The sequence below is a fragment of the Rattus rattus genome, chromosome 4 (assembly GCF_011064425.1).
Source record: "Rattus rattus isolate New Zealand chromosome 4, Rrattus_CSIRO_v1, whole genome shotgun sequence".
NCBI lineage: Eukaryota > Metazoa > Chordata > Mammalia > Rodentia > Muridae > Rattus > Rattus rattus.
The window spans coordinates 87,621,078-87,864,870 of record NC_046157.1 but is presented as its reverse complement, the minus strand read 5'-3'; the positions used below and the strand labels follow the sequence as shown (position 1 = coordinate 87,864,870).

At 52.2% G+C, this 243,793-nt stretch overlaps 8 protein-coding genes, 1 non-coding gene and 2 pseudogenes across 12 annotated transcripts; 5 read left to right on the top strand and 6 right to left on the bottom strand.

The window, feature by feature from the left end:
• The first annotated feature begins 1,520 nt into the window (after positions 1 to 1,520).
• Positions 1,521 to 61,969, top strand: Ptprs (protein tyrosine phosphatase receptor type S). The gene is made up of 35 exons (XM_032900756.1): positions 1,521 to 1,636; positions 19,632 to 19,817; positions 22,001 to 22,146; positions 22,579 to 22,720; positions 25,140 to 25,328; positions 28,635 to 28,745; positions 30,152 to 30,163; positions 37,676 to 37,945; positions 39,506 to 40,087; positions 40,725 to 40,858; positions 41,155 to 41,299; positions 46,192 to 46,497; positions 47,217 to 47,410; positions 47,533 to 47,559; positions 49,073 to 49,190; positions 49,641 to 50,240; positions 50,604 to 50,701; positions 51,401 to 51,654; positions 52,174 to 52,267; positions 52,396 to 52,611; positions 53,040 to 53,197; positions 53,365 to 53,376; positions 53,849 to 53,961; positions 54,447 to 54,544; positions 54,644 to 54,767; positions 55,054 to 55,229; positions 55,315 to 55,434; positions 56,463 to 56,617; positions 56,694 to 56,979; positions 57,125 to 57,303; positions 59,340 to 59,466; positions 59,544 to 59,669; positions 60,282 to 60,436; positions 60,519 to 60,654; positions 60,983 to 61,969. Exons 2-35 carry the CDS (start codon positions 19,727 to 19,729, stop codon positions 61,049 to 61,051), a joined length of 5,763 nt encoding a protein of 1,920 aa, XP_032756647.1. The 5' UTR covers positions 1,521 to 1,636; positions 19,632 to 19,726; the 3' UTR covers positions 61,052 to 61,969.
• Positions 61,970 to 70,103: 8,134 nt separating this feature from the next.
• On the bottom strand, positions 70,104 to 148,447 carry Kdm4b (lysine demethylase 4B). 2 transcript variants are annotated; one of them, XM_032900755.1, is made up of 22 exons: positions 148,270 to 148,447; positions 125,159 to 125,323; positions 121,985 to 122,160; positions 121,495 to 121,609; positions 119,127 to 119,320; positions 105,138 to 105,187; positions 101,940 to 102,043; positions 98,570 to 98,707; positions 88,623 to 88,819; positions 83,441 to 83,628; positions 79,111 to 79,499; positions 78,700 to 78,844; positions 77,170 to 77,348; positions 76,844 to 77,060; positions 76,547 to 76,623; positions 76,342 to 76,397; positions 76,129 to 76,237; positions 73,918 to 74,103; positions 73,624 to 73,788; positions 73,423 to 73,542; positions 72,332 to 72,424; positions 70,104 to 72,120 (listed from the first exon to the last, which is right to left on the bottom strand). In XM_032900755.1, the coding sequence occupies exons 2-22, from the start codon at positions 125,297 to 125,299 to the stop codon at positions 71,938 to 71,940; spliced, it is 3,222 nt and encodes a 1,073-aa protein (XP_032756646.1). In that variant the 5' UTR covers positions 125,300 to 125,323; positions 148,270 to 148,447; the 3' UTR covers positions 70,104 to 71,937. The 2 variants fall into 2 exon arrangements, with proteins under 2 accessions (XP_032756646.1, XP_032756645.1); XM_032900754.1 differs by lacking the exons at positions 70,104 to 72,120; positions 72,332 to 72,424; positions 73,423 to 73,542; ... (5 more) ...; positions 76,844 to 77,060; positions 77,170 to 77,348 and adding an exon at positions 83,771 to 83,872 and having other exon boundaries at positions 78,784 to 79,499.
• A 3,558-nt stretch (positions 148,448 to 152,005) lies between these two features.
• Positions 152,006 to 152,313, bottom strand: LOC116898062 (40S ribosomal protein S27-like). Its single transcript, XM_032899458.1, has one exon. The coding sequence runs from the start codon at positions 152,311 to 152,313 to the stop codon at positions 152,059 to 152,061; it is 255 nt and encodes an 84-aa protein (XP_032755349.1). The 3' UTR covers positions 152,006 to 152,058.
• Positions 152,314 to 152,689: 376 nt separating this feature from the next.
• Uhrf1 (ubiquitin like with PHD and ring finger domains 1) lies at positions 152,690 to 171,805 on the bottom strand. Of its 3 annotated transcripts, none has more exons than XM_032900753.1 (17): positions 171,570 to 171,805; positions 169,915 to 170,090; positions 165,338 to 165,580; positions 164,436 to 164,596; positions 163,234 to 163,449; positions 162,616 to 162,719; positions 162,332 to 162,518; positions 160,435 to 160,558; positions 160,248 to 160,355; positions 159,875 to 159,979; positions 158,807 to 158,913; positions 157,554 to 157,713; positions 157,334 to 157,471; positions 155,752 to 155,872; positions 155,489 to 155,634; positions 154,141 to 154,245; positions 152,690 to 153,918 (listed from the first exon to the last, which is right to left on the bottom strand). In XM_032900753.1, exons 2-17 carry the CDS (start codon positions 170,065 to 170,067, stop codon positions 153,772 to 153,774), a joined length of 2,325 nt encoding a protein of 774 aa, XP_032756644.1. In that variant the 5' UTR covers positions 170,068 to 170,090; positions 171,570 to 171,805; the 3' UTR covers positions 152,690 to 153,771. The 3 variants fall into 3 exon arrangements, with proteins under 3 accessions (XP_032756644.1, XP_032756642.1, XP_032756643.1); XM_032900751.1 differs by having other exon boundaries at positions 162,332 to 162,542; positions 171,570 to 171,804; XM_032900752.1 differs by lacking the exon at positions 171,570 to 171,805 and adding an exon at positions 170,743 to 170,867 and having other exon boundaries at positions 162,332 to 162,542.
• A 1,981-nt stretch (positions 171,806 to 173,786) lies between these two features.
• On the top strand, positions 173,787 to 179,950 carry Arrdc5 (arrestin domain containing 5). The gene is made up of 3 exons (XM_032899457.1): positions 173,787 to 174,202; positions 176,358 to 176,563; positions 179,396 to 179,950. Exons 1-3 carry the CDS (start codon positions 173,950 to 173,952, stop codon positions 179,912 to 179,914), a joined length of 978 nt encoding a protein of 325 aa, XP_032755348.1. The 5' UTR covers positions 173,787 to 173,949; the 3' UTR covers positions 179,915 to 179,950.
• Positions 179,951 to 183,391: 3,441 nt separating this feature from the next.
• Plin3 (perilipin 3) lies at positions 183,392 to 194,539 on the top strand. The gene is made up of 8 exons (XM_032900750.1): positions 183,392 to 183,476; positions 186,771 to 186,856; positions 187,951 to 188,149; positions 188,307 to 188,389; positions 190,093 to 190,390; positions 192,242 to 192,441; positions 192,992 to 193,117; positions 193,633 to 194,539. The coding sequence occupies exons 2-8, from the start codon at positions 186,788 to 186,790 to the stop codon at positions 193,972 to 193,974; spliced, it is 1,317 nt and encodes a 438-aa protein (XP_032756641.1). The 5' UTR covers positions 183,392 to 183,476; positions 186,771 to 186,787; the 3' UTR covers positions 193,975 to 194,539.
• Positions 194,540 to 200,432: 5,893 nt separating this feature from the next.
• Positions 200,433 to 203,335, top strand: Ticam1 (toll like receptor adaptor molecule 1). The gene has a single exon (XM_032900748.1). The coding sequence runs from the start codon at positions 200,523 to 200,525 to the stop codon at positions 202,572 to 202,574; it is 2,052 nt and encodes a 683-aa protein (XP_032756639.1). The 5' UTR covers positions 200,433 to 200,522; the 3' UTR covers positions 202,575 to 203,335.
• A 7,973-nt stretch (positions 203,336 to 211,308) lies between these two features.
• On the bottom strand, positions 211,309 to 215,623 carry Fem1a (fem-1 homolog A). Its single transcript, XM_032900747.1, has one exon. It carries the CDS (start codon positions 214,521 to 214,523, stop codon positions 212,559 to 212,561), a length of 1,965 nt encoding a protein of 654 aa, XP_032756638.1. The 5' UTR covers positions 214,524 to 215,623; the 3' UTR covers positions 211,309 to 212,558.
• Positions 215,624 to 217,235: 1,612 nt separating this feature from the next.
• LOC116898413 lies at positions 217,236 to 227,412 on the bottom strand (annotated as a pseudogene).
• Positions 225,682 to 225,788, top strand: LOC116899770. The gene has a single exon (XR_004387783.1). It is a non-coding gene; the product is annotated as a U6 spliceosomal RNA (small nuclear RNA).
• A 12,076-nt stretch (positions 227,413 to 239,488) lies between the features above and the next one.
• LOC116899177 lies at positions 239,489 to 239,872 on the bottom strand (annotated as a pseudogene).
• Positions 239,873 to 243,793: the final 3,921 nt, after the last annotated feature.

The window sequence follows — 243,793 nt, the reverse complement described above, 5'->3', positions numbered from 1 at the left end:
GCAGCGGCAGCCCTTCGCTGCTGAACACATAGCCGGCTTTGGGTTGATGTATTGTTGCCTGTCTATGTCCTGTCAGCTGCAGGCTGATTGCTGTTTGTTACTTCTGTGTAAATGGCATTTAACACAGTCCGGATCAGACGGTGGATGAATGGCCACAGGAAGCTTCCAGACTCTCAGACCCGCCATGGTTTACATGTTCCCCTTCGCTGCTCATGCGGACCCGGGGGGCAGAAGCGGTTACTCAGTTCAGACAAACAGGACAAGGGCTGGTTCCCTTCCTGATGGACGCCACTCTGCTCTGGCATAGCCAGCCCTGAGAGCACCCAGCTCCATAGCATGTGAGTACACACTGCGTGTAGTCAACAAGGCCACACACCTGCAGGGAGTATGCAAGGGCGCAGCACCTGTGTGCAACACCAGGCATCTGCACGGAGCACCCAAACTTCAAGTACCTGCTGTGCACAAGCAGCTACACTGAGGGCCTCTGAACACTATGCAAAGCACCTACTATGTGCTCTAGTCTCAACTAGCACTTGGTGTATGGATCACACACGCCAATCAGGGTCACCCTAGCCAAGCAAGAGGACAAAGCCAGCTCTGCTAACCTGGCCACGGTGTCAGCACTGGGAAGCCCTGTTCTTAATTTAGGCTCCTCATCAATTATTCATGGTGCTCTTCCCCATTTATGACCCAGTCCTTCCGCGAGGACTCTTCCCAGATTGTAAAATAAAATCGTTTCAGTGTCTGAGGCAGGGTCTCAGTGTGCAGCCCACGCTGGACTCACACTGGCAGCAATCCTCCTGTTGCTGTCTGAAAGTCATGCGACCCCGTGCCCAGAGACAACTCTTTTCTTTAAGGTTCTCTTCCGTCTTTTACTGCTTTTTTTGGTTTGGCATGTCTAGTAACTCCGTGGATATGGGTGTGAGCATGCATGTGGAGGTCAGCGCCAACCACAAGAGTCAGATCCCTCCTTCCACTGTGAGACTTTAGGGATTGAAGTTAGGTTCTCAGGCTTGGGCAGCAAACACCTCTATGTACCTAGCCATTTTGAGCCCCTCCCTACTTTTTTTAAATGCCAGGGTCATCCTGCTGTTTCCAAGCTCGAATTCATTGTTATCCCAGGCTGTTCAAAAAAAATGACATCCTCCGGCTTCAGACTCTTCAGCCAGAAGCAAGGCGGGCTTGATGGAAAAGATTTTAGGGAAAGGATAGTTTGGCCAAAGGAAGCAGAGTGGGGAGACAGAGACAGGAAGATCAGGTCGTCCTTAGTTACACAGCAAGTGTAACTTGAGGCCAGCCTGGGCTACACCAGAACTTGAGTTTAAAGGAAATCCAGAGGAGACAGGTCGGGCCCACGTGTCCCACATCCCACGTGCTCCCGCAGCCTTCTACAGGCTGCGGGAGCACGTGACCCAGCAGCGCCGCCTCACTGGACAGGTCTCTGTGCGCGTGCGCAGTACTGTTTACGGCCAGGCCCCAGAGCCGCGGCGGCGGAAGGGGTGACGTCACCGGCTGGGGGCGCTGGAGCCGCAGTGGGTTTTTGCCCCGCCCGCCAGGCAGCTCCGGCCGTGCGCGCACGCGGAGCCGCCGGAGCCCGGGCCGACCCGGTGCCGGGAGCAGCATGCGGAGCCCGCAGGTACCGGGTGCACCGGGCGCACGGGGCGCACGGGGAACACGGGAGCGGGGTGGGCGGCGCCGGCTTTGTGCTTCCAAGCTTCTCGGCCTTTGTGCTCTGAAGGGGGTCCGGGCTGCAGCCCTGATCGGATTCTGCAAGGAGAGGGATGTGGGGGACGTGGAGGGATGGAGCTGGAGGAATGGGGACCGCGAGAGATGTGAACCCGGAGGGACAGGGACTCAGAGAGACGGGAACCGGTAGAGACCCGGACCGGGAGGGATGAGGACGCGCGCGAGCAACTTGGCCCGTGCCCAGGGTTGCCAACTGCACCAACCGTGCACCGTGTCCGCGTCTGGAGCTGCAGACCGGGCCAGACACCTCAGCTCACCTGGGGCTTCGGCCCCACCCTTCTGCGGCCCAGGCGCCCCCCAACCCCCGACCTCCCCCAGATCTGGAATTGGGACTTCTCATCCTCCAGTCCTCGCGGTGTAGGGGCCGTGGGGAATCCCGGGGAGCCAGCCTGCGGCCCTGAGGCCCCCGGTACACCCCAAGAGCCCCCCGACTGGCTGAGGGTGGTGACGTCACCGGGGGCGGGGACTGGGGTGCTGAAGGAAATGGGGTAAGGGAGCCGGTACCCCTGTTGCAATGCAAGCTGGGTCAGGGCCAAGTTATCCTTTCTTTGTGGAACCCCCTCACCCCCAATCCCCAGCACCACTATGAGCGAGGATCATTTTGATTGCCACACCCCCAAATCCCGGTCCGTTAACCCCTCTCCCTGCTCTCAAATCTGTCTCCAGATGAGCCCCTGCAGCAAGCGTGAGCGCCCATCTTCCCGGTCATTCCCCATCTCATCCCTCCCTCCAGTAGAACCTCCTAATGGTCATTTCCCCGGGTGTCTCCTGGCTTGACAGGGGTTCCCTTACGCTCACTTTCCAACCTGAGCCAGGATGTTCCTTCCCCCAATAAACCGTCCTTGATGCTCATGGGGAGACCTCTGAGACGTCCCAAGCCAGATCGGACACTCGGGGACCCAAAGAATCTGCTACAGAGTAAGGGGCATCCCGAGGGTGTTAGATTGGTGGACACACTCTCTGCACCCATGTTTCTGTACCTAGAACCTGGGTCCTGGTTTCTGTGCCCCTCGGGGGAGTGCTGCTGTCCCTACAGTGCAGAGAATGGCTGTCTGCTTGTCTGGGCTAGCCTGGGACCCTCCTACTTGGGCTCAGGCCCCTCTAATCAGCTGCTTACTCCTTCCATCATTAAAGGCCCCTGAGTCGGAGCTGCCATTTGCATAGACTCCCCTCCCCCTGCCCGGTCCTTTCTCTTTTCTTTGTGTCCCTCCCCCTGTCAATCTCCAGCTGCCTTCTGTCTCCGTCTCCGCTCTTGCCTTCTGCCAGCTGATTTTTTGGCGGCGGCAGGCGGCCAGCTGGAGTTGGGGGCGGCTTTCCGCCCCGGCCAACCCGAGTCCCCAGCTAGGGACAGTGGGAGGGGGGGACACTTAGGTCCCAGATAATGTCCGTGCCTGACCTCCCGTCCGTCTCCCTGCCCATCGCGCCTGGGTCTCCAGAGACCCACAAAGTCCCGTCTTGTCCCCTTGGGGCCCCAGAGAGGATGGGGGGGACACACCCTCACCATGACATTGCATTTCTTCTTGGGGACCGCTCTCCCACCCCCCAATCCCTTGGAGAACCAGCCACCCGCTACTGAGATCGCTCTGAGCATCCTCCTAATTGGGCTCAGGGAGAAGGAACCGTCGCGGGAGCCCGGGCCGCTTAGCGAGCTCTGCGGCCCGTATCGCGCCCTGGAGGGTGACATCGGTGTCCCCGGAGCCTTGGGGGGCTGTGGCCAGGTGCCAGTCCCCGGGGGCGGCGCCCGCAGGGGACAGAGCTGATGGCCGGGTGTGGCTAGGAAGGCTGTGCGGTCTGTCCGCGGACCCAATGGGATTGGGAACTCTTGGGTACGTGGCAGGTTCACAGAAGGGGACCCCGCATCCACAGTCCCCACACTGCAGCGTGGCCATGACTCTTCGCACACTGGATCAGTCTCAGAGCCTCTGGGGCTCTTGTTTCCACCCCAGGGAATCGGGGCGTCCCCGTGTCCCTCGTGTACTCGAATGCGGCCAAGTGCCTCTTGGTGACTCGGTTTCCCCTTCTGTGTTTACTCTGTGTGTCTCTCGGTGTCCGGATCTGTGGCTACGCTGATGTCCCCGTCGCGTGGCCCTGCCGCGCTAACCCGGCGCTCACCTGTTCCCTGTGTCTCAGCCGCTGGGTCAGGGGAAAGAGGGGCTGTCGGGAGAGTTCGGGGTTGGGGCGAGCCGGAGGAAAAGCCTAAAAATAGAGATATTTAAAAACCGGCCAGGTCTAGGGACATCTACCAGGGCTGAGCCCTGTCTGCCGCCCTGAGTCCCACTCGTCTGCGTTTTACTTAGCCGGAGGGGAGAGTCTTGGGGTCTGGTTGGGATAGTAGAACATTGCTTCGCTGTGGCTTTCTTTTGGGGGGGTGTCCCTCAACCGAGGGTCTCTTAGGAGAGAGATGTACTCCTAAGATAGAACTGTTCCCCGTCTGTTGTGCATCCCAGGGCTCAGCTGCAGCCCTCTCTGGTCCAGCATTTGGACAAGGAAAAGCCACCAGGTCCCCGCCACTGACGTCCCAGAATCTGGAAGTCGCGGGAGGAGGAGGCCGCCCTTCCTCTGTCCTCTGTGGCGGTGCTGGGGTTTGTGGGGGAGGCTACATTTGGCCGACAGCCACATCGCGACTAAAATCCACCGGAGGGTCCTCAACAAAGACCCGGGGCGCACGGACAGGGGCAGAGTCTCTCCAGAAATCAGGACAATGGGCTGGGGGGAGGGGCAGGACTGCTGGGGGAGCCGGGCTGCTGGGCGGGGAGGATGGGGTTGCTAGGGGGAAGATAGAGCAGCTGGGGAATGAGGACCACGGATTGGGGAATCTGCGTGTGAGGCGCAGGGAGCTTTTTGACCTTAGGGATTCGGAGCTGCGGTTTCCGAAGGGTAACCAGAGAGGGTGATTGTTTCTGACTGAGGTAGCACAGCACGGTAGTGATTTCAAGTCGCCACATCTTAATCTCCGCGTGGCTTCCTGTTTTTCTTACATATATAAAAAGTAATAATCAAAATTCTTTTAAAGGACACAAATGTGGTGGGGGGTGTCTCGGTGGCGATCTCCGCGGCACGCGCGCCTTAGTGCTGGCGCCTCGAGGTGTGGGGTCGTGTCATCTTTCACGAGTTCAGGCGTTCAGGCGACGGTGGACTCCGCTTTAATTTAGTCTTTCTTCTTCCTTCTGAGCTGCCCCGCCCCCCTCCGCCTGGCCGAACTGTCGCCGGGGACTGACATTTCTCGGTGGGACTTGGAGTTGAGAACAAACCTGGGGTTCAGTCTCTCCCGTCCGTCCGTGCCCTGCACTCGGCCCTTACCCGAGTCCTTGGAGCTGACTCAAGCGTCCCCTTCTTTTGGAAGATCCCTTTTGCTTTTGGGTGACCTCACTGCTCCCCGGTGCTCTGCTGGGTTTCCAGACCTCGCTGTGTCTCCCTGCTACATAATCTGTCCCAGGCTGCCCAGGGGGAAGCCGCGTCGCGACCTCGCGCGCGGGACCGGATGTCACCTCCATGAGGTTGTCTCCCTGTGCGTTCCACGCCTGTGGGTGTTTAATCGAATTAAGCTGATAATTAACCCCGTGATTAGCAAATAAAAGAATGTGGGGTGAGGATGGCGCCGCTCTGACTTGGCGTGATGCGGGCTTAAATCAGAGGGAGGACTAGAGAGGTCCGAGTGTTCGCATCACGAAGCACTCTGGGAGTTAAAGAACCAAAGGTTCAAATCCCGCATCTTCGGCTTGCTGACTGTGTGGCCTTAGGGACCTCTCTGTGCTGATGTATTTTCTCCTCCTCTGTGAATAAAAGGGACAGTACCCACCCCAGGGGTTGTCGGGGAATGTATACATCGGGCGCTCAGCAGTGTTAGGACCCCAGGTGCCATGCTGCCTTGAGGTTTGTTACTCACTTCCTAGTGAGTCCGTGCTCCTTGGCATCCCCCAGCCTCATCCGCAGCCCCCTCCAGAGCGACGGATGACTCAGCGATGCAAACTGGGGCGTAGTTCCCCGCCGCTGGCTGCCTAACCAGGCTGCCCCACTTTTGCGGGACCGTGGGGGGCCCAAGGTGGGTAGGAATGACCGCTGCGGGACTCTGGGACTTCTAGCTCTCTAGATGGGAGGGTCAGCTTCGTGAGGGGGGTCAACGAAAGAGCTCAGCGGGTAAGTGTTTGTGGCCACAAGCTGGAAGCTAGAACCGCCATGTCGCTAAAATGGATAAAACAAAACATTGGTTTTAAAAAGTTCAAAGAGGGGGTTGGGGATTTAGCTCAGTGGTAGAACGCTAGCAAGCGCAAGGCCCTGGGTTCCGTCCCCAGCTGCGGAAAAAAAAGAAAAAAAAAGTTCGAAGAGGAAACACTCGGCGGGTTTCCCAGAATTCTCCAGCGTTAGCAGGGATATCGGATATGAGGAAAGGGTCCAGGATGGCCCAGAGAGGGAGAGGATGTTACAAAGGCCACACGGCACAATGTGGAATCAGCTGGGCCCGTGCAGTAGTGGAGGTCAAGAACCTCCCAGTAGTCAAAAGGGGGAAACGGAGTCAGGAAGCCACAGAAAGAGCAGCTTCTCTGTGGCCGGTGACATTCCAGCACTCAGGAGGTGGAGGCAGAAGGATCTGGAGTTCAAGGTTATCCAGGGCTGGTGGGGAGGGGGAGGGTCACACCCCCCATTGGCATGAAATGGGCATTTTACCCCAGCCCCTGGGTCTCTGGCTTCCAGGAACCTAGTGGAATGAACAAAAACCTCAAGTCAAGAGGCGGCCCCCCACTCCTCAGCCTCACCCTCCATAGGTCGTCGTGACACATCTATACAGGAGTCACACATGTCCCTCAGTTTCCTCAGCTGTCAATGCATTGTGTCTACCTTACCCCAGGGATCCTTCACTGGTGCATTGTGTCTACCTTACCCCAGGGATCCTTCACTGGCTGGGGGACAGCTGGTGATGAATGTGTGGGGGTGCCAGGAGCCTGTGCTACCCGGTCCTTAACATTCGGGTGAGCTCTGGTACAGGCTCTGAGGCCACAGAGAGATAAGGCCCTGCCCAGAGAGGGTTAGCAACTTTTCCATGGTCACACAGCTGGCAGAACCATCAACCCTGTGACTAAAGGGACAGAGCCGAGCACGCAGGGAGCCATGGGTACCACGTGGAGAAACTGAGGCACAAGGACGGGGAGAGTATTGGAAGGCCGAGGCCTCTGAGATTTGGGAAGCCATATGATGCTGCTGAGCTCACAGAGACCTCTTTCCTCTTTGGACAAGAGCTCCGTAGTTGGGTTTTGTTCCCTGTTAGCTGTGTGATCTTGGGACAGTTGCTAAGTGTCTCTGATCAGCATGCTTTCCCAGCAGCTGGGCTTCCCAGGGGCATTGGTCTGGGTTGTCATCATCCAGTTGCCCTTCTGGTCTTGGCCAATGAAAGCAGGTGCAGGGGGATTGCTGTGTGGCCTTAGGTGCACATGTGACCTCTTTCAGCTGCACTCCGTGGCATCTGGTCCAGAGTGGAACCATCCAGTGCCGAGTCTGGGGGATCAGCACTGGAAATACCAATTGAGGTGTTATCCTGTGATCTCGTGACCCTGTGACCCGGGCACTGGAGAGGTAGAGATGGGGGAGGGGCCATAGCGCGCCCAATCAGTGAGCTCCAGGTTCAAGGCCCTGGTGTGTTTTGTGGAGTGGCCTCAGTTTCTCCAGTGGTAGGAAGAAGAGACAGCATCGGAGTTCTGTGACATCAGACAGCATGGGGGCCACCTCCTACCCCCTCACGTGTTCCTACTTCTCCTGTTACCCTTAGCTCCCTGCCTGTCTTCCGTGCCCCCTTTCCCGTGTCCCTCCTCCCGTCCGCTGCACTGCTGGAGCCTAGGGGAGGGGCTCCTTCCTGAACTCAATTAATGAGCCCGTTAAAAACTATTTATTTTCCTGACATTTGTTTACAGAGAAGAAAGAGACATATTGTCGGCGGCGCCGGAGGTGCCAGGACGCGGTGGGTGACTTCGGTGACCCCGAGGGGCGTGGACTTTGTGACGGGGTGACCTGGGCATCGCGGCCCCTGCAGGGTTCCTGGGAGTGTGCGGGGGGGGGGGCGGGCAGCGCATAGGTGTCGGCTGGTGCTCATGTAGCTAGCCGCCTTGTGCCATGGGCGCTGTGAGCAATGAGGTTTCCCTAGAGGAGCTTATGGGTGGGAAGCAGCATCCCAAAAACTGGGGTTCTCTGGGAAATGTACTCATGGGGATAAGGGTGATGGTGGACGAAGTCAGGCTGGCGCCGGCTCTGTCCCAGCCTCTCCACTGGGTGCTTGAAGCACAGTACTTTTAAATTCATCCAGCTGCTTTGCCTTGAGAAAACTATGGTCATTTCCACTGAGGCTCAGAGAGGACATGTGTGCGCTCAGAGTCACACAGCAGGTACTAATGCACTGTGCTCAGGCTGACACTGCTGTTGGGTGTCTCCCTGTTCCCCAGTCCTCACCACCCTGCCTATCAGCACCCTCAGGCCTGTCTCTAGGCTTGTCTCCAGGCTTGGGGCTTGCCAGGAGAAAAGCAGTTTCTAGTGTCCCCAGGCCCTGAGAAGTCCCCTCCCATCATGGTCACCCAGTCCTAGCTCCCACTCTTACACCTCATTCAGTTCCCTCCTCCTTTTGCCCACTGTCCTCCATGTCCCCTTCTTTCTCCTAGGTCAAAGGCCCCAGGCCCTGCTGGTCCCTTGCCCTCAGTTCTCCCATCCTCCCTCCTTCTATCCTCCCTCCCACCCTCCCCTTCCTTTGCCCTTTCCCCCTAGCAGGCCTCGGTCTCCTGACAGCTCCTCCCCAGCCTGTGCACAGTAGGCCGTCTCCACAGGACTGGCTGGTCCTGGGAGGCCAGGGACCAACTGACTCCTCTTTGGCTCTGGCCAGTCCCAGGCAAAGCTCCGTCTTCCTCCCTGCTTCTCACCTTGGCCTCCAGAAATAGCCTGGTCCTGAGTTCCGGGTGCTGCCCACGGGTGTGAGGGATGTGACAGTGCTGCCCTGCTGCTGCAGAAATAGCCGTTGCTGGGATCTCCCCCCCCCCTTTGATGTTTGAGGAAGCCCGGCCACCCACAGGACCATGTGTGCTAAGGATGTGGCTCAGCTGCTTGGGGGTGGGGCGCATGACCCATATCTGGCCTGGAGCCCAGGGCCAGGTCTCAGTGTCGCCTGCCTTTCAAGTGCTGCATGACCTCAGGCATGCTGTGTGGCTCTGGGCAAATGTTGAGCCCTCTCTGTGCTGGGAAGTTAGTGATCAGCTGGCTCTAAGGCCGGGCTCCCCTTCTGCTAGCCCGGGGTGAGGACAGGGCTACTGACCCTGCTTTGACCACCTGACAGCAGGTGCTGGGCACTGCAGCAGGAGACTGCTGGGGGGGGGGACATGGGTGGGGAAACAGACTCTAGGATGGGGTGGGGACTGGCTGTGAAGTCTACACAGGGCATTAAGTGCAGCTCCAGCTTGGGACCTGACACCTCCTTCTGGCCTGCACAGGCGCTGCACCCACAAGCACAGACGCATAAGCTAAGCTTCCTTTTATAAGCGCTCCTGCAGGAGGACTGTGAGTGCTGCTGGCTTTCCTCTGTTGTGTAGACACACATGTGCTCACAGGGTCCAAGTGTCTTCCTAGTCAGCGAAGTCCTCTGGAGACATAGGAGAAAGCATGAGAAACTGATGACAGGTGCAGAGGCTTCCTGAGGGAAGCGGGGCTGTTCACCAGCCTAAGGGGAGAGAAAGGTGGTCCCACCTCCATTGATAGCTTACAGCCGGAGGAGGCGGTGAAGGCTGGGGTATTCTACAATAATGGGTATTCTGCCCAGAGAGGCCAAGCTGCTTATCTGAGGATGCAGAGCAAGACCACAGGTCAGGATTCTGACCCAGAGTTTTCATGCCCAGCAAAATGCTCCTGCGGGGCAGATTGCACCAGTGAGAGAACCTGAGTGTCACAGAGGGAGGTGGGAGCCTCGGAGGACTCTGGACCGAAAAGGGAGTTAGTTGAGTGGTGCTCATGGGAAAGGTGGGTGGTGGTGTGAGGGACGGGTCAATTCAGAGACCAGGGCATAGGCTACAAAGTGGAGGTGCTTTGTGCAGCGCTCAGCATGAACTCAGAACAGCACCTGAGTCAGACAGACTAAGTGGGAGGCTCTGGGCTGTTGGAGCCCAGAGGCAGCAAGGTGTTGGCCAAAGGTTGCACAGCACACAACACAGCTCCCTGACCCCCAGCCTGTTCCCACCCTCTGGGCTGCCAACTATGGCTTGTTGGTTTCCAAACTCCTCTGGCTCCAGTCCTGCCCTCATCCCACTTCCTCAGTCTGCACCCAGGCCCATGCCAGCTGGCCCTGCTGGCCAGGGCCTCTTGGTGGGCGGGCGTCCCCCTGCTTCCATTCAGGTTTTCTTCTGCCCCTCTCTCTGTATTCCCCACTAATGAGGAGAAAGGGGTGGGAGGGAGGGAGGAAAATTATATACACACACGAACATGTAGAAATTAGTTTAGGATCTGGGCCAAGAGCCACTTGCGCTTGGCCAGGCATTGTGGGTAATTCATTGCTCATTACCATAAGGGCTGGAACTGGGCTGACAAGCTGAGGGGGCTTTTGAGATTCTAATATATATTATCTCATACCCAGTCCCTATCCCAGTCCTAATCCCCAGGACTCCCCCCCCCATCTTCAGGGCCCCAGGACTCCCCCACCCCCATCCTCAGGACCCCACCCCCATCCTCATCCTCCAGGACTCCCCACCCCATCCTCATCCCCCAGGACTCCCCACCCCATCCTCATCCCCCAGGACTCCCCATCCCCATCCTCAGGACCCCACCCCCATCCTTATCCTCCAGGACTCCCACCCCATCTTCATCCCCAGGACTCCCCCACCCCCATCCCTCATCCCCAGGACTCCCCACCACATCCTCATCCCCCAGGACTCCCCACCACATCCTCATCCCCCAGAACTCCTCACCCCCACCCATCCTCAGACCTTCAGGATCACCCATCCTCATCTCCCAAGACCACTGCAGATGGGGCCAGTCCTGACAACTCTGGGCTGAGAAGGGAATTGAGCGGTGCTCACAGGGAGGACAGTCCAATGCTGCCCTGACCCCAGCCTCCGGATCCCAAGGCTCTGTCATCACCCTCAGCCTTGGTAGATTTTGGGATTTGCTTTTCTACATAGTTTTAGTTTTTTTGAGGCAGGTCTCACAGGCCTGGATTTGCGGCTTTGTGAATCTGCCCGCCTTACCAGCGAGTGACCATGACTGTCTCAGCTTCTTTGGTGGTGCTGTGTTGTTTCTCTAGAGCTTGTCTAGCAGACATTTCACTGTCTCCCGGCCCTGGGTCCGTCATTTCCCCTCAGTGTGAGTTTGGTAGCTCTGATGACTGACAGTGACCCCACAAGCACTGGGGGACCCTGGCAGAGGGATTGCTTGTTTCTCTGGGGATGGAGGTGCCTTTTGGTTTGAGTTTGTTTTGGCTTTTCTTCCTTTTCTTTCTTGGACTGAGCCTGTAGCCCAGGCTGACCTCCAACTCCTGGCAAACCTTCTGAGTGCTGCAATGACTGCGTCACCACGGTGGGGGGCTCTCTTGCTCCCTTTCTCAGGAGCTGCCCTGAGGCTTGAAGTGTGATGGTTGCAGCCAGGATGGACTTGCCCCGTCCTGCCTTCCATGCTCAGGCTGGCTGTGGGGATACCTGGATGCATGTGTGGCAGACACTCCCCCATGGCTCCGACTGCACCCCACCCCTTGCACTTACTTTCTCCCTTCACCTGAAAATAGCTCCTCCCTTTAATCCCCACACTCAGGAGACAGGTAGGAGGATCTCTACCTAGGGAGTTGGAGGCCAACCTGGGGCTACATGGTGAGCCCAAGCACAGTGAAAGAAAACTCTAGGCTGTCTGCAGCTGAGCAACTGCCCACCTACCCTTCTGGCCTCACCCTCTTGCCCAGGCTAGTTCACCACTCACCCTGTCTTCCTGCATACTCGTGGGGTGGGGTGGGGTGGGGTGTCCTGTGCTGCTCTGTCACATGACTGCTAGATGGGCTGTCATATACCTAAAGGAGCATAGCTCTGTGCCCTCAGCGCTCAGCATAGAGCCTGGTATACATCAAGCACTCTATAAATGGTCACAATGGGGTAAAAGAGGATTGTTGTTGAGCCCAGCAAACACTGACCATCACTAGGACTGTGCCCTCCCCCACCTTCTTCTGATTGGCAGTTCCCATCCCATGGCTGTTTCCAGGAAACCTCCTTGTAAGGCATCCTCTGCCAGTACACCCCTTTCCCTAGAGGACATTCTGTGTGATATCTGTGACTCTTGCCTCAATTTCCCCAATCTTCACAGGCCTTGAAGACACAAATTGAATCCCAGCTACCAAATAGCCAGTGCTTGATCCCCCAGTGCATAGGTTGGGGAAACAGGCTACAGAGTAGCAGAGGCTAGCTCAAGGCTCCAGACCGCAGGCTCTTTCCTTTTGTGGTTTGTAATTTTATGGCGTTGAGCTTGGGCTGGTGCTTCATGGTTGCAGCTCAAAGCCATCAGCTTGGCCAGGCTGTGGGCTGTGGGTGCTCAGCCACCCAGGCACTGAGGGCTGTTGAGGCACAGGCACCCGGGGCTGCAGGGAGACCCCAGCTGCACTGTAATGTTGGGCTTTCCAAGTACCAAGAGCTTGGAGGTCTGATACTCTGGTGTATGCAGTTGGTGTCTAATGTAAACCTGTTTAAAGCAGAGTGACACGAGCCGTGAGAGTCTCTGTGTGACTGTGGCCCCATCTGGGAGACCCCACTATCCTGTGGCCCAGCTCTGTGTCCTTGGTTCGTATTTCTTGGCAATGGGGAGTTCGGGGGGGGGGGTAGAGCTGCAGCCGCCTGGATGAACTCCAGATGTGCCTTAGCTTACCCATACTGCACAGCTAGGCTAGACTCAGTAACTGAGGGGGTTGGCAACCCAGGAAAGTCACAAAAGAAATTAAATCCAGGGATGTGAGAGGGAGGGTGAGGAGGTGAGGCTGCTCAGACAGAGAACACAGCCTCACAAAGGCCCTGGGGTAGGAAAGAACCTAGCATGGTGGAGCAGCATAGAGGGAGGAGGGGAGGAGGAGGCAGGGAGGAGTAGCATCACTGGAATCTGAAAGTCTTTTGGATTTATCCCAAAGGAAAGGAAGATTGTTGTGCCCGCAGGTGGGGCAGACCTGGGGATAACAATTGCTGGTAAGCAGCAGGGTGTGCCCGTTGTGGGCTGCATGTCCTCTGACGCTGTGAGCAAGGGTGGGGTCATGCTTCTGCCAGTCTGCACAAGCTGCTGCCCCAGGTCACAGGTTCTGTGCTGTGCTGGCAGTTGTGAAGATACCACTCAACAGACCAGTTCCTGGGAGAGTGGGGAGAAGTTGCCCCCGGTGTGGTGTTGGGTGCTGATAGGATTAGGGTGCTTCCCAGCCTCACGAGGTGTTGCCTGCAGACCCCACTCAAGCAGATCCAGAAGCGGGAGAACCTCCCACCCACCCACATGCCATTGCAAGAGGATCTATCCTGAGGTCTCCAGCCTGAGCTGTGGAGCGAAGGAACTGTGTAGTGACCCTGGCCATGAAGCACAAGTAGCAGTGACTATACCCAGGGACACACAGTGGAATGTGGTCTCCGCAGAGTAAACTCTGAGGTCAAAAGGAAGGTGTTACTAGGTATGGTGGTGGCCTCCACCCTGTCGCTAGCATCTCTGCACACAGTAGGTGCTCAATATGCATTCTGAAGAAAGATTGTATGGTCATGGCTGGGCTGTTTCTGCCCTGGCCCTGTGAATTCTGGATAACTGTTACTTCCCCCTTTCTGCTGATGTTGGCGAGTTTCCTGCACGGGACTGTTTCATAATTAGAAGAAAAGTTATTTTGAAAAAACAAAAATTATACCCTAACATCCCAGCTGCAGGAGCTGCTGATGTGATCCATCACTGTGTCCCTCTCCAAGGGTGGTGGCATCCTGGTGGAGAGGACATAGTAACAGCAGGTTCCTAAGCCCCTTGGGCCAAGGACACCCCTCTACTGCTCACCTTTAAGGACGCCAAATGCTGAAGTCGGACTTTTCCAGCTTCACTTCCCGTAATAACCAGTCCCTGGGAAGACTCACTAGGGCTTTAGAATTCTACCCAGAATCCACCTGCTCTGCCTCTGCCTGGACCAGCCTTGTGCCTCCATCCTGGGCACCTGACCCACACCTGCAGTCTTATCCCTCCTGCCCACACCTCGATGGCTCCTGCATCCCTCAGGGTTGAAGCTCACAGAACTCTTTCCTACCTTAGCTCCTTGCTCCAGCCACACAGGCCTCCTGTTTCTCTTTCAAAATGTCAGACTCTGTGCTACCCTAGGGCCTTTGCCCAGCTAGCCGTGCCTTTACTTGGAATGTTCCTTTCCAGCACCCCTGGCTCTCCTTTCCACATGGGTCTCATTCCCACACAGCCCCTCGCTCGCTTATCTGCAGTGCTCTTCCCCACCTCCTGCCCACCCCTTGATCTCTGGTACACACAGTAGACTCTTGGAAACTTTGCTTTACAAATGTTGCTGTGCCACAGTTGTGTCAAGGGCAGGAGTGATGTGCTCTGCTGAGAGCTTCCTGGGCGTTCTGGCCCTGTGCTGATGTTGGGGGTAGGGTGGACAGGTGATAGTGACAGATCCCAGCTGCTCCATCAAAGGATGCCTGGTGTAGAGGCAGTGCTGTGACCAGCTGTTAACATATATGGTCACCAGTTCTGTGACAGGGTGCTTGGGGCTCCTTAGGTTAGGTTGACCTGTGGAGAAGGACACCTGGCCCAGATTTCCCTGACTCCCATGGGGGTGGCCGTGTCCCGGCCCATTATGGTTACCATGTTGAAAAGGGGTCAGGATGTCAGTTCCATATCCTTGCCTAAGAGAAGGCTTGCTAGCCCTTGTTTACTCTCCGCTGTGTACTGGGCAGTCCCCATCTGCACCACACACTTGGGCAGGTAGATATCCTCTCGAGTCCTGTGGGTTGCCTGAGCCTTTGCATGCCTGGGCCAACCCAGACAGCATTTTGTTGTTTAATTTTGGGGACTGGCCGGTCTCATACTTGCTACATGGCTGTCAGATCAGGCATCTGGCCCTTGGGTTGTCATCTATAAGTCACTGTGTCCTGTGCCAACTGGGCGGGAGGGGACTGTTCGTGGTGAGCCGTCCTGCTCTTTGGAATATAGGGGAGGGGTTCCCCTAGCATCTGCAGGTTCGAAGCCAGCTAGACAGCGCACAGAGGGAGTCAGAGGCAGCATCTGTTTTCCAATCTTCCATGGCTGGGCGAGAGCATTGGCCACCAGGTTCCCAAGATGTGGGAAATAAAGGTCTGGGCTAGCTTGGGGCTCCTGAACCATCCCGTCCTTGCCTGCATCTGTCACTCGGACGACGGCGCCGCTGAGAACCGAGTCAGAGGTGCCACCCCTCCTCCGGAACCCCCCATGTCTGAGACTGAGAAGTGAGGGTTACTTCGCCTCACTTCCGGCCGGTGTCCCTCCTCCCTCTAACCGCTGTAGACCCTCAGAAGCCAGAGCCAGGCCTCCCGGGAGCCACACTTCTTGCCGGGCTTCGTGCCAGAAAGCCACGCCCAGCCCCAAAGCTCCGCCCCATAAAGCCCTACAATCCACTCCCCAACCCTGGGGTCCCCTACCTCCTAAAAATCCTCTCCGAAAGGTCACGCCCCCAGCCAGCCATTCTCTCCCAACTCTAGCGGAATCTCCGCCCCTATCAGGGCTTGGAGCATCAGCCCCGCCCCCAGCTCCCTCCCTCCTGCATCTGCCCTCAGCCTGCCACCGCGAAGCTCCGCCCCCCGGCTTGTCTTCCCAATAAGCACCGCCCTCACCCAGCCTACCGTGGAAGCTCGGCCTACCGTTAAGCCCCATTCCTCAGCCAGTCTTCCTAAGAAGCCCCTCTCCTAGCTCCTTATTCCTCCTGATGTGCCCTTAGTCTGCCGCTGCGAGGCCCTAACCCCTAGGCGGCTTTATCAGAAAACTCGGGCAGTCTCGGAAACCCCGCCTCTTGCCCCCTCCCTCGGAGTCTCCGGGCCTGCCCCCGCAGGCCAGGCTCCGCCCCTGACTCGACCGCTACTCTATAGCTTGCGCCAAGTCTACGTTGTGCTGGGCTGGCATAGACGGACGCACGGACGAACGGACGGCGCAGTGAGCGGCGCAGCCCGGACCTCGCAGCCGCGGTGAGTCGTTCGAGCCGATCCCTGACCAGCCTTTGTTATCATACTGGTGTCCCCTACAGAGCCAGGGGACCCCCCCCCCGCGTGTCTGTGTGCCCGATCTCGGAGACACTCGGGAGCGATCGGGGACGGTCGGCTGTTACCGGAGCCGCTCGGGTCTCCCTCGGCCTCGCGCGCGCTCGTCCCGCACCCGACACTTGGCAGAGCTCCGGACCGTTATGCTTCGTGGTCCCCTCCTCCACCCGGGGGCGGAGTCTGCGGATCGCAGAGGGATCAGGCGGGGGAGAGGCGCCAGGAGCACAGAAACTTTCCCGCTCGCTGGGCCCGGGGGGCCCCCTGCACCCTTGCACACCCTGAGGGTCCTGGCCACGCCCCTGTGCACCCCACGGCTTCACGTGGTCCCCTTTCTGGGCCCCTCCTGCCCCAGGCCCCCTGCACATGTGCAACCCACTCTGGCTCCTGTCTGCAGAGCTTGGCTCTGCAACTTCAGTTTCCCCTTGTAGAGTGTCTTGGATAAAGAGGTCAGTGAGGTCCAGGTATGCAGTAAGTGTCCTCGGGCCCTGCGACTTGAATTTCATTCAAGTTTTGCAGAGGGGAGTAGGAGATAGGACTGGGAATGTATATTTGGGACAGTACCCCGCCAGTGGATTTGGGAACACACCCAATCTGTGCAGGGTGGCAACCTTGAGGGATGTGGGATTGAGGTTTCATGGAGAACTGGGAAGGGTGTGCAGCTTGCAAGGAACTGCATGCAGCAGTAGGACAACTCAGAGGCAGGAATGGGAGACTGGGTTATGGTAGCCATAGGTGGGAACCACAGAGGATTCTTGTGCGGAATTGAGATCCTGTGGAGATAGGAGGCAGGGTTTCTGAGGTCTTGAAGGATGTTGTTGGGGCTGTATGTGAGAAGGGGGCATCTGGTTGGGGCCCAGAACACTGAATCAGGGTAATAAATAGGGAGAGATTGCCAGGTAAGGTCTCCTACTCCATCCAGCCTAGCCCTTTGGGGACAGCGACCCTGTTTCTGAGCTTGTTTTCTTTCTTGAAAACTGAGTGTGTGTGATCGGCTTCTCTGAGTGTCAGGGCTTAGCAGTACTCAGGCCATACCCACCCACTCCTGCTCCTCCTGTTGGCTCATCAATAGATCCACAGTAATTAAATCCAGTTCTGGGTAGGGAAGAGGTGCAAGCAGCTTGATTTCCTCACAGAGGGCACGGGCCTGAGGCACTAGTTGGCTGCAGAAGTGTGCCCTGTGGGAACTTTGCCTCTTGGCCAAGCGGATTGATTCTATTGTGTCCCTCCTGGCTGACACCCCAGTGATTTGGGGACACTTACATGCCCTTGGAGTCTCTGAGCCCCCTTCCAGCATCATCCATGGATCAGAGATGGGGCCTGAGAGTCATGGGACTGTCTGGGAGTTTCAGCTTCCTGCCTCTCCCAGTGCTGGGGGAGGCATTGGGTTTCAGGAGATGCCCCTTGTACCGGTGACCCAGACCTGTGTCACACCAGCCTGGGTTATTTATAATCACCCTTTCATGCTTCTGGGCTGCGTGGGTATACAAAGCTGGCCCTAGGCCCCCATGACCTGTGGGCTGGCACCCACTTCATTACGTCCCATGAGTGCAGCGTGGGAGCCCTCAGAGGCAGCTGACCTGCGGGGCTCAGTCCAGCTTTCTCCCATGCTCACATCCCACCTGAGACAGCCTTGGAGAACTCTAACAGCTCCTGAGACTCAGTCCCCCTCTGCAGGGCTGCGTCTAGTCAGCTTTTAAGGACAATGGAGTTCTTGACTAATGGCCGGAAGAGTGGCAGGGGCCTCAGTTTCCCTGATGATGATGATAGATCACATTATATCCCAGTGTGTGTGCGCAAAGGCCCTTGGGCAAACAGATGAGCTTGGGTTGACACACAGGTCCTGTCCAGCTCTCGGCAAAGCTCTTCAAGGAGGATTGTAGTGTGACAGACCTGGGACTTCCTATCTGCGTGGGCATAGTGTACTGTGGACTTCCTCTTGGTTGCTCTTTCTGCATCTACCCCACACCCTAACAATCCTTAGGATAGATGTGGAGATGCCCTCCCATTCCCTCAGCCTGTGTCTGTTAGACCCCACTGTATCCCATGCACCGCAAATCTGGGACCCTGAGAGGCCTAAGTGGTGAGCCACTTTGGGGACATCCCCTACACATGCCTATCTGGCTGTTACCTTGGGACCCCCTCCCAAGCCTCACAAGCTTGCTGGCTTCACCAGAGGCTCTCCCCAGGTTTGTCTGAGTCCCCTGGTTCTAACCACTCCTGTCCTTGTTCTATCTACCCACAGGCTCTTTGGGTGGGGCTGGTGTGTGAGGTCAGCCGGTCCCTGGCTAGCACAACAGTCCTTCCTCTGAGTCCACTGGGCCTGTGGTGGGTCCCAGGCCAAAGGCTGGCCCTGGGCTTTGTCTGTCTACCTGGCTGTCAGTAGATTGAGGCTGTCGCAGTTATCTGCAGTCTGACTTCATAGGCCTGTGTTTGGTGTGAAGGGGGTCTGGTGGACGATCAGTGAACCACATCCCAACATCCTGCCTGCTGCAGCCCCACTGTGTGCATCCCACTGTGGTCTGGACATGAATCCAAGCTTCTGTGTACCTCTGAGGTCTGGCTTTGTATATTGGGCTTGTGGTTTGACTGTGTACAAAATCGGACTGGGTATAGAAGTGAGGGTGTCCCCAGTTTGGCCGTCTGCCTATGTGAATGTTAGGATTTTATGTTTCTGTGTGTCCATAGCCTGATTATTTCCAGATCCCCTTGCCCTGTGATTAGTTCCCCGGGTAAGCTTGCAGCCTGATGGTGTGCCTGGGTCTGTCTACTGTTTGGCTGGCTCTGTGTATGTCTGTGACTGTGGTCTGTGTCTATTGAGCCCCTCTTGTTTTCCCTGTCCATGCCGTCCTGACTCACACTGGACCATGAACTGGCCACTGCAGTTCCTGCCCTCCCCTGGGGCTGGGTGAGGTGACCACAGCTGGGTATTTTGGGAGACACAATCATAGGGTCACCCGTCATTATGCACCTCTCTCTTCCCCATGACCACAGCTATCTGGCCTCTCCTTGGCCTCTCCAGCCCACTGCCCTAGCTTGAGGCAATGTGAGCTCCAGGGCACTGCTGGTCCTGGGTTTGAGGTGTGCCCAGTGGATGCTTTGCCCTGGAACTTAGGACCTTGTGAGTGGGGTGAGGACTGGGGCCTATGTGGAAAACTGAGTAAATGTCTGTTGTTTCTGGGCAGGGCAGTAGGGGTGCAGCATTAGCTGTTCTGGGGCCCCTGGGAGCTATGACCAGCGTTAGGTTGGAATGGGGTTTTGAGTAAGGATAGGTCTGAAACCCAGACATAATTTTGGAGGCAAGAAGGTCAAGGTCCAGGCTTGGCAGATTCATAGTTGAGGTGGGGCTTATTGTGTGGGCAGAGGCAGCCACAGGGCCCTGGGTCCTACCCTAGCACTGGGAACTAGAAGCAAGCCAGTCAGGAGTTGAAGGTCATAGGCTGCATAGCAAATTGGTGGCCAGCCTCAGCTATAGGAGACACTCTTAGGAAACTGCTGGATCCACCCAGGACAGGGCTCTGAGATGTCCCTGTAACTTCCCGGTCCCACATGAACCCCCACCTGGGTCTCTGGGTGTGGTTTCCTCCAGGCCCACCTGTAGAGAAGTCCCTGGACTCCTACTCCCCACTCACTGATGCACTGTTGTCTCTGTAGCCGCTGCTCCTCTGGACACCTCAGCCTGAGGCCTCTCCGTGAGTTACGGGGACACCATCCCCCACCAGGGCGGAGGCTGGAGGCCACTGCCAAGCATGGCGCCCACCTGGAGTCCCAGCGTGGTGTCTGTGGTGGGTCCTGTGGGGCTCTTCCTTGTACTGCTGGCCAGAGGGTGCTTGGCTGAAGGTAAGAAGTCGAGCTGGAGTGGGTGGACCTGGTTCTTCGTCTGATCCGAGGGTTTTGTCTGCAGGCCCCCAGCCCATGGCATGGTGCAAACAGAACTTGCATGCTCAAGGAAGTGACTTGGTGCCCAGCTTTGGGAAAGGCTATGGACAACAGAGGTGATGCTAGCTAGATGTGTGACTCCTTGATATCTACTGTATCCATGTCAGGTCAGGTCTCACCAGGAGGAGAGAAGGCATGGAGGGCAGGGTTTTGTAGATATTAGGAGTTTGCTAACATTCCTGATTGGATTGACTGGCCACGAAAAAGTCTGGAAATAAAAAATGTTGATGGGTCCGGAGTGGTGGCTCACACCTTTAATCCCGCACTTGGTAAAGAGGAGATGCATATCTCCTTCTCACCTGGAGCCTAGTAGGGTCACAGGCACCATATCCAGCACTAAAGTGTGTTCTGTGGGCCAGGATGGTTGCTTTCTGGTATAAAAATGGCTCTGGGTCCAGGGAACCTTCCCGGGCTGCCAGCGTACTGTGGTGGATTCAGGGGAGGATTCAGGGGAGGATCAGCCTTGTTTCTCATGGACAGAAGCGGGAACCTGAGCCAGGCAGCAGAGCTGGACCCCCTGTAGGACCCCATCTCCACGTTGGACCTGAGTCTTTTCTAAGGGGTGGGGCTTGGGGAGAATGGGGCCCCTTTATATAGGAGTTGCTGTTTTCCCAGATCTTGTGGGGCCAGATTAGACCCTAACTGTCCAGCATGAGCTGGAGGACCAGGAAGGTTGTATATCCTCTCTAGGCCTCTGTACAGATGAGGACAAAACTCATGGTGAGCCTGTCTGGGCCTGGTGCTAAGGGGACTTCATCCCTTAGAGCTGCCCTTGAAAGCCCATGGTGGTTTTCCTTTTTGGAAAACAGAGGTGTGTGTGTGCACACCAGAGATGGCAGAAACCGTCGAGATCCTGTCTACTGCAACAGGCGGAGCAGGCTCTGCAGGGTTGGCTTGGGGCCCAGAGCCCAGTGGACTAACGGATGTCCACTCAGTACCAGAGACTAGCAGACAAGGGAGCAGGGACCCATGTTCTCAATGATCAACTGGCTCAGAAGGAAAGAGAGGGACTGTAAAGATTCTGGGCTCCCTGCAAGGAGATGGTTGGAAGGGACAGCTCTGCAGGTTTGACTGGATTGGAGAGTGTGAGGGGTTTGCTCCATCTCTGAGGGGTCTAACCTGGCCAGTGCTACATTCCCCCACATCCTTGGCTAAGGACATGTGACCCCAGGTGTCTTTTTGGCGGGCAGTGGAGAAGGCCAGTCTGCCTCCATCACTTCATGGGCTGAAGGGAAGTAGAGATCTGGGTTTGGGGTCTTGGGTTGTCATTTCTAAGTTCTCTAGGGAACCACATACAAACCATAATCCTCTGAAATCTGTAGCAGAGGACACACAAGCATCTAATGAGACTTCAAGAATTCATGTGCCTGGACACTGGGGGCTGCAAGTTCAGGAGCAGGCCTGGAGTGTGTGTGTATGTGGGGGCTGGGCAGCCTCCCGAACAGTGGCCACTGAAGATAAGTCAACTCACCTCACGAATGGAAGTGCCTGGGGTCTGTGGGGACCCAGACTTGTAAACAGAGGGCTCTAGAAGTTTCTGGAGAACCCACCAGGCCAGTGTTTCTCCTTTACTTCCTCCTGGCTCATTTTGAAGCTGGGACTCCCACTGTTGAGGTTTGCGTCCTCACACTACCTCCCAGGTCCCCTTTTGTTGGGTGCTTACATTGTGTTCCCAGCTTTGAGGGACAGCTCTGGGTTCTGGCATCTGGGGAGGGGACAGGTCTGGGTGCAGCATAGCTGTGATGTGTTCAGTCCCAGAGTGACAGGCTACTACCAAACAGCCAATGAGAGGGAAGTGTCAGAGATACCCCCGCAGAGCCCCAGGCAGGCATCAGAGCTGGTGACCTCCCAAGCCCTCCACTGAGGCAGAGTAATGGGGACTGTAGAGTGGGTCTGAACAAGGCCTGATGGAGCCAAGGCAAACCCCTTGCCGGTGTGCGCCCCGGCTCATGCCAACCACTCTAATACCAACTTTGCTCATTTTGTACATTTTATCTGGATGTTCATGTAACATTAATGATTGTGAGTGCCTGTAGGGAGGCCTGGACACCCTCAGACCTCCCCTTTCCTTGCTGAACCCCCAGAGCCACCCAGATTTATCAGAGAGCCCAAGGATCAGATTGGTGTGTCAGGAGGCGTGGCCTCCTTCGTGTGCCAGGCCACAGGTGATCCTAAGCCACGGGTGACCTGGAACAAGAAGGGCAAGAAAGTGAACTCACAGCGCTTTGAGGTGAGCTGGGGCTGGGGTGGGGTGCCCTGAACCACATACCCTCTCCAGTGGGGCAGTGACAGCCTCAGGATGCCACAAGGCAGCCATAGCCCTTTTTCTGACACTGCAGGCTTTCCTGAGTGAGTCCTCAGGCCAAGCCCTGCCTCCTCTTGAGTCTTAACTCAAAGTCCCACCACACGTGGGAGGAAATGCCCACATCAGATGCATATGTGTCCTGTAGTTGGTATTGTAGGCTTAAGGGTGAGCTCCATTTGGACACTCAGTGTAGTCAGGGTTTGTCTTTTAGCTTCTCTTCTTTCACCATGACTGATCCTGGTGGTCTCCTGTGTCCCCAACCACGTATGCAGGACACCCAGTCACAGCTCAACTGGGTAGAACTCACCCTATTCTCACCTGCTCACCTGTACCATCTCCCCCCATCTTCCTCCCCAGACCATTGACTTTGACGAGAGCTCGGGGGCCGTGCTGAGGATCCAGCCACTTCGGACACCCCGGGATGAGAACGTGTACGAGTGTGTGGCCCAGAACTCGGTGGGGGAGATCACAGTTCATGCGAAGCTCACCGTCCTGCGAGGTACAGGCCCCAGGGCTCAGAGGAAGTACCAGCCTATAGACCGCATCCCCAAGCTTCGAGCCGGCCCTCCTGCGCTGGATTTTCCACTTAAGAACTAGGGCTTCTCTGCTCCCTGCATTGCTCAGGTCCCTTGGTTTGTGTGGTTTAAATGTCCATGCAGTTTCTTCTGACTTCAAGCTCAGATTGATCTAGGTCAGTGCTTTCTGGACTCTGTCCCTGGGTCTTTTGTGATCCTCTGTCCCTAGTCAGCTTGGGTCGCAAGTGCCCTCCCCAGCTAATCCCTACCACTCCCAAGTAGATAACCACGGTGCCTGAAGCCACAGCTGGTTCGGCCCCACAGAGGAACCTAATAAAGGGTGGGTCCCTAATGGCAGAATGGCCTAGACCCCTGGCTTAGTGTAAGAGGCACTAAACACTGGCACCAGACAATTGAATTCAAATCCTGGGGCAGCAGCTTTAGAGCTGTGATCTGGGCAGGGTTAATGAACTTGTCAGAGCTGGGGTGTCCTGTCCCTTGGGGACACTGCATATGTGGCCATGAGCCACTGCTCTGGTCATCACAGGTCCCCGTGGGCTCCCTCATGAATCTGGGACATAGGGCCAGTGCCACTGGTGGGAGTTCTGAGCTGTCCCAGGGTCAGTAGTCCAGGGATTCTGTCATCTCTAACAAGGGGCCCCAGCAGAGTGCTCTGTGATTGCCAGCGCCCGGCAGGGGTGGAGCTGCATAAAGTCCACACACCCTGGGGCCCCCCTCTCTCTTCTCCCTGGGATATTTTTTGCCTTGACCTTTCCCAGCACAGACTCAGCAGCTAGCCTCACACCGCTCTGTGCCAGCCTTGTTGTCAACACGCAGAGTTGGGCTCGCCTGCATCCATCACACACTGATGCACGAGTCGCCAGAAGTCTGAAAAGAGTCTCCCGCCGCTTTGAGCGCCAGATACCCAGCCATGTCTCTTTGTTCTTTGACCATTGCCTGTGTCTCTCCACTGAGGCCCCCCAGGACAGACACTCTTTTCCCTGCACTCCATCTCCCCTGTCCCCCAGCTCTAGGCAAGCCCAAGCTATGCCTTCTGTCATGTGAGTGGCCAGAGCCATTGCGCCCACCTCCCTCCTTCCTCTCCATCTGATTGTGACCCAGGGTGTGCGAACCCCAAGGAGTCAAGCATAGTGCTGTGTGGGATGGCAAGCAGTGGTGCCTTTCCCCAGCCCTGCAGCCCAGCTGCTACTGCACACGTATGTGCACAGGGCCCTTCAAGGCTGCCTGTACATGCATAGGAGCCGGCCACATCTTGGACTGTCTTCCCTTCCAGGATAGGGGTTTTTGTCTATTTCTGTCCCCAGTCTTCTTCACTGCTGTCCCTTCTGGTATAGGATCCCAAGCATGTGACTGTTGCCATACCCCCACCCCCACCCCAGCAGCCCCCATACTCCTGAGGTGACAGGCGTTTCTCTCCAAACATTTTCAGCCACAAGCCAAAAGGTTCCAGTTACAAACACTGGCAGGGGACATGCCCCTGTGCGCAAAGCTGTGCCTGCCACTGTTAACATGGCAAGCAGAGTGAGAGCCCCTGGCCCCGGGTTAGCAAATCCTCCTTCTTGAATACATGTTCCTTTTGATCACATGTCTGGTGACCTCCATTCCGGCTCTGCTGTCCTGTTCATCTGTATGCTGCATAGGCCCCATGCAGAATCTCATTTCTACCTGTCTCTCCTGGGGAGCAGCAGGCATTTCTGAGGCTCAGGTGGTTCTCTGTACCTTTCTTGCTGCTCTCCTGGCAGCCTCGGCTGGTCTTAGATTCATGCTGCTCCTGTGTCTTTGTCCTGGGCATCAGGTGTCAAGCTGGGATATCCCACACATCAGGCTGATGTTCTCTAGACTTGGGTCCTGGGTTCTGAAAGGGTCTAGAATGAGTCCATTTGTTTCAGGGCATGTTTGGATGGAGGCAGAAGCAGGATCATGGGGTTGAGTGTGGGAGGAGGGGACTGCAGAAGCAGGTGGCCCGGACTTGAGGAAGAGCTGCTGACTGTTCCTGTTAGGGTGCTAGGGAGCCCGGGTGGGTGTCACCGCCCGATGATACCCAGTGTCCTTATCTCTAGCTGTAGACACCAGCGTGATGCCCTCCCAGGAGCAGTGCTATCCCAGGTTAGTGAAGGTGAAGGGGAGCCATAGCAGGTAGAAGGAGTGAGCCCTCTGTTACTGGATCACCAGTCAGGCCTGGAATTCCCAAACTCTGCCTATAGCAGCCATGGAGGTTTTGGGGGCTGTGAGCCATAGAGGATGGCAGGAGGGCGGGTACTTCCCTGCTATGCACAGAAGCAAGGGCCATGGGAGGTGGCAAGCAGGACTGTGGTCACTGAGGTCATTTGCCACAATAACCGAACTCCTGTTCCATTTTTTTCCCCTGCTACACACTCCCAGAGGACCAGCTGCCTCCTGGCTTCCCCAACATTGACATGGGCCCCCAGTTGAAGGTTGTAGAGCGCACACGCACAGCCACCATGCTCTGTGCTGCCAGCGGAAACCCTGACCCTGAGATCACCTGGTTCAAGGACTTCCTGCCTGTGGACCCCAGTGCCAGCAACGGGCGGATCAAGCAGCTTCGATCAGGTGGGCATAGGTGGCCGACAGGATGAGAGCACGATCGACAGTGGCAGAGGGCCTAATGGGGAATAGACTGGTACATGGTGCACTTGGAGTAACCTCGGAGTAGAGCTCAGGCCCTGCACCCACACCACAGAGAGTGACAGAGGTCTCCAGCGGGAACAGGGCTCTAGGACTCGATAGTGTGCTTTGTGGGTAAGGATGACTGTAATCAATGGGTAACTGCTTAGCACCAGCCATGAGGACAGGTTGGCAGGGTCACGGGGGACCCTAGCTCCAGAGGATGTTATAGAATGTGGTTGGTCAAGGTCGGTCTGTATGCATGTGACTCCTTAAGTGGCTCGACCTGTCTCTTGTTTGTGGGCAAAATGCTGGGACTGGGCTCTCTACTACAGGTGTGCCTGACACATGTCCCTCCCGTGCCCCAAGGGCATGTGGCTCTTCTCGCCCCTCCCTGGGGATGTTTGTGTGCCTGCTGGCCCCTGAGTGTTGGCTGTGTCCTGCCTGTATGTTCTGTGTCTCCCCGGCACCCCGTACCAACATGTTCACATTCTCGTTCCACTCTGCTGCCCTGCCCCAGCCCTGTCCCTGTCCCTGTCCCTGCCAAAGACCTGCTCTGCCTCTTGCTGTCCTCTGGGTGGGTGTCCATTTCACACACCTCCCACAAGTCACCTGAGACACAGTTCACCTGTGGACAAACTGCTCACAGCATAGGAGAGGCCCCAGCCTACCGGGAAGCTCTCAAACTTGGAGGCACCTCCTGGCCACCACGTGGCCAATGTTCAGGGGTAATAACTAAGCGTTTTATAAACATGTGGTCTTGAGAGCTGCCTTATACCCCATGGTCCTCCTTCTCCCTCGTGCCCACAAACAGCCAGGATGTCCAGTGGCCATCCTTTAACCTTCTTCTCTCTTCTCCTTCCTCTGTATAACGCTCAGAAAGCTTTGGTAAGTTCTCACTTCTTGCCACCAACCACTAACAGTTCTTCCACCCTGTGCCCACACTAACAGCCACCGTGACAGTAACTGACCCCACTGCGTGTGGCATGTATACTAACGTCCTATCACCTGCCCCCCATGGTAGGCTGCATAAGACCCCACCCACAAGGAAAAGAGGAAAAACACCACCTGACCTCAGTCTGGGGGCTGTCACATCTCACCAGCATCCCCTCCCCTCAGAGCTTCCTCCTGGGCTTCTCCAGTGGAGATAGGAACATTCCACCTGGGTTCATTCTTGCCAATGTGATACTGACTGGTAGAAGCCCTTTCAAGGCCCTGGGCTTTGTCCCCAACACCACCAAACTAAAGATGGAAAAGCACTGGTTTTGTTCCCCTTATGGCAATATGAACAACCCCTGGGGCCTCCTGCCACTGTAACCCAGGCAGAGGCAGAGTCCCACCATGCCATTGACAGCCACACAGATGACAAGTTCCCATTGACTTCTATGGACTGTGCGGGGAGGCCTCCAGGGAATGTGATATTTCTGCTGGGCATGATGGCTGTGTGTTTAACCCTGGACTCAGGAGGCAGAGGCAGGAACATTGTTATGAGTTGGAGGCCAGACTTGTCTATATAGTGAGTGCCAGGGCCACCCGGATACAGGCAAGGTCTTCAGAGTAAGGATGAGGTGCAGGTCCACAGTACAGAAGTGACACCTGGTATGAAAGCCACACTGCAGTCTGTGGAGAATCACCCCATCTGCCTTTGGCCTCAGTTTACCCAACCGTGCAGCAGGCCTGGGCTAGCTCTTACAGCTGCCACTGAAAAAACCTGGCTTTGGTCCTAGCAAACAAGCAGCATTAGAGACCCCCAGCCTGGAGCCTTCTCTTACTTTGGTGTAACCAACCCACAGATGGCCTTTTTCCTCTTTTCCTTCAGAGTTGAAGGAGGCCACTAGGTCCCCTCTGCCCTAGCTCCTTTCCCAAGTCTCCTTCTCAGCCTTGGTGACACCCAATCCTGTCGCACCAGTGTCCAGCCCTCAAGTGCTAACTCCTGTCCCTTCCTGGTCACTAACAAGACTCCTGGGACCCTGCTGCTACCTGCCCCTCCTGGTTTAGATATCAAAGAACCCCTTGCTGGAACATCAAAATCACCAGAGGGAGGAGGTGTGGCCTCCCTGGGACCCAACCCAGACCCAGGAAGGCTGTCTGCAAGGAACACCACCCTGAAGGCCCATGGCCCCAACCCAGAGCCCTGATGAGGCTGTTTGCGGCCCCACTGCCCAGCAAAGGGACAGGCGTGGCTCCTGGCCCCGAAGCCCCTGCCCCGTGACATTCACCTGTGTCTCTCTGTTTCCCTTACAGAAAGCACCCCTATCCGAGGTAAGAGGTCCACCCATCACCATCTGGCCCTGAGGTCTAACTAGCTATCCCCCAGCCTGCCACAGCCCCCCACCCTCCTGGTGTTTTTGTCTCTGTCTGTGGCTTGGGCCAAGTGTGGCTGCAGAGAACAGTGTGGGCATCCAGTTGTGGGACAGGCACCACTTCTCGTGCCTACCTGAACTCCTGACCCCTGAACTCATGGCCATCTACAGTGAACTGCAAAAGGACCTTTTGAGATTTGGGGGTATTCAGCCAGCAGGGATCAGAGAAAAGAATTGGCCAAAGCCAGGTGTGACACACCCACTTCACCTGAGCCCGTGAGAGCAGACCAGTGCCTGATAGGCTGTGCATCTTTAAACAGGTCTCCCGCCCCTTCTGGTCTCTGCAGTGGTCTTGAAGTCAGTTCTATGGTGACTAACCTTTACCACCACTCAAGAGAAGGAGCACAGGGCTCTCTGGGCCCTGTCACTACTGGGGCATAGCTGTCAACAAAACCAAGAATATGGACAAAAAGTCTGGAACAGTGGAATTTAGGAGTCCAGGGTTTCTGTACACGGGTGTCATTGCATTGTGCTTAGTTGATGCAGGTCACCCTCTGCTTCAGAACTTGGGATGAGGTGACTGTGTCCTGCTACTGATGTCCTCATGCCTCACCCTGGGCTTCAGACATGGGATCTGACTCTGTGTGTGGCTGCTAAGTTCTTCACCCAGCAACAATTAACCTCTGTCCCTTTCCACTGCCTGGCAGCTGCACAGGGGGAAAAGCCTGGGCTCACTGCTGCCACACGGAAGTCTGGGCTGACCTGTTAGTCCACAAGATGCTGGGGCAGCCCACCAACCGTCAGGAGTGGCAACCTGCTATGCCATGCCCTGTGACTCTCCCTTTGTCAGTGAGCAGTACAGATGTGATATCAGGTGGGGGTGTTTGTCAGGTCGAGCCATGTGCTGGTGCTGGCCATCATGGCCAAGGTCCCATCCCTGTCCCCGCAGGTGCCCTGCAGATTGAGAGCAGCGAGGAGACAGACCAGGGCAAGTACGAGTGTGTGGCCACCAACAGCGCTGGGGTGCGCTACTCATCACCTGCCAACCTCTACGTGCGAGGTAGGGAACTCCGCCAGGCAGAGGCAGGGACCCACTGTCCCACCCTGTCCCACCTTATAACTGGGCTCATGGCCTCCTGGCTCCCCTGTCCTGTGCAGTCCCGAGCAGGAAGGCCCTGATCTCATCCACGGGGTCATTGGAATGATAGTCACCACACCTCGTGGGCCATGGGACTCTAAGGGTTGCACTGATGGCAGGCTGGGTGGGAACAGAGTGGGGTGGGGGGTCAGTCTCGGGCCTATAGGGCCGGGGGAGCCTGAGGGTCACTGCCCCACCACCACATCCCCACTCCCAAGTTGGCTTGTGTGGTGTCTGTGTCTCCTGTGTCCTGCTGGCTTTGCTTCTCTGAACCCGTGGCCTTGTGGCTCCCTGCTTCCCCACCCCGTCCAGTGTCTCTAGCAAAGACTGTGGGGAATGGGGTTTCCAAGCTGTCGTCATTCAGCATCCCCAACCCCATGCTCAATTTAGAAGGATATACCCAGGCTGTAAGAGGCCAGAGCCATGGTGCTCACATGTGTGCCTGTGGCTCAGTGGCCAGGCATGCCTCCTCGTCCTTGGGACCCCAAGTAGGTCTCAGAACCCCGACTTGCTCAGGTGTGGTTGGAAGCCCCCAGGAGGGTTCCTGCACGACCCGTGGTGTACCCCTCCTCCATATCCCGTGGACATACTGGGGACCCTGTCTGCTTATATCAGTTGACCTGCTTACCTTCCTCCCCAGCCTCAGTTTCCCTGAAACGCTCCTAATCTTCATCCCTCTCTACCCAGGGAGGCCAGGCCTGCAAGCTGCCCCTCTCCCTCCAGCCCTAATCTTCCCTAGCTCCTAGTTAATTCCTTTGGGTCCTGGGCTGTGGGTGTTACATCTTGGCTTTAAGCAGGAGGCCCTGTGGAGGGAGGGTTTGAGAGGGTGGGAGGTGGGCCAGTGTGATCTTCTGCCACCATGGTGCCCTGGTGAGTTGCTGTCCCTGCAGGACTCCAGTGACTGGCCTTCATCTAACTTGTGTTTCTTTGTGGACACCGGGGATGGGGGGTTGTGAGTCTGACAGGGTTCAGGAGAGTGGGGACAGCAGGGGTGGAGTAGGGGAGGGAGGGTCACTTAGCAAGGGTGAGAGGAGGGCCAAGGGCCCTGTGTACTCTGGCCAAGCCCCTGCCTGGGGGCTGCAGGTGAGGGTCGGTCGGGAGAGTGCTGGCTCTGCTGGCTGTGCTCAGCCACGATCGAGGACAGGGCAGGAGGTTTATGTTCTTTTTCTTTTTTGATTTTAATTTTTTTAATTTTTTTGGTTTAAAGAAGAAAGCAAACGACTGCAGCTTTAGCCGTGGGAAGTCCTCTTTTTACTCTCTGTATCTCCCCTATTTTTTCTCTTCTCCCCATGTCATTGTGCGCATCAAACCCCCTTTACATCCCTCAGAGCTTCGAGAAGGTTGGTGTGGCTTTTTTCTTTTTTACTTTCTTTACCCACATTTTTACATTCTGAAAAAAAAAAAAAAAAACACTGATACATGCTCACACACACAAGAAACAGACAGACACTGCGCAGGACACCTGCACACATGCACACAGAAAACAAATAGCAAAACAGATGTAAAATGGAATCAGGTATCGAGCCTAAAGCAAACAACCCAGAAAGACACACAGAACCTAATGTCAGCCGGCCAGCGCGGCTGGCACACGCGATGCTTGCATTGTGGTCGCCTCTGCATCCCTTGGTAATGTTGTTGCTAAGTTTCTTGCACTCCTCGTCGTCATGGTAACTTGGGCCTGGTGCATGCTGGGAGAATGTAAAAAAAAATTGTCTGCATGCCACTCTTGTCATGGTGGATCCCCAGCCTTTGCTGGAGTGTTTGTCTCCTGTTTCATTTTTTCTTTTTTCTTTTTTTGGTTTTTTTTCCTTTTCTTATTTTTTTTCAAAAGTTTTTTATATATATATATATAAGTTTTGTTTTGGGGGATCAATTGGTTCTTCGCACACATTCCGCTCTGCCCCCTCCACTGGACACCCTTCCCCACAAAGCTATGTCTTTGGTTCTGTCTTGTTCTGTGCTGTTTGGGTTTTGGTTTTCTTGGGCTGAGCTGTTGTGGTTGTTAGCAAATGCATTGTGAGTTTAAAGCCAGTGTTCCTGTCCCAACTGTCACCCAGAGGGTGGAAGGGGTCCCACAGCTGGGATGCTGTGACAAAAAGTGACCACTTAGGCACCATGTGACCAGGGCCATGGGGGGCGGTGTTAACCATGCTTCCTTCTCCACTTCCCTCTACAGCCTGGCAGGAAACAGTCCCCAAAAGCATGTCCCATCCTCCTGCCTCAGATATTTAAATCCCTGTTCTCCCAAAGAACACAGCTGGGGTCTGCCAGTGCCCCAACTTTCTGCTCAGTATTGGCCAATCTAAAAGGGAGTGGGGTGCCACAGCTCGAGGATCTCGAGTGCTTGGCAAAAAGGGCACAGTGTGCCAGCCAGCAGTGTGCCAGCCCGCAGTGCCCACGGGGTCAGGGAGCAATGTGACAGAGAGAAGGCCTGGCCAGCAGCAGTGGGCCTCTCTGCCTCTAGGTGTAAGCACGGGTGTGTTGTCCCACAGCATGGTCACTTTCTGAATCACCTGAGCATCAGGGCTGTGGAATTCTGGAGAAAACCAGGGGCATTTGGGGCGTGGCCTCTCCCCGACTCTCTCCCTCCCCTTCTTTGCTTGTCCCTCCCTCTTTCTAAACTTTCTTTTTCCTTCTTTCTTAGTTCTTGTTCTCTTTGTCTCTGTCTCTCTCTGTCTCTCTTTCTCCTGAGATTCACACATCCTCCACCGGCCCTACCCACCTTAGAGAATACACCCCTTTAATGCCCAGTCTGCTCTGCACCTCACTGCTCCCTGGGATAACTGTGAGCCAAGCTCCCCCAGGCAGGCCACCCACCCACAGACTCCTCTGCACCTTCCCAGTTATTAAATCAAAAGCTGATCAGGAAAATTCTCTAGATGAGCCAGGAAGGGACACTGTCGCCCTCGGTATAAAAACTGCCAGCCTGTGCCCCGGGCAAACGCCCAGGACCTCCTCAGAGCAGGTGCTGGGGAGAGGAGTCCCCAAGGACACTAACGTTGGAGAGCGCTCCTGTGCAGGCCCCACCTTGGCAGGTGCCGGTCTCCAGGTGTGTGACCTTGGACTTGTCACTTGAGTTCTTAAGAGTTCTCAGTCAAGTGAACTATGAAGTTCTTAGTGCCTGCTGGCCCTAAAAGCCGACAACATCACATGCCCTGGATGACGAGAGTCCTGGACACCCACGTGAGTTGAAAGGGGAGGAAGGAAGGGACCTCCAGCCTTAGGCAGCCAGTGCCTCCAGTGTTCTCTGTTTAAGTCTGACAGTCTAAAGGACAGTGGCCAGACTTGCTGAGCAAACTCTCAGCCCCGAGTGCAGAGTCTGAGCTGCATGAAAAAAGACGGCCTATGGGTGCTGGGTTGGTGGGGGCTAGCTTAGAGAGCACCACAGTGCAGGAGCGAATCTGCAAGCCCGCCTGGATCATTTGCTCTTTATTGGTGTTTTTCTGAGGCCTATCCTCTGAAGGCAGGTGGCTCTTCTGGGACCAGTGATGTCATTTTCCCCCTTGTGATTTTTCTCTGATGAAGTCCTAGGGCCCAAGAGAGGCAGAGGAGGGCACCCTGGAGCACTGAGGCCCCCTCGGCACACCAGAACCCACCAGGAGAGCAAGGCAGGCCTGTGAGGCCTGCAGAGTGATGTGGAACCTCCCCCATTGCAAAGTCAGCAGCCTCCGAGTCAGACAGACAGACAGACAGACAGACAGACAGCCCTGGGTGTCCCCAACTATCAGGCTCAACTTCTGAGGAAGCCCCAGGAGCTGCCCTACCCTTGACCTTTAGGGACTAAATGGCCACAGCCCAGTATAGGGTTGTTTCTGAATGCACGTTCTACACCTCTCTGGGATGTCCTGAGGGAAGCTGGTGCCAGGAGATAGTCAGATGATGTCATCGAAGGCTGTTCACATTTTTCCTCAGCAGCAGTTTAAAGCTATAAGCCTTTAATGGTTTTTCAGGTTAACCCCAAGAGAAGGCACTGAGCACAGTGCACCCAGTCCAGGTAATGATGCATCTCCCACCCACCCGCTGAGGAGAGACAGCCTCTCACCTACATGGGACATGAGGTCTCTGGGATCTGAGCTTCTAATGCTGGCTTCCTATTATCCCATACAGCCAGCAAGGCCGAGGAGGCCCAGTCCCTCCGTGATCTCTGAGCTTAGTTTGCTCCTAGACAGGTTGACTGCTCCTGTCCCCTGGGGAGTCAGGTTGGCCTTCAGTGAGACTTCTGTACCCAAATCCTAAAATTTGTAACCTGACTTCTAGGTCCCTAGAATGGGAATCGTGAGAGATCTGAAGCCTGGAACTCCTCTCATTTCCCCCAGATGCTCTGTGGGATCTGTTGGTCAGCTCCCCCTTACTATTGGCTGTGCCCTGACAGTACACCAACCCCCATTACCCTGTCCTGTACTGAAGGAGAGGGCTCTCAGGGCGGGGAGACTCCAGGGGGTCTGGTGGAGGTGGGGAGGACGGGCGTCCCACAGGAACACTGAGCACTGACTGATATGTCGCCTGCTGCCTGCCTCACCCTCTGCATCTGTGTCCCCTGTGGTCGGTCAGGACATTAGATTACACCTGGTCCGTGGGAGAAGCCACAGTCTCCCATGGGCACAGTGTTGGATGGGGGTGGGGAAATCAATTGGCAAGAATGTAAGGGGAATCAAAAAGGGATAGAGGGCTCCCTTTCTCTCTTTTACGTACACGCACACGCACACGCACACGCATGCACGCACGCACGCACACACTCGGAACAGTTGGAAATGATCGAGGCTACTGATCAGCTGCCCAAGCCAGGGCTTGGCCCTCTGGGCTTTCATAAGGCAGCTTCCTGGCCAAGGGAGCCAGTTGTGGAACTGGAGACAGGCGGGACGGGAAGGGACAGGAAATAGGCTTTGAACTTGGGCCTCTGCCCCACCACCCATGACAGGTGTAATCTAAACTTTACTCAACTCCCACCCCAGAGGCTGCACAAGTCCTTGGCACATCCCCCACCCAGCTCGCATCTACATATTCATTTTGGAGTTTAGAGAAACAGCCACATTTTTCTCTCACTCCAAAATGCCCAGCAGAGCCCCACCCCCACCCCCATCTGCGGCTTGCTGCGTCATTAGTTGTGCAATGCTGTCGGACCCTTACCTAGCGCTTCAACCAGGCCACCTCACCCACTCACTCCTCCTCTCCTTCCCCACCTACCCCTCACCCTCAAACCCCCACATTAAGTTTTGGTTTCTGCCTCTTCCTGCTTGGGGGAGGGGCTGTCTCCTAGTTGCTTTGATGGTTTTCAGTTGGTTCGATTTTTTTTTTTTTTTTTTTTTTTTTTGGCCATGTGAATCGGGGTTTGAAGCGACCATCCCCTCCTAACCTGCCACCACCATCCTCCCACCCCTGCCACCCAACCCTCCTGACCCCACTCACCCACTCGGGTTCCCCCTGCTGGGACCCGCCCCGGCTACTCGGTGACCAGAAGAGCTGGGGACCAGAGCCAGCTGGAGCAAGCGAGGACCAAGGCTGGTGTTGCCCCTTATAACCCGCCTGGACCCTCCTTTCAGGTCGGTAATTTGGGGCGGGGGTCCCTCGGGGCCTGACGGTCCTGTGGGCTCTGCCTCCACCTTATTTCCTAATGTGCACCTCAAGCCTGCAGCCAAGGGGCGGAGGAACAAAGTGGGCGGGCGGGCAACTGCCCAGAAGTGGGCAGAACACAGCATCAGCCACCACGCTCACTGGCTGGGAGGGTGCGCGGAGGGATGAGAGCCGCCTTCTGCCTGCAGCACCCTCCCTTGCATACTCTGACAAACCAACCTACTTCCCACAGGACATAGAAACCAGCAAAGAGCCTTGAAAGCCAGCAGGCAGCATTTCTTGGGTGCCCTAGACACCTTTGCAGTTGAGAGCTACTGGCCATTTAATTGATAGGGATTGGCCACATCAGAACCAGTGACCATTAAAGTGACATGTAGTCCTCTCCAGCATTTAACCTGCACTCAGCTCTGGAGGGACACTGCATATTTCGGTCATCTGAAGCCTCTGTGCTTTGAAAGCTGAGGTCAGTTCCACATAGCAACACCCTTGACATAAACTAAAGTTGGGTCAGACTTGAGCAAGGCCTGCAGAGACCTACCTGGTCCTCAGCGAGTGAGTGAGCTGTGTGAGGTGAGCTTTGGACTCTGTTCCTTTAGGGTTCCAAATACTCCTTCCTTCATCCTCTGCATCCCCTCCCTCAGTAAAGACACACACATCTAAAGGAACTGAGATGGTGAGAAAGGGACACTCAGCCACCATTGCTGCTCACCTGTGAGTGCGAGAGTGGCAGGAGTGGCTTTGAGGTTGGCAACTCCTCATCCTCCTCAGCTTCGTCACGGCTCTGGCTGGCTGCCTCCTCTGCTGTAGACTGGGCTTGTTGGGTGAGATCAGATGAGGCAGCCGTGTAACTCAGACCTCCAGGTCACAGACAGCTTCAAATAGTGCGCCTAAGCCACTGGACACAGAGACTCATGCCTGTCATCCTAGCATTCAGGAAGCTGAGGCTAGACCATTACAATGAGTTGGAGGCCTGGGCTATCGATCAAGACCCTTTCTCAACAGATAAATAGCTGTTGATTGATAGATAATGGCTCCTTGTGGATGAGATGGTAGAGATGAGTGGCTGAGGTAGCCAGTTGAGTCTTCTGTCATGGAGGTCTGGACAACAGTGTTGGCAATGCCTGACTGGCCTGGAGATGGAACTGGGCTCTGTCCACTCAGAGCCCGTTCCCTGCAGGTCACCAGATAGCCTGTACTTACACATATGGAGCCTTAGATCCCAGGATGGGGTTCTAAGCCTCTAGGTTCTAGGGTACAGTGCCCTGAGCAAGGTTCAGGGGTGTCTAGGGAGACTGTTCTGGGTCTGTGTTGGTCTGTCCTGAGGATATCTTCTCTGGGGGCTGTTACCCCTTGGATGCCTTACTGCCTAGCCAAGACTCCTGGGTGCTGGGTGTCGAGGCCAGATGCTGTGTTCTGCTAGTGGGGAGGGGCCCTGGGCATATTCCTGGGACAGCCACAGCCCTTCTCTGTTCAGACCCCGATTTTCAACCCCACACCCATTCCATGTTTCTCTTCTTGCTTTGAGTGTTGGTTCCTTTCAGGGTGCTTTTTTTTGGTCTTTAAATTTCTGTTTTTGCTTTATTATTATTATTTTTTTTAATTTGTCTCCTCCCCCAACCCTTCCTGGTTTTGGTTTGGATGTCAAATGCCATTTTCTGTCCTGGATTAATTAGCCTCTCCACACTCATTCCCACTCATTCTGTTTCCATGACAACGCAGCCTCAGCATCCCCCCCACTCCAGCCTTGCTGTGGATGCTGGCAGCAGGTGGCTGGCTGGACCCCAGTGCCGCCCCCTCTGCTCCTCATTCTCTACCCAGCCATGTCGGAACTGTGTCCCCAGTCCTGCCCCACCTCCCCTCCAGCCTGCAGGGGCTCCTGCCTTTCCTCTCCCTCCCTCCATTGTGTGTGTCCTCCATGACTCTGGACTTTTTGTAGGGCTACGTTTTCCGAAGGGTTCCAGCCTGCAGACCTTCACTCAACCTGTCAAAGAGTCTTCACTGACCCAAGGCCATGCTCTTGCCCCTTAGCTTCTTAGGGCTCTGGTTGGACTTGGCTTCGAGCCTCACCCCTGGGAAGGCAAGTCTTCGAGGTCAGGTCCCCATGAGTGTCCCACGCCCATCCCAGAACCCACCCAGCTTCTGAAAACGGAGCCCTGGAAATGTCCTGCTGCCTTCCTAGCCCACAAGGCTCCTGCAGAAGGTGGCATTCATCCCCACCCACTAAGGAGTACAGCAAACATGTCCTGACCCCAACGCTCCACCTCTTCGGCTCCTACTTTTACTAATTCTCAATTATGAGTTGTTATTGGATATCCTAGTATGGTTCTGCCAGGGCTGATGTGGCAATGTGTCTGGTGGCATTACACCACATCTGCTAGAGTAGAGGACCATGCAGCACTGAAGTGGGCCCTTCCTTCTGCTGTCTCTGTTCCTGTCCCCAACTCTCCCCTCCCTCCCCCCCCCTCCCCCCTATCTGTCTCTCTCTTTGTGTCTCTCTCTCTCTCTCTCTCTCTCTCTCTCTCTCTCTCTCTATCTCCCCCCCTATCTGCATGGTGTTTGTGATTTCTAAGAGCTGCATCCTATTGATGGAAACGTGTCCAATCTGACAGAAGCTTTAGAAGGGTTTCTAACCCTAAACCACAAAAATTTCATCAGCATTTCTCATCTTTCCCTGGGGGGTTGGCCGGAGGCCATGGAGGTCCCTGGCCTCCACCTCCCAGTTCCTCTCTTTTATGGTCAGTTCTGTCCTCATTCCCCAGGAGGCTGGCAAGTGGCATCCCCACAACACAACTTCTTTGTGCGTCCCCAACCCCAGCCCTTAGCACCAGAGCCTTCGAGAACCTTTCATGGTAGTTGCCCCTCTCAGGAGCCCATGGAAGGGGCTACCCACTGGAGCCATGCCTGTCCACAAAGATGAGAAATTGCTGATAAATTTTTGTGTGTACTTCCATGCTGCGATCAGTGAGTGCTGGTCGGGGAAACCCTGTTGCTATGAGATAGCGCTTTGTGTCTCACTCTTGGTAGATCTCTATTGTTTGTGAAGTTCCTACCTTTGAAGTTTCCTTTGTGTTTTAATAATTTGTTTGTTTTTTTTTTGTTGTTGTTGTTGTTTTTTTTTTTTTTTTTTGGTCTGTTTTCATTTCGGGGAATGAATGATCTGGGGCTGTGATGGCCCTGTTTATATTTAAATGGCTTTCTACCCTTTTCCCTCTTTTTTTTTCTCTTTCCTCTTCATCCTATCCATTTCCCACTCCTGCCAAAACCGCCGCCTGCCCCCCCAGTCCGCCGTGTGGCCCCCCGCTTCTCCATCCTGCCCATGAGCCACGAGATCATGCCCGGTGGGAATGTGAATATCACTTGTGTGGCTGTGGGCTCACCCATGCCCTACGTGAAGTGGATGCAGGGGGCAGAGGACCTGACGCCTGAGGATGACATGCCCGTGGGTCGGAATGTCCTCGAACTCACGGATGTCAAAGACTCAGCCAACTATACTTGTGTGGCCATGTCCAGCCTGGGTGTGATCGAGGCCGTTGCTCAGATCACTGTAAAATGTAAGTCAGGTCCACAGTGGGGATGGGGAAGGAATGGATGGGACACATACCTCACCCTGGTGTAGGCAGGAGCAGAGCTGGAAAGAAGTGGGTGTGGCCAACTAGAACAGTGGTTGTGCTGGTTGTGACCTCTCTTGGAGTTGAAGGACCCTTTTAGAGGCATAGCCTAAGACCATCAAAAGACACAGATGTCTACATCACCATTCTCAACAGTAGCAAAAGTTACAGTTATGAAGTAGCACTGAAGGTAACTGGCTTAGAGTCACCATAACATGAGGAGAACTAGATTACATGGTTGCAGCATTAGGAAGCTTGGGTCACATGCTCATGCCTATGGTCCCCATACTTTGGAAACTGAGGCAGGAGGATCAGGGATTTGGTGTCAGCTTGAGCTACACAGCAGGCATTGAGACCCCAGGGTGAAGCTCTCAGTTTCCCAACAGGGTCATGTCCAGGGAGGGAGTGGGTTTGGTGGGAAGTCTAAAAGTTAAATAGGTAATTCAGATAGTGAGATGAGGGCAGTGAGTCAAGGCCCTAGGGCTCAGGGGAGGGGGACGAAAAACTGCTGCTGGCTTGAGTTCCAATTGAAAGTCCAAGACCGAGCTTAAGCAGGAGGACTCACGAGCTCTGGCTCTCCACTTAGGCAGAAGAAGTGAAGTATTTGGAAGGGACCTCACATTTATCTTTGGCAACACGGAGGCTGTAAGGTAGCACTGAATCCAACATTTATCTTTGGCAACGTGGAGGCTGTAAGGTAGCACTGAATCCAAACACAGGAAGTGCACAATGAGCTCAGCTATTGCTGACCCATTGATTGAACTGAAGATTAATTGTGTAACTGCCAAGCCTTGCCCTGTGTGGGGAATAGCAGCTGGGTATAAAACCCAGGCTGGTCTGATGGGGAAACAGGTGGAAATGAGAGGGATTGAGGTAATGCTGCCTGTAGAGGGAAGGAGGAATGTGGGAGCCATGTCTCTCTCTAGGGACAAAGTGTTGGAGGTGTGGAGAAAGCTAGTGAGGAGTGACAGGCAGATGGAAGATGGAATCCCTGTGTGACTGAAAGAGTGAACCACAGACACAGGCAGGACTGCATAGACAGCTGCTCACAGCAGATGCTGCTCCTTTGTAAATGTCCTCTGTTTCACAGAGTAGGGACAGGAAAGGGCCTTACTGTTTAGCTTAGGAAGCTAAACTTTAGCCTCTGAAGTTTCTGAGACAACAGATGAGTTCCATTGTACCTGCCTGAAAATGCCTCAATATAGGGTCATCCTCTGCTACATAGTGAGTTCAAGACTAGCCTAGGCTACATGAGGCCTTGTATTATATTAAGTAAATATTTTCAGCTCTAAGTTAAAGTGCTGTGTGCACTCCTGTCTGACATGGTAGTGTGAAAGTCAGCTGCTAACAGTGTTGTAGTTGTGTTCCAATAAAGCTTTATTAATAGCTTCGATACCAAATGATGAGACTAGATGAATGGGGTTACTAGGCCTGTGTATTTGCTGAGGAAACTGAGGCTGAAGTGAATGTGTGGTCTTGAGTCACCCCACCTCCCTCCTGCAGCTCTCCCCAAAGCCCCTGGGACTCCCGTGGTGACGGAGAACACTGCTACCAGTATCACTGTCACATGGGACTCAGGCAACCCTGACCCTGTGTCCTACTACGTAATTGAGTATAAGTCCAAAAGCCAGGATGGGCCGTATCAGATCAAAGAAGACATCACCACCACGCGCTACAGCATCGGCGGCCTGAGCCCCAACTCTGAGTATGAGATCTGGGTGTCAGCTGTCAACTCCATCGGCCAGGGCCCCCCCAGTGAGTCGGTGGTGACCCGCACAGGCGAGCAGGCCCCAGCCAGTGCTCCCAGGAATGTTCAGGCGCGCATGCTCAGTGCCACCACCATGATTGTGCAGTGGGAGGAGCCCGTGGAGCCCAATGGCCTGATCCGTGGCTACCGTGTCTACTACACCATGGAGCCCGAGCATCCGGTGGGCAACTGGCAGAAGCACAATGTGGACGACAGTCTTCTGACCACTGTGGGCAGCCTGCTAGAGGATGAGACCTACACTGTGAGAGTGCTCGCCTTCACGTCGGTGGGCGACGGGCCACTGTCAGACCCCATCCAGGTCAAGACCCAGCAGGGAGGTGAGGTCTGGGGAGGAGTTCCTCACATGCCTGCCACGGGTGTTGTGCTAGAGTCAAAAAGGACAGAGTTATCCCGCCAATCCAAGCACCCAGCCTCCCATAGGCCAGCTCAGCCATTCATCTGTTGACTTCCAGTTACCTCCTTCCCCTGGAAGTAGACACACACACATACACACACACACACACACACACACACACACACACACACACACACACACACACACACTGCCATTGTAGTGTCACCTCCTAGACAATAAGTATGTGCACCCCAAACCCCATCACTGGGATAAGGGGCAGAGGCAAGCAGATGTGTATGAGTTTAAAGCCAACCTGGGCTACACAGTGAAACCCCATCAAAAGAAAAGAATGGGTGAGAATAAATGCCCAGCCCCGGGCTATCCCATCCGCCCTCTCCCTGCAGTGATTAGAGAGGGGTAAGTGATTTCAGGGATGGCCACCCACAAGCATACAAAGTGGTTATGGGCTGGAAGTGTCCTGAGATTTGCAGGCGGGGGGCGAGGGGGAGGTGGTCAGGAGCCTAGCTTGCAGCTGGAGCTCCCTCGAGGGGTCAGGTAGCTTGTGAAGACACTGCCCTTCCCCCACCTTGTCCATCCCTCACAGTGTGCTTCTCCCCTAGTGCCCGGCCAGCCCATGAACTTGCGGGCCGAGGCCAAGTCAGAGACCAGCATTGGGCTCTCGTGGAGTGCACCACGGCAGGAGAGTGTCATTAAGTATGAACTGCTCTTCCGGGAGGGCGACCGAGGCCGAGAGGTACCTGGGCTGAGTGGGTAGCAGGGGATGAGATGGGTGGGGCCTGCCACGCAGGCCCCCGGTGGCCTCGTGTCAGTGCTGGCTCCTTACTCACCCCTGCCTTCCCATTCATTCTCTCTGCCCACTTTGCCTCATTCTGCACATATCCCCTGTCTCTGTCTCTGGTGGATCTCTGTTATCTCTTCCTCTCTGTCTCTCCTCATCTCTGTGTCTCCATCCATCACTGTCTCTGTACCTCCCTCTTTGTCTCTCTGTCCCTGTGTCTGTCCACCTGCTCCTGGCCCATTCGTTTTTAGGTGGGGCGAACCTTCGACCCAACCACAGCCTTTGTGGTGGAGGACCTCAAGCCCAATACGGAGTACGCGTTCCGGCTGGCGGCTCGCTCGCCGCAGGGCCTGGGCGCCTTCACCGCGGTTGTGCGCCAGCGCACACTGCAGGCCAGTACGTGTCTCTCGGCGCCTTTTCCTTGGGGGAGGGGGGTGCAGTGGCCACTAACCCAGCCTGAGCTCCTGGGCGGGGGCGGGGGGAGGGGGTGCTTCCCGCCTGGCCTGCCTCAGCCTTGGCCATGTCTGCCTGCCGTGCCTTAGTTTCCCCAGAGCAGTGTGGGTCTCCCCATGGGGATGAGACTGGCACAGAATGGCCGCTCAGCCTCTGGTTCCTCCCTTCTCTTCCTGTATGTGGGACTAGTCCTGTCCACAGGATGTTGTCCGTGAGGGCCCATGATGACCCCTGGGTGACCCTGGAGTGACCACTCCTCTCAGGTCCCCTCAGCTCTTGTCATCTCACAAAGGACATGGCTCTGGAAGCCTCAGGACAGTCCCCAGTGACCCAGTTATTCAGAGTGACATCATTTTGGGGGGCAGGTGTGGCCCTTGATAAGGGTCCTGGTCCCTAAAGCAGCTTGCTGTGCCTGCCTGGTTCCTGTCACAGGTTTCTGTTTCTGGGGCACATGGTTGCCCCCATGGCCCCACCATCATTCCTGCAAGTCAGCTCAGCCCCTTTGGGGCTGCCTCACACCCTGCCTGCTCTGCTCAGCTTGGCCAGCATAGCCTCTACCACTGTGGTTCCTTGCACCTCTTCCAACCCCTCAGCAAGTCACCATGTGGCCACCAAATGTGGTTCTATCTGCAGACGGTGACCCTTGCTCCCTATGCATGAGCATACAGTGGGTCTCAGGCCCCACAAGAGTGATGTACACTTCCTTGGGCCAGGGTTTCTCTGAGGGAAAGGGCCACAGAGATCTGGTTTCCTACCAGCCTGCCCACCCTCCTGCTGCTTCCTCCCCCCAACCCCCAGCACTGAGCCCCAGGTGGCTCCAAGGTGGCAACTGTCAGGTGGAGGTCAGTGAGGGTGGCCTGTGGCCTGGGGCCACCGAGCGGCCGGTAGAGGTGGCCCACAGGTGAGTATCAGCCAGTCTCAAGCAACTCACAAACACAGCCCACCCTGCGTGTCCCCTGCCTGCCCTGGGCAGCACATGGCCCAGAGGGATGTCCAAATGACCCCATCTAAACACAGCACATTCTCTTCAAGCTGCACAGTACACGTCCCACCACGAGACACCACGCAGGTTGGGCTGGATTGTGAAGGTCGTGACCTCTGAGGTCACCCAGAAAGTGTCTTCATCCCAGCCATGTGCGCTCCAGGGCGGCCCAGGACAGGGAGCTGGGGGGAGAGGGCTCCCCTTCTCACCGATACCCAGGGCCAGGCCTGTCCCCAGGGCCCTGGGCTCATTAGGGCCTGTCAAGGGTAGGTGCAGGTCTACCTGCTGGCCACTGCGGGTGTCCTCAGACCCCACCATCCCTCACTGCCCAGGGAGCTGCAGAGTGGCTCTCCCGGCATGGGTCGCCAAGAGCTCATAACCTTGTAGCCGGCGCCGTTCCCTCTCGTAAGAAAGTCTGTTAAGTTAGCGCTTGAAGGAGTGGAAGGTAGGTAAAGACTGGGCGTCTCTGTGAGGCGTCTGTCTGTCTGTCTTTCTTTTATGATTTATTTCCCATCATCGCCACTGTCACCCGTGCTTCTTGTTTTATTATTGTTTGGTTTGGTTTTACCTTTACCTCCCTTCTGTTTCACAGCAGAAGCTCCCTTCCAGCACATTCCCCGGTGGCTTATTTTGTTTCCATCACCCTTGCTTGACCTCCCCACCCCCACCCCTGGGCACTTTGGATTGGGGTGACTGGTCAAGAAATGGGGCCTAATCCATCCTGTGGCTACTGTCCAGTTTCCAGGAAGGAAAGCTGAGAGAGCAGTCATTCCCCAGGGCCCACAGCAGCCACTGTCTTTGAATAGGAAGCCGAGGTTGGATTTTAGGTCCTAGGATGCAAAGTCAGGGAACGCACACAGTCAACATTGACTAGGTGCCAGACCCACAGGGGCATGGCAGGTTAGAGGACCAGGGTTGTAGTCCTGCCCAGCAAGCCACCGTAGGCTTCCTGCAGGAGATGGGTCCCTGAGTGGTGTGTCTGCCACCTCCACAGGCCTAGATCTGTGGTCCCTTGCTCAAGGCCAGACCATCCATAGCAGAGGGCTGAGCCTGAGTCTGAGCCCTGCTGTATATTCAGAGTGGGCACCTGCTATTTCTGAGACTCCAATTCACTGCCAGCAAAATGAGGTGTGCCCCTGGACTTCCTGGGTGATCCAGAGTACACAGGGTGGAGCCTGGCACCAAGCAGGTGTACAGTCAATCAACAGCCAGCTTTGGAGCTGGGTATCCTGTCTGTGGTTTAGGCAGGGCTCAGGGCCACAGAGAGCCAGTGTCAGAACCCATTGCAAGCCCGAAAAGGGAAGTGGGTGCTAGTGCACCCCTATATTATCAGTAATTTCCATAGGCTATCCTCTAGTCCGTAGTAGGGCTATAAATATTTTGTAGGGCCCTTGATGTACATACACAGTAGGCATGCTGTTGTGAGCAGAGCCCTGCTGTTTAGCCTATCACCACATAGTCGGTGCTCCTTAAATATTGTTTGAAGTTTAAACACAGATCAGGACGTACAGCATAAATGAAAGCCTTTGGTGACAAGCTACAAGATGCCAGTGCACAGTAGGTCCCTAGATCACATAAGGCTCTGACAGTTCTGCAAGCCTCTTCATATACAATAAATACTTCATGCTACTTGCTCTAAGGAAGTTAGCTTGGTGTTTTGACAGCCAGCAGGTGCTCAGATCTGTACTGTTAGACTCCCGCAGCTCAGGGTTTGCTCAGCACACAGTTCCTGCCAAGTCCCTGGCACCATGTGCACACAGTATGGGCTCAGTTGTAAGTACTGTAACCACTCTAGTGTTAGGCCATGACACCCGACACATAGTAGGTGCTTCATATATGAAAGCTAGAATTGCGTCTGGTAAAGGTCCCACAGCCTGGTCTGGCGTACTATAGGTACATAGCTAAAGCTCCTAACAGCACCTGGCACCCAGTAGGTACCTAAGAGATGAGAATTCTTGTTTTACAGGGCATAGTTGCCCAGTATCTGACACAAGCAGGTATTTAATATAGGGAGACAATTACTCCAGTGTGTGATATACTGTGGGCATTTAATATATGGAGGCTGTTAATCCAGGGTCTACCTAGCACCAGTAGGTATTTAATGTGTGGAGATCATTTTTAGTTAGTAAATCTTCTGATGTAGGACCTGACACACAATAGGTAGGCACTTAACGTGAGGTCAGTATTAGCCCAGTCAGTGCCTGGCATTCGTGCAGTATGTGTTTAACATTCAAAGATTTTTGGTCCAGTGCCTGGTATACAGTGTTTGATGTATGGGTGCTTCTAGCCCAGTACCTGGCACACAATAGGTATTTAATATATGCAGCCCATCAGCTCAATACCCTGCACACAGTATTGCTTAATATGCAGGAACTTTTAGCCTAGTGTCTGAAACATAGGTCTAGCTCACAGTAGGTATTTAAAATGTGGAAGCCTTGGTTTTTCAGTAGAACCCCTAGCATAGTTCTGGTACACAATAGGTGATTTAGTTTTTGTAATCTGACTTTCTTAGCATAATACCAGTAGCATAATACCTAGCACATAGTAAATGCTTACTATTGTAAGAGCTTTTAGCTTGGCGCCCTGGCATACAATAGGTGTTCAGTATGTGGGGACTTTGCCCAGCACACAATAGGTGTCTCATAGGATGTGTCCAGTGCTAGTATGGTTTTGCTACAATAGGTGTCTGATGAACTAGCATCTCAGTTTTTATTTTTAAAACACCTGGCATGCTCACAGCACACAGTAAGGCCAGGAGCACATGGTGTCTGGAGCTTGTTGTTGGCACAGCCTCGGGGCCTCTGTGGCTCGACTATTCAGTAAATAGATGAACCCTAAGCTAGTTTAGTCTTCAGCACTATACAAGGGCTCATATTAGTTAGATGTTTAGTGAATAATATGCTGTTGGCTGAGACACCTTGTACATAGTAGGATTCTGTTTCTTGACTGCTAACCCTCTTTGCAAATACCCAGCACATAGTAGACCTTCAACAGCACATCTCTAGTTTATTCTATGTGAAGCCTTTGTCAAGGCTTCACATAGTATGTACCTATATGTAGGGCTTCTCTTATTCTCCCCTCGTGGCATGGTACCCAGAACATAGTAGGTGTGGAGGTGGTAGGTGATTTTGCTCCCATTCTTTGGAGCCCTTGGTGGGTGCTTGACACATAGTAGGCACTCAGTTTCTGGAGCTTCAGTTGCAGTCCTAGTCATGGTGCCTGGCACGTAGCACATGCCCAGTTAAGTACACCCCTTTATATATCAGTGTATGCCGTTCCTGGCATGTGCCTGGCCTGTAGTAGGTATGCAAGAAACAGGTTTCTCTAATGCTATTTTCTGAAGGTCATGACAACACGTGTCCTAGCAGTGAGCAGGTGCTTAGCATAATTCCCTTGTGGTGCCTGGAACATAGTAGGAGTGTGGATCCTTAGTATGTGGGGCTTCTATTGCAGTTTTGTTTGACAGGACGCCAGACACAAAGTAGACGCTTAATAATTGCTTTCTGTATTCCATGAAGTCTGTATCACATTTTTGACACACAGTAGGTATCTGATGACATACTCAGGAACATAGCAGAGCCCAGTGGCCAGAGTGCCTGGGTCATAGTACTGGAGACATACTGTGCACATGGCAGTCAGTCACTGTCCCACAGCAAGCTCAGCAGTTCTTGGCCAGCCCTCCCGGACCCGCCCCCCTGACCATCTCACCTTTGATTGACACTCGCTTCTTTTGGGTTCGACTTCTCTTTGGTTCGTTCTGTTTTGTTATCATCTTTTTATTTTCTCTTTCCCATCTTCTGTCCCTGCCTTCCCCGCCCATCCCACCTCCCCGCCCCCATGCTCTCCCCAATAGAACCGTCAGCCCCCCCTCAAGACGTTAAGTGCACCAGCTTGCGCTCCACGGCCATATTGGTAAGTTGGCGCCCGCCACCGCCAGAAACTCACAACGGGGCCCTGGTGGGCTACAGCGTCCGCTACCGACCGCTGGGCTCAGAGGACCCGGACCCCAAGGAGGTGAACAACATACCCCCGACCACCACTCAGATCCTTCTGGAAGCTTTGGAGAAATGGACGGAGTACCGTGTCACCGCCGTGGCTTACACAGAGGTGGGACCAGGGCCCGAGAGCTCGCCCGTGGTCGTCCGCACCGATGAGGACGGTAAGTACCAGCCCAGACCACACCCGGGCTGTGCCCACCCCTGGCAGCTCCAGCTCTGGGACGGGACTGGGATCAGCAGGAGCCAGGAAGCCAGTGCGAGCTGGCTTCAAGTTTGGGCGCCCTCTTCCCAGGGCGCGCCTGTAGGTGGCCTCTGGGGCCCTACAGCATCCTGCCTGGAGGCAGGCGGCCACCTTCACCAACATATACCCACAGTGGCCTGATAGCTTCAAGTGAAGGGCTAGTGTGAGCCACAGGCTGAGGCTGGGGCTGGAAACCAAGCACCATGGGAAGAGTAAAGTGCTGTCAGTGCCAGTGCAGGTAGAGGGAGGGTTTGGACTTGACAAAATCGGAGACATTGATCTATCTGCTAGCCTAGTAGACCAGGAGATGATGGCGTTTGGTGAGCTCCTACCTGACTGTTTACCGTGTTCCAGCTTCCGGATCACAGATTCCATTTTCCAAGCCTTAGTTTCCCCATCGGTAGACCTCAGGGATGTGCATCAGTTCAGAGGGGGGAAAGTGGTAGGGATGGGGCCTTGGAGAGAGACCCTGGGCTCTGGGAACCGCGGTGGTTGTTGTGTGGTGCTGCAGCAGATCCTGGGAACATAGGGTGTAGCAGAGGGCCATGCCTTCCCAGTCCAGCAGCTGCCCAACACCCTGGCCCGGAGCAGGGCCTGGCGCCCTGGTAACAGCCCCGCTGCCCCCCTCCTGCCCGCCAGTGCCCAGCGCGCCCCCGCGGAAGGTGGAGGCGGAGGCGCTCAACGCCACGGCTATCCGAGTGCTGTGGCGCTCGCCCACGCCCGGCAGGCAGCACGGGCAGATCCGCGGCTACCAGGTCCACTATGTGCGCATGGAGGGCGCCGAGGCCCGCGGGCCACCGCGCATCAAGGACATCATGCTGGCGGATGCCCAGGTGGGCGGGCGCGGCTGGGGTGGCAGGGGCGCCTGGGCACTGTCTCCTCTCTCTGTCCCCACTCTGCTGCTGGCTCCCCTCTCATGTCCCTCCTCTCTCTCCCCCCACCGCCTCCCGCTCAGTGGGAGATGGACGACACTGCCGAATATGTAAGTAGTCTCCAAGGCTATTCTGCTGCTGTCCTCACTGTGCAGTCTGCATGCCTGTAGTCCCCTGGTCTCCTCCCCTGTGACCCTGTATGCCCTCCATAGCTTCTGATGGACCCAGGGTCAGGAAGGACAGTGGTCGGCTTACACGAGGTGCTCTAGAGGAGAATGGATTTGCTCTGTGGCCTCGGAAAAGTCAATGCCTATGTGCTGCTCTGGGTCTGTCTGACAGAAAACATGGACTCTCTACAAGGTCCAGAGTTGCCACTAACCTGTCTCAGACCCTATAGGGGTCTCTCTCATGCCCCAATGGGAGGCCCTCTTTCTTTCTGCCTGAGTTTTTGTCCCCTCCCCCACTCCTGTGCTCCTGAGGATTTGAGGATTTTCTGTACTGCCAGGCATGTGTGTGTGTGTGTGTGTGTGTGTGTGTGTGTGTGTGTGTGTGTGTGAGAGAGAGAGAGAGAGAGAGAGAGAGTGTGTCTGTGTGTGTGTGTGTCTGTGAGAGAGAGATTGTGTGTGTGTGTGTGTGTGTGTGAGAGTGTGTGAGAGAGAGAGAGAGAGAGAGAGAGAGAGAGAGAGAGAGAGAGAAAGACCGGAACACCCAGGAGGGCACCAGGACCTAGTGTGCTCCAACACCTGCTGTTTGGGGTACAGTATGAACAACAAACTATACCCCAACATGGAGTCACATTGTTACCTATATGGGGCAGTGAGCACAGTGGGAAGGATTTGGCCTGAGACAGGGTTAGCTAACACCCCAATCTTTATTGTAGACCAGGGTTGGTTCCTGCCTCTCTTACTTCTCAGAGTTGTTCCAATTTAAGTTTTCGGTTTGCATCTTTAGATGACTGTTTCATAACTGGCTTTCGAATTCCAAGTAGGGTTAACTGTTGGATTTTTCTCTCTCTCTCTCTCTCTTTTTTTTTTTTTTTCTTTTCTTTCTTTTTTTTTTTTTTTTTTTTTTTTTTTGGAGCTGGGGACCCAACAGGGCCTTGCGCACTAGGCAAGCGCTCTACCACTGAGCTAAATCCCCAACCCCAACTGTCGGATTTCTCAAGTTGGTTGTGGGCAGCTCTGATAATCCAGTGGGGTCAGAGGGAAGCCAAGCCGAGTGTGTGAAGGCCCTTAGAGAAGAACCCAGGACCCCCTGTAGCTGGGGCACAGTGCCTGTGGGAGGCAGAGAGAGAGGAAGGAGGCGGGCAGCAGATGAGCAGGGCCTGGTGGGCTATACCTGACACCATAGAAGGTGGGCACCTTGTGTAGAAGGATGATTCTGATCAGGATGCGCCCTGATGACTATTGCCCTGAGTCTAGGAAGAATCTGGGGACCCGGTGGTGAGTGTGTGCCCAACTTGTGTTTCTGACAGGAGTGTGGACACTGCATGCTTCAGCTTGTGCATGAGCTTACTAGCATGTTGCCTGTGGACTGGAGGCATCATCTCTTGTGTCCGTCTTAGGGAAGAAGGTGGACAGGGCTGGCATCATTGCTGACTATGCTCACTCGTCCCACCCACAGGAAATGGTGATCACAAACCTCCAGCCTGAGACTGCTTACTCTATCACAGTAGCCGCGTATACCATGAAAGGCGATGGCGCTCGCAGCAAACCGAAGGTGGTGGTGACCAAGGGAGCAGGTAGAATACTCACTGCACAGCCTCTGACTCCACAAGGCCCATAGCAGTTCCCATGATTCTCAAACCATGGTGGTTTTAAGATGCATCAGGCAGGTGGACCCAAAATAGGAAAGGAATGGGCCCTTCTCAGAGGTATCAGGGGCCAGGCATCTGCCCCTGGTGTCCATCTCTGCTCAGGTCACTCCCTCTTCCAGACACTATACTCATTTGGTTGCCTCCTCTCAGCTGCAAAGTGGGAGTCAGGATTCCAGTGCTTAAAGGAAGTCCATGTGCCTCAAATGGAATCCAAGCCATTGCTTAAAGGAAGTTCTCCTTAAAATGTACCTTTAAAAACTAGACCTTAAGGACTCGGAGTGTGGTCAGAAATCCCTCAGTGAGGGGCTGCGGTTGGGGTGTGGAGAAACAGGCTGGCCCTGGCGGCGGGGCCGCTGACTGTCTCTTCCTCCATAGTGCTGGGCCGCCCCACCCTGTCGGTGCAGCAGACCCCCGAGGGCAGCCTGCTGGCGCGCTGGGAGCCCCCCGCGGACGCGGCTGAGGACCCAGTGCTTGGCTACCGCCTGCAGTTTGGGCGCGAAGACGCGGCCCCGGCCACGTTGGAACTGGCGGCGTGGGAGCGGCGGTTCGCGGCGCCTGCACACAAGGGCGCCACTTATGTGTTTCGGCTGGCGGCGCGGGGCCGCGCGGGGCTGGGCGAGGAGGCCTCGGCGGCGCTGAGCATCCCTGAGGACGCTCCACGCGGCTTCCCGCAGATCCTGGGCGCCGCGGGCAACGTGTCCGCGGGCTCCGTAATACTGCGCTGGCTGCCACCCGTGCCCGCCGAGCGCAACGGCGCCATCATCAAGTACACGGTGTCCGTGCGGGAGGCCGGCGCCCCAGGGCCCGCGACCGAGACCGAACTGGCGGCGGCGGCCCAGCCGGGGGCCGAGACAGCGCTCACACTACAGGGGCTGCGGCCGGAGACGGCCTACGAGCTGCGCGTGCGCGCGCACACGCGTCGGGGCCCCGGCCCCTTCTCACCCCCGCTGCGATACAGGCTTGCGCGGGACCCAGGTAGGCGCCGCCCCGGGCCCCGGCCTGCCCCTCCCTGCAGGTAAGTCTCGGCCTTCACAGACTCAGCCCAGGCGCCCGAGGCTCCAGTCAGTCGGTCGGTCGGCAGGCACAGGTGGGATGCGGCTCAACGGCCGCGCCTGGAGGCCATGCCCATGGCTACGCCCCTCCCGCTTTTCTCCGCAGCCGCGCCGTCTCTGCAGCAGCAGGCACTGGGGACAGGGCAGGCAGGGCCGGGCCAGGCAGGAAGGCCGAGGGCACAGCGGACTGCAGGGAAACCAGGGGCCGTCCCATGCGCCCCTTAGCTGGAGCCCGGTGCTTACTAGGCTGTCTCTTCTCTCTCTCCCTGCCTGCTGCTGCCCTCAGTCTCCCCCAAGAACTTCAAGGTGAAGATGATCATGAAAACTTCAGTGCTGCTAAGCTGGGAGTTCCCTGACAACTATAACTCACCCACGCCCTACAAGGTACAGCCGGGAGTGGGGGGTGGAGGGTGAGGGGGAAGATCTGGGAGCAGGCCCCTAGGTACCCCTGCTAGGAGTATGGGAACCTGAGGGAAATTGGGGTTTCCGTTGGCCTCAGAGCATAGTCAAGACCACCTGAGGTCAGGATTTGATGACACTTAGGATTCACGGTTTAGTCTGAGATTGCGTCTGCAGCCCAGGCTGTGGGTTTCAGTGTCAGGTAGGTTTGAGACTGAAGAGGATCCACCACAGACTGGGATCAGGATCTGTCAGGGTTGCTGCACAGCCTGGGTGGGGGACAAGGAACAGTCAGGGGTGGGGCTCAGTCAGGTTGCAGCCTAGTCAAGACTCGGAGCTGGGGTTCCACCTGAAGCCGGGATTTAGTATATTGCTCAGCCTTAGTCAGTTTGGGGACTTAGAGTTAAGGACCACTTGGCTGGTCCTGAACCTGGGTCACCCAGGGATCAAGGCCTAGTTGGACCTGAAGTTTATATTAGGACTGGGACTCAGTCAACTCTTTACTGAATTAGAACTCAGGAGCTAAGCCTCAGACTAGATTCCTTCAGAGGGGTTCACCTGGGAGTAAGGTTCAGTCAAGATTGGTCCAGGACAGGCAGCCTGAGCAGCTCATTCCGAGGCTGCAGTTCCACTGAGGTCGCTAGGCCCCAGCCCATTACTTGCTGAGCCCAGCTCTGTCCACAGATCCAGTACAATGGGCTCACACTGGACGTGGATGGCCGCACTACCAAGAAGCTGATCACGCACCTCAAGCCACACACCTTCTATAACTTCGTGCTCACCAACCGTGGCAGCAGCCTGGGAGGCCTGCAGCAGACGGTCACCGCCAGGACCGCCTTTAACATGCTCAGTGGCAAGCCTAGTGTCGCCCCAAAGCCTGACAACGATGGTTCCATTGTGGTCTACCTGCCTGATGGCCAGAGTCCCGTGACAGTGCAGTATGCTGACCCTTCCTTTATGTCTGTCCCTGTAGCTGTCAACCCAGTGTGTGTGTGTGTGTGTGTGTGTGTGTGTGTGTGTGTGTGTGTGCCCACACACGCGCGTGTACATGCACACGTGCGAGTGATTGCATCAAGCTGTGCACCCTCTCTGTGCCTCTATTTCCTCACTTATTGAGATAAGAGTCACGTGAACCTACGTCATGTGACTGTCCCACAAGCCTGACCCTTCACTGGGCAACCTTAGGCCCCTGAAAGGATTCAGTTCTGTGCTTCAGGTTAGTAGGGAGGCCTAACTAGGAGTCTGCAGTGTGGAATTCAAGAGGCTGCCTGGAAGACAGGGGAAAGTGTGTAAGATCATGTGGGCACCGACCCTTAGGCTTTGAGGGACACACAGGACACTGAGGTCTGGCACACCATGACATAGGCAGAAGGCAGATAGCTAAGAACTGGAACATGGAGGTGTGGTGTGGTACTGTGTGCAGTTGGGGCATGGTGTCACTGAAGCTCTTCCCACAGGAACTACTTCATTGTGATGGTCCCACTTCGGAAGTCTCGTGGTGGCCAGTTCCCTATCCTACTAGGTAGTCCAGAGGACATGGATCTGGAGGAGGTGAGGCCACGCCTACCCCCACAGGGGCTGCACACAGCTGGGCTATGATACCCATCTCCCCAGGAGCTCTGAGATCTCCCTGGGAGCTCTGAGCCCTCATGGCGCTCGCTGGCTCGCTTTCCCTGCAGCTCATCCAGGACCTCTCCCGGCTGCAGAGACGCAGCCTGCGCCACTCAAGACAGCTGGAGGTGCCTCGGCCTTACATCGCCGCTCGGTTCTCCATCCTCCCAGCTGTCTTCCATCCTGGGAACCAGAAGCAATATGGTGGCTTTGACAACAGGGGCTTGGAGCCAGGCCACCGTTATGTCCTCTTTGTACTTGCTGTGCTGCAGAAGAATGAGCCTGTAAGTCCTTGGCAGTGTCTGCCCACACACCAGCTAGGCTTCTCCACCAACCTGGAAATAATTAAAGAAATGGAGGCACAGAGGTCACCGGGGGGCTGATGTATGTGTGGGCCTCTCGGTGAGGTTGACCCAAATTGATCCCCAAAGCCAAGCATAGACTAAGAGCCCCCAGGCATCCAGGTCTGGACAGAGAAAGCCACTGGACATAGGGTGCAGGTGGGATCTCAAGGGTTCATCCTTTAGAGGAAAGGACTGTAGCTCGGGCTTTGAAGGATCAGCAGGAGCTCAGCAGGAAAAGTGCCGGTCATTTCTGTGCTGCAGAGGAGATGGAGAAGCCTAGTGGGCAGCAGTGGCAGAGGGCAGGACGGTGCAGGTGTCTGGGTGTGGCCAGCATTAATGACGGCCCCTCTCTTGCCACTCTCCTGCAGACATTTGCAGCCAGTCCCTTCTCAGACCCCTTCCAACTGGACAACCCAGACCCGCAGCCCATTGTGGATGGCGAGGAGGGCCTCATCTGGGTGATCGGGCCCGTGCTGGCCGTGGTCTTCATCATCTGCATCGTAATTGCCATCCTGCTGTACAAGAAGTGAGTGCCCAGGGACCCTCCTCTGAGCAGGCTCCAGATGACAAAAACTGGGGGTCAGCAAGGCTGGGAAGCCACTGTAGTCACAGAAGAAGGGGTTCTGTCTGACCTGCATGAGTCTTACTTGACATTGTCTTTTCTCCTCTCACCTACATCCGGTCTGGGGACAGCAAGCCTGACAGGTGAGGACTGGCCTGAGGCAGGAGGATGACGGGTGGTTGGAGCTGGGCTCATGGGACGTGGCTGCTTCAGTTCTCCAGGTGGCACACGTGTCTATACAAGGGCCTGGGATCAAGACTCAGTATGGGATTGGAACTTCGGTGAGATTGAGGCTTAGTCGGCTTGGAGCTTAATCTGGGATACAGGCTTGTCTTGAATGGTGGCCCAGTCTGGGATTGAAGCTTAGTCTATGATGAAGGATCCATCTGGATTTGGGGCTCAGCTAAGGCAAAGGACCCAGTCTGAGGTTTATGCTAGTCTCTGATCCAAGGGTCTTTGTAGGACTGAGGTTCCATAAAATTAGGGCTCAGTGTGTAAATGGCCCATTCCCTACCACATGTTTGTAGGCCCTGGGTCATGTGTCCCTGAGTGTGCACACACACACTTTGGGGCATGTGCTAACATTGGCTGTCCCCTCCCTCTCTGTCCTTGAAGCAAACGCAAGGACTCAGAGCCCCGCACCAAATGCTTATTGAACAATGCAGACCTCGCCCCCCATCACCCCAAGGACCCTGTGGAAATGCGACGTATCAACTTCCAGACGCCAGGTACGCACTGACTGGGGCCAGAAGCAGCTGGCAGGGCCTGAGGCTCAGGTTCAGGTCTGATGTATCAGCATCAGGGTGAGAGACCCCAGCTACTTCAGCTGTAAGGGTCAAGACGCAGAAACCGGGAAGGGTCGGGGAGAGGCCATCACACGCACGCACGCACGCACGCACGCACGCACGCACACGGCATATATGTCACGTACCACACCCACTTGGAGAACCACCCCCCCACCCCGGCTTGGGAAGGGCAGGGCTCCACGCACCATGTTTCTGAGGTGCACTGGCTGCCTCTGCTTCTCTGTCTTTGCCACAAGATGCTGGGCACTACAGGGACCAGGGCTCCACGGGCCTCACTTGCTCCCATCCTCTGGCTGTACAGCAGGTGGCACTACTCCAGTCTTGCTCACCTGTTCATGTCCTTTAGCCACAGTGCCTCCATAGCCACAGCAGCTGAGCCTGCTGTCCCCATGCTCCTCTCTTCACAGGTATGCTCAGCCACCCGCCCATTCCCATCACAGACATGGCCGAACACATGGAGAGACTCAAAGCCAACGACAGCCTCAAGCTCTCCCAGGAGTATGAGGTGAGCTGAGTCTACTGCAGGACTCGCTTGATGCCCCAGCCCCGGTGACCCAGCACTACACCTCTTCCCATCATGCCTGAACCTACTCATTCCCTGCAGTCCATCGACCCTGGCCAGCAGTTCACTTGGGAACATTCGAACCTGGAGGCCAACAAGCCAAAGAACCGATATGCCAATGTCATCGCCTATGACCATTCACGAGTCATCCTGCAGCCTCTAGAAGGTAGCAGGGATCTGGGCTGCATGGGTGTGGTGGGTGCTGTTTAGGCAGCACTGATCCTCAAGGGTCAGGTCAGCTCTGCGTTGCTATGGTTTGTGGGAGAGGTGCCACAGTAGCTGCAGTGTGGCAGGGTTGGCTGACTGCCACAGTGGGCCCAGTAGAGAGATATTTGGCCCCAGATGGCTGCAACAGAGCCAAAGGGCCATTCATACAGTGGCCATAGGGCGTGTGTCAGAGGGCAAGTTGGACAACCCCACAGAACTGTCTCTGACCTCCTGCCTGGCTACAGGCATCATGGGTAGTGATTACATCAATGCCAACTATGTGGACGGCTATCGGCGGCAGAACGCATACATCGCCACGCAGGGGCCCCTGCCTGAGACCTTTGGGGACTTCTGGCGGATGGTGTGGGAGCAGCGGTCAGCCACTGTGGTCATGATGACACGGCTGGAGGAGAAATCACGGGTGAGTCGCTATGGGCAAGTCTTGGCCCTGAGGCTTCCAAGGTGCTGCCTGACCTTCCTGAACTCATGTCCCTCTCATCCCACAGATCAAATGTGACCAGTACTGGCCTAACCGAGGCACCGAGACGTATGGCTTCATCCAGGTCACCCTACTAGATACTATGGAGCTGGCCACCTTCTGTGTCAGGACCTTTTCTCTACACAAGGTGTGGTCTGGATGGGGACGCATTGTATAGAGTAAACATGTGCCGGGCTGACCGCACTCCTGGGGGCCTACTTGAGGGCTGGAGAAATCAAAGCTCAGAGTTAGCCCGGCATGAGCAGCCATGGTGGGAACAGGCCAGCACAGGACCCAGTTTGGCTACCTGCCGCACTCTGGCCCCCATGAGCGGTTTCTGTGCTACAGGCAGCACGTCTGTAACCACGTCTGTAACGTGGTCCTGCCCACTCTTGGTATTTTTGTCTCTGAACTGGCCGGGCTCTGCCATCTGAAAGTTATCCCATCCTGCTGGGGAGGGACAAGGTCACCTGTGCAGACTGATGTCCCCTCCCTCTCTGTCCTTGAAGCAAACATCTTCATCTGCAGTACATCTTGCTGTGTGGCTGTGTCTGTCTGTCCCAAGTTCTGACTGCACGCAGCCTACTGCATGTTCCTTACAGTTCCTTACAGGGGGAGGAGGGATGCATAGGGCCCTAGACACCTCCTGCAGGTGAATGGGCCTATGGCAGGAGGGCGCAGTCACACATGGAAGCATCCTGACTGTGCTGCCCGTTGCCATGGCGCAGACACAGCACCCTGCCTTTGTGGAGTGACTCTAGTGGTGGTAGAGCACAGAAGGAAATGGGCATGGACGTGGGCAGCAGGCAAGAGAGGGGCCACAGGTGGTCTGGATGTCTCAGGCCTGATACAACATGGCACCTAGAACTGGAGGAGTGAGCAGAGGGGACAATTAGGCTGGGCTGCTGAGAGCAGAGGGAGGTGGTCCTTGGAAGAGCTGCAAGACCCCAGAGCTGGATGCGGTGACTCCTCTGGAGTTGGGGAGGCAGGGTGGGGGAGGGAAGCTGACAATGCCCCAGACTGCGGTTAGTGCACGCACTTACCTTCTGTCTGACGAGTGGGAACCACGTGTGCACCGCGGTGATGTCCTGTAAAAGCCCTGAGTCAGGGTAGTGCCAACTGAGGTGTCCCTGGTGCACTTAGCCTACAGTAACAGATGCTGTCCCTCTTTTTCAGAATGGCTCTAGTGAGAAGCGTGAGGTACGACATTTTCAGTTCACAGCATGGCCTGACCACGGCGTGCCCGAGTACCCCACACCCTTCCTGGCGTTTCTGCGCAGGGTCAAGACCTGTAACCCACCTGACGCTGGCCCAGTTGTGGTCCACTGCAGGTGTGCACAACCCTGACCTGTCTTGTCCCTGTCTCTTTGCATCCCTGTCCCCTGACCATGGTGTCTGTCCCCACAGCGCGGGTGTGGGGCGTACTGGCTGCTTCATTGTAATTGATGCCATGTTGGAGCGCATCAGAACAGAGAAGACGGTGGATGTGTACGGACACGTGACACTCATGCGGTCACAGCGCAACTACATGGTGCAGACAGAGGATCAGTATAGCTTCATCCACGAGGCACTGCTGGAGGCTGTGGGCTGTGGCAATACCGAGGTCCCCGCGCGCAGCCTCTACACCTACATCCAGAAGCTGGCCCAGGTGGAGCCTGGCGAGCATGTCACAGGAATGGAGCTTGAGTTCAAGGTGACTGCGGGACCACAGTGGACGGGTGGGCTGAAAACTGACCTCCACACATACACAGTAAATGAAACAAATGTGCTGGGGATCTTGTTGACTGGCCCCGCCACCTTTGTCCTGACCAACCCCCTCCCTGCCTCTCCTCCCACAGAGGCTTGCCAGCTCCAAGGCACACACCTCGAGATTCATCACTGCCAGCCTGCCTTGCAACAAGTTTAAGAACCGCCTGGTGAACATCCTGCCGTACGAGAGCTCGCGTGTCTGCCTGCAGCCCATTCGTGGAGTTGAGGGCTCTGACTACATCAACGCCAGCTTCATCGACGGCTACAGGTGCCTTGGTCCTGACCTTCACACACACACACATATACACACACACACACACACACACACACAAAACCGTCTTCAGTTCACTGCTGTGAATAAGGCTGCCTTGGGGATGTGGGCAGTGGTCTGTTCTGTGGATGGACCCCAGGCCTTAGTGCGTGGATTGGGCAAGGGCTCAGCCCCACTGCATTCCCAGCCCTTGGTTTTGTGAGATTAGGTTTTGAACAGCCCAGCCTGGTTCTTTTTTTTTGGTTCTTTTTTCGGAGCTGGGGACCGAACCCAGGGCCTTGCGCTTCCTAGGCAAGCGCTCTACCACTGAGCTGAATCCCCAACCCCCCAGCCTGGCTCTTTTCTTGTTGTTTGATTGGGAAAGGTGCGTGTGAGCCTGTGTATTTGCATGGGAGTCTGTGTAGGAGTCTCTGTGTATGCCCACATCTATATGCCTGTGCGTGTGCATGTGTGTGTGTGGATGTGCACAAAGGCCAGAGATCAGCTTGGGTGGTTTTCCTCAGAATCAGGGACACTGTTTTAGTGAGCCAGGGTGTCTCACTGGCCTGAAACTTGCTAAAGTAGCTTAGACCGGCTGCCTTACTCTGTTGCTGTGATGAGATGTGTGTCCAGAGTTACATACAGAAGAGAGAGTTTATTCAGGACTCGTGGTTCATTCTGAGAGTGTCAGCCATGACCCATGGCAGGCAGGCAGGCAAGGTGCTGGAGGAGTAGCTGGGAACTCACATTGTCTGCAAATTAGAGGGAGGCAGACATGGGCCCACGTGCTGTGAACTTGTGAATCCTTGAAGTCCACCCCAGTGACACACTGCCCCCAACAAGACCACACTTTCTGATCCTTCCCAAACAGTGCCACTCACTGGGAACCAAGCACTCAGATAGAGGAGCCTGTAGCGTGCTCTCTCTCAGACAACACAACTGGCTGAGCAGTGACTCCCAGGACTGCTCTATCCCCACATTCCCGGCACTGGGGAGTGAATGTAGTACAAATTACTTAAATCCTGGCTTAGTCTATGTGTGTTCCTGGATGAAAGACACAGCCTTTATAGTCACAATAAACAACACAAGAGCTGAGCGGCTGCCTGCCCTCTGTGCTGTTAGAAACTAGTTTCCTACTGATATCCCAAGTTATTACTGACTGCATTTCATCTGGCCTGCTCCTAGCTCCAGTTGAGCAGCCCTCAGGGCCATGCTCTCTTGACTCTTACCCCATGGCAGCGGCCTCTTCCTCTTGCTTCTCCTCTCCTCCCAAGCCTGTGGAACCGCAACCCTGCCTGTCTCTTCTGCCCAGTTATTGGCTGTTGGCATCTTTATTTACCAATCAGAATTAATTTCGGGACAGGGTCACGGGCTGCCGTGCAGATTCCAGGTCTTGGAGGCCTGCAGTTAGCCTCACAGTAGACAGTGAAGGACGAAACCTCAGCAGTTGAACTCAGTGTCTCACACTTGCAAGCCAAGCTCTGCCCACTGAGCCTCCTCAGTGGCCCCATGACTAGCCTTGTCATGAGAGTTACAGGAAGAGCCTAAACACCTCAGTGACACCAAGCTAAAAGCAAAGTCTCACTAGGGAGTTGGGGGACAACTCAGCACTGGCTGCTCTTGCAGAGGACCCAGGTTTGGTGCGCTGGACTGAAGGGGCTCCACAGAGTCTAGTAACTTTAGTTTCTAGGAGACGATGCTTTCCCATGGCCTCTGCACATGTGTTCATAGACACACACGATTTCTAAGAAACGTGTGTGTGTGTGTGTGTGTGTGTGTGTGTGTGTGTGTGTGTGTAGGTGTGTGTAGGTGTGTGTATAGGTGTGTGTGTAGTTCTGACCAGGGCAGGTGTCTGTATGAGGGCCCTGGGGTAAGAGAACTTTGCATTGGCCCAGCTGAACATGGTGGTCTGGTGACTTTGGAGAGTGGATGGAAGATGCGTACCTCGCAGTGTCTCCAAGGGATTTAAATTTCACCTGGAGGCTGAGGGACTTGGGCAGGGCATTCTGGAGAGTATGGCTCTGATCCTGTGCCTGTGCCCTTCCCTACTGCAGACAGCAGAAAGCCTACATTGCAACGCAGGGTCCACTGGCAGAGACCACAGAGGACTTCTGGCGTGCCCTGTGGGAGAACAACTCCACTATTGTCGTAATGCTTACCAAGCTCCGCGAGATGGGCCGGGTGAGTGTGTGCCAGGTTGAACTGGGACTGAGGGGCACACTCAGGGCCACGGTGCTGACCCTCCCCTCTGCCCACAGGAGAAGTGCCACCAGTACTGGCCAGCTGAGCGCTCTGCCCGCTACCAGTACTTTGTGGTTGACCCGATGGCAGAGTATAACATGCCACAGTACATTCTGCGTGAGTTTAAGGTCACAGATGCCCGGGTGAGTGCCGGCTGTGGGAGCGGCTGGGGCAGGGAGGTAAAGTCCCTAATGACTTGGGTTTGGATTTGCAGCATCCAGGTTGAGAGTGGGTTTGGCTGTTGCACCTGTTGCCTCCTCAGCCCTGTGTCCCCAGAAGCAGGAGGATAGGCCATTGTGGCTTACTGGCTGCCAGCCCAGCCAAGGTTCAGTGAGAGACACTATGGCAAGAACAAAAGGCATAGAGGAGGTGGCATGGCCGCCAGTCAATGGCCGTGGGTGACAGAAAACCAGAGCCTGATGGGATGAGGGGCTGAGCCCTGGTGGCTGAGGACTGATGCTCACAGAGCCATTGTGTGGGGCGAGGTAGGCAAGAGCTAAGTAAGCATGGCTTAGGAGGCCTGCAGGAGTTGGTGGGTGCAGCTCGGCAGCTCTGAGAGCTGTGGTGGATTCTGACGATCACTGGGGCAAACCCAGCAGCACGGGGGGGTTGTGCCATGGTCAGTTATGTGGGTGGCCAACGTCAATGGAAGGTAGCATCTTGGATGACAAAAGGCCCCAGGCAACAATCTCATGGACTGTGTGGAAGCCACCATTAGACAGTGGACAGGGATGGTGACCCAGCTATCCTCCCAGGATGGCCAGTCCCGGACCGTCCGACAGTTCCAGTTCACGGACTGGCCAGAGCAGGGTGCACCCAAGTCAGGGGAAGGCTTCATTGACTTCATCGGCCAAGTGCATAAGACCAAGGAGCAGTTTGGCCAGGATGGCCCCATCTCGGTGCACTGTAGGTGAGTGCCACACCTGGGCTCTGGTCTTGAAGGCCATGGAGAGGTTGCCCCCCATGTGACCGCACATCCCCTCTCTTCACAGTGCTGGAGTGGGCAGGACCGGAGTATTCATCACTCTGAGCATCGTGCTGGAGCGAATGCGCTACGAGGGGGTGGTGGACATTTTCCAGACAGTGAAGGTGCTTCGGACCCAGAGGCCTGCCATGGTGCAGACAGAGGTATGGGGGTGATAGGCGAGAAGTCCCTGCATGCTGAGATTCAGTCTCCCTCCTGGAACCCTGAGGGCTGATCGTTGGTGCACTTCAGACATCCCCTCTGGTTGAGGAGGGGATGCGCCAAAGCCCCAGCATGGAACCCCAGCTCTGGCAAAGAAGCCCCCCACCCCTGTACCACAACCCTGCAGGTTTGGGGTCTGTCAGAAATCTTACCCTCTGGGTTGGAAGGTTGAGACCAGGGCTGGCTGGGAGAAGAGGCCACAGCCCTGAATGGGGGAGGAACGTGGGACCCTCCAGGAGCACGTGCCTAAGTGTCCCCTCTGTCCTGTAGGATGAGTACCAGTTCTGCTTCCAGGCGGCGTTGGAATACCTGGGCAGCTTTGATCATTATGCAACATAAGCCATGGGCCCTGCCCAACACCTCGACCCAGCTCCAAGTGCCCTGAATGTGAGCCCAGCCCTCGGTGCTGGGCGGGAGGCGGCCCAGGGAGGAAACCTCCTCTCCCTGGAGACAGGCACTGCCTTCTGAAGGGCACATTCCTCATTCCCTTCTGACTCCAAAACGAGGTTCCAGGGTGGGGGGGTAGGGTGGAGAGTAAAGGAGCCACTGCTCCCCATAGCTGGGGTCACAAGGGACAGAGCTCTGCTCCCACACTTCCCTGCCTGCCTGTCAGCAACATTCTTTTTTTCATTTTTTTTAATAGTGTATTTTTTTTCTTCATCTTTCTTTTTTCTTTTCTTTTTTTTTTTTAAGAAAAAAAAAAAAAAAAAACAAAATCGTGCCAGTCAAATTTTTGAAAAACAAACGAGATCACTGTTTGTGCCTCTGTGGGAGGCCAACTTTTTCATAGTAAGTGTGTCGTGTGGCGGCTCTGTGCAACAACTTTGATGGCTTCTGTCTGCATTCTTCCCACATGTCCCCGTGTGAATGGCTCACGTAGGTTTTCTTTTTACCCTTTTTACTTTTTTTTAAAGTCAATCTTCAGACATATCAGATGTGAAGGGTGAGGTGCTGGGAGCACCCGGGCCAGGCTGCAGGGACATGGCCACCAGGACACAGTGGCTGGCCTCACTGCCCCAGTCCCTGGCGCACCAGAGAGGGTCTTTGTCCTCTCCTGACCTCCATGCCCTGCATGGAGGACCCCCGGGACTACGGGACACTTGGGGGACACGCAGCCCCCTAGAGCAAGTGAGGTCTCTCTTTGTAGGAGAGTGGGTCAGCACTCGTCCCCGCTTGTTTTTTGGGCAGAAGCAGCGGGTGACAGCCCTGTATGTAGATAAACCAAGTTTGTATTAAAGAAAGATTCGTCCGACCTAGCACATGGCCTGGTCCTTAATGCTGCCGCTGTCGGGGGAGAAGGCAGGGCCACACTGGGGACCACTGGGCCAGAGAAGAGGGACTCGACCTCTGAGGTTAGCAGACTCAAATATGAGGTTCTGAGTTCAAATCCTAGCGCCCAGGCAAAGAGCTAGGCGTGGTGGCAAATGTTTGTCACCTCAGCCCTGGGGAGATGGGCTCAGCAGCCATCAAACCTGCTGAGGGCTGGGTGGTGAGGGCAGAGTTGGGGAAGGGCAGGAAGGGCAGGAAGGACAGGAAGGACAGGAAGGCAGGAAGGCAGGTAAAGGAATCGGGGTAAGCTCTGGAGTGGAGGAGGCCCCGTCATAGGCTCCCAGAACCTTGAGTCCATCCCTCTGGAGAGACGGAGGCTGCCTGACCTGGGGTTGGGTGGCTGGTGAGGACCTGCCCAACATTCCTTACGGCCCTGAGTCTCTTTCAAGGCTCCGCCATTCTCCCTTGCTGCTGTTGAGCTCTGGCTCTGGATCGAAGCTGGGACTCTGTGGGCTCCTCATACAGAGGCTGGAATTATGGGGTGTGCTTTGGCGTTGTATCTGAAGCATAGAAGATGTGCAGTGATATCCTGACCCTGACGAGCTTCCACAGCATGCACCAGATATTTCAGACCCTGGGCCAAGTGATTGTATCCACTTCCTTAATGGCCTTACGTTCAGTTTGGGATTTTAATCCCTACTGAGGTTGACCTTGAACTCACAACCCTCCTGCCTCTGCCTCCTTCACTGGGGCTAATGCCTCTGTACCTGGCTAAATTCGGTTTCCAGCGACGTGGTTTTCCTCAGCTATGACAAGGGCCTGTGCTCAGGAATTATGTAGGAATGATGGAGCCGGAGGCCTGGCTAACTGGCCCTGCTCGTCTCCCCAGGGGTTTGTTTCAAAATTAATCTTTATTTTCCACATGAGATTAGCACCTGTCCATGGTGGCCAAAAGGAGCTGGGTCTCCCTGGGCCTGGCTTCCAGGCAGTTGTGAGCAACAGAACTCCCTCCCTCCCTCCCACACCCAAAGTTCAGGTCCACGGGAGCTCCCACTGTCAATGTCTGTCAGTCACTTTACAGATCAGCAACAAGAGTAGACTAGGGAGTTACCACAGGAGACGCGGGCCACATGTAGCCTGGAGACAGCAGAGAATCTGACCATTTCACATTTCAGCCAGGTGATCAAAGGGTCCAGCTCTGGTGGCGCTCACCCACTGGCCCCTCAGACAAAGCTGATGTGTCTGCACCCCACAGCTACTTACCTGCTCTGCCTGCCTCAGCCTCCTGGAGCCCGTGCTCAGCTGTGGAGTGGCCCCATCCTGACCCTGCAGCTGGCCAGAGACAGGAGAGAGCAAGTCACTGAGGAGCACCTGTAGACTCATTGTGTCACAGACCTCCACAGACCCATGCTGTTCCCTCTGTTCTCCACAGCAAAACGTCAGGCAGAAGTGGGGCCCACATCACAACTTGGGCTAAGGCATGAGGGTCATGAGTTCAAGGTCAGCTTGACAAAAGTGAAAGCCATGTAAATGTCTAGGGAGAACATAGGGTGTTGGTGTTGGAATATCACGAAGCTACAAAGAAGTGTGGAGGGACCTGGTGCTGGTGAGAGATTCAGGTACAGTATGGACTCCAGGACAGAAAGTCTTCATTGCTGGGATGTAGACAGGAAGCGATTAACAGTGGCTGGAGCCAGGACAGCATAGGGTTCTGGGTTTTGAGGTGGTGGTCACTTTGGACATGAAAAGTCTTAAAATCAGAAGGAAAGCTTACATAATTCTGTGGATATTAAAACAAGAAAATGAAAACAGCACTGATTACATGGTACATTTCCCAAATATACTCAGCTTAAAACAATGTAGCCTAGGTTACCCTCAAACTCACAGAGGTGCTTCTACCTCAGCCCCCACTTCTCTTTATCTTGGGGGCAGAGTAAAGGGCAGTTTGGTTTTGAGACAGGTTTCATATAGCCAGTCTAACCTCAGACTCCCTCTGTAGCTGAGGCTGGCCTTGAACTCCTGGTCTTCCTGCCTCCACTTCCCGCTAGAATGACAGGTCTGGGGCACTTCTCCAGCTGTCGGTTCTGCCGTCTAAGCTGAAGGAGACAAATGTCATCGCCACCTTGGCGGTCTAAGCGGAGGACAGGCCTTTTTTTCCTCACTGGTTAAGAACCCCTGTGAGGGCCAGAGGCAGTCCAGCCTGTGCTTCCAGAGGGCCTGAGCTTGGTTCCCAGTACCCACTGGGAGGCTCACAGCAACTGGGACTTTGTTCCAGGCCATCTGGCCCTTCATGATACACCTCCACACACACACAAAGTTTTTTAAACTAAATTTAAAAAAAAAAGTGTTCTCAGAAATACCTGAACGGGGTGACTGTACCCCTCCCTGCCCCCTCCCCACAGTCAGCAGCCCTCCCTCCCTCCCTCCCTCCCGACTTGGCCAGAGGACCAGATACACTAAGATGCTGTCTAACCAACCTCCCTTTTTCTCTTTGGGGACATTTAACAGTTGCCCCAAGTAGATGGTAAACACAGATGCATGAGTGTTTGGGATGGAGTGTTTGCTTTCAATTAGAGATGAAAGCAGGGTGTACCAGACATGGGAAGGTGGAAGTGAAAAAGAGGTGGAAATCCTGGGGGCGTGGTCAGGGCTGGAGGAGCTCAGCCTTTTGACTGAGGATCTGGTCAGTTTTCCCCACCCTCCACTCTGGCCTGCAGACCTTGCAGCCACCTTTTCATTCCTTGGCCACACAGCACACAGGGGTGGTTAGTTTTCTGTGATACTTGATTGAAGCAATCAGTCATCACATATATGCCTCTGCAGGGAGGGAGGGGAACATAAATCCCTGTGTCCTCACTTGGCTTTTCAAAGGCAATTAACTCCTCATTATTAGCTTTTAATTAGGATGATTATGTCCTCATCAGTATTGTTATTGCAGCTTTTAGCAGACAGCTGTTAAGGCAGACGATACATCAGATGTCCGTCCCCACCTCATCCTGTCCCCTCTCTCATCCGGTCCCATCAACAAATACCGTGCCAGCCTGGCTCCTCACTGTGACCCTGCTCTCAGGATCCCCGGACCATGAGGGACACCTCTGCTCCCCCCGTGCTGCTGTGGGAGTTTCCTTTAGAATAGCTTCAGGTCTATATGGAGAAATCCTGTCTGGAAAAATGAGCGGGGAGGGCAGGGAGGAGACACAGAGAGGGGTGGGGGGACAGACTGACTGACTGACAGAGGACTGACTGACTCTGGGCAGGCTGAGGCAGTGGATCGAGCAGATCAGATGGCAGCCAGGCTGCACTGGTCACTCCAATGACCTCATTGGATCACCTCGCTTCCCCAGACCCTGAGAGGTCAGCCTGGCTCTTCCCAGCTTAGATATCCCAATGTGAAGCCCCTCACAGACATTCTCCTTGCTGATCCTTAGTTCTGTCACATCACCCATCAGAATAAGGAAATAAAACATCCCCAAATAATCACCAAAGCCCTTGGTGCGTGCATGACATCATGGCTACTTGGTCATCATTTGGTAAGGTAGATTCCCGGCAGCCAGAATTAGGGTCCTGGCCAGCACTCACGGTGGAGTCCTTGTGTCCTGAGGCAGCCATGAACCAGTGTGAAGTCCTGGAACTACCAACCACAGAGTGCTGCCTGGAAATGCACTGAAGGTTGACCTTGGGTTATTCTAGAAGAAATGTTCTGTCATGTTTTGTTGTAAACACTCAGCAGCGTGCATTAGTCAAACTTACCAGCAAGTAAAGGGTGTCAGGACTCCACTTGGATTTTCTGAAGCAACAAGACGTTATTAAACGTGAAACAAGGGTAATTAGTGACAAAAACTGTCCGCGGCTACACTCAAATGGAGCAGTTCACAACCTTACTTTGTAGGAAAATAACTGCAGGGAGTTCGTTACCTAATGGTGGATAACAGATTATTTCAAAACCTAGTGCTTTAATAAGTGGACATTACCTCTTAAGACATTGGGCAGCAGTGGAATCCCCGACCTCAGGATTTCTGCACTGGGTTACCTAATATTTAAGGGATGATTCAGTGGTAAAACCCTACCCACAGTCCCCCAGTGAGGATGGGGGCAAGGGTAGAATCCCTACCTAGAATCCCCTGGTCAGGCAAGCTGTCATTCTGTGAAATGGGGATGGAACAATAACAGATTTCCTAGTGCACAGCTTCTTGCTGACCATGGGGAGAACGTGCTGATGCCCCTGACTAAAGCCCTTGGTCAGGCTGTGGCTTTGCACTGAGGCTCTCTTTGCTTGTTTTGAATAATTTATGTTGGACATGGCAGGGTCTCCCATACAGACATCACTGAAGCAGGAAACCTGAGGTCACCATGCTCAGTTTACATGCTGTGCTGGGGATGGAAGTCTGGCCTGTGTGCTCTGTGTGGCTACCTACAGCCACAAATATAGTTGTATTTTTTTACTGGTGGTAATTTGGATTTTTTTGTTTGTTTTTTTGAGACCAGGTTTCTCTGTGTAGCCCTGGCTGGGCTGGAAATCACTCTGTAGACCAGGTTGGTTTTTGAACCCAGAGATCTGCTGCTCTCTGCCTCCTGAGTGCTGGGAGTAAAGTAATGACCACCATGCCCTCCAGCCTGTGGTGCAGTGTTCTAGTGTTCTGTGCATTGCCAGCTCCGAGGCAGGAGGATGAGGCCTCAGTGCAGTCACCTGGATGGTCTCTGGCTGCTTTATATACATGTATGCCTGTTTGTGTATGTGGAGGTCACTGCACAGTGTCTCCCTCAGTTGCTCCCCACACAATTTTTGGACTCAGGGTCTCACTGAACCCATTGATGGTCAGTTAGGTCAGGCTGTCTGGCCAGTGAGCCCAGGGGACACTTAAGTCTCCAGAGCTGGAGTTTTAGCGCACAATGCCACACCGGGCTGCCTTTTCTGCTGTGGGCCAGGTACTGAGCCCCTGGGCTTGCGCCTCACATAACCTGCATCTTCTTTTCTGTGGGTCCACATGGACACAGGGCCAGACACAGAGCTAGCTCTGCCCAGCTATTGACAAGGAAAATGGTGTGTGTGGGTTCATACTTAAGCATGAACCCTCCTGTGTCCCCAACTGTCCTCACTCTGTTCTTCCCAAGATACCCTGTGGCTGCTAAAACAAGGGTGGATAAGGACCAGTCATGATCAGCAGAAGCCCTCACTGCAGTCCCTGCTGTCTACACCGAAGACAGGAAAGCATGATTACTTCCAGGGCTCCTTAGCCAGGCCCCTTGGTCACATGAACACAATTCTGGGGAACGAAGTGTAAGTGGCTGGGGAATCTAGAGACATTGCTGTTTCCCCTCACCCCAAACAGCAGACAGCCATTCACTAATCCCCTCTTTCCTGTAGGCAGTGAGGTGTGATGGCTGGATTCACAGCAGCCTTCAGTAGTCAAGAGGGAAGCCAAGGGTTCATGTTGTCACTCCTGAGCTTATGGTGTAAATTATATCATCATGGCCAATCTCAGCTACCAGTATGACATTGCAAAACCATGAGGGTTAGAGAAGTGTCGTGAGTGTCCATCGATGGCTGAACAGTAAAGGCACCAGCGAGGGAAGTGTTCCAGATTCTTTGGGAATCATCCATTTGAAAGCTGATTTGATTTTTCTTTATGGCCACATGTCACAACCAGTAAGCAAAATACCAGCAGATTCTCTATGTTGGTTATCTTAAGTGTTTCTATTCCTGCACAAACATCATGACCAAGAAGCAAGAAGGGGAGGAAAGGGTTTATTCAGCTTACACTTCCACATTGCTGTTCATCACCAAAGGAAGCCAGGACTGGAACTCAAGCAGGTCAGGAGGCAGGAGCTGATGCAGAGGCCATGGAGGGATGTTTCTTACTGGCTTGCTTCCCCTGGCTTGTTCAGCTGGCTCTCTTATAGAACTCAAGACCACCAGCCCAGGGACCGAACCACCCACAGTGGGCTGGGTCCTCCCTCCTTGGTCACTAATTGAGAAAATGCCTTACAGCTGGGTCTCTGGAGGCATTTCCTCAAGGGAGGTTCCTTTCTCTGTGATAACTCCATCTTGTGTCAAGCTGACACACGAAACCAGTCAGTGCAGTGGTTGACTTGATGCAGCCATGACACCTGACTAGTGGTCTGAAGCCTGTGCAAGGTAGCCTCTGTGGGCAGCTTCTTCATAAAGCATCTGCAGGAAGTGTGGGTAGATATGGGAGTTGCTTCTGTTGCTTGGGTTCAGGGGTGACATAAACACATCATGGAGACCAGAGCTCCGACCAACATTATGTCTGAGTCATTGTCACCTTCTGCGCTGGTGTCTACTTGGATGCCCCACAGCTGACAGAGGGAGACTCCAAGCTTCTCCTTGCTCAAACCCTGGTGAGTGAGGCTCATAGCTGTGTCATTTGCCTTCTGATTCTGAGTGGGTTGCTGTCACACCTGAATGAGCCCCTCCCAGCCACTGAGCCACTATTTATTATTTGGTTTTCTGAGACAGGGTTTCTCTGTGTAGCCCTGGCTATCCTCTGTAGACCAGGCTGGGTTTGAACTCACAGAGATCTGAGATCTACCCGCCTCCACCTCCCAAGTGCTAGGGTTAAAGACATCCCACTCTAAAAAGTGAGTCTTAAAAGTAGTTTTTAAATGTTGTTATTGACAGGCACAGGCATCATTACAGCAGGAGAATCAGTAGCCCAAAGTCAGTTAACTGTCCCTGTCACAGAGGTCATGGTCAGGTCAAAGGTCACATCAGCCTAAAGGTACCCCATCTGCCAGTGTTGCCTCGAGTTATGGAGACAACAGGAGGGCACCGTCACTGACATGTGAGCATGTGCTGGCTAGTCTTACGTCAACTTGACACAAGCTAGAGTCATCCAAGAGGAGGAGAAGCCACTGAGAAAATGGCTTTACACAAGACCATGGGGCATTTTCTTAGTGATTGATGTGGGAGGCCCAGCCATCTGTGTGTGGGTGGGGCCATCTCTGGGCTGGTGGTCCTGGGTTCCCTATGAAGCAGGCTGAGCAAGCCATGAGAGCAAACCAGTCAGCAGCACCCTCCATGGCCTCTGCATCAGCTCCTGCCTCCAGGTTCCTGCCCTGTTTGAGTTCCTGTCCTGACTTCCTTCAGTGAGGGATACAGAAATGTTGATCAAATAAACCCTTTCCTCTCCAAGTAGCTCTGGTTATGGCGTTTCATCACAGCAATAGGAACCCTAAGACACTGGTGTAGGAACCAGAACAATTGCCACTGCTAGGGGACTCAGGATTCCTGTAGGTTGGGACCTCCTGAGGAGGTGTAGGGTAGACATAGACCTGGGAGCCCTATGCTTGGTCTTCAAGCCTCCAGCCCCAAGTCCCAGAAAACAAATGAAAGCAAGAGAGAGATGATCTGGCTGCCAACATGGATTCAGGATGGACATGACTCCCACACTCAGTCACAGCTAGGGTTCTATTTCTTGTGCATGACACTGGGTCTATGCAGGGAGTAGAATGGATGCGAGTCCCCACTCTGTTCAACTATTAGAAGTGGAGACATCTATCATGGCAGGACTCCTGCAGCCACTGCATTACCAAGCAGCAGCCACTAGTTTTCTCTAGGCACAGGGCTAAAGGGCTTCGGACCCCATACCATGCTCATTTCCAGCACAGGGGCTAGGGCCCTGGGTCCTCAGACTGGTTCTCTATAGGGTGTCCAGCGTTTGGAAGGGTTGGGGTTGAGGGGCAGAGAGCAGTATGAGGGAGAAGAAAACATGGCTTTTAAGGTAGTTTAGAAAGTTGTGAGCTATGACCATGGAACACACAGGCTGGACAAGCATGGAGACCCTGAGCTCTTGGGCCAAGGGACAACTGTGGGAATTGGATCATGGTTTCCAAACCTGAAGCCTATGAGTAACACTAATAGGGGGCAGGGTAGGGGCATCCTGGCCTAGTGGGCTCCAAGCAGGAATCGAGGAAGGTGGTATTCCTGGCTTCTGCAGGAAGACATGGAGACCAGGGCAGGGCCTGCAGAGCTGATGGCCCAGGGCATCTCCTGTTAGTTTCAGGACTAAGATGGTCCAGTGTTCCAGGCCAGGCAATCACTAAGTGATGCTGAGGTAGGGCCAATGGCTGCCACATGCAAATGATATCACAGTGGCCCATGTGCAAGGAAAACTTTATTAACAAACAGGTCCAGGGCTAGATTTGGCCCAAGACTGGGGGCTGTACATGTGAGCTTGGCCCGATGTACCAGGCGAGGTGACAGCTAGTTAGATGTCCCCTCCTAGGACATCACTTCACTCCCATAGGGCCCAGGCCCTATCACTGGCAGGGCCACCTTCCCTTTCCTTCCTAGAGTCATATGGGACAGTTTCAAAGAGAAACCAAGGCCCCTGCGGCACCGGGGCTGTCTGCTGCTGAGCTCCTGCTGAAAGCACCAGGGAGGCCCCCCCTCTTCTGCCCAGAGCCTTTGGTAGCTTCTACCCTCCTCCTCCTCCCTCCAAGTCAAATCCAAGTCTACCCTTTGGTCCACCAGGCAGGGCCACCCTTCCTCCACTCCTCCCTCTGCTTCACCAGGCCATGATCTGCCCAATCCCAGGGCCTTTGCTCCTCTGTGGCCCCACAGTGTAGGAAGCAGGCAGGAGAGTCAGAGAGCACAGACATCCAGGAGGGACACACTGCCTCAGCTCCATGTCACTGTGGAGATACTAGATGTCTTGAGGATGGTGTCCCACCTCCTGGCGGCCCCTACACCCAGACCAGGACACACTGTACCCATTATGCCTGCCAAGGACACCTCCATCCTGAGCCCATCTTGTCCTGGCACGAAATGACAACACAGCCATGACCAGGTGGGAATAGGAAGCGCTCAGCTCAAGGGCTTTAATTGATACTGAACCAGAGGCCAGAGAATGAGGCAAAAATATGGAGTCCTTCATCTGGCGGGGAGTGAGCTTTTGTTTTTGCACAAAAATCAGGGCCTCTCTGGAGGGTGGGGGGTGGGGGCACAAGCAGGGCCACCTGCAGCCACTGCAGAGCCCACAAGGGGCACAGCCTGAGACTCCTGTGGTTTGGCCTCTCCTTCCAGGCCCAGGTTGGGTCCTTTTTTATTCTCTTTACAATATAAATAGAATTTCAATGTACACATGGGCATGGCAGCCATTGGGCACTCAGCAGAGGCCCTGTCCCTAAGTCCCCAGCAGGTCCACAGGGCCAGGTCCCTCTGTCCAGTCCTTTGTCATTTAAGGTCAGCTGTCTCTCCTGGGGCCTGAGGCCCTATGGTGGCAGTGGCTTCTAAAGAGACAGAACCCATAGCCAACCCATGGGTAGTGGCGGCTAGTGCGGACAGGGCCTGTGAAGTCTGTGCCCTGTGTCACTCGATCAGGGCTTCAAGTGAAGGTGGAATCTGCTTTCTCCTGCCCTCAGCCACACAGAGGCCCTAGTCCAAAGGTGAAGGCTCATGGGAGCCCAGGCAGCAAAGGCAGAGTGAGGCATACTCTGCACAGGGCAGGGCATGGAGGAGGCAGGGCAGGGCCCACTCCTGCAGGGCCCACCTCCCCGAGCAGGAAGCAGGGAGCATCACAAGCGGCCATCACACAGGTCACTGCACACTGGGCTGCTGCCCCCTCCAGGGGACACCTGTACAAAAGTGCCTTCCCACCTGCTCAGTAGACAAACATCCTCAGGTGTCAAACACAGATGAAACTTTTATCTCCTCGCATCTTGGTGGAGAGGAAAAAGAATGTGCCTGTTGTCAATTTTTAAAGCCACAAATCTAGAAAACAGGTTGGGGCTGTGCCCCAGTGTCCTTGGCTAGCATCTGTCACAGGAGACTCTGGGACGCTCCTTAGCACCTTTAGGAGAAGAGCAGAGCCAGGCCAGATCCCGTGGAGTCACTGTAGTCCAGGGATGCCGGTCTCGCTCCCTGAGTCTGGCCAAGTTGGATCCTGCGGGTCCTGTTACCCAGTTACCTACAGTGGGACAGGAGTGGGCAGTATCTAGAAGGGTGCTCCAGGCTGGCCCTGCGCCTGCAGCAGGCTCTCCATGAAGGCCAGGTATTCTGGGCTGCGCCCTGTGTCCTCAGTGGTGGTGGCCAGCACGGTGGCCACCCGTGGGCGCTTGGCGGCCTTCACGCCATCTCCGGAGAAGCTGGGCTCCTGTGGTGTGCCGGTGCTCAGTGACTGCAGACGTCAGACATAGACCAGGTTGTCTCCCTTGCAAAGCCCCTCAGGACCACACCCTGACTCACACCTGCCCTTGTCCCTCGGTTGAGTGGGGAGCCCTGACGACTGTGGGCAGTGCCAGGATGACACTCATGGCCAAGGAGGAAGGGACAACATGTTAGAGACATGCATCTTCAATGCCCCAGATGGAGACGCCAAGGACACTCACCAGCCGGGACCGTACCCTCTTGGGCAATTCCTCTTCAAGTGTGAAGATGTCCGCACGCTTTACAGTCAGCTGAGATCCATCCTCAAACTCTACCTGCAGTGACATGGGGGTCTAAGCATGGGGCATAACCATAGGATGTTGGCCCTGTCCTCCAGAACTCAGGCATCCTGGGTCACAGGGACCAGTGGACACCTGCCCAAGGCTGGGGGTGGCCTACATCTCAAGCAGGCCCTTTGTGGCAGATGGCCAATACAGGCTAAGATGAGGCTGGGCGGGCAAGCCAGCAGCCTCAAGGGTGAAAAGTCAGCAGGCCATGGACAGACGGGAGGCTAAGGGCCTTCCCCGGGGCCCTCTAGACCTGGAACCTGTTTCCCTAAACTCAGAATGGTAGCTATGGGGAGCCACCCCAAACAGGCTCCTTGTTCCTAATGGATACCAACACTAGGAAGGCTCAGGCTGCCCGGCTGGGCAGTGGACACCATGGTGTTGAAGAGTGACCATCTTCTTTGGGGACAGCAGTAAAGAACGCAAGTTACCTGGCCTGGGCCTGGGTCAGCCTAAGTGAAGAAAAGGGGTGGAGGCCTGGGCCCCTTCTGGTGCCTTTGAGAGGACACGGGAACATGTGAGAGCAGAGTCTGAGCCTGTCAGGCCAGCAACAGGGCCACACACAGGAAGCAAGGTTCCCAGGAGGAAGGAGTTCTGGAAGGTACCTGCTGTCTCCCACCTCTGCTTTAGCTGTCATATTCCATCCCTGGGGCTGGTTTGTACCACACCCCTAACACTCTAGGTGTCTGAGTTCAGCTGCAGGCTCTCAGTGCAGACTGCCCTGCCCTGGCTCACACAGGCTTCTGGAAACACTGTAGCACAGCTATGCTGCAGTTAGCTCCCTGACAAGACAGTGGTGTCAGTGCAGGCTGGCTGCTCTGCCCCAGGCTGCAACCTACCTCCCACACTCACTGTGTTTTGTCCCCAGCCCTGTCCTGCCCACCCTTTAATCTGCATGAGCACTGACACAGGATTGGCTGACAGAGGCTGGGTGTCTGCTAGAGGGGCGCGCATGTGCACATGTAGGCTTCTGTGAGGCTACTCACCTGGTAGATGAGGCTGGTGGCCATGGAGATGAACCTGGCTCTGTACAGATTACCGTCTGTCCACCGCAGCTCCACCAGCTCGCCCTCAGGAGGCGGCCCTAGCCGCAGGCAGTCTCTGCTCTACAGGGAGGGATGGTGAGGCCCTGTCCAGGCTGCCCCTGCTACCCCTGCCACCCCTGCTGCCCCTGGTCCACTTCTCACTGTGATGCTCTCTGGATACAGGTTGTCGCTGTAGGAGCCATCATCGAAGTTGACCTCATAGAATGTCTGAGCAGTGGTGCCAATGACACGGCAGCGGTAGTAGAGCCCATTGCGATTCTTGGTGATGACGATCTGGCCCAGGGACACCGTGCGCAACAGCTGGCCCTGGGGACCGGGTGATGGTACATTAATCACAGCAGGATAATCCCATAGGGATAAGGCGAGGTGGGCAAAGTCCTGCCACGTGGGTGGGGCTACTGGTAGTATGGGCGGGGCTCTGGCCACAGCACTCACCCCTGCTCCACTGGCCCTGTGCTTGAGGCAGGTGATAGACACTACATAGGGCCAGTCATCTGGCTCCATGAGGACGCCAGCAGCATGTGCGCAGGTCACATGGAAGGATGTGGAGCAGTGCTCGTAGGAGCACTGGATGCAGGCACCCGACACCCTCTTCATACGCTTGCGGCAGTACACACATTTCTGCAGAGGGTGGAGTGCACGTTACCAGCAAAGCCAGGGAGGAACCTTCCAGAACAGGTAGGGGGAGTTGAGACAGGACTGGACCAGACTGGACAGGACTGGGACGTCATAGCATCTGAACTCTTCTCAGGTCTCCTCCCTGATGCCAAGTCCTCACCCTCCCTTCAGCACAGAGCTGGGGGAGGGGGACAGAAATGGTGTCACAGCATCTCCTAGTACAGAGCCACTGGGGACCATAACTGGAGAGGTCATGTGCACAGAGTGGCAGGGTTTGCTGTCAGCATACCATCCTCCTGAGCCACAATGCTCTTAGTAAGGGCTACCCTACTTCATCAGACCACCCAGCAGTGAACCCCTGCTTCTGGGCCTGCAGCACTGGGCTGGACCATGGTTCTAGGTCCCTGAACCTGTGACCTGTAGCATAAGCCACTGGGGAGCCACTGTGCTGGGAGAGCCCAGGTCGTACAGGCTCACAGCAGCCCTCTGCCCAGCATGACCTGGCAGCAGGGGAAACAAACCTAGCAAAACCAATGCAAGACATTGTCCATGCTCCTAACTGAGGGCTTGGCCTCCAAGTCTCCAGGACCCACCATAGCCAGTGTGTCCTCCCCAGCACTGTGTTGCTAAGTGCCCTGAGCAGGGCCTGTCCTAAGGTCTGAGCTGAGCTATCTCCATTCCCGAACCCCTGGCTGGGTCACCTCCCAGATGGAAGAAGCCATTTGCCCCATGCCTTGGACACAGGGTAGGAGTCATTGAGCTGCACCCAGGTACCACTCAGCTGACGCAGAGTTGGGGGTGGGCAGGAGAGGGACTGGGGGTGTGTGCAGCAAGACAGGCCTGGGGAACAGATACTCTCTAGACAGTCATGGCAGCCTAGCTGGAAAAGCTGAAGCCCAGAGGAGTCAAGTGCACACAGTACTTGGACAAGCAAACTGGGGCCTGGGGCCTCCTTTACTAACCTGATACAAGAGGTGCGTGCGTGCGTGTGGCGTGTGTGGTGTGCATGTGTGTATGAGAGAGAGAGTGTGTGTGTGTGTGTGTGTGTGTGTGTGTGGCGTGTGTGGTGTGCATGTGTGTGTGTCTCTGTGTGTGCATATGCGCGCGCATGCGCGCGCGTGTCCACAGTGTCTCAGCATGCAGCCTTCAATTCAACTGAGACACTAGGTGATCTGACTGGAAACAGATGGATGGGGACAGCAGTTCTCAAAGGAGGTAGATCTGAGAAGGTACCCTCCTTGTGTGCAGTCACGAGGGAGAGCACAGTGAGCCTCACAAAGGGTCCTGCACACAACCATGGTGAAGGGCTGCATGCTGCAGGAAGGGATGCAGGATGAAGGAAAGGCTCCTTGGAGAGTTGTATAACAGTGACAACCCAGTGTCTTTGTGGCATGCCTGCAAAGACAAGATCCAATTCTGCATCTGCCTCTGTCTTAGCCAGGCCCATGAGTGTCCCAGCATTGTTCCAAGATGCAGAGCCACATAGGTGAGAGAACAGAATCTCTGTGATCTGGCCACTTGATGGAGTATTACTCAGGCAGGAAAAAGGAAGGAGGCTGGAGAGATGGCTCAGTAGAAAAGGATTTGAATCCTCAGAACCCACATAAAGCCAGGTAGAGATTGTTTAAACACCAGTGCTGCTATAAGCATGATAGGAGTCTGAGCTGGGGAACTGGAAGCTGGCCAGTCAGGTAGTTGGACATACTCTACATTAAGCAAGATGGAGAATGAGGACCAACACCTAAGGTTGTAATCTGGCTCCACACACGCACAAACGTGTGCATACAGAAGACACAATGTCATGGGAAGAAAATGAAGCTGGAGAATGTCACTCTGAGGTTAGGATTTGAAGGCAGCACAGAGGGCCAGGCCAGGCTGGCTCTCCCTGGGTGCAGCTCTTGCATGGTGACAGCCAGCGCCACTGAGTTCAGGCACTGACAGCATATGGAGCACTCGTCACTGTGCCTTTATGTACAGTGCCCCACCTGCCACAGGACTAGGCTGGCAGCTGCAGTCTTGGGGACCTACCAGTTTCCATCGCTGCTCAGGGATGGCACTGACGTCCACTGGGTTGCGTTCGATCACATTGAGGAATCGTACCTCGGGGACTGCAATGGCGCAGATCACATGAATCCACCTGAGAGGTCAGGACAAGGTCACAAGAGCAGTGCGAGTGTTCCATGCTATGCCCAAGAGGCTAGTCAGGCTGGGTTCGGGAAGGGCGGTGGACAAGTGAGGTACCTGTGCTCTGTGGTCCTCTGTAGTGCTCCTCCCCGAAGGTTGCACAAACAGCATTCCTGAGGGACAGATCAAAGTGGTAAGGTGCAGCCACCTCCACCATATACCACCCGACCCAACGTCCACACAGCTAAGATCAAGGCCACCGGTACACGGGCCCAGGATCTCCCAATCTCTAGGAGTCAGCCAGCCAGCACGGATGAGTTACCGCAGTCCAGGCGTGGGCCGCACACCGGGAACATGTCCAGCCCTCTTTGGCCAGCTCAGGCCGGACACCATAGCAACCTGGAAGACAGTGGAGTGCTGGGACTAGACCAAATATGTCACCTGGAACTACTGCAGCCCTCCACACCTGCAGCTCCTCATATCTGCACAGTACAGCCGGCCACCCAGGCCAGAGACCTGCATAGTGTTCCACCCCCAAATCAAAACACACTAGGGCGAGGAATGCTCCTCGTCTTCCCAGGCCCTTCACACTGAGGCGGGGCAGCCGTGGCACACTCACTGGCATGGACCTGCAGACAGCAGTGGGCACAGGAGATGAGTGGACTGGTGCCGTCCTCACCGACGTAGGAGTTGGCAGGCAGTGGTTCTGTGTTCTCCCCACTTGAAGTGAAGCACATCTCAGGGATCAGTGGCCGTGTCCTCTGGCCACTTTTGGAGGGCGGCTGGACAGCACTGTCCCCCGGAGTGGCCAGGGCCTCCCGCTCTGTCTGTACTGACTGCAGAGGCACAGCAGTCAGCTCAGGGCTACAGTAGGCCAGACTGCCCTGGGGCAGAGTGGGAGGTGAGAGGGCACCATCAGTGTGGGAGGCCGCTGAGACAGCTCACCTGGCTGAAGGGGTAGAAGAGGGTACAGACGGCACAGTAGGGCTCGCTGAGGGCGGCTGCCGCATTCAGCTTCCTCTCAGCTTGGAAGCTGGCTGCCTTGCTCTTCCACTGCAGGGACAGCAGGGACCTCAAGGCCTCAGGGTCACTGCCATCATCCTCTCCTGAGAATGGGAAGGCCTCTGTGATGGATGAAGGGGCTTGAGCTGGAGGACAAGGCCCTGCAGCAGGGCCACCCATGGTGTACTCCTGCTTTACAGCACCAACCCTGCCTCCTGGCAGGGAGGGACAGTGCCTTCCCCTCCATGAGTCTCCCTGAGCCTATAGCCCAACACTTCATACACGCCAACCTCAGATGCATGCTCCTATATGTGAAGGAGCCTCAGGCATGTACTGTTAAAGGCTGTGACTGTCCGGTGCAGCCACAGGGGACATCAGGAGAGGAAGTGGGAAGTGTCAGCTGTGCCCTGGGGAGCTGCTGGGACCCACTCCATTTGCATCACCTTAGATCATCCAGCCCTAGGGATTCCTTGCAGGGAGCCTGGGGCACCCTGCCTGCTGTCCAACCTGCTCAGCCTGAGAAAGTCCCACATAATCAATCCCAAGGGACCCAGAGACTCCAGGATTGTGCCGAGTCTGGGTCCTGCCACCCACCAAGATTCCTGTGGCTTGGGAGACCTGCCAGGAGGTAAGAATCTAGGGGTCTGGGTCTCAACTGTTTCCCAGGTCCTGTCCCTCCTGTGGCAAGATCGTGGGTGAAAGGACTGCCGGACTGCTCCCAGATGGCGCCAGTGGCTTACGGAGGAGTGAGTGGAGGCCCACAATGGCCTGCACACAAGTGCAGCCCCACCTGCTAGCCAGCCCAAGATCTGTACCCAAGGCTCAACCATCACTGGGGAGTCCCCTCCTGCACCTATCAGCTTCCACAGCCACACCATGTAACAGGAAGACACTCAGGACACCTAGATCTGCAAGCCCAGCCTGGAAGCTCCTCGGCAGAAATGACAGAGCAGTTGCCACTGCTGCCCACACCTATGTTCCCAACCACAGCCTGCACATCATAACATCACAACCTCTGGCACATGTACACTGTATCCTCTGCACAAGGGCCTCAGCCACCTGCTACACACCCTGGATTCCTTGACCTTCCCACCGAGATGCGGAATGTTACAGCCCCTTGCTCGGATGGATGAAAGTCTCAATAGCAACAGCGGCCTGGTTGGAATCTGGGCCCTCAATGGTCACATGACATTTGTGTTAATGGGAGGCAGGGTAGGGTGGAGGCCCTGCAGGCAGCAAGGACTATGGTGGTGCAAGGCATAGGGACATGGCCAGTTGGGCCTACAGATGGGAAGGGGCAGAGGAGGCTGTGCTGAATCTCACAGAGTATGGTGACCAGGCTGCCATGGTGCAGGGAGGACCTGACTGCAAGGGATTGGATGGGTGGACTCTGGACCTGTGGAGAGGGGCTGGTCTGGCTGGGCCCCATGCAGGTGGAAAGAGCACTGCATTGTGGCTAGGAGTCACGCCTACCTTCATCACTCGAGGCCTCCTGCTTGACCACAGATAGCGGGGACCGTGTGGGTGGCCGACCAAGGGTGACGCCGACTCTTTTGATCTCCACCTTCAGCTTAGAGAAGGGGTTGTTCCTGAAACAGAACTTTGTGAGTCCTGGGACCTGTCCACCACAGCACACATGCACACTCACATACTCCTGTCCCTAAAGCACACATATATACTTGCCCTGCCACAATATACCCCACAACACACATGGATATACATACGTTTCTGTTCCCCACAGCACATATTCACATACTCCTGCCCCTCACAACACACATGCACACACTCACATATGCCCGTCTCCCACAGCATGCAAACACACACAGTTGCTGCCCTATTTGTAGGCAGAACCACCAATGTACACAGTTGCCCTTAATCACCCACCTGTGAATCACCAGCCTGGGCCTGGTCTTCCTCTTCTGGCCCCAGCTCCATGGGTGCCAACTGTGGATGGGCAGCATGCTCCCTGTCCCCATCAGAGCTGTTGGCACGGGGCAACACGTACAGCATTGGGATAATGGGCCGTGGCCGCACCTCTGTTTCCTCACCTGGCACCCCAGGAGGCACGACATTGAGGGCTGTTGGTGGAGGACCCCCCTCTGCAGCCATGGGGCCCATGGCTGGCCCTGGAGACTTAGGTCGGGGTGGAAGCCTCAGGACCTCCTCGGCGGGGAATAGGGCTGGTGGGGCAGACAGCAATGGGGGTGACAGTAGGCCGGGAGTCTTCTTCTTGCTCCTGGCCTTAGTTGGCCGAGGCTTGCCTCTGCCATCCTCTGAGGAGAGAAAGAACCATTCAGAACCAAGTAGATGGAAGAGCTGGGGATGACTGGGTGTCCCCGAGAACTTGGACAAGTTCAACCTCCACAGTGCCCAGTACTGGACTACTGCAGTTAAAGAGATTCCTGACCTGGTATAGAGCTGAAACCTGCCATCCCAGCACTCAGGCCATGGTGGGAGGAGCAGAAGGGTTAGCCTGGGCTCATGATACAGCTCAAAAATAAAACAAAACAATCCCCCAGAGCCTTCTGGAATTAGGTGTGGGAGGAGGAGCTGGGCTCTCAGGAAGGCTATGAAGAGCCAAGGGTCCTGCCAAGCCAGCAGATGTGTGAAAGGAGCTACTCTTCGTATAAACAGGCTGCTTCATGCTGCTACAGTTACTGCAATCGACACACCACACAGCCACCAGAGGGGTCCAGTGGCAGATGGGCCTGGACAGGCCTGACAGGTGACATAAAGGAGAAGGGCCAATGAGATTTACTTTTAGTTTGGTGCCATGATGGCTGTGCAGCGCATCACTTAGCCAGGGACAGGTGATAGGGACAGAAGGATCAGGGTCTGGGCATTCCTAACATGCTCTTCAGGGAGTACCACCTAACCCCATGTTCCCTGCAACCTAGCCTTCTACACTGGGCTCCAGGGACCTAAGGGTGTCATGAAATACTCCAGCTGTGAGTGCCCTGGGCTGGGGAATCCGGGCCTGGAACTTGGCCCTGCCCAACCCGACCAGGCTGCTGATGGGAGACAGTGGGAAGGAAGTACCTTGTCCTTTCCTTACACCGGAGCCAGATGCCTGGAGAAGGCCACCTTTGGGCTACACAGATTCCAAAGGCAAGGGTTCACTAATCCAGATGACAGCGTGCACTGTCTCTAGTATGTCAGGATGGCACCTCCAACCCTGAGACGCTCAGCTCCCCACAAAGGAACATGAGAAGAACCAGGGGAGGTATCCCCCATCCCTGACTCACCCTTCATACGAGGGTTACTGTGGTCACCAAGGACCAGGACAAACCCTCACAGGATGTGTCCTGGGACACAGGAAGAAGCCAACAGTTGTGCAGTGACCGTGGTGAACTCAGCCTCCTCAGGCCCCTGATCCTACAGGGCCCTGTCCTGGTTTTCACAACCTAACAGCTGTGGATGCCTTGGCCGGGAGTGAGTGCCTCAGAGTTCACTGCTTCAACACAGACCCACAGTGGGCACATCCACATGAACACTACAGTCCTGTACCTTGGGAGGCAAGGATGAACCGAGGGTCCCAATCAGGTTCCTCTGGAGTGTCAGGGTAGATGGCCTAGTGGACAGGTCCTCCAGGGGCAGCCAGGAGCTATGGCCAGGTGCCCCCAACACACCTGGGCTTGTCAGCCTGTCTGTTTCAGGGTTACAGGCCATAGAGGCCAAGGGGTGACGTAAGCCACATATCTATAGGTATAATCTCTGTCCCAGCTCCTGAGGCTGGGCACACTTGGGAGGATGCAGGTACTTCTGCCTCCTGGGTTGCTGAGCCAAAGTTGGCCAGCCACAGCTCTGTCGAGGGCCACTCTGCCAGCTCAGGCCTATTATAGAATGAAGGTCCAGTTGTGCTGTTCAGGGAGTCCCAAACAATCACCTGCTACTAACCAGGAAGACGGGTTGTGGGATAGGAGGGTGGTGCCTGTGACACTGTCTTCTGACTGACTGCTCAGTACTTAGTGTTCTGTCCTACTGGAGAGTCTGACTCCCTTCTGTGGCAAACCATGCCTCAGACCTCAGAGCAGCGGAGGCCCTACTGTGCCATAGCCACTGTGACTATTTCCAGTCCCCCAAGAGACAGCCAGGCCTCCAGGTATGTGGCTCAACTGCACAGACAAAGAGGTGGAAGTGTAGCTGTCCCCCACATAGAAGGTGGAATAGGCAGACTCACAAGGAGCAGTTAATTCGGCCCTTAATGCACTCCTGAGCATCCTATGTGCTTGTGGAGACTTGGAGACAGAGTGGGCTAAGGAGACTGGGTGGATTAGGGAGATGACCTCTTGTCCTTCAAGGGACCCTATAGCACAGGCACAGGAATATGAGCTGTCATAGGTTTCCTCTGCCCTGTCAGCAGACTGGGGTCCCCACCTCTGCACAGAGGTCCCCCAAGGTCCACATCTTGAAAGCGGCCACCAGCAGCACAAATGATGTGCTGCTGAGGTTGGCTCTGAGGCTTCACAGGAGGGGCCATGGCACTCCTTCCAGTCCTGGGACATACCACTCCTGAAATCTTATACACTGGCCAAATGTTAGCAGTAGTCTGTGGTCCTTTGATCCCTCAGCCTGGGAGATGTGACTCAGACGTCCACACATGTGCCACATCTTCAGAACTGACTGGATGACTGAGATCTTGCCACACCTGGTCACAGCAGGTGCCTGTGATACACAGGGCCCTGGCCATCGTTCACCTGGGAAGCTGGTGGCACCCTCCCTCCTATCACCCATCAGAGTGGGACATCCAGAATGTCTTTTGAATTCCTTTCCAACAGGAGGTACACCAAACCTGCCAGTCTGTCACTATCCTTGGTGGCCCTGACTCTACTAGAATACCCTGGCAACCCTGTTCATAGTGGAGGCAGCCCACCCTAGAAGTGGGCAAGCAGCCCCTGAAAATGGAGGGCCACAGGTGTGGCAAGCCGAGCTATGTGGCCATGGCCTGGTGTGGTTCTGTGGCCAACTCTTTGACTACTGGGGTACATCAGGAACCTGGTCATCTCCATCTGCTCCAGTAACCACCCACCTGGTGACCTCAGATACCATTAGACATGTTTCCTCAGGAAAATGTCACCTCCACAAGGACAGACACTGCTTCCACTTAAAGCTAATAAGTTCAAGGTCAAGGAGAATCCTTAAGTCAGCAGCAGACAGTGGAGGCCTCTAACAACAGCTGCTTGCCCCTGGGGCCTGGGGTCTTATCACTTCCGACAACAGAAGGGACTGTATAGATAGAGCTAAAGACCTCTCTAAAGAGGTCACCACAAGAGTCCTCAGAGGAAGCAGGATAAGAAGCAGACAGACTGGGTGATGCTATGCTGCTGGCTGAGTCAGGAGACCACTTCCCCCGCCCCCCGCCCCCTTGCACCATAGTCGGGAAGAGGGGCTGCTCCTGACACCAGATCCACAGGGAATAAACATATACTTCAAGGTACCAAGATCCCATAACTGGTCATATGACTACAGGTGGCTCAAAAGCCAGTGTGGGAAGTAGATGCAGGGAGCCCAGGCTAGACCCTCAGTATGGCACCTACCTCCTATGGCTTCTCTGTATGTCTGAGGGCGACACTCCTGCCCTCAGATCCTATGGATCCACTTACACCATGGTGACCCCAGGGCCTTCTGCTTATCAGCAGGTACCTTAACCAGGCATCTAGTTTGTAACTCCCTGGATCTGTGGCCATCAGTTTTCTTGGGTGATATCAGCCTGAACTTGCTGTGTAACTATTCTGACTGGCTGGGTGGGAGCTGCTGTCTAGCAGTGGCCTGGCTTATCCTGAGTTTCTGGCCATGTGTGGCCTTGCCCACGGCCCCATGAGTTACTCTGTCTGTGGTCACCCCGCTTCCCCTCATTTGGGTTTTCTGGGTAGGAAGACACTGTCATGGTGTGCCATAGACGGTTCTCTTGTCTGTAACTACCCCCAGTAGCAGGGGGCAGAGGGGAAATCTGAGGTGCTGTGGGCACTCAGCACTGCCTCACACTGCAGAAAGGCCAGAGAGGAAAGCCCCTCCCTACTTGGGCACAAGGTTACAGCTGAATGGAAGCTAGCAGCAGGAGTGAGGCATGTGTGTGCAGCAGAAGAGGGCTGGGACACAGTGCCTGACTGCAGTTCAAGGTCCCCAGGTGCACAGGCACCTCATGGTGTACCCTGGCCAGCAAGAGCAAGACTGAAGGGACCCAAACTTCGTGGTGTAGACACCTAGCACTGACCTTCCACGCCCTCGGCCTCATGGCCCTGTGAAGGTGACAGCTCCTCCTCCTCCTCCTCCTCAGGCATGGTCTCCCTCCGGGAACAGCCCCTGGCCTCGTCCAGACCAGCTACCCCAGCCGTGGCTTCCCCTGGAGACCTGGAGTCTTCAGGTTTGGACTTCTTGGGCTGGCTCCGTCTCCGGTGTGACCTGGAGGAGGGCACTGGTCAGGCAGGAGAGGAAATGGCTGCAGTCCAGGGTGGGCAGGGCAAGGAGCAGGCTGGGGTGAAGCAGGTGATGGTGGCACAGGATGGGCAGAATGCTGGGGGCAGGTGCGAGGGAAGTCACTTACGCCGGCCCTGGCCTCCTGGTCGGCTCCCGCCTCCTCTCTAGACTCGGCCTCCTCTCCTCCTCAGCCTTTCTCCAGGGTCTGCTCTCCTTCACACTAATTTGTCTAGAATGTAAATTTGAGGGTTTTCCTCTGGCTCCTGGGGCCCTCTCTACAGCCCTCCATGGGGCTCTCAGGCCCTAACCAGCCTACAGGGATGGTCCCTGGCACCAACAGACCAGCCCTGACACAAGATAGGACCAAGGCTGCAGTGCTTAGCCTCTCCGAATGAGGTGACAGGGTAAGCAGGTACAACAAGGGAACAGGCAGGACCTCCCCTAAAGCTGCTAAGACTGACAAGGGAGAATGATTTCCTGCTACTTTGTCCCTGGCATCCACATCCCAGTAGCCCTCACCATCACATCCCCTCAGTAGTCCAGAGGAGCTGGGAATGCTTTGCAGTCTGGCCCTAGGTATTGGCCTCTGTGGCTCTGGCTGTGGCCTGCCCTCCTCTCTTTTACTCCTGTGGCTGAAACACTCCAACCAACTAGGGTAGGATCCCTCGGTGATGTGAGAGCCCACAAGATGACCAGCAGATGAGCAGGTGGCATTCTGAGGATGCAGGCAGAGGGAGGGTGTGCACACACAGTGGCTGCAGGTCGATGGGCTGAGGGACAGGCAGAAGGGGGTGGGACGCACTGACAGGGGAGGGAGAGGAAGGGTTGGGGACACAGGGCCTTGGATCCAGAGACATTCTCTATCTCTTCTGCTTGGGTTAGGTAGCGCCAGCAACAGGGCAACTGGAAAACACCAAGTCAGACAGTGTGGTAGCACGGACTGCAACTCTTCCCCCAGGATCTAAGGTTGCTCCTTCCTGATGGCTCCGGGCTCCAGATAACACTCATAGCCTGCCACCAACTCACCTGGAAGCAGCTTCCTGAGTGGCCCCGACTCAGTCACTGTCCTGACCCTATTATAAGCTGGTACTGGAGGCTGCATCAGGGGCCTGACCAGCCCTTGCACAAGCAGACTGGGACAGCCCTGGCTGCACACAACACTGTTCACAGTTGAGCACGCCAGTCAGCCTCCTAGGTACCCACAGTCACAGTGCTCAAGGGTCCAGGAAATGAGACTTGAGCCCATCTGTGCCCCACACCAGAAAATCAGGAACTAGTGGCTCACATGCACACACTGTACCCATCCAGAGAGGGCCACTGTACTCCAAAGACATAGCCATGCTGGTTCTGTTTTATGAGAGCATGCCCAGACTTAGCCCTGTCACAACTGTCACAACCCCACACTAACACCTCTTCCCCACCACGCCTGTCACAGATGCGGCCACCCTTCTGCAGCAGCCTCTCTTCAGGCAGCCACAGCACACAATACCCTTGCATCTGTGTGACGGACCCATAGCTAGGGCAGGGCTCCTGTGCCTGCAGTCTGCTTCAGACCCTCTTCTATTGGCATCTCCAAGTGCTCTAGCCCCACTCTGACCCACTAAGCAGCTTGTCACCAGCTCCACACTGATGACCTAGCAATCCTGGCCCTGTTCCAGGTGGCACCCATCACGATGCCTCTAGTAAGGTAAGCCTTTTATAGTTCCTGCAGCTTTCAGGACTTCGACTTGCGCTGGGCTGACATGCATCCTGCATGCATTAGCTTTCCCAAGAAGGACGTGAGTCCTGAAGAGCTGCAAGCCTGTCTTTCTTCCCCTGAGTCCAGTAGGCACTATGGCTGGGGGACCCTGGGAGGAGATCCTGGGAAGGGACCACAGGCCACAAGGGCTTGCTCTGCAGCCTTTAGCTGGATGCCAAGTCCTGTGCTAGCCTGTTCTCTCTAGAAGCTCTGGGGATTGCCTAATGAACCCAGGTGAGGGACCCATGGGCATATACCACGTCTTGGGTCATCATCACCATACCACAAGACCAGGCTGCACAGAGCCACTGATGCAAGTGTCTTGCTTGTCTTAAAACTTGGACAAGGCTAGACTACTCTGCCTTTCAACTTCCAGCACCTTCTCTGTGCTACTGTCTGGGGGCTCACATTTTCCTGCAGCACTGTGGACCAGCTCGTGCTGGCCTCTCCTGCCTCTGCTCTTTTGCCATGGTCTCTGGTGGCTTTGGAATCTCCTTGAAGGCTGTCTCTGCTCCACCCTGGCCTCTGGTCTTGTTCTAAGGGTGAATAAGGGGCTTGCACTAAGAGTGATGGCAAGCAGAGGCTACAGGACAACCACTGTTAGGATCAGAGCCACTAGATGGACCCCATACGAAGATGTCGGTTTTCTGCCACGAAGTGAGTGGTGTGCACAGGGAGCAGGCCTGGCGGTGAGGACAGCTTACGCAAGGCATCCAGTGCTCCAACCTGGGGTGCCCAAAGTCCTGACCCAGTCTAGCCTACTCTGGTGAGCCTCCTGCTGTCTCACTGATGTCTCTGAGCCATCCGGCTGCTCCTATACAGACCAACTCTCATCCACACCCCATTGGGCTCAGCAGATGGCTGAACTGGGCAACATTTTATCAATTGTTAGAAGTCAAGTGTTGGCAGGTGAATGACACAAACTCTTCTGAGGTGAAAGCAGGAGACTTGGGACTGCAGTGGTGGGTGAGGAAGAAGCCCACAGCTTTCACTGACAGGAATGACACACAGTGAGAGATGACAGCTACAGATATGTGGTGGCCTGTGCCTCCAAAGCAGCTAGGAGGCTGAAGGCTCTGGCTTCCTTCCCTGGCTTGATTTCTACCACTAAGTGGCAATATTTACTATATCCCCAGGGAAACTGAGGCACATTCTAGGGTTCAGGAAACATGGTGCTTGGGGTCACAGGCAGATTCTGGTGATGAGGTCAGCAGGCAGGTGTGTCACACTGTGGAGTACAGACACCTCCTGACCCCCTACACATCCACAGTGGGCCAGACTGACCAAGTAATGTGGCATTGTCTCCTGATAGTCACCTCTGAAAGGGGTTGAAGTCAACCCACCTGTTAAGCTGCTGACTAGGAATGGGGCCAGGGAGGGCACAGGATAGCCTGATAGAGGCCTGTGCTGAGAAGCAGCCAGCCTGGGCCCCCAGGGGACACAGAAGGGCCCTCATGGGATAAAGAGGCTGAGCACACTATTGCTGGTCTAAATAGCATCTCCCAACAAGAAGCCAACGGGAACTGTCCGATGCATAGGGCTGTAACCAGAGCATTATGCAGAAGGCAGAGGGCAGGGTGCTCTCAGCACCAGTAGACAGCAATGGCCCAGCAGCCCCAGGCCCTGGTGCATTGGGGAGATAGATGCTCTGGTTCCACACTAAACCCCTAATGTGCCAAAAACAAAACAAAACAAAACAAAACAAAACAAAACAAAAAAAAACCCTAATGTGCCTCAGTTTTCCCAGGGGAGCTAAGCATGGCAACGAGGCACAGCTGAGAGAAGCTGGGCCCGTGCTCAGGGCAATCCCAGCACCAGGTAGAAGCACAACAAGCCCATTCCACAGAGGCCAGGGCTTCCACAGGAACAGCCGGCTTCTAGCAGCTTTAACAGAAGGTATGTCCTCAGGGTGACCTTCATTCACAGTGTCATTATCGCAGCTTTCAGAGAGTCACAGTGGGGCACTGCCTAGGGAAGGAAGCCTCTGAGAGACTGGCTGTGGTGTAAGCGTGGGAGATCCATCTCTGGACAGCCTTGGTACAACTGTGGCCCTGGAATGTGAGGTCTATTTGATGGACCCTTAAACCATCTATCATGAAACCATCATAAAACCCCACAGCTACATTCAGCGCCACAAGGCTGCTTTCCATGGCCCTGCAAGGCAGGAAGTCAAATGAAGACACTGCAGAAAGATGGAGAACCACAGACTGCTCCACAGGAGAGGACATTAAGCAGGAAACAGAGGGTAAGACTGTAGCACATGCAACACTGTCGAAGAGAACCTGGTGAGGAGGGAAGGTTTCAGATCACAGTCTGACTGTCCCATATAGCTCCCATGGCCTGCCTGCAGAACAGGACCCCATGGCCAGGGCCAAGGCACAGCTAGCACTGACCCCTGGGCTAGACAAAGAAGCCCTGAACTCTTCAGGAATGGAAAGTAGCAGGCTGCCTGGCATAGCCAATGTAGGCTAAGGCTGCAGCAAATTCTAGAAGATACCACAGATTCTACAAGATTTGAAAGCCATGAGGATCCTCACAGCAGTACACAGGTCTATAGGTCAAGGCAGCAGGTACGTTCCTATGCAAGGTCTTGTCAACACTACTGGCTTCTGAATGGTGGTCACAGCCTGGCCTGCTGGGTCCTTCCCAGGCAGACACCCGAGTTCCACACAGTCTCATAGCTGTGGCTCTATCTCAGCTCTGAGGGCTCTCCTTGGCCTATCAGAAGCTCAAACCCTGAGGAGTTACACGGACCTGCAATGAGGGGTTGGGCCTAGCCATGTAGGCCTCCCTCTTACCTGCACTGTCAATGCTAGAGTCACCTCTGACTCGGGACATGGGCAGGGCTGCTGCAGCCATGGGTGACCATACTATGATTGTAAGGAGTAGGCCAGTAGGGTCCATGCATCCTTAGGAGCATGGCATCTGGTTAGGCTTTAGCCCTATGAATGCTTGCAGGGGCCCTGCCAGCTCTCAGAGATGCAAGGGCACCGGGATTACATCACCAGGAAATAGCAGTGAACAGTCAGATGCCCATGGAAAGGCTCTGAGGCCCTGCCTGGGATGCCCAGATAACTCCTGTTATAGAAGCAGAAATAAGAACAAGAGTGGAGCAAGCGCAAGGCCCTGGGTTTGGTCCCCAGCTACGTAAAAAAAAAAAAAAAAAAAAAAAAAAAAAAAAAAAAAAAAAACAACAACAACAAAGTGGAGGTGGAGGAAGGCACTGAAGATGGCTACTCACCTTCGCAGGAGCTTGGCCTTGAGTGAAGTTCGTGAGGCACTCCAGGAGCTGAGCTCGGGACTGCTCAGGGCCGTGGGCCTCGTGTGGTCCAGCACTGTGAGGTCGCGCCCTTGCTTCCACTGCTCATAGCGTTCGGGCTGCAGTATGCGTACAAACACATCCATGGAGATCTTGACCATGTCCTTTCGACATGTACACTGTGGGGACACACAGAGTCACTGAGTCTCATGCCAGCTGGGCTCCCACACAGTGGACACAGCCCAGTATCAAGGTGGGCCTGCTAGTTCAGCCACCGCTGCCCTCACCACAGGCAGGCAAGACGAAAAGGCCCCTAGAGGGAATGCCCAGCCTTGCCCAGCAAGAAGAGAAGATGACATGGCATCATTTCCAGAGGGCAACACGGGTCTTCATAGATCAATCACCCAGGACCAGGCAGTCTGACTGACTGACTTCTAGGTCTACCTAGAAGACCCAAGCCTGGGCCTGGTGAACCCAGACAGGATAGGGAGCAGGCAGTGCCTTGTGCTCACCACCTAGTCTGAACACCCCTGAACCAGTCTCCCTCCCTCTCTCCCAGACTAAAGGACACAGGCCTCTCAAGCAGCAGAACAAGCTGGGCCAGTGTGACAGGACAGCTGAGACACTCCTGAGGGGACTGCAAGCTGTGACACTGCAGATTGGATGGTGAGCTCCTAAGCCCTCTGTGAGCTCACTGCCCCCAGTCTACAGCAGCTGTGGCTCCATCTAGAATGTCCTGAATGCAGAGGAAGAAAACTGAAGTGGGTACGATGAGCCCTTCCCAGTTTCCCCATCCTACCCAAGAAGCCTCAGCAAGGAAATGTCCTGTAGCTCCCACCCCTCTTTGCTGGAGGGGAGGGCACTAGGGCTCTGTCTAGGTCCAGTATGCCGAACGAGAGGGGGTACTTATGGGGGAGTGATTTCCAGCAAACTCAACTTGCTTAATGGGAATATGCAGGAGAGTGGCTGTGCAGGGACTGCCAGTCAGCGGTGGCCACAGATGGTGCCCAAGTTGTGTGTTCCTGAGCCTGGCCTCACTGAGCCCCCATCAACTGCAGATTAAGGGATCTGCGCCAAGTGACTCAGCCACGGCTTTGCCATTAGTAATCAGAAAAAGTACCTTAGTGCTCCCATGGGCTCCACAGACATCAGAGCCAGCACCAGTGGCCAAGACAGAGCTGCCAGCCCCGGCTGGCCTTGCAGTGACAGTAGCCTTCACATACCCCATGTGGGCTGTGCAGATATGGGGAGTGTGTGACCAAAAGCAAATGTTTTAAGGAAGTGGAAGCCGGGTCTGGGAGCAGCAGCCTGTTGGATCTGAGACATGGTCACCAGGGGAAGGTGGCAAAGTTCAGTCACAGGGAGGGCTCGGTCCATCTTCCTGGGGAGGCCCAAGCAGCTGCCCCATCTGACCACAGCAGCTTAGTAGTGTCAGCACAGGAAAAAGCAGACTGCTCTCCACTATGGAGTCACTCTCTCCTGAGGGGCAGAGACTCATCTGTGCAGAGGATCTGTCTGGACCCTTGCAGGCTGGAGCCCTCTCAGGACTGGGCATCACCCTGCCAGTACAGAACACAGTCACCCTGAGACACATGGAAGGAAAGCAGTGGGGCCACTAAGGCCAACCCACTCCAAAGGACTTCATTACCTCCTGAGGACAGAGCTTCTTAGGGGCTCACCCACCAGTGCAATTTAGGCTCCCTCCTTGGTGGGCAGCTGTCACCTGGGTGTCCTACTGCCACCTGGGATTCTGGGGTGGCAACAGTCCTTTCTCGTGAGCCCAGCCTGTGATGAAGGGTGTTAGCCCTGTTGGGGATTAACAAGCTCTGATGACGCCTGACAGCAAAAGGAGATCCTTGAGGGGCCTGGGTGGCACCACTCACCAAAGCTCCTGGCACTAGCCCTGAATGCCAGCCTACCAATATGACAGTCATGCATAGCATCAGGCACCTCTGAGGGCCTCACAGGTACTTCAGAGTAGTACAAGCTTCCAGTTAAGCATCTGAGATAGGGCCATGGACCCCAACCACTGCCACACCCCAGCTGCTGTGCTCCACACCTGAGGGTGAGAAAGCAGACAGATCACCCCACTGCTTGGCTAGGCTAGTGGCTTTCTGCTCTGGGGGCCTCCTTGAGGAGGGCTGCATGAGAAGGCCAGGAACATGACCTAGCCACTGACCTGGACATGGCCACCTGCTGAGTCTACTTCAGAATGGAGCTTGGAGACAATGCAAGGGAAAATTCCCCTCAGGCTCCTAGCCTGAGGCTGCACTGGAGCCTTGAGCAGGGTCCTGTCACAGACCTATAGAAGTGGCCTAGGAGGAGAATAAGCTGAGACATCTATTACTCTCACAGGACAAGCTGAGCAGGTATGGCAAAGCATAGTTTGCCATCAGGGTGACTACCTGTCACCATCTTAGGGCCTTTGTAACTACACAGGAAAGTGACCACAGTCAGGCAGAGCTGGGGGGCTTTGGTGAAGTAACACTCACCAGGCACTAAACCCTGACCCTTGCTTTCCAGGCATGCAGGGGTACGCTGCCCTCCTAACCACCCCCCCCACGGCACGTCAGGAACTGTGAACCACAGTAGCCTTGCACTGCCACCTGGCCAGCTGGCAGTCGTTCTCACCCACCAGAACTCACAGGCCGGCGAAGCAGAGTTGGAACCTGCAGCACACAACGAGGGATCATCTGACACCTGCTTCCCAACCTGGAGCGAAGCTTGGACAGCCAATCTGGACCAGCTCCCAGTTCTGCACACAGATGCTAGGGATTCTCTGTCCCAGCTCCCCCATACATGCTGCCTTGTCTTACTTTGTGAACAAAGGCATCCTGCAGCCATCACCCTACATCCTACTGCATTCACGGGCACTTTACAGCCTGAGATGATGCCTAGTACCTCGTTGGGGCTGTGTGATGGTCCAGAGCTTAGTGTGGCTGCACATGGCACAGACACCTTTAAAGTGCTTCTGCATAAGAGACCCTGCCTATGCTGACAGCAGCATTTTGCTTCCCCGGGGGGCCGTTGCTCCTGGATATTGGTGCTCCTCAAAGCATGTGACCTACTCCTGCCAGTCTGTGTCACTATTCATTTTTCTACACAGATCCTGGTGGAGACCTCTTTTCCACCCCCAGATCCTTGTAGGCCATTGACTATCAGGAGCCTAGTCAGGTCAGTGAGATTCTCGGAGACACGAAGGAGACAGGTCTTCTCAGGCTACCCAAGTCACAGAAGTGCTTGTCCAGTGAAATTGAAACATTGGGGTGTGGCTGGCAAACATGGGACAAGGGTCCCTATGTGGTTCTCTGCCTAGCTAAACCTTGCCCCAATGCCCCTGGGTCCAGGGTCACCCCATGAACAGACTGTGTGTTTACACCATGCACCTCTAGCACAGGGTCACCCCATGAACAGACTATGTATACACACTATGCACCTCTAGCACAGGGTCACCCCATGAACAGACTGTGTGTGTATACCATGCACCTCTAGCACAGGGTCACCCCATGAACAGACTGTGTGTGCACACCATGCACCTCTAGCGACTGAAAACTGTGGAGGTGTCTCATCTGTAGTGGGGTACATGTACGCTTATTCCAGTACCACTGAGGGTTTGTAGACCCTTGGCTTCCTGGCTCCTTCAGGGCTGTGTCAGGCACGGAGGTTCTGCCTGGACTGCAACACTGTCCCGGGGCTCCCACATCCTCACACTTTGAATCTATCCCTACTGTCTCACTCGAAGTGGGCTGGGTGCATGGCAGTGAGGACACCTGGGTTCCCAGGATCTTCTGTGGGCTCTGAGCTCTGGTTGGAGGCTGTGTTCTTTTGAGAGGCCTGATTACACCAGAACCCGCTCATGCAAAACTGGAGCTGGGGAAGCAGTAGCTGGAGAGGAGATGATTAAAACACAGACTCAATAAAACCACCAACCCAGATAGCACGGTACTATAGGGACTCTCCTGCTCTTACCAGCGTGGCAGGGACAACTCTCAGTCACGGCATAGGAACCAGGGCGGAACACCGAGCCTGCTGTTGAGGTGGCTGAGGGTAGGACACGTCATCCCTAAAAAGCATCAGTTCTGGAGGGGACAACAACATTGTCCCCAGCTCACCACCATGGCTGGACATATTCAGATGTGATTGCCCCTACCCCCAGGTGACCTGACAGGCCTGGGGTCTAGGAGCCAGGGTAGGGGCACACCACAGGGTGCAGGAGGGGCATTGACAAACCCTGCTGACCTGATGGAGACTGGGCCACAGTCTCTAGATGCCTGGCTCAGGCCTGTTTCCTAAAAGTGGACCTTGCTAAACCATGGCACCAACTAAGGCCACCATTAGCCTCCCTGGGCAGAAATGTTTTTTAAAAAATAATGTAGCTGAGACTGACCTCGAACTTGGGGCAATCTTCCTGCCTTAGCCTCCTGAGTGCTGGGGTGACAGACATGCACCAGTGCCCTAGCAAAGGAAGGCAAGCTCAATGACTGAAAGAACACTTTTGCAGAGCTGTCTGTTTGAGGGTGATGCTCTGGCCCACTAAGGGTTACAGCACAGAGCTCTGGCTGTGGCTTGGCCCATTTCTGCTGTGATTGCCAGCACTGTGACAACAGCCAGTTCATTAGGGAACCACAGGGACCTGTGCACAAGATGATTAGGCGCCAGCTCACAGTGCTGCCTGGCAGGGCCTATGCCCCTCAGCAGTCTCCAGTGTCATGATGCCCCTCATGTGGCACTGCACCCATGACAACATGCACCTCACCCCCTCTTGGCACTGAGGCCACCTGTCCTGGATGGCACCAAGGACAGACAGTGAGCAGGGAGCTGGCATCACTAGCCTCTTTTTTCTCCCTATACTGCTCTTTAGGTCCTGTCAGCTCCTGCTTTGTGCAAACCTTAGTATGACCATCATAAGCCAAAAACCTGGCAATGCCATGCCAGGGACCTTCTAGAGCAGCCTACAACATACCAGCATCCCTTGACATGGAAACCCCTGGAGCCTCAGTTTACTCAGGTAAATTGAGGCACGAGGTTGCAATGCACAGGCTACATCGTATGGGGTGTCTAGTGTCTGCGTCCATGATATATTTATTCTCCACTTAACCTACTGGGGAATCAGCTGCAGAGGACAGGGTTTATCAGCAGGTACCTCCTCAGCCAGAGACCTCAAGCGACACTTAGAAGTACTTGCTACCAGGGCTGTTGGAGCTCATGGGGTGCAAGGCTAGGATACCTCACAGAGAACATACCCCAGAGCATGTACAGTGTTGGGGAGCCCATGCTAGGGCACCTTCTAGAGCTTTCCTCCCCAACCATGGGCCAGCTATGCCACAAGAAGGCTGTGTCAGTCAGCCTTACACAGGACCCTCTATGTGCCCATGGGCACACGTGCTTAGAGAAATGGTCGTGTGACAGGGACGGGGGTGGGGGTTGAGGGAGAGACACACTTCACAATAGCCATTGTGTGCATAGAGTTCTGCCATGACACAAATCAGGGTCAGTGAGACAGAATGGCCAGGTGGTAGCAGTACCTCAGACCCTGCGATTGAGGGTGCAGGCCAGCTTCATGCCTCCCAGCCTGCAGCTAACTGTGCAGGGTGGGAAACATGGTCACTCACAGCAGGGAACAAGGCTGTCAGTTCTCACCTGGTCATTAATCTCAGTGCTTCCTACCCAGGGTCTGATGCTACCAGTCCATCACAAGGGCATGATGATATGCAGCAAGGGGTAGGCTACCTCCAGACTTTCACCCCCAACTCTGTAGGAGGCCTCCCAGCTCCAATGTCTACCCTTCAGGCTTGCCAAGCATTTCTGGGAAGATTGGCAGCTGGCCTCAAGAATGGCAAAGGGGACAGAAGCCGCTGAATGTGCAGCCAGAGCCAGATTCTCAGTCACATCCTTGGTCTCATCACAGCTGAGTTTGGTGGGGTCATGGTGAGAGACAATTTAGAGAAGAACCCCCTCCCCTGCAGTGTGGACCAGGGCTGAGCTGACCACATTGTGTGTGGCCTGTGTCGCTCACAAAGGCTGATGAAGCAGCTATCGAGGAGCAAGGCTATGTAGGAGGCACTCCTCACTGGAGAACCCCTTTGGTTTAGTTAGTGACCTAGCTGTGGATTGTTGCAAAAGCAGACGAAGCAGGCAGGTGGGCAGGCAGGCAGAAGTGCCTCAAGCCCTTCCTTCCATGTTATCACACCTGGGAAGAGGGGCCGGCTGACCTGGTGCATTCCCAGAGGCTCCAGACCACATCTGCACACAGGTCCTATTGAATAGACCAGGAACCTGAAGGGCATGCTGGACATGGCCCCTGCTGTGTAACACTGGCAAAGTTGCTTGGCCTCTGTTTCTGTCTATCAGCTCAGGGTCATTCCATGGAGGATGCTGACTTCACAGAAGAGGAATGAACCATGTCTATGGGGAGCATGTAGGAATGCCTGGGAAATAAAGTGTGTTCACCCTAGCCCCATGCTCATTCGAGACTCTTGTCATACATGTGGGAGGTAGAGTGTCACAGCTAGGTAGCTTAACTTTCTACACTTCTTAACTCTGATTCCTTTTTGCTGCTGAGATAGGATCATGCTCTGTAGCCCAGGCTCTGAAAAACCTTAAGGCAATCCTGCCTTAGCTTCTTGGATGCTGGGATTCCATGTGTGTACTAAGCACAGTTCAGGAACCTTCTCTGTAAGGATGGATGCTGTCAAGACAGGAAAAGAGCCTGTGAGGGGCCCAAGGCCTGACACAGGTCTGTGGCTTGGTTTTGTTTTAAGGTAGCCCTCTCATGTAGCCCTGGCTGCCCTCAAACTCACTATGTAACTGAAGACGGCCCTGAATTCTTGATCCCCTGTCATCTGGTTGACCTTAACTCTCATCTCGGAACTGAACCAATCAAAACTGGTGGCACAACTGGTGCTGCACACAGATAAGACACCCACAGGACCATGGTTACTCTCAACTGCGCTGTGTGACCATGTGATGGTTTGGGATGGCTTGGCCCAGGGAGTGGTGTGGTCTTGGAGCACATATGTCACTGTGGATGATAGCAGCCTTCAGATGAAGATGCACCATACCTGTCTGGATGCTGCCATGCTCCCAGCTTGATGATAATGGACTGAATCTCTGAACCTGTAAGCCAGCCCCAATTAAATGTTGTCCTCTATAAGACTTGCATTGGTTATGGTGTCTGTTCACAGAAATAAAACCCTAAGACACCACAGAAGGAAAAGCCAGAAGAGGAGGTGACAGAAGCTAGTACGAGCCCCTCAGCTGTCCTCATCTCTCTACACAGCCAGATTAGAAAATGACACTCACCTCCCAATCATGATCTGCTCTTTAACTCAGATCACTGGGGGTCACCTCTCCCTGCCAGTAAAGACAGAACAAATCCCAAAGGAGAACTCTTGATGGCTGCATAATATTCCCTTAGCACATGTTACTTTACTGGGAAGGCCTTGGCCATCCATGTCTGTGAGACCATAATGCACCTGTCCCAAGAAAGTAGTTCAAAAGTCAGAGCAGACGTGGCTCACAAGACAGCCTTCTGCAAAGGGTCCATGAGTTGCTGCAGTTAATCTGAAGACACTGGTGTTGTTGTAAAAATATAAAAATAATAAAGAGTAACGGTGTCTTTTACCTCGCTGGGTCTACACCTCGGGTGCCCCAAGATATCTGCTAGATATCTTGGCGGAAACACAGCCCAGCCGCACACTTTCCTACACTCAAACCCTCACATAAAAGAACACACAACACAGTAATCTTAGATCCAATTGGTAAGATATAATTGCCCACTTAAACATACAAAGCCCGGTACCATCCATCCCTTAGGAACATTGATAACAACCTGTAAATACACAGAGCAGAATCTTAACATCACCTGCCATCTTGTCCTGCCATGGCTTCTCTCTCTCTCTCCTCTGCCCTGTCTCCTCCTCTCTCCCTTAGTCTCCTCCTCTTCCTTCAAACTTCTCTCCTGCCCATCCTTCCTTCTCCTCCAATGACAGGCCTCCTTCTATCCTGTACCTGCCTCACCTGTGACATCATCCTACAACTGGGATCTGTGCCCTGGGTGACCTAGATGCTCCAGTACCACAACTCTCCCCTGAGCTGAGCCTTCCACAGTTTGCACTCACATATGCACAATCTAGAAAAATCTTTAAGAGAATCTGGTGACTTCAGTACTGGCTGGTTCCTGGCCCAGAGGTCAGCCTGCAGCCCAGTGCATTTGAGATTTTCCTCCTACCACCAGGGTAAGAGGTGTGCTCGCCTAGCTACCACCTTGTTTCTTATGAAGGAAGAGGTATAGGCACAGGGATGCTTGTGGTGCTGGCCAGGGCTGATGCTCTCACTTTCACAGGCAGCAAGTACCTTCCTGGAAGGCTCAAGGGGTTCCAGGCTGCAAAGAGGACCTGCCTTAGCACTGTATGACTCTATGCCAGTGGCTCCTCTGTTCCTTAGGGACATGCAGGGGGACTCCAGTGCCTACCATAGATCATGGACTCCTCTGTACCGGCTTCAGTCATTACAAATACAAAGTGGCACTTGCTCTGCCCTGGTTAGAGAGGGAAGAAGGCAGCTTACTTGCAGCTCCCTGATGCTGCTGTGGACTTGGAAGGGCAGGGGAATGGAGAGAAGCAAAAAGGGACACAACCTATGCATGCAGGCTGGGGAGGAGGGTGTGGGACTATGACCACCACGTGAGAACAGATGGTTGGGTAGAGAGAAAGACAGGCACTCATCCTGGCCAGGTAACCTGGGACTCAGGCCCCATCTTGCCTTGCATAGCATGGCACCCCTCACAGTTTCTCTGTCCACACTGGCTGGAGAGCAGCAGTCCTGGTCCCCAGGCCCCACCATAAGGCCCCACCCTCAGCTGGCTGTGCATCCCCCCTCCTGGTGGGCACTGCCACACTAGGACTGCCCTGGTAGTTGGGCACACCTGGGAGAATGCTGTGCTTGACACCTTGCCCTGTCCCTGGCTGGTCTGTGGTGCCTTAGGCCACTTGTCCCCTAATTTCATGCTATGTTGCCTGACAATGGAGAATGGCACCGTATCGAACCACGATCCCCAAATGTTGCTTGTTTGTGAACACATGGCTGAGCCTGAAATTACTTTTCCTATCTGGGCAGTTCCTGTCATGGCTGCAGCTGAGACAGCCCCGCCATCACAGCTCAATCTGCCACCCTGCCAGCACTAGCCAGGCAAGGTGTCTAACCGGTCAGAACTGGACACAGGCCTCAACCCTGGCTCACTCATGCCACCTTCCAGGCTCATGCCAGACTAGTGTTTCATAAAGACTGAAATAGGCCCCAGCCACCCCACAGCAGGTCACCACATCCATACCACATCCTTAGTGAACCCGCCCAGAGTTTGATGGCCCTGGCTTCATGTCCAGTCACAAGAGGAGATGATTGCCCCAGGAAGTAGAGTGAGGGCAGCAAGCAAGAAGCAGGCAGACAGGGGAACCAGGAATGGCCCAGTAGTCAAAGCAGCCACTGATCTGAATTCCCACCCTCTGAACCCACACAAAGGTAGGTGTGCTGGTGCATGAAAGTGAGATGGGAGGCTAATGGACACCCCAGAAGCCACAGCCAGGAGACCATGCCTCACACAGGAAAACCATGGGCAGTGGGTTACATGTGCACACAGGTCCACATGAACACACATGAAAACTAGCAACACTAGTTACAAGCTAAATGGTAATCTAGTCCTGGGCATAGGGCATCCTGTGGCCCATCACTGGGAAGGCCAAGGCAGTATCAGGCAATGTCTCAAAAACTAAAATGAACTAGTAAATAACTTGGCACAACAGCAAGGGTCAGCTCCCCAGAGCAGCACTGCCAGGAGAGACGGTCCCTGCAGATCCACCCGCAGTGGAGTGCGCCTAGGTACAGCACTGTTCCCACCCATCCACTGAACCGGAGATGACTGGTGCACCTACCTGTGTGGCCACTTTGCCATAGTCGATCCAGCGCAGCGTGGCGAAGTTAGTGGACTCAGCGCAGTTAAAGCCATGGTTGAAGCCCGCATGGTAACCATAGGGGAATGTGATCATGAACTCCCCAGCTTCCTGTGTAATCTATGGAAGAGAGTGATGAACTAAGCAGGTGATGGATGTCGGCTTAAGGACAGCCCATAGCTGCTAAAGCCCTTTCATGATCTGGTGGGTTTAGTAGAGCCACAGTGTAGCTCGGAAACCTGTGGGATCCTGCACTAAAGGCATTTGCTGCCAAGCCTGACAACCTGGGTTCAATCCCTAGGTCCCAAGACAGAACTTATACCTGACTTCTGTAAGTTATCCCCTGACCTCAGCATGCATGTTATAGTACTTACACCCAGAGCTAAACATGCTGGGACATGGCTTTAATCCCATCACTTTGAGGCCTCTCTGAGCTCCAGGCTAGTCTGGTCTACACAACGAAACCCTGTCTTCAAAACACAAGCAAGCATAGGTCAAAGATGCTGTGGGCATCATGTTAGCCCTTGGTAGCTGAGGTAGGAGACTCATGAATCGAGACTAGGCTGGACTACATGAAAAGACTTGGTTCTAGCACAGCTACCAAAGGATACAGGGCAGGAAGCATGCCTCCACTCTGCACTGTGGCTGCTATGACCTGGCCATCTTGCCCAGTTAAAAGTAAGCTACCCACAGTGTAGCTTAGCACAGGGCCATGGGCAGCTACAGCTGAACCCTCAGAGGCCAGGCCAGAGTACATGCAAGGAGTGTACTATTGTGCAGAGTTGGCCTGATGATGACATTATTGCGCCTATGGTTCTCCATGAAGGAAGTACAGACACAGCCTTTTGTGTGGGGGTGAGGGGGTGGGGTGGGGGGATAGGGGTGGGAATAGCACTGACACCTCCAAGAACAGCTCCAGACACATGCTCCCTAGGGGAGGGATGAATTCTCATCTGTAATGAGCAATTGAGGTCCCATGAGGAACAGGGTCTCTCGCTGAGGCTGCTGGATCCTCACTGTCCACTAAGCAGGCAGGAAGGCTTGAAGACAAGCATCTGTGAATCTGAGCTTGGCATGCACCAACCAAGGAGGAAGGTTCCAGAACCCCAAGGAAGCCCTCAGCCTGGCTCATTCTCTGACCCTGGTCACCCTGGCTTCTTGAAGCTTGGGCTCTGGTGCTGGCATCTCAAGCACACAGGAGATTCACTGGCCCAGGGCTTCTGAGCCGCATGGTCCAGCTGAATGGCACCACCCTATACGCCTGTCACAGTGAGCCACTGTTTCATGAACAGTACTGAGACGGTCATTTCTCTCCGATCACTCTTAGTCACAATGACCTCCACCTTCCCTCTCAACACCTTATAATGGACCTCTGGGCTGTGTATTCCCCACAGGCCACCTAGCCCATGTCACTGAATTCCTCTTGGTGTAACTGGTGAGGGAGAGTGAACGACAAGGTGTGGGATATACATTAGTCATTCATCAAAAATCCACTGAAACCAACACGGCCTGCAGCACAGCAAGCCCTGGAGAATGTGCCTATATTTTTCTTTTCACATAATTAATTGTACCAATCATGGAAAGTCAGTGACAGCACCATTATGTTTTAAATTCTTGCCCAAGTGACAGTTGCTGATGAAGGGTTGTGAGATGCAGGGTGGTAAAGTGTGACACATGCTTGTCCCCGGGTCCTGGGGGTCATAGCATTGCAAAGGAAAGGAAGGCCTGGAGCTTTAATGCTGTCTCTGTGGACAGTGGTGGTGATAGCAGTTCAGTGTTGGTCCTCTCCATGCCATCCAGATTCATAGTAGAGCACATGCTGGGAGCCAGCACACGTAGCCTTCTGAGGTGCAGCACACCACACACACTGGGGCCAGCGATGAGGATGTAGGCATGGCCACACAACAGACAAAACAAAGTCTTGCTCATAGTAGCAACAGAACCATGCTCCCATCCCAGCCACTGTGTCCCAGCCACTGTTAAGCCGTTGCAGCTGCCTCCCCCTCACTGCTGTCAGCAGAGCCCAGGGATAAATCAGGAGGCATTGATGATGGATGGCTGTGCAGTAGAGCCACAGTGGCTGGGGCCAGCGCCAGTCAGAGAGAAGGCTGGAGACACTTCAGGAGGGACAGATGAGGAAGTCAATGGCAGATTACAAAAATACACACTCTTAATCATTAACGAGCCAGCTATTGATCAGCTTCCCTTCTAAAGATAAATACCATTACAGACTCACAAGTGTAGAGTGCAGCTGCTCGGCTGAAGGGTGAGGGGAATTCTGATGAGGGATCCATGCCTCATCTGCAGGAGGGCACCTCATGCTCATCTCATCTCTTCTCTGCTGTTCTGTCCTTAGGCCTCATCCCAACATAGCTGATGCCAGACAGGGGCCTTCACCCACAAGCCTATAGGGCTGGCCAGCCAGAACACCCAACACAACAGTGTAGAAAGTGTGGCTCTCATAATGTCAGCAGACTCTTTGAGTCTGGAGGTAAGCCGGCCGGTTGCCTTGGGCCTGGGTGCCATATGTACAATCTACAGCACTATTAAGACAGCCCAGGAGGAAAGGACCAGGCAGTGACTCTATCTATCCCCATGTCCCCAAGTCCCTGTGCATGAAGCATGGGCCTGGAAAACATTCTCCATAAGCCAGTTACAAAGCAGACACTTCTCACTTCCACAAGTGATGATCTGCCATCTAGCAGGGGTATCTCTGCTTCTCAGAGCCGGGGGCAGCCTCTGGGCTGCATCCGCAGAAAGAACAGCCAGATGTCATGGGTGCCTTGATTGAAATGTCAGGAACAATTTCCAACACAGAGCAAGGGCTCCCTCTCAATGTATGAGTGAGCTCTTGGGTTGACCAATTACTCTTCAGAGAAACTTTCAGAAACAGTTGTCCCAAGACCTCTCATTTCCTAATCCCCAGGCTTCTACTCCTCTGCAGACACAAGCCCAGTTGGGCTAGCCTTCCCTGCTAGGATGTCCCCACATTGCATGGAGAAACCTAAGGTCCTGGGTCTGCAAACTTAAAGTACTTGTCATTGTCAAGCCAGGAATAGGAAGCCCACTGCCACCCGCTCCCACTCCCCAGCAGCTGCCACAGGGCTGGCTCTCCCACCTCAGACCTTATCTATCACAGACCTTAGAGCAACACACAGGACACCTTCATTCAGGGGCCAGCCACCTTACTGACTATAAGCAGTTAATACCAGGTATGGCCAAGGCGGTAGTGAAGACCCTGCCAAACCCACACTTGTCCTGTGCCCTCACCCATTTCCCCTGTAAAAGAACTTAGGTCACCTTCCCAGACCAGTTGGTCAGCACTTGTAGAACCACCCCTGGTGATACATACCCGGCTGAAGGGGATGCCATACTTCTTCAGGATGATGGGCGAGATGAGCGTCATCTTGTGCCTTAGGAAGGCATCGCAGCCTTGTGAGCTCCCAGGGAAGAAGCCTGGGATGGGGCAAAGCAGTGTCAGAGTGGGTGCCACTGTGGGAGACAGGAGCAGTTGTCACTCCTGTGACTGACAACTGCCCAACAGGCAGTTCTTCTGTAAGCTCCTAGGCTGAGTCCACCCTGTTCACCAGGCAGTGTCCCAGGACCTGGGCTTGGCGAGCTGGCACATTTAATTCCTCCCTGAAGGGGATGGGAAACTCTAAAGACCTCTGAGACTAGAGGTCACCACCAAGAAACAAGCCAGCTGTAGCTGCCCTGTACAGCCTCTGGGTCCACAGCTAAGCTCAGGAGCACCCTATGTTCTCAGCAGGCCACTCACCTTCCCAGGCATATGTGTTTGCCTCAGAGCAGGACAGCTGTCTCAAGGCTCAGCCATGTCCTGGAGTCCCAACATGGATTCTGGCCTCCCACACCTTGAGGAGTACAGTTCCCACTATGGGTGGATGATGCTTTCAGAGGCCCAGGGCAGGCTGGGGCTCAGCTCTACCCTCTCAGAAGCAGCACTACAACAGTCAAGGTGGGCAACATAGGGAGCAACTGAGGCAGGGGACACCTAGTTCCTAGACTAACTGCTCACCACATGACACTGTCCTGTGTATCCTCAGAGGATACACCATCATCCCACTACAGTGAGGGTCACAGAAGTCTGCTCTGGGCAAAGCAGGGAACAGGAGGGAAAATGACCCAGCTTCAGAGTCTAAAGAGCCTTCCAGAATCCCACAGACACTTGCCCAGCCTCCGCATGTCCCTGACAGGTCTCTGCTTCCAGAGCACATGTTTGAGTGTGTGCACACCCACAGACATGTGCACAGGGCACATGGCAAGCAGAGACTTAGAGGCCCCGGATGCTGGAAGGAAACTGAGCTGGAAAAGCAGGCACCAGAGGGGATGAGGGCCGAGTCCTCAACTTTCCTTCCTTGGTACTAAAAGCGCCTTGGTTTAAATTATGACTACAGCTTCTAGCAGCACGTTCCCCTTTTAATGCACGTCTTAAGTGGCTCTCATTAGGGCCCTAATAAAGGCTCACATCTGAAGTGATTAGTGCCCCCACATCAGTGCTCTCCCGCGGGCACCTCTCCCCATAAGCCCATTTATGGCTCAGCTATTCATTCTCTGTGCTAACCGTGAGCCCACTCCACTCATCTCTGCTGTGGGTGGCATCGGTGGCGCATGCCCAAAGAAGGTCTGTCTTGGGGCTGCCAAAGGGGGAGGCCCAGGGAGGCTGCATGTGGCCTCCTGCTGTGTCGTGTATCTTGCCTCCCTGTCTTATCCCCACCCTTCCCTGGGCAGATTGCTCAGTCCTTCTTCTGGTTCCAGGGAACTTCCCCACCCAGCTGTCAGGACTGTGTGTCTGTGTGCAGGGCAGATTTTCCTATTGGAGGCAGGGTCTCAAGATGTGGTCCTGGCTAGCCTGGAACTCACTATCAGGAGAACCTTAAACACAAAGATCCACCTGCCTCTGCCTCCTGAGTGCTGGAATTAACAGCCTATACCACCACACCCTGAGGCCAGATGTTTTAAGCAGTCACTCTGGAGGCTGAGAACTGAAATCCTGCTGAGCTTCTGCACACGCCTGCTGCCGCCTTTGTCCCCTGCTGGCCCTGGGAATGCTCATGTGACTACTAGGGTGGATGGAGGGCTGACATTCTGACCACGGCTCTCCTGTCCTTCTGAGGCCAGTCTTACTATCTCCAGAGGCCACAAAGCAAGAGCCACCTGAGCCTTGTTCACTGAACTCTCGCATCACAAGCAGAGAGGAGACACTGTCAGCAGAGGCTGGGCAGCAACTGTGAACCAGCTCCCAGGTCCTGAGCCAGCAGCGAAGAGCATCTCCTTTGTGTTTTATAAAGGGCACCAGCTCATCCAGGACCCCCACAAGGTGCCCATAACCTAACCTCCAGGACCTGTGTATCGCCACTTCCAGGGGCAGAAAAGACTGTAGATGTCTCAAACCAAGGAGCATCCTCATGGACACTGCCTCAGAGGCAGAGAGCCTGACAGATGTTGTACTGCTGTCACTAGACTAGGAAGAAGGGGTGGAGAGCTGAGGGATACATGGTGGGTTGCAGGACTCCCAGGACACCCTGCTGCACCTGTCTTGTATCTGAGCTATGTAGGTACCATAGCTCTAGGTTGTTGACAGCCACTGAGGCTATGTGTGGGCACAGTGGCACTGGGAAGAAAGCACAGTGGCAGCATTGCCTTAGAGGCCTTGCTCAATTCCACACTGTGATGGAGCTGCTCTAGGGATGAATGAGAACAGACAGACCTTTCACATCATCAGGACTCACGGTGCTCTCACTGTGCATATTCCTAGGTTCCCACATACAAACTTACACCTGACAAAGGAATGGGTGTGGTGGGCATGGTGGCATGGACCTGTCATCCCAGCATTCGTGAGGCTGAGGCAGGAGGATTATAAATTCAAGGTTAGCTTAGGCTACAAAGTGAGTTAGAGACAAGCCTGGGCAAGTAGCTAAACCCTGTCTTTAAAAACCAACATGGCTGGGAGCAGCTCTGCAGCAGAGCAACTGCCCAGCATGCATGAGGTCCTAGGTCCCACCCCAAGCATCAGAGTGCAGTAAGAAAAAGGGAAAGCCAGGTACAGGGGCACACGCTGTTCACCCAGACCTCCTAGACCCAGCAGGAGGATAGTGACCTCCCTACCAGCCTGAGCTACAGGTGAAGCCCACTACCAAAGCCAGGCTCTGGCTATGGAGGGCAGGGCTGCTGAAAGAACTTGGCTGTGTTCCCACCTGAGGGCATGGGGGTTACTGATGGCAGACTGAGTGCACTCACACTGACCAGGCTAGGGGCATGATGTCACTCAGCCCACCACACCCACCCAGTGCCTCTAGCTGGGACCTCTCTGCACCTTGAGCCCTGGCTGCTTGGTTCCTTTCTGGCAGGTAGCACCCAAAGCTCTGCCATCACTTTAGGGAGAGGTGATCGAGGGGTAAATGCAGGGAGTAATGATGCATCCAGTGAGTGACCAGCAGACAGGTGCAGCAAGATTCACCTGGACAGGCTACCTGCCCATCTCATCTTTGTCCCTGTCCCACCTGGGCTGAGCAGGGGCTCAGATACCTACCTATGGCCAGGCGCTCCAGGCGCTTGCCGTGCTCTGGTGGTATGGCGTACCTATGAGAGAAGGGAGGCACATCAGAGCCGAGGACCTCTGACCAGTGCAGTAAACACCCACAGCCAGCAGACAGGACTGTAACCACCAAACCCTAAGGCAGGGAGCCCCACTGGACAATGAACTGAGAGAGCTCCTGGAACGAAGTAGGAAGGTGGCAGTATAGCTTGGCACCCTGCAGGGGACAGAGGCAAGAAGAGGATGGATGCAAGAGCTAAGGATGAGGACGCTTACTACAGCCACCAGACCAGAGCAGCTGAGAACTGAGGAGTTTTTCAGTGAAATAAAAAGGTGGGAGGAAACTTAGCTGATCATCAGATCTGCAGAGAACACAATAAGGGATTTCCGGGTGCCCAGGACCCCTGTCCAAAAACACCTGACACCCTCAGCTCTAGGGTTACTGCACAATTTTCATGTCTGGACAAAGTGAGGCCACACTTCCTTCCACGGTCTCTTCTCACTCATACACTACTTCTGAGTGCCTCACAGCCCAGAGCCCCATGCAGCAGTTCCCAGCTCTGGCCACAATGATGAATGTGGCATCCCCAGTCCCCAGCACCTTCCACTTAATTAGTGCCTGTAATTGGGACTTATAAAGATGAGATTAATTGAATCTGGTGGCTGCTGAAGTTTAATAATTAGAACACGCCTGGCATTATCGGAAGTGCAGCCTGCAGTCTGTAGGCCACAGGTGCAGAAGGGGAGCCCTGGGAAGACAAACCTGTGGACACATGGCAGGGAGCAGCAGGCTGGAAACCTATGTGCTTTATGCAACCAGAAGAGGCCACACAAACTGTGCCTATGTACACCCAGCTACAGGCCATGGCCAATGAGGAAGAACCTTGATTTCCCATATGAGGTAGCCAGGGTAAGAGCCCAGCACTGAACCTGGAGGAGGCAGAGGCCAGGGCAGGGTGGCCTGGCCCATCTTGAAGAGCAGCTCTGGGGGGCTACAGCCAAGTGCACAGCCACCCTTCCCATGGATCCTGTGGGGCTTCTCCTAGGAGATCCATAGGCCAGAGACCACGTGTCAGACAGAAGAACTAAACCTTTATCACAGGCCTGCACTGTGTTGAGGCACCTCTGACATTCAGCCTCAGCCTTGGTAAAGGCAGTCTGGGCTGGGAACAGTGCGACAGTGCTGCAGAAGATCTAGAGCCACCTGCTGGCACGGTGACTCCATTTTTAAGCTTCAGCGAAGGCAGGAGGGTAGGTACCTCTACCTCCCTCCAATGCCAACCTCCCATGCCCAGCAGCTGTGCCCAAGCAGCACCCACACTGGTCCTAGGGATGCTCAAGGCTCTCTTGTGCCAGCTCTGGTCACTGCTTTGCACATATCCTCCTTCCCACCTATACCAATGTACACAAACACACATACACACATCTCCGTGTGCTCAGCAGGACCCATGTGCCTTGCCCTTGCTCCTCTGTGGCTGTTCCTGATAATAGCTGAGAGGCCTATTCTGCCTAGACCAAGTCAATCCACCTGTCCCAAGCCATCCTGGGTGATTCAACACGGCAGAGACCCTTCCAGCAAGCCAGACTCTGTATGGACACTGGGCTGCCCTGGAAAGGCAGGAAGACCCTTTGGGTGCTATGGGAAGCCTTTGACATGGTCACCAAGCAAGCCACTAAATATCCCAGGGTTCTGAGGGCTAGCCCGCTCCTCCTAGATGAGATGAATAGCCCAGAGATCACATGTCAGACAGGATGCATCCTTCTGAACAGTCCCCATAATCCCCTGGCATCTGACTCCATATTCTAAATCATCTGCTATCCACAAAGTATTTCCAGGAGATGTAGAGAAGAGGCAGTCCTGTCCTCTGTCTCCAGCACGCTCCATGGATTTGGTCTCCCTGACAATCCTAGGGGTGACTCTGCATTGGCTGGTGGTGAGACAGCAGCTCTGTACCTGTATGAGAGGTGTGGTGCTGAGGGACCAGGTGAACTACTGCAGATATGGTGCTGAGAGAGGTGTGCTGGCCGTGGCCACTCTCCCACATGTTAACAGTTCATGAAGCCATGTAAAACAAGCACAAGTAAGGGCAAGGGTGAGTTTGGATAAAAGGTTCTAGAAGGAAGTAATAGCTGGGGTCTCCAGAAAGAATAGGATAGCTGATCTGGCTCCAGCCTCCCCCAAACTCAAAGGTAAAGTCACAAACTTGTGCCAGGGACAGAAGCTGTGACTCATCCCTGTCTGTAGCCACCATAGCCAAGACCCTAATGGCTCACATCATCAAGTCCAGGCCACTCATCTGAGGGACATGGGGCACACAGCCATGATGGTACAGTGTAGGTTCCTAGTAAGGAATCTCAAGACCTCAGAGTGACATGGGCACATCGCTGTGGGTAGACAGCTAGCTGAGCCCTGGTGCAATGGGATGAGCAGGGTTCTGCGGACACACCAGTCTCTTCCTGCCCTCCTGCCTGTCTCCCGCCCACAGAGGAGGCCGCTATTAATAGTGCAATTTCCGCAGTGTTCTGTTTATCCCCCGGAAGGGCTGATGGATGTGAATAATTACCAGACTATAAAAGCTAGGGTATGGGCTGCTCTCTATCGCTCTAAATCATCAAACAAATAAAGCAAGAAACAGCGTTTCTGAATATAATTTTCCCCTCTAATGGCTCAGAATTATTATCAAGAACAATGAAAATAAATAAGCAAAGCCTTTGTCAGTTAAAAACAAAACAACTATGTCAGGAAGGGGCACATGGGCTGGGGGAACAGGCTCACATAGGACCGTGTCAGGAAGGGGCACATGGCACAGAAACCTGCCAGGTGGTGACAGTGAGCCATGCCATGAACCCAACTGCCCTCATGTGCCCAAAGCCTTGGGCCTTGGTGGCCTTTGTCTGGCTCCCACAGGCGAAGTGCTTTGCCAGGCCTTTAGCCCCATCTGTGCCCCAAGCTCTTAAGGACCTACTGGGGACCATCGTGTTCAGTTCCCAATGAAGAGACCATCCTCTCACTGAGCTCAAGTCAATGACAACATTGAGGCCAGGCCCCAAGCAACTGGCAATGCAGGAGCCTTGTATAACGCCCACTATTAAGGATGAGGGAGGTGACTCCACAGTGCCTATACAGTGCCAGGCAGGAAACAACTCATACAGACACAGGAAGAGAGGGCAGGGCACTCTTACCTTGCTACAGAGGACACAAGTGCCATGTGAAGGCCCCAGGTATGGACATGCATGCACTTGCCCTCTCCCACACACACATGCATCATAGCCTAGGAAGTCGCTGTAGATCCAACTGCAGTGGCCACCCTCAGACAAGGCCTCTGAGCTAAGAACAAAGCAGCTCCCTGTGCTGGGGTCCACGCAGTCCTATAGGATGTCCGCTGTTCCCCATGAGCCAGCAGCTTCCCAGGCTCTTCTGGGAGTAGTCCAGAGCAGCCCTCTGCTTGAACCACGAGGTGGCAAAGGCTGACAGTGGAGATGTATCTGATGGTCACAAAAGGACACATCAAGTCCTCACATGGTTCCTGCACACAGTACCTTAAGTATGATGGCACCCCTCAAGAGAACTGTTTAAACATCTTGGCTCTAAGGATGAGGTCAGTGCATTGGCAGCTGCAGACACTACCTCAAATAGTGACAGGCCTCCCCTCTGGAAAAGGCCATGAACCCTGGGTATTTTCCTGGGAATCCTCCATGCCCTTCCCACTAAAGACACAGTGCCACGTGCCCATAGGCCATGGCTCAGGGGAGAAGGTCAGGCTGGCAAAGATTTCTTAGTGGAAGAAAAAGGAAGGACAAGCAGAAAACCATGTCACCAGCAGAGGCATATCAAGTAACAGGCCAGCCTCCCACAGTGAGAAATCAGAGCAGGGACCTGACCCCCCAGGGCTGCCTAGAAATATGCTAGACAAAAATCTATACAAAACACCCAGCCAACCAGGTACGGTGGACACACCTATAACCCCAGCATTCAGGGGGCAGGTAGATCTCTGAGTTCATGGCCAGCTTGTTTACAGAATGAGTTCTGAGCTAGCCAGGGCTACATAGGGAGACCTTATGTCAAAAGAAAAAAAGAAAACCAGATAGCACGTGTGTCCCTACAGTAGTAAAGAGAGCTAGCTTGCCAGCACCCTGCAAAGCTGAGCCAAGTCCCAGCACATGGAGACTCCCAACAGCAGGAGGGACTCAGAGCACAGGGCTGGTAGAGAACCCCAGGATCAGCAGGCATGAGCTCAGAAGGAAACCTACACTTTGCGGGGTCCTGTGTCCCCAGCAACAGGAATGTAGACAAGAGTAGTTTACTCTCTCTCCCCCAAGGTCCCTGAGGCAAAAGGTCATACCGCCAGCAAAAGCAGGAGGCCCTGGAAAGAAAGCACACAGGACTGCAGGTGGTTTCCTGGTGTGACCAAACAGGAGGTCCCTGCAGCTGAGACACAAAAGGAGGGATTCCACAGGTCAGAGAAAACCTGAACAGACAGGTGTTGAATGAAGGTGCCCTTGAACTCAGGCATCAGGGGCACAATGGCAAATGAACTGTCAAAACCCACTGCCCACCCAATGAAGAGGAGGCCACAGAGGATGTAACACACATGGGAAAGACACATGGGAATGGCAAGCAGCTACATGTAAGGGACTAGGCTCCTGTGTTCCCCACTTTGATAACTTCTGCAAAAAGAGGTTCAATTTGCCTGACCTAAAAGGGGCTTCCAGTGAGGAACCACCAGGCCTGGCTGGCACCGAGTGAGGCCTGCCCATTTCCAGCAGGGAATCCCTGTCTCTTATCGCATGTGCAGGTGGAACAGACAATACAAGCTGTAGCAAAGATAGCAACAGCCGGAATGCGGGAGGTGCTCCCAGGACAGAGACTACTAAATCACTAGCTTTATCTCTAATGGATCGTTTTCTGGGACAATAGGCAGTAGAATTTGGTGTCACACGCCAGCAGTGTCAATGGTTTCTAGTAATGACATTTTTATTGAAACACACAGGGGATCAAGAGAGCTAGCTTGAAGAACACAGAGACTTGGAGATAGAGGAGGAACAACCACCCACAGGGAAGCTGGTGCTATGGGAGACAGCAGTGTCTGGGTGGCCAGGGAGGGGTGGATGGATATGTGTGACTGTCATGTCTCCCTGAGGACCCAGAGAGGAGGTTGGACACTGGCACATTTGTGTCCAACAATCTCAGATAAGGCAGAGAGAGTCTGCATGCTCAGCTGAGGTGGAGGCCCCAACCCACCCCCAACTCCACCCCTGTGGATTTTTAGTGAAGGACAAACACCAAAACCTATACAGTGACCTGTGGACCTGGGTTGAATGACACCTACCCTGAACTGCCCAAAGCCTGGGAAATGTTCCCAGGAGACAGTCTGAGAGGCAGGTCCTGGTGACAGTGCAGAGCTAATAAGGGCCTAGTGGTGTCCGCATGGTCAAGGTACAGAAAAGGCACCATTTTGGATTTGGACTATGGACATGCTGAGGCTTCCAGGATCCTGGACCATGTCTCAGATAACCAGGAGCCCTGTACACAGCCATCAGCCCAGACTCAGTCTGATGCAATAACCCTGTCCCAGCAGTCGCCTAAGCCAGGGTCAGGACTCAGCCCAATCACTGTGTTCAAATATTGAAAACAAAAGATTAAGGACAGGTCCTCTGGGAACAAGGAGGGGGCTGCTAAGGGTGGAGAGGGTGTGGGTGGAGACAGCAGACACTCCTAGGACCTGTGTGCTATACAGTGTAGCCTGCATGATAGGCAGCATGGACAGCAGGCCTGCAGTCACCCAGGTCTCTCTGGGGTGAATCCAGTGCAGACCCAACCTGGCCTGAGCACGCGGTTGACACCACAAATGGGCCTGGTGCCCTGCTTTCTTTACAGCCACAGGACCAGCTTTGTAGATGCATAGCCCCACCGAAGCCCCACTTAACACCCAGCCATGAAGCCTCTGGAGGGGCTGATCCACACACCTAACCTGCTCCAGCTAGACTAGGGTCATTCCTAGCATAAAGACCCTACAGTCTCCTGCACCTGAGCTGTGTGGAATGTCATAGTACCAACCCTAAAGATGCTGAAACAGTACAGGGCCATTTGTGCTGCTTGTCCTAGTCAGAGAGACTGAGGACAACCTAGTGGTACCACAGCCACTGATGGAAACAGTATGTAATAACACTGTGAACATCTGTGGGTTCCAGAGCCTCCCCACACACTGAGAAGCCTTCCTGTGTGCCTACTGTGGGGGCTCCTCAATTCCTGACCCAATCTCATCTTTCAGCAGAGCCCTAGTTTTCCACTGTACCTTAGGGCATCCAAGGTCTAGAGTTTATACTCTGAGCGGTTTCAGGAGTAAAAGCCCCAGTGTTTATAGGTGCTGGCAGATAGAGAGTGGCCTGACTACCTCAAGCCAGGGCCAAACCTCATGCCCACAGGCAAGTGAGTTAGCTGACATTCGCCCCTGACAACTCTGCAGGGACACATGTGGAGAGCAGGCTGTAGCAGCATTAGAGCTGTGGGCCGGCCTGATGGCCAGTGTTGGCCACCCATCCCCCATTACCAGCCTGGAGCCAACGCTGGATCAATGGTGCTGACCCACACTTGGGAAACAGGAGCTGGCAGGAACAAAAGCCCTTCCAAGCTCTCTTAGAAGCAAGTTTTCTGAAAGGCTCACAGCCACCAGAAGGAGGTGTGATGGGGGCAGGTCCTACATAATGGCCTCTGCATGGACATCCCAATGATCACCCTGATATAGCCCTGCAAAGGTGAATTCCCAGCAGGAAGTATGCCAATGTCACTTCCCCTGACAGAGCCAGTTCTTACACATGGTTGGAAACAAGACAGAAAGGGCGCTTCCCAGTCCCAGGGACAGACACATGGAGTTTAAGGACTATAGGGGCAGCTCGAGTCCTCAAAACCGGAGCAGAGGGGCTGCTGCAGAGCACTGCAGAACATAGCACACATGGAAAGTGCACGTGTGCACACAGCTAGGCCCCCAGACAATACATCCTTTGTCCCACAGGAAGAAATAGGGTGTTCCATGGCATATCTGAAGCCTGTAAAAAGTTCAGTGGCTTGGGCTAGATAGATGGCCTAGTAGTTAAGAGCACTGGCTACTCTTCCAAAGTCCCTAGATTCAATTCTCAGCACCCATATGATAGCTCACTCTAGTTCCAAGGGATCAAACAGACATACATGCAGGCAAAACACCAATGCACATAAAACAAAAATAAGTAAGTTTATTATTAGAAGCTCACTGGGGTGAACCTGGCCTCACTTGGAGACGGCCTCTCCAAGGTCAGGGCTGCAGAGAGCAATGGTGTTCCCATGCAGCCTGAAGGCCCAAAGGGCTCACACACTCCACTTCTGAGCCACATAGCCCAAGGCACACAGATACCACAGAGCCCACACTCCATCTGTGATTCCTCTCCAGGAAGAAGGAAAGGAACTGGGTGCCCTGACAAAGAGACAGTGTTGGGTCCAGCTGCCAGCCTAGCACAGGGTCACCCTGCTCCTTCTTCTCTTCACTTTTCTGATAATTAAAACATTTCATTTTAGAGTTCACCTCAGAGTGCAGTGGGGGCCGGGGAGGGGGGAGCAGTAAAGAATGCCCTGTGGGGAAAGGACACCCAGCAGATGACCTGAGCCACACAATCAAGGTCAACATCAACAGGGTCGGTCTGTGATGGAGTGACCACAAGACACCATACTCCACACCAGACAGCAGGCTGCCCAGAGAAGCTGGGAGGACTGTGTAGGACACTGAAGATTCTGCATAGGGAATGGTCCACTCGTGGAAAAGCTGCAGTACCGGCTCACCACAGACAGATCTACCTGCACTATCAGGCCAAAGAGGCAGGAACAGGAAGAGGGAGGAAGAGGACGGGGCAGGTAGGAGGGAGACAGAAAGAGGGAGGGAGAGGACAGAGAAGGAAGGGGACAGAGAGAGAGAGGAAAAGGGTGGAAGGGAGAGGAATTTCCAACTAAAAAGTAGGCCATATAAAAGCCCACAGCTCACCAGTTTGCTCAAGAGCCCAGCTCAGTTCTAATTCCCCATATCTGTGGGAGATGGAGAGGAGCCTCTCATAACCTGCTGCAGGTTAACAGTCCTGTTTTAGGCAAAGAATACAGACAGCTTCCTGCTCACCACTGCTTACAGAGCTCTGCAGCCTAGAAGCAAACTCTAAGACAGAAAGGCAGTTGGGACCCTGAATGAGCCCCAACATACATACACATGGTGTCCTGGCTGCTCTGACCCTCGGATCCTGGGGACACAGCCATGAGCGAGGCAAGGCTCGCCACAGCTGCATCTTTGGCAGGCCTGGCTGTGGAAAGGATGGAGCAGGATGGCTCATCGAGCTAATGGGCACAGGCGGTGACTCAGAGCTACACCCTGCCGTGTGCACCAGATTCCCTAAAATTGCCTGTCATCATCAGAGTATCACAGTGGCTAATGGCACAGGGGCTCATCTTGCTGTGCCAGGGGCCCAATGTCCCAGTTCAAGTTGAGGCATGTCACAAGCCTCAGTTAATTATCTGACTCCAGAGGTGCCTGAGATGCTGAGATGTACAGCACAATTTCAACAAGCAGAAGCCAAAGCCATGGCATTGGGGGAACAGAGCAGCTGGGGTAAGAGTGAGGCCAAGGTCCAAAAAGAAGGGAGCAAAGGGCACTGGGCCAGGGATAACACAATTGTCCCTTGCTAGCTTCTGGGGTGCCAAGCCCCACAGGGTAGAACTTTGTTCCAGCTGGAGGGGCCTCAATCACCTTTCCTAGCAGTCATGAGGGAGGGACACTCAGCAGCCTGTGGACTGATGTTTTACTTCACAGCTTGCAGCATCAGAGACAACACAGGTCAGGGGACATGGAGTGTGTTGCGTCTTTGGGACAGAGAGGCCAAGGACATCATCGAGATGTAGACTGAGTAGAAAAAGATCCCTTTCTACCACAGTCACACTTGGTACACTAACAACACAGCCACAGAACCTGCTGTTAGGCTCTACCAAGCACAGGCAGTTACCTGGGACAAAATGTCATCCATAGAAGAGGTTCCTTCTGCAGAGAGCTCTGCCCCCTCATAAAACTCCTAGGACAGCTGAGGACAAGCACCATGGTCAGGTGCTCTAGAGAGGGCAGAGCAGGCAGAGTAGGGACCAGGAAGGAGCCCACCCTTCATAGTAACTGGTTTCAGGTCAAAGCTGGGACAGCAGCAGCTCACAGACTTCCATGAGTCAGTGCAACTCAGATATGGTGGGGCACCTGCTCCTCTAAAATACTGCTGTGCATACCTGGCAAGTGGAAAGCATCTACCTTCCAAGTGTCTGTCACACAATGGCGACTGGACAAGGGAGGGAGGGGCTTGGCAATGTGAGTCAGAATAGGAGACAATCATTACAAACTGCGCTGCCTCCTGCTGGCTTCATCATCAGGGGATCTGGTGGCCCAGCTGACAGCTGGAAGGAGCCATCCTCACAGGTGCAGAGTTAGGGTAGGGCACAGGGACCATCTTTGCTCCCTCAGTATGGGAGCTGTGAGGCACTCAGGAGCCAGTATCACACCAGCAGACAGAGATCCAAGTCAGGGCAGTAATCTAGCAGATCCAGCTGACCTGTAGGGCCTTAAGGGCAACTGATGTAGGCTACCTTCCCCAGGCTAGGCTAAAGGGTGGTCACAGGAGATTACACAGGGAGGAGGGGGAGGCGCTACTAAGAGACTTGCAAGCACTGGTCTCCTCCTCCTTTCCCATACAAGGCACTGTCCTTGGAGGCATCGCAACACCTGCACAGTGTGCTCACTCCTCCAGAGACCCCAGTGCAAGAACAGCTTTCTATACAGAACATGAGAGCCCACCTCTCCTTCAAGTGCCACCTGCCGGGGCAGCTCCTAAAGGACTCGGCAGAGCCTGCCCAGGGCAGCACACACCCCCATCTTCAAAGTCCTTGACCCCCAAATCACACTAGCCAAAGCAGTAACAGATGCAGAGACCCTTCAGAAAATACTGGAACCTGCAGATATCCTTATAAACCTAAAACCCAGAATGGTGTTGAACTAAAACACAAAACAGACTGCACTAGAGGAACTGATGGAAGAGGGGTTGCAACTGTTTCCTCTGAGCGTGAAGCATTCCGTTTTACAGGGATGCTCTTTAAATAAGGTAAGCAACTCAAAACAGCTTCTGAAAGTCCCTGAAACCAACCCTGCCAGAGTGAGCAATAAAACCTGAGCTCAGAAAGCCAATCTGCCTAGAAAATGCTCAGACCACCTGAGGCACTGCAAAGGAGGGCTGCATCCTGAGGCTATGCCTGCCAGCTGTGCAGTGAGCATCAGGTTCCCAGCTTTCTGAGCAGTCACTCATGCCTTGGTGATGCAGCTGTCTCTGAGTCATTTCTGCTCCTGTATGTGACCCCTCACCCATATGCCTGTCAGTGACCCCAATAAAACTCAAGGCACCAGGCTGGACTTTGGTGGTGTCCATATTAGGAACTGTCTGTGATAGGCTCTGTTAGCATTCTTTCTAGGATCTGCCCAACAGTTAACCTGGCAACAGTCAAATAGGCCTGGCTTTATATAAAAGGGGCTGTTTAGCCCCTTCTTGCTTTCTCTGTCCCTTCTCTCTCTCTAACTATCTTCTCTCCCTGACCCCTTTCTTTCTCGCTCCCTGTGTTCCTGGCTAGCCTCTTCTTCTTCTCCTTTTCCTTCTCCTCCTTCTCCTCCTCCTCCTCCCTTCCCCTTCCCTCCCCCCCCTGCCTTTCTCAGTCTCTACTCCCTTCTCAACCCCCCTTCCCACATCCTAAATAAACTCTGTTCTACACTATACCTATATGGTACCTCAGGGGTAGGAGATGTCTCAGTATGGGTCCACAAGAGGCAACCCCTCCCACCTCACCATACTATGCTCTACCAAACATATCTTAGCCCTCCCTTTTTCATAAAACACAACAGGCTCCCTACCTAGGGATGAGGGACGGGGTGGGGGGGGCAGACAGACAGACAGAGACAGAGATAGTTATATCTCTCCAGGAATGTTCTCCACACAACAGAAAGACTCAGCTTAAAACTCCCCAGGTTTAAGCACATCCAGGGAGCAGCACCCACATATCCAAAAGCAAGAATGTGGCATTGACTCCTTTCAGGTCCCTGGTAAAGCTGGGGACACAAGCATAACTGAGACCCAAAGCCTAGCCGGAAGAACCCAAGTCAAGCACACACCTGATTAGTGTGTCCCCAAGGATATACAGGCCCTTTCCTGTCACAGCTTCAGCTGTCAATGTGACACAAGTCTGGTGCCCCTGGAAAGAGCCATCCTCAAGTAAGGAAATGTTTTTGTCAGACTGGCCTGTAGGGCAGTGCTTTATGATTGACATGGGAGTGCCCAGCTCTGGGGGGGTGGGGGTGAGGTAACATTGTGGTGGAGCTGAACAGGTGGTCCTGGGTTCTTTAAAAAAGCAGGCTGGGCAGGCCGTGGGACGCAGCCAGGAAGCAGCACCCTGGTTCAGCGCCTACCCACAGGAATGCATAAGCCAAGCCTTCTCCAAGTTGCTTTGGGTCATGGTGCTTACTACAGCAACAGAAAGCACAACAAGACCCTCCTAATGTGGAGAGCCAGAAAGAGCTGATGCTCACAGTGGAAAGCCCTGTTTATGAGACAACAGGTCTCCCTCACCAAGGCCGGCTGGCTCTGCCGAGGCTTGATGGAGCTTTCTCTCTCTAAACAAGAGACCACGATGATCCCACAGGCAGGATACAGGGAGCAGGGATGCCTGAACCTACATCCAGGTGGGAAAAGGGAAGGAGGTGACAAAGGAGGGCAAGCCAAGCAACCGGTGGCACACTGTGTGGGTCTGTGAGTGGTGGCACACTGTGGGTCTTTCTTTCTGTTTAACAGAGTTGTAGTCTCACCATGTGGCCCTGGCTGGCCTGGGGCTCTTTCCTATTCTTTACTAGCGTTTTCTGAGGAAGAAAGTAGAGCTATATCCCCCTCCTGAACACAAGAAAAGGTGCAGCCAAGGAACCTGTGGCCTGCAGTCAGGAAGCCAGGAGTAGTTGGGGGTTGGAGGTGGGATGGGAACAGCTGCCTCATTCAGAAAGGTGGGAGTGCCATCTAGTGGTCATCTGGAGTGGGACATCCTGCTTATATTCTCACACATAAATATGCTCACCTACCCCTGCTCAGGCCCCTGCTGTGCACATATAGTATAGTAACTTGCAGCAGGAGTGGCCATGGATTGGTTTAGACCTGTGGGTGTCACTAGCCCTGCAAAACAATGAAACCACGAGGGGCATGTCCTTGCCACTGCCACATCGCTTTGCAGGGGATCCCTGGGCCCCAAGTGACAGCTGCCATGGCTGCCCTCCACAGAGATAACAGCAGAGCACCATGGGAGGAGTCCCATGGCTGGACACAGAGGCTGGTGGCCACACTGGAGGTTGAGAACACAGACTCAGCTGCTTGTGAGGAGCAGTCACCAGCCTGTTGCTGTCAAACATGCTTCCACAGACAGGGCCCTTGTGAGTTGAACTTATAGGATGGGGTGCAAGTGTGCAGCTCAAACACTCCAGAGGAGCCCACAGTGAGCATGGTAGCAAGCAGAGTTAACTGTTGCATAGAAAGCATAGAGAAGCGCAGGAGACAGACCTCCAGGACCACCTGTGGGGCTATCTTGACTGTTACCTGAGGACAGAAGACCTACCCCTCCCTTGGGTTGGGATCCTGGACCACCAATGAGGAGAGGAAGCTGCACCAGCATCCGCCTAGTCCCCTTCCTGTCATGTGACTGACTCAGCATCTCCCTTTCATGACAGTAGAGTCAGGCAAACCTTTTCTCCTCTGTTGCTTTTGTCAGGATTTTGTTACAACAGGAAAAGCAGCAAAGAGCCTGAGCTGACCAAATGCTGCCCTGCATCCCTGACCTTCTCCAGGGACTGTCAGAGGTCACCTCCCCATTTACAGGGGACTGAGCATATGGGGGTTGTCCAAGATGACCAGCATCACCACAGAACCCTCAGACAGAGGCAGACCAGTCAGAGGCAGAGACTGAGATGTCTCATGGGCAGGTCTGGAGGAGGAGAAAGGATGCCCAGGGCCAAGGAATGCAGAGCCTCTGCTGCTGAGACAGTGCAGTGCATAGATAGATTCCTACAGCTCTGGGAAACCAGGAAGCAGCAAACACAAAACTAATGGGATTTCTCACCTCTGTAACTGCAAGGGAAACAGTGCTGGGACCCACAAGGCATGGGGATGTCAGAAAGGGAAACAGTTTTGGGGGCACACTTCCCCATCCAGCCCAAGTTCAGCCCAGCTAGGCCATTGGCTGGCTGCAGAACAGTGCAGGGTTCCCATTAAAGGCAATCCTATTAACAGAGCTGTGTCTTCCAGGGAAGGAGAGCTGCCCAGGGCTGAGCATGGACTCCACTGAACAGGAGAGGCTGTGTGTGCCTGGAATTTGAGTGCAGAGACACCAGAAAAAGGGTATGGCCCTGCACAGACCCAGCAGGTAGCCCTGTCCAGAGCTGAGCAACACACAGGTGGCCTGGTGATGGCAAGGTGTTCCTGTCACACCTGGAGCCTCAGGGAGGTGTTGGACAATGGAGGACAGAAGGACCACACACTGTGTGGTTACAGGGTGTAACAAAAGGGCACCAGACCCCCAGTTTTCAGTATTCCAGGGAGACCACAAGAGCACACAAAGGCCCCAGAACAGAGCACTTTAAAGGGAACAATTCACTCATTCAGCTTCCAGGAACCACAGGAACCAGTCCCTATAACGTGGCTGGCAGGTGACACACCCATAGGCCTGGCAGATGCGCAAGCAAGACCACAGCCCCCATTCACTACACGGGATGACAGGAGTACGTGTGGGTGCCTGCTATCGCTAACGTCAGAGTCCTGGGTCAGTGTACCTCCCCCAAGCCAAAGAGTGACCTGAAGGCTCCCCACAGTAGCCCCTCAGCAACCATCAGATCTCCCCATGGCTCACAGCCCAGTACTCACCAGGACTTGGGCTCGCCAAAGTGCAGGTAGTTGATGCTGTAGAGGTCCATGTCCTCTGTGTGCCAGGCAAACGTGGTTTTCCACATGCCAAAGTACAAGTAGGGTGTGTTCACACCCTCAATGATGGTCCCGCATTCGCGCTCCACCATGTCTAGGATGGTCCTCAGATTGCCGATGTTCCACTGGGCCACGTCCTGTAGATGATGAGAGTGAAGTGGACAAAGTCCTACCTGTGCTCTGGCTGCACAGTGCCCTGACCAGTCACCCTGAGGTGACCAAGATGACTGAGGATATATGTCAGCATCATGCCACCAGGCTCTATGGTCCTTCAGACAGGTCAAGGGGCCTAGAGTCATGGCACATTACGGCTGCTTGGGCCCCGCACTCTCGCCCGCCACCCCACCCTTTCTGGAACGGCAGGTTATATGTAACTGTCTACAAGCCAGCACATATCAAGGGACAACTACAACTTGGTAGTGACCTCCATACCTCTAAGTAACACTGAAGGACAGTCTCCATGTGGAGTAATCCCTTCACAAGCATGTGAACCCATGCCCAAATGAGAGCCCTTCCAGAACCTTGCATCAGACAAGGCCAGACAGCTTCAGATGGACAATACAGGCAAATATGGATGGAGCCCCCCGTTACCCAAGCTCTTGTCAAACACTGCAAGCCAGAGCTAAGACACACTGGGAGCCTCAGGTGTCTACACCCAAGACTGCCCCTAAGAGAGCCACCAGGGTCCATGCTGGGATCTCAGCAGGTGAGGACAGAGGCTACTGAGGTCACAGCAGTGTAACAGCAACAGGTCGTTATGCACAGATGACAGTCTTGCTGCTGGCCCAGGTCATCCTGCACAGACAGACAGACAGCCTTGCTGCTGGCCAGCCACCTGGAAGCTGGAAAGCAGACCAGACCAGACCAGACCAGCAGATCCAGCTTCGATGTAGACCTCAGAGAAACACAGCTCTCACATGGACTTAAGACAGGACCCGCAGGAGCCTGGTCTCCTGGAGCCCGCAGGCCTCAGTCTACATGTCTATTGCCTGATAGACTGATGGGGCCATGCTGTGTGATGCCTCCACTGTGACTGTTTACGGGGCTGGGGCTGTTTTCTGGGGTGATAGGCATGGCTGTACAGCTCTGTGAGTATACTAGAGTCCACTGAACCCTGTGCTTCTAACTGCTGTGCCACGTGGCTTATCAGCTGTACATGGCCAGGCTGCCCTTAGAAACAATCACAGCTACTGAGAGGACTCACCATGAAGGTCCCTGATACCAAGCCTGGTGACCCCAGTTCAGAAACAAAGAGAGGCCAGACACATGCACATACCTACACATACACACAAAGAAGAGACATACACCACACACAACCTATAAAAACGCAAAAACCACCAGGGAGAGAGCTCAATGGGAGGCCCTGAACCCAGCCCCAGTACCCATGCAGAAAACTGGCTGAGACACTATACACCCATAATCCCAGCCCTGGACGAACACAGGGCTTGCTGGCCTAATGAGTAATCTCCAGGTTTAGTGAGACACTCCCAGCAAATAAGGTAGGTCAAATGACTGGGGAGACAGCTCAGCACTTAAGAGACTTAAGAGCCTGACTGCTCTTCCAAAGGTTTAGTTCCTAGAACCCACTTGGAGGCTCATACCACAAGTATTCCAGCTCCAGGGGATTCAACATACATATAGGCAAAACACTCATACACACAGAGTAAAGAAGTAAATTAGTACATTTTTAAGACTCAACAATAAAAAACACAGTAGGCCAAGTAACCCCAAGCACTCAGGGTAGAGTTTAAAGGTAGGTATACCTTCTTGAGGTTGAGGCAAGCTGGTCTACACAGTGAGACCCTGCCCCCTCCAAAAAATAAAAATAGAACCAAAGTAGCCAGGGCCTGGATCTGAGAAACACAGTTGAGAGTAGTCGCTGGCCTCCTGTGCACACATGTGCGCACACGCACGCGCGCACACACACACACACACACACACACTGTCCACCAGCATACAGTGAGGCGCCAGAGCACATTCAGCTCTGCCCTGGGCAGTGCGGCTGTAGCTGAGTACTGGCCAGGTTAAGGTGGCAGGTGCCAGCACAGGCTGGGATCCTGTCACAGACCCCAGTCATGAGCTCCCAGCTCCATACCTCAGCAGCCTCACCACCACAGAGACAGTTCAGGCTGTGGCCTCTTATCCAGCATGCCACCCTGGGCCAGAAGCCAGCACAGCCCTGCCAAGTAGTGTCTAGGAACAGAGAGCTACTGGAGTTGAGATGGTCCTGAGAAGAATGGTACAGCCACTTTCCTCCCATGCCCAGAGCTCACATGGTGGCCAGGCACGGTGGGCACTTCTGGGCACTTACATCGTCATACAGGGAGCCACTGATGTCAGCCCCATAGATGGGTGAGACAAAGGTCAGGTTCTTCCAGTACTTGCGTTCCAGGTCATCGAAGTCCTGATGGCGTGGGGTACAGTACCTGGGGACAGTGCAGTGGTTCAGGTTAAGTTCTGGGCAGTATAATACCCTTTAGCCACCTCAGAACCCAACTCCAGAACTAAAGCTGGATGTGCAAGGTGGGGAAATAGAACTTTGGGAACCAGGGGCAGCCAGCTAGAGCAGAGGGCACACAGACCATGTGTCGGTGCATGCTGCAACTGTAGGCCTCAAGATGCACAGGAACAGGAAGAGGTTTCCAGGAAGCATGGGCGACTTACATTGAAGGGCTACCTTCAGGCCACATACTGGGATGAGGGAAGCACCCCAGGGACTGAGACAGGGACAGGGTAAGGGTCAGGTTGGGCCTCCAGAAAGTGAGGAGTCGGAGCAGCAGAGACTGCTCTCACCCACATACTTCTCACTGTTGGCTAGGCGGCGGTACTCCCCCACAGTCATGGCCTTCTTCTGGATGTTGTACTGCGTGAAAAGCCCCGACTGGCCTGTCACCACCTGTTGGATAGGTGCTGGGATGACCACGTCATCAATGTCATCATATGTCTGCCGTGGCTTCCACTCCTTGGGTGGGATGATCTGTGGGGCCAAGAAGGGTATGGGTGATGTAGCTCCCAAGAGTAGGGGATTCGAGATCCCAAATATTTAAGTGCCCCAGGCTAGTGCTGCTACACACAGGCATCACACAACCATGACAGCTGTGGCGAGCAAGGTAGCAGTTGGGCCCCACTGTAGCAGCAGCCATGGAGACAGACAGACAGGCAGACTGACACAGACACACACACACACACACACACACACACACACACACACACATGCAGGACAACTGTGAACTAGGGCTGAGCTGGGCATGATGTGTATAGCTCTAAACTGAGCCAACACATATGAAGGCTAGGTTGGCAGGACACCATTTGAGAATGCTTACATGTGAATCTGGTCAACGGGCTGCTCAGTATCTGGCTGAAAAAGAGAGCTCTGTACTAGCCCTGCCCCCAGCAGGCAGGGCTGCTCTGACAGGGAGCACACAGCAGCAGCAAGCTGCAAGGGAACACCTATAACCAGGTCAGAAGCAGTGTCTGGGAGCCCAAGAAGATGGGAGCAAAACCTGGGGAAGGGGAATTCCACACAGAACTAATGATGCCAGATGGGCAGGTGGCTGCCCTGGGGAAACTGAGGCACAAGGGACCATCAACCCAGCCCAAGCACTGGGATGGGGGCCAGCACTTGATAGACAAGCTAGGGTAGAGGGAATACAGAGAACCCAGGTAAGAGCAGAAAGGTGGCACTTTCACCTCAGAGATGGGCAGAGCCAGAACTGTCCGCAGGCCTTGGAGGAAGGTGGAGGGCACAGGCCCATGGCTCCTCCTCTGCAGGCCTCGGAGGAAGGTGGAGGGCACAGGCCCATGGCTCCTCCTCCGCAGGCCTCGGAGGAAGGTGGAGGGCACAGGCCCATGGCTCCTCCCAAGCTTCCTGGGCCTCCTTCCCTCTCCACTCTTCCAAAAGATGAAGCAAATCTGACCCACAGGATGCTTGGCTCCCAGGTGAGAGTTCTGAAACACTGAAGGCCAGCATCCCCAGTTGTAACCACTAGAACAGGACTACTAGCCCCAAGCTTGCCAACAGCGTCACACAGCTTAAATGTCATCTGCTGTCCCCATGGACTCCACTATCACATAGACTGTAGCACACACTCCCACTGCTGCCCACAGGGAGGGAACTCTCAGCTGGGGCTTCTGGCACATGTCTAAGGACACCTGTGGCTGTCACAAACTGAGGACATCCTACTCTACAGTGGATGGAGATGCTGTTCCACATCCTGTAGTGCCCAGGACATGCCCCAGTGAACCAGTCAGCCCCATGTCCACAGTATAAGGATGGCTTGAGACCACACTCAGCTAAAGCTGACTAAAGCAGGTGAGGTGGCCACAGAGCAGCAGCCATTCTGGTGAGCTGTTGAGCATCCTGTTGGCTCCCAGGGGAAGGACTCTGACCTCCAGGAGATCCTAAGCCAGTACCTCCATGACTCTCAAACCTAGTGCTTATCAAGCAGCCCTGGCCTGCATTCCCTATGCTCAGAACACCCCCCACCCTTGGGTGGGTCTGGCTCTCACCACACCAAGTACCCTCTCAGCTCCTGGGAAGGTAGATGATGACAGCTGTGCTGCCAGCAGAGCACCCAGCACAGACATATATACACACCCACACCCACACATTCACACACATATACATGCTCACATTCTTAGGTAGATACCCAAAAGACTCAGATTCTTACACTCACACACACATATGCACAATCACATTCTTACACACCCAGATTCTTACACTCATACACACATATATCCACTCATTCTTACACTCAGATTCTTACACTCACACACACATATGCACATTCACATTCTTACACACTCAGATTCTTACACTCACACACATATGTCCACTTGTTCTTACACTCAGATTCTTACACTCACACACACATGCACACTCACATTCTTACACACTCAGATTCTTACACTCACACACACATGTCCACTCATTCTTACACTCAGATTCTTACACTCACACACACATATGTACACTCATTCTTACACACACTCAGATTCTTACACTCACACACACATATGCACACTCAGATTCTTACACACTCAGATTCTTACACTCTCACACACATATGCACTCACATTCTTATGCAAATACACATCCAGACTCTTATATACACTTACACACAGATTCTTACACTCACACATATTCTTACACACATACCATACACACATATAGACATTTTTACACTGATACCTACCACACATTCACATTCTTTTTTTTTTTTTTTTTTTTGTTCTTTTTTTCGGAGCTGGGGATCGAACCCAGGGCCTTGCGCTTCCTAGGCAAGCGCTCTACCACCGAGCTAAATCCCCAACCCCTCACATTCACATTCTTATACACATGCATGCATACACAGGCACAAATATACTACAGCACTCAAAGACCCACACACACACCCACACGTCCACACACACAACAGTCAAGGCTGATAAACCCTATCCCCTCAGCTCATACATGGCCAGCAGAGCACAGGCCACAGATGCTTCTGGAGTCCATCTGCCCTCAGAAGGCAGGAAGAAGTATGTGTTCATGCTGTGCTGTACGTGTGTGCAGGGCTCAGTTGAAGTCAGCCTCCCCAGGATTCTCTCCCATGGTTAACATAGGTCGACAAGGTTATAGGGAACCCGAACCACAACTTAGTAAGACAGCGCCATTCAGTCAGGCAAAACAGTGGAATGCAAAGTTTAGGCGGTCCCGCAGGGTCCCAAGAACAAAGAACTTAATCTCTGCCACTTACTCAGGAATTCAAGGTGTCTCCTGGCACCACCACCCCTGAGTATCAGGTCCCCTTCCATCCCTAGCTCTCCAGTAGCTTTGTCCCTCATAGCAGCAGGCTCTGTGTCCCACCGAAGCTGAGCTGCTCCTAGGGTCAGGGATACATGTGCCCTGATTTGGTGCCAGTGCCTTCATGTTTAAGAAGGTTAGAGAGGCAGCACCATGATGTCTGGGCACAAAACTTCTAAGTGGCATCACGCACCTTGGCCAGGCCGGCACGGTGGGCACCCTGCGACTCAATGTAGGCCACATATCTGTTGAAGTCCCTGAATTCATCCATGGTGGGGCGGAAGGTCATGATTTTGCAGCTGGGGTTCTGGGCACTGTGGTCCTCAGACCCCATCGTTGCAGCAAAGTGGAGCTACACCTGTGAGGAGATAAGAGTAGTCAGCCCGCCCAGCCATCACAACTGCAATGCTTCCCCTCAGACGCAACAAAAACACCCACGGCTGTTGAGAGCAACAACAGGCAGCCTCACAGTGCCAGCAAACCACAAAGTCCCATCACTCCCACTAGTCCAAGAACCAAGGTGACCCCTCCTTCCAAAGCTGGTGGGGCCCCAGAAGCTGTGCATTTTCTTTTCTTTTTTTTTTCTTTTTTTTCGGAGCTGGGGACCGAACCCAGGGCCTTGCGCTTGCTAGGCAAGCGCTCTACCACTGAGCCAAATCCCCAGCCCCCAGCTGTGCATTTTCTAATCAGAGGCCCTGGAGCCCAGAACTGTTCTCAGCAGGGACCTTCCCATGTGGACTTTATGGTCTTGGGTTACCACATCATCCAGGAGTCCTGTGCATATGTGTGGGCATACGGGGCTTGTTCAGAAGGGTCCCACTTGTGCACAGGAGCCAATTGTTTGAAGCCTGCGCTCCATCAAGCTATTTTTGGAGCCCTGGACCAGGAGAACAAACCCAATTCGTCTAAGCCAGCCCAAGCCACAGCCAACATCAACTTACCTGTGCTAGCCTCCTATTTGCCCCTTGTAAAGGGATCTTCTCAGCCAGGGGCCCTCTCCTCACTGGGAGACCATATGGCCTGCAGCCCAGGGTCCAGAAAGGGTTGTGGGGTCCCTCCTCCCAGACCCCACCACACACCCACCACACACACACACACACACACACACACACACACACACACACACACACAATGGCCCCAAACTGGGTGTAGAGAATAGCTCATATGCACTTCCCAGAGTATCCACCAGGTGACAGCACATATCCACCAGGAGTACAGGGCTTGATTACAGAAGTGAGCTAGGTCAGGGTTTGGTGGCTGGGCATCCAAAGGCCACAGCCCTGATGGGCTCTGGAGAGGAATAAGGCTTCATATAACACCTGGGTGTCCTGGGGGGTCTACTAGACATAGCCCTCAGAGTCACAGTGCCATGTGATGGGAGGGACAACAGCCCATTGTTCTCCAGGACACAACAGGAGGCCCTAACCATAAACTAGAAGCTATCCTCTAGAGATATGACCCCACCGCCAGGTATCAGAGCTGCCACTGTTCCCTGCCAGCGGTCAGACAGGAAGCTCACTGGCTCCTCTTAGTGGCAATAGCTCCTTACTGCCCACGGGGAAAGTGTCTTGCCCTCCTCCTGCCTGTTAAAACAAAGACTGTGGGCTGGGGTTGGGGATTTAGCTCAGTGGTAGAGCGCGTGCCTAGCAAGCGCAAGGTCCTGGGTTTGGTCCCCAGCTCTGGGGGAAAAAAAAACCAAAAACAAAGACTGCGGGAACATGTCCAATGAGCTCTCTCCAACTCTGCTCCTACTGTCCAGTGACATGTGTCAAGACCAAAGATTTCAAGTGAGGCTAAGTAGCTGCTAGTGGCTTGTCCCCAGGGTCTGCACACAGAGTGCCTCTGCAATGGCTGCTCCCTCAGTGGGACACTGTGTGGACAGGCTGTGTCATGTCATCTGTACCCACTGCCCACACACACCAGTCCCACCCCCATACAAACCGTGGGACAGAGCCCCCAGGGGAAGACTAGAGGCATGTAGGCTGGGTTCCAAGGGCCCAAGAAGGCAGGGGTAGCTCTTGGGCCTTCGATGTGCAGCAGCATTAGGCCAGAACAGCACCGGCTCCACCCCCTAAGCATCCTCAGGAAACAGAATCAGAAGCCTGACAGGCTCCTCACTGGTGCCACTACAGGTGTCAAAGGGTATCTTCCCAACTCCTCCTGCTCCTGAAGATCCCTACCCTGGAGGTCTGATACCTCAAACTCCATGGTGACTCCCAGCTGACCATAGGCTTGGGCCAACATATTGAGAGGCCCCATAACTCAAGCTCAGTCCCCAGAAGGGAGGTGGCTACATCTCCCTGAGCCGGTTCCAGGGTATGGCTGGAATCATGTTGGGGTTCCCTGACAGGTCCCACAGCACAATTTCCCTCTAGAACGCTGACTGTCCCACTCCTCTTAGAGTGTGACCCCTGAGCACAAGAAGCCAGCATTCTGTGACTGAGGCACCTTCCAGTCCTCCACATGTGGCTTTCCCCAGCAGCCCTGCCCTCTCTTCCTTTATCTGGGTGAACAGCAGGGGTGGGATGGGAGCAAGAAGGCTGGCAGGGAGAATAAGCCCTGAGGGCCTTGCTTGGTCAGCTGAACTGCAGGAAGGTGGGCTGGACAACAGAGGGCACAGAGGCCAAGGCTGACTGGGAGCCTAGGGCTGTGGCTGGTAAGTTTTGAACTTTGTTATTTAACTCCAGAGATGAGGAGGCTGGGCCGCAAGGCCACGGGAGCAAGTGGGCAGTGGGCAGTGGGCTTGGCACAGCACCAGGAGTAGACAGGCCAGCCAGACCAAGCGCTCCCAGGAGCCAGCTGTCAGGGAACTGCAGAGGCCTGCCATGCTTACAGAAGGGACACGGGACATCCGTCTGCTTTTCTGACATGTTGTTGTTGTTGCTGTTTATTTATTTTATGTATATGAGCATGCTATCACTGAAACATGGTAGTGAGCCGTCATGTGGTTGCTGGAAACTGAATTCACAACCTCTAGAAGAGCAGTCAGTGCTCTTAACCCCATCTCTCCAGCCCCTGTCCTATCTGATTAAGGGGGAACTAAAGGGGGTTGGGGATTTAGCTCAGTGGTAGAGCGCTTGCCTAGCAAGCGAAGGCCCTGGGTTCAGTCCCCAGCTCCGAAAAATAGAAAAGGAAAAAAAAAGGGGGGGGAGGTAAACTAAAGGATACCATCCTAAGTCACACCAGCACAGGAACATGTGACATCACACAGGACCACTCCTCAGAGCTGGCTCAGCTGCACCCATCTTGTGCAGGCAGACTGGGTGTCTGGGGAGGCACTTGGGAGGCTGAGGTAGAAGGACTCAAGGCTGTGGAGAAAGCAGGATGGATTAATGTGGAAGTCTTACATGTTCTGACTAAGCTATGGCCCAGGGCAGGGCAGAGCTGCTACCAACTGTCACAGAACAGATCATAGCCCCTGAGACTTGGAGAAGCAACTCCCAGACACACTCACTGCTCCAGGAATTTCTGAGTTCCAAAGGCCTATAACGGCCACACTTCTATCGCTGTAAGAACCCTATGACCACAGCAACTCTGATTTAAAAAAAGAAAAAGCATTCAATGGGGGCTGGTTACAGTTTCAGAGGCTTGAGCATTATCATCATGGCAGAGAGCAATGTGGCATGAAGGCAGACATGGTGCTGGGGCACAGCTGAGAGCTTTACCTCCTGATCCACAGACAGCAGCAGAGAGACTGAGATTGATGTGGACTTTAGAAACCCCCATGCCCACCCCAGTGACATACCTCCAGCAAGTCCTTATCTCCTAATCCCACCTATGCAAATATATGAACCTATGGGGGCCATTCCTATTCAAACACCACAGCCGGAAGTCACTGCCACCACAAACCAGAGAGTCCAATGCAAATTCATGGTGTGATTTCACGTTGCACACAACAGCCAAACCAGAAACAAGGTAGATAACAGATAAGGTATGGCCCAACCACACACTGGATTACCAAGCAACCCTGAACAAGAGTGAGATTCAGTCACCCACAGTGTGGAGGGACCTGAAGATCAGCTTAAGCAAGAGACCCAGAAACAAAAGCCACTTGTACTAGCTAATTTAATGTCAACTTAACACAAACTAGAGTCATCTGAAAGGAAGCCTCAGTTAAGAAAATGTCTCTTGCTTGGTGGTTGGTGGCCCACACCATTAATCCCAGCACTTGGGAGACAGAGACAGACTTTCCTCCCCAAGTTGCTTTTGGTCAAGATGTCTCATCACAGCAATAGAAACCCTAATAAACACCACTCAGTTTGGGACTCCATAACAGGAAATGTCTAAAACAGGCCAGTCCACAAATGGGAAGTGGATTTGTGGGTGCTAGAGTGGGGAAAGAGGTAACTAACTGCTCCTGGGGATGGAGTTTCCTTTTGGGGCAATGCAATGTTCTGGAACTAGGCAGTAGTCATGGTGACACTACTCTGTGAATATACTGCAAATCACTGAGCTGTCCACTCTTGGGGGTGGGCCAAATTGATGCTCCTGACAGAGGAGAAGCCTGCAGGACCTGCCAAGCCCTATGTGTCCAGAGAATCTCCCTGGGCAAGGCCTCAGTGTGAATTCCTCAGTTTCCTTCTGGGAGTTGGGGAGGAACCCAGGTTCAGCACACACTCTTCCACTCCCTTTGGGGTCATCCAGGTTCAGAGTACCTTATTTGAGGGCAAAGGCTACCTGGGGCACAGCTAAGCTTGAAGGACAAAAGCAGTTGTTTTAGGAGGTTAAGACAGAATGACTTCCAAGCCAGATCCACTGGGCCATTGCTTCTCACCCACCAGTAATCCACACCACCTGCAGGGACGGTGGCTCTGGTAGTTTTGAACCCAACAGGCAGTAATCTCTGGTACAAGGCTCTATTGTGCCAGCTTTGAGTTAATAATAAAGCTCAAGCCACACAGGGATTCCAAGACCTGCAGACCCTCCCATCTAAGATGCTTAGCCAGGCCCTGCAGGTCAAGCCTTTTGAGTCTTCCTGTCTACAACAAGCAGAAAGGGCTCCCCCCAGCTCCGATCTGCTGTGGCCTGGCCAGCTCAATGGCCTTGCAAAGTCACCTTTCTGGGAGTCATCTCTGAACCAGGTAGGTGGCAATGAACCCACTTGGCAGTGGCATATGTCTCCATAGCTCAGAGCCAACATGAAGCCCAGGAAACCCCAAATGTTTACCTACAACTTGACAGCCCCATCTGGGCCTTTCTCAGCCCTGCATCTTCCTAGGGAACCCCAAGCCACTGCAGATGCCCTGCTAAATTAGCCCTATCCAAGCTGCAGAGCAGTGTAGTAGTCATGCCCAAATTCACACATAGGGCCCAGGATTGTGTCTTCAACCCCAGACACCCACAAACCCACCTGGCTTCCTGAGGGCAGAGGGACCTGCTGTGTGAAAGGATAACTGCTTAGAAGTACCTCACTGCCTTTCTAGGGGAGCTAAGAAGCACATGGGTGGAAACAACATTCCACTGGGCACTGGGCAGGGACTCTGATGGCCACCACAGAACCAGACACATGAGCACAGGACAGTGCACTGAACATGATTCACACGTCACAGGGGGCCTGGGTGAGGCTTGGTGCTATGCACAGATCAGCATGCACAAGGCCCTGGGTTCACCCCTGGAAACACTACCCCACAAACAGGCTCTCTTTCTGTGGATCTACGCTTTTAAGGATTTTAAAGTTATATATGTGCTTGTGTGTGTACACGTGAGAAGCAGCGGTGACCTAAGAGGTGAAGATGAAAACTATGTGTGCATGTGAGTACAGGGGCCTGCAGAAGCCAGAATTTTTGATCATTTGGAGTTAGAGCTACATAGTTGTGAGCCCCTGATATGGGTGCTGAGAATTAAACCCTGGTCCACTAGAAGAGTGCCACTGCTCTTAACCACCAAACCATCTCTCTAGCACCACGTCCACTAGGGTTGTACTGTTGTGTATTTTTTTTTTTTTTTCAAGACACACTACATCCTAGAACTCACTAAGTAGCCCAGTCTGGCCTCAAACTCAGAGAGATCTATCTGCCTCTGGGATTAAAGGAGTGCATCACCCCACATGGCTTATGTCCAGTGTTTATAAGGTGCTTCAAAAGTTACCATCCGGGGCTGGAAAATGGCTCAGCAGTTAAAAGCACTGACTGCTCTTCCAGAGGTCCCGAGTACGAATCCCAGCAACCACATGGTGGCTCACAGCCATCTGTAATAGGATCTGATGCCCTCCTCTGGTGTGCCTAAAGATAGTGACAGTGTACTCACATACATAAATAAATAAAATCTTTAAAAAAAAAAAAAAGTTACTACCATTTCTGGAGACCCCAGCCCCAGTCCTGATTCCAACTTCTTGCTGGTGGTGGCTAAAGGAGACAGGTCCCACAGCCCACAGCCCACAGGTGTCCTGAGCTGCAGTCCACCTCAGTATAACAGTCCCCAGTTACCAGTGCTGAGAGTGCCTCAGTCACCACTGATACACAACACAGGAGCACAGACTCCACCTCACAACCCACCAGGCCTCACCAGACCCAACCTAGGCTCCGCACTCAGGCCAGCCAACCTGTTTCCCTGCGCCTGGCATTTACCTGGGGGTTCCACGAGATTCTAGGGGGCTGAGGTGGCCAGATGACCTAGGCTCAAGAAAGCAGGCAGGATGCTTCCTGTCAGGCACCTCCAGCAGCAGCAGTGTGCGGGGTGCAGATGAGAGCTTGTGCCTAGGCTCCATGGCTATAGCCCCCTACCTGTCTAGTCCAGCACAGCCCTGTCCAGCACTGCCATTGCTCAATAACATGTAGGCTGTCCCTGACTCTCTGTTGCCCCACTGTGAATTAGCATAGTGAGAGCTGACAGCAGTCGAGTAACAACAGAGAAGCCACAGATAGCTTCTGATTTCACGTTTAGCCAAGTGTGATGGCATCTGCCTGTGGAAGAGGAGGGCAGGACCTGAGGCCAGCCTCAGCTACACACTAAGTCTGGGCTACACCTGGCCTCAAAAGCACAAAGTGCCTGCTCTTTTTAAGCCCCTGACCTCTAGAGTTAGGTCAGTGCAGTCCCACCAGTACGTCACCATTTAGTGCACAGGGACTCCAATGCTCAGGACTTGGAGAAGAGAAGTGCCACTGTGGCACTCGTACCTTGTGACTGGAGCCTATGGCTGAGGTTACCAATGTGCACCCTTTATGGCCCCACCTGTGCTCCTGTCACAACTGTTCAGGGCTCTAGCTGCCTTTACCACTGCTCGGATGCTCAGCCTTGCCCAACACGGCCCATCCCTCTTCCCCATGCACCTCCTTTTTTTTTCTTTTTTTTTTTTTTTTTTTTTTTTTTTTGGAGCTGGGGACCAACCCAGGGCCTTACTGAGCTAAATCCCCAAGCCCCCCCCCCATTCACCCCCCAAGTAGTGAAAGGCTGAAAACTTCCTTCCCAGCACCCAAGGCCCTGCCACACCCCACCCCCACTGTCACCATGCCTTCAGAATCCCCTGGGCTAGTCTTCCCAAGCCCAGCACCAGCACCCATCCCCTCCTCCTCCTTCTTTGCTGTCTGGAGACTGCCCTGTCCCTGGGGTTCCTGACCTTGCCCCAGCTGTCTCCCACTCTGCTTCTGGGCAGGCTGAGTACCAAGCTGCACAGTACCAACCCACAACTTTCTGTCTGAAAGAACAGAGAAGCCAACAGAAGGGCTGGAGAGATAGCTCAGTGGGTGAGAGTGCTTGCTGCACAGGACTTGAATTCAAATCCCAGCAGCCAGGTAAAGGGCAGTACTGAGCTGCCAGAGGGGGTAAGGGAGTGGTAAGTGTGGGGAGTGGAGGTAGAGGTGTGTGTCTATGGAGATAGGAGCTTGCTGATCACCAGCCCAGCAAAAAATGGTGTCAGACAGCTCGGGATAGCAAAGTTCCAAGAACTAAACAAGTATGAGTGGGAGGTGGCTGGGGCAGCCATGGGTTCCAGTCCTAGCACCTCCAGCAATAAGAGACCTGGCCCTGGCTAAGTGAGAGCTACAATGCAAGAGCTACCAGAGTTCAGATTCCTAAATAGACCCACTGAAGATCTGTGCTAAGGCTAGACCCACCCAATGGGGAGGGGGTGGGTTTTGTTCAAGAGAAGTTCCTACAATCTACATAGAAAAGAATGAATGGGGTTGGGGATTTAGCTCAGTGGTAGAGTGCTTGCCTAGCAAGCACAAGGCCCTGGGTTCAGTCCCCAGCTCTGAAAAAAAGAAAAGAAAAGAAAAGAAAAGAAAAGAAAAGAATGAATGTAGACCCTGATTCACATCACACACAAAATTAATTCTAAATCTGTGCAGACCAAATTTTTTTTTCTTTTTTTCGGAACTGGGGACCGAACCCAGGGCCTTGAGCTTTCTAGGCAAGCACTCTACCACTGAGCTAAATCCCCAACCCCTCCAAATTTTAAAATCAGCCATCAACCCTAAGAGTAGTTGTGGCCTTGAAGCAGGTGGCTCTCAGACAAGGGGCAAAAGGAGACATGCACATCCTCTGGACTCAAAGGCTGCCAAGATACAAGAGAGGCAACCTAGGAAATACCTGAGAGCCACAGGTCCCAGAAGACCAGAGTTCTGAAAAGAGTCTTCATCATTCAACAATAAGAAGACAAGGGACCAGTATCTAGAATATACAAAGAGCTCACCTTTGTCCTGGCTAGTTTCATGTCCACCTGACACAAGCTAGAGTCATCAGAGAGGACAGAGCCTCAACTGAGAAAATGCCTCCAGAAAATCTAACTGTAGGCAAGCCTGTAGCCATTTTCTTAATTAGTGATTTGATGTTGGACGGTCCAGTCCACTGTGGGTGGGGTCATCCCTGGACTGGTGGTCTTGGGTTCTATGCAGGCTGAACAAGCCATGGGGAGCAAACCAGTAAACAGCACCCTTCATGATCTCTGCATCAACTCCTGCCTCCAGACTCCTGCCCTATTCAAGTTCCTTCAGTGATAGACTACAATCTAGTGAAGTATAAGCCCCAAAACCCTTTCCTTCCCAACTTGTTTTGGTCATAGTGTTTCATCACAGCAATTGAAAGCCTGAGATACTTACCACTCGACAACAAGAAAAGGGGCAAGCATTCACAACATATAAGAAGTCCTTACGGGGTTGGGGATTTAGCTCAGTGGTAGAGCGCTTGCCTAGCAAGCACAAGGCCCTGGATTCGGTCCCCGGCTCTGAAAAAAAAGAAAGAAAGGAAGGAAGGAAGGAAGGAAGGAAGGAAGGAAGGAAGGAAGGAAGGAAGGAAGGAAGGAAGAAAGAGAAAAAGAAAAAGAAGTCCTTACCACTCAGCTACAAGAAAAGGGACCAGCATTTAGAACATACAGACCTTGCTACTCAAAGAAAAGCCATGAAAAGTCAGGCAAGGATCTGAGCAGACACTTCCTCAGGGACATTTGAAGCCAACAGAAGCAGCTGCTAACATATAGCAATGAGGCATTTGCACTGGATGGAGTGCCTGCTCTTGACCTGGTACTAGGCATAGACTCTATTGTGGTTCTGAGAGAGCTGTAGAGCAGAGTTGACCAGCTTGAGCAGACGGCCACTGTACAGCATCACAGCTCCTGTACATCACAGGGCTCTTGTATAAGCCCTGTTCTCCAAGCAAAATCCCAGAAGGTCTTCAGCAGCAACTCTACCACAGCAGGATGACTCTATCCATCAGGGTGTCCCAAGCCAGCCACCAGGGAGACCAAGGGGCCACAGAAAGCCACCACCTGCAGCCTATTTAGACAATAGCCCATACTTCATATGACTCCTCATTTCTCCCCAGCCCAAGTCCCTAAAATAGCAACCCAAGCAGGACACAGCTGCCACAAGGAGGAGTTCCCTGTGTGGCTGCAGACCCCTCTCAGACCCAGACAGGTGCAGGAACAGGAAGCAGGGACTAGAGCCACACTCTGTCCCCACAGTGAGCTCCCATCAGGAGATGTGTCTCTTCCCAGCATCCTTGAGGTGTCATTAGCACAAGGCCACAGCCTTAGGGCTCTCAAAAGAGCCTTGGCTGATATGATCACATAGGTACCAGGCAAGTGGTTCAAGGGGGCAACACTAGGAACTCCCCTGCAGTCTTCCCAACACCAACTCTCTATCCAGACAGGTCAAGACAGAGATGACCTGGAACAGGCCACACAGGCTTGCCAATAGCCTCCAGTGTGTTGTGACAAGAAACCCAGAAACCCAACCCCTCCAGAAAGGTAGCAGGAGGTGTGACAAGGAGACACAGAGGCTGACCCAGGGCATGGTGGGGATATTGTCAAGCAGAGGGACAAGGCAAGGCTGGCCACAGTGCCAGGAACCAGGCAGCAGAACCCTTAGACACACCATTACAACCCGTCATTACTAGAGATAGACTTCAGATATGCCTAAAGACCCAGGGCATGACAACAGTAAAGACACCCAGAGTCCCAGGGTCCAGGGCTTTAAGCCAATGGAGGATGGATGTGAGGCCAAAGTTTGACAACAGGGTAGCTACAGATGGCAGAAGCAGCCAGGCACTGGCTTCTGCTACAGGCAAGACCCTGGCACAGGGGGATGCCCAGGAGCCTCTCTACATTCCCTAGGAGAGCTCAAGAATACCCCAACAGTACAGTCATTATTTTCCAGAAGGACACAGTTATCTGTCCACAGCCCCACTCCCTGAATTCTGATGTTACTTCTGTAGTCTAACCCATAATGATCACCTGTCACCTGGGAACAATGGGAACTGCACAGCCATAGAGGAGTGGCACACAGGCCTGAGGGGCAGGTGACCAGGCCTACCATGGACAAGCACCTCAGTGGAGTGGATGAAGCTGCTGTGAGGACGAGCGTGAGTGCAGATGGGAACATTCATAGCATTTCCATTTGCTCATCTTGTATGTGAGTGCCCACGTGTGGCAGTCAGAGGACAGACAGCACGTGCACAGGCATGGCAGGGCAGCAGCCACTGGGTCATGTGAGCCTTACCCACTGAGCCCGCTTACCAGCCCAGAACTGCTTTTTCTCTTGAAGTCAATCGTACTGGTGCCGCAGGATGTATCACAGAACTGGAAAGTGGAGCATAAGAGGACCGAGGACCAGTTCAGGACAGTGAGTGCTTGTCATCCTTGTTCTCAAGGGCGAAAGCAGGGCATTTATGAGTTTAAGGCCATCCGAGGCTACAAGGCCAGACTCTGTCTCAAAAAATAGCAAAAATCAAATTTTAAAACTGTCAAGCAGGGGTTGGGGATTTAGCTCAGTGGTAGAGCGCGTGCCTAGGAAGCGCAAGGCCCTGGGTTTGGTCCCCAGCTCTGAAAAAAAAAGAACCAAAAAAACAAAAACAAAAAAAAAAACAAACTGTCAAGCATGGTGGCATACATCTTTAATCCCAGAACTGAGGAGCAGATGCAGACAGAATACTGTGAGTTCAAGCTCAGCATAGGCCAAGAACAGAATAGGCCAAGGATACACAGTGAGACTCTTGTCTGGGAACAAAAAAACAAAAACAAAAAACAGGAAGGAAGGAAATTAAAGTTGGAGAGCTAAGCACACTGGCTGCTCCTTCAGAGGTATCCTCAGTCCACAGCACCATGGCAGATGGCTCCAGCTCTGGGTTCTGATGCCCTCTCTGGCCTCCACAAGCACTGTGCTCATACACACATAATTTAATTAAATGCTAAAACAGTTCAGCAGGTAAAGGTGTTTGGGGCTATACCTTGGGGTCCTGCATGGTGGGAAGAGAGACGGAGGCCTGAATACTGTTCCCTGAACTCCCACACATACTGAGGAGGATCGCCCTCATACACACAGAGAAGTAAAGAAAAAACCAAATGCACTTTTTTAAAAAGCCAAATTAGGGCTGGAGAGATGGCTCAGTGGTTAAGAGCACTGATTGCTCTTCCAGGGGTCCTGAGTTCAAATCCCAGCAACCACATGGTGGCTCACAATCACCTGTAATGAGATCTGATGCCCTCTTCTGGTGTGTCTGAAGACAGCTACAGTGTACCTGTATATAATAAATAAATAAACAAACAAGCCTTTTTCTTAAAAAAAAAGAAGCCAAATGAAAGTTGGGAGAAATGTCAAAACTCCCCTAGAAAATGAGTCAATGGCAAAACACAACTTCTTTGGAAGTACAGAAAGATGGCCTTACTCAGCTCAGGAAGTTGAAACTGTGAGCAAGAACAGCACACCCTGCAGGCGACATGGGGAATGGCATGTGGACCGAGGGCCCCAGAAGGCTAACAAGAGGGACCTTTGAAGCAGCTGACAAGGTGGAAATGTCTCTTCCAGCACATGGGGAGCAAGGTGCAGCAAGGTGGCACTGCAGAAACTAGGGACAGAGGCTGAGCACAAGATACTGGCTGCACAGAGGCTGGCCTGTGGGCTCCACAGAGACTGTGAGACATGGGAGGTGGAAGGAAGGCCAGTGACATTCACACCATGCACAGACAGACCCAACAATGAGCCTTGTTCACCTTCCATGTCCCAAAGGCATCAGCAAGCAGAAATTGAAACCAGTGAGGTCCCTACTCAGACAGGAAGAGGACCAAGAAAAGACTTTATTTCAACTGAAAGGCACAGCCATGGCAGGGGACAGGACCACAAAACTTGCACAACAGCCTGAGCCATGCACCCCAAGACAAACGTGTAAGATGCAGCTCCTTTGGTACAGAGGGTGGGTCTTACTGTCAACAGAGGAAGCTTGTCACAGGAGCTGAGAGGTCTAAGGGACAGTGCATGGAAACTGTAGGCCTTGGTGTAAACTGACAATACTGCTGCTGGGAAGAGGGCAAGAGGGGGATATGGTAGGTGGACAAATGGGTGGGTGGGTTGGTGGATGGGTGGATGGATGGAAGAAAAGATAAGTGGATACATAGGATGTTCATCCAGGTTAGCTATACATACAGACATGTCCTTCAGTTTGAAACTAAACACTGTCCCACGCCTGTACTTGCAGTGTGCACAGGCCTTGCAACACTGACCAGGGTCTAGAATCAATGACAGCCCGAGGCAAACAACACCCGAGGCAGACAACACACAGCTAAGCTCCTGGGAGAAGCATCAGGAATCCACCACAGGGTGGCATACGAGGATGTGCTAAGAGCAGTGTGGTTCAAGAGCCATGAACACCATGATGTCAGCAGAGGAGGGGAAATCAACAACAACCCAGGGGGGGAGAAACTGTGTTGTGCCTCAGAATGGAAGGCAGATAACAGATAGGCACAGAGCAATGCCACGAGATGCCCTTCTCTCTTTACAGCTTTCCCAGAGGGGACCAGTAGTGAGCTCTCACAGCTCAAATATCTCCCTCAAGGAACAGAGTAGAACCTCTAATTGGAGTTCATGTCACCAAGCAGAACAGTCCCACTCCAGAATGTCTGCACCAACACTACGAGGACACAGTGACATTTCTCTTCCCTACCTGCCTGACCTCATCAAGCCTTCACAGATTCTAAGGGCTGTTCCCAGTGAAAAGGAATGACAGGAAGTTGCCCACTTAAACCCTGGATTCTCTTTGTACTAACAGACTACCACAGAGCAAAGATGGAGCCTGTCAGTGCTAGAGGTGATACATCTGACAACTCGGTCCAGCCTGGAGAGAGGACTCAGCCCACTGTGCCTGAGATGGTTCAAAGGGCAAAGGAAAAGGAGATCTTAGGCATCCCCAGAATGCCCCTATGTGGGGGCCTCAGGAAAGACACCTGGGAGCCTTTCCAGAACCCTCCTCCCTTGCTAGTAGTGTTGAAGCCTTATCACAGAGAATAAGGCAGAGAAAATGAGTGGGAGCACACGTCTGCACACTGACCTCACCACAAACACAAATGATTGAGCACAAACACGCTTGGTCACACACACTCACTCAGGCAAATAATCCGTGTCTTAAATAACACCAATCAGGCCGGGATGACTTGCCAGGGACAAACATAAGAATGGCTAGCACCTGCCTCAAACCCCAGGCCCCCTGTGGTGGAAGGAGAAAAGTGACTCCCTCTACAGGCAAAGTATGTGACACACAGACCCACACATACTTGTGTATACACACATAATAAGTACACTAAAAGTGAAAATAAACAAATAAAAATAATAAAATAAAGAAGTAAGCCAGTGCTAGGGTAGGGCAGGGAACTAAGTTACCTGTGGCAGGGCTGCCTTCTGGAACCACAGCCTGCTGGAGGTGTGGCTGGAGGACCAAAGATGGAGCTGGATGCCCCCGCCATCCCAGGGCTTCCCTGAGCCCAGTGGCCTGGGACAGGTCTCCTCACTTGCCCGACCTCCACCTTACGGTATGACTGAGGGCCCACTGGGGCAAGGCACCTATCAAGATCAGTCAGGGACACGTAGTCCACATAGGCATGGACACATGCACACACATTCACACAACACATAAACATGCACATACACATGGACATGTGGACATGCATGGACACACATGTGCATGTATACACACACAGACACTAATGTGCTGCCACACCACAGCCATCTGAAGCAGTGGGGCACCATCACTATACTATCGCAGATGGTGAAGGAAACACAGTCAGGACATGGCTTGCCCAAGGCCACGCAGCAATGGAGGTGTGGGGGGCATGGAAACAACACTGTGAAGGGAGGAGGCCATTGGCACTCTCATCTCACTAGGCAGGTCTCAGAGCTGGAGAAGCATGTACTCCATGAAGTGTCACAGTAGAAGTCACCATATGATGGTGCCCCAGGGATGCCTGTGCTGTCAGAGACTGTCATGACCTGGGTAGGAAAGGCTGACGGCCCAGGGATTCCCACCTCAGAGGTCCCTTACCCTAGGACACACCCTGTGGGGGCTCAGGACACAATGCAGCACCCAGCTCAACAGGAGAGAACAGCCAGGCAACAGGATTCCAGGAGTGGACACTGAGCAAGGCAAAAGGGTTGGGATCTCTAGGCTTAACCATGAGACCCCGCCAAAACTGAAAGTATCGCACACTGCCGAGGCATGGATAGTGGGGCAGCCACTCTGGAACACATACTGAGCCCAGCAAAAATGAACACACAGAGCTGGAGAGATGGCTTAGGACCCAGGTTCAATTTCTCGCATCCCACATGGCAGCTCACAACGGTAACTCCAGTTCCAAGAGACCTGATATCCTTATACCAATGCACATAAAATAAAATCAAAATGAATTTTAAAAAACGAACACACACATATCTGAATAAACTCACACATGTTCACAACAGTCAGAAACTCAAAAACTAAGATGTCCATCAAAGACACACAGATGTATAATGGGTCCATGCCTTCCAAAGAATATTACTCAGCCATAAACAGGAACAGGGCTCTGACCCATAGTGAACAAATCTTGATAACATCAAGTCAGTGGGAGAGACCGGCCATGTGATCTCATCCCCAGTCACAGAAAACATGACAACAGGGATATGCTTTATGAAAGTTATGATTAGCGCCACACACCTCGGTGCAATCCTGCAGCCTGCCACAGCACAAAACATGGGTACTGGCACACATCTACATGCAGAAGAAAGGGCCTTGTGAAGACAGAAGGCCATAGGATCCTCATCCTCATCACCAGCTCCAAGCCCTTCACAGCCATGGCCCACCACACAGCCAGACTGTACTCAAACACCCACGGCAGGCAAATCCAACACATGAAAGCTTTAGTCTGCGTCTAGCAGGGGCTGGGAGGAAGGGGTAGACAGGAAGGGATAGATAATGGAAATGGCTACTCTACAACACTAAAAGTGTTTCAGAAGGACAGGAACAGGAGTTGTGAGAGAGCAAATCTGTTGTGCTTAGAGACATGTGTGCATGTGTACATGCATGTCTGCACACATGAGCCAGCGCCTCAGAGTGTGAGGACTGGACTCCACCCTAGCTCCCAGAGAGAAAGCTGGAACAAGGTGCAGCCTATGATGGCAGCACTGGGGAGGTGAAAAATGTGTGGGGCTCTCTCTGGCCAGTAGCCATGACAGCAAGCTCCAGTCTCAGTGAGACCCTGCCTCCCAAGACAAGGTAGAGAACAAGTGAGGGACACTCCTACTGTACCCTCCAGCCCCCACATGTACCTGCACATGTAAACCTTTAGGGAGGCCTACATGATCAGACAAGCTGCTGAGGCTTAGAGAGCTGTGGTGACCTGTCCCAGGGAGAATGCTTATCCTTCTCTCCCTCCCCTCCAGAGCTGTCAGGCCCTACCAGACTCTGTCCTGAGGTAGCACAGGGCATGATACAAAGGTTACCACAGCCACAATGGGAGCAGAGAAGTCTCAGGCTCCCCAGAGGTGCTAAAGGTTCTTCTGCCTATCACAGGGGCTGTTCAAAAGACATACCCTAAGGCTGACAGTACCAGTCTGTGAACCTTGAGCATAATGGCTCCTTCTTTCGCTCTGGGAGCACAACCTCAGGATTTTTACATGTGTGGTCTGTCTGTGCTTGGGAGTCTCTGCCCCTGACTACCTCTGCCCACATCATTTTCAGGACACCCAGTGCAGGGGCAGTGCCCTGAAGGACCCATCAGCACTCTCTGGTGCCCCTTTTCCCCACCCCCAACCCCATGCTAACATCCCAGCACCTGGCCTGACACATGGGGACCCATCTTCGGACACAACTCTGCAGCTCATTTTTTTTAAGATTTATTTATTTATGTACATGAGTACACTGTCACTGTCTTCAGACACACCAGAAGAGGACATCAGATCTCATTACAGATGGTTGTGAGCCATTGCTGGGAACTGAACTCAGGACCTCTGGAAGAGCAGTCAGTGCTTTTAACCCCTGAGTCATCTCTCTAGCTCTGCGGCTCATTTTAAAATTTTTTTAGTATATTATAAATTTTTACAATTTATTTTTATTATTTATTTTTTGGGGAAGTCATGCATGTGAAAGCATGAAAACCACTAATGGGGCTGGTTCTCTCCTTCCCTGTGGGTCCTGGTCAGGCCCCTTTATCCGCTGAGCATATCGTCAGCTCTGCAGTTGGTTTTCATACCATCCTTTCTGGGGTTTGGGGGAACAATCCTGAGGTCTGGTGTACTGGGTAAGCACTCACCCTTGATCTATACCCTCCATTCCTCTAGGAAGCTGTTTTATAGCCAAGTAACTGCAGCCATGCTCAGGCCACAGGTGTGGCAGATGATGACAGAGAGCTCAGCTTCACAGGCACTGCGATGCTTCCCCTCATCTGTGCCACAGGGACTGCTCCCCTCCCTGTGCTCCCTAAGTAAGCCCAATAGTGGGCCTGACGAATGGCTCAGTGGTTAGAGCACTGGAGGCCCTTGCAAAGGACCCAGCCTCAATATCCGACACTACCACGGTGGTTCGGTAACTCCAGCTCTAGGGAATCTAACCCCCTCTTCTGGCATCAACAGGCATTGAACAAACACACACACACACACACACACACAGGCAAAATGCCCATGAAATAAATACGGAAAAAAAAATATTTTTTTAAAGTAAAGGCCTGGCTGAGTGGTGCTGGTGTATAAATTTGATCCCAGCACTCAGGTAGCGGAGGCAGGAGTATCTTTGTAAATTTAAGACCAGCTTGGTTTACAAAATGAGCTATAGGACAACCAGGGCTGCAGAGAAATGCTGTCTTGAAAAACCAAAATAAATAATAGTAACAATCACCACCAACAACAATAACAATTAAATCCAAAGTGAAGGCCGGCAAGGACTAGGACACCTGCGGGTAACCGATGTAGTGACTGAGGGCAGCTCACACTGAGGCCGGCTCACCAGCTCTGCTGTCATCTTCTACTGTGGCTCAGAAATATGGGGTCTGCGAGAGGACTTTGCAGGTAAAGGCACTTGCTGCCAAACCTGACCCCAGACTTCTACATGTGCAACTGTGGCACATGCCCCATACCCTACAAGAAACGTTATAAAGAATATTTAAATCCAAAACTAATCATTTCCCAAAGTAACACAGGCTGGGCCTGTAACCCTGATGACCAGACAGGGCCTGCATGTGACAGAGGCCAGAGCTTGCTGGGTCCACAGAAGGGTCTTATTAGTAGAAAGTGATCCAGAAATGCCAGATATGGCCACAAAAGGGTCCCTTTCATGCACCTGGCAGATCTCTCTGTACTATGACTACAGGGCTCCTGAGAGAAACCCAATGCCCACCCCCATGGGTCTCTGGTGCTAGAGAATCCCAGAGAAACACAGAGACACCTTCGCAGCCTAGAACTCCTCCTCCCTGCCTGCCTCCAAGGGTCTCCTAGGCCTGACCCAACGTCTCTTCCTCCTTCCTATGCCTATCACCACCCAGGACAGGTGTGACCCCAACGATGGTCCCCCAAACACAGCTATCCCTGGTCTGGTTGCCAGAGGTGCCAGGACAACCTGTGCACATCAGGCTCTGGGTCACTGGCTGCTGCTGCGCCTGCCCCAGGCACAGTAAGCCCGACTATAGAGGGACCCAGAAGAGCACACCACCCCAGCTGAGTCCCCTCCAGGCCATCACGCCAGCCAGCTGCAGGCCATCATCTGGCAGGGAGCCACAAGGACAGAGTCAGAGCACCAGAAAGGTTCCCTGCACTGAGTGAGGCCACTGGTCTCTAGCTTGGGACATCTAGCAGCCAGGGACCAAGATGCTGTGGCTCCAGCAGCAGCCTGGAAGGATAGTGGGAAACCCTTTTAGGCCCCCCAAGGCTACTGATGACCCCTAAGAAGGGTGTTTAAATTCTTGGGGTTCTGCTCCTGAAGCAGTATGGCCCCTGTTTCTCTGCCCACACCCTCCCTGAGAAGGTAGCATGCGAGGACCCCTTATGACTGGCTCTCTAATAGAGAGTATAAAGAAATCTCATGGAGAGGACACAGGAGTTTAAGGGAGCTATTGAGACCCACTGGGCTCCCCAGTCCCAGCCTCCTCTTCTATCCTACCATGCTTAGAGGTACCTGACACATTCCACACCCAGGGAGGCTTCTGCCGGCTCTGTGGTCAGAAATAACCCCAGAGACCCAGTGCCCCATGGCCTCTCCTCTTGCAAGGGATCATCTGGCTCCACACCCCACACCGTCGACTGGGCAGGCATAAGCAGCAAAGGGCCCAGTGCCTGGAGCTTCTCTGGAAAGGCACTGAGGCTGGAGTCCACCCTGAAGTCCCACCTGCAGCACATACAGACACACAGCTGCCACTCAGATGGGCCCGTAAGTAAAAGCCCAAGTTTGCCACGCTCCCTTCTGTATCTGAGAGCCAGGAAGGCAGCAACCACAGCCTGGCTTACAAACTTATTCTTTGTCCGATATTCAAGGACAACCAGCCTGGCACTCCAGTAAGAGGAACAGCCTGAACCGGGATGCCCAGGAAAAGTGCTTGTTGTACAAGCCAGGCACGACTGAGCAAGCCAGCAATCCCAATACCGTGGAAAGGGACACAGGAGGATCTCTCAGGGCTACGGATATATCTCAGTGGGTAAACACCTGTAAATCTGAGGAAATGAACAAAACAGGATTGTGGCAGACACAAGCTCTCACCCAGGCATCTATCTGGTGCTGGGATGCAAACCCCTGCCCTGGTCTTATTTCTTTGTGGCTGAGTTTCTGGTATGTTGAGTCTCTGTGTGTTGGAGGCTAGAGGTCAACATAGGTGTCCTCCATCACCCTTGTCTCATTTTCTTGGCCTCTGCTGACTGGGGCTTACCACACTTAGACTGGCAGCTCCTCAGGGAGCTGGACTGCGGCCCTTCTGTCTCCACCTCTGTACTGGGGCTGCAGACACACCTGGCTATGGCCAGCTCTTATGTCAGTACAGATATTTGAACTCACATCTGTGCTTGCACAGCAGCAGCTCCTATCTACTAAGCCCTCTCCCCAGCCATGGTTTCAAGACAAAGTAGAATATATAGACACTAATCTAAAACTTGCCATCCTCCTGCCTCCACCTCCTGAGCGCTGGGATTCATACACAGTTTACACGGTGCTGGGGAAGAAAGCCAGGGCTGAGGTGCACACTCTGTCCACTCAGCCCCAGCCCTGGGCTTTGATTTTTAGTAGACTTTACTTTTCTGGAGTAGTTTGGGTAGTGATGTCTCATGCTCTCCTATCCCCACAGTGAAGGGAATAGCAGACAGAAGAATGACAGAGCCCCAAACAACTTATCCAGCCAAGAGGAGGGTCCTAGAGCAGACCACACCCAGTAGGGGTGAACAGAAACTCAACTCATCTGAGACTTCTTTTTTAAAAATCAATTCACAACTTTGAAACTGTTTTTGTGGTATTGGAATGGAGCCAAGACCTCTTGTTTCACCATCATGACCTGCCAGAGTAGATACTAATTTAAGGCTTAGCTAGTCACTGGGTCCTTGTCACTCTCTCTGAACCTGCCAGCACAGGAACACCCCACGACTTCTGGGACATTATTGTGGAGGAGAAGGCCAAGATTAAAGAAATGACTCAACTGAAGTAGATAAGTAACAAGTTCATCAAAGCAACAGGACAGGGTGTAGCAATGGGGAGGGTATCAGTGTCGCCTCTATGGAGCCAAGACAGCCATGGTGGGACCTACACGGGATGGGTATGAGGTGCCAAGGATGTTCGTAGGCAGATCCTGTCTGTACAAACACAGGCCTGGACTGGAGATAGGGGACCAGTAGAGTGCAGGAGCAAACAGAACCACTGGTCGCTGAAGGCAGACTGAGGACTGAAAGTGAGGTCCCAGCAAGGTGTGGGTAAGGAGCAGCTGCACACCGAGTACGATGAACACCCACCCCAGGGGTGGCCTGGTCACAGTGAACTGAGCCAGTGGGAACAGTGGTGCCGAACAGAAAGCTCCTGGCCCCTAGCCCTTGATACTCAAGGGCACCTGAGGGCAGGAGCTAGCTAGGTGCCAACTCTACAGATGGAAAAAGAGTCAGGATGCTGGACAGAGCAGGAAGGGCGCCTGCCTGCAGGTGGGATCTCCATCCAGACCTCTGGGGTTCCACCATAGCCGGAACTCCAAGGAAGGCAAGCAGAGCCTAGTCCCTGCTCCCCCCCCACACACACACACACAGGCCCTGCAGGGACGGGCCTCTCTAGAGGCAGGCCATCTGCTATAGTCTACTCCCTGTCCCCTGTTCCCAGGAGGCTTGGGCAGACTGGTACCTCTAATCTTGCTTCTGGAGTAGGAGACAAGCCCAAGGCCACCAGGTGCTGAACCCTCCAGCCTACCTTCAGATCCAGAGACAACAATCAGAAAGTATGCCACAGCCCACACCTCTACCTCTTAGCTCACTCACCCGTACGCGCGGTGTGTCAGGCACACACAGGCTCGTGCTCTCACAGCCTCACTGTCTTGTGGATACTAGGCTAGCCAGAGCAGCTCTTCCCAGCACTCCCAAGGAGCCCCTGGAGTGATGTGACAAGCTAGCTGACTCCCCACAGGTATCAGGTAGCACACAGACAGATGGCTACCCAGTGCTGGGGCTCCCAGGATAATGTGAGAAGGAGTGGGAGCAGAACAAGGAGCCAGAGCCCAGCAGAGGAGAGAAACAAGAGCAGGAAACCTAGGTAAGGGCTGGGTAGGCAGGGAGAACGAAGGGCCCCTGGGGCAGGGAAGAAGCCGGGCTCTGGACAAATATCTACAGGACTGTGACTAAGTCTCCAGATACTCCTCTGTGTACTAGGCTGTCTCCTCGGTAGCTCTCTCCCTGAGAGGAAAGGATTAGAAATTCATTTGTCATTCAGACCTGTACATTCCCAGCTCAGAACGCACACACTCACAGATGCACCTGGATATGCACAGGCACACAGAGCACCTGGCACAGGGACATTTCCACCCCAAACATCAAAACACCTTATGACAATCTGTGCAACCCAATCTCTTCCCTCAGGCTTCCTGCCCTCCCAGGGAGAAGATGAAAGTTCACCCAGCATCTTGCAAAGGGACCTGCAAGTTTAAATACAGGGCACCCACAAGGCTTGGGAAAAAAAGAGAGGGGAAGAAGAAAACTAGTTACAGCTAGAGCAGGGTGGTAAAAAAAAGGCTGGCCCAGTCTGGAGACACACCCTCCTGGTGACTCTGAAAGCAGCAATTACTGGAGAATTAAAGAGAGTGATTAGCCCTTTCCTGGTAGTGGTGGGAGCCCCTGAAGACCCACGTAATGAACCCATTTTGAGACAGGAGCTGTTTGGAGACAGTGCAGTCTCCAGCCTGGGGACTGTCAGATATACAACTAATGGGACACAGAGACATCCCGGAACCCCCAACCTTCTGCAACCAAGATCCTCAGCATCTATGAAGGTGCTGGCACTAGGCTGCAGGCTGAGCAAATCCCACTTGGTCACAGGGAAAGATATACACTCTTCCTTTTTGTTTTCTGAAACATGTTATAGGATCCATCCTCTCCATAGTTGAAAAAACCAGGAACTCCTGCAAGACACTTCCCCAGGTGTTACTTAATTATTAAAGCAATGCCAATCTTCCCCATCCTCCACCCCACCCCCACCACCCAACCTGTGAGACAGATGGAACAAGGGGAAACCCAGGAAAGGTGATGCCCAAAGTATACCAGTTACAGCATCAAATCTGCAATCCTGGACTCCACTGGACCAGAATCCCTTATACTTTCAGCAGGCTGACCAAAGCCCCTAAAAGAGCCCCCAGGACAGAGCAGTAGGAAAGCCACCCCCAGCTGTCCCCAGCTTTGCCAAGCTTCCCTATCTGACGGGATGCCCTGAACGGGTGTGCACACAGACAACTGCACATTTCATGGCTTACAGAAAGAAGGGAGCTGGAAGGCAGAAACCGGGGGACAGAAGCGAGGTGGGAAGGCTGCCACTGCCACTGCAACAGCAGATATGTGCACTATTTATTTTCATTTTTAAAAATGCAGATTATATGGTGATTTGCAGACTTTGGACATTCGGGGGTCAACTTTGTAAGGACATGATGGACGAGTGTTTGGAGGGGACAGCTTCAGTGTCCACTAAAGGGAACCAATATGCAAAAGGGGGGGGAGATGGGAAAGCAAAGACTTGGAGTGGGTTTTTTATTTTTAAGGATTTTGGGTTGTTGAAGGGATGGCTGAACCGGGCCACCCACGCTGTCATCTTTTGTGCCCTGGAAAGGGGACGCGGCGCCCCGCCCCCGCCCCGCCTTTGTCCGGCCCCATTGCCCCCCCTCCAAAAAAAAAAAAAAAAAAAAAACACATCCTCCTTTCCTAGGCACACAATCGTTTTGTCGATCAACAAACAGCAGCTTCGCCCGAACGGACAAAAGCTCGGCATACCCCGCTACCCCGCGTAGCCAAGTAGGCCGCAGTCGAAGCCTCGGCCTGGAGTGCGCGCGGCAGGCCCAAGGCGCGGCGTTGGGGCAGGCATGGCGGCCGCGCGGCCCCCCAGAGGGGCCTGGAAGCTGCTGAGCGCCGCCGCCGATCGCACACTCACCTGGCGCAACGCGCGGCCCGGAGCGTGGACAGCAGGCTGAGCTGCGCGTGCCCAGCCGTCTCGCGTCGCCACTGCTGGCCCTCGCTCGCTTGCCCGCCCGGGCCACTCAGCTCCTACCTTCGCCTGGTCTCTACGCTCCTCCGTTGGTTCTCTCGCTCGCGGCCGAGCCCTCAGCAAGCGCTTGGGGCGGAGAGGAGAAGCTTCAGAGGCGGGGCGACAGCTCCTACTCGGCCGCCATTGGGCAGTCAGCCCACGCCCGCACGCTAATTGGTAGTGGCTGACAGCTCCGCCCCTCCCCTCATCAACACCTAGCGGCTCCGCCCTTCGCGACCTGGGGCGGGCGCAGGCACTCGACTTCTTCTCTTCATTGGTCCAACCCCGAGGACGCGCCGGCACCCACTCACGTGCCTGGTGACCGGCTCAGCTCTCAGTGGCTGCAGAGCATGCCCGTCAAGATGCACACAGCCAACCCGACTGCTGTCAGGTGTAGGCTAGCCCGGAGCTCACGCAGATTGACAAGTGCGTTCTCCCGGACCTCACTGAGAAGAACGCCGATTGGTGTTTAGTACCGGCCTCTGGGTGCCGAATGGTTGGGACTAAATGTCAATCCTGTCTTGTGTGCTCCGGACTCCACCCTTGTTATCGGGCGGCTGCTGAGTACGTGATTTCCTGCACAACATCAGCGCTGGGTCTGAGCCACCGAGAGAAAGTGGTTCGAAACCCGGTGATTCAAGATCTGGAGCCAGAATTTGATACCTGCTATGCAAAAGGGTAAAGTGAATCTCAAAAGCGCTCCATTTTGCCCTTCCTAGACGTTCATGAGTTCCCTAAAACGTGCGTGACTTCAGCTAGGGAAGTCACCAACCCGGCCTCGGTTCCCCCGACTCCTCCTATGAACTGATGATAGCTGTACCCACGGGAAACTTTGCAACAATTCGGTGGAAGAGGAAATTCAATTGTCTACTTCTCAGAATTTCCTAGGTCCTACTTTCCTGCTCAGCGGAGGCCTGGGCACCCAAATTCCAGCTACAGGTGTCCAAGCCCCCGCTCCACACAATTGTTTCCATTGGATTTTATTGTGCAATGTAAGGGAAACAGCCATCTCCATGCCAGTCACCCTGCACTCAGAAGCATTTAAGGTCTTATATCATCCCCATCAATATGCATTTATAACTTTAAATTTCTATTATTTTGCATATATGTGTGGGTATATGCCTTTACAGGTCAGGGGGCAACCCTAGAGTTTACTTTCCTGTCATCTGGGTCCCTGGATCAAACTCAGGTTGTTAGGCTTGGCTGCAAGCTCCTTTATCCAAACCTGCTTGCTGGCCCTGCATCTTTATGCTTCTATACTTGAGCAAGCAGGGGTTACAATGTTCCTGTTTTATGGGGCAGACTAGAAATCCTTCTATTTTAAGAAACCCTCCTAAGAGCAGGTTCTTTGTGCACCCAAGATATTTGTTCGACCCCCTAGTCTCTTGTTAATTCATTAACTCCCAAGGTTATGCATATTCCAAACTGGACTCTTGAATTGTTTCCATTTCTCTCATTGTGTGATGTAAGGGGAACAGCCGTCACCTCACTCGGAAAGTGCAGGCTGAGGAATCTGGGCTGCACCATCATCTGAACTGGAGGCCAGTCAGGGCTACATAAGACCCTGTCTCAAAAAAACAATAGGCAAAGCCAGAGAGATTCAGTGGCTAAGAGTGACTGCTCTTCCAGAGGTCCTGAGTTCAATTCCCAACACCCACCTGGTGACTCACAACCATCTATAATGGGAATCCGAGGCCCTCTTCTGGTGTGTCTGACAGCTACAGTGTACTCATAACATAAAATAAATAAATCCTTAAGGGCTGCAGAGAATGGGATCCGATGCCCTCTTCTGGTCTCTTAGAAGAGACCAGCAGTGTACTCATAAATAAAATAAGTCTTTAAAAAAAAGAGAGCTTCCCATCATTAAAAAAAAAAAAAATGTAAACAGAAGAGACAGATGACCTGTGTTCGGGGTTGAGGGAGAGTCCTCTATGGGCGGCACACACACACACACGTATGAACTCCAATGTCTATCAGTCCTGTTAGCCCTCCATGCCTGGAGACAATTGTTTTTTGCCCTCAGGAGATTTGTACCATTCCATGCACAGGGACGGAGTCTTGTGTGGTCACTGCCACTGTATTTTCAAGAGCAGGTGAGCTGTGTGAAGAACAGGTAGGTTTTTTTAATTTAGGCGTGTATTTTATTACATTTACTCTGCTCTCAGGACTCATCTGTCTACACAGTGGTATAGACACTTAATGGTTAAGATTGCATACTGCTGGGGGTTGGGGATTTAGCTCAATGGTAAGCGCTTGCCTAGGAAGCGCAAGGCCCTGGGTTCGTCCCCAGCTCCCAAAAAAAAAAAAAAAAAAAAAAAAAAAAAAAAAAAAAAAAAAAAAAAAAAAAAAAAAAAAAAAAAAAAAAAGATTGCATACTGCTCTTCCAGAGGGCCTGAGTTCAAATCCCAGCACGTATATCAAGTGGCATAAAACCACCTCCAGCCAACTCCAGGGGATCCAACACCTGCGACCTTTGGAGGCACCCACTCACATGATTTTCTAAGACTAGGTTTCTAATCATAAATTTTCTAACATCTTTGATATGGTGGCCCATGCTGTACCACTGGGGAGGTAGAGGCAGGCAAATCTCTGATGTCCAGGTCAACCTGGGATATTGTGTGCTGAGGATATAACCATACCCCACTGTGTTTGGGTGGTTTTGGTTTTTCGAGACAAGGTTCTTCTTAACAGACCTGGCTATCCTGGAACTCACTTTGTAGACCAGCTAGCTTCATGAACTCAGAGAGATCCTCCTGCTTCTGCCTCTCAAGTACTAGAATTCTCTAGAGACATGTACCCCCATATCCATCACTGTATAGTTCAGGCTAACCTTGATGTCAAGATCTTCCTACCTCAGCCACCGAATACAGGCTAACAGGCATATCCCATTCCCTCAGTTATGCAGTGTTTTTAAAAAAGTAAGGCAGTAATTGGTGAGAGGCTCCATGATGTACATAGAGGCACTTTTAGCCAGATGAAAACATATGTTCCATCCCCACAGCCCATCCATCCACACCATGAAAACTAACTTCCAAAAAGTTACACACTTTTGAAGAATTTTTAGATGTTTAAGGTCTTGTGTGCAGTACCTGCAGAGGTCAGAAGGGGGCATCAAATGCTCTGAAACTAGAGTTACCTATGTGAGTCAACACATGGGTGCTGAGAATCAAACCCAAGTCTTTTACAAGAGCAGCTGGTGCTCTGAACTCTCCAATCCCACATAAATGTTAAAAAAAAAAAAGGGGGGGGCTGGGGATTTAGCTCAGCGGTAGAGCGCTTACCTAGGAAGCGCAAGGCCCTGGGTTGGTCCCCAGCTCAAAAAAAAAAAAAAAAAAAAAAAGTTAAAGCAGTCCCATCCTTGGCTTGAGACCAGCAGATGACTCCCCAGAGCTCATTCTGAGCAAAGCTTATCTCTGAACCATCTAGCAACCTTATGCTGTAGGTGGGGGACATGCCCCTGCTCACCCTCCCACCACTCCACAAGAACCAGTCCCCTCTCCAACTTGCACTGCCCAGTACAGAATAGAATGCAGGCACGTGAGGAGTCATAGAAGAACCTGGTACAGCTGGGTGCCAGGGATTCTGGTCTCACAAATCAGTGCTTGCAAACATCTAGTTTTGTTTGTTTGGTTTTTGTTTGTTTTATCCAAAATGTGTTTATTGGGAAGGTTCCCACTCATCTTGAATCAGGGGCTTTCAGTGCTGCTTCCTCCTGAAGGAGCATCCTTCTGTCAGCCTTGCTTTTCCACCTGTAGGCTGACGGAGGACAGTGGAGCAGCCAACACACAAGACTACCGTTTGTGTATGGCTAAAGACCGTGGTGATTTTATAGCATCCTGGGCATTTCACATCCATAAAGTAGGAATTGGGGCTCTGCACCAGGCGCTTTTTCTTGTGTTTCTTCTTCTCCTCTTCTGGAGAGGGATGAAGAAGATCCTTTTCGAGAGGCATGTTCTCGTAGGGAGGTCGTCACTGCCGGAAAGGAACATCTAGTTTTATATAAACCTGTGCTGCTATCTGTACAACTGTAGAATCCTCCAGAACATTTAGCATAGGGGCCAGCAAACTATGAGTTAAAGGCTGGATCTAAAGTGCACTGTGCTTCAGGTTTATAGCTTCTGTCCAACCTACTAGACGGTGCTGACAGCAGAAGAGCTAATGTGTGAGTGAACAGCTCCTTTGTATGAAACTTTAGTCAGGCTGGGGGGAAGGGTGTGGGGGGTGCCCTGGATGATCAATGCCTTGATGCTCCTTTACCCATGAACCCAGCCTCAGTACAGTTCTTATGACAGTGCCACAACACAGTTAAAAAACAAGCAAACAAGTATTCAAATATACCTGCAGAAAAAAATTTATTGAGATCTAAAATCTTAACAAGAAATAGGGAACTTTAGAAAACATCCACATGGAATTTTATCTTCTTGCAATGTTAATCTAACAAAAAAACCCACAAAACAAAACACAGTCTATAGAACTGTGCTGTCCTCTCTGCCTGCAGTAAATGTTCAGTTTCTACGAGATACACCTGCACACTTTGGTAAAGTTACAAGTCACAAAAGAAAACAAAAACCAACCAAAGAAAACATCTTCCTCGGTACAGGCTGTAACTACAAAATAAATTCATGGAGGAAACCATTTATCCTGCTTAAAAAAAATAAAAATTAAAAAAAAACAAAACAAAAACAAAAACAAAAATGTAATACAGAAACCCTTGGAATTCTCAGTTGCTGAGTTAAAAACAAGATGGAACTGATGCCACATCTCAGCCCTCAATGACACCCACCCAGCCAGTGCACACTCTGAAAGCCAGGCTTCACAGGTGGGCATTCAATGGCTCACTGGTGAAGACAATGAAATGTCAAGCCCAAGGCACATGCAGTTTCAACTCAGCTGGTCCCCTGACCTGAGGTGACAGCCAAGTTCCTCTGCTGTTGTGTCAGCAGATCGAGGCCAGGGCTGAGGCTGGCCCATGGCACTGTCCAGGTCTCCTATGAAGGCCTGAGGGATGGCTGCAGGGGTTATCCCTTGAATGAAGTACATAGATGGCTGCCAGGAAGAGGTGTCTGAGCAGCTGGTATGGGGAGAGAACTCCTTCCAACATGATGATGAGGTCTGGTATGGGGCTCAACAGTTTCTAAGCCCATCTCCACCCCCCCCCAAAAAAAAGAAAAAGAAAAAAGTTTTTTCCCCTTCTTTTGGGAGAATAAATTGCAGGCTTTGTTATTTAAAAAGAAAAGAAAGAGGAATGAAAAACATTAGTCCAACTGGTAGCCAGAACATGGGGTTCCTATTATAGGTTCCTGGTTAACTGGCAACCACAGCAGAAGAGTTGCCAGGGACAGACATGATAGGACAACACCTTCAAGCTACATCCACTATGAACTTGGGCCGTCTGCCTGGGTCTTGGCATCACCGGCCGCTGCCATAGCCAGGGAAGAGCTGGTTGAGAATGGTCTGCAAGGGCTGGTTCACTCGGGTTGGGGAGCTGTGGTCCAGGTCGTAGCGACATGCTGGGCAGCTGAACACCTGGGCACGGAAGGACCTGTCCAGGCAGTCCTGTATGAGACATGGGCGGGTTGAGGGACAGCTGGGAGCAGGCACACAGGACTCCATCCTAACTCTCAAGCACCCACTGGGCTCCCTCTTGGTAGTCCCTGGCAACATCCCACAGGGTATGGGGTTCTGGGATCTCTACAAAGGATACAGCTGAAGCAACTGCCAAGAAACCACCAACGTGCAGAGGGTGGGTTTAAGCCATCCTCCCACCTGCATTCTCACCTTACAAACGTTGTGCTGACACACAGTGGTGACTGGCCGGAACACCAGCTCCTGGCAACAGATGCACTGGAAAGCCTCCTTCACCTTGCTCAGGAAGATCTGATACTGCAGGGCAGGTGCAAAAGGGCCCATTTCCATCATTCTCACTCCAGTCACAAGACAGAGTCTCCTACACCCATCTGACCCTGAGCAAAGACTAAGGACACTGCAGTGGACAGACACAGAGACAAGGCCTCGGACGACACAAGGTGGCAACCCTGTGCAGCTGACCTGGCCTCTGATACTGAAAATGATAGGAAGGGGCTGAGCTTCTTCAAGTCCCTTTAGTACAGACCTCAGCTTTCAGCCCTGAGGCACATAGAGTGTGTTTGTGAACTGATCATCAAGAATCAAGGTCCATAAGAAGTAGAGGCTTTATTCAGTTTGACCCCAACTGAACCCCAGAAGCTGGCCTCTCCAAGACAGCAGCCATCAAGGCAGGGCCTCACCCTGGTTCAACAGGTCTTCATCAGCACACATTTATAGCACTTACATAAGAATGTCACTCCGGGGACACACTTAAGTCTAGCACAGCAAAGGCAAAGGGACTCCCAAAGCCACAGAAGCACAACAGAAAATAGGTGCAGCAGCCCTGTGTGGTGATTTGCATATGCTTGGCCCAGGGAGGGGCATTATTAGGAAGGAAATGCGGCCTTTTGGAGTAGGTGTGTCACTGTGGAGGTGGGCTTTAAGACCTTCATCCTAGTTACCTGGAAGCTAAGAACTCTCCTAGTTACGTTCTGATGAAGATGTAGAACTTTCAACTCTGCCTACACCATGCTTGCCTGGACAATGTCATGTTCCCACCTTGATGATAATGGATTGAACCTCTGAACCTGTTAAGCCAGCCCTCACCTAAATGTCCTTATGAGAGTTGCCTTGGTAATGGTGTCTGTTCACAGTACTAAAATCCTAAGACACTATTATGAGCTCAACCCATGGATGGATGGACCACCACCACAGAAGGCAGTGTTCGAAGAGGAATATTACTCAAGCATGAAAAAGGGTATTCTGCTATCCACTCCAACACAGGTGAGCCTCAGTGCTGTGAGCCAGCATAGAAAAACAAAACTGCAGGGTCCCACTGCCAGGAAGTTCTCGGAGTCAGAACCACCGAGGAAGAGGAATGGTGGGTGCCAGAAGCTAGTTAGTGTTAAAAACAAGCAGTTTTGGTGTTGGGTATGGAGAGTTCCAGAGATAGCTGCACAACCACAGGAGTGGGCCATGTGCAGAAGACACTGGAGTGCTACAGTAGGGAACAGACTCTGACCAAGCTTGCCCACAGGAGGGTAGGACCCAAGTGGCTCACCGGCCCATCCTGAAGGGAGCTCAGCACGTCATCCCACAGCTTGGCGTTGCCCTTGTCCTCCTTGATGAGGTTGGCCTGCTGCAATGGAAGTGTGTAGGGCTCCAGCTTGCTCTTCTTGGAGACACGGGGGCTTGTGGTGGCCGGGCCTGTGGGGAGTTGGGAGGAGGCAGAACAAGGCCTGTTGAGTGTAGCACTGCTGCTGAGCACGTCAGATGTGTGGGGCATACAGGATGGACAGGAAGTCCCAACAGGTAGGCACCCACCTGTGGACTTCCGCTTGCTTTTGCCTATCTTGGAAGTTGATGGTCCCTGCTCCAAGGCCTTGGCCGGGCGCTTCCTGTTCTTCTCCTTGTTAGCCAAGGCCTCCAAGTAGCCTTCAGGATACTGAACGGGGAGGGTGGAAGGCAGAGTCAGGACTGGGCCCATCCTGCAGTCACAGTGCCATCACCCAACAAGCTCTTGGGCACCCAAGGGGATTTACTATGCAAGCATGGAGGCCAAGTATGGCAGCAAAGAGATCCTAGCACTCAGAGGTCAGTAGTCCTTTAAGGCCAGCCTGCACTCTGTGGGAAGAAGATCCTTACCCAAAACTACACAGAGCCAGGACTGACAGCACATTCCTATCACCCCTCAGGAGTTCAAAGGTCATCCTGAGGGTTGGGGATTTAGCTCAGTGGTAGAGTGCTTGCCTAGCAAGCGCAAGGCCCTGGGTTCGGTCCCCAGTTCCGAAAAAAAGAAAAGAGGAAAAAAAAAAAAAGGTCATCCTGAGCTATATAGCAACCTCAGGCTAGCCGAACAGAGGTCCACAAAGCCAGGTATGGAAATGCCCTACCTGTGATCTGGGAGACTACAGCAAGAGGATGGTTATGAGCTACAGGCCAGCCTTAGTTACAATATGAGACCTTTAAAGATCACACAAAGAAAAGTCTTACCAGTCCTACCCCTGACCCTTTCCTAGCCCCCAACCCTGCTTCTGCACACGCAGACGCAGACACAGACAGACAAACAGACAGACACACACACACACACACACACACACACGTTTCTGTACATCCTGCTATACACATTTAGTGCAGCCCACAAACGCATGCCCTTTGGACCACTAAAGTTCCTAAATGTCCCCAAACAGGATGAAAGTGTGACTAGTATCTTGAGGGCTTGCTATCCTTAGCTGCACATGCAACTTCCCTGTCTTCTATCAGTCCTGGTAGCTTCTTCCTGCTGATGCTTTCATCAGGAGTCGGGAACAGAAGAAACATCAGCCACATGCATGTGTGTGTGTGTGTGTGTGTGTGTGTGTGTGTGTGTGTGTGTGTGTGCACTGTGTGTATGCAATGCCTGAAGAGGCTGTCAGGTCTTATGACTGGAGTAATAGACATTGTGAACGGCCATGTGGGTGCTGAGAATCAGACTAAGACCCTCTGCAGGCGCAGCCAGTGCTTTTAACTGAGCCATCACTCTCTCCATACTTAGGATTTTCTTCAAGATAGGAACTCATGAAATCCAGGCTGGCCTCTATCTTCACTGTGGAGGCTAGCCTCGAACCCCTAATCCTGATTTATGTGGTGCTACAGATAAAACACAGACTTCACGAAAAGGGATGCTCTACCCAGAGCCACAGGCCTAACCCCACTTTTGTTTTGCCAAGAGGGTCTTGCTATGTAGCCCAGGCTGGCCTTGAACTCAGAATCCTCCTGCCTCTGCCTTCTGAGGGCCAGCCAGGACCACAGTTCCTAGCCTGGAGCCTGGAAGCAGATGAAGTACCCATAATCCCAGCTCCCACCATGATGGACAGCAAGTTCCAAAGTAAAGGGAGCTGGAATCCCGGACTTCAAAGACACACACCTGCATAGTGAGGCCCAGCTGCCGAGTGCGGTCCTTGCCCTCCCGAGTCCACGGCTCAGGCTCAGTGTCATCCCGTCGAAGGAGATAGCGCCACACAATGAAGCCAGATTTCCCCTTCTCCGGCCAGTACTTGACCACCTGTGGAGAGGACAGTGTGGCTGGTGCAGTGTGGTGTGGGGATCTCGGGGCACAGGCAGGACATGGCAGGCTCACTGCTCACCTTGTAGATGCCATCATAGCGGTTCCCCTCTGCAGGTGCGTACTTGCTATGTTTGCCGCCCTTCATGTTCCGGACCACACGCACCGGCTTACCCTGGCGCCAGTCTTCAGCCTCCGCACCTTTCTCATTGATTGGGGAGTGGCAATTGAGCGCCAGAGCCCTTTGGGGACACAGGACACACATGGGAAGTTACAACATGTCTCCCCAAGAACGGCACATCCTGGCATGCATAGATCCATGGAGATCGCATCAGAAACAAGCTTGCTAGCTAGCACAGGCCAGGACCTGCCAGAGGCAGATCTGATCTAAATGCCCCCAAAAGGGGGTGCAGGGGCTGCTCAGTGATTAGAGCACTGGTTGCTCTCAAAGGACCTAGTTCAATTCCCAGCACCTATATGGTAGCTCACAACTGTCTGTGACTCCAGACCCAGGAGATCCAGCACTCTTCTCCTGATCTCTGTGGACACTGCCCTGGAAGATGTGTTAGAACTGCACCCTGGCTACAATAGACCAGAACACAGGGGACCCTGCCCAGAATCTTTCCCCCACGATGAAAGTGTTACACCTGGGGGGTTGGGGATTTAGCTCAGCGGTAGAGCGCTTGCCTAGCAAGCGCAAGGCCCTGGGTTCGGTCCCCAGCTCTGGGAAAAAAAAAAAAAAGAAAGTGTTACACCTGGCTGGGATTGTGGCCACGAGACACAGATCCACCATGAGGGAAACAGAAGTAGATATAAACATGGTATATAGCCAGGATGGGGGTAGCCTCTTTCCAGTGGTAGACACCACTGTCTATGGAAACATGACTTGGAGAAAATTCCTAGGGCTGGGGGCATAGCTGAGTGGATAGCATTGGCCTAGCATTCACAACACCATGGGGCTGGACAGATGGCTCAACAGTTAGGGCACCAACTGCCTTTGCAGAGGACCCAGGTTCAATTCCCAGCACTAACACAGGGCTGACACTATCTGTTAACTCCAGCTCTACCAGACCTGATGCCCTCTTGTGGCCTCATACTAGACAGAAGTGGTGTTCAGACATCCAGACAAAACACCTTCTGCAGCCTTCAGGGAAGATGTCTTCTTGATATAAAATAAGCCTGAGACTTATGAATCTAGAGCACACCAGTGATCACACCTTTAACCTCTGACAAGCCAGCATGGTACGCACACTGAGACTGTCTCAAAACTGAGATTTAGATCTCTGGGTAAGAGTCCGTAAGGAGTGGAGCACTGGGAGCCATGCGCTTACAGACCTGTTGTTATTAGTGAGTTTCTGGTCAGAGGACTGTCCCGCTGTACGCTTGTTGCCAGAGAGGTCTCGGCCACCACTGCCCGTGTAGGTGAAGAAATTGCCATTGTCCTGCAATGGAGAAGAATGGCTATGAGCCCTCAGCATAGGGGGCGTAAGTTGCCCAACTAGGTGAGGACAAGAGTATGAGCCCTGAGGAGGCAGTGACTGGGAGGCTCAAAGCACACGGAGTCTGTGGGGCAGTGGTATAAGGATGCCCAGAGGAGCCACGCAGCCATCCTGTGTCCCCCTAACAGGCAAACCAAGTGCAGCTCTCTGAAATGCCGAGTCCTCTCCTAACATGGAGGAACTGGAAGGCACAACGCTTAATGCCATGAGCCAGACTCAGGAACACACAGCACAGCATCCCATGCCTGGAATCCCCAGTTGTCAGACCAGAGAGGGAAGGCAGTGTCAGGCACTGCCGAGACGCAGGGAGTTCAGTGCCTGATAAACAAGCCTCAGCACAGGGAACACCAGAGCTCTGGAGATGGATATAGAAACAGTGGCACCTAACATGTCCTGTGACTGAAATTGGGGTGCCCCCTTTGCTGAGAAGGAAGGGTGTGGAATGTCTGCCCAACCTGTCATTTCCCAGCCTCCCTTCTCATTAAGCAGCCATCACACCCCAACAGAGCTGCCCTGAGCATAAAGCCAGGCCGGTTCCTGCTACCCCACTCAACCACACCCATTGCAGCATGCTCAGAACCATTTTTCCTCTCATAAAATCAAGACTTACTTTTGTGCTTTAGGTAACACTTCGTGGCATCCCTTTGGCAGAAATGAACCACAAGTGTTCTTGTTGTCTGCGGATACTACTAGGTCTAACAGGAATGACGGAAACACATTGAGAGCAGAACCTTGCAGCCCTAGACAGCACTGAGGGTGGGTGTCCAGTATGGAGACTGGGTAGAAGGACACAGAGAATCCTAACAGGCTATCCAGAGCCAGCCACAACTCCTGATCCATCTATCAGCCACAGTGGGCAACGCCGAGAGGCAAGTCTTGGTGAAGGAAGAGGCGCAGTGCTCACCACATCATCCTCATAGCCACCAGCCAGCACCAGTGAGTAGGCACCGTCGTTGCTCCGACCATGAATACCCGCCACATGTGGCCGATGCACACCGGACTCACTGACCTGCGAAGACCACAGAGATACCCACTCCATCTCCTGTGGACTGTGTCCTCTGCGTACCACCCCAGGATGACAGTCCCAACAAGAGCACACTGGCCCAATGGACCATAAAGGAGCTGGCCATGACAAGGTTCTAGGGTTATGCTGCAACCTGACACCCTTCTCCAAGCAGGTACCCGCCTGAACCCCATTCAGCAATCATTTCCTGCCTCTGCCACATCTGAGACAAACTCAATAGAGAAATGTCTGGAACCCTGGGGGATCAGCATACCTGGACTCTGAAGCGCCACATGGTGCCCACAGGGACACCAGGGATGGGCCCGAAGTGGTTGGCCGGCACAATGGTACACTCTGTGGTGCGGCCCACACATGCCATGCCCTGCCGTGTGGAAAGGGCTATGTGAGCAATAGGGAGTGGGGAACAGGGACAGGGACAAGAAGGGATGTGTATGCCTCACCTTGCCCCAGTCCCGTCGGGAGGAGGAAGTGGCTGACGCCATCTTTGCCTTCTTCTTGCTTTTCTTCAGCTTCTCCCCTGCTTGTACCACCTCACTGGAGTCAGTTCGGCAGCTGGGGCAGTACCTAGGAAGACAAGAATGTCACCTGCATGTGGCCCAGTGCCCAAGTACAAGATGGACAGTGTCCTTTCCCCAGACACTAGATAGGCTGAAGAGAGAAGCCATACAACCCACATGGCCATTCAGAAGCAAGGTCATGAGAGCTTAGTCAAATCAGAAACGTGGGTCTCTGGGCAGCTATGTGCTCCCCCATCCCTGTGCAGCCATGCACACTTGGAGGCACATGGTTGGACTCCAAGCTGGGCCATCCCTACTAATAGCACATGAGTACTCTGAGCTTTCTGCTAAGAGCCCTGCCTACAGAAGGCCAGAGGGCTCTGCAGGTAGCAGCTTGCCACCAAGCCTGAGGTGAGTTCAATCCCCAGGACCTACATGGTAGAGAGAAGTAACTACCAAAGCTGTTACACACCCAAACACAAAACAAAAATAAATCAAACAAACAAATCTTTTTCAAAGAACCCCAGAGACCCATGGTGGTGCAACCCAACATTCAGCAGGCAGAGGCGGGTGGATCTCTGAATTCAAGGCCAACTGGTCTACAAAGTGAGTTCCAGGACTGCGGGGACCACACAGAGAAACCCTGTCTCAAATTGGGGTGAGGGGCCTAAAGTGCCACCTCCTACCACTTTATAAGAAATAAAAATTTCAAAGCCAAGCAGAGTCACTCATGCCTGTATTTCCAGAAAGTTAGAGGCAGAGAAGTATTCCAGCTCAGAGCAGGCCTGGACTATAAAATCGGACCTTATCTCAAAAAGAACCCCCCTCCAACACACACACACACACACACACACACACGCGCGCCCAAGAACAGAGCTGGAGTGGTGGTTGCTAACACTGTCTATTTCTGCAGAGGACTGGGGCCCAGTTCCAGCACATGTGCCATTGGGATCACAGTCAACTGTTATTCCAGCCCCAGGAAGATGGGACATCTCTGGCCTCTGTAGGTACCCTACTCACTTGCACAGACATTAAATATAATTTAATAATAAAGACAAATTTTAGGGCTGGAGATGACTCAGCGGTTAAGAGTACTGGCTGCTCTTCCAGAGGACCAGGGTTCTGTTCCCAGTACCCACATGGCAGCTCAAAAGGTCCAGAGGATCTGACCCCCTCATATAGAAAAAACACCAACGCACATGAAATTAAAATTAAAATAAATGAATAAAAATTTAAAAGTCAAACAAAAAAGGCTGGGCAGTGATGGCATATGCCTTTAATCACAGAACTGGGGAGGCAGACAGGCAGGTCTCTGAGTTCAAGACCGGTGAGTTCCAAGACAGCTAGGGCTACACAGAGAAATCCTACCTTTAAAATGAGCAAATCCCAATGCTGAGTAAGGGAAAGACCATGGGCCATGTGACAATATCCTTCCTTCCCTGCCAGGGCTCAGGTTTCCCATCTGCACAGCGTCAGATGTAAAAAGCTCAAAAGTAGCCCCCTTGGGCAGAGGGAAACCACGCAAGGTCCCCAAGTGCACAGTGCACAGTGGAGTGGGGCACATACTGGCAGGCCTGAGGGATAAGCCAGACTCCCTTAACACTGGTGCAGCTTCCTCTCATGAGCCTGAAGCCAAGCTGGCGGTCAGAAGTCCTGGCCAAACTCCCACCACTGCTTCCCCAGCACTGGGCTTACAGGGCCACTAACAGCCAGCTTTTGATGTAAGCGCTGGTACTTGAACTCAGGACAGTAGAATTGTACATCAAGGCTGAGCCACCTCCCAGCCTGTCTTACGTTTCCTTCTAGACATTCTAAGTGACCCCAGAGGTATGCCACTCACCACTCTGGCTCAGGGGGGACACAGGTGAGCGGTGGCTGCAGGCAGTACAGGTGGAAGGCCATGTCACACTCATCACACAACACTTGTTTCTCGGGAGCCTCACGCCCACCACAAATATGGCAGGCACACTTGCGACACGGTTTGTTCTCGTCATCCTTGCAGTACTGGCAGGATGGGCCGCTCTTCCCTGTATTCCGGAGGGCAGGAGGGGCTGCAGCAGGCTACAATGCCACCCGGGACTGCCATCCCCACCCAGGCACTCTCAGGGCCCGACCAAGACTCACGTCGCGAGGGGCTACCAATCAAGGGGCTCCTCTCATTAGGGAGCTCAATCTTCAAGACTTCATCCACAAATATGATCCGACAGTTGTTGAGCTGAGAATCATTCCTGCAGAACATCACAAAACCTTAGCACACTATGGAGCTGAGCCTGGCTTCCACCTGGGTGCGTCCCTCCCCTTTGGTTTCTATATATGTGGATTCCACTATCTGGGCCCCTGGGCCCCTGGATGCCCAGGAATTCCGCCCCTGCCTCCCTCCCATGTCCCTACAGCAGTGCAAGCTTCTGCATGTGGCTTTTATGTAGGTGCTGAGGATTTGAACTCAGGTTCTCAAGTTTATGCACTCAGGTTCTCCTTACCCACTAAAGCAGGAGTTTGAAGATAGCCTGGGCAAGACAGTAAGATTTGGTACCTTGCCCTTGACCTGCTGTGCAGGCCTCCAAGAACCACTCAAGCCTATACCCTCCCATAGCATGGGGACAAGGTGGACAAACACACAGAAGCATTCAGAAAGCCAAGGCTGGAGGCCTTGGAGTGAGACTAGGACAGAGAGGGCCCAGTGGGAGAGTAAGGGAGCCTTATCAGGATCCCAGTCACTCACAAAAGCATGAGGTCACTCACAAAAGCATGACGTTGCCATACAGTTCACGTGCCGTCCTGGTTTGGCGCTTCCTACAAATCTCAACATCATACCAGAAGCCACGTTTTCTGGGATAGTCCACGTTGTAGTTGGCCATGACCACCTGACCCACCTCCAGGTCCTCCCATGGGATCACAGTGCGAGCTCGAGCACGGACATTCTTGGCTTTGACAATGTCCACTCCATGCTCTGGATAGCTGCAAGCAAAGGCCCAACCTCAGACCTACAAGGCCAACACATGCAGTCCCTTCATAGGGCCAGAGATGTGGTAGCATGGGGAGTCATATTCTGGGCAATCCCAGTGTCTATGCTGGTGGCCCAGGTATGTAGAACAATGCGGGCAAATGTGGCCTCCCAAAGTGACTCCCTCCCCATTCCAGCATCTAGGGAAATGGCGACTTGAAAATGGGGCTTTTGCAGGTAGGTGAGCCTGATGACAATAAGGACAGCTCTGGGTTCTCATGAGAGAAGTGACAAAACAGAAGCAAGCATGTAACACAGACAATGGCAAACACTATGGGAAGGTGGCCATAAGCCCACAAACACCAAGTCAGGGCAGCATACAACAGTTGGCTTGGGGAAACAGACGTTAGGAAATTGTTCAAGGACTAAGTGAAATAAATGTTTCTCCACATCCAGGTATGGAGGCAGATAGACCAGAGTTGACTACTGCACAGAGTATTCCCCTGCGCATTGCAAGGCTTGCTCTCTGGACAGCTGTGAGCTAGATCACCCACCTCAGATTCACTCACTTCAGGTCCATCACAGAACTGTGCTCAGCAAGCACCCTCTGCAAAGGACTTACACACAAAATGGCTGACTATTTAAATAAAACTTTATCGATAACAATAAGCAGGGGTTACATGTGATACCAGAGCTGGAACATGGAAATCTCTAACAAGATGTCAATTTATGCTACTGAGAACTATACCATCTACTGTCTTGATGGAAACCATCCTAGGCAGGCAGGTAGGTGAGCCATCCAGACCATCCAAGCCATGGACAGTAAAGAGCTGAGACCAAAAACCGCATATGACCAGGAGAGGAAAAATAGAGTTCAGCAAAGCCATAAGGCCAGGGGCCTCCTCCACGTGTGGGATACTGGTCTTATGGAAACTCTCCTGTGAATTGTGAGGGCAGGGCAGTGCTCTGGATTGGGCTGGAGACTCACGATGATACTCACTCATCATACTTGATGTGGTACATGATATCATCCTCTGGGGCCATAATGGCACTGGAGCTACAGGGCTCTTCCTCAGATAGGGCTTTCTTCTGTACCTGGACCACCTGGGCCTCAAACCATGCACCAAAGATATTGTCACGCACGTCCACGTACTCATTAACCTATGGGAAGCAAAAAGGTTCAGGGAACCCAGCAGCAGGGCAGAACCAGGGTCAAGAATTTAGGTTGTAGGCAAAGAGTTTCTTTTGTCACGATGATTGAACCAAGGACCACATGTGCCTGTAGCCCAGGTTGGCCTACAAGCCTGACTCTGTAGCTCAGGTTGGCCTCACACACTCGAGCATGCTGCCTCAGCCTCCAGAGGGGATAGCAGCCAAGCTCAGCCCTATGGGCACTGGACGGGACTGGACTACTCTGTACAGAGAGCTCAATAAACACTTTCTGCAGGAGACCTCTGCTCTGATGGCTTACTGACAGCAAATAAATAGTGACCACATGTGACACTAGGTCCAGGTGTGAGCCACATCGCAAGCCTCATATACTCCAGAGGGGAAGCTCCCATGTAACCCTAGGTCCTTGGGGGAGAAACCATACTGCCACAAAGCCTAGCAGGTAAGTCACAGAGGGCAGAGGTGGCTCTCATGGGGCACTCTTCAGCCTCAACCACATCTAGGTTTCTCAGGGAGGCTTAACCTCCAGTTTGTCAAACGTACAGAAGTTTCAACTGTCATGGGAACATGACAGTATGTATAATGCAGTCACCAGAGAGTCCCAAGGGACCCTGGAAGGCTGTCAGTACAGTGATCAGTAGGCATCACCAGGGTTGACAAAGTATAACTCTGGGCTGGGTGCAAACTCAGAAAGCCACAATCACATCTGCACATAGCCACAGGGAACCTCACCTTGTACAGTCCTAGGTCAGTGTCCTCCCACACAGTCTTGTCATCCCCATCAGCTGTCCCTTCACCATGCGTGGACGACTTGTCTGATTCACTGTGACCCACACCATAGCCAGAGTCAGAGTCTGAGAGCTCCGAGTCCCGTTCTTTCGTACTGAGAGGTAGGGCCAGACTCTGGCGCACCAGCAGCTGGATTGTGTCGTTGAGGCGCACATCATAATCGAAGAGTGTGTGACCATCCTCCATCTGTGGGGAAATCCACAAAGACCAGGCATGGAGCAGGGGTAGATGGGGAATACAGAGGCCAGCCAAAGCTCTGTTCCAGTCCTGGGCACTCACAGCTGCTCCTGTTAGTAGCCGCAGAGGTTTTAGGGTTTCAGTGAATGACGTCCCATCCCTGGAAACTAACTGGGAGGGCATAAGAGAGAAAGGCTTGCAGGGCCATATAGCCCATGGTAACCGAGACCAAGTCTGACCAAGCCTGAGGACCATGTGAGGACTGGGACTGCAGAAAGAGGAAGGACTTCTGGTATGCAAATAGGGCTAGGGGGTGGGGGTGGGGGTGGGGGTGGGGGATGGCAACCCATCTGAGGGAACAGCACTCTTCAGGAATCGGACTGGGTCTCTCTTCGGGAACGCTGTACCAGGAACTCTCCACTTGGGAACAATAGCTTGGGAGACAATGTGGTCAGCGGTCCGTGACTGCTCTGATACACACTTACACTGGAGGCTAGAACCTTCACAACACAGGTCACCCAACACAGGGACTTTGCACCACAGGCCATACTTGGGGATCCCAAGGTGGAAGTGGATTGGAGAGAAAACACACATGGCAGTGCCCACAGTGAAACCAAATCCTTCTGCAGATGGACAAACACTGTTGTGTGCTATCCACACAGTGAAACATTACTCAGTCTTCAACAGGAGCACAGCTAAGAAAGCAACCAGGGACATCTGACAGCCATAGACATATAATGTCCATGCATATGACATACAATGCCCATGCATATGACATACAATGCCCATGCATATGACATACAATACTTAAGCACATGACATATAATACCTATGCACATGACATATAATACCTATGCACATGACATAAGACCCATGCACATGACATACAATACCTATGCATGACATATAATACCCATGCATATGACATAAGGCCCATGCATATGACATACAATGCCTATGCACATGATATATAATGCCCATGCACATGACCTACAATGCCCATGCACATGACCTACAATGCCCATGCACATGACCTACAATGCCCACACATGACCTACAATGCCCATGCACATGACATACAATGCCTATGCACATGACATACACAAAGTTTTCAAAGACAAAGCTACAAGGACTGGTGGTCAGTCCTACTAGAACCGCCAGAAGGTAGGGACAGCAGGGTAGGCAATTAAACCACACAAGCCTCCCCTGCCCCTAAGGAGCCCACCAAGCTGCTCCAACCATGGTCACGGCCTGGGATAGTAAGGGCAGCCCCCACTCAACATGCAGGGCAGGATGTGGCTAGAACAGGCTTGGGGCAGACTCACCCAGTAGTTCTAACTAGAACTCCTAACTCACAAGGCTGGTTGGGTGGCTTCTGACTGCTGCTTCTGGAACTACCCCTGAAGGGCCCCAGGAAGGCAGGCAGATGCCTGCAAGGTGTATGACTAGGAATAAGGATAGGTGTAGTGCCCCCCACCCCCCACCTATATCCACTTGCCAAATGGCTGGTTAGGAAATTCAGGAAAGCATGTGAGCCCAAGCTCTGGTCACCCTTGGGATCATCTGTCACAAGAGGACAGGACAGTCTAAGAACCTGAACGACTTCAACTCCCACTCAATGACCTCAACAACTGAGTCCAGCAAGAGCTAAATCCAGCACTTAGTCGCAATTTCTACTAACTTCTAAAATTGAAAAGAAAACCCAGGGCCGGGGCTGCGTACACTCCAGAGTGCAAAGACCCTGGGCTCCATCCCCAGCACTACAGAAACCTGTCTCCATCTCAGGTAGAAACAAGTCCAGGGTTATCCTTGGTTACATAATGAATTTGACTACAGCCTGGGCTACATGAGACCTTTATCAAGGTAAGTAAAAGCTAGTGAGATGGCTCAGCAGGTAAGAGCTCTTGCCCTGTGAGTCTACAGTGGAAAGTACCAACTTTCAACACTGTCCTCTGACCCCATACATACCAAGGTGCATACACAGTAACAAGTTTAAAAAAAAAATCAACAAATAACATTTTCAGACAAGACTTTGCTCAGACTAGCCTTGAACCTGCAACCCAGCCTCAGCCTCCTGAACAGCCTAAGAGAAAGGCCTTGGCCCAGTCACTTTGTTCTGGACACATTAGGGTAGGGAGGAGGGCAACACGGTTACCTGTAGCTCAATTTGACCCTGAACTCTACAGGCAGAGGAGACTCACACAGTGCTGAAATGACAGGTGTGGTTTACAGGGTACTCAAGCATGCCAGACAAGCATTTAACCAACTCTGTCAACTAGGCTCATGTCAATCACCCATGACACCAGCTAATGAAAAGTTGAGAGGGAAATATTCCAAGGGACTTCTGGGTGATTTTCTGGAGACTATCTCAAAAGCAGGGAACCCCGGTGGAGAAACAGAACTCTGAGTGTACGTCATCCTGAGGGGACCCTAGGCTGATATCTGGTGACACCACCAAGCAAGCCAGGCCCTGCTGAACTCCTAATGCATCACCATATGCAGCAGACCCCAGTCAATCATGCTTATTATTTGGGACATGAAAGGTTAAGCTGCCCCTGACCAGAGGGGAAAGGAACCTGGCAACGTTAGAGAAAAGCCTGTGCATACTGAGCACATTGGAGACTATGGCTGTTTTCACAGGCAGTTTTAAGATAACACAGATCTGCCAGATACATCTCACATCTGCCCTGGCAGGGATGCAGCTCAGAGTTCCCTCCCACATACCCGCCATCCCACTCAGAGGCAAAGAGGGGCCAGCACACCAACTCCAGACACTAGCTAGCTCCTTTCAGTTCTGGAGTCTCAATGGAACTAGGCATCTGAGCCACAAGAGAAAAGGAGAAAGTGAATGAGTCAGAAACCATCTAAAACCATATGGAAGAATGGCCTATTTGCATGGTTTCTGTTGCTATCAACCACAACAGAAGCAGGCTTTCCCCAGCTCTCTGCCTGCCCCCACCTTCCAGCCCCTTGCTCCATTCCCATGACCTGCTGTAACAGAGCTACAGCGTGGAGAGAGTGAGGGAAGGGGCTAGGCAGTAATGTGTGCTGCAGGTTTGCGACAGTTACTGTGAGGCTTGGCACACTGTTCATTCCTTTAGGTAGAGGCAGGCAAGCTGGGCTACATGAAACCCTGTCTCCCAGTAAAAACCACCAACACCATTCGGGGAGAACCTGGACAAGCATTTCTACCTCTGAGATGGTCCCAGATGTAAGTGAGCCCAGCAACCTGATAGAAGACATAGGCAACCAGTGGAAAGCCAGGAGGAAAAGGTTGGATCTCTGCAGTAGGTACGGTCACTAATGTTTATACCTCTTCCACTTACTGTGAACTTGACCCACTACAGACAATTCCCAGTTTGTACTGGGTACAAAAGGAAATGAGTCCCCACTTCAGGCAATCGAACACTGTCCACACACCCAGATGCACCAATACTCCCACACTCCCATCCAGAAGAGGGGGAGCAGTCATGGCCTCTCCTGGGGCCAGGGAGGGGGTCATTTTGATTCCTAACACACGGCCATCAACTGGCACAGTCAGTCCCAGCGCCAAACCCACGGTCCTGGACACCAGAGGGCAGCAGTGCCCTGCCCAACCACAAAGGCAGGTACAGGCCATGAAAACCTGGCAAATCTACTTTGGACCCTTCTCTGCTGGTTGTAGTGCACTCAGTTCCAAATGTGCCTTGCAGGCACTTGTCCCACACCAGGGACCCCAATACCAGCACATGCAACTCTCAGAACCTCTAGACACTAATAAAAGAAAGCCCGGCCAGATAAGAACGATAAAACACCCCAAGTGCGGGCAGCTGGGCTGCAAAGATGGCTGAAGGAGTGGAGGGTGTAACATGGACTACCCCCAATAAGGGCCACTGACCCCATTTTCCCAACAAGCCTATACAAATCAAAGTTTGGTGAGTAAAGTAGACCCTCCAGGGGTTTACTGTCTCAAGGGAGCAAGCTGCAGGAGATCAGAGTGGCTCTCAAAAGGAAAACCTGGTCCCCTCTCACGGCCACCACGTGAGGACCATTAAACAAATTTAAGCCGAAACCTCCTTAGGTCCTCTGTTGGCCACTTTAAACTTTTCCTCCAGAAAAATAATTTTTAGAACAGAGTTTAAAAGACAATAAAAAGTTATCAGGCTTCGAAGCACGAGGCCAGCTGCCCGGTTACTGAGGAGGCCTGCCTTTGTTCACCCCCTCCTCCTTCCCAGCATCTGAGGCATCTCCTTCCGGGACCGAATGGAGAGGGGGGGCTCTTGCTTGGTGGCTTTGAGGCAGGGTGCTTGGAACAAAGCTCAGTGGGTGGGTGAGTGAGTGGCAAGCTCCAGTGGCCACCTTACCTGTTTGCCCCTGTAAAAGAGTCTCTGCAATTGGGGTTCCACGTGAAACAGCTCCTCAATCTTTTTCCTCAGCTCCTGCACCTTGGTCAACCGGGATAGAGAGTTCACGGTGTGGGTCTCCTTCCCATCCATAGTTCGAACCTGGATCCACATGATGCCGATGTACTGAAGGAATACTGAAAAAGAGAGGGAGATCCCAGTCAGTGTGGCCTGTCAGGATGAGGGGAAGTGGAGTACCCTCACCCCAGTAGCTTTCTTTACATCTGACTAAGCAAAGGAAGCAACTCCCACGATCAATTACCTGTAGCCCTGGCCCCGCTACATTGGGCCAGACCCCATCCTGGGAGGACCAGGTGGCATAAATTAGGCACTTAATGTCTTAATAACCAGCGAGTGGGGACACTTGAGTGTTAACTGCCAAGACATCCTGGGTGATCCAAGACCATCTACCACGTCTCCGAAGAAGGGGAGGGAAAAATGTCCATAGCGGGAGAAAGGCCCTGGTTAGGCTGAAAGTGGCCGCAGGTACTCATTCATACGATCAGCCGTTCATTCATTCATTCCACGCAGTCTAAGTCCCAGTAACGGGAACTCGCCAACTCCGAAGCCGATTGGAGCCTCTAGTCCCGGGAGGGGAAACTCGGTCACAGAAGGCAAGAGCCCCCACACACACACACACACTCGGGACTACCCCAAGAGTTCCGGACCCGTGTCTCCCGCGCGCGTGCTTAAAGCAAGACCTCCCCCCACCCCCCGCCGCCTTGGCTGAGGCAACCGGCGGTCTCGACCCGGCCACCCGCTTGCGCGCGCTCGTGGCCACAAACTCACCTGAGCCCCACCCGCAGCTGGTTGCCCTCACTTCCCCCGGGACACGACCCTGGCCACTCGGGAAGGAGTTTTAAAGACCTGGGAGGGACGAAGCCCACGCCCACACTAGCCGCCGCCGCCCAAGCCAGACCCCTGGAGCCCCGCGGTTTAAGTTCCGCCCTTCCCGGAGAGTCCACTACTGATTGGTTCCTCTCGGGCTACGTGCCCCGCCCTCCTCGCACGCGATTGGCCGAAATGTACTCAGAGACGCCAGGGCGCGCGAAACCCGACTCGGGCGCGACAATTGAATCTCCAGGAGTGTCCGCTCGCAGGCGCGGAGCCGCGTGCACTCCCCCGCGGGACCGCGCGAGTTTCCCGCGAACTTAGCGGCACCCGAGGGGATTAAAAAAACCAAGTGCAGTGTGGAGGATGCCCCTCAGGTTGCTCCTCAATGGGTGCAGAAGCACGCATGCGCGGTGGCACTGCACTGCCCGGAGCCACGCGCGGGAAACTTCTGCCAAGTTTTCTGATGTGACCGCGTGCGTGCGGGACCGGAGAGGAAGGCTCAACATGGAAGTCACAATTCGGGTTCCTCTAACACGAGGTGTGGAACCCACGCGTGGGCAATGGCTCTGCAAATCGCACCCCGCGCGCGGTAAAGTTTTACAAAGCTCCCCCCAACCCAGGCCGTCAACGTGGTGCGACTGGCTAGTAGGGGGTTAAGCGTATAAGACACCCATTGGATTTCCTAAAGCAAGCCCCCCGCAGCCACGCGTGAGAAGAGTTCCTTTCAGTTTTGCGTGGTGCCTGGCGTGCCACTGTGTGTATAAGCGCGCTCTTCCACTCACCTCTCTCGCGGCGACGATCCGCACTCTCCTTTCCCCTGGAGCGCCTGGCTCTAGGTTAGGACTCTGCGGCTGAGTGACCCAGAAGGGAACCAACCGCGTAAATGGCAGAAGACCCAAGTGAGCACTAAAGCGCGGGTTCCTTCCAGCTGCTAAGAGTTTTTTCCCCGCGAAAACTCTGGGCGTTTTTTAGAAGTGGCACAGCCTGCTGCGGGAGACTGCCACCCCAATGGGTGGGGAGGGCTCTTGATTGCTGATTGGCTGGCGCTGTGGCGGGAAGCGAGAAAGCAAGTGGGGCGTCCCCACCACTGAGGATCCACCCCACCCCCGGCTCCGCCCAACGGGCCCGGACTTACCCTGCCGGCTATATCTAGTTTACCAAGAAGGCCCAGGTCCCCCACCTTGTAAACCCCGTAGCAATACCGGGAGAGGAGGAAGGGATCCTCCCTCGCCAAAGATTCCTGACTCCATTACATGCCTATTCCCTGTCAGCTGCCCAAACGTTGACCTCTTAATCTAAGCAGCCCTGAACCTATCTCCATATACCCTTGGGGAACTTGAGTGGTGCCGCCCCACCAGATACCCTGCACCCCAATGTCTGGTCTGCGCACCCCCAGGTGCACTGAGCTCTTCAGTAACATCACTGAGCTCATTGAATAACATCAGGACGCTACCGGTGGGCTGTCATGCTACTCATCCGCCACAGGGCTTCTTTTCCTGCCTGGTTCCCCCACCCCCACCCAGCCTTGTGCAAGCAGTCCAGGTGTGCAGGGCCTCCCTGCCCCCTCCACCCTAGCCTGCTCCATTCTAACGATTCTTGGTGAGCACTAGGCGCTAGGCATCTGTGCAGTGAACAAAGAAACTAGAGTTATGGGCCCAACCGCTTGCAAGGCACACCCTTCCCTCGAGCATGGGCCATGGGAAAGCAAATCCTGGTCTAGAAACCAATGGAGAAGAAAATAATAAACAGAACAACTCCAGGTACAATCACAAGTCATGAGGTCGGAAGTGACCGGTGGCCACGTGGGGGCTGGGACAGAGGCACTTCCGGCTGGGGAAGCCAAGAACATATGAGGTATAGAGAAGATTTAGAGTGGGAAGTCAGGAGGAGGCTCCTGGGCTGGGACGAGTAAGAGGCAGCAGAAACCATGTGAAGTCTTGGAAGTCCTGAGGGGAAGACTTCCAATCTTTAACTGTTTTTTGAAACAGTCTAGCCTCCAACTTGCTCTTAGCTGAAGATGACTTAGAACTTCAAAGCCTCTTGCCTCCACCTTGCTAGTTCCGGGCTAACAAGTATGCACTACTACACCCAGACCATTTGTGGGACTCTTACAAGGTTGTCCCTCCAAAGATGTTTCAAGTATCTCTGTGAGCCCCAAAGGTGTCTAGGCCCTCGCCTCCATGATCTGGGAGAACAGGGGTTTCTATGGTGAGGAAGGATTTCCCAAATGGGCTTAACCTCCTGCCACACTTGGAAAGTGGGGTCAGAAGGATCAGTAGTCCAAAACCATCCAAACATAAGATCCTGTCTCAAAAATGCATATAAACAAAAATAATTAACATTAAAAGTCAGGATAGGGGGTTGGGGATTTAGCTCAGTGGTAGAGCGCTTGCCTAGCAAGCGCAAGGCCCTGGGTTCGGTCCCCAGCCCCAAGAAAAAAAAAAAGTCAGGATAGACAAGGTGGGTAGAGGGTGCTTGCTGCCGAGACTGAAGACCTGACTCAGTCACTAGACATGACACAAAGAGTGGAAGAAACTGACTTCCAGGAGTGCCAACCTTCATGTGCATATGCCCATACACATAATAAACAAATATATACTTTTTATTTAGATAAAAAGGTGGCATGATGTCACTGTTTATGAAAACAATTGCACAAACCAGACAGACAGACAGAGCACAATGAACAGGATCAGTCCGTGGAGTATCAGGACATCTGGCTCAGGTTTTAGTGTCCTGAAGCTTATTACATACCCAAGACTGACCTCAAACTTAGCAGTTCTGTCTCACAAGGGTTGGGATTACTTTAAGGGTCACACAAAGTTGCCCATGCTGGCCTTGAACTATTTCAGCTTCCGGAATCGTCCTCCTAAATCCCTGTGGTGACAAGCCTGGAGCTCCAGGCTCAGATTGGAGGGTTCTGGTGTGCTATTTGGTCAGGATTGCGGTGTGGGTGGTCCTGGAGATGAGGCAAGAGGATAATTAGGAGGTCAAGGTCATCCTTGGATACAGAAGACGCTCAAGGCTCGGGCTAGCAGAGCACCTGTCTCTTTCCCGGAACACTGGGTGGAGCGATGTCACAGAGGTCACTACAGCTAAGGAACCCACGGGATCTGGGTGATACTCAGGGGAGGGGGAGAATGTCTCTCCCCCGCCCAACTTCCCATGTCTGTGGTGAAGTCCATCGAGGTAGTGCTGCCCCAAGATGCAGTCTACCTGGCCGGCTCGAACATAGACGGGCAGGTGGTCCTCACCCTCAACAGCACCCTCGTGGACCCCGTCGTGAAGGTGGAGCTTGTTGGTAGGGGTTATGTTGAGTGGAATGAAGAAATCGGAGAGACCCGTGATTATAGTAGAGATGTTATTTGCAATAATAAGGCAGATTATGTACATAAAACAAAAACATTCCCAATAAAAGGTAAGAATTCAACCAGCAGCCTGGGGTGGGAACACAGTAAACACATCTGCTAGTCAATCAACAATCTCTTAGGAGTATCCTGAAAGTTAGAGATAGGCAGAGGGAGCTTATGTTAAATAATTACCAGTGTGAAGACATGAAGAGGCAAGAATCAATCAAAATGAACTCCCAAAGACCCCTGGGAAGTACTGTACTCAGTCCTGCAAATGGCTGTGACAGGCCCTCTAAGTCATCATTCTTGTTAACTTATATGCACGTTTGCCTCTGGTATTGAGACTCAAAGATCACAGGAGCAGAGGGGAGGACAGAAAAGAGGGACAGATTCTCAATCCAGCCAACCCAGGTCTGACATTACATCACCCAGACACCCTGAGAGCTCTGTCTCCCTTCCAAATTCATGATTGGGTGGTTGTGGGTGTTCAAAGAATTTCCAACTTTGGTATTTTTTTTTTTAAGATGGTGTCTCTGTGTAGCCCTGACTGTCCTGAAACTCACTCTGTAGACCAGGTTGGCCTTGAGCTCAGAGATCCACCTGCCTCTGCCTCTTGGAGTGCTGGGGTTAAAAGTGTGTGCACCACCACCCCCTGGTTTTGTTGTTAGTATGTTATATTAATTTTTATATGCATGACTATTTTACCCATGTGTCTGTCTGTCTGTACCATGTATGTGCCTGGTGCACATGGAGGTCAGAAAAGTGCATTGAATGCCCAGGAACTGGAGTTACGGCTTGTAGGTGCTGGGAACTGAACCCAGGTCCTCTTTGAGAGCAGCCACTGCCCTAAATGCTGAGCTGCCTTGTCTTAGTTTTTTTTTTTTTTTTTTTTTTTTTTTTCTGGAGCTGGGGACCAACCCAGGGCCTTGCGCTTGCTAGGCAAGCGCCTACCACTGAGCTAAATCCCCAACCCATTGTCTTAGTTTTAAGAAAGGGTCTTACTCCAAGTGTCAGGAGTGTTTGCTTTTGGTTTTTGGGGGTTTTTTTGTTTGTTTGGTTGGTTGGTTGGCTTTTTTTTTTTTTCTTCATTGAAAGATCTAACACTTACCTGGGAACAGTAGCACTTTGGAGGCTGAGGCAGGAGGATTATAGACAATTTGGGACCAGTGTATGACACAGAGTTCTGGGTTCCATTCCCAACACCAAGTAAACCAGGCATGAGGATACATGCCTATCACTCAGCATTGGAGATGGAGGCAGGAGAATCAGATTAGAGAATCAGAGAGCAGGTCTTCCTACACAGGGAGTTCCAGGCCAGCCAAGCTTGTCTTGGAAAACAGCACAGCAACAACAGCAACAAAGAGGAAGGGGGACGGCTGGAGAGATGACTCAGCTTATAGGAGCACTGGCAGCTCTTCCAGAGGTCCTGAGTTCAATTCCCAGTAACCACATGGTGGCTCACAACCATTCTATTAGAGCTGGTGTCCTTTCCTGGTGTACAGGTAAACATGCAGGCAGAATACTCTTTAAAAAGAAAGAGTTTATAACCTGTGATTCACTCAGCTACTCAGACATTTATTGAGCACCTACTGTTTTCCAATGTATGTTGTGTTAAACTTACAACACTAAACACAACTGATAATGTTTCTAATGTTACAGAAATTGCAGGGGAGGGGAGGCCACAGAAGGTCAGTGGTGGCATGAGCCTTTAACCCCAGCACTAGGGAAGCAGAGGCAGGAAGGTCTCTGTGAGTGCAAGGCCAGCCTGTTCTAAATGTGAGCTCCAGAATAGCCTGGGCTACATAGAAAGTTCCTGTCTGGGAAAAAAAAGGAGTAAGAGGTATGGAGGGCCAGAAAGAAGGCTCATCAGGTAAGGCCACTTCCTGCCAAGGTTGAAGCACAGGCATACGCACACATACCAAACAAAAATGCAATAGAAAAAAAAAGAAAAAGAAAAAAGAAAAAACAGAACAAGCCAGGAGTGGTGGTACACATCTTTAAACCCAGCACTTGAGACAGCCAGGGCTACACAGAGAAACCCTGTCTTGAAAAAACCAAAAAGAAAAAAAGAAAAAGTAGTTCACAGAAATGGAGGCAGAGTAGGACAGCTTCCTCAGCTGTCTCAGTCAATCAACAATCACAGGGTTGTGGCTAGTGGTTAGCTCCCAGCAGCAAAGGTTCTGGACTGTTCTCACCTGCGGCCTCGGTGTGCTTCACTTGCAGATAATTGGTTAAGGGCAGGCAGCCACACCTTTGACTTCCATTTCAACTTACCTCCCAGGCTACCATCCACCTTCAACAGTAAGATCGGCCACATCTCCTACTTTGTGCAGGCCCTGTGCATGGGCCGGGAGCATATCCTGGCCAAGAAGAGGCTGTACCTGCTGGTCCAAGGGATTTCTGAATTCCGCCAGCGGAATCTAAGTGAGGTACCCAGGCATCCAGGGGGTGGGAGCAAGAATAGGAAGGCTGCTGACTCAGGCTCCTGGGTGATTCCACAAAAGGAGGCTCAAAGGAGCAGCGATAGGGCTTAGTAGATAAAGGTGATTGTTGCCAAGCCTGATTACCCGAGTTCAATTTTAGGACCCATTTGGAGAATGAAGAAAAGAATCAACTTCAGTACTTTACCCTTGCCCCCCAACCCTTTCCCATGCATGGTGAAGCCTGGGCATTCTCCCTTCCCTCCTTCTGCCCACCCCCCCACACTAATTGTTCAAAAATTTTTAATAAAAAAGGTAACTCAGAAGCTAGCGCAGGACCCTAGCAGGCGGGATGGCTCTGTGGTTTTTACACCCTGGAATGTTTGGCAGAGAAGTGACTGCTGGGGCCACTCCAGGCCCAGTTCATAATGGAGCTCTTCTACCAACTCCCCAAAACCTGCTAAAAAGCCAGTGAGGGCATTGGAAGAAAGGGTCAAGGTAGTTTGTCCAAGAACACGAATGGTTGTCACAGTGGGGAAGCTCCTGGTATGGAATATATGGAGGGCAGGACTTAGCCCAACACCCTGCCTGGCACAGGACACCCACAGAGAACAAACAGTTCTTCCCCAGGGTCTCTGAGAGAACCTTCAGTGACTTGGGCCCAGGTGACAATGGAGGGCCTCCCGGTTGCACAGAGCCTGGATACTCAGGGTGTATCCAGAACACCCTGGCATCCCAAACACCAGTTCTGAGGTAGATTTGAAATGATACTGACCATCATCCATACCTGCAGAACCAAGCCATGTGAGTCAGGAAAGAGAGCCCTGGGTTGGAGGTCCAAGTTCAAATCCCAGTACCCACTCTGTCTGCCGCATGACTCCATCCCTGCATGGGAGAAATGGGTACCTCAAACTAGGAGTGGGCATGTGACTCTAGCAGACCCAGTGGAAAGACAGAGAACAGGGCTTCTATAAACTTGGGTCTAAGTCAGGCCAGTGGCATAGTCCCCACATAGAGGTTGTCACTTCCACAGCAACAGAAGCCTGGGATTCAGCCAAGCTCAGGGGGGATACTGGGAAGACTCAGGACCTGAGCACCCACTGAGAGCCTCAGCAGGTCGTGTACCCTCTCTGGGGCCTGGCTTCATGAGAACCAGAGGTTCCCTGCCAAAGCCCTGGAGCTGCATAAAGCCCAGTGTGAGGCAAGGAAGCCTACGTGTGACCCCAGCTTTGTCCTCATTTGAGGCCTGCCGAGGCCCCGGTGCACCCACAAAGTTGATGTTTTGGACACACAGGGGGTAAATGGTCCGTTGTTGAGAAGGCTGGGGAGACAGGAGAGAAGCTGAGAGTAGAAGATTGCCTATACCTTTGACCCTAAGAGAACAGTATGTGAACCTGACTGAACTTTTCTTCCCTTCCTTCCTTCCTTCCTTCCTTCCTTCCTTCCTTCCTTCCTTCCTTCCTTCCTTCCTTTCCCTTTATTTTTACATTATTTACCTTGCTAACTGCACATCTAGGTCAGCTCATAGGACCCAGTTCCTCGCTTCAGCCCTGTGGGCCCAGGGATTGAACCCAGGTCTAGCGATTTGGTGGCAGGTGCCTTTCTCCACTGAGCCATCTCAGAGCCCCAAGTAGGGACCTATGAGAAAGCTGAAAATCAATTTAGCATGAATGGGGTTTATTGGCCCACCCATCACCCTGGTACTTGAAAGGCTGCAGCAGGAGCATGGCCATGTGTTAGAGGCCAACGTCAGCTGCCTAGTCGGACCCTAACCATGATAATAACATTAATAGAAATAAACCGGGGGTAGTGGTGCAGGCCTTTAATCCCGGCCCTCGGGGGAGAGAGGCAGGAGGATCTCTGAGGTTCAAGGCCATCCTGGTCTTCAGAGCAAGTCTCAAGACAGCCAGGACTACATTAACCCTATCTCAAAAATAAAATAAAATAATAAATAAATAAAGCAACATAGTGGATTCAGACAGGAAATCACCTCTGAACAAATGCAGGGGGTACAGGAGGAAAGTCGGATGTCAGCTCAGTACTGCTCATACCCTGCTTTCCTAGGAGCTGAGACTTCCAGCTTTTTTTTTTTTTTTCTTTTTTTTCAGAGCTGGGGACTGAACCCAGGGCCTTGCGCTTGCTAGGCAAGCGCTCTAACACTGAGCTAAATCCCCAACCCCTGACTTCCAGCTTTCAAATTAGATGAACTTAACCAGCAAAGCCTCTTAAATACTTAATTCAAGAAGCATTTTTGATTATTTGTTCAAGATAGAGTTTCTCTTTGTAACCCTGGCTGTTCTGGAACTCAGTATGTAGACCATACTGGCCTCAAACTCAGATCCCTTGAGATCCTACTGCCTCTACCTTCCGAGTGCTGAGATTGAAGGGTTTGTAGCCACGACTGATTGCTCTTTTTTGGGGGGGAGGGGTTTGGTTTGGTAGCCCAGGCTAGCCTTGAACTTCCTATGTAGCCAAGGATAAGGTTGGAATACCTGATCCCCCAGCCTCAGCCTGTTAAGTGCTGGGATGACAGGTGTGCCACTGTGATTGAAAGGCTTCTTTGGTGCTGGATTGGAAACCAGGGCCTTGTGTATGCTGGGTGAGTGATCTACCCAATGAGTTATAGCCATCTCAGTCCCATGCTTTTTAAAACAGATTCATAGTCTGTCCCCTTCTTTAGCCCAGGCTGGCCCTGAACTGACCATTCTCCATCTGAGCCTCCTGACTACTCCGAGGTTCCTAGGGCTGGAAACACAAACCTGGACCCCCACATTCTCCGAAGTGCCCCCCAGGCCTGCAAGAGATTCTGTAAGTCTCAGGGCTATCCTCTTCCCTTTACAGAACCCGCTGTCTGTAGAAGCTGAGAAGAAGGTGTCATACAACTGCTGCAGCCGGGGCTGGGTGAGCTTGCATGTGCAGATGAGCAAGAACACCTTCGTGCCTGGCGAGAAGGTGACATTCACATCAGAGATCCGCAATCACACGGGCAAGTACATCAAGACCGTGGTGTTCGCCCTCTATGCCCATGTGCAGTATGAGGGCTTCACGCCAAGTGCTGAGAGGCGCCGGCGGGCAGACAGCAGTGAGTTGCTGCGACAGATGGCCAATGCACGGATTCCAGCTTTCAACAGCACCACAGTGGTTAGCGCCTTCAACCTGCCCCTGGTTTTGTCTGTGAGCAGTGGCTCCCAGGAGAACGAGATCATGAGGACCAGCTATGAGCTCGTAGTCACTATCCACCTCCCCTGGTCCTTGTCAACGGTCAAAGCTGGGCTCCCCATAATCATCACCAGTGCCAGGGAAGACAAGGCCAAGTGTCCCCAGGTGAATGAGTTACCATATGAGGATCATCTGGTTTGAGTGCCTGAACTTTAAATATTAAAAGCTTATTGTAACTCTGAGTTGTCTGGTAGGCCTAGGGCTAGCCTGGGATGTACAAAGCCCTGGGCTCTATCCCCAGTACCATATAATCTGGATGTCATAGTATACACCTGTCATCCAAGTATTCAGGGGATAGAGCAGGAAAAACAGGAGTTCAAGGCCAGCCTTGGCTGCTAAGCAAGCTCCAGGCTAGCCTGGGCTATGAAGACCTTCTAGGGTCTTAGCAGAGCAGCCGTTGTGAGCCAAGTTCCCAAAGGTTAACTATGTACATGTGAACAGAGACCTCTAAGGCCTTGAATGTGGTGCCATACACCCAGCACCCCGCACTGGGCAGGCCAAGGCAGTATAATGAGAGGTTTAAAGTCATTCTTGGCTATACACTGTGCTGTAGGCCAGCCTGGGTTATGTGAGACCCAGAGCGTTCACTCCACAGCTGTAATTAGCTATGCAGCTAAAGCCTTCTGGAATTTTCTATCTAGCCCTACAGCTCTCTCAGGGAGTCTCCTTACCCTCTACCCCTGAGGCAAGCATTGGGGACACTTCCTGTGTGGTGGTTGATGGCACCCACTGTGTCAGGTGAGCCAATGGGAGAAAACAGCTGGGGCCACCCTGCTTCCTGTCCCCCACAGAGGAGCCCCTAACTGCCCCTGGCTCCTAACTTCAAAATAACCCCCTTCCCAGCAAACCAAGTCACTCAGTTGCAACCTCTGCAGGGTAGTTGGGGAACAGAAAAAACAGAGAGACAGGTGGGGGAGAACTATCCACACTGCAAACCTCAGCCACCAGTGCTGTGACCCATCTTTCCCACTATCTAGGAAATATGAACTCTGTCATCTAGGGCTGGTAGAAGGAGCATACACCTCTTGTCAATTAGAGGGACTTCAGGGTCTTATCGAGCTGGATGCCACCCCCACCAAGTTCTAAGTGACACCTATGTTCACTTACTCGGTTTCGAGGTGGTCACCAGGACAGCAACGCCTGTCAATCTCCACTTAGGAGACCAGTCTCCATGCAAAGAGACAACAGGAACAACTTGTCCCCACTAGCACGACAACATGACCAGGATATTCTGGTTGCTGGTAGTACTCTAAGTTGCGGGCCAAACCAGGGCACCCAGGCCCAGGCTGCTCTCTGTACAGACTGGGAGGGCTGTGGTCCCAGAGGGATTGGGTTACAGGTCCCACAGAGCACAGCCCTTGAGCCAGCCAAGATACTTACACACTGAAATCTACCCACTGGCCCACTTGCTTTAAGTCACCCCTGCCACCAGGCAGTCTGCAGGCTTGGCCTTAGAGCCCAGAGAAACAAGAGACCAAGGAGACATAGTACATGCCTCTCAAAGGATCTGGAAGTGGCCAGAATGTGGAAGCCAGAGAAAGGAACGCAGGTAACTCAAGGGCCTGGGAGAAGCTCTGCCCAGACTGGTGGACCATAGGTCTCAGAGCTGTGCTGTGCTGTTTCCCCAAGCCTACCACCACCTCCTCACAGGTACAGCAGCTGCTGGCTGCCTTGAGGCTCAGGGGGCTGGGGATAACGGAACAGCCAGGTTCTGCATGCTAAATGACCCCAGCTTCCTGTGGTGAGGGGCAGGACCAAACCCAGGGGGCACAAAGGCCCTGTGAGGAGGAGACATGAAGGCAGCTGGCCGTCAGTCAGGTCACTGAATTACACCAAGGGCTGGCAGCTGTTGACTATCCTTCAAAGAGTAAGGACACAGCAAGCTCCTGTTTCATCTAGCATCTTCCATTGTTTTTCCTGTTCCAATCTCATATAACTCAGGCCGGCCTCAAACTCACTGGGTAGCATAGGAGGCCCTTGAACTGATCTCCAAGGTCCCCCTGCCTCAGCTCTGGGTGCTGGGGTGACAGGCATGTGCCACACCTGGGGGATATAGTGCTGGGGGCAGAACCCAAGTTTTGTGTATACTGATTGAGCACTATGCACCAGTCCCTAATTTCTCCTAAAATTAAAAGAATACCTCTCATTCCAACACTGGGAGAGAGACTGAGGCAGGGGGATAGCCTCAGTGAGACAAAGTAAAATTCCTTAGAGGCCAGTGAAATGGATCAGCGGGAAAGGGAGGGAGCCGCTGCAAACTCAGCAAACCTTAGCTCAATCCCCCAGGCTCCACGTGATGCAGAGAAATTACTTCCTGCACGCTCTTTTCTGACCTACGAACACACTAGTGGTATATGAGTGCCCCCTAAATAAATAGATGTAATGGACACAGTCACTGTGTAGCTCTGGCCATCCACCCGGTATCCCCTCCTAAAGTCTTAAAGCTATTCTGCTGGCCTGTCTTCCGACGGGTCTCTGAATGCTACCAAGCTGAGAAGGTTCAGTACCAGAGAAGGCAGTCCCCGTTGAACGCCTGGTATACACAGCTAATAGGCCAGGCCCGAGGTTAATAGGACATGCCTTCTATTCCACAGGTGGCCTGGACGCCCATCAGGGGCCCAGGAAAGGACGCGCCATTGGGGAAAGAGAGGGGAAAGGAGCTGTCGGGAGTGGGGCACAGAGAAGGGCGCTGTCCGGGTCACAGAGTGGAGGGGCTCGGTGAGGGAAGGAGCGGCGTCGGGGGCAACGAGGGAAGGGGCACCTTTGAGGGGCACAGAAGGGAGGGGGCACCCTTCGGGAGCAGGGCGCCATCTGGTGGCGCCACACCCCATCCCGCCACTGCCTGTGAAGGCGGCATTGTTCACTGGAAGCAAGAAGATAAAGAACTCAGTCTGAGTCAGGGCAGCTTAGAAAAAGAGGAGTGGCCAGGCGGAAGTCTGGAAAGATCTGAGGTAACTCAATAAGGGTGGGTCCTCTCCAGGCTCACATCCGTGCATGCGCAGTCGCAAACGCCCGTGCACGTTTTTCACAGCGGCACACGCAGTCACACTCTCAGCAAATACATTCGCCTCTTTCTTAGCCCCTGCAGCGTGCTGGGGTTAACAATTGGCTTACAAACCAAGGGGAGAAATAAGATTTAGGAATTAAAAAAAAAAAGTCCAGGAAGCATCTTCAGGAAAGGTTTGATCCAGGGGTCCAGGAGCGGAAAGCTGGATATGGCCCATATCTAGCCATCTCAGGGCCTCAGTGCCCTCGTCCGCCAGAGGCTTTGCGGGCGATAAGAGTCTCAATCTGGATGACTTTAGGATCCAATCAGGACTGAGGTTCAGGGTGTTTATTCTCCTGACTATTGATTCACCTGGGTCTGATGGACTTCTAAAAATGTCACTCAACCATCCATTGGATCTGGAAGTCTCTCTGAGGTCTCTGGAAACATAGGAGGATTCAAGGATCCCAGAATGGGTCTCCCCTCTCCTCTCCCTCCAGGACTCCAGGTCTTTCTGGGACTCAACTAACGTAGGCAACCTGGGCTGGGTCGCCTTACGGCGGAACTGCGCCATGGGGACCTCTGATTGGCTCTCTGTCCCGTCACTCCAAGGCCCCTCCCTCCACGGGACCCAAAAGGCCGCCCCCGCCCCTCCGGGTAGATCGGAGCTGGACTTGTTAGGGAAGGTTTCCTGCCCTCGACGACCTGAGGACTTTGGTGAGAGGGAGGTGGGGAGTGGGGGGTGAGGGAGTTGAGGGTGTGGGAGGGGACGAGGGGCAAGCTCGGTTTAGAGACGCCCTTGAAAAAGAGGGAGAAACGAGGTTTCTCGGGGAGGACTCGGATATCCCAAAATCCCTGCACGCTAAGAAACCTTACTTTTAGAGGAGACTTTAACTTTTACCCAAGGACCCAACTTTTGCTGCGCTTCCAACTCTTGGCCTGGCCCTCGAGCGTCCCCATTAGTGACTGAGTCCCTGTGCGTCAAGAAAGGTGGATTCCACCGTCCTGGGTCCCCAGAATTAGAGTTGTGTTCAAATGCACGTCCCAAGCGTCCTGACCTGCGGTCCTCCCTCCTCCCCGGGATACTGAGTCTACTGTCCCCAAGAATAACTAACCCAGCAGCCACAGTTGCAAATAGTTTTACCAGCCCTGCACTAGCCCCAGGCCCTGGAGTGTGTAGGGGTAAGGGAATGAGGGTCCAGGGAGGGTGCTTAAAGCCAGGCCTGTTCCAAAGGACATTGTGACCTTCGGTCTTGTCTCCTTCGAGCAGGGTGCCTCCCTCTTTTGAAATCTCTCAAATTCAGTGTTTTGTTTCTGTCTTGTTAATTGTTTTTGGAAATGGCCCTACTCTGTAAACTAGGGTGGCTTGGAATTTGCCGTTCCCCTGCCTCCAACAACAATGCTGGGATGACAGCGTTGTCACCAAACCTAGAAGAAAAACTCCCTTAACCACCTCTAAGCCATGGCTACAAGCTGCTTTTTGCCCCTGGGGGTTTCTCTGGCTTTATCAGCAGAGAAAGTAATCTTGTGGGCGGGGTGTGTGGGGAGGGTTAGTTTCAGGCTGCCAGAGCCCGGTGTAGGGAGGTCAGATTCCGAAAGTACTCTAAGAGAGCAAAAGGCACTCACTCCCTGGTCCACTGCGGCCACCCTTGCTTGGGAATGGGAACTCCAGGGATATGACTCCTAAGGGATCAGTGAGGCTCTGCCACCCGCCTTACCAGGTGACAGTTACCGGGTTTAGGTGAGGCAGCATCACCTGACTGCCCTGTTGGGAAATCATCTCAAAGCTAAGTTTGCCAGACTAGTTGATTGAGCACCCTCTATAGTGAGTATATTGAGCTTAGCTGCTGAGGTGAGCGTCCTTCAGACAATACAAACCAGTCCACCAGAGAACCTGAGCAAGATGAACAAGCCTTCCAAGGGATTATCGCCTTCTGAGCTCCTACCAGGGAGCTCCAAAGTCAGGAACAGGGGCCAATGAGATGGGACAAACCAACACCTCTGAGTTCGACCTCACGGTAGAAGAATATTACTCCTACAGGTTGTCTTGGGACGTCCATATGGGCACACTATGGTGAGCATACATTCACACACACGTGATAAATGATAAAATAGAAAAGGGGCTGGGGGTGTTTGTAATTCAGTGGTGAGCCCTTGCCTGGCGTGTAGTAAAGACCCCCTGGGACCATTGTGTGCACACACATAACACCAGAAGAGTTCAGACTTGTCACACCAGAGTTTCCTGGGGCACAGTGTCTGAAGTAGGGGCAACCTTTAGACCCATCATCGATGTGAATCGGTGGAGCAGAATGAGGGAGGCAACCAGGCCTGGCCATACACTGCTTACCACAAGTGAAGACCCCAACTTCCCTCTGACATGATTTCTCATCTGTTCAAAACCCTGCCTTGCTTTATCTTTTGAGACATGGTCTCATGAAGCCCAGGCTGTCCTAGAATTCATTGTGTAGTGAAAGATGACCTTGATTTCTGACCTTCCTCATGTGCCACTTGGTGTCTGTGGTTCTGGGACATCATGAATGCCCAGTTCCAGTTTTTAACTGTTTTTTTTTTTTTTTAATTAATTAATTAATTTTTTTTTCGGAGCTGGGGACCGAACCCAGGGACTTGCGCTTGCTAGGCAAGCGCTCTATCACTGAGCTAAATCCCCAGCCCAGTTTATTTATTATATGTGAGTACACTGTAGCTATCTTCAGACACACCAGAAGAGGGCATCAGATCCCATGACAGATGGTTGTGAGCCACCATGTGGTTGCTGGGATTTGAACTCAGGACCTCTGAAAGAGCAGTTGGTGCTTTTAACTGCTGAGCCATCTCTCCAGCCCTTAACTTGTTTTTAATTACGTGTATACACGTGTGAATGTGAGTCTAGTGTCCGTGGAGGCCACATGTCCACGAGTCTGAGTTACAGGCAGTTGTGAACCCCATGCTATAGATTCTGGGAATCAAATTCTGCAAGAACTTTACGTGCTTTGTACCTCCGGAGTTGTCTTCCCAGCTCCCAAAGTTCTTTTTAAGGAGAAAGAAAGAATCTTAATGTTTCAGACATTTGCCTCTGAACTTCTCAGCTCATGAGAGAGTTCTCTGTCTTAACCTGAAAACACAGGGACATCTGTTAGTTCTTTATTTTTGTTTTTAAATCCCCTTCTGCTGGGCAGCTAGATTGTCTCTACTTTCCTGTTGAGACCCACAAATGGGCACAGCTGTGGGATCAGTGTCAACTGTCTGGTCACATAGAAGAAGGTTGTGAGGGAACAGTATCCCTGAGAGAGGTGTTGGACCTAACCTGTCTCCTTAATGAATGGCAAAAGTGACACTTAAAAGGGCATGTCTGGGGCTGGAGAGATGGCTCAGAGGTTAAGAGCACTTTCTGTTCTTCCAGAGGTCCTGAGTTCAAATCCCAGCAACCACATGGTGGCTCACAACCATCTGTAAAGAGATCCGATGTCCTCTTCTGGTGTGTCTGAAGACAACTACAGTGTACTTATATATAATAAATGAATCTTTTTTTAAAAAAAAAAAAAAGGGCATGTCTGCCAGGTGTGGCCTAAGAACCCTGTCACAGCCACCCAGAGTTGGGGTTCTAAAGCAAGAGGTTGGGGGCATGATCAGGAATGAAGCCTCTGCCTAGAATTCCCCCAGTGAGAGGGACTAGGGGCACGATCAGAGGTTGGACCCTACCTAGAATCCCCCAGTGAGGGGCTGGGAGTGTGGCCATGGGTGGAGTCCCACCTAGAATCCCACAGTGAGGGGCTGGGGGTGTGGCCAGAGGTGCGGCTTTGTTGAGTATGCTTGAACTGGGTTGGATCTCAGGCACCACAGGGTCAGTGGTTGGGGCAGAGTTAGGGTGAGGTAGGACCTTGGACCCTCTGAACTGATGACTGAGTTCTGAGAGGACTGAAAGTTCACAGATCAGCTGTGCTTCCTATGTTCCTGGCTTTCCCTGGAGGTAGGAGTAGGGCTGGCTGTCACTTGACTATCTTCTGCCCACAGCAACTGCTGCTGAGACCATGTCTAGCAATGGGACAGAAGCTCCTGCTGAAGAAGTTCAGGCTGCTGTGGAGGAATCTACCATGCAGGTGAGGGGCCTGTGCATCAGGGAGCCCTGGGCTTCTGAGTTCTGGGTCAGCTTGCTGGGAGCTGAAGGGGGCTAGCCTGGAGTCTAGTCAGGAGGCCTCCCTCCTTCCTTCTTTTCTCTTTTTTTCTTTTTGTTTCGTTTTGAGACAAAGTCTTGATATGTAGCCCAGGCTAGTGTGGAACTTACAGAGATCCCCTATATCTGTCTTCTGAATGCTGGGGTTAAACCCGAGACCCAGCCCTTCATTTTTTCTTTGCTTTCAGTACAGGGTCTCATGTAGCACAGGCTAGCCTCAAACTCACTATATGGCTGAGGATGATTTTGAACCCCTGATCCTCTAGCCTGATTTTAACAAAAATCCTCCCCCCAGGACTCACATGCACTCTTTCTCTCTTTTTTTTTTTTTTTTTTTTTTTTTTTCTTTTTTTCGAGCTGGGGACCCGAACCCAGGACCTTGCACTTCCCTAGGCAAGCGCTCTACCACTGAGCTAAATCCCCAACCCCACATGCACTCTCTCTTACTCTTTCTGTTTCTCTCCCTCTCATCTCTCTGTCTCTCTGAGATAGTGTCATTTAGCCCGGGCTGAATTCTAATTCACTGTGTAGCCCAGGACATCAAAGTCATCACAGAACCCTTGAGGTCCCAGCCTGTGCTGGATGACATCATGTGCCATTACCCTTGGTTTCTAGGGTTGGGGATGGAACCAAGGGCCTGTTATGTGGTTGGTCAGTGCTTTAACAAATATGCATTTCTTCAGACAAGCATGGTGTAGCTATAGAGGTAGGCAGGTCTCTGAGTTCCAGGCCAGCGTTGTTTATACAATGAGACCCAGTCTCAAAAATACAAGAGGAAACCAAAAAAATAATAATAATAATAAAAAAAATAAAATAAAATAAAAAAAAAATGTGATTTCTCAGTCACTGCACTGCCTGGCACGTCACTTGGGTGGTCAGTCCCATGCTAGAGCCTTCAGGTGCCTGCTTTGTACAGTTGTTTGTCCCAGGAGTGGTAGAGCCCAGCTGATGTGTTCTCCCAAAATGAGAGCATGCTGGCAGGTACCCCAAGCTTCTCACCTGGTCCCCTGCTCCCCACAGCCTAGTGTGGTGGGCCGTGTTGCCAACCTGCCTCTCATCAGTTCCACATGTGGGATGGTGAGTGCTGCCTACACCTCCACCAAGGAGAGCTACCCCCACGTCAGGACTGTGTGCGACGTGGCTGAGAAAGGGGTCAAGACCCTCACCACAGCTGCGGTCAGCAGGGCGCAACCCATCCTGTCCAAGCTGGAGCCCCAGAGTGAGTTGAAGACCCCAAGGTGTGGAGAACGCCGCTCATGGCCATCTTTGGAAGAAATCATCCCCACTTCTGATCTCCAATTCCCCGGAACCAGTCCTGGGCTGCTCCCCCCACCTTTGAAGGGCATTTACAGTGAATGTGTGTTTTCTCCTTGCAGTTGTGACAGCCAACAAGTATGCACACCAAGGGCTGGATAGACTGCAGGAGAGTCTGCCCATCCTCCAGCAGCCCACTGAGAAGGTCAGTGCTAAGTCGGCTGACTCTGTCTTGAGGCCCTGTCTGCAACAGTCTTCACTGTCCTCACCTGCACTGGGCAAGAAGTTCTTAAGGTTGACCACATCCAGTCAGAATACCCTCTGGATCCCCCTGAATCCAGAACAAAGGCATACTCTGTCATCTGGTCTGGCCCCTCAAGTACTAAGCACAGTTTAGATTGTGGTCCACATCCTTAGAAACAGAGTTGTAAGCCTTTGGAAAGGAACCTAAACCCAAGAAGACAGGATGCAAATACAACAGACACACACATCAGATTCTGCCCCATGACTTTTACATGTGCTGTTCCAGAAACTCAGACCTCTGATCTCTAGAACCCCTATTAACCAAATCCAGTAGATAACTGGATAGCCAGTAGGATATATCAGGACATGGCCTTACTGAAATAGCCCAGGTTGGCTTGAATACTCTGCAACCCCTTTCCGGGACCCAGCCTCTCACTGGGGGATCCCTAGGCAGAGGCTCCAACCCTGGCTATTCCCAGCCCCTCATTGAGGAGTTCTAGGCAGGACACCACTCCTGGCCATGCCCCCAGTATCTCCCCAGGGAATTTTAGGCAGGAGCTCTAGGCAGTCCCCATTCTGTCTGGCTTCTGAATCAAAGGCTGAGTGGCTACTTTGCTATGGGAACACACTTTTCATGTTCTTGTGGACTAGGCCCTACCCTGTACTCCTGTCTACCATGCCCAGGAATACTTTCAGTAATTGGACAATAGAACATTCTGGGTTTGATGGCATCTGGATGGCCTGAGACCTGAGGCAGCTGGAGACCTCCCAGTGACCCTTTCTCTCTCACTCCCAGAATGTTTTCTCCCACTACAGACCTGCTTTGAAGTGTCCTGCACACTGCTGCTCCCATTATAGAAGGAAGCAGTTCAGGTCGGGTTCTCTAGACTCATTCGTGAGGTACAGCCTATACTGAGGCTCTGCACCTGGGATTCGGGACGGTCTCTTTGCCCTCTGCATCACATGGGACCAGGGTGTGGCCAGCATGGCATTCCAACCTAGGCTATTACATAGACTGCAGCTACATAGTTTAGGGTTGGAGCCAGCCTGGAATACATAAACCCCTAAGTCAACAATAAATAGGGCCACAATAGTTCAGTGAGTAAAGGCGACTGCAGCCAAGCTGGAGGACCAGAGTTCAATCCCCAGAACCTACAAAGTCAACTCCCACAAGTTGTCCTCTGAACTTCACATGTGTGCTCTAATGTAAAAAGAAATTTAAATCATTACTTAATTATCTAATTAATCAATTAGAGAGTGGAGAAGTGGCTCAGTGGTCAAGGCTGTTTGCTCTTCTTCCATAGAACCTGAGTTTGGTTCCCATTACCCATTTTAGGTAACTCACAACTGCCTGTAACTCTGGCTGGCCTCTGAGGTCCTCTGCACACAGAACATACCCCTACGAAGATGAATAAACTTAAATTTTTTAACTAATTGGGGAGGATGCAGGCTCATCTGGGAACACCTTAAAATAAAAACCAAAGACACAGAGAAGTTGAGTGACGGATATCCTGGAGCTTACTGTGTCCAGGCTGACTGTGCAGTGCTGGGATTGAAGGCACCAGAATCCCAGCTCTGAAGTCTTACCTAACAAGGCTAGGATGACCCCGTGGCCTGAGTTTGGCATCCCAGTGTGGAAGGATGCCAACATGTCCCCTCCTGCAGGTTTTGGCGGATACTAAGGAACTGGTGTCATCAACAGTGTCTGGGGCTCGAGAAATGGTATCCAGCTCAGTGTCTAGTGCGAAGGACACAGTGGCCACTAGAGTCACAGGAGCAGTGGATGTGACCTGTGGGGCTGTGAAAAGCAGCGTGGACATGACCAAGTCAGCAATGACCAGCGGTGTTCAGTCAATCATGGGTTCCCGCGTGGGACAGATGGTGATTAGCGGAGTGGACAGGGTGCTGGTGAAGTCAGAGGCCTGGGCAGACAATCGCCTGCCCCTGACAGACACAGAACTAGGTGAGTATCCTCACCCTGGACCCTCTGGCCTCTAGCCTGGCTCACCTCCTACCTCAATGCCTATGCTTGGTCTTCCCCACAGCTGTCCCGGAGAGGGCTCCCTCCCCTGCCCACAGCCCTTAAGTCCTCTGGTGGAACCTTACCATCCACCACGTAGGTTCTAGGGGTCAAATTCAGTCAGGCTTTGCAATAAGTACCTTTACCGCTGAGCTATTTCTTAGTTCAAGAATGATCCCCCTGCCTCCACCTTTCAAGCCCTGGTGTATGCCACTCCCCCAGCTTCCATAGAGGTCTCAGTTCCTCCTGGTTTGGCCATGAGCCTGCAGCTCTGCAACTTTGGTTTTTGTGTAGTGTATTCATCCAAAGCATGGTAAGTACTCACTCCCAGCCTGCAGTGACCCTCTGCAGGAGAGATCTCTGCTGCACCTCAGTAGCTCCCCAACAGTTGGCAGGAGACACTGGCCTGGGAGAGAGTGGGGTGCATGGTGAAAAAATAGGAAGGTACTCCAAGTTGGGGGCATGCATAAAGAGTAACCAAGGCTCTGTGAGGGTGCCTCGCATCTGAGCAGCCTTGTTTTGTTTTGTTTTGTTTTAAGATTTATTTATTATATATAAGTACAGTGTAGCTGTCTTCAGACACACAAGAGGGCGTTAGATCTCATTACAGATGGTTGTGAGCCACCAGGTGGTTGCTGGGATTTGAACTCAGGACCTCTGGAAGAACAGTCAGCACTCTTAACCACTGAACCTCTTCCCAGAGGCATCCCTGGCTGTCCTATAGGACCCAGTAGCTTATAGGGAATAGCAGAGCCACATGGGACCTAGCTTTGTAACTCAAGTGAGGTAGCCTGTGCCTGTCATCCCAGGAAGGGTGGGATGAGGCAGGAAGAGAAGTTCTAAGCCAACCTCGGCTACAGAGCAAGACCCTGTCTCACAACACAAGAATCCACTTCAGGCAAGGGTTGTGGTTTAGTGGGTAGAGTGGTCACTTGGCACACACCAGCAGGCCCAACCCAAAAAGTAGCTGATTGGTTTACAAAATGTACCATATAAGGAGAAGTGAGAAAGTAGAAAATTCTTTTTCAAAATAGAGAATTTTATCTGGCATGATGGCACATGCCTTTAATCCTGGCACTCAGGAGACAAAGGTAGGCAGATGTCTGTGAGTTTGAATCCAACTTGGGCTACATAGTGAGACCTTTCTCAAAAACCAAATCAAACAAAAGGCCTTGGGTTTTGACTTTTTGTCTCTGAATGCCTCAGCGACCTCTCACTGTGTGGTGCAGAGGCCATAGCTGTGTCTGTCTGTCCCAGACAGTCTTCCCCCTGCATTTTGAGACACGGCATCAGTGACCTAGGACTCTGACTTGGCTAGGTTGACTGGCCAGGTGGCTCTCGGGGTCTGTCCTCCTGTCTCTTCCACCCCAGTCCTGGGATTACAAGCCTGTACCACCACCCACTTTTCAATTTTTAAAATATATTTTATTTTAATTATATGAGGTGCCTGTGCATGGAGCACCCAGAGCACAGCTTCTGGTAATTGGTTTTCCTGCCGTGGGATCCATGGGTTGAACTTGGGTCATCAGGCTTGGCAACAAGCACCTTGGTCTGCTCAGCCATCTTGCCAGCCTATCTTTGTTTTCTAGTCCTGAGGATGAACCAACTTCCAGATAGCTATTCTACCACTGAGCCACACCAACAGCCCTCTGCTTGCACTTTATTCTGAGGCAGGGTCCCCCGTTGCTTGGGTTGCCAGAGACGTGCAATCCTCCTACCTCAGCTTCCCAACTGCCTGGTACATGGTGTGGACTGGGCAGAATGAGCCTGAGGTCTCTCCGTCTGTTTCTGCAGCCCTGATTGCCACATCTCCAGAGGGCGCAGACACGGCCTCCCTGCAGCAGCAGAGACAGGAAAGGAGCTACTTCGTCAGGTTGGGCTCACTCTCGGAGAGGCTCCGCAACCACGCGTATGAGCACTCCCTGGGCAAGCTGTGTAATGTCAGGCAGAGTGCACAGGACGCGCTGCAGCAGCTCGCACATGTGCTTAGCCTGGTGAGCATCCTGGTGCGGCCAAGGCTGGGCCCCCTTCCTGCAGCTCCCCAACTTGAGCTGAGCTGATATCTTACCCAGCAGCAGGTAGGCTGGGCTGGTTCCCCTAGACTGGCTTCCTCCACACCTTAGCATATCAGTCAACTCAGACTGTATAAAAAAGTTTCAGGGTGTGTGAAGCCTGGGCCTTTTTCTCTGCCTGACTGGATAGGGGTGCTGGTCGCTGGGTTGCTAGGCCAGCAAAAGCAGGTAAGGCACACGCGTACTATTCCAGCTTAGTCACATAAAAAGCAGGTAAGGCACATGCGTACTATTCCAGCTTAGTCACATAAAGTTGTTGGTGGTTGGTGGTAGAGTAGGGTCTATCTTCAGCACTGCCCAAGAGGAAAAACAAGGCAGAGGCCAGCCTGGTCTATGTAATGAGTTCCAGGCTAGCCAGAAAACAAAACAAAACAATGTAAATGAAGAGAGTCCCCATCCCTGCTGTGTCCACCTGGGACCCAGTGCCTGGGACTTGAGCGCCCTCTGATAGGCCCCTTTCTCTGTGCTATAGATGGAATCTGTGAAACAGGGCGTGGACCAGAGGCTGGGGGAGGGGCAGGAGAAGCTGCACCAGATGTGGCTCACCTGGAATCAGAAGACCCCACAGGATGCCGAAAAGGACCCATCTAAGCCAGAGGTACCTGCTGGGGCCCTGGGGTCCCCCTGTGAGTCTCCATGCCCTGCTCAGTGTAAGCCATGCTTCTTGTCCCCGGAGCAACCACAGAATCCGTGCTTTACAGGATTCTATCTTGTTTTGGCTATGGTTTTTAATTTTTGCATTTTTATTATTATTACTGGGGTGGGATGGAGTGGGGTTGGCTTGGTTTTGAGATCACAGCTGTGCGGCACCATATCTGGCCTCTTAGTATCTCTATTGTGCTTGATTTGGGGGTTGTAACTTTTGTTTTAAACTTTTGCTGTTTGGCTTTTGATTCCCTCTCCCTGCCCTGCACCAATGGCTTTGGTCTCTGATGGGTCTAGATTCCAGGCATGTTCTGGTGTCTCCCTGTAAATCTTAACTATTTTGAAAAGGTTATAGGAGTCTGTCTTCTTGTTCCAAACCAAGGAGCCAAATTCCTGTCCTCCATGCTGGGCTCCGAACATTGCTGGCCCTCAATAACTCCCCCGCTGTCCCCAATCTCCCCCTTCCAGCAGGTGGAGGCCCAGGCACTCAGTGTGTTCAGGGACATCGCCCAGCAGCTTCAGAGCACGTGTGTGGCCCTGGGGGCCAGCATCCAAGGCCTGCCGAGCCACGTCAGGGAGCAGGCCCAGCAGGCGCGGAGCCAGGTGGATGACCTTCAGGCCACCTTCTCGGGCATCCACTCCTTCCAGGACCTCACAGCCAGTGTTCTTGCCCAAACTCGAGAGCACATAGCCAGAGCCCGAGATGCCCTTGATCACACTGTGGAGTATGTGGCCCAGAACACTCCAGCCATGTGGCTGGTGGGCCCCTTTGCTCCTGGAATCACTGAGAAAGCCCCTGAAGAGAAGTAGGGAGAAGGACCAGGGCCAACACCTATCTGACTTGACTGCTTTTCCCGACTGTCCTGTTGCACAGCAGGTCTTCCCCTACTCTGAGTCTGAATGAGACGTGTTTAACCTTTTCCCATCAGTCTTTTTAAAGCAAAAATATTTTTTCTAGAATGTTCGGGGGGGGCAATCTAGAATGTTCTGGAAAAAATTATTTTCCTGAAAAAATGAGGATGATGAATAGTGATAGCACAAGCCTGTCATCCTGGGCCAGCCCTGTGGTGTAGAAGCAGGAGGGTCAGTTCAAAGCCTGACTGCCACATAGCAAATTCAATGATAGCCTAAGCTACGTAAGACCTTGTCTTGAAGTAAATCAGGCATAGTGACATTCCACTCCAGTTTCTTTCCTGCATTCATGGCCCAGAATAGCAAGAGCTTTTCTGACAGACCCTGATACCTGGTCCAAGAATCCAGCAACTGTGACAGGATGGAGAACTGGAGTGTTGCAGTCGTTTCAGATGAGAAAGTGAGAGCTGAGAATCCACTGTCCCTTAGATAATGCCTTAATAAATTTTACCTGCTTCAGAGACCAGACGGGTGCTGTGTGTTCCCTTCCTAGCAGCTGAGCTACCCTGATACCCGTAGGGGCCTTCTTCCTTATATCTCTGCTTTATGCATAGTGCAAGTCTTCCCACCTTGAGTGTTGGAAATGACCAACACTCAAATAAAAATAAAAGCTTTGGGGGTTGGGGATTTAGCTCAGTGGTAGAGCGCTTGCCTAGGAAGCGCAAGGCCCTGGGTTCGATCCCCAGCTCCGAAAAAAAGAACCAAAAAAAAAATAAATAAATAAAATCTTTGGGGTTGGGGATTTAGCTTAGTGGTAGAGCGCTTGCCTAGCAAGCGCAAGGCCCTAGGTTCGGTCCCCAGCTCCCAAATAAATAAATAAATAAATAAATAAAAGCTTTATTTTCTGCACTGGCAGGTAGGTGGCCAATTTGGGATCTGACTCCCAAAGAGACTACGCAGACCTTTTTTTTTTTTATTCTTTTTTTCGGAGCTGGGGACCGAACCCAGGGCCTTGCGCTTCCTAGGCAAGCGCTCTACCACTGAGCTAAATCCCCAACCCCTTACGCAGACCTTTTTATAGGAATGGGAACACAAAGCGAGGGGGAGCCGGCTGGGCTGTTACATCGATCAATCATATTCTGACACAAGGAGTTAAGAAGTTAATGTTGATGACTGGACTTTATCCTGGTCACCTGGTTTCAGGGCCCTTGAGTCAGCTTTTACAACCAGGTCCCTTCCTGGACTCTGGCCTGGACTCTAGTGATAAAAGACAAAGGAGTGGTGAGCAGATGTAGTCAGTTAAGACGGGAACACATGTATGACTTGTGTCTTAGTTTAGACAACAGGATAATGGCATCTTCCCTCTTCATGTCCTTTACTGGGTAACAAACATGAAATATCTAAAAAGCAAGTTGGATTCTGGGGCCTGGGAACATGGACATGGAAGATGATGGAACTTGCTCCTGAGATGACTGGACTCAGGCAACTGTCTCCTAATGATGTGACCAAGAGAAAACATTGGATGTTAACCTCCACAAAGATGTACACATGTAAACACAAAAATGGAGAGGCCATTCTGATACCTATTCAGATACCTGATTGTGTTCAGTGATGCAAGGCAGATACTCCTGATTAGAATCCCCAGCAAGAGGGTAGGGGTAGCTCATTTGTGCAGCCACCTCCCAGTCACAGTCCTCTGAAAATAGCTGCTTTTCTGTTTTCAGAATTTAGCTTCACCAATTTTTATTTATTTATTATATTTAAGTACACTATAGCTGTCTTAGACACACCGAAAGAAGAGGGCATCATTTACAACTACAGATGGTTGTGAGCCACCATGTGGCTGGTGAGATTTGAACTCAGGACCTCTGGAAGGGCAGTCAGTGCTCTTAACCACTGAGCCATCTCTCCAGCCTAGCTTCCTTAGTTTTAAAACATGCCTGTAATTTCACCACCTAGCTGAAAAATACTCACAACTAAACAGTTGTATAAGATCTTTTGGCCTCCAGCACTTCTGTTCACTTATCTTGTATTAATTTATTTTTGAGATGGAGGTCTCTCTGTGTGGGTCAGGCTTTCTTCGAACTTGGGGCAATCCACCTGCCTCGGTTTCCTGTGTGCTGCTGGACTGATAAGAGTGAGTCACCAGGCTCCCTGTGAACTTAGCCACGTGGTACTTTGCGAAACCCCAGAGTATGTCACTAGCTGAGCTCTGTGGCCGCCAGCTTAACATTCTCTAGGGGTGGAGGGTTCCTTCCTCCTTCCGCAGCTCTGGCCCCACAGAGTGCAAGCCCTGCCTAGTTCCACGTGGCGCCAGGGCACTGGGCCGGAGGGCAGGGCCTGGCTCAGCTAGATGATGTGATTACAGGCGAGACTGCTGACTTCATCCTCTCCTCCCCACAAGACCCGGAAGGGAGGAAGGGGTGGAACCGAACTCTCCCTCCTCCTCCAGCAGCTACCAGGGACCTCGAAATCTACCAGCTCAGGACCCCCACAGCCAGGTAGGATGAAGGCAGAGGGGACAGCACGGCAGGCACAGGGTCAGGAGTGAGTGCTGGGCTGCCACCTGCAGGCCCTCAGGTTGCTCAAGCCCTTTCCCTTGGACACTCAGATCTGCAATCCAACTCCTGACCCCAACCCAGCCCTGTGATCTTGGGTTCTCTCCAGCCCCTAGTCCTCCCAGATGCCTAGATCTTCTAACTAGAGTCTCCTCCAGCCCCAACAGCGAGCGAACCCCCATCCCTCTTCACCCTCAATGCCTCCCCTTGCTTTCTCTACCTCAGTGTCCTCTGTCAAAACCCCTGCCCCAGACTAACACAGGCACCAGCTGCCACCTGTAAGGACTGGCCTGCTGCAGCTTCTGCAGTCTGCTCTGTTCCTGGCCCAACACAGGCCCCTGGACCATTCTAAGGAGAAGGCGAGGGAAGAAAGAGAGAGAAGCCTATTTACATCCCATCCACCCACAAACCCAGCCATCCACTCGCCCAGCCACCCACCAGTCCTGGTTTATGCTGCTCTGGGGATACCACACAGGGTCTTTTTTTTTTTTTTTTTTTTTTCTTTTTCTTTTTTCTTTTTTTCGAAGCTGGGGACCAAACCCAGGGCCTTGCGCTTCTAGGCAAGCGCTCTACCACTGAGCCAAATCCCCAACCCCACCACACAGGGTCTTAGCACGCTGGATGAGCGCTCTCCCTACTGAGCACACCTCCTACCCCTCCCCCCTTCCTTCACTTCTGTCTCTCTCCCTTCCTTCCTCTCCCCCCCTCTCTCTTTCCCTCTCCCTTTCCTTTCCTCTCTTTCTTAAAAATAAGTGCTTTTATTTTTTTGTCACTTGTGTTATCTTGAGACAGGGTGTATCACTATGCAGACCAGGCTGGTCTGGAACTCATTTGGGCTGACCCTGATCTCTCGGCTCAAGAAATCCTCTTGTGGTTGGGCAGTGGTGGCACACACCTTTGATCCCAGCACTCAGGAAGCAGAAGAGGGTCAATCTCTGAGTCTGAGGCCAGCCTGGGCTACAGAGTGAGGTCCAGGACAGCCTGGGCTACACAGAGAAACCCTGTCTTGAAAAACAAAAAAGGGTTTGGGGATTTAGCTCAGTGGTAGGGCGCTTGCCTAGCAAGCACAAGGCCCTGGGTTCGGTACTCAGCTCTGGAAAAAAAAAAAAAAAAAAAAAAAAAAAAAAAAAAAAACCAACCAAACAAAAAACCCACAAACACAAACAAGAAAGAAGAAAAAAATCCTTCTGTCTCAGCTTTTCAAGTAGCTTGGACAAGAGGAAAATGCCACCCTTACATGGTAGACGCAGGAGGATCAGAAGTTTAAGGTTATGCTGGGCTACATAGTGCAAGGCCCAATCCTGTCTCAGTGACAAGAAACAAGCAAATAAAACATGACTACTCTGTTCACTGCTTAATTATGTCAATAAACATTTATCTCTCCTGTCTATGTCTCTTTCTCCTTTCCCATCTCTCTGTGCTGCTTTCCTCTCTTTTCTGGCTGGGGGCTGAATATGGCCTCATGTATGACAGGCAAGTACTCTGTCAACTCAACTGTATCTCCAGACCTCGGTCTGCACTTACTAGGCACTAGCTGTATACCAGGCACTGTCCTGTTCATGTTGTTCAAGACAGCGTTTCAGTATGTAGCCCTGGCTGTCCTAGAACTCTGTAGACTAGAGAGGCCTCAACTCAGAGATCCTCCTGCCTCTGCTGAGTGCTGGGATTAAAGGTGTGCACTACTACTAGGCCTATTGGTTTGTTTATTTTTACTTTATTTTGTTTTGTTCTCCTTCCACCACATGGGTCTGAGGAATTGAACTCAGATCTTCAGGCATGGCAGCCTCGAGCACCCTTCCACTGAGCCATCCTGCTGACCCTCACTGCGCATTTATTATGCACCTACTGTGTGCCAGACGCTCTAGATACAGGAAGTAGACAATTGTATCAGAGCACTCCCTCTGTGGAGTCCCCAGATTGGTCATGTAGGAAGGACATGGTGGCTATTCGACAACATTAGGGAGAATTTCGTGTGAGTTATGAAGAGTTGAGAGAGAACTCTAGCAGGGGATAGATGAGTGAGTGCACGTGTATTGAAAGCTGCTCACTGCGGGGTCCAGTGGGCAGCTGCACTGAGGTTTTGTTCCTAGAGGGGTGCTGGTGCCATCTGAGGGACAGTCATGCAAAGGCCCTGAGGTAGGTGTATTTCAGGCACAGCGCAGCAAGGACAGAGGGAAGAGAGGGAGGAACAAGTCCTGGTGGACTCTTGTAGTGCTGTGTCCTCCGACTGGTGCCCCCTGAACCCCACGTCCATCTTCTGTGCTCTCTGAGGTAGCTCTCTGGACTAGCTCACCTTGAGGGGCTCTGCTCAGTGATGCCCGGAGGTACCCCCCACCCCAGGCTCATTTCCTCCATGGTGCTTTTATTTCTTGAAATGATCCTAGGTGGTTGTTCTCATTTCCCGGTGCTCCGTCAGCAGCATCCACGACAGTGGCCAGACACAGTAGGTGTGTGAGAACTGTTCAGGCGGGGGGTGAGAGGATGGGAGTAGAGCATCGTAGAAGTGGGTAGATTTTTGGTGCAGTGGAGAAGTCAGGAGTAGGGCTGAGTTGTTAGGGCTGTGTGTGTCCTCTGCTCCAGGGCCTCTGTATGAACTATGCCCTTCACTCAGGCTTCTCCATTTTCATGTTCTCTGAGTTCTTGGGATCTGCAAACACAAGCCTTTGTTTTTTTATTTTACTTATATGATTACACTGTAGCTGTCTTCAAACACTACATGATCTCATGACAGATGGTTGTGAGCCACCATGTGGCTTTTGGGAATTGAACTCGGGACCTCTGGAAGAGCAGTCAGTGCTCTTAACCGCTGAGCCATCTCTCCAGCCCTGCAAACACAAGCCTTAATCCTTGGAGTTCTTGACCCTTTCAGGCTTAGTCCTGTGGCAGCACTGATGTTCCTGACCTGCTGTGAGCATCGTCCATTTTTTTCTGGCCCAGGGTTATATTTTTCTGTTTCTTTTGTCTTCACTGTCACTGCCTCTGCCTTCATTGCCACACCTGATTGCCCCCATTTCCCAGCAGCCACAGAGAGGGTGGTGGCCCCCTCTCTCAGCTCTCTCCTTCCTGGTCTGCCATCTGCCATCACTGCTCCCACCTGTGACCGTGGCTCTGCCAATGGCTGTAAGGCCCTTCCCTCTGGTCCCAGCCCACCTCTGCTGCTCAGAGTCAGGTCTTTGAAGGCTTTAAGGTCATCTGTGTGCAAAGTCTGTGGGTTAGCTGACTGACCTGTCTGCTTCTGGTCTAGACCAGGGTTCCCATTGGGCATTTTCTGTGGGGCATTGTGGGACCTTCAGGTGGCCTTCACCCACTCCACATCAGGGCTCTCTGGTCATAGCAGCTTCAACCACGCCTGCCTGAGTGGAGCAGGCAGTGACCCCCATCGCAGCCTGGCTGTGGAGGCAGAAAAGGTGTCAGGATGCTCTGAGGTCTTCTTAGCTGTGAACAAGGAGCTGGGAATGAGTGACCATCCACCTGGGAGTCACTGCAAGTGTCCTGTAGTCATTAAGAACTTCAACCCACTCGTTCAGAGCAGTCATTTCTCACCACACCTTGTCTATGCAGCACTGGGCATGGAACCTGGTGATTTATGATACTTACCCAGCACTCTACCCACTGATTATAAGTGTGTGTGTGTGTGTGTGTGTGTGTGTGTGTGTGTGTGTATCCCCTCCCTGGCCCAGAACCTTGCCTCTGCCTCTGCCTCTGCCTCTGCCTCTGCCTCTCTGCCTCTCTGCCTCTCTGCCTCTGCCTCTGCCTCCTGGTGCTGGGGTTAAACAGGTGTGCCATCTTGTTTGGAAAGTCACGATGAACTCCCACCCCTGCAGGTCTGCACTGTCACCCTCCAGGATCCTTGTGGCAGGGGACAAGGCTGTGCATAAGACAATTGGTTCGGAACATGTCTCCATCCACCCCACTCTCTGTGGCTCCGGGCTTCATCTTCCCCCATCCATGGCCAACCCAGCCCCGTCACTCCATAGTGTCTTTGGCATTCTAAGTGCCTTGGAAAGGGACAGGCTGACCTGCCTGAAACACAAGCTGGGGAGTCTGCATCCAGGCAGCCTGGAGTCAAAACTTCTCCACGCCATGGTACTCCTGGCTCTGGGCCAGGACACGGAGGCCAGGGTCTCTCTGGAGTCCTTGAAGGTAAATACAGCAGCGCAGCTGGTAGCTGGCCAGTGGGCAGACATGGAGAATACAGAGGACCCTGAGGAGCCTCCAGACTTGTCCTGGACGGTAGCTCGCCTGTACCACCTGCTGGCTGAGGAGAACCTGTGCCCGGCCTCCACAAGGGACGTGGCTTACCAGGTGGCCCTTCGTGACCTCACCTCTCAGGGTGACCACCAGCTGGGCCAACTCCAGAAGGAGGCCTGGGATCGGTGCAGTTCTCATCAGGGTTCCCTGCAGCCACCATCAGCAGCCCCTGCAATGACTAGAAGTCAGCCTCGCCCCATTGACACATCAGACTGGAGTTGGGGACATACGTTACACTCCACCGGCAGCACTGCCACACTGGCCAGTCACCTAGAGATCAGCCAGTCGCCCACTCTGGCCTTTTTCTCTTCACACCATGGAGCCCATGGGCCCAGCAAGCTATGCGACAAACCACTGGGCACTCAGGAGCCTCAGCTTGTCCCTGAAGGCTGCGAAGAACCTGAGAGGAGCCAGCCTCCACCAGTGCAGACCAGTATCTCTTTGGGGTTACCACACGAAATTAGGGTCCCAGAGGTGGCTTTGCCCATCCTCCCTGACTCTCTGGCTGCTCCAGACACAAGTGTCCACTGTCCCATTGAATGCACAGAGGTGTCTGCAGACTCTAGGTCTCCCCTGACATCCATCACAGAAAGTGTTGGAAAGCAGTGGCCTATCACAAGTCAGAGGTCACCTCAGTTTCCAGTAGGAGACGATGTTCTGCCGAACTCCATGTCATCCAGCCCTCCTGCCCAGCCACCGTCTTCCCAAGCCTCCTCTGTGCAGCCCCCTCTGTCCTCTGCTTCCTCCCAGAGCAGCTGCCCTGCTCCCCCAGCCTCCACATCCCCTGTTTCGGAACACTTGGAAACATCTGACCAGAAATTCTATAACTTTGTGGTCATCCATGCCAGGGCTGATGAACATGTGGCCCTACGTATTCGGGAGAAGCTAGAGACCCTTGGGGTACCTGATGGGGCCACCTTCTGTGAGGAATTTCAGGTGCCTGGGCGTGGTGAGCTGCACTGTCTCCAAGACGCCATCGATCACTCAGGGTTCATGATCCTGCTCCTGACTGCCAGCTTTGATTGTCCCCTAAGCCTGCATCAAGTCAACCATGCTCTCATGAACAGCCTCACCCAGTCTGGGAGGCAGGACTGTGTGATCCCCCTCCTCCCGCTTGAGTGCTCCCAGGCTCAGCTCAGCCCAGACACAACCAGACTGCTCCATAGCATTGTGTGGCTGGATGAGCACTCCCCCATCTTTGCCAGAAAGGTGGCAAACACCTTCAAAGCACAGAAGCTCCAGGCACAGCGCATGCGCTGGAAGAAAGAACAGGAAGCCAGAACCCTCAAGGAGCAGAGCACGCAGCTGGAGGCTGAGCGGCAAAGGGTGGCTGCCATATCTGCAGCCTACTCAGCCTATGTCCACGGCTACACAGCCTGGCAAACAGAAATGAACAGACTTGGGGTGGCCTTTGGGAAGGACTTGTCACTGGGGCCCCCAACACCTTTCCCCAGCTGGCCAGGGTTTCCGAAGCCAATGCCTTCCCATCCTCAGGGTTGTACTCCAGTTTCCCCCTATTCTCCGAGGCAGCCTCCATCCTCTTCCCTATCCCAATCCTTTTCACCAGCCTCCTCCCCAGCCCCCCAGACTCCAGGACCTCAGCCTCTAATTATTCATCATGCCCAGATGGTACAGTTGGGAGTTAACAACCACATGTGGGGCCACACAGGGGCCCAGTCATCTGATGACAAGACTGAGTTTGGAGAAACCTTGGATGGGCCCTCTGACCGAGGGGAACCCCTTTCTTGAAACTCCAGAGTGACCAGGTTGGACCCCACCTAGATTGCTAGAGTGGCAAGACTGAACTTCACTTGGGTTCTTAAAGTGATATTAGAGGAAGGGAACCTTGCCTGGGCCCCCACAGTGGCCATTAGTTGGTCCCAGTTTGAGACCCCAGAGGCAGGGAAGACCACGCCTGTAAATCAGGGCTTGGGAAACGTGCAGAACCCCCATTTGAACAGACTCTGTGGGACCCCAACCTGCATCATCTCTGTGAATAGAGGATGATGGGGCCATAGGCTCCTCTGAGGCGTCCTCAGTGTGGCCATGTAACCTTCATATGGTCTCTCTGGGGGAGGATGCGGTGCTGGGGCACATTTATAATAAAGTTATTGACAGCTGAGTCACAAGCCAACGCCCCCACACTCCATCACCCTCAGGAAACAAGCAGGTCACGCCAACTTTGCCATGACTAGAATAGAAAAGGGGGTGTACCAGCCCAGTCCTTGAGTGGCAGGAACCGGAAATTATGTAGATATACTCATCCCATTGGTCAGTTCAGGCTACGTAGCCTTCTGTTGCAAGGAATTCTAGGAAATGTAGTCTGGTGTGGGGGGGTGCTGCAGCCATTCATCAGGAAGTCTTATAACTTCAAGAAAGGAGGAGAAAAAAAAACTGGGAGTTGCTGCCAGTTTTCATTGTTTTGTCACTGCAGATCATCTTCCTTCATGCTGATTCCCCTCCCCAAGACATGTCAGACTCTTATACATTAAACAAACAAACAAAAACAACTTTTTTTTTTCTTTTCACATTTATTCTAGCAGATTTTGGCACAATGGAGTGTGAGTGTGTAGTGAAGTTCAGCCAAGGCTGTGCGACTGCATATTCTCAATTTATTTACTGGTTTTATATTCTCTCTCTCTCTCTCTCTCTCTCTCTCTCTCTCTCTCTCTCTCTCTCTCCCTCCCTCCCTCCCTCCCTCCCTCTCCAGATTTATTATTTTTATTTATGGGTATGTGTGTAAGGCTGTTGGAGTTTATGTGCATCTTATAAGTACAGTGTATCAGTTCCCCCGGAGCTGGAGTTACAGGATGTTGTGCATCCCTTGATGTGGGTGCTGAGATCATGTGTGTGTGTGTGTGTGTGTGTGTGTGTGTGTGTGTGTGTGTTTATGTATGCATATTGTAAGAGGGCATCAGATCCCATGGAAGTTCTGTTATAGAGCAGGGGTTCTCAACCTATGAGTCCTGACCTCTCTGGGGGTCAACTGACCTTTACACAGGATCACCTATCAGATATTGGGTTTCTGCCAGTGGACAGCACCTCTGCAGGTGTTCCTTATAGGAAGCAAAATTATTCCGGGATAGAAACCATAAAACAAGATCTTAGACATCTTCAACAACTTGGACTCTGATGTCCTTCTGATTAGAACAGTGGTTCTCAACCCGTGGACCAAGACTATTTTGGGGTGTGTGTCATATATTAGATATCTTGTATATCAGATATATTTTCACTACAATCCTAACAGTAGCCACACTGCAGGCAACAGTGACTTCATGGCTGGGGTCCCCACAGCATGAGGGCTGCACCAAAGGCTCAGCACTAGGATGGTTCAGACTGCTCTAATGGTGTGCTTGCTGGGAACTGAACTCTTAATTACTTAGCCATTCATTTTTTATTTCATTTATTTGGGTTTTCTTTGAGATAAATGTCTTTACCTAGTCCTGGATCAGCAGGGCCATGGTGGCTCGCACTTGGGAGGCAGAAGCAGGTGAATGACTTCAAGGGCCAACATGGTCCAGGATAGCAGGGACTACACAGAAAAATCCTAGTGTGTGTGTGTGTGTGTGTGTGTGTGTGTGTGAGAGAGAGAGAGAGAGAGAGAGAGAGAGAGAGAGAGAGAGAGAGAGAGGGAGGAGAAAGAAAAATAATTTTCATAGCCCTGAAACTCTCTACGTAGCTCAGGTTGCCCTCCAACTCAGAAAGACCCACCTACCTCTGCCTCCTAAGTGCTGGGATTGAAAGCGTGAGCCACCACACTTAGATTCTGTTGGTTTTTGATGCAGGGTCCCTTTTCCTGCAGGCTCTCCCTGAACTCAACATGTAGCTGAAGATGACTGTGAACTTCTGATCCTTCTCCTGCCTCTACCTCACAAGTACTGTTGTTGTTGTTGTTTTTAAAGATTTATTTATTTTATTTATATGAATACACTGTAGCTCTTTTCACACCCCAGAAGAGGGCATCCCATGTAGTTGCTGGGAATTGAACTCAGGACCTCTGGAAGAGCAGTCAGTGCTCTTAACCACTGAGCCATCTCTCCAGCCCACAAGTACTGGGTTTATGTGGTACTCAGCACTCGCAGTATTGGGGTTCATGTAGGCTAGGTAACCTCTCTCCTCACTGATCCCTAGTCCCAGATTTTAATGTGCCCACACATCTCAACCCTCCAAACAAACCTGTGTGAAATGTGGACTCATTTTACAAGTAGGGAAAACTAAGGCCCAACACTGAATTCTGGCCCTCAACATTATTTTAGTTAGAATTGAAGAGAGTGATGCAGAAAGCCAGACTTCCAACGACCAGCAACTGTGTGTTCATCCATAAACAGTCAGATCTGCAGGCTGTCCCCGGCAGAAGTTGCAGGAGGGGATGAGTCACCCAGCCCGCTTGTTATTTTAGTCTTGTAGTCAGACCTTGTCAGGACTCTTCTGTGTCAGCTTCTGACCTGAAGTGAAACCCCAGCATCACAGTTCTGCAGTCCCTTGGGGGCGGGGATGTAAATGAAGTTCTCTAACCTTCCATATGTGGGACTGTCCAGGTTTCTGGAATGAATGCAGTGGTGGGGGGAGGTGCTGGGCTCTTGGTTATGGGTGTTCTGGAGTGGAGAAGTGTAAAAGGAGGCATTAGCAATGGAAGCACGGGGGCTGTGTGTGTGTGTGTGTGTGTGTGTGTATGGTGAGGGACAGCACAGCCAAAGCAAGGGCTGAGGCTGGTGTGTTAGGGGAGCCATGGGAGGAGGCAGAGAAGGAAAGTCTGTCAATTCATCTCCACTGGATTTGGGAGGCCTGAGAGATGACTCAGCTGGTTAAAGGGTTAGGCATTTGCCATGGAGCCTCATGACCCGACTTTGCTCACCAGGACCCATGTGGTAGATGATGACTCCTGCAAGCTATCCTCTGACCTCCACACAGTTGCACATGCACACGCCCACAATAAATCAGGAAATATAGGGCTGGAGATGGCTCAGTGGTTAAGAGCATTGGTTGTTCTTCCAGAGGTCCTGAGTTCAATTCCCAGCAACCACAAGGTGGCTCATGCCCTCTTCTGCCATGTAGACCGATAGAAAGACAGAACACTCATATACATAAATAAATCTTAAAAAAACAAAACAAAACAAGAAATGCAATTTAATCATCCTGGCACTTGGGAGCAGAAAAAAAAGATCACAAATTCAAGGCCAGCCTCAGCTACTTAACAAGTTTGGGGCTAACCAGGGCTATGGGAGACTGTCATTTTTCACATTTTCAATTTATTTGTACTGCTAGGCAAGTTCTACTTCTGAGCCCCAGTTCCAATCCTTCATGAATTTTTAGATGAGGCCTTACTTAGCGTCTGCTGTGTGCAGACCTGTGCTGGGCACGGAGAAGCCAATGGGCAAGAGCTGGTTGGTGGAGTGACTGAAGAAAGCTTGAGGAAGAAGGCAGTGAGGGCTGGAACCATGGCTGTCCTGTAACTTACTACATTTATTAGGCTAGCCTTTACCTCCTCTGGAACAGTGGAATTCATGCTGGATGTTAAGGAATCTTTATTTTATAAATGTTCTCTCCAAGCTCAGAGTCATATTTTACAAGAGTCACACAGCATTATGTGTGGGCCTGACTTTTGACTGGGACAGAACTTGTGACACTGTTTTTAGATTTATATGTGAATATGTGTGTGGAGGTCAGTCTTCTCCTTCCACTGGGCTGTGGGGATCAAACTCAGGTGGCGAGGCCTGGCAGCTTTGGGTGTGTGTCCCAACACAGGCAGTAGAGACGTCTGAGTCTGCAGATGGCTAGGATGAACAAGTGAGCAGACTCTTTCCTTTCCGTGCCTGTGGCAGAGTCCAAGGTGACCATGGCCTGGCTCCACCCAGCCCCTGTGCCTTCTTCAGGGAACTGAAAGGAGGAACTTGTGCCACTTGCCAAAACCCTCCTGGCTTCTGCCCACACTTAGTACAACTTTTTGGAAGATGATGACAGCCCTGTTGAAAAGATTTCGATATAGCCCTAGGTGAAGTTCCCATGCCCCACTCCACAGCAGGGAGTGCACCGTTGAAGGCCACTGTGACCTTGTATGGAGGACTGGCTCCCTCCCCAACCCTCCTCACTTGGCAGCAGTGTTCTTTCAGCCAGTTTCCTCCTTTCGTAGGTGTGTCTTGGGACTTTTTAGACTAGCCAGTGGTTGGAAAGCTCCCCTATATCCTTCCCTGGCTCCTTCTTAAATTTCATGATTGCGCTCACATCCAAGCTTTTGGAGCTGGAGGAGTAGTCAGAGTCCCAGCTGCTCCTGCCAAAGACCCATATTCAGTTCTAAGCACACATGTGCCAGCTCACAACCATCTGTAACTCCAGTTCCAAGGCAGCATCCAACACCCTCTTCTGGCCCGTGATGGCCAGTCACACTTGCAGGCAAAACACGTGTGTGTGTGTGTGTGTGTGTGTGTGTGTGTGTGTGTGTGTGTGTGTGTGTGTGTGTATGTGTATGTCTTTGTAGGGGGTTTTCTGGGTCATCTCATTTAAAACACATTACTTTGGGGCTGGGGTTGGTGGGTAAAGTGCTTGCTACAGAAGAGGACTTGTGTCTGAATATGAATAAAACAGCTGGTGTCTGCCTGTGATCCCAATGGATCCAGGGGTCCTGGGCGGCTTGTCTAAGCATCTCTATGCTGCAGGGTCAGTGAGATTGGCTCAAAACCAATCGTGACCACTAGAGGGCACAGGCAGCAAAGACTTGCTGCATAGCCTGCTGACCTGGGTTCAATCCCAGATACCCACATACTGGAAGAACACCAGGTCTCTAGAGTTGTCCTCTGAGCTACACAGACACACACACACAAACACACATGCACCAAACCATCAGGAAGCCAAGGTGAGTAGTTCCTGACATGCTGATGACCCCTGGCCTCCTAGCATGTGCACACATGTGCCTGCACATGTGACTTCCTACCTAGGGCCCTGGCACAGGCTAGACAAGAGCTGTACCACTGAAGTGCATCCCCAACCCGAATCTCACTTCAGGCCAGGAACTTTGCTGGTCACATCAGTGCTTGGAAGGCCAAGGGAGACAATGTGCCTCAATAAAAACCTTTCAAGTTAAAAACTAAAATTTATGCCAGGTCAGCCTAGGCTACATAGTGAGACCCTATTTCAAAAACAAAAACAGAACCAAAGGACCCCAAAACAATAACAGAACCCATATGCCCCAGTCATTCAGCACCCACAATAAACATTTTGACTTTCAATTGATCTTCCATTTAGATTTCAGGTCATCTTGGCCCCTGTTCTTTTCCTGCTGGCTCATAGGTCTTGTTTGGTCAATCATCCACTCATAAATGTACTGAAGTGTATTTAGCTCCTACTGTATGCAAAGATGCCTCCTGTGGTTCCTTCATCTACGTTTGTGAGCTCAGAGCTCCACTCACAGAGGTGGGGTGCTGAACTGGTGGTCATCTGAGCTCATGGGCAGCTCCTAGAGAGGCATCTGGGGAGTGACTATGGAGCCTCTAAGGGGCCAGGGAAGCCAGTGTGTCTACAGCATGGAGGGGGCAGCATGCAGTAGGTCAATGGGTTGATCCCAGCTGTAGGACATGAAACCTGGACTCCACGCTCAGTTGATCAAGATTCAAGGTCAACTTCAGCTACACAGTGAGTTTGAGTTCAACCTGGGCTACATGCGGATCATGACATGTTGAGGGGTGTGGGAAGTGCTGGGGGATGCCAAAGTGGTGCTGCAATAAACAGAATTTTCCGTCAGGAGGTACCATGGGCTGCAGCCTGAGCTCATGCACACACCCTGCCTGGTGAGGATTTCAGCCCCGGGACAAAGATAGCAACAGCTGTCATTGGGTCACATTCCTGGAGAAGCACAATGCCCCTTCCACTGTTGCAGGCAGGAAAACTGAGGCAGAGAAAGTGGAACCATCTCCAAGACTATGAGAGTGAATGTCACTGTCATGCCAGGAGTTGGTGCCCAAAGAGGGCAGTCTCCTGCCAGATGCCAGGGTGGGGTTTTTATTTTTAGCCTGTTTTGTGGCCCAGGCCCTTAAGCAGTCCTGGGAAGCAGCCAGACTCCCAGGGACGTGAAAGGGGTTTTCTCCTCTCTGGACTTAGGTCCACCACTCCCACACCAGGGGCTCTCAGACCCTCACCAGATGTGAGCTGGTCAGTGCACACTGGTCAAGCTGGCATGCAACGTCCGCTGCTCTGTGGCTTTCACACTCTGACTTTTGTGGTCTCGTCCATTACTGCTGGGGGTCCAGCCTCACTCATCCTAGCCATCTGCCATTACTGCAGTTTTCTGTAAGAAAGCTTTACTGTTTTTAAAAAGTATTTTTCCCAGGACTTGGGGTGGTCCCCAGGGCATGCTCACCAATGCTTACCGCTGACTGTACCCCAGGCCTGAAATCAATCTCTGGAAATGGCAATGATTGTACACCCCTGAGGAAACCCTAAAAACCACTGATTTGTAGATGTGAGAATGGTCAATTTTATAAACTGAGCATACTGTCACATAGTGGTGATCCCAGCCCAGGAGCAGGAATTCAAGGCCAGCCTGGGCTATGTGAAACTCTGCCTAAAAAGACTAAAAGCAAGGGGCTAGTGAGATGGCTCAGTGGTTAACCCGAGTACCCATGTCAGGTGGTTCACATGGACTGTAACTCCAGCACCAGGCAGATGTACCTCTACAGGCCCTGCACTCATAGACATACCCCACCACAACACACATATTGGGGGGGGGGGTCAACACAAGGCTCCTTTGTGTAACAGTCCTGGCTATCCTAGAACTGTGGACCAAGCTGGCCTAGAACTCAGAGAGATCCCCCTGCATCTGCCTTGGTGCTGGGATTAAAGGCATATGCCACCACACCAGGGACAGACACATAATTTTAAAAGCAAGCAAACAATGGCTGAGAGGGAAAGTACCCTGGGAGGCAGTGCATGATCTGGGAAGACTTCTGCAGGTCAAGGTCAATCAAGCTCACTTGGTGTTTGTTGCTTGTTCTTGTCTACCTGCCTCTGGAGTGCTGAGACTGAAGGTGTGTGACAGACAGCACATCTGGTTCAAGCTTGCTTCTTGACAGGCTTTAACAAGTCTTGAGGGCTGAGTGTGGGGAGCCCCCAGAGTGACATCTCAACTGTGCAGAGCCAGACTCTGGCCTACACCTGCTGTGCTGTCTTTCATCCTCCTGGGCCCTCTGTACATCTGGTGGAGTGCCAAGTGAGGTGGCTCTGTGCTGGGCCATGTTTGACCTGGGGTCAGGACAATCCCTACTTAGAAACACCAGACACTGGTACAGCCATGTGGCACCACAGGAACAGGCTGTCCCACTGTCCTGTCCACGTGGAGAACCAGAGAACCAGCCAGAGCCGCTTAGGGGCGTGTCTCCTGCCCTTACTCCCAGTCTATCTGTCCACTTGCTGTGCTGTTGAGGGGTTGAACTGGAATCTCACAGGTGGCAGGTACTTACCATTGAGCCATCTCCCCTGCTAGTCTTTTTCTTTTTTGGGGAGGAGTCTAAAGCAGTTATGGCTATCCTGGAACTATGTAGACCAAGATGACCTTAAACTCAGAAAAAGCCACCTGCTTGTACCTCCAGAATACTCCCACTACACCTGCTTTAGTCTTTACGTTTCCTCAGGAACTCCAACATCTGACCGCAGGGTCTCAAGGCAACTTTTTTTTTTTTTTTTTTTTTTTTTTCCTCGGAGCTGGGGCCCGAACCCAGGGCCTTGCGCTCGCTAGGCAAGTGCTCTACCGCTGAGCTAAATCCCCAACCCCTCAAGGCAACTTCTTAACCAATCACTGCAGCCCACTCACAGGCTGTTGTACTTGGTTAAAGAGTATATGAGTGACACAGGCCTGTTCTCTGATCCTGCTGTTCCTCTTAGGAAAAACCTGGCTGGAGGCAGTGTCTGGGACCTGCTGGATCAACCCTCCTAGAAGAATGCCCATCGAAGCTAGCCCCCAGGTCGCATTTCCTAATTCTGACAGCATGAAGAACATGGGGCTCAAATAATTGTTGTTCTTACATTTGAGGCTGGAGGTCCGTGATTGTGGAGGGTTCAGGGTACTGAGGTAGGGGATGGACAGAGGGTCTGAGTCTGACATCTTGTGCTCTGAGTCCCTAGGCACACCATTAGTGTGACCTCTCTGAACTTACCCCACCTGAGACACATGAATGCTGGGGCTCCATCAGAAGGCAGCTGCTGTGAACCAGGTGGTACATTTGAGTACTTGGAGTGCAGCAGGGGCTTAGTAGATGTTCACTAGTGCCACACCTCATAGGAGAGGGTTTTGAGAGGGTAGGGTCTTGAAACACTGTCTTACTATGTTACTACCAGGCTGTCATTGAACTTACTCTACTCCAGTGGCCTCCAACTTATCACCCTCCTGCCTTAGCCCTGAAAGTGCTAACAGGCCTGTGTCACCATGCATGCTTGACAAGCACTCACTTGGCTCCCGGCTCTACCTAGCCACATCAAATAACAAGGTAGGCAGACATCGTCACATACCTGCGTTTTAATCCATAAATATCAGTGCCAAGACTCACAGGTTTTCCTGTTTGCCCTGAGCTTTGGCAGGGTGAAGCAGTGAGGCCCTGCCTGCTGAGTAAGGCCTAAAGCTTGTTTATACAGAGAACCTGCCTAGCACTGCAATCACACGCTGATGTCCTCAAGGGACAGCTTATGGCGCTTAAATGGCTGAGGGAGGGACTGGCCCCTCTACACGTGACTTCCTACCCTGGTAGCTGGCTTCTTCAGGCCGGGGATGAGTACCTCCTGCCTTGGCCTTATTCAGGGTGAGCCACTCACCACACATGATGGGTCTAGAGCTGGTGGAGCCATAGGCAGCTCTTCAGGAACTTTCTGGTGTGGGGGCTGCAATCAGGACCCCACGTGGGCCAAGCTGCCCTGGCTGGCAGCTCCCCACCTTCCCCTATCTTGGTCACAAGCCCATCCCCTGAAGTTATTAGATAATGGGGACTCCTCAGTACAAGAGGGGGTCAGGTAGGTCCTCAGCGATGAAGGTGACAGGACAAGTGTGGCATGGATGTGAACCTGGTGGCCATAGCATCTGCCAGGCAGTTCCAGCTGCAGCTCAAGGTTGGGAACTGTGTCTGTCCATCCAGAGAGCAGGACAGGAGGTACTGGTGTCTGCCTGGCTGTGGCTCTTGCCACTGCCTCTGACCCTTCTTGGGGGACAGTCCTCTAACCAGCACAGAATGAGGAGGCTTCCCAGGACCTTGGTCACAGGTCTACATTCACACACATGCTGCTCTCAGTTGTGGCCATTGCAACATACTGGCAACTCCCAACTAAGTTATTACTAAGTCCAACAAACAGAAACCAGTGAAAAAGATAGAGCAAAACCCTCACATTGTAGGCTCCAGGCTGTTGTCCATCTGCTTAATAAAGGACAAACCAACTGCAAACATCTAGGTGGCAGGTGCCCACGGCAGAAAGGAGCCAGTGTTTGCTTACTGCAGGACCCTAGGACAAGCTGGCTGGGGGTTGAGTGACAGTGCAGAGGCCTCCAGACCCAGACCCAAATGCATGCCACTGGGGAGGCTCGGGCACCATTTTTTTTTTTTTTTTTTTTTTTCCATTTCCACAAAGAAAGACCATCTTCCTACCATGTGACCCTGGAGGCTTCTAGAATCAACAGCTGGGCTCCCTCCAACAGGCCAAGGGGAGTGGATGCTTCTGCTTGGAGAAGTAAGGCCTAAGTGGGCACCAGTGGCTGGGCCAGGCTCAGTGTAACTGAATGAAGGCCTCCAGCTCCTCTGGGATAAAGCCCTTATAAGGGACCTTGTTCCTGTCCAGGGCACGAGCAGCTAGGCACTGGAGTGTCACATAATTGAAGGGCTGCATGGTGCTCTTGGCTAACAGCTTCGAGTCCAGCAGCTCGTAGGCAGTCTTCTTGAAGGCATTGGTGGCATCCATGTGGGCTCCAGCTTCGATGAGGGCATCCATGATGGCAGGGCAATTGTTCTGGGCAGCAACATGCAGTGGTGTGTTGTTGTCGAAGTCCCTGCTGTCAGGGTCTGCTCCGCAGTCCAACAGTACCTTCACCACCTGCAGCGACGGGAAGATGCCCACACGGTACCGGCCCACGTTGGTGGTCTCCTTGTCCACTGCCATGTGCAGTGGGGTGAAGCCGTTCTTACCGCGAGGGGCACACTTGAGCAGACGGTAGACTGTCTGGTGCTTGAGGTGTTCCTGGCTGGGGGTGCACTCCACCTTCTCCAGCAGATACAGAAGGTGGAGGATGATGGCAATGGCTTTGGTGAACTGTGCAGAGTCACCCGGTTCCTTGGGCAGCTGCAGAGCCCGCTCCACTTCCCGAACCCCTTTGCTGAGCACACCCATGAGGTCAGCAAAGCCAAGCTGCATGCCTAGGTTGCCCTTGGCTGAGCGGTCCTGCAGCACGTAGGAGAAGAGCTCTGCAAACGACAGGAAGCTGCTGGCGGTCATGGGGCTCAGGGGCTCCAGGTTGTTCTGTTGCATGTCCAAGGCATACTTCCACAGACGGATACAGCGCTCGAAATTTCCAGAGTCTGCATAGACAGCACCCCGGTATCTTATGTAATATGAAGTGTCAGGATGCGAGGGGCCCAGGATCCTCTCCCGTATCAGCAGTGCCTGCATCCGCATCTCATCAGGATCTGTGATGAGGGCTTCCAACTCTTGGGGCGTGGTCACCTCCCTGGAATAGTCATAGGCTAGAACCAGTTGCTGGGGTTCAGGCTTAGGAAGGTAGTCCCCACCCTGGTGGCGGAGTTCCATTGCCCGTCTCCAATGCTTCAGGGCTCCAAGCAGATCCCTTTTCTTATCGACATAGGTAGCACCTAGCAGCTCCAAAGCTTCCACAGCCGCTTCCCGGCTGGTAGGGCAGCAGCTCTCATACGGTTCTGCTTCCTCTGGGGTGGAACAGCGGTTTCCTGCCATCTGGGAGGAGCCTTCTCCGGGAAGCTCTGTCCCTGAGAGCTGCCCGTGGCCGGGCTGTTCCTGGATGAGGTACTCCACGATGTTGGTGTGCCCGGTGACGCTGGCGGCCAGTAGCGGGGTCATGCCATAGCCGTCGCGCTCCATACGCGCGTGACAGCCCAGCAGCAGCTGCAGAATCTCCAGGCTGCCAGATTCCGCACAGTCGTGAAGGGCGGTGTTGCCCTTGGCGCTACGACGGTTCACCTGCGCGCCCCGTTCCAGGAGGTAGCGTGCAATCTCGCGGTGGCCCTTGTAGCAGGATATCATAAGACACGTGTGGCCGTGGCGGTTGGCTACCTCTAGGTCCGCCTTGTGCTCGCCCACCAGGTAGCGCACCACGTCCAGGTGGCCGTCAAAGCACGCGGCGCGTAGCGGCGTAGAGTTGGTGCGCGTAGTGCGGTTGACCGAGGCGCCTCGGCGCAGAAGGCTACGCACCACAGCTAAGTGACCCGCTGCTGACGCTGCCCATAGCGGCGGCGCGCCCTCGATAGTCTCGCCATCGAAGTGTACGGAGCCGCTCGCCTCCACACTGGCGCCGCAGTGGTCCACCAGGTACTCCACCACGTCCAGGTGTCCACGGCGCGCCGCGATTAGCAGTGGTGTGCCACCGCCGGCCACCTCACCCAGCAGCTCCTCTATCTCCTCACGCCCGCGGCCGGCCAGCAGCTTCTGAAGCAGCAGCAGCTTGCCGTCGTGCGCCGCATTGTACACCGCTGTGTGTAGATCCATGCTGGAAGTCTTGCTGACGGATCTAGCCGGGTCGCGGATCCCCAGAGACAACCTTCACCTTCTCCCCGGCTGTCATCTCAGCTGGTCTCGGAGAGGAATAAAATGGCCGCTGAGAAGAGGTTAGGACGGAATATGCATAGGTATGCTGGGAAATGGAGTCTTATAAGCAATCACCCGCTGGATGACACTGAAATCAGAAAAGCAAAAAAACTACATTTCCCGAAAGGGATAGGGCGAGGTGGACAAGCAATATGGCAGTTGGAAAGAACCATTGGAAGGGCGGCAATTTCCGCCAAGCAAAGCCAATGGTTAGTGCGACCCTGGGAAATGTGACGCACTTCCAGGTATTGAATCTAAGGCTGAGATTGCAGGAAGCACGTTCTCGCTCCTTTCCCAAAAGGACGTTTTTCAGAAAGCTTCTCAGTTTTCAATTCTTATCATGCAAATCTATAAAGTATGTGGCCCTGAGTATTTGATGACGTATTACCGGTTACTGTCACTGACAGAGACTAAAGACGGGAAGAAGTCCGTGCTCTGACTCCGAGAATTCTGGGCGAGGTGCATCGTGGCCGGAGGTACCGTTGAAAAACTACAGTTCCCATCATGTAAAGCCATGTTTTGATGGGCTCTGAGCAATTCTTCCAGGTGATAACGTACTTTCTGTCATATCATTAATATTAACGCAGAATCCACAGGAAGACATGAAGTGGGAAAAGGACTACATTTCCCAGAGTGCCGTGGAGCACATGCGATGAAATGTAAATAAAAAGCATCTCTTCCTGTCCCGCAAGGCTTATCCGCTCACTGCAGATGACCCTAGGCAATGTGGTGACGTTCTTCCGGTTCTCGTAGGCGCGAAGGCAGGAAAATGGATGTGCCTCCGCCTCCTCTGCGGACTACGTTTCCCAGAGGGCACTGAAGGTTACTCGCAGCCAATCCGGAGTGATGTGGAAGGGGCTTGGGGGCTTCTACGAAGGGCTTGCTGACCAGCAGGGGGCGCGCGCCGGGCCCGTCCTAACTCGCCCCTTAGCATATTTGCCGAAATGTTACGCAGTCTCGATTTTCATGCTAGTTTTTTAAAAAAAATTTATCTATTTATTTATTACATATAAGTACACTGTAGCTGTCTTCAGACACACAAGAGGGCATTAGATCTCATTACAGATGGTGGTGAGTCACCATGTGAGCAATCAATGCTCCCAACCATTGATCCACCTCTCCAGTCCTGCTCTCCGCCTCTCTCCCCTCTTTCCCCCTCCCCCTCCCCTCTCTCCCTCCCTCCCTCTCCCTCTCTCCCCTCTTTCCCCTCTTCCCTCTCCCCCTCCTTTCTCCCCTCCCCCGTCCCCCCCCCCGTTAAAGGACTCGGGTTCAATTCCCAGCACCCACATAGTAGTTCCAAGGGCTCTGACACCCTCACACTGATGCACACAAAATTAAATACATTATTTTTTGAAAATGCCACATGCTTTTGCCTAGTCCGCCAAGGCCAGCAGAGGGTGACCTTGAGTCACTGCTGAGCCATTGCTCCAGTCCCTCAAAGTCTTTATAAAGATTAGTTTGAGATCGGATTTCATGTAGCTCTGGCTGATGTCAATCCCTGGGACCCACGTGATGGAAGATGAGGACTGATTCCCTGTTGTCCTCTGACATCCATATATGTTCTGTAGCACATGGACACACACAGAGAATAAGAGAAATACATTTAGCTTGCATCTTTATTATTGTATGTGCACACATACACACCACAGCACAGGCATAGAGATCTGAGGACAACCTTTGGGAGTCATCCTCTTCCACCATTTGTGTCCTGGGGCTCAAACTCAGGTCCTTGTGGGGAGGCCCATGGAAAGTTAAACCAATATGCAATATCTTCCTGGACCATCACAGGCCAATGGTTCCAATGTGTTGGAGATGGACCCCAGGGCCTCTGCAGGCACTAGGCAAGTGCTCTCCACTGAGCCACTTCAACACATTATGTAATTTTTAAAAGATTTTATTCTATTTATATGAGTATCGGTGGAGATACCCCTAGAGGCCAAAAGAGGGCATCAAATCCCCTGGAGTTACAGAAGGTTGGTTAAACCTCCATGTGGGGGGTTGGGGATTTAGCTCAGTGGTGCTTGCAAGGCCCTGGTTCGGTCCCCAGCTCGAAAAAAAAAAAAAAAAAAAAAAAAAAAAAAAAAAAAAAAAAAACTCCATGTGGGTGTGGAAGTCCCATGTGAGTGTGGAAGCCAAGGTTCATCGTCCTCAAGAGCGGTGCATGCTCTAAGCACTCACCCATCTCTGCTACTCTAGAATATGCAAGTTTTAAACACATCTCTGTGAGCACGTGCAAGGCCAGAGGTTGTCAGGGTTCTGCCCAGTCCTTTTCCATCTTAGTTATTGAAGTAGGCTCTCTCAATCAAATTCAGAACCCAGAGAACCAGCGATGGCAGGTACATCCCCACAGCTACTGAGTCACACTCAGGCAGCCATGATTTCTTTTTTAAAGATTTATTTATTATATATAAATACACTATAGGTATCCTCAGACACACCACAAGAGATCATCAGATCTCATTACAGATGGTTGGGAGCCACCATGTGGCTGCTGGGATTTGAACTCAGGACCTCTGGAGGAGCAGTCAGTGCTCTTAACCGCTGAGCCATCTCTCCAGCTCCATGATTATTTTTTTCCTGACAGTCTTGCACTTTATCGTCACTGTTGTCGTCTCAGGCCTTGACTGCACACTTGCGCAGTGGGTACAGCTTGGTGAGCCGGCGGCGCATGGCTCTTCGTCTTCTCGGGTCGCAGGTCCAGGGGCTTGTACTTCTTTCCCTTGTAGAATTTCCTGAGGTTTTCCTTTTGAATCTGATTAATGACAGTGAGGACACGGGCGATGGATTTGTGTACGACTTGTATCTTGGAGAGCTTGGACGCGGTGCCGCCTGTCACTTTGGCCACGTGAAGCTGGGACAGTTCCACCTTCAGATCATCCAGCTGTTTCAACAGTTCCTCCTTCTTCTTGCCGCGCAGGTCCTGAGCCTTAATCGTGGCCATTGCTAGGTTGTTCACGGCTGAGGCCGCCTGGTTTGAGAGAAAGAGGCAACCCCCATGATTTCTTTCTTTCTTTTTCTTTTTTTTTTTTTTTTGAGCTGGGGACCGAACCTAGGGCCTTGCATTTGCTAGGCAAGCACTCTACCACTGAGCTAAATCCCCAACCCCGCCCCCATGATTTCTTAATGAGCACCCTTTCTGGTCCTCTAAAGGTTCTTATATTGCTTCAAGTTTTTGTGTGTGTGTGTGTGTGTGTGTGTGTGTGTGTGTGTGTGTGTGTGTGTGTGTGCTGTAGTCAGAGGGCATCTTAGGACTTTCTCTTTCCACCATGTGAGTCATGTGGGTGTGTGGGTCCTGGGGGGATCAGTCTTGGATCTCACTGTGTAGCTCAAGTCAGCCTCTAATTCATCCATCTTTTCCTTGTGTTCTCTGTGAACACAGGATCCTGTTATCCCTTCTTCTCCATGTAAAGTTGAGAGCAGAAGGCCCCAGTCAATGGCCTTGGCTCTTTCAAATACAGCCGGGTTTAAACACCTTCACATATAAATGTTTTTTTTCTTTTAAGCAATGTCCAGCTTGCTAGGGTTCTGCACACCTCTCATCCCATCACTGGAATGCACTCGAGGGATAAGGCAGGAAGATGATGAGTGGCTTAGCTTGGGCTAAAGCAAGACAGTCTCAAATTTTAAAATTGTGTCTGGGCTTGTGAGAGGGATGGTTTAAAGAGTAAGTTCCAGGACAGCCAGGGCTACAGGAGAAACCCTGTCTTGATCCCCACCTTCCACCTCCCAAAAAACTAAGTTTACAGGGTCTCACTATGTAGCCCAGGCTGGTCTTGATCTCACAGCCACCTACCTCTGCCTCTGCCTCTGGAATGCTGGGGTTAGAAGCTATAGCACCAGGATTGCAGATACATTCTCTGCCTCTATTCCATAGAGGATGCAGCATAGCAGTCATGGACTCATTATTTATATTGTAGCCAGTTCTGAGTCAGACGGAGAAGGTGGAGTTCACCGGATGAGCACACTCTGGGGAGAGACCGTGTTCCAGGCACTAGCAATGGGGAAGAGACAGAAAAGCACATGCTGTCCAGAGCAGCCAGAAGCGACATCACAGGCTGTGATGCCAGCATGGATGGAACACGGCCATAGCAATCCTGCCATCTGCACAACAGGGGTGGAGCTGCCAAGAATTGCAAGTATAGGTGGGCTCCATCAGGCCCAGCTCTGTAAGCCATAGGACTTGGTGTGCACCATGTTGGGATGCCTTAGAATGGACTGGATTTCTCCAACTGTTACCTAAAAGCCAAAGATGGGGGCAGTTCCCACAGTGGACAGCAGGGGACAGCATCCTCAATAACAACAGACGTCGGAAAGCCCGGGGTCATTGCCATAAATGCCTTACTAGAAAAAAGGTAACAGGCTTACTACTTTCCTCAGAGCCATGCCCCATCCCCCTATGAGGGTTTTCTGGGCAAGGGCTTCATCCCTGAGCCACACCCAGCAGTGAAAGTAGTTTTCTGAAATTCCTTCATCAGGAGAGTCCAAGGTCTTGTTCCCACTGTGCTCTGAGCCAGGATGGGGCACCCACTTACAGGTGTCCCTGTGGTCTGTGGTAGGCATCTCCATGGCCATCAGTTCATCTCTCAAGAAGCACTTATGGGAGGGGGAGGAAGCTCAGGGAGTCACTTCCCTTCTGTTGCTGCCTGCCTGTTGCCATGGAAACTAGAACCACTCTGTTCTGAAGGACCCATTAAAAAGCAGGAAGTAATCTAGGCTTTCTGGACAGGTCCCATCCTCCCTGGGGAGGTGATGTCATTTGCCTTCTGAATCTTACCTCCTGTCTCCCAAATAAAATTCCATGAAACATACAGCAGATTCCAAGCAGGCAGCAGAGACCTTCCCCGGGTAGGGTAGCTGCTTGTACGGATGGTACAAGATGCTTATGGTGGGCCTGGGTGTTTTAGGGTCATGGAACATTCAGATGGTTGCAGAATACTGAGAATGTGACCGTGTGTGGGGGGGAGGTGTCAGGGAGTAAGCAGAGAGGTGGGATGGCGATAGTGGGCTGGCTTGGTTTAGATCCTTGTAGTTTGGCTAATTGGGATAAAATCCTGGCCTGTGGGGCTGGGGATTTAGCTCAGCGGTGGGAAAGGCTTACCTAGGAGCGCAAGGCCCTGGGTTCGGGTCCCCAGCTCCGAAAAAAGAACCAAAAAAAAAAAAATCCTGGCCTGTGACCAGATGTCCTGTGTCACTGTGACCCAGCTGTAAATAGACTCAGAAAGCAAGAACTCCAGGAAGGAAATGCCTAGATGTGGACACACTCAGTCTCCAGAAAGGACCTGCAAGCTGGATCCAGACAGCCTAGTGGGCTGGAACTTGCACCTGTCATCCTGGGACTTGGAAATATGGGGTGAGAAGGTCATGAGTTTCAGGCCAGCCTGGGCAAGAGTGAAGCCTGGACTCAAAACAAGGAAAGAAGCATTAAAAATTAAAGCTAGGCTAAAACTGTAGTTCTGTGGGTCAAGCCCTTACCTAGTGTGCACAAAGAACTGGGTTCAATTCCCAACACTACACAACAAGGCATCCTGCAGGAGAACTGGGAGTCGAGGTCAACCTTGGCTCCATTGGGAGTCAGAAGCTCCGCTGGGCTATGTGAGACACTAAAAACAAGTGGCATTTATTAAATACACACGTGTGCGGTAGCTGATGTTGACCGTCTGGTGCTCTGTATCACCTGATTTTGAGAGTGAACATGTCCATCTCCCCAGAAAGAGATCTGCTTTGTACAGCTTCTTTTCACCCATAGATTTGGGAGGCTGAAGCAGGAAGATCTCTGTGAGTTTGAGCCAGCCTGAACTACGAGTGAGAAACTGTCACAGTAAAACAAACTATTCTTTTCTCTTCCTCCTCCTCTTCCTCCTCCTCCTCCTTCCTTCCTTCCTTCCTTCCTTCCTTCTCCTTCTCTCTTTTTTTTTGGAGCTGAGGACCAACCCAGGGCCTTAAGCTTGCTGGCAAGTGCTCTACCACTGAGCTAAATCCCCAACCCCCTTCTCCTCCTCCTCCTCCTCCTCCTCCTCCTCCTCTTCCTCTTCCTCTTCCTCCTCCTCCTCCTCCTCCTCCTTCTTCTCCTCCTCCTCCTCCTCCTTCATTTGTCTATATGGCCTATTTGTCTTAGAACTCACCATGTAGACGAAGCTGGCCTCAAAGTCAGGGATTCTCCTGCCTCTGCCTCCCAAGTGTTGGGGTTAATGACATATGACACCACATCTGGCTAAAATACAATTTAAAAAATAGTTTGGGGCCAAGAAAATGGCTTAGTGGGTAAAAGTGGTTGCTGCAAAGGACCCACATCAAGGAAGGGGCTCATCAGTCCCAGTGTGTTGTTCTCTGACCCCTCACAGGTGGACCCTCAATGGACTCTTAGGACTTCAGTGTGGTCTCAGCAGGCAGATTTTGGACTGGTGCAGTAGTGGCAGCGCTGTCTGGGGCAAGCAACCACTTTCTGGTCAGATTTGGCACCCACTCTCCTACAAACCTGATCAAGGGCTACCCCACTCTCAGAAGCTGTTTTGCTTTCCTTAGCCAGGCACTTCTGCTTTTAATGACATCAATGACTGACATTTCTTCTCATCCTGGGCATGTGGCAGGCATCCCATTCCCTATGCCTCATGGCTGGTGGGGGATCATAGATGGAGCCCTGCCCAGTGAGCAAGAGAAATGAGAGAAACTGCAGGAAGTTCTCAGTCAAGGCCCTGGGGCATGAAGTCTGCCCCCATCAATGAATCAGAGTGGGATACTACTCGGGGCCACCACAGCTCAGGGCTGTGATAGAAAAAACATGAGTACTGTTGTTCCTGGATCTGTGTTGAGGTCTGAGGGCATTGCCATGTAGCTCAGGCTGGCCTTCACCTAGTAAGTTTTCCGGGTCTTTGGGAGCGCCACAGCTTTGTAAGAGGATGGGAAAGGCAGGCATGGTGACTTTTGTCTTTATTTTTTTTTCTGGAGCTGGGGACAGAACCCAGGGCCTTGCGCTTCCTAGGCAAGCGCTCTACCACTGAGCCAAATCCCCAACCCCGACTTTTGTCTTTAATATCAGCATTTGACAGACTAAGGCAGGAGGATTGCTCTGAGTTCCAGGGTACCCTGAGTGAGATACTATTTAAGTGAAAGGGGCTAGTGAGTGGCTTAGCCAGTAGAGGGAGCTTGCCACCAAGCTTGATAACCTGAGTTCAATACCCAGGACCCATGAGTGGACAGACAAAACTGAATCCCACAAGAAGAGGGACTTGCATATGCGCACAGCTGCACATAGTATACACGTGCACACTCAGAATGTAAATAAGTCAAATAAATCAATACATGTAAAGCAAAAGGTGAATTGGACCTGAAGTCTGAGAGTAAGCTTTGGCCTCTGACCTACTCATGCATGTCTGTGCACACACATGCACACACTCTCACACACACACACACACACATGCCTCTGACCTACACATGCATATGCGCGCACACACACTCACTCTCACATACACACTCACACACACACACAGACAAACATACTCTTTCACACACACTGAGGGGGCTTCAGTGGGAGCTAGACCCTGGTCAAGCTTCACATTTCCTCTGTGCAAATGTGGAGAGGCCTGGGGTCACCATTCTTCACTGAGATTACTTTTCATGGGCATGTGTTTCTGTGCACTGTGTATGTGCCAGGTGTTCACAGAAGCCAGGAGGTGGCGTCAGGACCCTGGAACTGGAGTTACAGGTGGTTGCAACCTGGCATGTAAGTGCTGGGAGTCAAAGCCAGGTCCTCCAGAGGAACAGCCAGCTCTCTTAACCACGGATCCATCTCTGCAGCCCCTCTCCTGAGAATCTTGCCAGTGTTCACATGTAGAAGTGGGAGAACCGCTCTTCTTGCCTTCCAGTATGTGGGTCTCAGATTAGACTCAGGTCATCGGGCTTGGCACCAAATGTCTGTCTACCGACTGGGCCATCTTGCTGTACCCTATTTCTTTCCTTCTCTTTTTTGTTTTTGTTTTCCAAGATAGAGATTTTTGTGTAGCCCTGACCAGCCTGGAACACTCTCTGTAGAACTAGGCTGGCCTCAAATGCAGAGACCGGCCTGCCTCAGCCTCGAGTGCTGGGGCTAAAGGCGTTGCACCACTACTTTTTTTACTGTTGTGTTGAAGACAGAGTCTAATGTAGCCCAGGCTGGTCCACGACTCACTATGTAGCTGAGGATGACCTTGAACTCTGGACCCTCATGCCTCAACCTCCTGCATACTGACAGATGTGGGCACCATGCATTCAGTTTATGTGGTACTAGGGATGGACCCAGGCTTTGTGACGCTGGGCAAGCACTCTCCTAAGAGACAATGGAAAAACAACTGTCCTAGCGCACTTTCTGTTGCTTTAACGAAGAGAAAAGGCGACTGGAGGGAGAAAGTTCACTTGGTGCATGGGTTCCAGCCCATTGTGGAGGGCACTCAAGGCTGGGGCTGATGCAGAGGCAGCAGGGGAAGCTGTTACTGAGCTTGTGCCCCAGGATTTGCTAAATCTAACTTTCTTTCCAGGCTGCTCAGGCAGCAGCAGCACAGTGGCTGGGACAGTCCCACACCAATCATGGTTCCCTCTTCCCCAATGACTCTGGCTACGTCAAGCTGACAAAACCAAACCAGGGCAATGTTCAGTGAGCCCCAAGGGTTCCAATCAAAGGATGAATTTGGGTGAGTACAAGAAATGTAGGGTATGCAGACACTGATGGCACGAGCCTTTATTCCCAGTACTCAGGAGTCAGAGGCAAGTGGATTTCTGAGTTCAAGACCAGCATAGTCTACAAAGTGAGGTTCAGGCCATCTAGAACTGCACAAAGAAAGCTTGTCTCAAAGAAAACAAAAAACAAAAAAACAAAATCAAAAAGGGAAAGGAAAAAAAGAAAAGAAAGGAAGGAAGGAAGAAAAGAGAAATTCAGGGCAAATTTCTGAAACAAAGTTGAGGCAGGACTCTCAGGAGAGAGAAGATTCGGTCCCTCTGGGTGAAGGAGGAAGACAGGGCCTGCTGAGCTAATGGGGAATTGATGTCTCCTAATTGCTGATGAATGGAGACCAGCTCTCTCCTGGGACCGTTCTCTCATTGGCCAGCCTCTGAGTATCTAGAATTTAATTATATTCCTCCAGAAGACACCTGCTAGTGCGGTCCTCCAGCAGCTGCTTTCTCATGGAGCCACAGAGGGGAGTCACGGTGCGTGTGCAGTGAACAGATGGATTTTGTTTACTGATGCTGTGTGGCTGGATTCCCTGATGCCACTGTGGTGGGTTCAACACACATTAGCCGAGCACCCTTTGAATGCCATGGCTTGGGCAGGGTACTGGAGAAACACAGTAGCAAGCCTGGCATCACAGTCTATCACCCTAGATTATGAAAGAGCAGAGACAGGAAGACCCTGAGTTCAAAGCTATTCAGGGCATAATAGCAGATTTTCTTAAAAAAAAAAAAAAAAAAAAGATAAGCCAGGCATGGGGTAAGATGTGGACACGTTTTTAACTCCAGCACTCTGAAGGCAAAGCAGAGGCTGGTGGGTCTTTTGAGTTTCAGGTCAGCTTAGTCTATATAGTATTATCCTGTTTCAAAAACTTTACAAAATAAAAGCTGAAAGTATGACTCATCAGTAAAGACCCTGCCTTGAATCCACATGTCTCTTCTTAAATTCATCCTGGTCTTTTATCACTGTGGTTTGGTTTGGGTCATGGGTTGAGCCCACACCTAGAAGCCCCAGTGAGGAGCTGGGGGCATAGTCAGGGGTGGAGCCCCACCTAGAGTTCCCCAGAAGAGATCTTTAAACATTCTGTTTGAGATTATCAGCCTTTTCTGAATAGTGTGACCTTTTCAGGAGGCTGAGAATGTTAACAAAGTCTTGCCCTAATTGACTGGTTAGGTAATAGGAAATTTTTCACAAGGAACTGGAAGACTGGAGAAGGCAAAATTGGTTATGGGAGGTTATGTGAGGGGGCCATGCAGTCCGTGGACAAAAAAAGGCCCCTGGGCTACTGTGTGACTGGGTTCGATGTCAGCTTTACACAGGTGAAACTTTAAGGGAAGCAGGAACCTCCACTGAGAAAATGCCTCTATCAGGTATTTTCTTTTTTCTTTTTTTCTTTTTTTTTTTTTTTTTTCGGAGCTGGGGACTGAACGCAGGGCCTTGTGCTTGCTAGGCAAGTGCTTTACCACTGAGCTAAATCCCCAACAGGTATTTTCATGATTAATGATTTATGTGGGAGGGTCCGGGCCATTGTTGGTGGGGCCATCTTTGGGCTGGTGCTCCTGGGTTCTAGAAGAAGCAGGCTAGGCAAGCCATGGGGAGCAAGCCAGTCAGCAGCACCCTCCATGGCCTCTGCATCAGCTCCTGCTCCAGGTTCCTGCCTTGACTTCCCCTCAGTGATGGGTTGTGGTCATCATTGTAAGCTAAATAAACTCTTTCCTGCCCATGTTGCTTTGAGTCAAGGTCCCCTCATAGCCCCAGGAAGCACACTAGGACAACTGGGAAGAATCGCACAGTGCGGGGGATGGTTAGTGACTGCATTAGAATGACACAGATGATGGGTGCTGAATGTTAAAAATGCCATGACCCACCAGATACAAGTCCACATTTTCCTGGGACCAGTCATGCAATTAGTGGTTGGTGTGTGTGTGTGTGGAGGGGGGCACAAGTTTTATTGAAAATTGGGCTGGGGCTCCATGAGTACAGTACTAAGTGTGTTTGAAATTCTGAACTCAACACCCTGTACACTAGGTATGGTACTCAGGGGCTGGAGGCAAGATGACTCAGTGTTCAAGGCCATCCTTGGCTACTTTCAGAGTTAGAGGAAAGCCTGAGCTACAGGTGACACTGTCTCAAAACAGACAGAATGGAAAGACTGAAGAAAAGAAAATAAAAATTTCAGGATTTTCTAGGCACACCTTTGATGCCAATCCTTCTCTTAAAAGTTTTATGTATGCGCAGCCTTTAATCCCCCAGGAGGCAGAGGCAGGCGGATCTCTGAATTTGAGGCTAACTTGATCTACAGAGTGAGTTCCAGGACAGCCAGAACTACTCACGGAAACTGTCTTGAAAAAAAAAGAAAAGGTGTTTGCTTTGGCAGCGCATATTCTAAACTTGGAATGGTACAGAAGAGAGTAGCATGGCCCCTGCGTGAAGATGACACACAGATTCATGAAGCATCAAAAAAATGTGTTTGTGTGTGGAAGCGTGTGTGTCACAGGACCAACTTATAGGAGTTGGTTCTTTCCTGCTACCCAGTCGATCTTTGGGATCAAACTTGGGTTCTGTAATTTCAAAGCACTCTTTACCTCTGAGTTATTCCACTGGCCCACCATTCCCTATGTGAGTCTCCAGAGAAAGCATGGTGCTGTGGCCCAGGGCTTTGAGGTTGTGTCTCTGGTCCTATCATATAGATGTGTTCGAATGACAGCATGTGGAACATCACTGCACTCTCCCAGGGCATCCTCCCCTGTGCACAGCAGACCTCCCTTCTCCTGCTCCTGCCCCAGTTTTCTACCTACCCGTTGCGTGTTTCAGGAGAAAGGTGATGGGAGTCCATGCTATGAGGCTGGCTGTGACTTGTTGTCATATCATATCAGAACAACAAAATCACAAGTCTTCCACATAGCATTGGCTCATGTGTTCTGGTCCTTATCTTCATCCTCCTCTTTTGCCAGGTCCAACACCCTCAAGTGCTTCTCTCTTCGTAGAGGATTGAGCATAATAAAGGCCCACTGACTTACTAAGTATCCCTTTCCCATTCCATCCCCTAAGACAGGCAAAACTCACTCTCTAACCACCCAACTCACAGCCTGGTACATCACCAACGCGAGATCTATTGTTCCAGGCATGAGGAGCACACACTTGTCACCCCAGCACTCAGGAAGTAGAAACAGCAGGATGAGAACTTCAAGATCATCTTTGGCTATACAAGGAGTTCAAAGCCAGTTTGGTCTACATGAGAATGTTTTAAAAAATAATTATAAACATATGTATATATATAAATAATTGAAGAGGAGACTCTTTAAAAATAAAAAGAACTTGAAATTTAAAGTTGGATTGAGGCTGGCTTTCCTCTCACCGCTTCACTTGGGAAATTAGTTCACTCAGTGGCACTCATATCATCCCATGAACAAAATGCTTTGCCTGTACACTGTGAGTTCAAGGCCAGCCTAGTCTACATAGTGAGCTTCAGAACAGCCAGAGGTACACACACACACACACACACACACACACACAAAACCCATCTCAAAAAAGAAAAAAAAATCCCTCCGAAAAGAACAAATGTCAAGCATCATTAGAGACCTCAGGCGACCCTGTTGCCTGTACATGCTCCACCAGGACAGACCACAAGACTGTCCGTGAAGCTGGGTGCTGAGAGCTTGGTACTGTCAGGTGCTAAGTCTCTTTGGTGACCCGCTGGGAGCTGTCCTGAATCCGGGTGCTGAAGTCGAGCTCCGTTCCCTGTCCCTCTGCCGGGTGGCACTGTCCGCATCTCTGGTGCTGAAACATAATTAGTTATTCCTCTCGGGTGGGTGGGCACAAAGACACGCACCCAGCTTCTGCCTTCTGCCCAAATGCCCCGCTCCTTTTTTTCTGTTCTTCATCCCAGGAATAGGTGGGGGACAGAAGGCGCAAGGATATCACCTGCTCCCACATCTCAGGGAGACAGCCCTGGGATCTCTGGCCTTCCCAAACAGTCCAGTTGGCCTTCTGGAAGATGTGCCAACCTGCATTGTACCGAGAGTCTCCACTCCCCTCCCCCAGCTCACCTTTCCCTCTTCCCTTCGTTCCTTGCCTGCTCGCAGCTGCAGGTATCCGGTGACTGTCCAGTTCCGGACGTCTCACCTTTAAGCGCTTGAGGGGAAGGCGGAGCGTGGGGAACCCTGGGAGGGGCTTAGCCAGTGGGCCAATAGGAATCATCCTGGAATGTAGCTCCAAGTATTACCTCATAGGTTGAGACTTCGGCTTCAGAATAAAAGTCTGGCATCCGTCCAAAAACTTATTTAGGGGTCTCCGGAAGATCAGAGTGTCAGGGTGTAGTCCTGTGGCCAGTTACGTTTCCACGTGAAGATCACCTCCCACCTGATTACTGAGCATCCAGCAGGTTAGCGATCATCCGGTGTGTGTGTCTGCTGGGACAGAGAGGCTAAAAAAAAAATGTCTGAAGAAATTAAAGGATTTTGAAAATTAAAGTCCAATTCTACGCAGGGAAGATGAAATGAGACTCACAGACGCTTAGGATAGAGGCGGAGCTCTGGCGATTTTGTTTTGAGTTAGGGTCCTGGTTTGTAGTTTAAGATGGCCTTAAATTTACGATTCTCCTGTCTCAGGCTCCCATCAGGCGTTTGTCACTACACCAGATTGATGGGGATGGAACTTAGTGCTTTCTGATTGCTGGGCAAGCGCTCTGCCCCCAAGCCCCAGTCACAGCTTTCCCCCTCTAACAAAGTCTCTCTCACTATGTAGCCCAGGCTGGCTTTGAACTTTTGTAATCCTCTTGCCTCAGCCTCCTCAGCACCGGAAAGGCAGGTGTGTGGCACCTCTTTCGTAGCCTCCTTTGTAGCACCAAAGGGATGGACAGTCGGACAATCAGGGAGGACTTACACTCAGGTTTGTCTCCTACCAGCTCTCAAGGCTGTGGAGCTGACAAGCCAGGTTCATTCAATACGCCTTAGAGGCATGGGAGGAGGGGCTGCAGTGAGCAACTGTGGGACTGGGATGAGACCCTGGAAAGTCATTTGCAAAGTCTAAGCTCTGGTTAGTTGTCCCTTTCCCTTCTAGCACTCTGTTGTGTAAACTTGCATGCCCCACCCACTTTGTTTTTCTCTCCTATCTCTTCCCATTCTTTCGATTTGGATACCAACACAGAACAGAGCCTTGCAGTCTCTCAAAGAGCTAAGTCGTCTCCCTCAAATCATGCTATTTATTTATTTATTTATTTATTTATTTATTTATTTATGTGCACATGCACAGTACATGCATAAGAGTCAGCAGATAGCTTATAGGTCCTGCAGTCCACATTTAATTTTTTATTTTAAACCTTTGGAGAAGTCTTGTTCTTTTTCTTGTTTGTTTGCTTGCTTGCTTGTTTTTTTGAGACAGGGTTTCTTTGTGTAACACTGGTTGTCCTGGACCTTGCTCTGCGAACCAGGCTACCTTCAAACTCAGAGAGATCAACCTGTCTCTGCCTCCTGAGTACTGGGATTAAAGGTTGGCACCACCACCGCCAGGCTGGAAAATGTTTCAGGGCTAAGGGAAGCTGTTTGGCAGATTTCTTCTCTTGTATTTGTGAGGTCCTGTGTTCAATTTCAGCATATACAAGTAAACAGGGAGTGAAGAGCTGGGTGTGCACACACGCTCATGCATATACATGATTCTATGTCTGCAGCTCAGTGGATGACCTGTAGGAGGAGCTTCTCTCCTTCTCCATGGGTCCCAAGGATGGAACCCAGGTCATTCTGCAGCAAGTGCCCTTACCCTCCAGCCTCATTGGCCCCACACTCCTTTCAGGATCTAGTCACAATCATTTTGTAGATGGGCTTTGTCTGTCAGATGTTTCCAAGTTCAAGGACTCATAGTCATTGAACTATGCCATTGTTTGGACGTCATGAAGAAAATGTCCATGAATTTACACATGTGCTTCTGCATGGGTACTGTTCCCATTCATTTTCATTGTAATTATTTTTTTAAGATTTATTTATTTTATGCATATGAATACACTATAGCTGTCTTCAGACACACCAGAAGAGGACATCAGATCCCATTACAGATGGTTGTGAGCCACTATGTGGTTGCTGGGAATTGAACTCACCACCTTTGGAAGGGCAGTCAGTGCTCTTAACCACTGAGCCATCTCTCCAGCCCTGTAATTATTTTTTAATTCTTTCTTTTCTTCTGTCTTCCTTTTCTTTTCTTTTGTGCATGTGTGTGTATGATGGGCTCCACCCACACACAAGGAATGGGACTCAGAGGTTGACATATGTGTCCTCCACATTATGTTTTTAGACAGAGTCTCTTTCTTAAGTTGGGCTGATGGCTACCACTAGGCTGTCTGGCCAGCAGTGGGATTACAGTATGGTTTCTGATTTCTGATGGGTGCTGGAATGAAGTTCAGCCCTTCACACTTGGACAGCAAACACTTCACTCACAAAGTTACCTCCCCAGCACTGTATTTTAATTCTTTGATATGGGGTTTTTACTCTGTAGCTGAGTTTGGTCTCATATTTGAACTCCTCCTGCTTTCTAATGCTGGGATGGCAGGTGTGGGTCGCTCCAAATGGACTCAAGCCCCTCAGTTCTGTCTCCCTTGCTGATGCAGGCTCCGCTCTATCCTGGGAAACTCTGTAAAAGTTCATGGTTCCACTTTCTTCCTCTGGAGACACCAGGTCTGCAATGTACCTTGTGTCATGAGAACTATGGGTGTGGGCAGACACCAGTGAATGGAAACTTTGTGTGTTTGTTTTGCTTTTGTTTTTTTCAAGACAGGGTCTCTCTGTGTAGCCCTGGCTGTCTTACTCTGTAGACCAGGCTGGCCTCAAACTCAGAAATCTGCCTGCCTCTGCCTCTCAAGTACCTGGATTAAAGGCATGTGCCATCAATGCCCAGCATGCATGAAGGCTTTTTTAATACCTTCCACCCAACCACACCCACTCACACCTACACAATACTGCAGTTATGAGCACTAGCTAAAACTGGAGTGGTGTCCGAGGCCTGTCACCCTCACACTCAGGAAGCTAAAGCAAGAGGATTTTTGGAAGTTGAAGCCACCCTGTAGTAAAGAATTTGGGAGACCATCTTTTAAAAAAATGGGGCATAGGGTTGGTAGTAAACCTCTGGTAGCAAGCAGGGGGCTCACGGTTCAAGATAAGCCTTGGCTACTCAAAAAAAAAAAAAAAAAAGAGGAATAAAAAAGAACTCATTTTTCTTCAAATGGCAAAAAAAGGCAATAAGGTTTATTGAAGGAAAAGGTGGAAGGGAGAAGGGAGGAGGAGGAGGAGGAGGAGGAGGAGGAGGAGGAGGAGGAGGAGGAGGAGGAGGAGGAGGAGGAGGAGAAAGATCAGAAGCATTGTGCCTGGCTGTGTACCTCACCAGGCTTTGCCTGTCCTGTGAACACTTACAAGCCAGTAGCCCCTTACTCAGAGTTGCTATGGCAACCTTTGCCCGCTCTGCCCAGCCCAGGAGCCTTTATGACTCAGGTCTGCACAGATGGTGGCCTCAGCTGGCTTGTTGTTCCCTCTTGAAGGGACAGTTCCTGCAGCCCAGAGGATTAAGGCAAACAGAACTGGTTATGCTTAACATCTGCCTGGGCCCCCCTGAAACCTGACCCTGCCTAGTAGGGAGAGATTAACAGAACTGGCTCTAAAGAAGCCCTATGCCACCCAGGACCACACTCAGGCTACCCGCACATCAGAGGCCACCAAAATCTCAGTCCTGATGGTCTCAGCCCCAACATCCTCAGGAGCTCATCTCCCGAAACTCCTAAGGCTGTGACCCCTCAGCTCCCCAGGCAAAGGGGACAATAGTCTTGGGAGCGGTTCCCTGAGGATAAAGGGAAGCCAGTGGTGTCTCTGACATTGATGTTTCCTTGGCCATGCCCTTGATGGAGACCAGTGTTTCTTTTTTCTGCTGTTCAGTGTGGGATAGGATGTTTGGTATTTTTGAGACAGTGTCTTACAGTGCAGGTCTGGCTGGCCTGAAACTCAGAACTTGCTGTGCTGCTCAAGTGATGGGAATAAAGGTGGCCAGAGATTTTTACATTCTGTTTTTAATTTTGCACCATAAAGATGGGAACTGAAACATTGCACATGCTCAGGAAGTGTTCATTGGTAAGCCACGCCCCCAGCCCCTTATCAGAAGATTCTAGGCAGAAACGTTACTCTTGAGCTGGATGAGATGGGTTTCCACATTCCTTTGCAAGGGCAGTGGTACCTGGATGTTTGCTGTAGTCAGCAGGTGTCAATAACTGCATCAAATTAACAAAACTGAGTAAGGAGGTTAGACAAACGTCGTCCTTGATGGTGATGGTTATCCAGCTGACTCCTAGTTAACTCCTGTTCATAAAGACACAAATCCACACGATTCTCCCTGTCACCGTCTCACCCTTTCCCCCTCTGACCTCCTTGCTGGCCTTCCAAGTAAACTAGGAAACTGGAAAGGACTAGAAAAACACTGGGATTAAGAGCTTGGTGTGTACCAGTCAAAACAGCCTTTGGGGGCCCCTCACCTGCTTGGGCCTGACAGGAGCTGCAGGGACAGGAAGCAGGAGCCTAGCATGTTGCAGCCGGTGATGGCGGCACCTGAGCCTACAAGGCTACAGTGGTTGAGTTGGGAGTCTCCTCCAGGTGCCTGGTGCCTGGCATGAGTCTTGAACTTGCATGTTTTCTGGGGGACAGGGAACTTGGTCTCAAAGAAGCCCAGAACTGAAACCTGAGGTTCCGTTGGCTGTCCCACTCCTTTTTTGTTGTTTGTTTTGTTTTGTTTTTCAAGACAGGGTCTCTGTGTAGCCCTGGCTGTCCTGGAAGTCTCTCTAGAGGCCAGGCTGGCTTCCCAACTCACACAGAGAGCTGCATGCCTGTGCTGGGATGATAGTAGCCTCTTCTTTCACAGTCAGGAGGCTTCTGCAACCTCTCACTGCTCTTAGGGATGACTGCCCTGACAGCCAGGCTTCCACAGCACTTCCCAGAGATGGAGGGTCCTCTCTCAGAGACACTCGGCCCCGAGGGGCTCTGTATCATGTCAGGGGCACCTGTGGCAGGCATACCTAAGAGAGCTTTGGGGTAAAGAGCATGTTCCCTGTTTAACAACTTGCAACAATCAAATCAAAGGCAACAGGTCTGTAATGGCCCCAGAGAGCATTGTGTGCTATCCTACCACAACCCAAGTATTAAAATCTGATCTGAGTAGGATGGTGGTCAGGGGTGGAACCCTCACCTAAAACCTTCAGTAAGTAGGCTGGCCTGCCCACTACCCAGGCCTTCCTTGGCTCTATTCCCAAAACTTCAGAGAAATAAATAACCAAGAAAGGACTGAAGCCTGGTATGGTGGTGCATGCCTGAGCCGACTTGGGCAGGAGGATGCTATGTTCAAGGATAGCCTGGTTCATTCAGGGCTACCATGTCTTAGCTCTGTGTAGTAAGCATCTGCAAAACAAATGTCCTTCAGTGCTGACGACAGTTCAGCCAGAAATGGGGGTTGCAATGCAAAATTTCGATTGGACTACAGATTAGAGAACAAAAGACTGATAAGAACAAGATGAGGGGGTTGGGGATTTAGCTCAGTGGTAGAGCGCTTGCCTAGGAAGCATAAGGCCCTGGGTTTGGTCCCCAGCTCAAAAAAAAAAAAAAAAAAAAAAAAAAAAAAAAGAACAAGATGAGGACACAAGGTGACATAGGATTATGATCGTGTAGTGGGTAAAAGGAGACCAACATTAAATTTCAAGAGTCTGTTCTGTGCTGACCCCAGAGGGAGGAGTCACAGTCCATACAATGCCCTTTAACAATAATGTGCAGATATGAAGATCTGTCCCTCGGCCAACAAGGAGGCTTACTGCATAAAGGTGCTTGCCACAAAGCCTGGTCCTGAGACCTACAACACGGGAGGGAAGAAAGCTGTTCTGTGACCTCCATAGGTGTTTTCATAGCTTGTGGCCATTCCATATATGAATAAAATAAATAAATGTAAATAGAAAAAATGTATCCTACTAGTGAGGCATTAAATGGTTACAAAAGAATTCTGGGATTGTTTTTACTACTTTCCATTTTTATTGTGTGTCCATGTATGTGGACAGTGCAGAGCTCGGAGGACAACGTGAAAAATCAGGTCTTCCACTCTGGGGTATGGTTCTTCATGGTTAGTGGCAAGTTACTCCACCCATGGAGTCATTTTTTCAGCCCCAGATCCTCCTCTGAAAGTTGTGAGCCTGGAGGGGCTGACTCTGTGCCCACCTATTGTAAGTCTGGCATGCATGTGTTGTTGTTCCCACATGTCCTGGTCCTTGCCCAAGCCCCATCTTGTGGCTGCCAACCCCTACCTGCTGGATGAGCACTATCTGTCAGGGTGGGAGTGGGGACTTGAGGACTGCCCTGAGGGGTGCAGGGGAGGATGGCAGCACTTGCCTGGACGCCGCTGTTCCTCCTCATCACCACCCTACGAGTCTCTAGACCCCTCAAAGCATCTTCAACTCTCTCCATTCAGCAACTAAATGACAGCCGTCGCCATAGCAACATGGGGCAACAAGTCCAGGATGCCTGTCATGTTGTGGACACAGACCAATCAGGAAGCCTGTGGGGAAGCTTGTCACCCGGTCCAAAGTCCTCCTCCCTCTCCCTTCCCTTCTCTGGCTCCCCTCCCAAGTCTTGGGGCTAATTACTGTCATTATGGTGGGAAAGATCCAGCATTCCATTTTAGGCTGGGAGGCTGAGCATATTCTGCCCCCTAAGCAGGAAGATCTGAAAGGAGAACCCACTCTAATGGCACCACAGAATCTATCCCGGAGTTAAAGCAAGCATTAGACACCTACTGTATGCATCTTTTGTGAGTACAAATGTTTGGATGGGGTTGTGTGATGAAACATTTTAGTTTGAATAAACCCAGCTAAGGGACTTCTGGGAAGGACGTCTAAACAGGTAGGGAATGAGGCAGTGAGAGGACACCCTGGGTAAAGGTGCTTGCTGCCAAGCTAGATCAGAGTTTGATTCCACAAAAGCACAGGGTGGAAAGAGAAAGGTCTGTGATCTCAGCTACTGAAGTCTGCTAAAGCAGGAGGATGGCAGGTTCCAAGGAAGCCTGAACAAGAGATAGAGTTTTATCACAGGTGTCACCCACCACCACCACCAATGATGATGATGATGATGGTGATGATGATGATAATGCAGAAACAGAGACAGGAGGCCTTTTTCCTATGCACAGGATTACAAAAAGAAAGGAAATAAGCCATTGGGTGGTAAAAGGACTCAATGGGAAAAGTGCTTGCCACCAAGCCTGACAACCTGATTTTGATCCTCAGAATCAAAAAATTGACTTGTGACCCCAGAATATGCACCATGGCACATGTGAGACCCCCTCAATAAATAAATAAAACATGAAAAAAATAACCCTCTCATGGGAGACTGACTGCTCACCACCCACTGCAGGGCATCCCAGTGAACCACTGCCTCAGATATATATATATATATATATATATATATATATATATATATATATATATATATATATAAAACATACGTACGTGCATGCATGCATACATACATATGTTAGTATACTGTGTCTACAGGTCTTCAGACACACCAAAGGAGGGCGTCAGATACCGTTATAGATGTGAGTGACCATGTGGTTGCTGGGAACTGAACTCAGGACCTCTGGAAGAGCAGCCATTGCTGCTAACGGCTGAGCCATCTCTCCAGCCCTGACACTTTTATCTTTTTGTTTATTTTGAAAAAGGATCTCACTATGCAGTGGAGGCTATCTTAGAACTCACAGGGATCCTCCTGCCTCTTCCTGGGATTAAAGGCATGCACCACCACACTTATTGACACTTTCGGAGAATTTCACTAGTTGTATTTTCTAATTACTGAGGACAAATCCCTTCTAGACCTTATAAAATCAGAAGAAATCAGCAAAAACACTGAAAACCATGGTGGCCCAGTGGGCAGCAAGCTGCTACTAATAGACACTATGGTGGCTAAAAAAAATTAGCATTCTTCATTAATTTCCCCCAAGGCTTGTAGCTCTCAATCCTTAAACGTAAAATAGATAGATAGATAGATAATAAATAAATAAATAAATATCTACCTACACTGGTAAATTATCTCTCCTATTAGAAGGGAAACAAATTTGTGTACCTTGAAATTTTCTCTTATATTTATTGGCACTGTTTTTTTTGTTTTTTTGGAGCTGGAGACTGAACCCAGGGCCTTGCGTTTGCTAGGCAAGCGCTCTACCACTGAGCTAAATCCCCAACTCCATCGACACTGTTTTTAAGTGTGTTACATGTAAAACATTTTACATGTTTCAAAAATCAGCCTAAAGCAACCTTGCAGCAGATGTGGGGGGTTCTGGGTTTGGGCACAGCTTTCTTTAAGATAAACTGATGGGGAAGTGGTTGATGGCACACACACTGTGGAGGAGAAGCAGATGGATCTTTGTGAGTTTGAAGCCAGTCTGGTCTAAAGAGTGAGTTCTAGGACAGCTAGGACTATACAGAGAAACCGTGTCTGAAAAAATAAAATAAAATAAAATAAAATAAAATAAAATAAAATAAAATAAAATAAAATAAAATCCAGCTTGTCCTAAATGTGATGGCATGTACATGGGAGGTAGAGGCAGAGGCAGAGGCAAAGGCAGGCAGAGGCAGGTGGATCTCTGCGAGTTCGAGGCCAGACTGGTCTACAGAGCTAGTTTCAGGGTAGCCAGAGTTGCACAGAGAAACCTTGCAAAGAAAATATACTAAAGAAATCAGTCTGAGAGGCTTAGGCAGGAGTTCCAGGCTAGCCTGGGCTACATAGCAAGATGTTATGGAAGAGGGGACAGAGGAAAAGCAGAACCGAGATAAGGCTGTAGTCCTTACAGCACTGCCTGCTCTCTCAGAGACCCAGGATTGATTTCCAGCATCCTCATGACGGTTCACAAGCATCTGTACTCCAGCTCCAGGGAGCCTGATTTGTGCTTCTGGCCTACGTGAGTGCTCCACAAACATATTACACATATACATGTAGACAAAACTCCTGTACATACAAAACAAATTAAAATTCCTCTTTCCTTCCTTTTGTTTACATCTTTTTTTTTCTTTTCTTTTTTTAGGAGCTGGGGACCGAACTCAGGGCCTTGCGCTTGCTAGGCAAGCGCTCTACCACTGAGTTAAATCCCCAACTCCGGTATTGTTCTTTTTATGGGGTTGCAAAGCCCCAGCTCCTTCAATCCTTTCTCTAACTCCTCCATTGGGGACCCCACTCTCAGTTCAGTGGTTGGCTGTGAGCACCCACCTCTGTGTTTGTCACACTCTGGAAGAGTCTCTCAGGAGACGTCCATATCTGGTTCCTGTCAGCATGCACTATTTGGCATCAGCAATAGTGTCTGAGTTTGGTGGCTGAATATGGGCTGGAACTCCAGATGGGGCAGTCTCTGAATGGCCTTTCCTTCAGTCCTGCTCCAAATTTTGTCTCCATATTTCCTCCTATGAATATGTTTATTCCCCCTTCTGAGAAGGACTGAAGCATCTGCACTTTGGTCATCCTTCTTAAGCTTCATGTAGTCTGTGGATTGTATCTTGTGTAATCCGAGCTTTTGAGCTAATATCCACGTATCAGTGAGTGCATACCGTGTGTGTGTGTGTGTGTGTGTGTGTGTGTGTGTGTGTGTGTGTATGTGCGCGCGCGCGTGCGCGCGCGTGTTTGATTGGGTTACCTTAATCAGGATGATATTTTCTAGTTCAATCCATTTGCCTATGAATTTCATAAAGTCATTGTTTATGAAAGCTGAGTAGTACTCCGTCGTGTAGATGTACCACATTTTCTGTATCCATTCCTCTCTTGAAGGGCGTCTGGGATCTTTCCAGCTTCTGGCTATTATAAATAAGGCTGCTATGAACATAGTGGAGCACGTGTCTTTGTTATATGTTGGGGCATCTTTTGGGTATATGCCCAGGAGAGGTATAGCTGGGTCCTCAGGTAGTTCCATGTCCAATTTTTTGAGGAACCTCCAGACTGATTTCCAGAGTGGTTGTACCAGGCTGCAATCTCACCAACAATGGAGGAGTGTTCCTCTTTCTCCATATCCTCACCATCCTCTGTTGTCACCTGAGTTTTTAATCTTAGCCATTCTGACTGGTGTGAGGTGGATTCTCAGGGTTGTTTTGATTTGCATTTCCCTGATGACTAAGGATGTTGAACATTTCTTTAGGTGTTTCTCAGCCATTCAATATTCCTCAGTTAAGAATTCTTTGTTTAGCTCTGTACCCCATTTTTAATAGAGTTATTAGATTCTCTGAAGTTTAACTTCTTGAGTTCTTTGAATATATTGAACATTAGCCCTCTATCAGATGTTGGATTAGTAAAGATCTTTTCCCAATCTGTGGGTTGCCATTTTGTCCTAATGACAGTGTCCTTTGCCTTACAGAAGCTTTGCAGTTTTATGAAGTCCCATTTGTTGATTCTTGATCTTAAAGCATAAGCCACTGATGTTCTGTTCATGAAAGTTTCCCCAGTGCCCATGTATTCGAGACTCTTCCCAATTTATTCTTCTATTAGTTTGAGAGTATCTAGTTTTATGTGGAGATCCTTGATCCACTTGGACTTGAGCTTTCTACAGAGTGATAACAATGGATCGATTTGCATTCTTCTACAGGCTGACTCCAGTTGAACCAGCACTATTTGTTGAAAATGCTATCTTTTTTTCACTGGATGATTTTAGCTCCTTTGTTAAAAATCAAGTGACCATTGGTGTGTGGGTTCATTTCTGGGTCTTCAATTTTCACTGATCTATCTGCCTATCTCTGTACCAATACAATACAATAGTCTTTATCACTATTTTTCTGTAATACAGCTTGAGTTCAGGGAAGGTGATTCCCCTACAAGTTCTTTTATTGTTGAGGATAGTTTTCATTATACTGGGTTTTTTGTTATTCCAAATGAATTTGCAAATTGCTTTTTCTTTTTCTTTTCTATTTTAAAGATTTTATTTATTTTATGAATATGAGCACACTGTAGCAGTCTTCAGACACACCAGAAGAGGGCATTAGATTCTATTACAGATGGCTGTGAGCCACCATGTGGTTGTTGGGATTTGAACTCTGGAAAAGTAGTCAGTAATCTTTTTTTTCTTTTTTCTTTTTCTTTTTCTTTTTTACGGAGTTGGGGACCGAACCCAGGGCCTTGCTCTTGCTAGGCAAGCGCTCTACCACTGAGCTAAATCCCCAACCAGTAATCAGTGATCTTAACCATGGAGCCCTCTCTCCAACCCCCTAAATTGCTCTTTCTAACTCTATTAAGAATTGAGTTGGAATTTTGATGGGGATTGCATTGAATCTGTAGATTGCTTTCGGCAGGATGACCATTTTTACTATGTTAATTCTGCCAATCCGTGAGCATGGGAGATCTTTCCATCTTCTGAGATCTTCAATTTCTTTCTCCAGAGACTTAAAGTTATTGTCATACAGATCTTTCACTTGCTTGGTTAGAGTCACACCAAGGTATTTTATATTATTTGTGACTCTTGTGAAGGGTGTCATTTTCCTAATTTCTTTCTCAGTCTGTTTATTCTTGGGGTAGAGGAAGGCTACTGATTTGTTTGAGTTAATTTTATATCCAGCCACTTTGCTGAAGTTGTTTATCAGGTGGAGGAGTTCTCTGGTAGAGGGGTCACTTAAGAATACTACCATATCATCTGCAAATAGTGATATTTTGACTTCTTCCTTTCCAAATTGTATCCCTTTGACCTCCTTTTGTTGTCTAATTGCTCGGGCTAGGACTTCAAGTACTATATTGAACAGGTAGGGAGAGAGTGGATAGTTTTGTCTAGTCCCTGATTTTAGTGGAATTGCTTCAAGCTTCTCTCCATTTAGTTTGTTGTTAGCTGCTGGTTTGCTATATATTGCATTTACTATGTTTAGGTATGGGCCTTAAATTCCTGATCTTTCCAAGATTTTTATCCTGAAGTGGTGTTGAATTTTGTCAAATGCTTTCTCAGTGTCTAATGAGATGATCATGTGGCTTTTTTTCTTTGAGTTTGTTTATATAGTGGATTACGTCAATGGATTTCTGTATGTTGAACCATTCCTGCATCCCTGGGATGAAGCCTACTTGATCACAATGGATGATCATTTTGATGTGTTCTTGGATTTGGTTTGTGAGAATTTTTTTTTTCAGTCTTGCACTTTATTGTCTCTGTCGTTGTCTCAGGCCTTGACTGTGCACTTGCGCAGTGGGTACAGCCGCTCCTTCCGCTGCTGCTTCTTGGTCTTCGGCTTCTCTTCATGCTTGTGAGCCCGCAGCGCATGGCTCTTGTCTTCTTGGGTCGCAGGTCCAGGGGCTTGTACTTCTTTCCCTTGTACTTCTTTCCCTTCCTGAGGTTTTCCTTTTGAGTCTGATTAATGACAGTGAGGACACGGGCGATGGATTTGCGTACGACTCGTATCTTGGAGAGCTTGGACGCGGCGCCGCCTGTCACTTTGGACACGCGAAGTTGGGACAGTTCCACCTTCAGATCATCCAGTTGTTTCAACAGCTCCTCCTTCTTCTTGCCGCGCAGGTCCCGAGCCTTAATCTTGGCCATTGCTGCGCTGTTCCGGTTTGTGAGAATTTTATTGAGTATTTTTGTGTCAATATTTATAAAGGAAATTGATCTGAAGTTCTCTTTCTTTGTTGGGTCTTTGTGAGGTTTAGGTATAAGTGTAATTGTTGCTTCATGGAATAAATTTGGCAGTGTTCCTTCTGTTTCAATTTTGTGGAATAGTTTGAAGGGTATTGGTATGAGCTCTTCTATGAATGTCTGACAGAATTCTGCACAAAGTCTATCTGGTCCTGGGCTTCTTTTGGTTGGGAGACTTTTAATAACTGCTTCTATTTCTTTAGGAGTTATGGGACTGTTTAGATGGTTTATCTGATCCTGATTTAACTTTGGTACCTGGTATCTATCTAGAAAATTGCCCATTTCATCCAGATTTTCCAGTCTTGTTGAGTACAGGCTTTTGTAGTAGGATCTGATGATTTTTTTAATTTCCTCAGTTTCTGTTGCCATGCTTTCCTTTTCATTTTGTTAATTTGGATACTCTCTCTATGTCCCTCTGGTTAGTCTGGCTAAGGGTTTATCTATCTTGTCAATTTTCTCAAAGAACCAGCTCTTGGTTTTCTTGATTCTTTGTGTAGTTCTTTTTTTTTCTACTTGGTTGATTTCAGCCTTGAGTTTGATTATTTCCTGCCTTCTACTCCTCTTTGGTGTATTTGCTTCTTTTTGTTCTAGAGCTTTTAGGTGTGCTGTCAAACTGCTAGTGTATGTTCTCTCCAATTTATTTTTGGAGGCACTGAGAGCTATGAGTTTTCCTCTTAGCACTGCTTCCATTGTGTACCATAAGTTTGGATATGTTGTGCCTTCATTTTCATTAAATTTTAAAAAGTCTATAATTTCTTTCTTTCTTTATTTTTTCACCAAGTTATCATTGAGTAGAGCATTGTTCAGCTTCCATGTATATGTGGGCTTTCTGTCCTTTTTATCTAATTAGATGCATGGGATTATTTCAATCTTCTTATATCTGTTGAGGCCTGTTTTGTGGTAGATTATATGGTCAATTTTGGAGAAGGTACCATGAGTTCCTGAGAAGAAGGTGTATTCTTTTGTTTTAGGATGAAATATTCTATAAATATCTGCTAAATACACTAGGTTTATAACTTCTGTTAGTTTCTCTGTGTCTCTATTTACTTTCAGTTATGAGAGTGGGGTGTTGAAGTCTCCCACTATTATTTTGTGAGGTGCAATGTGCACTTTGAGCTTTAGTAGGGTTTCTTTTATGAATGTAGGTACCCTTGCATTTGGAGCATAGATATTCAGGATTGAGAGTTCATCTTGGAGGATTTTTCCTTTAATGAATATGAAGGGTCCTTCTTTATCTTTTTTGATAACTTTTGGTTGAAAGTCGATTTTATTCCATATTAGAATGGCTACTCCAGTTTGTTTCTTGGGACCATTTGCTTGGAAAATTGTTTTCCAGCCTTTTACTCTGAGGGAGTGTCTGTCTTTGTCACTGAGGTGTGTTTCCTGTATGCAGTGAAATGCTGGGTCCTCTTTACATATCCAGTCTGTTAGTCTATGTATTTTTATTGGGGGAATTGAGTCCGTTGATGTTGAGAGATAACAGTTGTTTCCTGTTATTTTGTTGTTAGAGGTAGAATTATGTTTGTGTGTCTCTCTTCTTTTGGGTTTGTCACAAGGAGATTACTTTCTTGCTTTTTCTAGGGTGTAGTTTCCTTCCTTGTGTTGGAGTTTTCCATCTATTATCCTTTGTAGGGCAGATTTGTAGAAAGATATTGTGTAAATTTGGTTTTGTCATAGAATATCTTGGTTTCTCCATCTATGTTAATTGAGAGTTTTGCTGGATACAGTAACCTGGGCTGGCATTTGTGTTCTCTTAGGGTCTGTATGACACCTGCCCAGGATCTTCTGGCTTTCATATTCTCTGGTGAGAAGTCTGGTATAATTCTGATAGGTCTGCCTTTATATGTTACTTGACCTTTTTCCCTTACTGTTTTTAATATTCTTTCTTTGTTTTGTGCATTTGGTGTTTTGACTATTATGTGACAGGTGGAATTTCTTTTCTGGCCTAACTTATTAGGAGTTCTGTAGGCCTCTTATATGTTTATGGGCATCTCTTTCTTTAGGTTAGGGAAGTTTTCTTCTATAATTTTTTGAAGATATTTACTGGCCCTTTAAGTCGGGAATCTTCCCTCTCTTTTATACCTATTATCCTTAGGTTTGATCTTCTCATTGTGTCCTGGATTTCCTGGGTGTTTTGTGTTAGGAGCTTTTTTGCATTTTACCTTTTCTTTGATGGTTGTGTCAATGTTTTCTATGGAATCTTCTATCCCTGAGATTCTCTCTTCTATCTCTTGTATTCTGTTGGTAATGCTTGCATCTATGACTCCTGGTCTCTTTCCTAGGTTTTCTATCTCCAGGATTGTCTCCCTTTGTGGTTTCTTTATTGTTTATATTTTTAGATCCAGGACGGTTTTGCTCAATTCCTTCACCTATTGGTTGTGTTTTCCTGTAATTTTTTTCTTTTTCTTTTTTTCAGAGCTGGGGACTGAACCCAGGGCCTTGCGCTTTCTAGGCCACTGAGCCAAATCCCCAACCCCTGTCCTGTATTTCTTTAAGTGAGTTATTTATGTCCATCTTAAAGTCCTCTAACATCATCATGAGTTGTGATTTTAAATCAAAATCTTGCTTTTCTGGTGTGTTGAGGTACCCAGGGTTTGCAGTGGTGGAGGAACTGGGTTCTGGTGATGCTAAGTGGCCTTAATTTTTGTTGTTTAGGTTCTTGCCCTTGCACCTCACCATCTGCTTCTCTCTGGTGTTTGCTGGTCTTGCTGTCTCTGACAGTGGCTTGACTCTCCTGTAAGTCTGTGTCAGCACTACTTGGAGAGTGGGATCTGGGTCTAGAGAGCTGTGGCACAGGATCAGCTCAGGATGCAGACAGAAACTGGAAGTATCCTGTCCCAGAATGTTCATCAGTTCCTGTGTCCTGAGGGCTCCAGGCTGGATCCTCTTGGGCCAGGAATGTGAGCAGAAGTAGTGGTCTCACCTGTGTTCTCAGAATCGTTCACACTTCTGAGAATCCAGCTCTTTCCCCATGGGATGTGGGTACAGAGAGCTGTGGCACAGGGTGGAGAGCTCCAGGTGCAGGTGGAAACTGGAAGCTCGCTTGCTTGCTTGCTTGCTTGCTTTCTTGCTTTCTTTCTTTCTTTCTTTCTTTCTTTCTTTCTTTCTTTCTTTCTTTCTTTCGACAGGGTTTCTCTATGTAACCCTGACTGACCTGGAATTTGCTCTGTAGACAAGGCTTGGCCTGTTTCTGACTTCTGAATACTGAGATTGAAAGCGTATGCCACTACTTCCCAGTTAAAGTGAAATTTTTAAAAAAGAAGAAAATGTAAGATTGTCTTTCCTGTTTTCAGTTCTAGTGACATCAAAAGCCTAGACCCATTTGAGGTCCAAGGGAGAAGTATGACTTGTTTTAGATAGAGTGACTTTCCAATCTAGAGTCCAGATTCTGATCTGGCATTGGACCCAGGTCAGGACATGAAGTGGGGAGATCTGACCTCTGGCCTATAAGATGAGGCAGAAGGCTGCCAGCTTCCCTGATGGACTGGAACTGGGCAGACAGGCTTCTGCCTAGATGGGAGGGAGAGAAGAGTGGGGAGGTCAGCTAACAGGATCCACTGTCCTGCAGAATGACCTACTCTTGGGCACACACCTCTTTGACCTCTGCATCCACTCTGGGTCTTGGTGGACCTATCAAGTTCATTCTTCCACCTAGTCATTCTTGGAGAGGGATCCTCAGTGATGGCAATTGCTGGGCCTTGGTGTAGCCTGTGTTAACTGCCCCTTCCAGAATATTCCATATGATGTTGTTACTTCTATTAAATTCAACTCTGGAAATTCGTATTCTAAAGTTTCAAATTGGGTTGGAGGAGGGAGAGGGTTAGAGAAAGAG

Excerpts from the sequence above, each read along its gene's own strand:
- Arrdc5 (XM_032899457.1), top strand. The coding sequence starts at position 173,950 with ATGTCTGTGGTGAAGTCCATCGAGGTAGTGCTGCCCCAAGATGCAGTC. Across the intron at positions 174,203-176,357 it reads AAAAACATTCCCAATAAAAG|ATAATTGGTTAAGGGCAGGC; the intron begins GTAAGAATTCAA and ends CTTCACTTGCAG. Across the intron at positions 176,564-179,395 it reads GCCAGCGGAATCTAAGTGAG|AACCCGCTGTCTGTAGAAGC; the intron begins GTACCCAGGCAT and ends TTCCCTTTACAG.
- Ptprs (XM_032900756.1), top strand. The coding sequence starts at position 19,727 with ATGGCGCCCACCTGGAGTCCCAGCGTGGTGTCTGTGGTGGGTCCTGTG. Across the intron at positions 52,268-52,395 it reads AGGACATGGATCTGGAGGAG|CTCATCCAGGACCTCTCCCG; the intron begins GTGAGGCCACGC and ends CTTTCCCTGCAG. Across the intron at positions 55,435-56,462 it reads GGACCTTTTCTCTACACAAG|AATGGCTCTAGTGAGAAGCG; the intron begins GTGTGGTCTGGA and ends CCTCTTTTTCAG.
- LOC116898062 (XM_032899458.1), bottom strand. The coding sequence starts at position 152,313 with ATGCCTCTCGAAAAGGATCTTCTTCATCCCTCTCCAGAAGAGGAGAAG.
- Kdm4b (XM_032900755.1), bottom strand. The coding sequence starts at position 125,299 with ATGGGGTCTGAGGACCACAGTGCCCAGAACCCCAGCTGCAAAATCATG. Across the intron at positions 121,610-121,984 it reads CGCCTAGCCAACAGTGAGAA|GTACTGTACCCCACGCCATC; the intron begins GTATGTGGGTGA and ends CACTGTCCCCAG. Across the intron at positions 72,121-72,331 it reads AGAGGGTACGGTCCCGGCTG|TCACTGAGCACCGGCACACC; the intron begins GTGAGTGTCCTT and ends TGACGTCTGCAG.
- Plin3 (XM_032900750.1), top strand. The coding sequence starts at position 186,788 with ATGTCTAGCAATGGGACAGAAGCTCCTGCTGAAGAAGTTCAGGCTGCT. Across the intron at positions 188,150-188,306 it reads GTCCAAGCTGGAGCCCCAGA|TTGTGACAGCCAACAAGTAT; the intron begins GTGAGTTGAAGA and ends TTCTCCTTGCAG. Across the intron at positions 192,442-192,991 it reads TCGCACATGTGCTTAGCCTG|ATGGAATCTGTGAAACAGGG; the intron begins GTGAGCATCCTG and ends TCTGTGCTATAG.
- Uhrf1 (XM_032900751.1), bottom strand. The coding sequence starts at position 170,067 with ATGTGGATCCAGGTTCGAACTATGGATGGGAAGGAGACCCACACCGTG. Across the intron at positions 160,559-162,331 it reads GTCCCCCCTGAGCCAGAGTG|GTACTGCCCCAGCTGCCGAA; the intron begins GTGAGTGGCATA and ends TTGTCTTCCTAG. Across the intron at positions 158,914-159,874 it reads GTGGCTATGAGGATGATGTG|GACAATGGCAATTTCTTCAC; the intron begins GTGAGCACTGCG and ends TCTCCATTGCAG.
- Fem1a (XM_032900747.1), bottom strand. The coding sequence starts at position 214,523 with ATGGATCTACACACAGCGGTGTACAATGCGGCGCACGACGGCAAGCTG.
- Ticam1 (XM_032900748.1), top strand. The coding sequence starts at position 200,523 with ATGGCCAACCCAGCCCCGTCACTCCATAGTGTCTTTGGCATTCTAAGT.